The sequence below is a fragment of the Ambystoma mexicanum genome, chromosome 4p, assembly GCF_040938575.1.
Source record: "Ambystoma mexicanum isolate Mex_15411 chromosome 4p, UKY_AmexF1_1, whole genome shotgun sequence".
Taxonomy (NCBI): Eukaryota; Metazoa; Chordata; class Amphibia; order Caudata; family Ambystomatidae; genus Ambystoma; species Ambystoma mexicanum.
This window is the reverse complement of record NC_090927.1, coordinates 646,891,416-647,179,773: the sequence shown is the minus strand read 5'-3', so window position 1 is coordinate 647,179,773 and position 288,358 is coordinate 646,891,416.

Sequence of the window (288,358 nt, the reverse complement as noted above, 5' to 3'; positions counted from 1 at the left end):
TCAAATCAATGGCTTAGTATCGAGGCAGAAACCTCTCGATTGTCCGTTTAGGATTTTCAATGTATGCATGTATATTCAAATCTAATCGCCATTCAAAATATATGCAACTTTCTCTGGAAACAAAACGCAAGAAGCATGATTTTTTGATGTCAGCCACATAAAGAGGCAGATTCATGGAATTAATGTGCACTGAAATTTTCGGCAAAAGCGTGCAAATCGCAGTGCAAGTGCGAACATTGCAGTAAAACCCACGCACAGCGATTCTTGGAAGTCCGTGTGCGTGTAAATCCCTGGATGTGCGCTAAAATTCTGCGTGGCGCACACTGGTGCACACGTCTCCAAACAGCGTGAGCTAAGTGCACAGCGAAAGCGCACATAGCGCAGCGCACACAACAAAAGTAGGCGGAACAGGGGGCGTAACACGCGGAATGCGGAACAACGCGTGAAAATGTGGCCGTCACGGGGGAAGTACAGGAGGCAAATGCGCGGAACGCCCACACGCGCATCTGCAACATGTATTCATGGAATCGAACAGGGCTAATGCGTGCGCCAAAAAAGATGCGCTAATCCGGAAACACGTACCCCAGCAGGAAGCAGGCGTACGTGGACCCGCGCGGCATAAAAGTGCACGCAAACAACAAACAAGCTCAGACGCCAAGATGAATATACCATTCCTAGCAGTAGTGGTCGTGGGATACCGCGGGAGGAGGAGGAGGATAGTCAGGCCCAGAATTTTTACACCCAGAACCAGCCTTTTTGGGATGCCTGATGACCAGGTGTGTGGGAGGTACAGGTTTCCACCTCACATAATACTCGAACTGGTGAGTGAGTGGGAGGATGACCTCACATCACCCACCCTGTGCTCCCAAGCACTCAGCCCCCTGGAGAAGGTCCTCAATGTACTGCACTTCTTGGCCACTGGATCATTTCAGCGGACAAGTGCTATAGTGGGGGGGTGTCACAGGTCACGCAGTCACGCTGCCTACACCCGGTGTTGGCCATCATGACTGCACGCCCATCAGTCCGCAGGCACATATACCTGCCCAGAACACCTGCAGAAAAACAGGCTGCCGTCCAGGATTTCTATGGGGTGGCACAATTCCGCAAAGTTCTAGGTGCCATTGATTGCACCCATGTGGCTCTACGTCCCCCCAGGGCATCTGAGCACATCTATAGAAACCGCAAGCACTGGCATTTCATCAACGTGCAGGTAATATGTGACGCCAAGGGAATCATCACCTCAGTATATGCCAACTATCCAGGGTCCACCCACGACAGTTTCATATACAGAATGTCAACCCTAAACCGGGACCTAGAAGCTGGGCGGCATGGCGATACATGGCTGCTTGGTGAGTATAAATGCCACTGCACATGCATGCATGTCAGATACTGAGTAATGTCACAACCCCACTAATGATACCCATCACCACCTCCCCAGGGGACAGTGCCTACCCCCTGAGCACCCACATGATGACGCCAATTTGGAACCCCACCACGCCACCCGAGGTAAGATACAACACAGCCCATATTGCAACCCGGGGCATAGTGGAGTGCACATTCGGAGTGCTCAAGTCAAGCTTTTGCTCCCTTGACCGCTCTGGTGCGCAGCTGTTATATGCTCCCCCAGTAGTGTGCAGGATCATAGTGGCAGCATGTGTCCTGCACAACGTTGCAACATGCCAGGGCCTGCCGGTGGACACGTCCCCAACTACATGCACGCCGGCTGCGCATGGGAGGGGAAAGGGCACGTGGTGAGGCAGCCCGTACGCAGCTGGTGGCTAATTACTTCACATAAAATCACACCCCTGTGGAGTGCACACAGCCCTGGCACATACCAGCTGACAATAAATGATGATGACATAAGGGACACTCAACTGTCACAACCATACCATCCTGAGATTGGTCACCTGGAAGTGTTACATTGTGTGCATCCCTACCTACCCAAACAACACCAATGCTGTGTCATCAAAAGACATACATCTATGCTGCGAAATTCATCACCCCCTTGCTAAATACAACATGAGAACAGCGCCATGTCACCCAACCCCTCCCCAGCTCCACCACCAAACACACCATGGCATCTCATGCAATGTGAAAGTAAACAAAGCAATGCACAAGACCTGACACAAGTGTCACAAAGTGCACTGTCCCTAATGGAAACTGTCCACACACAATATGCTCCCAGTAATGTATAACTAAAAGCAGACATTACCAAATATTTACCACCAACACAATGCTGCAACACATCATGGAAAAATGCAAAAACATGACAGTACTAAGTTAAAGTAGTGGTAGTCTTAGAACCTGAATACGCCAGCACATCAACCCCTTACAACTGTAGAGTGTTGCTGCCATGCAAATGTCTCAGTGTACTCCATACAACATAAACTGCATCTGCAAAGTAGACGGCCTTGTGAAGACATGAGGAAGGAACCTGCAGATTAGGAGGAAGACATAGATGCACAAGCACATATCAATACACCATGCAGTGTACAATACAACAACAATATCAACTAGGGATGTCTACACAGTATTGACTACAGACTGCCCACACAACTCATGGGAGCCCAAAGTCACTGTGTTATTCGCTGTCACTTGGTCAGACCCTTTGCAAGCCCATGGAAATGGGAAGCAGGAGGTTTGTGTGTCTCACGAACCCAAGCATCTAACCCAAACTCAGGACAAGCCTGCATGTGCCCAGCTGGAATACAGTGGATGTCCACGGGAGCCACACAAGGCAACACACTGTAAAAAAAAATCAAAAAATCAAAAATGGCCATGTGTGGGTCAGGGGAGTGGGGGAGGCCACCCAGGAGGTTCGAGGACAGGGTGCACACCAACACCCACCTGCGTGGATGTTGCGGAAAAAAAATATCTCCTTGGGCTCATGGCCTGCACGGCTATGCCATTGTGGGAGAACTGCTGTCGCTCTGCTCATCCTCTGCTGCTGCATCAGGAGGCGGTGGCACTATGGGAGGCAGCCCACGCAAAGCCCTGCTATGGTCCTCCATGGCAGCAAGCATGCAGGTCTGGAAGGTCTGATTTTGGAGGAGTAAAGTGTGGAGATCCCCATGCAGCACATCACGGGTTGCCTGATTTCTGCACGCATGGCCTCGCGTGATGCCCGGATCTCCTCACGTGTTGCATGCAGCTCAGCTGAGAGCGAATGTGTGAGCTGCTCCAGCTGCTGTTCTGCCCTAACATTTCGGGAAGCCTCAAGTTCAAGCAGACTCTGCCTGAGGTTATGGAGTTCTACCCTCAGGGCTTCCATGTGGCCCTGTGGCTCTATTGATATGGATTTGTGCAGAGTCTCCAGTACCGCCCGTCTGTCCCTGTTGGACGCCAACATGTCTTCCCTGTGTGATTGGAAAATGGACTCTATTGCCTGCTGTTGTTGCTCCATCTGCCTTTCAGGGGGGATAATGGAAGAGGCCACCCTCTCCTTTGCCTGAGCCATAATTTCTACTGATGCTGCCTGTTGGGTTGCCATACCGTAGATGGAGTTTTCCCATACAGTATTGACTGGTGGCGCACGGCCACCTCAACAACGGGCACCACACCTCTTTGTGGCAAGGCGATCTGCACCTTGCTGTGCTGGCACTGCCTGAGGCTGCAGGACTGCATTCCCCCTCTGATCTGCTGGCCAGGAACAGGATCAGATGCTGTGGAGTGTGACCCTGCATCCATAACCACCAAAGGCGGACCTACAAACACTGACATCCCCATAGAGGGTTCTACCCCTGGTCCAGGTGGGCTGGACAGAACAGAATCCCTGCCAGAAACACTTACCTGCGACTGCACATAAGTCTCATCATCCGACTCAGCACCTGAATAGAGGTCTGGGGAGGTGCACCCAGAGGCACCCCTGGACAGTATGGTCTGCAGTAACATTGGGCTTTCACCCACCACCACACCACGTCCCCCACTGGTGCCTGGTCGTGCCTGAGATTCCTCCTGGCTCTGCACCATCTCCTCAACCTCAACAGCACCAAGTGCGTCATCACCTGCAAAAACATGAAAGACAACAAATGGAAACAGGCATGAGCACCATAGCACACACATAGGCCGTGACAAGCCAGAGATCCAGTACATGAATTACACATGTCCCACATGACTATAACCCTGCCATGCATGCACTGTCAAAGAGTTGGAAGTGGAGTCAAAAAAGCAGACACTGGGGAGAGCAAGATGGATATGCAACACATTTGCAGCATGTTGGGTAGCACTGGCATCACACATCAGGCTGTGAGTGGCATGTCCAATACACATACATGACACATGCCACCACACAGAAGTCAAGTAGCATAGCCACGGTAAATTACAAAACTACAGCAATATGTCAGTGAATGAGTACTGTCACACATCCATGTCACATCGACATGATGCGAAGGCTGATGCTGAATAGTGTTGCAAAATATGCATGTGCCACACACTGAAACACATCCCGTGTCCAATAACACAGTCATTGTGGGCTGATCAATGGTTGGTCACTTTAACATTACAGGAAACATCTGCAATCTTCCACATGCAAACAGGCCCTAATAAAAAATGTCTGCAGCCCAATACTCCATCGGCCTGAATGGTGTAATCATTAACATAACCTGGTAAAAATAGTGGCCCAGTGTGGGCTGTAAAAAATGACCAAAGCATATCACATATGTTGCAATAGGGCAGAATAATGCGTAGCAAAAATGGGAAAGCGGAAACATCAGCCTGAATGAACACTTACAAAATCTGAACAATTTAGTTGCAAGATGACAGTTCAAGGTAAAGTGCACTAATGTGGGCGTAATTGGCAACTGTGGGCAGAAGGGATACAGTCATACCCAAATCCAAGGCAAGTGAATGTATGGGAGGAAGCAAATGGGTGACCCATAACACTCAGGAGTACACACCCTCACCTGGCACTCAATCAGAACCCATCACCCAAACAACATACACATGGATTACACACACACGCATGGGCACTCACCGGACAATGCATCGTAATCAGGTAGATCTCCCACACCTTGGATCTGTTCCTCTGTGACAAAGGTCCCAGCAACAGACTCATATTCAGTGAGTTCATTGTCCTCTTGTGGAGACCCACCGCCAGTCACCAGGGAAGTCGCATGATTTGAGGCCAGCTTGTTCTTTGCTCTGCGTTTCAGGTCATTCCACCGCTTGTAGCAATCACCAGCTGTGCGCCTCACAAATCCAAGGGCACTTATGCGGTCCACGATGGTCTGCCAGTGTGCCCTACATTGACCAGGTGTGGTCTTGCACCTTGCAGTCACCAACATTACGTGGCTATGTGCCGACACATAGGTCACAAGTGCATCAAGTTCGGGGTTATTAAAGCTAGGCTTCCTTGATGTGCCGGACTGTCTAGCCATGTCTGGGGTCTCAGTCTGTAGTGCCAGAGCACAGGTGGACTGGGTACTGGAGTGTGCGAAGGCACAATGACCATAGGTCTTGGTGCAGACAGGCATTGGCTGAAATGTGATATTGGCAGGGGAAACGTCAGTTTGATGGACCAGGACCAACACTGTCCTGGCTGGGAGACTCAGAGCTGGGGTGGATAGAGCTGCAGCTGCACCCGCAGCATCCCCACCCTGCCTACTTGGGGCAGCAGATGACATCGCTGCCCCAGATCCACGTGGCCTGGTGACACCAACTTGTACCGACACACGTGGCTTCGACTTGCTGACCTGGAAGTCAGACTGGGAGTCATCCTGTGCCGGCTCAGGTGCCACAATGGGCTGGTCCAACAAGGGCTGAGCTGGGATGGTGTCAGCCACGTTTCCCTCAACCGGGGGGGCATGGGTGTCCCTGAATGGTCCTCCACACATGGGGGTCCAGGGGCACCCTGCAAATCCTGGCCACGTCCCCTACCACACCCACCACGCCTACCATTTGGAGTCGGCCACCTTTGCCTCCCTTACCGCTCCATCACCTCCCAACCATGGCACTGATGTTGTTGTGCGTATGAGAGTTGCCGTAAACAATTGTCGTGGGCAATTGGGGGGAAAGGGGCAGGGTACCAGATGGAATTCGTACCCTACTGCTCTAGCACGGCTGTCTGTGACCCCTGGGGGAAGATGACGGGTCATGCAACGCACAGGCACCCCAAAACCAAAAAGTAACATGCACGCAACCCTTCGTAGACCACGTGCGTGGAAAAATGAACCCGCACTACGCTGTGACACGCAGAAACACAAAAACAAGCGTACGCATGTTGCACGCAGTCTACAATGACCTCTGAAGGGGTACGCGACACACGGAGCAAGCACAGTTGGTAAATTCGTGCGCGACTCACCGTCTGCCTGGAAAAATAATGTGAAAAAAATGCATGTGTGCGCGTAGGCAACACCCCCGCCAAAACAAGAACTGTACGCTGTCTGAGGAGACAGGACAAAAGAAGAAGTGAACGCTTTCTGAGGAAACAGGCCCAAAAAAATAAAGAACGCTGTCAGAGGTAACAGGGAGTACGAACTTGAAACGCTGTGAAGTAATCACGTGTGAACCGACAAGAAGTACAGAATTCACCCACTCGCTCTCCACGAAAAGCACGTACAAGGGAATGGGGTCCTATACGTACCTTTTAAAGTGGCCCACACGTACAGCGTCACTTACGCGTGTACGCGCTAAGGCTCTTTCCTCCAATTACACGAGCTGACACTCGGACGTGCAGTTTTTGGACATGTACGATGAACATGCACCCGTGTTGATGGAAATGCCCGCACGCGTCACGTCACTTACGCGCATAGGCCCTTTCCTCGGATTACACGCATCCACACACGGACGTGCAGTTTTTCCACGGGCGCTGAACAACTATGCTCACGTCATGAGGGGAACACCCGCGCGAGTCACGTCTCAGAAGCCCTTACGCGCTAAGGGCCTTTGGTCTAATGAAACCGCATATTTGTGCTGACGCGCTTACGCGTGAAGGGCATTTCCTCGAATTACACACTGACGTGCAAGATTTTCACATGACAAATCACTCCGTATCAAGCTGGCCACGCAAAAACACACGGAAGACCACGCTCCTGCCCACAAGGCCGAATTACTGCCCCCCATAGACCTGAGAACGCTCCCACCTGCCATCTGCTGCTGCCTGACTGCCTGCTGCCCACGTGCCCTGCTATTTGCTGCCTGCACATCAGCCAGGGGTGCAGTTGCTGTGACCACCCCTGCAGGAACCAAAGACTCCCGACTGGGATACCATCGCTCCACAGCCCAGCCCCAGGACCCAGTTGCCCACCCACTCCTGCCTCTGGCGTTGCCATGTCAGGCACAACACCATCTGGCACCACTGGCAACCCCCAGCCAGAGAGGCAGAGGGCCACCAGCTTCAGTGCCAGGGAAGATGGTGTCCTGGTGGAGCAAGTCCTGGGGCAGTATGATGCCCTCTTTGGAAGTTGTTTGCGCGCCAACAATGAAGGACGGACCAGGATCTGGACTGACATCGTGACTGCCATCAACACGGAGGGGGTGGCAGTCCACAACTTACACCATGAAAGAGGCACTGGGAGGACTTCAGGTCCAGGTCCCTCAACAAGGCCCGGTGCCTCTTGAAGGCAGCGGATGCCAAAGGGCGCCGGGGCCAGCTGTCCGACCACCAGATGAGAGTCCTGGAACACATATGCCCAGCGCTCCACGTCCAGGTCCTTGAGAGGCAGACCCATCTGGAATCGAGCGGTAAGTGTACATGCATACTGATTGGACGCTGTGCGTGTGGTGGTGTGCCAGTAGTGTGCAGGTTGCACATGTGTTTTCATAGGGCCATGTAGGGATGTGTATGAACAGGGGCGTGAGGCTGCCACATGTGAGTCCTCTTAGGTGTGAGACACATCGATGGTGTATGTGTTGGTAAGCATGCTGTGCAAATGCAGGTGTGGTAGCACACATGTTTGAATTTATGTGTATATACGTTGGCATGGTTGTGGTGTCACACATGGATGGTGGTTCCTGCTGCATGTATCTGCACTGTGTACATGTCCATGTGTGTGTATTTGACAAGTGTGCAACTGTGATGCAACATGGATGCACGTGACACTGATATGTAGAAGGCTGAATGCCAGATGAGACATGTATGGCGATCGCATCACTGCGACAGTTGGAGGAGATGTAGACATACATGTAAGTGTGGTGGCATGTGTGCGTGTCTAGTGCACTCCCTGAGTTTCATGTGATGTCAGGCTCACCTTTGGCTGTTCATGCTGTTGTATGTGTATGGATGTTGCTGCCTGGTGCAATATTGCTGTGGAAATGCTCATGTGTGTGAGTTGAAATGACATGTGTGTCGTGGAGTGTGATGCCATGTCTGAAGTTTGACACTGCCACTCATGTGCAACTGTCATGTGTGTATCAGTCCATTGTACAGTGCCCTGATGTCTGTGTTTTATCTCTCCCTGTCTGCAGCGTCAACTGATGAAGAGGGCGGAGAGGGTGCTGTGGAGCACAGCGACAGGGATCGCACCACCAGCCGGAGACGCAAGGCCCGGCTCCCCTCCCAGATTGTCATCTCGTCTGGGAGTGAAGCGTCTGGTGCCGCATCCCAGGCCGCAGCTGCTGAGGGTAGGTCCAAGAGGCAGAGGTCGGAGGTGGACTCCTCTCCAGCAGAAGGGGCAGCTGAGACCCCACAGGGTCCAACGGAGGAAGATGGCACAGAGTCATCCAGGTTGGTGGGGGGTTTGGTGGAGGAGGAGGCCGCGGAAGGGACACACACGGGGTCTGGAGGTGGGGATTCCATGGTGCTAGTGGTGCAGTGCAGGGGCAGGGACAGGAGGCAGCACAGGCCGCCACGGAGGTGCCTGTGTGTAATCCTGTCCCTGATCCTGTCACTGCATCATCTGGCACCAGCAGGGATGCCTACGTCCAGACCCATTTTCAGGGATGGGATGAGCACATTACAACTGGCCTTCCTCTCCCTGTGGACGTGGCTATCCGGGACTGTGTTGAGCCTGTCCTGAGTGGGATAGCGTTGCGTCAACGGGGAATGCAAGCTGACCTGCAGTCTTTTCGTGGAGAGACTGCACGTCGTCTCGCATGCCTCTTTGACCACTTTGACCTACTGGGACGGGTCACCGGTGCTGATTTCCTCCGTGTGCTGTATCTTCTTGTGACCCCCTCCTCACCTGAACCCCCTACGCGCCAGTCGTCCTCCATGCCATCTTCCCACCCATTTGTCACCTGGGTACCCAGTGGAGCTGCCCCTGACCCAGCGGCCAGGCTGGTGGAGAACACATCCCTGCCACAGTCGGGAGTCGGACGTCCAGCAGGGGTGACCACCACGACAACTGCATCCCAGCCGGAGGAGGACGTGCAGGCAGCAAGAGCCAGGGCGCATGCACAGGCACAGGCACAGCAGCAGCAACATGGTGGGAGCAATGATGGCTCATGGCCTTCAACATTGGAGGGGCAGGCATCAGTCATAGGGCAGGAGGAACCTGGATTTCAGGTGTCTTCCGTGTAGCAGCGGTTGGGCCATGCCATAGATGCGGAGCGGCAGCGGGTGGAAGAGGCACGGCTCACAATGGTCAGTGCGGAGAACTCCATGCGGAGCGCCCTTAGGCGGGCCGAGTGCCTTGAGGCGATTCGCAGGGAGTTGGAGGTGAACATGTTGTCGTCCCTGCAAACCCTCAGGGCCATGGAAGAGGACCGCCTCCAGGACATTGAGCGTGAGTTCGATGATGCCCTGGCCCGGTACATCAATAAGTGAGCCGTCGGACTAGCCCGCTGCCATTGTAAATAGTTAGATAGTGTTAGGTTTCCTTTCTGTTTTTGTTAATTATGGGGTGATTGGACAATGCACCACGTTTTGTATGTAGTTCTTTATTAGATAGTCTTTTTTGTAGGTTTCATTTCATTTGTTGGCTCATGGACCCTGGATTGGTGATTTGTATTTAGTTGAACAGTGGATTTATTTTTGTATTTTTTCATTTCACCATGGAGCAATGGATTACACTTATTTTTTTTCCTTGGATTTGCTTTGTTGGACTAAGACTTTGGACACATTTTCATTTGGATTTCTTTGGATTCTGATTTCATATTTTTGATTATTTTCTGGAGATGCTGCGTTTTATTTCTTCTTCACATTATTGTGTGTTTTCTTTTCATTGGATTCATTTTGGGTTCAATACATTTTTGTTTCATACTTCGATGTGTGGTATTCTCTCATTGATTTCATGCATGTCATGATGTAGGTTTTCACATTCACTTGCACCCATTGTGTGTGTGTGACGGACATGTGTTCATTTACATACTTGCCATTCGGGTTGAATCATCTAATGGGCATTTCTATGTGGGTGGATGTAATACTTGGTTGGGTCTTTGGGCTGGGGTGGCGTGGGGTGTAATGTGGCTGGCAATTAGGCCCATGATTGAGGATCGTCATGACGTGGGGGCAGGGGGACATGTGTGGGGGCCTGCTGGCAGGTGCCCCTCACTGCTGGGGGGTGGGGCTGCAGGGGGACATGAGTGGGACATGAGAGGGGGCCTTCTGGCAGGTGCCCCTGACTGCTGGGGGGTGGAGGTGCAGGGGGACATGTGTGGGACATGAGTGGGGGCCTGCTGGCAGGTGCCCCTGACTGCTGGGGGTGGGGGTGCTGGAGGACATGAGTGGGGGCCTGCTGGCAGGTGCCCCTGACTGCTGGTGGGTGGGGTTGCAGGGGGACATGAGTGGGGGCCTGCTGGCAGGTGCCCCTGACTGCTGGGGGGTGGGGTTGCAGGGGGACATGAGTGGGGGCCTGCTGGCAGGTGCCCCTGACTGCTGGGGGGGTGGGAGTGAAGGGGGACATGTGTGGGACATGAGTGGGGGCCTGCTGGCAGGTGCCCCTGACTGCTGGGGTGTGGGGGTGCAGGGGGACATGAGTGGGGGCCTGCAGGACTCCCTGCGCTCCCCCAAAAATCACATACCCCGTTCTGATAGCAAAATCGCACGTGAAACTTCCCGCCCACCCCAGGAATACACGTACCCTACTCGCACACGGCCTAATGCGTGTGAAACTTCCTGCGCACCCCAGGAATACACGTACCCCACTCGCACAGGGCATTTCGCGTGCAATACTTCCTGCGCACCCCAGGAATACACGTACCCCACTCGCACAGGGCATTTCACGTTTGAAACTTCCTGCGCACCCCAGGAATACATGCACCCCACTCGCACAGGGCATTTCGCGTGTGAAACTTCCCGCGCACCCCACAAATAGACGTACCCTGCTCCAATCGCGTGTGAAACTTCCCGCACACCCCAGGAATACACGTACCCCACTTACACAGGGCCTATCGTGTGTGAAACTTCCCGCGCACCCCAGGAATACACGTACCCCACTCGCACAGGGCATTTCGCGTGTGATACTTCCCGCGCACCCCAGGAATAAACGTACCCCACTCGCACAGGGCATTTCACGTGTGAAACTTCCCGCGCACCCCCGAAATTCACGTACCCCGCTCCAATCGCCTGTGAAACTTCCCGCGCACCCCAGAAATACACGTACCCCACTCGCACAGGGCATTTCGCGTGTGAAACTTCCCGTGAACCCGTCTTATACACGTACCCGCTCCAATCACATGTGAAACTTCCCGCGCACCCCAGGAATACACGCGCACAGGGCCTATCGCGTGTGAAATTTCCCGTGCACCCCCAAAATACATGTTCCCCTCTCCAATCGCGTGTGAAACTTCCTGCGCACCCCAGGAATACACGTACCCCACTCGCACAGGGCATTTCGCGTGTGATATTCCCGCCCACCCAGGAATACACGTACCCCCCTCGCACAGGGCATTTCACGTGTGAAACTTCCCACGCACCCCCCAAATACACGTACCCTGCTCCAATCGCGTGTGAAACTTCCCGCGCACCCCAGAAATACACGTACCCCACTCGCACAGGGCCTATTGCGTATGAAACTTCCCGTGCACCCCAGGAATACACGTACCCCACTCGCACAGGGCATTTCGCGTGTGATATTCCCGCCCACCCAGGAATACACGTACCCCCCTCGCACAGGGCATTTCACGTGTGAAACTTCCCACGCACCCCCAAAATACACGTACCCTGCTCCAATCGCGTGTGAAACTTCCCGCGCACCCCAGGAATACACGTACCCCACTCGCACAGGGCATTTCGCATGTGAAAATTCCTGCGAACCCCTGTTAGACACGTACCCCACTCCAATCGCGTGTGAAATTTCCCAAGCACCCCAGGAATACACCTACCCCACTCGCACAGGGCATTTCTTGTGTGAAACTTCATGCGCACCCCAGGAATACACGTACCCCACTGGCACAGGGCATTTTGCGTGTGAAACTTCCCGCATACCCCAGGAATACATGTACCCCACTCGCACAGGGCATTTCGTGTGTGAAACTTCCCCCGAACCCCTGTTATACACGTACCTGCTCCAATCGTGGTTGGGGGCTGTGCGCCATGTACAGGATTTGTGCGCTGTGCATGGCGCACGGGGAGGGGTTGGGGGCGTAACTGGCGCTGCTGCAGGGTCGCTGCGCCACTCTGCGCCACGGCTGGTTTTGGAAACTAAAATCCATGAATACGCTGTGAGCGGAAATGGATTTTAGCGCACGCGGCTGGCGCAGAAATTCACACGCGCACACTGTGCACCAGCCGCGTGCACCACTTGTGTGCTGAATTCTATGAATTACCCTCTGAGTCTTTAAAGGATTCCCATATACTCTGATTGCAGAGTAGGTGTTCTGTAGGAATGCATCAATCCCATGATGAAGTTTCTATTTCAATCCTTAATTACCAACAATTACGCTTAAAAGTGAATAGTTTGTTCTACAGTTTAATTTCTGCATCATCATATGGTGTACGGTCCTGGCAGGGCGCCTCCGTTAAATTACAAGCTTCTTCGGCTCACTGTGTATTTCCTTTAAACGATCCCCCCTTATTTTGAAAACGCTATGCTTTTTCAATTAACAAAGGTGTACATTTCAGAACATATAATTTAATACGCATTATAAACTGGAAGTTGAATTCATTGCATTCTAAATAAAGCCACTAATTTAGAGAACAACACTGCTAAACTTGAAAAAGGGTCAGCAAGTTAATGATTTCCTAAAGGAGTTAACATCTGAGTTACATCCTACTGGGAATACAATAAAGTATTTTAGCTGTAATCGAAATCATAATTAAGATGTTTTTGATTTAGCTTGTAGCTGCTGGTGTCAAGTGGTTTTCATTTATTTTCTTGTCATTTTACTAGCATTTAAATGTTTTACATTTCTTTTTTTCTAAAAAATGTCATGTTGCCCATATTTAACTTCGGTTAAATTGACAGGATGTTGTGAAATTTATACTGGAATTTTAAAGGTATATTGATACCATTGTTCACGAATAAATCATTTCTATACTGCATGCTGTCCAGTAAAATAACATTCACAACAATTAAAGTTGTTTCTTTCTCTGCAAATATCATTGGCGTAAATCAGGCGAAGAGAAACGTCATTGCACAAAATGAGCATACATTTGAAGTATAAAACTCTGAAAACACCTGTGCTTTTTTTTTACACCAATATCAGATTACACTAGTTATTTCTTTAACTAAATAAATGACTATATTCAAGCGTTAAAATAAGCCTTAAAAAAATAATCTTACTTATGCTAAATGTTATTTACACAGGAATCCCTTGCTTGCCAATCGTACCACACAAGAACAGTCATCGAAAAAGGCAATAGACCCACCTTTGTAAACGTAGATGGAGAGTCATTTGTTTCATATTTCCACAAACCTACACTCTGTATGTAGGGACTGCTGAAGATGCTTGTGCTCATTGAGGGTCCTGTGTCTTTCAGCAGTCCTTCCTTCCTTTACATCAGACCTGGTGGTATTATTTATTCTGAACGAACTCCATCGTCTCTGGAAGTCACTTCGACAGTGTTCTTGCCATCCACTGCATGCTTCTGTGAGGGGCTTGGATGTTCAATATGAGCCTCCCACCCTACTATGAACACCAGGATCACACACTTTGAAGATTTGTCTAACTTTCACCATGGGTTTTGTAATTTGTTGGTGCTATCTCTAATATAAATACACTTGTGTTTTTAATAGTACAACTTTTCTTCAAAACCTTTCCAGCACTTTGATATCTTCCCAAAGGTAAATGGTTCAACTTTAAAACTAGAAAACACAGGAAGTGTATAATGGCATACCACCTCTTAAAAAGTTATTTTGAAGAAAATACAAACTGAATAGGAACATTATCAAGTAGCTCTCACACAATGTGCCAATAAGATGTATACAATGTTAAGGCACCATGAAAAGGAGGTTTTAGTTTAAATGAAACAAATCAGTAAAAGTCACTCACTGCATCATTAAGAAGCTGTTTTTATGCATTTCCAGCCATGCTATTTTATGCGTTACTAACGCTGAATTGCAGCACAGTAGCGTAAAAACATAAAAATTGCAAATATTTGGGAAAAGAAAAGGTGGTCTTGAAAGCAAAATGTGCCGCTCTTCAGCCCAACTTGCACATTTGCACTAGCTTCTACATCAGTAAATATTAAAATGGCACCAAGGACCCTTTCCATATTGAGTATTAGATCCGGTAGAAAGCAACATCTCTCTCAACAGATCTACAAAACGCAAAGATGTGCAACCCTTGACCTCAGTAGTCCTGGTAGAAGATAAGCACAAGATAAGCACAACTCATTTATAGCAGATGAGCTGCTCAATGATTGTCAACAATCGATCCGTGACCAACAATGCCACTAGACCACCATGGATCTGTTTGTGACGTGGGGGTAGGGGGACTTCTTACTATGTAAGTATGCATGGTTTGGGCCCCGCAGGGAGCAGATGGGTGCCCATCTGCCCCTAGAAGTGCCCAAAAAATAATAATAAATACACAAGTTTAGATTTGGGGGGTCCAGGCTGCCCCTGGGCATGTTGAGAAGGGTGGCTTTGATTAAGTTGGCGGTCCTGCCAAGATTGCTACATTATTTTACGAATATCGCGCACATGCTCCCCAAACTTTTTTTTTGCGAAACTCCACAGCTTATGCAGGGGCTTTATATGGCATAACTCCAGGAATAGGGCGGCCCTTTGGCAGTTACAAAACTTGTGCGACAAGCGCGGTATAAACCTACCGAACTTTGAGTTATACTACCTGGCGGGACAGCTCCAGTATGTGGACAGGTGGTTGTCCGAAGTAGAGATGGCTGAAGCCAGGCTACTGTACAAGGACACTGCCCCCTTTTTTCTAAGGGAGGTGGTGTGGTTGCCTAAATCAAAGTTGCAAGGAAGGGCAAGACTGCTGGAACTGGGCTGGGAAATATGGAGCAAAGCATGGCAAGTAGTGGGAAAGCCGACCCCATGCTCCCCGCAGGTGCCGCTAGTGGCGCTGTGTGGGGAGGACCTGCAAATGATAAAAGGGATCTGTAGATATTGGGAACCGATGGGCCTTGCGACCCTCGGAGATGTATGGCAAGAGGGGGCATTAGACTTCCAGAGATTAATAGAGGTCACCGGGGTGCCGGGGTGCACACTTATACAAGAATGATTAAACGGGTGCGGGAAAGGTCGTCTGAAGCAGTGCTAGCGGAGCAACCCGATACGGTCATTGAGATGATGTACGATATCTCAGAGGGGGGCACGAAATATCCCGCATATATGAACTATTGATGACTAGGGTGGGCAAGGAGTTGCTCGAACTGAGGCGGGACTGGGAGGAGGATGCGGGAGAACCTATGCTGGATGGACAATGGGACAGGGCTCAAAGGTACCACAAGAAGGTGTCCCGAAACGCGAGGCTACAGCAGATGCAGTTATATGTTACTCATAGGGCATATATGACCCCTAGCAAAATTGCCAGGTTTGGAAGTTCAGTAATACAGAAATGCCCTAGGTGCGGGAGGTGGAAGCTGGTATGGTACATATGTTTTGGGCTTGTCCGGAGGTGGGTAGATTCTGGACAGAGGTTAAGCTACGCCTAGCCGAAAATGGGATCACACTGGAGGTGGAGTCAGTTTGGGCATTCATGCTGGGGGTTTTTGCAAGACCACGCAACCTGAAGCACATTAGTAAGATGAAAGACCTGGCCTACATCCTGGCCAAACGGAGAATCGCAACAGGCTGGAAGGCAGCCCAAAGACCCAGAATAGAGACGTGGTGGGCTGACCTCCTGAAGTGGGCAGATGCAGAAACGGCAGCTTGGTATGAAGCAATCAGTAGAGGAGGGGATGAGGAAGCGGGACCCCTGATAGTGTGGAGGCAACTGGTGGCCACGATGGTGGGACCCTCCCAGGCCGAACTTAGTGAAGATAATATAAGGGGGACTAATGAGGAAGACAAGCTTGGAGATACGCAAGCTGGAGGCATTGAAGCAGGGGCTCGAGGTAAGGGTGCAGGAGGGGGGAGGACTGTGACACACAACATGTGAATATAATGATGCAAAGTTTATATACAAATGTCCTCAATGTTTGTAATGTTTGGAGTGTTGTTAACAAAAATAATAAAAAATTGTTTTAAAAAAAAAAGTTTAGATTTGGGGGTTTGGAGGGCCACTAGACAAGCAGGATGTATTTTATAATGACGGGGGGTCTAGTGGTTACGGGGCACCTCATGTAACCTCACTGGGGTCAGATTTCTGCCCCTAGGAAGGGGCATGTGCCCCCAGGGAGGGCTACATGAGATGCCCCCCATCCATTTGGGGTGGGGGCACCAGCAAACTTGGGATAGGCCCCCCAAAGGATGGGGCTGCAGGTTTGGGCCCTCCTGGGGACAGATCGGTGCCCATCTGCCACTAGGGAAGGGCCAAAAAATAAAATAAAAAAATAAACAAATTTAGATTTGGGGTGTGGGGGAGCACTAGACCACCGGGACCTATGTTATAATGACAGGGGGTGGCCCTCCCCCTCCACCAAGTGGATAGGGGGCACCTCATGTAGCCCTCCCTGAGGGCCAGTGGTGTTGCTAGGTCTGGAAAATATCCGGGGCTACACTAATGTTGGTACTGTCGGGACTGGGGGCTAGCTAGCCTTTTTGGTTGTAACCCCTGAGATTCTATCTGGGGCTACAACCAAAAGACCCTGGGCTATAGCCCCCTCAGCCTGCCCCTAGCAACGCCTCTGCTGGGGCAGATCTCTACCCCTAGCAAGGAGCATCTGCCCCCAGGGCCGGCAACATGAGATTCCCCCACATCCATTTTGGGTGGGGGGGAGGGCCACAGGAAAACTTGGGACTGGCCCCCCCAAAGGATGGGGCTGCAGGTTTGGGCCCTCCTATCTGCCCCTAGAGAAGGAGCCAAAAAAAAAAGGAAAACAAAAACCAAGTTTAGATATGGGAGCTGGCGAGTCCACTAGACCACCAGGATTTATTTTATAATGAAGGGGGGTGGTCCTCCCCCCTTGCCCAAGTGGATGGGGGCACCTCATGTAGTCCTCCCGGGGGAAGATTTCTGCAATTATGTAGCCATCTGCCCCATGGTGAAGGGACAAAACAAAAACATAAAATATATAAAAATAGAAGGATGTTTTAGGGGGTTTAGGGGGCACCGTAAACCACCAGTCATGTATGTAATGAAAAGGGGGGTGTCCCTCTCCCCCCCACCCAAAATGGAGGGGGAACATCTTATACACCCCTCACTGGGGGCAGATTTGTGTAGGGAGGGCTACATGAGATGCCCCCCATCCATTTTGGGTGGGGGTTAGAGGGCCAGTAGAAAACTTGGCACAGGTGCCCCAATGCATGGGGCAGTGTATTTTGGCCACCCTGGGGGCAGATGGGCATCTGCCCCTTGGTGAAGGGGCAAACAAAACAAACAAAAACTCTTGTTTTTTTCTGTTGTTGTTTTGTGTGTTTGGGGGGCGCACTCGACACCAGGGATCATGATGAATGGAAGGGGCTGGCTGCTTTGCAAGGAAAGCAAGTGCATTGCTGGGTGTGGATCGCTGGATCTGTGCCTAGCAATAGCACAACACATTGGTGTGCTGCTTACTTCCTTTGCACAGTATTCAGACAGGGGAAGTGAGTACCATAGTAAGTGGGCATTGGGAATTTTGAAGGAGTGAATGGTGTGTCTACCTCCCAGTGCTCGGTAGCAGAAGCTGATGATGGGAACATGGCAGAGTGGGTTGGTTTTTGCTGGGCTATCACTGATAATATATGTTGTTTTTTTCTGTTTACAGGTCTTGTACAGTACAAGCTTCTCCTTTGTTCTGTAAGTATGGCATGTGTGTACATTGTATATTACGCAGGAAGGGACAGATAGTTAGTGGGGTGGGTGGGAACTGGGGCTGGAGTGTTGTTGGTGTGAGCGGGAGTGGGTGCTTGCAGCTATTGTGGTGGCCTGGGACACACTTGCAGGGGCACACCATGAATTGCCACCCAGACCAGCTGAACAGTGCTGGTCCCCTGGGATGTCAGTTTGCCACTATGCCATCTGCACAATGTTTAGTTTATGGTGGGGTTTTCCAAACAGTCATTGGTCTTATTTCCATGTCCTATCAGTGTGCAGTTCACCATTCTGTGGTGGTAGATGACTGGGATGTGCCATGTATCTGGTTGAAGGAATTTAAAAGTTTGCAGATAACAGCCTGAAAGTTTGGATATGTTATTGGTGGGCTGAGTACAGATTGTAATTCTTTTTTTGTTTCCCTTACAGTTGTGGCTAATCGAAAGCTTCCGCTTACTTATGTAAGTAGTACAAAATTTGCTTTTGTTATTTTGCATTGTAATGTGGGGGTGGGTGGTTACTGTGGTGGAAGCACTCGTCAAACTGGGTGGGAGCGGTTGGGAGAGGTGCTAAAAGTTTTACTGTTCCTATACTTTTATTTTCAAAAGAAACTGTTCTGGAATGGTTTACATTTAAAATAAAAGTGCAAGAAGAAGTTGAAATTTGCACTTCAGTGCAATGCACTGAACATTCCCTTAAACAGCAGCTGCGTTTGTTTGAGTGTTTGAATTGTGCATGTCAGGGGCGTGGCAGTGGGATTTGTGAGGAGCGTGGGCAGGCTAGCACGGAACATAGTTCCACTACTTCTTTTCGTACACTTCAACCACGGGGTGGGAGGGACTCTGGCTGGAGTTTCAGTGGTATGGGTGGGAACAGGCAGCGGGGAGGCAATGTGGGCAATGATGGATGTGGCCTGAATAGAGGATATTGGCTGCTTTCTATGAAAACAACTTTAGTAAACAAAATGACTACCACTTTCTGAAATAAGTTTGTGCTACTAATGCAGATGTTCTTTTCTTCTGAGCATGCAATGCACACTTGGTATGTAGCTCTTCCTTTTATTGGAATGGTCACCATGTGTGTCGTGCAAGTCCAGCAGTGGTCCCAGTGAGCCCCGCCAGGGTCCCCATCCTTTCCCAGGGGACAAAGCTGTAACGCAGGCCAGCCAGAGGTCCAGGACAGTATGGGGGTGATGTTGTTGGCCTTGGGCGCCCTGTCTCCCATGTGGTTCTTTCATCCCCCAAGTTCAGCAGTGGTTGCAGGGAGCCTGGGCATGGTCCCCATTCCTTCCTGGAGGGGAAATCTGTAGCACTGGCCAGTCAGAGGTCTAGGATGGTTGGGGTTGATGTGTCTGACCTTGGGCACCTCTTTGCCTTGTTTTTCAACTGCCCCCAATTCCACTAGTGTTCCCAGGGAGCTCAGACAGGGTCGCCATCCCTTCTCCGAGTGTAGGGCTGTAAAAGAGCCTAGCCAGAGCTTCATGTTGGTCGAGTGTTATGTCCTGCCCGTGACCGTATGTTTCCGCTGTTGGATGACAGTCCTCAAATGCAGCGGTGGTCCCAGGGACCTCCAGCAGGGTGCCCACCCTCGCTGGAGGTAAAACCTGCAACATAGGCCAGGCTGAATTTCAGGTTGGTTGGGGGTGATGTCCCTGTCCTTTGGTGCCTTTCTCCCATGTTGGTTGACCATCCCCCAAGTCCAGCAGCCGTCCCAGTGAGCCCCGGCAGAGTCCCCATTCTGTGGCAGCTGGCAAAGCTGTAACGCAGGCCACCCAGAGATCCAGGACAGTCGGGGGTGATGTCCCTGGCATTGGGTGCCTGACTCCCTTGTGGGTATTTCATCCCTCAAGTCCGGGGCAGTCCCAGGGAGCCCCAGCAGGGTCCCTGTGCCTCAATAGAGGGAAAAGCTGTAACACAGGCCACCCTATGGTCCACGACAGTGGGGAGCGATGTCCCTGGCCTTGGACGCCCATCTCCCATGTGGGTCTTTTGCCCCCCAAGTTAAGTAGGTGTTGCAGGGACCCCCGGCAGGGCCCCCATTCCTTCCTGGAGGAGAAAGCTGTAGCGCTGGCCAGCCAGAGGTCTAGGATGGTCAGGTTGATGCATCTGAACTTGGGCACCTCTCTTCCTTGTTGGTCGACTGCCCCTAAGTTCACCAGTGGTCCCAAGGAGCCCTGGCAGGGTCCACATTTCTTCCCTGAGTATAGGGCTGTAACGCAGCCTAGCCAGAGCTTCAGGTTGGTCTGGGGTTATGACCCTTCCCTTGCCCATGTGTTTCCGTTGTTGGACGACAGTCTTCAAGTGCAGTGGTGGTCCCAGGGGCCCCCGGCAGGGTGCCCACCCCTCCCTGGAGGTAAAACCTGCAAGGCAGGCCAGCCTGAATTTCAGGATGGTTGGGGGTGATGTCCCCAGATTTTGATGCCTGTCTTCCATGCTGGTTGACCATCCCCCAAGTTCAGCGGCTGTCCCAGTGAGCTTCGGCAGGGTCCCCATCCTTTCACAGGAGGCACAGCTGTAACGCAGGCCACCCAGAGGTCCAGGGCAGTCAGGGGTGATGTCCCTGGCCTTAGGCACACATCTCCCATGTGGGTATTTCGTCCCCCAAGTCCAGGGCGGTCCCGGGGAGCCCTGGTAGGGTCCCTATCCCACCATGGAGGGAAAAGCTGTAACACAGGGCACCCGATGGTCCACAAAAGTGGGGGGCGATGTCCCTGGCCTTGGGCGCCCATCTCCCATGTGGGTCTTTTGCCCCCCAAGTTCAGCAGTGGTAGCAGGGAGCCCCGGCAGTGTCCCAATTCCTTTCTGGAGGGGAAATCTGTAGAGCTGGCCAGCCAGAGGTCTAGGATGGTCAGGGTTGATGTGTCTGACCTTGGACGCTTCTCTCCCTTGTTGGTCGACTGCCCCCAAGTTCACCAGTGGTCCTGGAGCTTTGGCCGAAGCTCTCACAATGGAATTGTCCAAAATTGTATCCATTTGTGATTATTGGCACACATTCGGTCAGTGTGCCTCTATTGATAGAGAATACAATGCACACTTGCGCTGGAGTTAATTTCCTCTGTCAGAATGGTCACCCTGCCAAAGCATCACGGTGCAGAACATGCAAATCACCTTATCACTGAGCAGTACAATCGGTGGGATACAGGAACAGAAACCTTTACTGATTACAATTGTGCCAGCACAACTGTGCTATTGGCACATGGTGACATAATGTGTCCGTCACCTCTTACCAGTGGTCGGAGTGTATGAAAAGAAGTAGGGGAACTATGTTCCCTGCTGGCCTGCACCCACTCCCCACAAACCCCATCACCACGTCCCCTCCCACACAAAATACACCCCCCCAAACACTTGCACCTGCTGTTTAAGGGAACGTTCAGTGCAGTGCACTGAAAGTGCAAGTTTCAACTTCTTTCTGCACATTTATTTTAAATCGAAACCATTCTGAACCGGTTTCTTTTTAAAATAAAAGTATAGGAGCTGTAAAAGGTAATTTAAAAAAGTATAGGAGCACCGCCCCCGACCGCTCCCGCTCACTTCGACCACTGCCTCTTACCCAGAAAAAGTATGTGCCAATTACGAAATGACCTGCTGTTCTCTCACATGTGAAGTTCATCTGAGATTGGGTGAAGTATGTGTCTGAGATTGTTGCAAGAGACAGGTGTTGAAGCAATAGTAGTGCTAATTGATAAACTGTATGTCTGGCCATATTCATGGCGGATTTTCATGTTTCCATTTCCTAGTGAGGATGAGGGTTGTGTGGATTATCGGCCACTCTTTCATCCAAAGGGCTGCAGGACATTTCAGAGGGCCAAGCACATCTGGGTCTCAGAGGGACGCTCTCTCGGTCCACTGGTTTGGTGTCAGGGGAATGCACCTTCAGCAGCTCAGAGGAGCCATCTGCGATGTCCAGGCAAATGGAGATGTTCCCCGCCTGACCTTATAGTGGTGCACCTGGGAGGAAATTAAATGGCATCTATGGGACAGAAAGGGGTACAGGAGCTATTGATGGCCGAATGGGAATGAATATCACTGAGGTTTCCAAACACTGTGGTGGCCTGGTCCCAGATGATTCCCAGGAGGGAATGGAAAACTCCAGGGAAGGAAAAGGTCATCAACTCCTCGGTGAGGAAACTGAATGGGGAGCTGGCAAGACTGACAAAGGGCAATGATAGAATTCAGACAAATCACCATGGCTTCATCAAAGGTGAACTGATGTTTCACTGAGATGGATGGACGTTTCTTTGATGTTTCAAAGAGAGGGATGGACGTTTCCATTGCAGACATTATGAACTTTGCCCAGACGCTATGTTTGTTGGGGGGCAGTAACTGATGGACTTACTGGATTTTGTGGCATTGTAATAAAATGGTAATTAAATATGTTGACAGTGAGACTCTGACTTCCTAGCAATGGATTACTATGTTGCGTTCATGGAATGTCAATGTATTCAATATGTCCGTGCTGCCTATTTCTTTGAAAACCATCACTATTTCAGCAGCCTAATTCCACTTGTTGGCCCTTGCAGTTGTTCCATGCTTGTGACCTTCCCCCTTTGAACACAGGACCCTATGTAAATGAGCAGGGGGTTTTATCGAAAGTGTGCCAGCAACTGTCTGGAAGAGCCTGCCATGCACTTTCCTTATCTTCACTGTCTGCGTCTAGATCGCCTCTGCCTTTTCACCTCACCCCATCATTAATACGTTATGTGGTTGCTTCTCACCTGCATTTCCCATCCATCTGCACCCCACGAAGGGGGGAGGGTGCATCCCACAGTGGCTGTCTCTGAACTGGTACTGTGGGTTCCATCCTCGTCCCCACACTTGTATTTGTATAATGTATAGCTGAAGATGACACCTTGCTTAGATTTTTTGTTGTCTTTGTTTTAGGTGCAGGTGTGTCATAGCTGTCTACCCACTTGTAAGAAAGCAGTGAGCTGTTCCTTAGCATTTCATGTGAGTGTTTGCAAAATAGTACTCCGTGTTTTGTAGCGTGCTGATAGTACATCACATTGCAGAGGGCTGCTATAGTTTGTGAGCAGAGTCTGGACATTTTGGCGTACTTGTGTGGTCTTGCTCTGTGGCATATAATATCACTTACTCTATTAGGTTCCATAATTTTAGAAGCACAGATACTTATTGTTTCAGTCTTTATCTGTTCTTTGGGCAGTGAAGAGTTCCACCGCAACAGTAGTTTTGGCTTCTCGTCGAATGTCTGGTACACAGGCTTTTGCTGTACTGATGGAGTCCAGCTCGGAACAAGGCACAAAGCCGGATATACAATCTGAAACAGATAGTGCTTCTGAGGGTGAGCAGGAAGCTGATTTGGGAAGTCAGTTTTCGATTGAGGCTAGTCCCTCCTCCTCATCATCTGATGATGAAGATGATGAAAGAGTAAATGCATCTTTTCTGACACTTCCACATGGAGGGTACCTGTAAGGGTGAGAGGACATGCAGGACGTGCAAGGAATGTGGCAGTTCCTGACATGGCTGATGAGTCACAGTGGGTGTCTCCAGGAATGGCTCAGCCTGTTGTGCCCCCTTTCACTGGAATATTAGGGTGCACAGTGAATATAGATGGGTTTCAGCCTATTGACTTTTTCAAACTTTTAGTTGATGATGGGTTAATTGCAGAATGTGAACGCTGCACAGTTCTTGAGGTCACGGGATCTCACACTCAAACCCCATTCCAGAGCACAATCATGGGTTCCAACGACGAATGTTGAGATGAGAACATTTTGAGGTCTCATTCTGCTCATGGGAATATCGCCAAAGCCGTCTATCTCAATGTACTGGTCTACTGAAGCAGTATATTCAACCCCTTTTTATCCAGCAACAATGAGTAGAAATTGTTTTCAAGCACTGCAACATATGTTGCATTTCAATGACAACTCGTCAGCATTACCCAGAACTGACCCAAATTATGATAGGCTATTTAAATTTCAGCCGTTTCTGAAGCACTTTACTCAGCAATTTTCGGAGGTGTATGTTCCTAGCCAGAACATATCCATTGATGAATCATTGGTATTGTTCAAAGGTCGGCTAGTGTTCAAGCAGTACCTTCTGAGCAAGAGAGCATGATATGGGTTCAAGGTGTACATGTTGTGCAAAAGTACCACTGGGTATGCCTAAAGCATGAGGGTCTGCACTGTAAAAGACTTAAAGCTTAAACCCTCAGGGCTGCCCAGCCCATTAAGGGATAAGTGAGAGGATTGTTTGGGATCTTGCCACACCATTTCTCTGCAAGGGTCACCATTTTATATGGACAATTTCGATACAGGAATTCCACTCTTCAGGGAATTTTACAATGTGGGCACACTGACATGCGGTACAATCTGCAGTAAACACAAAGGCTTCCCCAGACAACTTGTGTGTAAGAAAGTGGACAAGGGATCATGTATGGCATTGTGGCGGGATGAACTGTTGGCAGTAAAATTCTGCGACAGAAGGGATGTGCACATGCTAAGTACTATTCATGATGAAAGTACTTCACTAGTCACTGTGTGCAGGCAGGCTCAGCAAGTGCAGAATCCCAAGTGCATTCTGGACTACAAGTACATGGGTGGAATAGTTAAGCAGACCAATTGCGTCAGCCATACCATGCTGAACACAGGTCGCTCATGTGGTACAAGAAGTTGGCAATACACATTGTTCATTTAGCTATGCACAATGCTTATGTTGTATACTGTACAACTGCTCCTCAAAACAACCCCTCATTTATGAACTTTGAAAAAGCAGTTGTACAATCTCTGAACACTGTCCATGTACAAACTCCCTCCTTTAAAGAGGTAGAAAATGGGGCCAGATTGAAAGGACAACACTTTGCTGAGTATGTTCCTGCCACACCCATGAAGTCACAACCATACAGACAATGTAAGGTTGGGACAAAACAAGGAATGAGGAGGGATGCTTAGGTGTACTGTCCCCAAGCCAGCCCTCTGCCTTGCTTCCTTTTGTATCATAGAAAGGAAAAGTATTGGGAGATTGACTGCTTTCCGGTAATGCCCATCATTCCTTGAAAGGGACCCTTAGGCTCTGAATTCATGTATGCTTTACAAAGTAACAGCACTCCTTCTCCCTGCACTGGAGTTGTGCCTTCAATAATATTGCAACAGCATTTCAACTCACTTTACTTTAGCGTGGCTTCACGAGCATTGCTAGTCCTGCCCCCTCCATTTGAGGCCTACCTTGGAAAGGCACACTACTCCGTACCTTTCACTTGAGGCCTGCCTTAGAAGGAAAGGTAAGTCTAGCTCCCTCTGCTCGAGGTATGACTTACAAAGGAACACAATTCAGGCTCCTTCCACTTGAGGCGTATCTTGGAAAGGATTGCCACTCCAGCTCCCTCCACTTGAAGCGTACTTTGGAGAAGAAGGAAACACCACTCTGGTTCACTCCCCTTTGGGGTGTCTTGGCAAGGCATGCTAGTGCAGCTCGCTCCAACTGAGGCCTGCCTTAGAAAGAAATTTCATCAAAGCTCCCTCTATTTCAGGTGTATATTGGAAAGGAATGTGATTCTGGCTTCTTCCACTTGAGGTTTGGCTTACGAAAAAAAGTCAGTCCTGCTCCCTCCACTGGAGGCGTGCCTTACAGAAGAAAAGAACATCATTCTGTTTCACTCCCCTTTGGTGTGCCTTGGCAAGCAATGCTAGTCCTGCTCCTGCCACTTCAGCCCTCCCTTAGAAAGGCACACCACACTGGTACCTTTCAATTGAGGCCTGCCTTAGAAGGAAAGGTTAGTCTAGCTCCCTCTGCGTGAGATGTGACTTGCAAAGGAATGCAATTCAGGCTCCTTCCACTTGAGGCGTATCTTGGAAAGGAATGCCACTCCAGCACCCTCCACTTGAGGTGTGCCTTGGAGAAGAAGGGAACACCACTCTGGTTCACTCCCCTTTGGGGTGTCTTGGCAAGGCATGCTAGTGCCACTCGCTCCACTTGAGGCCTGCCTTAGAAAGAAAGGTCAGCAAAGCTCCCTCTACTTCAGGTGTATATTGGAAAGGGATTCTGGCTTCTTCTACTTTAGGCTTGGCTCACAAAAAAAAAACCTCAGTCCTGCTCCCTCCACTGGAGGCGTGCCTTAGAAAAAAAATGCCAGTATTGCTCCCTCTACTTGAGAGGTGTGTTGGAGGAGACGGGATCACCCTTCCGGTTCCCTCTCTCAAGGAATGTCTTTCAAAATTAGTACACGCCACTTTGGCTCCCTCCCTTGAGGTCTAAGTGTCATGGAAATGGTACTTGGACACCATCTATATGGCGGCGGTGTCTTGTGTATCTCGTACCACCCTGCCTTTTTTATTGTTTTCACTAAACTAATGTCATGTTTTGTGTGACTGAAATGTCTTCTGTAGGAATTACTTAGATACAATTGTTGTGTGAGTGAGATGAAGCTACGTAGTACACGAAGATGTGATTTCTGTGAATGCACTTTCCCAGTACTGCAGAAATGATTAGCATGTTAGTGAATGTGTGTTTGGTGTGGGTAAGGTTGCAGATATTAATGTTTCAACATGACCAGTGAATACAGGCATACTTGCTGTGGGCGTAATTGAAGTTGATATGAAAGGCAGCGCCTGTAGAATAGCTAGCCAAATGAGAAAATGTCCACTTTCTATCAGTGTGCAGATACGGTTGGTGCCACATGACATTTGAATGCAGACACAGTTGATATGCAGTTTGAAAGATATCGCTAGAGACACTGTTGCATTGTGAGCAGATGTTCACATGCTGTCAGTGTGCAGATACGGTTGCTGTGGAGCAAGTGATTTGGTAGAGGTGCGACTGCTGAAATGGATGCCTACTGACTACAGACACGAAAGGTGTATGAATGGGCAGTAAAACATTTGGTACTTTGACTTGGCTTTACTGTTCACATGAACTTTGGTTCATGTGCTAAACCAACCCTGTCTGTCCTATTGCACTGTGAACTGTATGTATGAGGACTGTGAGCAAAGGTGCCTCTGAATGGGCTTGAAGAGGAGAAACAGGGTGGCAGTGGGTAGTACACAGTGATTCTTGTATTCACAGAGCACTTACCATATGAATGATTTACCCATTCTCACCCAGGTGCCGACACCCATGTATATGAGGGATGCCTTTCATTGGGACACCTGTGGGAATGCAGGAAGGTAGGCCATGTGTTGTTGATGGTGTGTTTGGGGGGTTGGCGGTGGGAAAAGTTAGAAAATGGTAATTATTTTGGGCAAAATTTCAGACTTTGCCGGGGCTTGCAAGTAATACATTCTGGGGGTGAGTTGCACAAGTCAGACCTCTGTGGATTCCCACAGGTGTCCTCTTTTCAGAAATGCAAGGGTTCCCTGTTTTCCTTGGTGGCTGCGACACACCAGCCCAAAATCTGTAAGTTGTCCACAAGAGCAAAATCCCACAAAATCTGCTCTGCCAAAAGACTTGGGGTTATCAGTGGTTTAGCCTTTTCCCTTTACACCCAGGTAGGTGCACCCATACATATGAGGTACCGTTTTCATCGGGACACCAGTGGAAATGCGGGAAGGTAGAACATGTGTTGTTGGCGGTGTGATTCAGTGAGTTGGCAGAGGGAAATGTCTGAAAATTGTGTTTTGTTCCACCAAATTTCAGACTTTGCCGGCGATTGTGGGTAATTAATTGTGGGGCGATTCGCGCAAATGAGACCTCTGTGGATTCCCAAATGTGCCTTCTTTTTTGGAAATGCATGGGTTGCCCTGTTTTCCTTGGTGGCTGCGACACCCTATGCCCAAATCTGTAGCTTGTCCACAAGAGCAAAATCCCACAAAATCTGCTCTGCCAAAATACTTGGGGTTACCAGTGGTTTAGCCTTTTCCCTTTGCACCCAGGTAGGTGCACCCACACATGTGAGGTACTGTTTTCATCGGGACACCTGTGGGAACGCAAGAAGGTAGAACATGTTTTGTTGGAGCCATGTTTTGGTGGGTTGGCAGAGGGAAATGTCTGAAAATTGTGTTTTTTCTGCCAAATTTCAGAATTTGGCAGGGATTGTGGGTAATTAATTGTGGGGTGATTCACACAAATCAGACCTCTGTAGATTCCCAAATGTGTCTTCTTTTTGGAAATGCATAGGGTTCCCTGTTTTCCTTGGTGGCTGCGACACCCAGGCCCAAATCTTTAGGTTGTCCACAAGAGCAAAATCCTGCAAAATCTGCTCTGCCAAAACACTTGGGGTTCCCAATAGTTTAGCCTTTTCCCTTTACACCCAGGTAGGTGCACCCACACATGTGAGGTACCGTTTTCATCGGGACACCTGTGGGAACGCAAGAAGGTAGAACATGTTTTGTTGGAGCCATGTTTTGGTGGGTTGGCAGAGGGAAATGTCTGAAAATTGTGTTTTGTCTGCCAAATTTCAGAATTTGGCAGGGATTGTGGGTAATTAATTGTGGGGTGATTCACACAAATCAGACCTCTGTAGATTCCCAAATGTGTCTTCTTTTTGGAAATGCATAGGGTTCCCTGTTTTCCTTGGTGGCTGCGACACCCAGGCCCAAATCTTTAGGTTGTCCACAAGACCAAATACGCTCTGCCAAAACACTTGGGGTTCCCAATAGTTTAGCCTTTTCCCTTTACACCCAGGTAGGTGCACCCACACATGTGAGGTACCGTTTTCATCGGGACACCTGTGGGAACGCAAGAAGGTAGAACATGTTTTGTTGGAGCCATGTTTTGGTGGGTTGGCAGAGGGAAATGTCTGAAAATTGTGTTTTTTCTGCCAAATTTCAGAATTTGGCAGGGATTGTGGGTAATTAATTGTGGGGTGATTCACACAAATCAGACCTCTGTAGATTCCCAAATGTGTCTTCTTTTTGGAAATGCATAGGGTTCCCTGTTTTCCTTGGTGGCTGCGACACCCAGGCCCAAATCTTTAGGTTGTCCACAAGAGCAAAATCCTGCAAAATCTGCTCTGCCAAAACACTTGGGGTTCCCAATAGTTTAGCCTTTTCCCTTTACACCCAGGTAGGTGCACCCACATATGTGAGGTACCGTTTTTGTTGGGACACCTGTGAAAATATGGAAGGTAGGACATTTGTTGTGTTTGCATCGTTTTCATAATGTTTTCGAACATTTGCTGCTGCACTTTGTCACACAACACTTTCATTTCCCAAATGTGACCTACATTTAGTTGCTGCTTTAGGCACTATACACTTCTGTAACCTGCACAAGTCACCTACCCTTCAAAAGATCTACCTGTGCTTTTCCAAAAAATGTATGTGTACCCTTACTCACCGCATTGGTTTTCTTTACTTACACATGCTAATTACATCTGTTTAGGCCGTAAGCATAAAAAAGCTGTTTACCATGGCTCAGTTTTTGGCTTGTTGTATTGCTTGTTTTGTGAAACATTACGGAAAATGTGTGATTTCCTAACTGGAAGAGTCGGGGCAATGTGGCAGAGTATTGGGTTTTTTCCAAATTCACAGAAGCCTTGCCTTACCGGGCCAACCATATCCACCACATACCTTAATTTTCTGTTATTTTTCCAATGTTTCCCCAAACTATGGAATCTTTACCTACATAGTTGTTGACAGGCATGCGCAAAGCACCCCTTACTAAACTCAGAATTTTCTCTACTTTTCAGAAATGTATGATTTTCTGTCTTCTCATTCAGCTTTCCTACCCTCCTCTTCCATTCCGTCCATGCATGTCCTATTGGAAAAAAAAGGCCAAAATTACCTACATCTCACAAAGCTGGTAAACATATGAACATATTTGTTTTTGTTTTCCACTCAACCTCTTCTTGAAATCCTGTAAAAAGGTGAATTCAGCACAGCAAACCATTTGTTCCTAGCTCTTACAAGGAAAACACCACATGCTTCTTTTTATATAATTTTATTGACATTTTCTTAAAAAAACCAAAACGTTCCCACTTTTTGGTTATTTTCTCTCACCCCATTACAGCAAACTAGTATTCTTTGGTGGCACTATGGCCATCTACATGTGGGAATAAAAGGGGCCAAATTTCGTTGAGATATCTCATGTAACCAAAAAGTTACAAGGGATTGAATGGCAACATACCGAAATCACCAAAAAAGGCCTTGCCACTGGAGCGGGGGAAACCCTTGGCAGTTAAGGGGTTAATTAAGTTAGTGGCTTCTTTCTGTTTAAAATCAATATAAACAATGTTCGCTTTAGTAGAATTGCATTGTCAATTAGAGCTTCGACGATTAGTCATGAGTCTGCTGTGGTAGTTTTTATGGGCTGTTTTCATGAGATTTTGAAGAACTCTAAGGTGAAACATTTTTTGTAAAATGAATTTTTTGTATTGCTTTACAGTGGCTATGTTAACATTGGTAGATATAGTGTAAGGTTCATTAGTAGGTTTGCTTTTGTTTGAAAATCTTTTTTTACTTTTAATTTTTGAAAGAGGGGCCTTTCCCTTTTTAGTGGTGGTTGGTTTAGTTTGTTGAGTGAGGTTACTTGCTCTTTTGTTTTAATATTTCCTATACATTGTTTAACAGGTGGATGACTATATGGCTTTGTTTTCCTCCTCCCTCCTCTATTTTTCTTTTTTTTCTATGGAGTTGCTTTTTAGTAGGCATTTTGTTGTGTCTGTTTGCAAAAAGAAATGTTGGGTTTGAAAGTTGTGGAATGTATATTCTTGTATTGTGCATGGATGTGTGGGTGTGATTCTAAAGATGAATATAGTGCAGTTTTATTTTAAAGTGGCATAATAGGTGTTAAGAAGGTTTTAAGTGTCTGTAGAGGTGTGATGGGCTTGGGTTAGTGAGTAACAGAGTGGTGGTGTGATTGAATAAGTAGGGACGTTATGAGCAAACCAGTGGGTGTCATAATGGTGGTGTTTAGATAGGAACTGAATGAGTGTAAATGGAGCAATATAATGAGTAAGAGTGAAATTAATGTTGATTTGAAAAGAATACTCTAGCTTATATATAGTATATTGTCACAATTAGAGATATATACATAGTACATTAATGTACTTACTTTGTAGTATGTGAAGGGTATTCTTTTTTGGTAGCTGTGTTTGCCAATCTTCTTTCCTGGAATTGTATATGAAAGTTAGTGGGCATTTTTGGTATTGGTGAAGTACTTTTAGTAAGCAAGGTTGATATTTATGAAGGTAGGAGGAGTTGTTGGGAAAAAGAGTTAATGAAGTTGTGTCATGGGTGGTGCACTCAAGGGTGTAAGAAGAATTGAACTATAAATAGTTATGTTTCACACCTTAGAAGGAACATGGCAAACCTGGGTGTGAGAAAAAGGTGTATATCTAGGTTTTTTGTGTGTGCTGATTTTAATTAAAGAAGTGATCCGTTTGTGGTGTAATGTATTTGTATTGTGTGGCAGTATTTTTAAAGAATAGAGAAACTGTGCCCTAGTGGTAATGCAATGGTGGATTGTTGTTGCCGCAGTGTTTGGTGTGTTATAGTAGATGTTTGGAAAGAAGAGAAATGTAAATGAAAAGTGAAGTGTTGTATATAGAAACTTTGGCGGTATAGCGATATGTGTGAGCAGATGGAGAATGGTGGGATTTTAAGGGATGTAATGAGTGAGGTTGGGAAATGTAACATGTATATTGAATGACAAATGGAAAGTGCTAACCGTTTCCAAATTTTTCTTTTTAGGAACATTTTCATGAAAGTTAAGAAATGCATATGTGCATTTATTGTCACAATCACACTAACTGGAAGGAAGAGAGATCGACACTCTCCCCCGAACCACTGAAGCCGAATTAACTCGACCCTCCCACCGTGGTTGGCACAGGCGCCTGAGTTAGGAAACAGGTCGCCACGTGGCAGCCAATGGGGGGAAGAGGGGTTAGGGAGAGGTTGTGGATAAGGAGGGGAAATTAGGAACACTGGAAAGAGGGTAAGGAAACTCCTAAGGTGGATGGGACTGGGGAAACACCAGGAAAAAACCCTACTCTAACTCACATAGAATGAACAGAACAGTCACCTGCACAATTAACATATACCTGATTCCTGAATAGCACACCTTAATACGTGTACTGTATCCTGCTCTGAAATATCATTCTCATACAACACATAAGCAAGCAATATGACCACACATAAGGGAAAGCTTCCCAAAAGGATTAGACAATACACATGCGCCTTCGGGCAGCGTTAGCAACATACAACATAGATGCATTTCCTGGCACTAGTGAAATGTTGTTGTCCATATGGAGTACTTCCTGCATTAACCCACACAAGATTGGCAAAGTTCTTGAATTATACGAGTGACAAACACACTTTCGATTTTTCACACTGATTGAATTCAAAATGATTAGGGCGTTACTTATCTCAGGTCTGGGGAGCCCGTGGGACTTCCCAGACAAATAGTGAAACATCGATAAATCATTCCAAGCAGTTCAGGAAATATATTGCCCTCACGAGTACTTATCTTGAGTCTGGTAGCCCCGTGGGACTTCCCAGACGAAGAACAGCAAGCGTTGTCTCTGCCGGCTACTCAGCACCCCTCCTGCTCCTACCACACTGGGAACACGTGCGATGAAGCATTCCTCCTCTGCATCTCGTTTCGTCGCATGCGGACGCCTTCCTCCTGTTGCCGAATGTGGCAGCCTGACTCCTGCTCCCAATCAACAATAAGCCACACCTGCCCACCGCCGTTGCCTGCCTTTAAGCTGCCTTGATTCTTGATGCAGTACAGCTGGCAAGGCGCGCACAGACCCAACTACAAAATAACACAAAAGATGCTGGGAACTGAAGTTTCCTTGTCCTTCCAGCACATAATGTCTCAATAGGCGTATTTTAGCACTCCACGCCTGTGCCAACCCCGATTCCTGACATTATAGAAGCTCTGTGTTAACTGTTTTGTAAAAGAAAAGTAGATGGAAAATATGTGTAGACCATTTAAAGTTGCACTGTGTGTAAGTTTAATATATTGCCAGTACATATATGCTTGCCAACATGATCCATTCCAATCTGTATGTGCTGATGTAGTCCTAGTTTTTTTGTTTGCATTCTAGGACTTGTAGTTCCACTTTTCCCATTATAAAACTTGAGCTACAAGTTCCAGCTTGCAGAGAAAAAAAAAACTGTATACGAACCTACAGATTGGAATGGGTTATGTTAGCAAGTATGCATATACTGCCAACATGGTATACTTCCACATACCAAGTGGCACTTAAAAATGTTCTACACATGTTTTGCATCTGCTTTCTCTTTCTGTTAGAGAACGGTTTCACAGAGTGCTCCTATGAATGCACATGTGCATTTGTTTTTACTTTCATGAAAATGCTCCTAAAAAGAAACATTTTAAAATGCACAGCATTGTAAGTATTTCCTGCTTGATGTGAGCAGGTGCTGAAAACTTCAATGCATGGCATTTACTAGAGTAGGTAAAAAAGAGAATATGCTTAGTGGGAAGCTCATTACAGGCTAAGTAGCAGGGACCCTCTATAATATATATTTGTAAAAGAGTTGAAGAAAATATTTAAAAAATATATAATCATACCTGTACTATTTCTTGTTAGATGCAGATGTTGTTGAATCTGCACATAGAAATGGAGAGTTTAACAGTAGTTTTTGATGCAGGTGGCTATGATTAACCAAAGATAGTGTACATCTGACATGTTGAACTGAGATGACAGGGTTAGGTGTAGATGTTTTGGATGTGATTGTTGGATGAAGGTGTGACTGTTTGAAAGCAGCCAATGAGTGAGTGTTTCAAACATGAAATTGGAAAGGGTAGAAGGGCTGGTATGTGCCAACGGTGGTCCATGGACCACACATGCCGTATCTGGATCTTTTAAGGATGCCTGGCATGGAAAGGGGAATCTGAAGATTAGCCAAGGAGGTGTTCTTGTTGTGGTTTACAGGAAGAGAGGCTAGCAGGTGTTTTGATTGTTCTGTGTAGGGAAGATGGATTTGGCTATTGCTATGAAAAAGCTCAGTGTATGGATGTTGGCAGACGGTATGATTAATAATTTGAAAGGATATATTGAAATGAGTGGCATCTCTGTGACTATTGAATTGGAGGTAGTGGAGGTTTGGTGGTATACAGCGTTTGGGCTAAACTGGGCAAGTTTACTTTCATTTTGTAAGATTATGGCTCACTTTCAGTGTCCACATATCATTGGTGTAAAGTGTGGAGGAAATAGTTTGTGCTGCGTTACTCCACTATCTATGCACGTTGCATTAAAGGATATTTTCTGAGGCTTGAAGGAACTATTTCCATGTGGAAAGATCATTTTTTTCACAAATAAATCCACGTATGGAGATGCCCAAATGTGTTTTGTGTACAACTAGAAGAAGGAAGGCACAGAATAAAGGTGTATGTGAGTTTTTGAATTGTGTAGGCAGGGCATCTTTTGAAAATGAAAACATCATGTTGGATGGTACAAACCAATTTCAGAGTGATGGAGTAAATTGTACTGATTTTGGGAATCAGGTGTTTCTTGGAAATATTCAAAATATAAGTAGTTCTAGGAAATACAAATCAGAAAAACCTTCAATTGGGTAGAAGTCCACAGATAACGTACATGCCATCTGGGTCTTTTAATGTTGCCTGGCATGGAAAGGGAACTGTGGAGACCACAGACAGTCATGGATGTCCGCAGAAATCAGTGATCAGCCAATCAGTTTTCCTGGATGAGGTGTACAGGAAGAGAGGGAAGCAGGAGTTTTGTTTGGTGAGTGCACTGAAGATGGCTATGGCTATGGCTATGTATTTAAGGAAGCAGAGTGTATGGATTCTGAGAGACTTTTGGATCAATTGGCTGAAGGTGTATTCTGAGCACTGTGGATTGTCTGAAAATCAATTAATTTCAATTTTGATGGTATGGAGTTCGATAAATGAAGTGGGCGGACTTCCTCCCGTTTATTGAGAATATGGTTCACTTGAAGCATCCAGGCATCATTGTAGTTCACTATGGAGGCAACCTTTTGGGCTATGTTCCTGGAATATCATTACAGTTTGCAGGATGTTGGCATGATATCTTTTCATAATGAAACTATTACATTTGATATTGCCAACATTTTTCAAATAAATGGAGTACATCTAACTGATGTGGGCAATCCAGTTTGTATTGAAAACATTCTAAATGCATTGAAGCAGTTTCTGTAAACACATAAAATATGGATTCAAGTATTCTTTAGAAGTTGTATTAAACAAAAATGAGAAATAGATAAAAACAAATGAGCCCTTTATGTGAAAGTTACAAAAAAGAATTACGTTCTGTAGACTCTTAGTTAGTTTAGTACATAAAATGAAATAATCAAACAAATATATATATATATATATATATATATATATATATATATATATATATATATATATTCAGTAAAAAAACTTTGTTAAAGGGACGTTATGGTTAAGTTGTGCTACTAAAAACCTATGAAATTCAGTGAAAAAACGTTGTTAAAGGGATGTTATGGTTCAAAGTAAAACCGAAAAAACACTGAAATTCGGCAGTTATGGTAATATAAGCAACCATAACTCACGCCGCCACCGTGCACTGCTAGGACTAACAACCAGGACATCAAAGATGACATCACAAATGTCATTTTGCTGCATACTTTGCAGATTTTGAGATTTCCATCTCCAAGCCTATGACATCCATGGCTCGACTATTACCACATGGTGCTACATCTGCCTCAGCACCACCCCCACCCCCTCCACCACCATTTCCCCAAGGGCCTGAAGAGGGGAACAGGAGTGAGGATACAGAGGAGGAAGAAGAGGATGACGAGAATGAGGTAGAGGAAATACCTACTACCCGCCCTCGGCGTGAATCTTGGGTGTGGCGGTTGTTTACCGTTCATGGAAACGGTCCTAAGTCTCATGCGAACCCTGTCACCTGTAATGAGTGCAAAATGGTACTCAGTCGCGGGAAGCATGGTTCGTATAGCTTTGGGACCACTACCATGAAGCGACACCTGCGCTCATTCCACACTGGGGCCATTCGCAAGGTTGTACCTTGCGAGAAGCGTAGTAGGTTGATTGCCTCTACTTCATCCTCCGTTCCTGATCCTGTCACCACAAGGAACACCTCTGTGGGACAGCGTCTTCCTCAAGCTGCCTCACAGGCCATACAGAATTCTGATGACCCTTACCTTTCGAGGGTCACAGTTGTATGTGTGTACTGTGACACAGTACTCTGCAGGGGGGAACGACTTCGGAGTGCTTTTGAGACGATCGTCTCAGAGCACCAGAAGACCTGCTCACTACCCAAATAAAACCCACTCTACATCTTCCTCTCTCAGCTCGCCCTTTCTTATCCCTGTGGTTGGTGTTCCCCTCCCTTTACCCTGCTTTCCCTCCTCTCCTAGTGCGTCGTGTATAAAAAAGAACAAAAAAAATATAAAATAACAAAAATCAAAAAAAAATAATAAGGCTCTTTTCAGAGCCGCCTTTCACAGTTAAAAAATAGAAGTGAAGATACATAAAGCATAGCCATTTCCATTTAGTTAAAAAGTCCGCGGACGGTCCGCGAACAGAAAAACAATTGCATTGCTACCCTATTGAAACCAATGCATTTTTCTCTAACAGAAAGAACCTTTGGGAGGTGTTTGAATGTAAAACATTTTAACTACGTAAAACGTACTTCAAAACGAATGCTGTATTTCTAAAAAAGGTCGCAATGTATTTTGTACATTTCTCAGAAAAATCTGATTGCCAGCATAAGTAAGATGGACTCCATCTATGCGAAAAATGTATGTACTACGAAACAAAATATTTTCATTGTGAAAAGAGGACATGCCAAAATCTCTTAGGAAGGCACAAACAGCCTTATTAACATTACGCCTTGCTTTCTCCATTTGTGGACCACATGAGAAAGAACAAAGCCACACTTGTCTCTGCGCAATCCATGAAAAAATTATTGTAGAGTTTGGAAACATGTCCATTATCTTCTGAAGTCCTTCTTTCATTGCAAATTGCAAAGAAATTCCAGACACATGTCCTAAACTGTTCCCTCCACAGTGAATTACAATTATGTCTGGATGTTCCTCTATCTTCAAAGTTGCACAGAGAGGTAGCAAGTCCAACCACTTCATTCCGAGCACTCCATGCCAGCGCACTTCCACATATGGGAATCCAAGATCTATAGATACTCCACAGCTTTCTGCATGCACCTTCAACCAATGAATCCACGAGTCTCCCAAAATCCATACAATCTGTGTTTTGAAACACTCAGCCATAGCTATCTGTTCTTCTCTCTGCAAAAACAATATCTGAGAAAACCTCTCCTAGCACAACACACTCACTAAACTTTACTGACCAATCCCTTGCTTCATCCAATCTCATTTCCATACCTCCCCTCCCCAAATTACTCGGATGTAATACGCAGTGTCCTAGAACTACTGCCATGTCCGCGAACGTATCGTAACATGTACAGCCCTTCTATCATTTCGATTTCACGCTCTGTGCCATTCCCTCATTGGATGTAGCTAAGCAATCACATGACCATCCACCAATCAAATCCAATAACTCTACATGTAACTGCATCATCATAGAGCAGCACTACAAATGTACGGTGTATCTCTCGGAGTACAAGTCTCATACCATTGACAACCACGATCTACCAGAAATACTGTACAAGTCTCCAAGATTTCTACTTGCAGCTCCATGCATATCCATATGCATGAACACAAACTTCAGGTATGCATATTATCTGTACAGTAGATGACCACATTTTCAAACAGACTTTTAGCTTGTGTAATCTGTAAAATGAATTTACTGTATTTATTTCAATTTCCTAAAATCAACTATCACTTATGAACCTTTATATATATATTAAATAGTGGTATTCACTCGTATATTATAAATTTTACAAGACATAGTAAAGATATTTTTTTTGCTACAGTTAGTCATTCAATACAATTTGTTCATTAAGAACATATCATATGTACTGAACTGATGCAATGTATCTTATGTAAATAAATTAGCTTAATGGTTTTGAAGAAGGCGCTGAGGATTTCAATTAAAAAAATCAATATCTAAATTAAAAACAGCGCTAAATACAAACAAAATTACTAATTTGAAGCTTTTACAATTGCAGTGAAGACCAGTCTCCGGAAAAGAAGCAGCCGAATTTGAAGAACAAAGAAGAACTAAGAAGTTACCTGTTAATTTAAGAAAAAAAGTAAGTAGAATATCACCATAATATTTGTATTATTACTCAAACATACTGTAAAGTTAATACATGCTATTTCTGTGCCTAACAATAGAGATTGTGTATCATTTTGTCCAAAAATCTCCATGTCTTAAAGAGCGATTTACAGCCAGAATGGCCCACAAATTCCTATTTTTGGACACAAAAATTACCCAACTGAACCGCTACAATTTTCATATTATAGAACAAACAACTGTTTTAATTGTATACATTAGATTTACTATTTGTACTTTTCCACACCACTAGCTTACTTTTTTTTGTCATCTGAACCCCAGTTTAGTAACACATAAATTCAAGAATACCTATCCCTACTATTGTAGTTCCCAATGCACAATCACACACCATTAAATACATCTTTATCATCTTACTCAAACACTCATGCACACAGCACACATACATTGCAGAACACCCCAACCCATACCTTCTTTATTTTTTTCAACAGTCCCTAAAGAATGCCTACCAAAAGTCAAGTCCGTAGAAAGCAACGCAGAAGTAGAGCAAATGAAAATAAAAGTGTCCAACATAAGCATCCATCTCTAGCAGAATTTGTAAAAAAAGTTGAAACAAAACAGCTAATACAGTCATTTAGTGAAACACAAGAAGTTTCAAGTACAAAAACTTTGCCTCCTCTATCAAAATGTAAAACAAACCAAAAAACAATTAACAGAAAATCAGCTATCACTACAGATAAAACTACTTCTTTAAAGTTTAATATAGTGCAAAGTAAGCATACCAAGAAAAGTATTTTAGCCAAAATGTACCGTCACAAAGTCCTTCAAAATCTTATAAAAACAGGAGAGAAATCAGGTTCAATGCTTAAAACCTATCGTGGGAAATTAATCTTAGAAGCGTTGATGGACAGTGCAATTCTTCTCAAAAGAAAGTTATTTATTTTACTGTTAAACAAAATGAAACCACTAACAAAACTAATAACTAAATTACAAAAAAGACTTCTCAATAAGCGAAATGTCAACAGAAAGAACTTCTTAAGTATCTGCGGAGGTGAATGGAATCACACTACGAGCACAGAACCATATTTTAATGAAGAAGCGTACAAACAAAAGCAAACAAATACAATTGCCATACATAGCAGTGGTCTAGGTTATGAAAACGTGAATAATACCATAATGGAACAAGAAGTACTCCTTACAAAAATATGCCCTGAAAACATTAGAATTACCCATCCATTCAACTGAATCAGAACGTCTAGTGTATAAATGGCCATGCACGTCAATGTGTAACATTCCCAAACAATGTTTCAAATCTTTACGCCAATTCCTCAATAAATATGTAAAAAGCAAAGACAAAATCAAAATTAAATTACTGCAAAATATGGATACCTGTCCAGTGCGCAAGTACACAGGACTACAAGGACATTCATTGGCCTGCATTACAGGACCTACTTGTAAAACCACTTTCCATGATATCAAAAGGATATTAACACATCATTCAACTATAAGAAATCTAGTCTATAAACTGTACTATGCTAAAAGTCCTGCTTTAGCACTAGCACATTTAAATAACATCCTTCTACATGGTACAGCAAAAGACCTACTTGAAGAAATTGGCTATATCCAGAAAAAATATTTTGGAAGTGAAAGCCATTTACAGAATGAAATAGCTTTAAACCAATTAAGCAACAATTGTACACATGGCAACCTTTTGCTAAACACATACAAAAAAGAAATACTAAAATGTGTATGTTGCCGTAGAACTTTTTATAAAAGTAACACAAAAACTGTAGACTTATCATACAAAATAGAAGACAATGAAGATTCTAAATGGTTTGAATTAGCTCTCTACCTTGTAGCCGAAAACAAATACAAAATAACTGACCCCTCAAACTTTGCAGTTACTGCACTACAAAACTTGACAACAACCAAACTCCTTCACGTGCTATCACAAATAATTTTGAATTATACCTAGTATCAAAACCCCTACAACAACTTAATTTATATGAGAGCACCATAATTCAAACAGTACTCCCATTTCAAGCAATAATACACCTTCAACCAAAAACAGCAAAATTACCTCCCTCTGAATGGGTAAAAGGCATTACTGGAAAAGTCGTTTATTTACCACTAGACCTAATAGAAAATGTGCATACTCTAGGAGTACAACGTCCAATGCAGCAATCTTTAATTATCTTAGTAAATGGAGTATCTACAAAAGACAAAAAAATATAGCAATAGCTGGTAGATTTACACAAAGTTAGACAAGCCTTCCAATATCTTAAAGAGAATAATGAATATTACAAAGAAATTAATATTGAAGAACACTTGAAAGATACAACTGAAATAATTCAAGAAACACAAGAAGATGGTCAATTTGAGCTACTAGATCCTGCTACAATATCAACTACTTTAGACCATTATACAATTCATCCTTTGCACTCTAAGGACACCATAGAAGATGTACTGGAAACGTACCAAATGCGTCAAACAAAAGGATTGCCGATCAGCATATGGCACAAAATTATAGAAGCATGTGCTTTTCCTCTACTCTTTCCTACTGGCAAAGGACGAAGGTATGGTGATAGACCTATTCAAATATCAGCTTCAGATTACCGCTCATTACGGATGTATTCTGAAGATCCCAGATTTAGACAAAATGTGAAATACATATTCCACCTACTCTTTGAAAGTGAACTAGCAACTTTATGTTACGGAGTTGCAAACATATTAAAATCAGGATCACACTTTCAAAATATGACAGCTACACAATCATTAGAAAAATTACAACAAAAGGATGAGGTTTTACAATCAAATATTACAAATCTATTAGCAAATATGCGTGGTACTAAAGAGTACTGGTTTCGACGTCATGGAGATGTACGTTGTATGATCAGAAACCTTGGCCCACCCACTTGGTTTGTTACATTAAGTTGTGCAGAATATGCATGGGAAGATTTACATGATTTCCTACGCATATCAAATAAAAACAAAACAAACATAGCTATACTAACACCTGGAGAACTTTGTTCTTTGGATCAGGTTAATGTTTCAAGATATTTTCTCCATCACTTCATTGCTATGCTACATTTTATTTGCAATAAAACTGTTCCTCCCCTTGGAGAAGTGCAACACTTCTTTTGGAGAAAAGAATACTAAGCCAGAGGAGCACCACATATCCACATGCTTTTATGGATTAAAGATGCTCCTAAATGTGGCCAAGACAGTGATGCCACTGTTTTACAGTTTATTGAAAAATATGTCACTTGTGAAATTCCATCAGAAATATATCAAAAAATATCAATGATTATAATGCAATCATTGCCCACTTATGGAATGCAAACATAGATGTGCCGTACATTGCAGACAATTCTACTGCAGTTGCACGATATGTCACACAGCATACTTAACTAAAGCAGAAAAGACAGAGCTCCAAGACCTCTGGAAAGACCTGTCATCATATAAAACAGTGTCTCAGAAATTATACAGCTTGGGCATAAAAATGCTCACCCATAGAGAATGTGGATCATATGAAGCAGCTGATCGTTTAACTGGTACTGCATTGTATGCTCAATCTGAAACTATAGTATGGCTAAGTCTTGGTCCAGCTAAATCTAGAAAAAGAGTTCTAAAATCATATGAAGATATAGAAACAATAACCAAATGTGATCCCAACTGCCAAGACATTTTAAAAAACAATTTACTGGACACATACTATCCAAACAGAAGTAATACTTTGGAAAACATGTGTCTATACCACATAGCCCAAAACTACACATACAAAAATAATATGAAACTTGATGAAAAAAAAGGTAAATATAGAGTGACAAACTGTGAAGGCAGCTTAGTTAAACTCACTAAACCAAATTTAATTAATCATATCAAATTGTCATTAAAGACTCCTCAATATAAAGAAGTATATTACATGTCCCTGCTACAACTCTTCAAACCATGGAGAAAAGAAGAACACATACTAGATAAATATGACTCATATGAGGATGCTTTCAAAGTCAATGAAAGCACTATAACTGATGTCAACTTTACACAGTACAAAACAATGTTGCGCAATGAACAGCAACACGAAGAAGAACTCCAAGCCCAACTAGATAAGGACACTCCTGACAGTAGTCAACCTTCTGTAACAGGAAGCCAAGAACCACTGAGAGAACCACTAATAATAAATGAGGCAGAATTAGCTATGATAGAAGTAGAAAACACCATGTGTCAGTATGAAGATAAAGAAGACTTAACTATACTACAATCAAAACTAAACGAGCAACGTAGCATTTTTCAAGAAGTAACAAAACAAATTGCACATGGTGTAAAACATGAAAATAAAGAATGTTCCTGCCATAATTATAAACCTATACTACTGTACGTCAGTGGTGAAGCTGATTCTGGCAAAACATTCCCAATCAAAATAATTAGTAAATTCCTTCAACAATTGACAAACAACAAACTGTCAGCTGTTGTCACTGCCCCCACAGGTTTAGCTGCGTACAACATAGGTGGTGTTACATTACACTGATTACTACTATTACAAGTAGAACACCAGAACAAATTAGACTATTAGAAACTTTCTGCAGACGCTGCAATGGAACTACGCAGACTATTGAAACAAATAAAAATGCTACTAATAGATGAAGTCAGCATGGTCTCCAACCTGATGTTAGCTTTGATTCACCTCAGATTACAAGAAGTACTCAAAACAGATTATGAAGAGCTCTTTGAAGGAAAACACATTATTGTTTTTGGAGATCTGCTTCAATTAGCACCAGTAAAAGGTGAGCCTATTTTTAAAACATTAGGGCACAAACTCTGCCGTAAAACTGTTGGCAGCATTGGAAATGTCAACCTTTGGCAACATTTCCAATACAGAGAATTAACAGAAAACATGCGACAATCTGCAGATCTCACTTATGCCAACATTTTAAAAAGTATCAGAGTTGGTATACTTTCTAAAGAAGCAGAAGCAATATTGAAAACCCGGCACATTAATGCACTTTATGGCGATAATGCATGTGCTACAGATGTTATGGAACAATTAGCCCACAAAAATGTCAATTGTATTGCCTTAATGCCAACTCTTGCAAGCTGTTTCAAATTCAATGAAATCATGCTAAATAAAGAAATGCAACCAATCATGGAAATTAGCGCCACAGACAAACTAGATGTACATGGTATGACAATACCCATGTGTGACCAAGCCACAACAAGACTAAATAGTTTAGATAAATCAATCTCAAACACAGCTGGCGTAGAAAAGATATTAAAATTATCCTTAGATTGCAGAGTAATGCTTAAACGTAACCTTGACGTGGACCAAGGACTAGTTAATGGAGCAGTGGGTACAGTTTTTCGCTTTCAAACATACCCACGTGACAACAAAATTCAGTGTGTCAATATACTCTTTGACAAACTTTCAGAAGAAAAAAGGATAGGATGCTCAAAAGCTAGATTCCTTCTCTTCAAAGATATGTATGTACGCAGAGAACAATTTTCTCTAACTCTTGCATACGCAGTCACGATTCATAAATCACAAGGTCTTACCCTAGACAAAGCAATGATATATATTGGTAACACAGACTTTAAAGAAGGCATGAGCTACGTAGCACAATCACGCTTACGTACACTTGACGGTCTATTTCTAATCAACTTTGATGCAAGTAAAACAAACACTGATATTCCTTGCATTTTAGAATACAATAGACTTTGCTCACTATACACCCCCCACCTAAACACATATTCCGTTCCACAAAAAGTAAAACGTTATAAAAGAAAAATAAATCAAACAGAAATGCAACAGGATGTCACTGCAAATCCTCCAAAGAGAGTAAAAGAAACTAATACTTCATCAAGTACCACAAGCAAAAATGAATCAATTAGGGAAAGTAAACCAGGTACTTCTTTAAAGAAGGAAGACAAACTCCAAAAAAAGCAGTTAGATACAGAACTACCTGGACCATTTAAATTCTCAAATATAGTTGGTGTAAGTTGCTACGCAAATGTAACAATGAATATTCTATTTCAATTACCACCAATTGTTGACAACATTTACTTACACAGTACAGACCCATTGTGTTTGCAAATGGTAGTACATCACAGAAATGCAGCAAACAGTCCTGACAACAGGTATAGTGTTTATAGAATAAGACAACAATTGTACTACTGTGCTGGAATGGTGAAATTCACTATAAACTCACAGGAAGATCCACAAGAATTTCTAATGTACTTACTACAAGTACTGTAAAACAAAAACATACCTATAAATGAAATCTTCCAGATTTCATACATGTTGAAACATACATACACTCTCTGCAACAATGTGACACAAGAAGAAATCCCCAATGAACGCTTCATATATATATATCAATACCAAATTGTGAATCCATTCCATTCCAGGGACTTGTACAAAATGCAAACCATGGTAGATTATGCTCTACCTGCAATTCAGATAATCGCTCCACGTTATTAATACAAACACATAGTAAATACACAATACTAATGCTTCTACGTTACAATGCAGATGGTACCAAAAACAACTGCAAGCTGACTGGATTCACACATGGTCAAATATCACTTGGTAAGAAAACCTTCACAACAATAGGTATAATCTACCACGCAGGAGCCACAACAAATTCAGGGCACTACGCTGCATATATAAAAAAAGAAATGTGGATGGTTTGAATGTAATGATAGTACCATTACGCTAAAGCAGAGATTACTAGCAAATCTTACAAACGCTTATTTGGTGTTCTTAAAACCAAAATTTGATAACTAAACTGTATTTAAGCCCTAAGTAAACTTGTGTTAAAAAAATATAAACTGTTAGAATACTCCAAAAGCTATCTAACTGCTCAAAGATTCTACAACAACTAATCAGATAAATGAATACCACTAAATTAGACCAAAAAATACACAGTTAGAATACACCAATTGGTATCTAACTGTCCCAAAATTTAACAATATCCAAATAGATAAATTAATACCACTAAAATATATCAAAAAAATAGACAGTTAGAATACGCCAATTGGTATCTAACTGCTCCAAAATTTTATAATATCCAAACAAATAAATAATACGTTACTGCTCCAAAAAAATGCAACAAGCCAAAGTATAAAGCATTAGCCAGAAGAAACAACAAGTGAACACTGAAAACAAACAAACAAATAAACTGTAGCATAACAGAAAAAGTTTTTTTTTTAATCCAACATGGATTTTTTTTTCTCCCACAGACCCAATGATTTTAGCAACAAACACAGAAACTGAGCAAATTGCACAGTACTCTGATTTGTAATCTACCAAATATGAGGGTCCAAAAAAAAAGTATGTTGATTATACAATGTAATAAGTCATTACAAAATACTAATACTAACATGCTATTTTCTTTTATCACAGAAATTAACAAGAAATACATGTACTCCGGTTACTAGACCAAACAGTAAGTATACAATAATAAGGAGAACCATCGCAGCATATCACATCCATAGTATCTAATACCTTTGTTCCTTATACATTTGTTTTTCACCCAAAGTTATAAGCAAATATGAATGTGATATGCTGCGGTGGTTGTGGCCAGGGCATAGAGTCTTGGGTGCATGGCCAAATGGAACAGCATCTTCAGGACACCCCCTACAAACATTTCAGGACACCGCGAGTGTTCTTAGAACACATTCAACTTGCCAGCGAACAATACTGACTGCGCCTTCAGGACACCACTTACGAACATTCCAGGACATTGCATGTGTTGGGACACTAGGAGAGGAGGGGAAAGGAAGGTAAAGGGGGGGCACCAACCACAGGGATAAGAAAGGGCAAGCTGAGAGAGGAAGATATAGAGTGGGTTTTATTTGGGTATTGAGCAGGTCTTCTCGTGCTCTGAGACGATAGTCTCAAAAGCACTACGAAGTCACTCCCCCCTGCAGAGTACTGTGTCATAGTACATACATACAACTGTGACCCTCGAAAGGTAAGGGTCATCAGCATTCTGTATGGCCTGAGAGGCAGCTTGAGGAAGACGCTGTCCCACAGAGGTGGTCCTTGTGGTGACAGGATCAGAAACAGAGAATGAAGTAGAGGAAATCAACCTGCTACGTTCTTCGCAAGGTACAACCCTGCGAATAGTCCCAGAGTGAAATGACCTCAGGTGTCGCTTCATAGTAGTGGTCCCAAAGCTGTACTTACCGTGCTTCCCGTAACTGAGTATCATTTTGCACTCATTGCAGGTAAAAAGGTTCGCACGAGCCTTAGGACCATTCCCATGAATGGTAAATAACCGCCACATCCAAGACTCGCGCCTAGTGCAGGTAGTAGGGATTTCCTCTACCTCATTCTCATCATCCTCTTCTTCCTCCTCTGCATCCTCACTCCTGTTCCCCTCTTCAGGTCCTTGGGGAGGCGGTGGTGGTGGAGAGGGTGGTGGTGGTGCTGAAGCAGGTGCAGCACCAGGTGGCAGTAGTTCAGCCATGGATGCCATCTTGATGATTGTGTAATCTGCAGGTGGCAGCAAAAATCGCTGTGTTCTGAAGAATAGCCAGAAACACAATGAGAATAAGCTCTAGGGCGTGGTCTTTTATAGGGGTGCTTGTGCGCAGTCTGCGGACATGCGCGCTGTCCGCGGACAGATCGAACACAAATAAAAGTTCAAAAAGTTTCAAAAGGTATGTAGAAACTCAGGATTACTATGTGGGACTTGTGCCATGGTGAGATTTTATTGAAAAATATTATGGATTAATTGAAAATGTACTTTTAAATTGTTCGGGGACATGAACAGTGTCCTCATTCAGAACACGCGATCAGCGTGGGCGCGGTCATATGATCCGTTCGCGAACAAGTCTGCGAAGGAAGCGCATGTCCGCAGGACACCAAATGCACAGAGATTGGTTAGAGCATGCACGTTGATGTTCTACGGACACTGTTCGGGTGCAGAAGTAATTAAAAATGCGTCACACGTGAAACAAACATTTCAGTACACTGCGTTTGTTCTTAGAACAGTTTAAACTTGCTAGCGAACAATAAGGACAGATATAGTGTTCTTCAGGACACGTCCAATTCCGTTTATGTACGAACATTTCAGGACACCAATTGTGTTCTTAGAACAGTTTCAACTTGCTAGAGAACACTACTGACAGATATAGTGTTCTTTAGAACACTTTAATTTTTTATTTTTTTACGAACATTTCAGGACACCGTGTGTGTTGTTAGAATAGTTTCATCTTGCTAGCGAACACTACGAACAGGTGTAGTGTTCTTCAGGACACCTCCATTTTCGTTTATTTATGAACATTTGAGGACACCAATTGTGTTCTTAGAACAGTTTCAAGTTGATAGCGAACATTACAGACAGATATAGTGTTCTTTACAACACTTTAATTTTAGTTTCTTTACGAAAATTTCAGGACACCACGTGTGTTCTTAGAACAGTTTGAACTTGCTAGCGAACAGTACGAACAGGTATAGTGTTCTTCAGGACACCTCCATTTTCGTTTATTTACAAACATTTCAGAACACCTGCACTGTCCGCGGACACCTACAACACAATATAAAAATTAAACTGTATTTAACATATATTAATAATTTATGACAGATAAGGTGAGGCAGAAACAGAAACAAAAACAGGAGAATTAGGGGTTTCAACATGATTGTTATTAGGTGAAGAAGGGATGGAAGTCTCATCAAAATGTTTTGGGTTATGGAGAGGGTTTGGGGATAATTGACTGGGATATGGTGAGAAGGGACAAGTACATGTAGGGCAATGGTACGAGGTTTTTGGTTTAAAATGATCTTCCACAAAAGTTTTCAATTTATTAAAATTAGTCAACAATAAATCCATTTTTTCTTCTATTCTGTGAAAATTGTTATCCATAACAGGTTTTTCCGAAGTATTTTCTATTTTGGTATGCTCTGTACAAAAAAAAATATGTATATGTTAAATATATACAAAATAATAATAATTAAATGGTTTATATTATAAAGTGTTTACCATTAGTTTCACTATCTTGTGACATTTCTTCATGTGGGAAATGCTCCTCTAGCCATTCCAGAGTACAAGACATTTCTGTGAGAAAAAAAAAAAAAGATAATATATTTTTTTATCTAATACAGAAAGTTTATAAATATATGAATACAATTAAGTGCACTTACTATTTCAGGTAAGATATGTCCTATATACTCAGTGGGTCTGCTCTTGTTCTCAGTTCGGTCGTGTTTGTGAGGTAATTATGTTGGAAGCCAATTTATCTTCTTGTGGTATATTCCATTTTAGAACATAGTGCATTTAAATGAATGGTTAGTGTGTTGCATATATGGGTTACATTTCTTATGTATTAGTACATGTAATGTGATTGTGTGCTCATTTTTGAATTTGTTAAATGTTCCCATGTTATGATATAACAATCAAACATACCCCCCCCAGAGTTTTTAGGTAGGGGTACTGTTCTTCGAACATGTCCGCGAACATTAAATGAGTTTGCGGACATCAAGTACAGTAGAAGAGATTCAGTCAGTTCCATATGACATGTATATAAAGTCAGTCATTATTGTTAAGTTGCACTACTAAAAACCTATGAAATTCAGTGAAAAAACTTTGTTAAATGGACGTTATGGTTAAGTTGCACTACTAAAAACCTAAGAAATTCAGTGAAAAAACTTTGTTAAAGGGATGTTATGGTTAAGTTGCGCTGCTAAAAACCTATCAAATTCAGTGAAAAAACGTTGTTAAAGGGACGTTATGGTTAAATTGTGCTGCTAAAAACCAATGAAATTCAGTGAAAAAACTTTGTTAAAGGGACGTTATGGTTAAGTTGCGCTGCTAAAAACCTTTCAAATTCAGTGAAAAAACTTTGTTAACGGGACGTTATGGTTCCAAGTAAAACTGAAAAACCCTTAAAATTCACCAGTTATTGTAAGCTAAGCAACCATAACTCGCGCCACCACCGTGCACTGCTAAGCCTAACAGCCAGGACATCAAAGATGACATCACAAATGTCATTGATGACATCACTGATGACATCACATGTCTGACTCCCCCTTTTTCATAAATGTTTCATATGATATGACTGGACCATAAGGGAATTATTCTAAGAACATACTTGAATGATAAGTCTACAAATAAAGTAATTTAGAATTTTTAGTTCCTGACTGTTACTGAAGAAAATCATGTGGCCTAGATATGTCAGGAAAGGAAAAAAAGGGAGAGCCAGCCACGTGATGTCATCAGTGATGTCATCAATGATATTTGTGATGTCATCTTTGATGTCCTGGGTGTTAGTGTTAGCAGTACACAGTGGCGGCGCGAGTTATGGTTGCTTATCTTACCATAACTGCCGAATTTCAGAGGTTTTTCGGTTTTACTTTGAACCATAACGTCCCTTTAACAATGTTTTTTCAGTGAATTTCATAGGTTTTTAGTAGCGCAACTTAACCATAACGTCCCTTTAACAAAGTTTTTTTTTTACTGAATTTCATAGGTTTTTAGTAGCACAACTTAACCATAATATCCCTGACTTCATATACATGTAACATAGAACATACTAACCCCCTCGTAGTGATTTTCATGTCCGCGGACTACCGCCATGTCCGCAGACACATTGAAAATCTGAGCATGGTGAATGTAAATTTAAATATTGTGCCCCATTTCCCCTTTGAAGTTGGCACCTGTTATTTTGTATTTTTTTTCTTGTTTTTTTTTCTTACTTTACTCCTAAAATCTTTACATAACCTTCTCCAAAGCAACCCTTACATTCCAAAATAGAAAGGCATTTCCCGTAAAAGATAAAGAAATGCCATCTTCTTTAAAATTAACACCATTACTGGCATCAATATTCTCATTGTTACAGAAGAACATACCAGCTCTAAGCATGAAGGCACACATGCCTCGGTTGATGACACACCTAGCAATGTTTTGCTGAGGACAAAAAACTGAACTATTGTCCCATATTGCCCTAGGTAGTAATCCAGAAAAAATGACTTTCACATTTGGAAGGAACTTCATTACGCTTGAACCAAGCGTTCCAAATCAGCCAACAAAGTAGGGGCACTGACGCTGCCCAAATGGAAAGCACCATAGTGCAAAACTACCACATGCGGACTGTTCATCGTGGCCATATCCTCACAAACTTGTACAATTCCTTGTACAATGCAATCAGGCACAGTGCTCCACACCACCTCCACTCCTTTCACATCAAAGTTCTTTGCAACATGCCTGCATTCAGCGTACTGCTGTAAACCATGCACAAACATATCTCCGAGCACCAACACCCTGACTTTCTCCACTTCTGCCATCTTCACCACACACAGTCTCCTTCAACACAAATCCACAACCTCGACATCTGATTGGCTGATCCGTACAGTCTTCTTTCCATGTTGGATTTCCTGGAAAAACCCAGATGTAGCACGCCTTGTCCACGAACAGCCATGGTGTCCGCGGACGGCGTCCACTTTACTCTCTGTGCCATTCCCTCATCGCTTACAGCTAAGCAATCACACAATACAAATAACGTCCTCAGAACACCCCCATTTTGTGAATTTTCGAACATTTCAGGACAATTATCATTTCATTATTCAACATATTAACATTACAAATATTATACTTTCATCTTGTACTCTGCACACAATGCTATGTTTCTCCATTAGTAGCTCAGTATACTAGATAGAATCCCATAATACAATGCTATTTATATCAATGCATTGCTCAAAGCACTAATAATGGTATGATATTTATTGCAATATCCTTGACACTTTTTTCGCAACATTATAATAAAAATCCCTAGTACACAAATTCCATGAAAAGTACATACACATGTGATGTCATCAGTGATTTCATCAATGACATTTGCAATGTCATCTTTGATGTCCTGGGTGTTAGTCTTAGCAGTGCACGGTGGTGGCGCGAGTAATTTTTCATAGCTTACCATAACTTGCGATTTTCAGGGGTCTTTCGTCTGTACTTAGAACCATAACGTCCCTTAAACAAACTTTTTTTAATATCACGCAAAAAATATACAAACATGGCGTGCAAAACCAACTTCTCACAGATGGCTTTACACAGAATGTTGCAAAGTAAGAATTAATGCTCGTTCACAGTGAAGGTCAGCTGCTTCCATTTTTTTCTCGGGCCCCGAAGAGGCTCACGAAGCAGACTATAAGGTTGTATTGTGTTTTGACCTTGACAGACAGAGATTGTGATGAAAGACTTCTCTTGAAGGAGTGTTGCTAAAACGTAAGAGAAGATAAGGATGAAATTTATGAAACAAAACCACTTTTACATATTATATCACTATGCGAAAGATCGTTGGCACACGCAGAGTCGTATTTTGGGACTGCACCACTCGTAGACAATGGAAATTGCAATTGTACTGTAAGTAACCCTTTAGATTATTTTATACCAAATATAATTACAATAGCGTAGCATTAAAGACCGCTCAAGTTGAACTTGTTCGTTGAAAGTGGCATAATGTTTTCTACCGCGCACTATCACCGGCAAATTGATCCCCTGTTGTTTAGAGGGCTCTGAAAAAGGCAGACGACACAGGGTGGGTTAATATAAATAATTTAACCGGTCAGATCCCCTGTTGTTTAGAGGGCTCTGAAAAAGGCAGACGACACAGGGTGGGTTAATATAAATAATTTAACCGGTCTATAGGCGGTCATGCGCTCTACTCGCTGTGCCACTTCACTGTAGCCTGCCAAGCGGCACAGCGAGTACAACGCGCGCTTTGACATCCGTGCACAGCTTGCTAACGCAAGTTCGAATCCTGGCAAGGCCAAACTCAGCCTTTCATCCTTCCGTGGTCGATAAATGAGCACCACACACCGTGGTTAATAATAAGCACCGCTTAGATACCTCATGGTTCTTAGCGCTATATGAATGGGAAAATATTATTTTATTATTAACATACTCCGTTGCACTATCTTCGATAGCAAATAGTTTCACGCACTAATAAATAAAATGATGATTTTTAATGAAGATCGGCTGGTGAGACTAATTTATGTTTTTTAAAACAGGTATGTGGCCCCATTCTGCCTATGTCACGATTTACAGACTCCAGCGGATGGGGTCTTCAACTGCCAGGTGCAGGTCCAAATATGCAACTTCGTGACCCTCACCATTTTATGGGACAATCGCCAAGGACCAATATGCCCTCACGCAGTACTAGCGGCTACAAACAACATACCAACCAATAGGGTGGTCTAATGGCTTGTTTTTGGAGCAACCTTCTGATTTTCAGAGCGACCATTTACTGATTTTATCATAAACCAACAGCCTATCTACCGCAAAGGAACAACGCGTGGCTCCAAATAAACTTTTGCTGATCGACAGCAGAGACAATAGCAAATCGCTGAATATTCACTAAACATTTCATGTGAAATAAATGTACTTTACCAAATGTACAATCCTGCTGTTTACTTTTAAACCACAGTTTCATATTCCGAATTGTGGCGCACTGAGTTGTAAGCTGATCTAACACCCTCTGTACCGCAAAGGTACATCGCGTGCCTCAACATGAACTTTTGCGGATCGACAACAAAGACAAATGCAAATTGCTGAATATTCTCTAAACATTTGATGTCAAATAAATGTACTTTACAAAATTTACAATCTTGCTGTTTGCTTTTAAATCACTGTTTCATATTCCGTATTGTGGCGCGCTGTGTTGTGACATAATATGTGTTGTCTTCCGGGTTCTGTGGAAAGTCACTTAGGACTGGAGAGGACTGGGCGCGTTTGATGACGCACCCTGTAACGTCACGGAGAGAGGCGGGGAATATGAATGCTTTGATAATATCAGGCTTAGGGGCGGGAGATATGATTTAGTGTCGGAAAAGCAAGTCAGCCAGGTCAATAGCTCCAGTCATAGGATTATCACATAATGTCGGCGCACACCAGCCGGATTTATCGTTTCTTTAGTGGACAAAAAGTCTGTTGACGCCCATAGGAAATTGTACTATTAGCGGACAAAAGGAGTGGTCTTAAAACACTTTCACCCTGACAACGAACAATACAAACAACGTTCTCAGAACACCCCCATTTTGTGTAATTGCAACCATTTTGGGACACCGCGAGTGTTCTTAGAACACATTCAACTAGACAGATTACAATACGGACAGCGTCCTGAGGACACCCCCAGTTTGTGTATTTACGAACAATTAAGTACACTGTGAGTGTTCATAGCTCATTTTTACCTTCCTTGCGAACAAAAATGACACATACTCCGTCCTCTAAACACCCCACCATTTAGTTTATTTACAAAATGTCAGAACAGCCGTGTTCTCCGCGGACAAATCGAACGCAACAAAAACGTCTAGCACATAAAAAAACAAAACACTGAACCTATCTCATACTCCCCAACCCTCCCCAAACACTCTTACACACCAACACAGGGCACTAAATACAATTTTGTATCCACGTTTCACCGCACTGTACGCGGTCGACGGCGAATACAAGATGGCGGGTGCCACAGAAAATCTGACGCGCTCCACGCCCCTCACCGTCCAATCAGCGAACACGTCACATATCCACGGACATGACGCAAGAACATGGGCCAATCGGGGTGCTGTCCGCGGAGCGAACAGGGAAGTCCGTCCGCGAAGCGAACACATATATCACTAATTTGTTTGCCTTACATTTTGGTCATTTTTTTAAAAACTACTGGACGGATTTACACCCAATTTGCAAAAGCACGCTTTCGGGATCAGGCCGCCGCTCCTGCCGCAAATTTTGTGTAAATCCGTCGAGCAGTTCGGGCTGTAGCCATGTGCAAAGTTTTTTCCCATTCAGTCTATGGGAAAAAAAAAGTTTTGGGATCCCCCCTATAACTCTTCCCCCCTGGACGAATCCTCACCAAACTTTGCAAAAAAAATTCAGAGTGGGCCATATACTTTTTTTGCAAAGTTTGGTGAGGATTCGTCCAGGGGGAGCGAAGTTATAAGCTGCCCAAAAATTGCTCTTCCTATGGAAACACCAACTTAACCATAACTACATGGCCGCTACCGCGGCCATGTAATATATATATATATATATGTATTTGTCAAAAAGATAAAAAAGGTACTTTTAACAGCCATTTAAAGGGTCCTAACAGGTAAATATACAAAGTCTGGTGCAGATTGATGACACAGTGTGAAATTGTATAAGGAACAAGACTTCACCAAGCCACAAACCCAAAAACTAATTTTAACCTTTGCTGCAATTCGGGGAAAGGGATGGGATGTCCAAATGTCATATAGCCAGTAATGTCTGAAGGGATCTAACAGGTAAATATGCAAAAGTTGGTGCAGATTGGTGAAACAGTGTGGAATTTTAGAAAGAACATGAGTACGCCAAGCCACAAACCCACACATCCTGCCACAAACCGACAGACGCATTTTGACTTTCATGTATATACATATATATATATAAACATCTCCATAACAATATCCTCTTTTTTAACTACTGCTATCAAATTCTGCCACCATGTTCCACCTACTCACATCAAGTGCAAGTTAATTGTATCATAAAGGTGTTCAGAAAGTGCATTCTTCTTAACTTTACAGAATTAGAAAAAAGTTACTACTGCTCATACACCTATGCACTGTCAGTGTTTTACTCAGATGCTATTACAATTAGCCATCCATGTTGATCTCAAATGCCAGATAGACGAACTCAAAGACAAAAACAAGGCTGCCATCCTTCTACTCCTTGACCTCTCCGCTGCCTTTGACCTGGTCGACCATAAAATCCTGTGCAACCATTTATCTCTGGCAGCACACTTCTCCCACTCTGCAGTCACATGGATCCAATCTTTCCTGGACAACAGAACCATGCGGGTCTTCTCCCCCCTAGCAGCGGCTGACCCCATCCCCATCACCTGCGGTGTCCCACAAGGATCCTGTGTCTCACCTACCCTTTACAATATTTTCACCAAGCCCTTATTCGACAAGCTGGACAATCTGGGTGTCACCTATACTAACTACGCAGATGACACCCAGATACTCCTCACCTTATCAGGCAACTACAACAAGGACGCCAAATGGATCAATGAAGTCTTTTCCATCATTCAGGCATGGATGGCCACACATGGCCTATGCCTGAATGATGACAAGACTGAATTGCTTCTTGTCGGCTCACCGAACACTATCAGTAAACTCTGTCCCGGCTACACTAGCTTCACTATTGACGGTAACACCATACCCATTGCCAAGAGCGTAAAAACCCTCGGTTTCTACCTAGACACGAACATCAACCTAGCTAAACAAATCAACATGACCGCCTCAGCCACTGCCTACACCGGTAAACTTATCAGGGCCTGCAGACCACTGATCTCCCCTAGCAACTGTCTCATCCTAGCCAGAGCACTCATTCAATCTAAACTGGATTACTGTAATAGCCTCTATGTAGGTGCCAACAAAACAGTAATCAATAAATTGCAAGTTTTACAAAATAACGCACTCCGTGCCGCCCTCAATATTCCTAGAAGGGAACACATCTCCGCCACCAGAACTGCCTGCAAATGGTTGTCCATCCAACAGAAAATTGATTTGAAAACCATATGCCTTACTTACAAAGCCCTCAATCATCTTGCCCCACCCTACCTCTCGAACAAATTTACACTAAGACAGAACACTAGAACCACCAGATCGTCCAACTCATTACAACTAACAGTTCCCAAATACTCCCTCAAAAGAGCTGGAGGATCCAGCTTCCCAACCTTGGCATCACAACTCTGGAATTCCATCCCACTGGATATTAAATCCACACCTACTTTCCAACCTTTCAGAACCAAGGTCATTTCCTGGTTAACCAACAAATAACTGTCCTACCACATATATATGCACTCCGAATGTCCAATTTTATGTATATTGTTTGAATACTATTATCTATGCCCTATCAATACTGTACTATTGTCTTTTACCTGTAACCTGATGTTCAAAGCGCATATATACCCCCGGGTCAAGAGCGCTATATAAATAAATAAACAAACAAACAAACAAACAAATAAAATGCAGCACATTTCCCTATATGTCCTTACATATTGCATATTATACCTACTCACACCACATTTCACTTACCAATATTCTAGAAATGTTTTGCAAATGCTTTTTCCTTACTGTAAAAATGGTCTTAATTCACCTATGCATTTTCTTTTACTTTCAATACAATGGTGATAAAAATACATTTTTAAAACAACAACATGTATATTCTACTAATTCCCTTTTTGTATGCCAGTTCCTTTTCAATAAAAAACGAGAAGATTAAAAAAAAGAAAAAAAAAAAAACGTTGTACCCACAACTTTCAGGAATCGTCCACAATAAAACACCACCATCAAGAAGTCTAAAGGAACAGACTTACAAAAGAGAAGAGAAAGAGCACTTGTAACATACCACAATCCTCTTTCCGTTCAGCACAATCTAAAAAAGGGCATGGGTATTTTCAATCCACCTTTGATTTCACATTGGCACTGTCCACACAGTACAAACTAGTTAGATGTAACTTTGAAGAACATTATAGGTGTATACACAAAGTAAGAAATCAATACTTTTCGCATAGTGTAAATGTACTCAATGTTTTTTGTTTTCAACCCAGCTTGGATTTTTTTCCCAATGACCCAATGATTACTACATGCGAATACAAAAGTGCCATACACACATGTACTACGTATGAGGGTCAAGTAAATAAACATGTACAACAGTAACTAATTGCATTTTGCAACATAAGTCCTATAACTAACTATATTTTATTTTCTTTACAGACACAGCAGTTGTCGTGCCCACCACCAGAACTGCTCCACACTTGCACACTGTTTCATCCCCTGAAGCCAGGTCTCCTCCTCAATCACACAAGAATATTCCTAGGTCCAGGTGAATGGGTGTTGGGGCCAGTTGGACGCATTTATGGTGTGCCAGGCAGTCAATATTAGTAAGGGACCTGGGCTGCAACAAACTTCCTGGTTCTATAACCATAGCCGACTAGCAGGCCAAAGATTTGACTGAAGACTCCAAGTCTAGTTGATGCGGGTGGTTTCCTATATAAAATACACCCCAAGCGTGAAGCTCTGCTTCGTGTTAATTTGCATCCAGCATCTGAATGCTTACCCCCGAACTCGAGCCAAATATCTGAAAAACAAAGAAATAATCGCATTAGAAGCAATCAAGACCTCAAAATACCCAGCTGGCATGCGGCTCCTTGCGGCTCTCCTAACAGCTCCAGACCCATCAATACCCAGCTCTGGCTTATCGCTCTTTCCGGCACCGGCACTGTCCCTCATCTTGGCACTGGCTTTGTCCTCGATCCTGCGCCGGCATCATCTGCCTCCAGACAGCTCTCGGCTCCGTCCTCTCCGAGTCTGCCACACCTGCAACAAAGGGCAATATCAATACAGGCACGCACACCGCACCGGCAGCAAGAGAGAGTAAAACACTGGCAGGTACGCCGCCGCATAACTCCGTTTTTAAAACAAGAATCAGCTGATTCCAACTAGGAATGAATGAACACATTGTGCGCATGTTACAACAGTAGCAGTGTTGGCAAGCCGTGCTCTGCAGACTGTAGCACCAAGCACTCATAGAAACAGCCTCACAGAAGCTTCACAGCACTCACAGAAGCGCCACAGCACTCACAGAAGCTCCATAGCCTCCTAGACCCTCTGGATAAGCCAGTCAAGGTCCCAGAAAATGTTCTCACAGAAGTCACACACAGTACTACCGGTCCCAGCCAGCCTGGACCTGATACCAGTGAAGTAACTGGTGCACGTGTGGACAGAAGAGCTGCGCCCCTGCAACAGATGGCACATAACACAAACACATAAACCTAGGTGAGCTTAACACCCATAGATACTACATCAATGGGAAGGGTGGGGGCAAAGAGGATTTCAGCCAATTACATCTCTCTCAGCTCTTTCTAGGGAAAGCCCGAGCTGCCCCAACTCCATTCATCCCAGATCAGGATCAGTCTACCCGAAGGCACAGGCGCTCACGTAGAAGACCACAACAGATGGTAAGCATTACAGCAGTGCAAATTATAACCTTCTCACCATATCCAACTAAGTTTACATACATACTATGAAATGTATTGCAATGTGTAATCACAATACCACATTTTTCAATTTATAATATTCATATTAATTGCATAATCACTATGAACATATTACTGTGGCCATGGCCAGTGTCCAGAAGATTGGGGGCATGGCCTATGTGCATGCCCCCAAGAATCTGGACACTGGCCATAGCCACAACTATACTCTTCAGCGATGGTACAACTTTGTCATGCCCACAACTATACACTTTAGCCATAGTATAATCACTTTACACACTTCAGTAACAATGAACATATGTATTTTATTTCAAACTCATTATATTTCTCACACTCACTACTTTCATAAAATATGTATAAATATGCCAACACAAATAACATATCCCAGTCCTAATAATGTTTGTAAACACATGTTTGAGTCTGCAGTTCATAATATTGCCACAGACAGTAAAAATCACTGTGGATTCGTCAGCACCCACATTGCCATTTTCCATCTATACAAACAGCTCCATCTTAACTTTGTTCTACTGCCCACCCTTCCCAGAAACGCTTTCAGACACAAAATGACCCCAAATGTATTTTTCCAGAGTGTTTCACCTGCACGCTGTCCGCAGTCAAAGGCTGCCGTTTGCAGATCCGATATGGTGGCCATTTCAAAAAGTTTGATGCTGCTCACATTCTTCAATAACCAATCAGCATGTGTGTTTGATGTCCACGAACACCATGCTACCCTGTGATTGTCCCAGAGGTGTCTGTGGACACTGAATCAGGAAATGAGTCAGTGGCCCGTACACAGATATCACTAATTCTTTTCAACCTACATTTCTGGATGGATTTACAACAAATTTGCAAAAGCGCGCATTCGAGACGAGACTGCCACTCCTCATTTGGTGCAAATCTGCGGTTTGGGCTGTAGGCATGAGCAAAATGTTTTCAATGTATGTCTATGTGGATTTCAAAAATGTTGGGACCCCCCTATTGGTTTGCCCCCCTGAAGAAACCTCACCAAACTGCGCATAATCATTCAGAGGTGGCCATATACTTTGCAAAGTCTGGTGAGGATTTGTCGAACGTCACCAAAGTTATAAGCCACCCATTAACTGTTCTTCCTGTGGGTTGCTGAACAAAATGGAAAAACTCAAAAGGGGGACAAATGAGTTATAAAGCTATCACGCAAAGGGGGTGGGGGGTTCCCTCAGTGAACAAATTAAAAGTTTAATCCTGCTAGAGCACGTGGCTATCGTTAATCATATCTGAATACATTTACTGTATGGCACACAATTGAATATAAAATGAATTATTTATTCATTAGGCCCATGTGTCCTACAACAATACATATTGAAATTGTGATAGAATCTGCTTCAAATTACACAGATCCAATAAATTAATAGAACCGTAAGAAAACCAATTCTCCGACCAGTGAATCAATACAAATAATGCATCTTAGAAGGCCTATTGTACAGGCTATAGCATTTAGAAAAAACAAGACTTATAAATCACAAGTCGGAGAAACACTATCACAACAAAGGAATACCTATAATTATGAGTCAATGTAGTTGACACCAATTGGGGAACTGAATCCTATGCTGCTGACCCTGTCTAACTGATTTTAGCAGAGTACATAAATGCCAATGTTGCAAAAATTGTTTGTAAAAGTTGTATATTCAGATCTAGATACACATCCCAGGTCTACGTTCAATACACATTGTCAGTTCCCGAAGATATATGTAGTGACGGCATTGTCCAGACGGAACGTTTTAGCAGAAGATGAAGTTGACTGCCTTCTTCAGACCCCAAGGGGAGTTGGAGCTCTGTTAATGTGATATACCGAATATTACTACAACATTAAAAACCAAGAACTAAAACCACATTAAGAAGAAAGTGAAGCCTCTTTTCCTTTGCAGATGGGGAGCAGGTGCAAGTGAATCTAGGTCACCTGGCATAAGCCCCGCTCACCTGGTGCCTTCCTGCCTGCCGCTCTTTTTCACCACTTAGCAAGCCCCGCCCACCTGGTGCCTTCCGGCTTGCCGTTCAATTCACCACTTAGCAAGCCCTGCCCACCTGGTGCCTTCCTGCTTGCTGCTCTTTTTACCTACTTAAGGAGCCCTCCAGCCTCTTTTCCTTTACAGCTGGGGAGAAGGTGCAAGTGGATCTAGGTCACCTGGCCTAAACACCACCCACCTTCTTAGCCCTGCCTCTTCCTTCCTGCTCTTAACTATTAGATCAAGGGCGTCTCTCGCCCGGGCATCCAAAGCAAAGGGCAGGGTTACCGCCAGACCCGTAATGAGGCCCATTGTCTCCCAAAATTCAATTGCTAATAACATTTGACTTCCTGGATGGATTTCGATGAAATTTTCAAAACATAAAGTTTGTCAAGCACCCCTCATATGAAACTTGTGGGAACAAAACATTATAAAATGAAAAAGTTATTAAGAAACCAAAAATCACAGTTTCACAGTTGTCACCCCAATTATTTCCCCATAGAGAAAAATGCAGTTTTTGAACAGCTGTAATGCGAAAACTGCTTGGAAAACTGCTTGGCAGATTTGTATTAAATAAGAAACAACTTGGTCACAACCCATGGAATTACATTTTTGACTGGTTTGGAGTAAACCCATCCAGTAGTTTTTAAAATATTTGACAGAGGACAGGGTGCTTACTGCTTGTTAAAACCTTTATATCAGCAGTGGTGCATTTTAAAGCACAATGGCTGAACGAGGCTAATAACTTTTGACTTGCTAGATGGATTTGGATGACATTTTACAAAGAAAAGGTTTGTTAAGAGCCCCACCGAACTGGACATTTCGGGAACAATTAGTTAGAAAATTAACAAAAGATAAAATTGTTGTTTTCAGTCTACTTGCATTCACTTTCCCATAGAGAAAAAGTGCAGGTTTTGAACAGCCATCGCATCAATACCGCTAGGCAGATTTGGACCAAATAAGAAACAAATTGGTCAAAAAGCATTGAATTAATTTCCTTGACTGGTACATCCATCAAGTCGTTTTTAAAATATTTGACTCATAATCTAATCCCTAAAATCTTTATGTATATCAGCCTTGGTGCTTTGCAGCAGAGAGGCTGAGAGGCTTTTCAGAAATTAAAAACAACCTTTTTCTCAATGCAAGTTATTCACACCATATTACCGATGGAGCCCCACATGAAAGAACTCAAAACACTATTTGGAGGAGGAAACATGATGCCATCAAACTTTTAATATTCTCGAGTTCAGAAAGTGACTTAAACTCTTTTTTTATGAAGTCACTCCTATGGGAACGCTGATTGTTTTGTACCACAGTGCTTAGATGGCCTGGCCCTAGGCACTTTACAAATAGTAATAGCAATAGCAATCACATCAGGCTGGAAGTTGGAAGTGGGAAAAAAGACACCATTTGAAATTGAGGGTTTTGGGGTGCATTGGGAGGCAGTTACGGATAGAAAATGTTTGGTTTACAGAGGAAGACAATGGGAATCTTACAAGATTACAGAAGCAACAGGACAAGACTCGCTCAGGAAATAATGTGTGTCACACGAAGGGATGAGTGATGGATGACTGATGGGGGTGATGGAGAGGTTTAGGGTGGGAAAAGCAATCAAGTTGGTTGAGGGGACCTGGACAAATGAAGGGGGTCACATATTGAGCATCTGCTAGGATGTGGAACACTTTTTCATTCTGAGCAATTTTCCCATTATTGAGGGAATCTGTGAACCACTTCTCTATCTCAGGAATCTCTGTTATTGGAAATGATTACTGTGAAATTATTAGGGGCATAAGAAGATAGAACAAAAGATTTGACATCTGCAGTGCCTCCATCTGCTGGGCAGGGGGCAATGGGTGTTTGGTAACAAAGTAATTGTTGACATTGCCAGTGGACATGGCGAGTGGTCCCAAAAGAAAGATATTAGAGGAACATGCCCAGAGGCCATGGCTCATTGCTAGTGAGACCTGAAGAAACTATGCACCAAGTTTGGCGGGGGCTGCTGGCCATGGCTGAAGGCCATTTATAGTAATTTGAACGTAACTATCCACCCACTCTTTGCACAGCGTATGACCACACTGATGACATTCTAAACTTTATTAATTGATAGGTACTACAAATGATATTTATCAAAAAATTTCAACAAAAATATGTAATCAGTAATGTCACATTTGATTTAATTATTGATTTCATTGATGTTGTCATGTATGATGTAATTAGTGATGTCACCCGTGATATCAACAGTGATGCAATCACTGATGTCATCATTGTGTCATATGCACCACAACAGGGGGCGGAAAGTTAAGGTGGCATTGCCTAAATTGTCTGGTGACTTTCAGGGGTTTTGTAGCATTACATTTTCACCTTAATATCACTACAACTAAAGTTTTTCACTAAAAATGTGTATATATTTAGGTGTAGTAACCAATTTCTGTTCCAATACAAGATGAGGGCCGAGGCTCAATTATGACTTTCTGCCAAAGTAAATTCATCATAAACCATAGTATCAATCTTGTTTTTTGTAAATGTGATTGATTGTAAATCAGGGAGCTGTACAACTCATTCACACCATTATAAAAACCTTAAGGTCTTCATTGGAATGGTGTATGGAGTCCCAAAGTGGAATGCTGAAACTATGAAGGTAACCAGGCACTATCTCATCAAAACTGAAGTTGCATTAATGGCTCAATAACATAGGTTGAAGAGAGAGGTGATGGTTTGGAGCATAGTGCCAGTACCTTTATTGTTTACTGTTAACTGTTCCACTACTTTTGCAACCATTTCTGAAGTTAAAACACACTTCTACATTTTACCACCTACAGGCAGTTACAGTTAAACTGAAATCTGCGTGACACTACATTCAAGTTCAAGCCTGGATGACAATACAGCCTGGAAGGACTACATTTTAGTCAGAGGATCATGGAGGAGGTTCTACTAACAGACTTCAACTCACACCACATTTTCCAGTGATTTTTGGAAACAAGGTGTAAAATTGTTATCTCAGCTAAAAATCCTAGACAGTAAGTTGATTATGGTCGAGGCTATTCTCAGGGGTCACTATTTTCCTATTAGAATTGTCCCAAGTGTGCAATTGGAGTAGGAGAGATAGTGACTATTTGCTTGGACTATCGTATTGCACTTCTGGTGTTAATTCAATGAAACATATTACATTACTCCAGGTGCCTCAAAACGGATTGCTTTCTGAACATAGGGAAAGTGATCATGTCCAAGATGTTCACTTGAACCTGTTGTGTCTTCCAGCAGATTAGTGAATTCAACTGTTTTCATCATATTTAAATGCATTCATTGAGCTGTTCCTGTCTACCTCAAAGATGACATCACAAGGTTTATCCCAGGATAGAACCTTAGTCAATGGTGGATCGAAGACCATTCATAAATAGGACTCTTGTGAGACTGGGGTAGATAAAAAGAGCTGGACCAGACTTTAGGATCAATTACCAAATGATATCCAAATTATGTTTACTACACCAAAAGACGTTCCAGTGGCAGGATACTTTCAGGGCCTTATTGATGAAACATCTGTTCAGGTAGGGGTCAAGTTTGGTTTCCTGCTGAGTGAAGTTCTGCAATTGAAGTTCACTGATTTCATCGACCAACAAGAGAAAAAAGATAATTAATACACAAAGCTTCTCCTTTTGCCTGTACAAATCTAGCAATAAAATGTGTTGCAAATTGCACCCTGTCTCCCTACTCTGTCCCCCATTGGGGTCACAAATCCACACATTTTTCTGGTACACATTTACCACTGTTAAAGAGACAAATAATATGTTAGGAAAAATGGCAACTCATACTTACATTCCAAGAAAGAGAAGCCAGATTATTACTGTTGCATATAGAACAATATAATTTCTCGGATTCTTTGGCTTGTTTAGGGGTTATGGGGATGGATAACACCCAGGGCACGCTTTCCCTTGGTATATTCCCAAAGACAGTGGTGATATATCCTGAATTCATGGACAACATTGCCTTACTTCAGTACCCCAGAGAGGTGGGGGCCTTGATCCTCCTGGACCTCTCTGCAACCTTTGACACTGTCGACCAGCAAAAGCTGACCCACTGTCTCCATGAGGCGAGAATCTCGGGCACTCCACTTAAATGTTTCTCCTCTTTTCTGTCTGAACGGGTGCAAACCGTTTCTCTTCCCCATTGACTTTTCTTCCTATTGCTCTTAGTTGTGGAGTCCCCCATTGGTCTGCTTTGTCCCCTTTGCTTTTTAATCTTTATATGCAGGAATTGGCTAAACTCATCGCCAGCCATTGAGTCCACTTTTTCTCCTACGCAGATGATACTCAGATTCTGTTCCGTTTAAACGTGCCCCCTTTGCAACCCAATGACTAAACTGAAAAACTGTCTCGATGCAGTCGGAGACTGGATGGCCAATAATTGGGTGAAATTGAATGGTGAAAAAACAGAAGTTCTCTTGGTCTGCTTTAATGTTGAGGGTCAGCCTTGGACTTGTGCTTACTGGCCCTCTTCTCTGGGCCCTTATCCAGAGCCCTTGCCAGTCATGAAGAGTCTTGGGATTAAACGTATGGCTTCTGGCTCTCGGGATGCTCAGGTCTCTGCTGTTTGACAGATGGGTTTAAAAAAACTTAAGGTCCTGAAAAAAGTTCTTCCTTTTCTTCCTACTGCCCTCGGATCAAAATGGTTACAGCCTCAATTATGAGGTCTGTAGATTACTGTAATGCAATCCATCGTGGTCAACCGGAAAGGTTACTTCAATGTCTTCAAATCCTCAAGAATGCAGCAGCACGACTCGCTCTTGGAACCTCCAGACTTGCCCATTCTCAAGAACTGTTACATCAACTTCATTGGCCAAATTAAGTTTAAGGTTCTCTGCCTTGTTCATTGTGCAATTCACAATGTTGGGCAGAATTTCTACGCGCTAAACTTGTGCCTTATATTCCAGGCCGATTACTGCATTCAACAAATCAATTGTTGCTATGATTCCTAGATTTTGCTGCGTCAGAGCTGGAGGGAGATCATTTTCAGTTCTCGTCCCCTCGCTTTGGAGCCCTGTACCTCCTGAACTTCGTGTTCTTCATGAGTTTCTCCTATTTCATAAGGCTCTAAAAAAAGTATTTGTTTTAGTCTGACTTATCAGTCTCCCTCTCACTCCTCAGTGCCTCGATACCTTGCAGTGTTTATGCACTTTATACACGCATACATATATACATCCTCCATGCGCCTCAAACACCCTGAAGAGGTGTTGCATACAGAAAATCATGTATTTAACCATGTGCTTTCTGCCTATTATAAGTACATACATTGTGATAATCAATACTTCTCTGAGAACAACAAGCCAGCATATTCATGGGATACTCTACCAAATTATGTCCATGAGTCACCACTTGAAACTTTAAATATTCCAATCCTTAAACAAGAGATCTTTAGGAAAATTGATGATTTCCTGACCACCAAGGAACCGGTATGCTGTAGGATTAACTCTGAATTTTATGCAGAATTTGGTATTACTGGACTCCTCTCTGCTGAAGATTCAGTCAGAGGTAACGCTTCTTGCCATAATGATTAAGGCGATAAAAATGTTCTTTGTAAGCCCAATAAACACTGGTCAAAATGTGGCTCATGTAGACCGGTGTCTCCAATAAGTACAATCATGGATGTATTTTCCAGTACTCACGGACCAGTAAATAGCTCATGCTCTGTGTCTCTACCAACCGAACCAGAAACATATATTGACTGAGGAGAGCTGTTGCATGTTGTCATACAAGTAAGTGGCTTCCCACCACCAAATGTTTGTCATTTGCATGGCAGAGTGAAAATGTCCAGGGTAAAACACAGTGTACATTCATGAATGCTAGCCTTTGCCCTTTACTTTTGCACTCTGCCATGAAATGTGACTAACACTGCCTGGTATGCTCATGTTCTAGGCAGAATTTACTTTGAATTCATTGGAAACACTGCTTACCATATGAGCATGTTGGGCAGCAATTACTTGTAATTGTAATACATAATTAAGCATGGCATCAATGCAAATAGGGCAGGCAGAATGTACAATGGATCCCAATGGCCTCACCTGCTTTAAGATGGTGCATAAAGCAGGTGGAAACCAAAGGGATCACCAGCATTTGAATGAAAATCCATGGCAGCAAAAGTGCTTGAAGATTTGTATTCAGGAGAGTAAGAGAAGTGACTAAAAAGCAAGTTGTGTTCCGGCCCTCCTCGCAACCATACACATGATAAAAAAATGTGGTGTGACATGAAAGGAATCTGTTAAAGCCTTACTCAAGGCGTTTATGCCTTACTTTCACATTATGCCACAATAGGGCCTTTGGTGTCTGTTTCATCAGTTCTTGGGGATTGACCTATTCATTTATCTTGCTGCTGCATTTTTATCTAAGGAAAAATGATTTCCCTCTATAACACTGGGGTGCCTGTTTACAGTGCTGGAGTGCTTTAGATTTAAATTCTTCTACTTAAAAAAACTATAAGAATATGTTATACTTATCCTACCATGCCACTTGACGTTTTTTGCATGTCCATGGAGTTTCATCTGGTGCTTTTCACTGGGCAGTGTACACTGTTACCCGTCTCTTCTTTGCCCTATCAACATTCTTGTGGGGGATTTCGCATCAAAGGGCATAAAGCAAACATTTACGTTCATTGTTCTTATTAGTATCCTTCCACCGTCACTGTCCTGCCAACTTTCATCCTGTAATTCTTCTACTTGTCTATTACAAATTCCCAGAGCGTGTAGTTTTCAACCGACTCACTGAATTCATTGACACACGTTAGTAAAGATTTCTCTTTAGAGAACTTTCCCTCCATAATCTATGGACCCCCACACCTGTTGCTTTTGTTTTTGTCACAACATTTTACAGGGAAGTGAAGTCATCAGCTTCACTTCGCTGGCCCTTTTCTCTTTTTGACATGGGGAAACTGATCAGTCCTTCAGACTATCAGTAGTGGGAAATTAAGTTCCCTGTTGTCCTTTTATCTTTTTACCTTTTATGTAATGTTTTAACAGCACACACAGCATCTTACAATTCAGTGCAGTGGGGATACTTTTATATCACCCAAGTCTTTTTACACTTAGGATTTTTGATTACTTTAATATGTGCCTCAAGGCAAGCTAGTGGCAGGTACTGTTTTTGCATTAGTGTTTAATGCACATGGCTACTAAAAGGGGTTAATGGCTTAAAATAGCTGTTTCACAAGATTTTTTGATTGTCCTTTGCTCATAGTGGCGTGAGTGAAATGCACAGTGGTCCCTGATTGGACCACAGATGGTTGTTTGAATGGTCCAGATCCGTGCCATTGGTGGGCTTTGTGGGCTTGGATTTACTTCCAGCCATGATTTTGGATGAAGAGGACTCCTGTACCTATTTCTTCAGATCAGTGTTGGAGCCAGGCATCCTGTGTAGATGAAAAGCCAACTGAATATCTGTGGACGACTCCCACAGAGGAATCAACTACATCCCTTCCTGCGTTTGTCCTGGTGAAGTCCTGCTGGAATATTTGATGTGTGTAGGCCCTAAGCAGTACACTCATCTTGTCATTTGTTTATGGCACAACCAAGCGGCCCGAAGGCATATGGGTGCCAAGGACAGAGGTCCTAAACACAGATAGGAAGGACAAAGACAAACCTAAACTGGACACTATGAAGTAGAAGTGATGAATATCTTAGACAAATAAATGCGTTTTGAGTTTTTTCTTAAAGATACCAAGGGACTCACAACTTCTGAGATCAAAGGTCAAGGCATTCCACTTTTTGGGTGCTGCTAGCCAAAACGCACATTTATTAACAAAAACAAGGTTGGTCATGAGGACTTCTAAGAGTTTGAGATTATTGGATCTCAAATTCCTGGTAATTCTCTAACTCTTCAAGTTGTCTGTCACATAGGCCATGATTTGACCAGCTAGGCATTTAAATGTCATCATAAGCAGGTGCAATTCAATTCTTGCCTCTATGGGGAGTCAATCCAGACTTCTCCGAGCATCAGAGACATGATCACATTTCTTGTGGCCTAGAATGTCCCTTACTGTACTATTCTGAACCATTTAGAGTCTAGCTATCTCTTTCTTGCAAATGCCTGCCAAGAGACAGCCACAATAGTCTGCTACAGTTTCACAAGATTTTTGCTAAAGATAGGGATGTATATGGCATAATAATATGATATAATATGCAGATGTCGATACAAGACTACTGACCTGGGCATTCATTGTGAGGAATTGATCAAACGTAACCCCCAAAATCTTTATTTTATCTTTCGTCTTGTTACACAGTCTCCTATTAGGAATTGGCAATGGTCAGTACTGAGATTTTTCAGACTACGACTGGAACCTATGATCATGATATGATATGATATGATATGGCATTTATAACGTGCCTATACACAAGTGTTTCTCAGGTGTCATTCAGATCGCGCAAGTGCATTGGAAGGGAGAAAGGGAAAAGTGCCATAAGTTCTGTCTTTTCACAATTGAGTGCCAAGCCATTCGTACACATCTAGCCAAGAATCAGACTATAGATCTTATTAATCCGTTTCACATCCTCCAGGTAATTATTACCTGTCAGAGTGATGAGGCTCTGTGTATCATCAGCCCAGTTTGATAAACTAAACTCATTCTTTTCTAGCAGTGCAAAGAGGGGGGTCGTAAAGATATTCTACAAAATAGGTGATGTACAGGCCCTTGAGGGACACCATACTTTAAAGGAACAGGAGATGCTTCTGCCATATTACTACAGACCCTAAAGGTTATTTTACCCAAAAAAGATTCAATCCAGGTTAAAGCATGGTCGCTGAAGTTAGCAACTTTGTGAAGTATTTGAAGGAGCAGCGAGTGATCCACCAGATCAAACGCAGCAGACAAATCCAAATCTGTAAGCACTGTGTTTTGTCCTTCATTGATTCTTCTAAACATGTTTGATTTAAGATCCAAAAGAGAAGATTCTGTGCTGAAGCCGGGCCTTTAGTCTGATTGCTATTTATAAATGATAGACATATTCTCTTGATGAGCTAGAACTTGTTTGTATGCAATTCAATCAAACATTTTGAGAAAAATGGGGGAGTTCGTAATAGGTCTGTAATTGGTGGGAATCACAGGATTCAGACCTTGTTTTTTCAAAAGTAGGGTCACTCATGCTTGCTTCAAGCATATGGGGAGACAATCTTCTTTGAGAGATGCATTAATAATTCTTGTCAAAGAGCTTTATGAGGTATTCAGAACAGGCTTTAATTGTCATGGTAGGAAATGTATCCCCTTTACAGGCTGAGGGTTTCAGCTTAGATAAAAATTAATCTAAGCTCTGCTTCTGAGACACATCTGAAATTAAAATCACAAGTAGCATCCTTGCCGGTCATGTGAGAGGGGCCTGCATCAACAATCAGTAGAGAAGTCTGATCTAAGAGTTTCTCTTTATCAATGGTGCTCTTAATTATTTCTAACTTCTTTAACATAGCTTTTTGAATACTTGTACACCAGTCTGCATCTCTCTAAATACTATCCTCTTGAGAGATGTTTGGTTTCTCAAGCTCTTTAAGGATTCTAAAAATCTCTTTAGATTCCTGTTGGGCATTATCAATTTTGGCATTATAAATGGTCTTTTTTGTAAGTAATTAATGCAATTCTATATTTCCTGGCTGAGGTAATGTACCTTTGTTTCTCCTCTGTGTTATAGGATGCTTTCCATTGGTAGAAATCTTTTCTTTTGTGTACCCGCAGGATTCTAAATTCATCCGAGAACCATACGTTGGTAGGTCTGTCAATAACCTTCCTTGCTTTCACAGGCACCAGACGATTCAGTATTTTATCAACTCATCCAGCAGAGAGTTGGTCATCTCCTCCATGGAGTACAGATGAAAAATGTGCTGATTAGTTGGAATCATCAGCTCCTTGATTCTATCTTGGGTCAATCTCTTCAAGTTCCTAGACCTTGCCCAGATGTGCTTGGTATCCCTATTCTTCGGAGAGGGCAAGGAATTGATGGAAAATTTAACAAAAAGATGATCTGACTATGGACATTGGGGAGATGTTCAAGTTAGTTATAGGTATATCTGGAGGTCTGAGGAGGATAGCTCAGGGGCAAAGTGCTCACCTTGGAAACAAGACGACACAAAGCAACACAGGTTCGATCCCCAGGAACCGTACTTAGAAACCTCTGGGTATTAAGCACATTATAAATAACCTATCATATCATATCATTATAAACTGCTACCCAATCCAGAGTGTGGCCTTGAATATGGGTTGATTCATCACTGGGTTGTAAAAAGCCAACAGTAGATAAATATCTCTCAAGTTCTATAGCACTTGGATCAGACTGATCTCCTTTCCAGAGGATACAGTCTCTTAGAATTATCCATTTTGCAATATCTTTACTTTAGGCGAGAATGCAGCTCTGCAGATCCTGCACAAAACTGGCATAAAAGGCGATAAAGAGGGAGCATATTTATCGTCGAGGAAGGGGCTGTCCTTACTCTAAGCCATATGGTTTCACAACCCTTAATTTCGGATGTATTCAATTCCCAGATTCCAGGTCAGATAGTACAGTCAATGGGAGTGGCCAGAAGGGTTGATGGGCCGGCCGTGGTATGCAACCATTTTTCCGTGAGGGTGCAAATATCTATGTCTTGGTCAATGATGTAGTTCGCCACCTCCAGGACATGCTTTACCAGAGACCTGGTATTGAGTAAAAGCATTTTTAATAAAGAGAGGGACTGATTACAAGGATTGCACTCCTGTGGTGTGTTCAAGGCAATAACAACACTTAGAGATGCTTCAAACATGGGAGAGATGAAACTCACCAAGGAACTCAGCGAGCTTCCAACCTTCCAGCCGCCAAATCCGGCACAGACCAGGTGTCCGGACGAGAATATATCAGTACAATATAGCAGCAATTTGGGATGGTCACTGAATATTTCAGTTAGCAACATATTACGTCACATACGGAAAGCTAAGGCATCAACTACTCCAGGTCCAAATAATTTATCATATGTTACAGTGAAATATAATGCAGTAATGTGGGCTGGTTTATTGAATTGTATGTTTGGTGGCATTATAGGTGAGAAAACGATTCCAGAATCATGGAAGATGTCACATGTCTTATTAATTTAATTTGAATACTGTTCGGCAGTGAAACCTGCTTTAGCCAGGAAAGTCTATCTGGGGGACTGGATAGAGAATTATGATCGATTAGATGGATTAAAAAAATATCAATTTATAAAGTTTGTACTGTACACCTATAAAAAACCTCAGCCATACTTGAATGTATGCCCTGCCCCAAGACTAAGAAGATTTATACTTCTAGTCAGGATCAACCAGCTCCCTGTATTGGCCACCACTGGTGTATTTGATAAGATTCCTAGGGCAGATTGTCATTGTCGATTGTGTAAGGACAACAAAGCGGTGGAGACCGGGAAGCATCTATTGACTGGTTGTCCTAACATGCTGAATGTATATAAGAGAAACTATGACAAATATGTTCATGATATTAATCATATAGGTGCAGACATCTTCTGGTGGCAAATGATCAACACATCCAACTTGAAGAAATGTATCGCAATGTATAAGATATGGCTCACTCTGGAGAGACTGCTGAAGGTATCGATTTAAGTGGTTGTGAAAGGTTTTTTTTGCTCTCTATATGCTGTTTACTTTTAGTAAGGAAATTACTTAACTCCGCTAAATATAATGGATGTAAAAGTATGTTTTTTTCCGATTTTTTTTAACTTTGTTCTTTTATTTTAAATATGCGAAGTATTTTTACCTGGAATATTGAATTAATTATGTAGATTTTAGATATCTGCACTTCTGATGATGTAAGATGTATATATTATGTGAAAAGTTTATTTATAAACTAAAACACATTAATAATAAATAAATACATTATTCATTTTCAAGAAAGGAAATCACCTTTGCCCTTTGAATTATCGCCCGATCACGATGACCAATGTGGAATCCAAAATCTTTGCAGCAATTGTACTAGAGGAGTTGAACAAATGGATAGATGATAACAGTATACTGGACCTGAGACAAATTGGTTTTAGGTGTACAATGGAATCACATGTGGAAGGGTTGATCGTATCAAACCTACAGAGTAAGGCAAGAGTGAAAGGAAAGCAATCACTATACATTGCCTCCATGGATTTAACTATAGCATTTGACATGGTAGACAGGAATACACTATGGAAGACCCTATTAGACCTAGGGATTGATAAAGGGTTACTTGAGTTGATTAAACTGTTATATTCAGATACAGTGATAATAATAGAGGCTTATTATCAGATGTGATTCAGAGACACAATGGTTTGCGGCAGGGGTGCACGTTAGCGGCAATGCTCTTCAATGTATATGTATCTCAAGCAGGAAGGGTACTGAATATGAGCGGTCCAACATAACCGAAGATAAGTGGTACAAATGTAAAATGGGTTGCTTATGTGAACGACTTTTTGTTGTTTGATGGAACCAAGGTAGGTTTACAAAGATTGATAGTCTCATTTGAGGAATTCATTAAAGAAAGGAAACTATTGATAAACCCGAGTAAAACTATGATATTTCACACCGGTCCAAAATTGATCAAATAAGCATCACTCACGTGGTTTTCTGGAGGTATGAAGATAAAAAATCAAACAGTTTTGAGATATCTGGGTTATTCATATGTCAGTGCACATACACTTGGTTTCATCAAAATCAATCTTAAGGTGAAGGCATCTGTAATCGCAAACAAATGAAAACAATTGAAAGGAAATATGGGAGATTGACATTAACACCTTATATTCTATTCTATCGTATGAAAGCTATCCCACACTTGTCCTATGTACTTAAGTTTTGTCCAGATGAATTAGTGCCATACATGAAGAAAATTGAAGCATGCGTATGGCAAAAGTTATTGTGCCACATTCCAAAATGTATAACAATGGAAATGATACGATATGAGTTTGGATTCCCATCACTGAAAAGTATAATGTGTTGGAAGAAGTTATCGCTATTGAGGAAATGTCTTGTTTCTGAAAAAAAACTCTATGTACTATTACTTGGGGAATGATCTTGAAGGGGCGTTTATGGTTGCTCTCAAAAGAGTAAGTGACAAAAATGTACAGGACTTTGGATTATCTGTGGAGACTCTTATAAAAAATCCTGGTAAGGTTAAAGAACATATAAAAGCATTTGTCTGGATGGAGAATAACGCTGTGATTTTAAATTCAACTTTGTACTCACAAGTCATATCATTTTGGAAGTGGAAACCGGTACCAGAGAAATATATAGAAAAATATCCTTCCATAGTTTTTAGGAATGCAACAATGAGATTTAGGTTTAATGTACTGCATACACATGAGATTTTGAACATAAGAGCTAAAAATGATGAAGAAAATAAATTCTGTAGGCATTGTAAGACAATTGGAGTGAAGGAATCACTCATTCATTTGCTATTGATTTGTCCAAAGCTTATGACGCAGAGGATTGAACATTTTTCATTGTTTGTGAATGATACTGCCAATGTGAACAGAGATACTATATGGTGTTCCCATGAACAATTTATGGGAACTGATATACAGTTTTGGAGGAACAGTAAAGAGGTGGCTCTGATACGCTTATCGACATTGAAAATTACAGACAAAAATGTTTAATGGAGTTGTGTAAATTGATTAGTATTATGTGTAAGTTAAGCTTGTATGATTGACAGGATTGATGAAATTCATTGTATTTTAAATGTTCTTTTCTTTGATACTTTTGAGTAAATTCTGTAAAGGTTTAAATAAACCATATAAATAAAAAATAAATAAAAAAATAAAACAAATTAGAGTTGTCTAAAAATTAGCAGCAACGTTTTCTAAAAGGTACAAATGGCTCTCAGCAAGCACGCAAAGCATACATGCAGTGACAAAAGCAAATAAAGATGAAACCCTTGGACTGGTGGTACCAGCCAGTCTCAGTGCAATCTCGAGGATGCAGCCAAACTGAACCTTTGAAAGTGTTCCTGGACTACCCAGTGGACTAACCAGCTCTCCAGTGGGCTTCCTCAGCAGAATCATCACCAGAATGTAAGTGGTCGCCAGCTCATGCCGCAAGTCACCTTCCTGCCAAATTTCAGCTTCCCAGCATCAAGGAATCCTGCTCAGGGAGGTCTTCTTTGTCAGTGACTGGAAAGATGTCTGCTGTTGCCTATGTGCGATATCCATCACTGGAACTCATCGTCCCCATTTTGGTGAAGTGTCCTGAAGAGGTCTGTATTGGTGCCTTGTGCATTTCATCTACACAAAGCGTTGCTCTCTGGTCCTGAAACTGACCAGAACAATACTTACATCCACAGCTCCTGAGCACCTTCTATTGGATTCAATGGTGGGAGAATCTACCTCCAGCTACCTCCAGTTCAGATACCTAGTCCACCGGACAATATCAGAGTAATGGGTAAGTCATTGCAACCCATTCACCTCTGCCTGCTCTCCATAGAATAAATCTTAGAATAAACTTTGTATATTCCGTTCTATCACTTTTAGATCATAAGATCTAAAAGCTTATATGTAAAAGATAGAAATATAATTTTACAGACATGTAACATTGTTGAAATATCTTCTGGAACGTTTTCACACCACAAGAACTTTTCCTGCATCTGACCCCCCTCTCCTAAAAAGAAATTGTTTGACTTTTGGGCACAAGGCCTTCTACATCATAGGGATTGCATTTATAAAGTTAGGGCATAAGTTAATGTATATATTCCAAAAAACCCAAATGTGACTGTAGATATGTTTGATAATTGAGCGTTGTGTGATATTAGTACCGGTTTATTTCATTTTCTAGTGTGTTTTGGTCCTATAATAAATAGAGTATTTTTATAGTACTTACCTGTCTAAATTGTGTGCGTCCCTTTGTGGACTGATTCTGGACCCTTGACCCACTCACATTCTCCTGAGACTAATCCTTGACCACTCTCCACACTTACCTTGATTGGATTTGGCTAACCTTTCAGAGTTCCTCTTTTTACTATAAATAGGGTGGCCTCAGCTGTGACGATAAGTTATTGTGTAACCATTGGTGTCCATTGGCATAGCTTCATAATTCTATAGAAAAAAGTAAACACAAAAATATAAAAAATCTATTTACACAGAACAATGTGATTTGAAAGTAAGCAATTGGTGTAACAGTTGCCTACTCTTTTTTAAATATGGAAACATTCACTATGTCTTCTCATGCTGCACTGGAAGTAGAACATTTTTAAAACACTACTTGCGTCTTTTCCTGATTACTTGTGTGGGTGTATGTCTGGTTAAGCCTATTGTTTGCCTGCACATTAGTTATTTTTGCAATCATCCTACATATACTATACTCTAGGTGTATGTGTGCATGTGCATTACTGGCTACTGCCTGTCTTACGTCTAGGAGGGGTCCAAGAGATGGGTCTGTTCTCTTATCGACTTCATCCAAGGCCTCTGTGCTGTGCATATTGGCTGGACCTCTGGCTTTCTGTGTGGTTTCAGTCTCGTCTTTTAGAGGCTTTCCTAGTATGTATTTTCACTTGTGTTTGGGACATTGGACTTTAATTTCCAAATTGATGGGGGATAACAAAGAGATAAAAGCCTCAAAAAGTTTAAACCAAAATGACGAACAAAGGACAAGGTTATTATTGGGGATAGCTTGCATCATAAGGGATTCTACGACTGTATTCCAAAAGCCTTTCAAGTTTAACAATTTTGCCAGCCCTGAAAACTGTATTCTCCTTTACTCAAGGAACACCAGAACGTTTAGTCTCTACTGGGATGTAGAAGGGTTGGGTGAGATCTCTAGATATGTTGGCATGCATTTGTTGCAGGAGACCTGTCTGGTGGACAGGTAGTTTCTGTCATTAATGTGTTCAGCTCCCTAAGCACCAATAGGCATATATCTATACTACACTCAGTTAAATCCAATTTGGATGAAGTCGATGACCACATGATCGTTATTATAGGAGGGGACTTCAATGCTAATATCCCCTTGGTAGTATACAATTTTGAGAATGTTGGTTATATTGGTCCTTGTCATACTCCTGAATACACTCAAAAGGGTCTCTCTTGGGCAAAATGTTAGGATTAAATGGCTTTAGAATGTTAAATGGCTATTGCATGGTGGACCGACATAGAGGTGTTATGCGTGTGGATATGAGATCTTCTTCAACAATATAGTATTTGTTTGCAAACCTCCCATCCATTGATAAGGTCATTGATATGGCCGTTGCCACATTGAAAGAAAGTGATCCCATGCCGTTATGTGCATTAATACAGTATAGACAGCTGGAGGTGGTTCCTGGTGGTGACATGCACATCAATAATAGACTTAACAGGATTATACAGAATCAAGGATATGTAAACAAGGCTAGGTCAATTGTACATCCAGAGTTACATTTGTATTTAATGTGAATGGAAGAAGGTATCCATGTACAAAACGGGAATTATGTAATTGACGCATTTGAAAAATTGCTTAATGGTGTACAAGTAAACATGCTTCAGATGAAATTTTGTGAGGTGCCTCAGCCCAATCCAAGGTTAAGGCCATGCATAAGAGAAAAGCGTCTGGTGCCACGGTGCACAAGGAAAAATTATCATTAAGAAAGGACCTTCAGGCACTAGTGTGTCTTTATAACAACTACAAGCAACATGAAGGTGCTATACATATAGTAAGAGAAATCTCCTCTAGAACCATGAAATATAAGAGGTGGCTGAGAGTCCATCAATGGAATACGAAAAAGGAGTTGTGGATGGGAATGGTGAAAGCTTTATTGGAAAAAAATGACAGATTGTTCTGGAGTTTTACAAGTATTAATCTTCCCTGGGTTTTAGTGAATGGTGCAGGAGGTGTATCTTGGAAGCAGCATGTTGTTACTACATTAGGACAGCAATCCGAGGAGAGCAATACTTTAGGTACTCAGATAGATAGCAATTGGTGTTGTAACCTGAAGCAATAAGTGCATTTCTGGAACATATGATGGGCACCAGTCATGTTTGAACAAACTGGAAACCAAAATCTTAAGGAAACTCATGCAAACATACTCGACCTTGCCAGTATAATGTAACCTTTTTGATTGCAAAACAGTGCTTTTACAAAAAAGAATTTTATTGTGGATAACGTTAAGTGAAGCTCAAGTAGGGACTTTAGTGTAGTGGCTATGACATGCTTACAAGCTATTGGATGCTCCACTGAGTCATAATTGTTTCAGAACTAGTAAGGCTGCCATCGAACAACTAGACTTGGGATCCACATTGAAAACTGGAGGGAACCTTAAGAGCCTGGTGAGAAAGTCTCTGAGAATGTTGTAATGTGACGCATTGTATTATTTGCATGATGTCTGACAGTGTTGTTGTATAATAATGTCTTTGTAGATCATTTGTCATTATTATTTTATACGTGAAATTGGATTTATGTATTATATATAAGACCTTTTATAGTGGGCATATATATGCAAATAATTAAAAAAAAAACATTTCCTAAGGATCTACTCGTATGTATGATGAAAACAATGATATTGTAGATTGGCTAACAACCTTTGATCATGTTTGTGAGGTGCAAGAAGTAGGTGAGTCTGATAGGATTACTTGGTTACTCAGCAGATTACCCCATTCTGGCTGCAGTGCTATTATGTCAAAAGCTGACCAAAAGGATTTTGACAAATTGAAGCAGGCTCTCCTAAAGTTTGCCCAGTGCTTGAAGATTTTCAGAGTATAATAAAAAATGCTTGGCAATCTTTTGTTAGAGATTCTGTGAAAAAGTTGAGAGACTGGGTAGAAGGCCATAAAGTAACCACTTTTGAAGGCATGATCAAACTGGTCATGCTGGAACATACTCTTGTTCCCATAAGCTTAAGCAGCATTTGGCAGACCGTAAGTAATTAGATCCTAACAATCTGGCAATAGCTGCTGATCTTTGGGTTTCCCATAGAGTTTTCCTTAAGGATAAGCATGCAGAGGGGAAAAAGCAAAACGATGAAAAGGGTATGGCTACAGATAAAACATCTTCGCATAAGGCCCACAAATGTTTTCATTAGGGGAATAAATCACATGAGCATGGAAAGGGTAGTGAAACTTACTATCCCAAGAATTAATGTGGACACTGTGAGCCTCCCTACATACAGAGGTTCAGTCCATCGTTTGTAGCTTGTGAAGCAAGTGACCATATTAAGGGGGACCCCATATGTAATGGTAAGAACTTGGGGGTCCACTCTGTGAATCTCGTTAGGAGGAAGATATAATCACAGTTTTATCCCTCCTTTAGATACCTTGTGCAATGGTGAAGGATCTGAGGTAGAGTTAGTTTCCTTTACACTTAACATTGCTGGAGCTTCTACTACCATGCCTGATCATTTCAAATATTATAATCCTGAGGGCAGTGTACTGGTATAGGTGTACATATCTCTATTATGGAGCACTGGAACCAGTCTAACTGTGGTAGATTTCACAATGGTAAACCCAGGGACTCTCTGGTGACTACTCAGTTGACTAATAGTCCTCTCACTCAGCATTCCAGAAAGGCCTACCATTGCAGCTGTGAATAGTGAAATGGATAGGATACCTGTCAGTGTGAGGAGGAGAAATCTCAGAAAAGTTTTGTCAGGTATCAGACTCTAAAACGTAGGTTCTCAGAGACACTCTGCAGACCCTTCAAGCACTAGGTCTCAAGATCAAGCTGCCATAGCCAAATCTAAGGTAAAGCCTTAGAGAAAAAACATAAAGGAAGATATTCCCACTGCCATGCCTACAATTGAGGTTAAGGTAGTTGGCCAAATCCTTGAACCTGATGAGGAAGAGGGATTGTCAGAACATCTCTACTCCAATGGGCCTCCTGAACTGCCAATCCTGCTTGCAGAAGAGGAAGATCCTAAGGAGGAGATTAGTAAGGGCCAACACAAAAGACCATCACTTAAAGACCTATGGAAAAAGGCCTACTTCTAATTGGAGGATGAGCCTCCTGGGAAGCAATGAATCCAACAGAAAGGTGGTTTACTAATATATAACCCCATGAGCCAAATAATGGAGACCATCACAAGTAATAGGTGGTTCCTCAGGATGTCTGGCCCTTCCCCCTGCAGATGGCACATGATGTCCCCTGCCAGTGTATGTTAATTTCAATATAACACCAGAGTGGTCACCGATGCAATCCTGCTGGCCCATGATGAGGGTTCCAGTGGGAAACAACTGTGTTACACTTTCTGTCTGCAATCTAACAAAAGTGGAACACAAATTCAGAATCCATTAGCACCATGTCCAGTAATAGGTGCATCCCTTGAAGAAACAGTGCTTTACTTTTTAGACCTTTTATTCTGTGTAAATCCTCCGGCAATAGGATTATTCTGGTGGTTGCTGATCACACCACAATGTATCCTGAAGCCAAACTACTCATAAGGACCATCAAGTCAGTCATTCTACCTTTACTTTACACTTATATCAGGGATAGATTCCCTGAAGAACCTGTCCCTGACTCAGGCAGCAGTTCAACTTCCAGGTATAGCCAGGCCCTGTGGAAGGAAGATGAGGTGACTTCTTATTTGTCATCTACCTCTCCCCACAATCAGTTAGTCAGAGAGAGAGAGATTATTTGGAACTCTCCAAAGTATGATTGGAGCCCTTAGCCAGGCCCCAAGAAGGCATCATCTTCTGTCATATGTGTTGATGGAAAACCTGATCACGAGTTCATGGTCTGAGCCTTATCAAGGTGACAGACTCAGTAAGGTAAACTATGCAGTGGACCTTGGAGGGCCTAGAAAGGCTGCCAGAGATTTTCCTAAGAATTGGCTGAAGGATTTAATCCTTATGGATGAAATGGGAGCCTTGATCCTGGGTTTCATAAAGGGAGACAGAGAAATCTGAATCACTCACTAACCTGTGCCAGAACGGTGCTTGATATGGCTTCATTGAGGGTGGCCAAGTATCCCCCCAACTGACAACAGCAAGGTGAGTTGAAATATTTGCTTATGCAATTTTCCCCCTTTTTTCCCTAATCCAGGAGTAGCACTTTGGTGTGAACATGACTTTGTCACTGCAGTTGGTGGACCAACCAGGTTAAGGAGTTGTAGTTGTTTAGGCCAAGTGAGATCTTACATTTTGATAGAGTCCAGAAAAATGTTGGATCCAGAGGAGATAGTGTACTCTAATAGTCCCTGGACCAGTCCTGTGGTTCTGATGCCAAAAAGCATGTAAATCTGATTTGAGATTCTGTGTGGACTACAGAACTCTTAATGCTGCCACCAAGACAGATGTCCATCCCTTTCCACAAACAGATGTGTTAGTGGACAAGCTAGGTGCTGCCAAGTACCCTAACACATTGGACTTTATTGCAGGTTATTGGCTAATATCCCTGACAGAAAATGCCCAGGGGAAGATTGTATTTTCAACACCAGAGGAACTTTAACAGTTCAGGGGAATGCCCTTTGGTTTGAAGCATGCACCTGCCACTCTTCAAAGGTTGGTCAACCATGTCCAGAATGGGTTGGATGACTTCTGTATGGCTTATCTGGATGATAAAGCAGTCTTCAGCCTACTTGGGAGGAACATGGGAGACACCTGGAAATAGCATTGCAGGCTCTTCAGCAGGCCCACCTGACAATAAAAGCTATAAAGTGCCAGATTGGTCAAGGTTTAGTGACCTACCTTAGGCATGAGGCTGGTCGGGGTGAGATTCAGTCTCTTCCCAGCAAAGTACAGGATGTACAAGACTAGGCAACAGCTCATAATCCAAACCTAGTTGAGAGATTTTCTAACCCACACTGGGTATTACAGAAACGTAATGGCAGACTATGGAACCATAGCATCCCCTCTGACTGCCCTCCCAATGTTTTTGGTCTGAGGAGTGTGAGAAGGCCTTCCAAGGCCTGAAGGATTTACAGTCTCTTTCCAGAGGCGCACGCTGGCAAGCATACCCTTCGCGAGAGGCACTGACAAGCATACACGCCAGGAGCCAACATCCTGCACCCACTACCACTTCTAGGGAACAGCATTTGGAGCGAGCTATCACACGGCACAGCAGGCATACTTATCCAGGCAGCTGAATTCCTTGTGCACCAATTAATCGTCTGGGTTCCCACCACCTCTCTGGGACCTGTGTGATGATCCATGCTGTCCAGCATCAAGTCTCTCTGTGACCGCCAACCGAGTACTTGGCATACATAGCACCGGCAGGGTCCCCCACATGGAGCCCTGATGAAGGCGGATGTGTTTCACTCCAACACTGCCGAAACAAGAAGCAAACTGGGAACACTCTATCAAGTCCGTTCATGGTTTTACAGACCCTGTTTAGTCAGTCTCTGCCACGCCGGCAGAGATATCTTTTATCCTATGACCCTGGAACATTCACTGTTCAATTGAAATTACATCCCTATAAAACATTCACTGTTCAATTGAAATTACATCTAAACAAGGGAGCCTTTGAAACTCAGCTGATTTACCAGTGCAGGAGATCTACTGAACCTTTAGCCTGCACCTGAGCTACAATTGCTAAATATATAGGTCGAGTTCTTGGCACTTCGCTCTTCTATTTTTCAATACAAAGTACATCTGTATTCCAGCACATGTGTCGATGAAGTAACAATCGGTACCTGTACATTAATATGCACACCGCCTGTGTCAATGAAATAATAATAGATACTTATGCTTAATTTTGTATACTATGACATGTTTTCTTATTGTATTTTTTATGATGTCACTGCAAGTTGCTATTTCTCATTTGTATTTTTCAATATTTAGTATGTCCCATTTGTCTATCACACGTCTCATATGATCAAAAAATAAATAATTGTTTCCTAACTTCCATATACATACACTGTGAGTGGTTATTACCTCCAGATTCATTCCTTAGATCTCTTACTTATGAGACCAAACTTTAAAAATTCTCTGGACAGACCTAAAACTCTGTATCTGTCCCCACCAATATCTGATTTTGCTTGAAATTTTTGCTAGAAAGGGTACAAATAATTGTTTATCTGAAGGATTCCCTTTGCCAGACCGCTGTTCTCAGGGCACCCGAGTACCAGATACCTTTTGATATTGCAGACAGATACCTCCAACACTGGGATAGGTACTGCATTTCACAGTTATGTGCTAAAGGTTTAGAAGATTTTATGTGTGTTATTAGTCACCAGCTTAATTTCAGAGTGTTCAGGTGGGCGACTATGGAAATGGAAAGTTTTCAATCATGTGGGCCCTTCAGAACCTGAGACCCTACGCCTTTGGGACTCATTACAGTGTGAAGACTGACCATAAGACCTTAAAGCATCTAATGAACATGAAGGGAGAGAATCCTAAATTGCTCAGGTGGTCGATATGTCTTCTAGGCTTTAACTTCACCATTGAGCATAGGTCAAGTGCTCAACATAGCAATGCTGATAGACTGTCTAGAATGTATGACACTCTAGAACAGGAGACACATCCGGGGGAGTTGGGGGGTGTTAGATCCCCCTCCCTAGTGCAGCTGGGGCAGAGTGTTAGGAAAGATTTCTCTTTAGACAACTTTTCCTCCATATTCTATGTACACCAAAACATTTTGCTTTTGTTTCTCAACCTGTCCTGACCTTTTACAGGTGAGAGAAGAGGCTCGGCATCCCATCCATCTTTTGGCCGGTGAAACCCTGCTGGACTATGTGATCTGCAAAGGCCCTGAGCAGTACTTCAACCCTTGGACTGATGGTATCAACTAATCTTGACAGAATCTCATGGATTCAGCTGTGCTGAGCCTTTATAAGTGTCCCTGGACCACCGGGTGGACTGACCAGCTCTCTAGTTGGCTACCACAGTAGAAACATTATCTTTCCTCCTACCTCAACAGAACTTCAGTGGTCGACTAACTCGTGCCACAAGTCATTTTACTGCCAAGCTGCAGCTTCCCAGGATCAAGGGATCCTGCTATGAAAGGTCTTCTTCAACTGCAACTGGAAAGACATCTTTTGTCGCCCATGTACGGTAGCAATTGCTGAAATGTGCCTTCCCCTTTTTGGTGAAGTGTCCTAAAGAAGACTGCATCAGTGCATTCTGCATTTCTTCTTCGCAAAGTGCTGCACTCTGCTCCTGGAACTGACTGGAAGAATCCTTGCTCCCGCAGCTCACCATCTCCTGGATCAAACAGAGGGAAAATACCTACCTCTGCGACCCTCCACTTGACATACCTAGTCACCTTGGAAAATCGGAGTCAGCAAAGTAAGTAATTGCAATGCATTCATATCCCCCTGTGCTCCTTAGAAGAAAACTTAGAATAACCTTTGGTTATTCCATTCCATCGCTTTGCTGGTCAGATCTAAATGCCTGTTTCTAAAAGATAGAAATACAATTTTATGGATTTGTAACATGGTTGAAATATCTTCTGGAACATTTTCACCACCACAAGAACTCTTCCTACCTCTATCCTTTGAAGAAGCTTTGTCACAAGACCCCATCTATCATAGCAATTGGACTTATAAAGGTAGGGCATCATTCTTATGAACTGGTTTCATTCTACTGCTTTACTACTCACCTTCTTGTAGTTGTCAATATTATTGTATCTAGTGCAAACAACCTGAAAGTGACTGTATATATGTTTGACAATTGAGTATTCTCAGATATAACTACCTGGTTGTTTCATTTTCTAGTGTGTGTTTTGGGCCTACAATAAATGGAGTATTTTTGTATGTAGCTGTCGAAATTGTGTATTGGGTGCTCAACCGGGTGGACTCATTGTGGGCCCCAGACCTCACTCATTCTCCTGAGTCTAAGCCTTGACCATTTTCCAAAGTTGCCTGGATTGTGTTTGGATAACATCTCAGAGTTCCTGTGTTCACTACACCTAGGGTGGACTTCTAAATTCTGTCCAACAGGCCAGATTCTAGAAATCCATCTCAACAACACACATCCTCTTCTATATGGAGTCCGACCTTTGTGCTCTACTGAGTCAGCTCTCCTCATTGTCAGCAACTACATCTCTTCTGCTCATCATGATAAGCAGTCAGCTAGTTTTATTCTTCTCAACCTCTCTGGTGCCTTTGAGACCATCAAGCATTCTTACCTTCTCTCAACAGTAGGCATCAGGGACTAGGCCTTGACTTGTGTAGGTGCCTTTCCCCAGCTTACTACGTGTAAGAGAAAATAAAATAACCAACACAACCCAGCTATATAAATACCAAATTAACCCCTGTCGGGGAATGAGGCACTGAGAACCGGCTGCAAGAGTTCAAAGGATGGTTTATTTCTCCAGCTAGGAAATAACCCAGAAAAAAAACAAAAACCCTTTACATCATCACTCATATATATATCAATTAAAGTAACTCTAACAGAAAATACTAAATGGACCCGATTGGCCAGGCAGTGTGGTGCTGTAGGTGTGGGTGGCATCTCTTCCTTCTGATTGGCTGAGTGGCTGACGAGATGATGGACGTGAAATATCTTGTGCTCCACGCAGGTCAGGGTCCGGTCACTGTGGTCACTACCTAAGCTAATATGTCGCATTCGTAAAACACTAAATAACAAATTATCTAAACATTGTATACTTCTTTTCACATTTCTACACAAATCACACATAGTATTTATTGGCAGTACAATTGGGTCATTTGTGGCTTTAATTGGAGGCCTTGACCTTTATTGTGCATGTAAAAAGAGTTAAGCTGTGTTTCACATATCTACTAAGCTTTAGACCTATTAGTATAAGTAAAAACATATATTGTGGCAAAGTGCTTAAGGTTAGTAGCGGGTGTGTTGGGTGGGTTTCGCAGCGCAGGCGAGGGTCTGGTACTTGAAAGAAATACATGACAGGTAGCGCAGGGGCATGATGGCAATAAATTACTCTAACTGGGGGTGGGTGGCTTGCACGTTTAAGGGGTTGAACGAGCAAAAAGTGCTTAGCTCATCCTGGTTCACATGCTGGTTCTCATGCTGGCAGTGACCTCAGAGGAAGAAAACTGTATCATATTGGTTGTTGAAACTTTCTCCAGCTTCAGCGTGAGAATGGGAGCGCGGAGCTTTCCTTCGCAGGGGGAGTGCAAGGGTGGGGGCCAGCCAGCTGCCTGCGCACCTTGTGTGTGCCTCTGTCCTTGGCTGTTGCGGTGGAAGGGGGAGCTGAGCCTTGCTGTACTATCGCAGTGAGGCCTGTTTACCCAAGATGGAGTCGAAAGGGGGCACAAAAGATGGATGCCCTGTGTCCTGCTCGGTGGTCCCATCTATGTAGCGGTCAACCGTGGTTAACTTTACATAAGGGCAAGGGGCAACCCCAGTACCGGAGACACGTGGTCCAAGTCCCGTACTGAGGAGTGTACGGCGTGAGGGGGCCCCTCACTCCCATACATTCCCCCCTTTCGTTACATCTAAAGTAACAAACTACTTATCTCGTTCTTTCCGTTCTCCCTTCGGTAGCGCTCAGCTTCAGCCACAGCCTCATCCCAAGCAGGTGTACCCTTTATTGGCATCCATGCTTTGCACACACTTCTTAAGATGTTACCCCTTCTTGCATATTCTTCTGGGGTGACCATTAAGTATATCCCACCATCCCCATCCAAATCTATCCAAACCTCGTTATACCACAGCAAGTCCTTTGGTTCTTTAATGGTAGTGTGATGTAGATTATCAACCACGTCCCCATACTGCCTATAGATGGCAGTCATTCTATACTGCAGTGTGGTGTATTCTCCAGTTTGTACTTGGGCATCTATCAGAGTAGCCAGCGTTGTCTGTTGGCCCACTGTTACCATCATCATCGCTGAATTAGGCATATTATTTTCACAGCATCTTAGTCCCAGTTGGCACACACAGAATATTAGGAGAAGAAAGACAATAATGGGAATGAGTATCTTCGCTGCTATGTTCACCCATGATGGTATCCAGCTGAACAGATTGTCGAACCACGTGCTGTTGTCTGCTCCACCTTCCATTCTCATTTTTTCTCCTAAATTATGCACTGCTGTTATCACATGTGACAGTGTCCCGTTATCAGCATCTGAAGTTGGTACGAACGTGGGGCACGCCCCCCCAATTTTTTTGCAAATACTGCCGTCCATCGCCGTGATAAGATCTAAGACATATCTGTTTTTCATCATCATCATGCGCAGTGCACGGAGCTCTATTTTTATGATGTTGAATCCTTCTTCAGTGTCGATAGCCAGCTGGATGAGCTCCCAGCATGTTATCTGCAGCCATTTTGCGTTTGTGCTGGCTTGAACGCCTGATGCTAGAAATGATGCAAAACATTTCTCTGCAGATGAGAAAAGCTTGTACTGCTGCAGGATTAAAGCAACGAGTTCTGACGATTTGGACGAAATATAATTGGATCTTTTGCTGTGTGACAACTTGGTTCTCAATGTTTCTTCTGACAATAGTTCGTATGCTGGGGGCTCCGTGATTGTCTCATCGGGCGCTGTTGATGGTTCAGCCGATTGCCCTGCTGCCGATATGTCAGCAGATTGGCCTGCTGTCGAACTGTCAGCCAAAGGCCTTGCTGTAAACTGAACGTGGCTCTCTGGTATCACCATTAGTGCTGAGTGAAGTGTGGCTAGGGTACAAGTGCCCCTCCAGGATGCTGGGAAATGCAGGTAAACTCGTTTGCCACATATCCAGTATATGTCCATTAATGCGGCAGTGCCTTTTTTCATATCTGGTATTATTAAAGTCTTATTGCACTGCTATGCATTACCCATATTCACCTTCCCTTCTCCATGGAAGCAAAGTTTGTGCGGTATTTCCTTTTGAATCTTTATGGGTCTCTCTTCGGTGGTGTAATCCATGTCAGCTTGGTGATATGCTGTGACCAGATGGGGATGCACGTTTCTTTTACCCACTCGTATGTTTCGTCTGGCAGCCCTCGAAGCCCCTCAGCTTTGCATTCAATCGTTTCATCATGCCACTTGTTGTCTGCATACCTTGTCCCTTTTATGATGAAAAATGGCTCTTGGAGGCAAATTACTCCTTGTCGTCTACTGGTGCATGTTTGTTCATTTTCCAATTTTTCCATGGTGACTGGGTGTGACTGAAATGTATTTTTTATTCTACACAGCATCAGATGAATCAAACATTGGGCCTCAGACAAGGGTACTTTCTGTGGAATTAACATTTTTGGGGTTCCAGTTGCATGAGGAATAAGTGAGCACACGTAGCAACTTTCATTACTTGCTTGCTTTGCTGCGTTGCTCATGTCTGAATACCATTTATTTGATTGGTCAGGGTGTCGGGGGTTCTCTATTTCATCCAACCCCAGGTTGTGATAAATATCATATCTGTTTTTTCCCGCCCCCCTTTTTCTCCTCCCTCTTTTGTTTTTTAATTGGGTACCAACTCGTTGATATTGCAGCGGGAATTTTCTGGACCATGCATCATCAATGTTGTTCATGGTGACATGTGTGTATTCAGTAGTGGTTTCTGGTGCCGTGTGTGTGTATGCTTGTATTTCTGGAGTTAGTCAACCAATAGTAATCGTCATTTACATCCCATCCAGGCTCTATTTCCTTGGCCATAGTATTACTCAACAATGGGATAGCAGTTTTGTTTTCATGCGATGGTTCATAGGGTGGCATTGTATTTATACTATTCGATTCAACGTTATAAGTGTCCTTCCAAATGGTTGTTACTCCAGTCCATATTAGTTTAGACCCTGGTTTTATCATGTTAGCCCCGCTCCCCCCTTTGTTCATTCCATTTGCCACAAATAAAACAGTGTTATACCAAATAAAATAAAACATCATTATTGCAAATAGTATGGCAGCATATTTTGTAACGCATTCCACATTGCTCAATCTACTGGCCCTAGTGGCATCCCTATTTCTATCTAACATTTCTGCCTGCTCAGCCGTTTCATCGCATTGGCTCATGTTGAACCTATGTGGGCGAGACAAATTTGTTAAGTCATCATCAAAAGAAACATATTTGCAATTGTTCATTCTTTTTCATCTTTTGGTTAGTTAGGCATTTAACAATTTCTTTCCATTTATCATAAAAACAATGAGGAAAAATAGGAAAAATAACACATTTCATATGAGAGTAAGAGAGAAAAAAGAGAAAGAGAGAGAGAGAGAGAGACAGAATATGTAAAAATCATTTTGCTTTTTTACTATACTTTTCCTGTCTTAGTTGCAGTTTTCATCATGTCAGACTGTGTTAGCAATGCCAACCACACAGTCTGTTTCATTTTGGGGGAGTGCGACACTGCGCGCCCTTCTCACGTCCGAGAGGTGCACCCAGTATTTCAGTCCCTTCACCTTAACTGCAGTTGGTGTGCTGTACACCACTGTGTATGGACCATGAAATCTTGGTGAATTCCACCTTCTTACAAAGCTTCTAACATAGATGTGTTCCCCTGGCATTAATGGCCCCTCCAGACTATCTGCTGCTGGGATGGAGGTGTCTGTTGCTACATCTTCAGTAAATGGCGGAGCAATTTGTTTTGCTATACTGCGTACTGCGCACGTTAGCTGTGCTAGGTGTTCCTTAAACTCTTCCCCCAGCACTGTGGCAGCCCTGTGTGCATCAGACGCCCTCCTAACAGGAGAGAGCGGCGTGTGCATTCTTCTCCCCGTCACGTTTTCGTGGGGGCTCAAATGGTGATCCTTGCATGGTTGATTTCTGAGTTGGAACAGTGCTAGGGGCAGACAATATATGCACTTTTTTTTCAACGTGCTGCATAATTTCGATAAATTGCTTTTGAGCAGCCCGTTGATCCTCTCCACAACCCCATTGGCCATTGGATGATAAATCGAACATAATTTATGTTTCACCCCCAGAAGGGAGGTTACTTCTTTGAAAAGATCATTCACAAAGTGCGTGCCGTTGTCTGAACGGATCACATCACATATTCCCCACTGCGAGAATACTTCTCGCACAAGGAACTTGGCAGCACATTTTGCATCAGGATGGGGGCAGTGGCCCGCTTCCACCCACCGTGAAAAAGAGCATACCACCACAATCAAGTATCTCGCTCCATTTCATCTTTCTCCCATATCGGCGTAGTCGATATGTAGTTCTCTGAATGGACCTGTAGGACGTGGCAAAGTGCCACGCAGAGTTCGTAATGTCATTCCTGAATTGTAAGTTTGGCATGTAGTACATTCAATCACAAATTTAGACAAGTATTCGTGCAGATTGGGAACAAAGCAATCCTCCTGAATGTCTGAGGCGAAGTGTTGTTTTGCAACGTGAGCTGGGAAGTGCAGTTGTTGGAACGCTACTTCTAATAATTCTACAGGCATCACTACCTTGCCTGTCGTTTCCTGTCTCCAAATGAGATCTGTGGCTGATTGTTTACACCCTCGTTTGTCCCACAACTCCTGCTCTTCCAGTGGGGCCCTTCTCTGGAGTTCTATCAATTGTGCTATGGGCGTGTTACTGTGTACTTCTGCTGGTTGTTCTGCTGTGGTTGCTGCTGTTGCTGCTGTTGTGGGGCTGGCTGTCTTTGTTGCATTTGGGGGTCATAGCAGTACTGATCTTGTTGTCCCCCCTCCCCATTGGAGCTCCACAAGGGCTACCTGGGTGTGGGCAGCCCCACCCCTGTTCATTGTTCATGGGCTGCTGCTGCCCCTGAAAATACCCTGATGGTCGCATTCTACAATCCCGTGAATAATGTCCCCACCTTCCACAATTCCAACATGACCCCTGTTGTCCTCCTCTTGGTCCTTGCCCACCATACCCTCTGTTTCCCATTCCTCCGTATCCTCCACTCTGCTCATGGTACCCACCTCTTCCTTGGGCCGGCCTGTTCTGCCACTATGACCCTTGGCATGGCTGTTCCTCTCCGTTCCACTGTCCTTGGTCCTCTCCAACCCACTGCACTGCTATCCCAACGGGCCTTCTTCCCGCGTTTTCCTCTCCTTCGTTTTCTCTGTCTGCGGTTACACTGGTAGTAATGGCGGCGACCTTCACTAATTTTGTCTGCACTAGTTTTGCTTCGTCGGCCAGCCTCTTTTGTGTGACCTCCTTTTCCTTCTCTTTGATCCTCCTCCAATGGTGTACAATTATGCTCTGAATTTCAGGCCACCCTTTGGCTTCGATCCCAGCTATTTTGTCCAAGGCCTTCTGCACCTCTTTCGGCAACCCCTTTTTAATGATAAAATAAAATAAGGCTGTTGATTGATTCCATGCCGTACCAGTGTCACTTCTCCATAAGTCTTGCACTCGCAAAATGAATTGTGCATGATCCTCGCTCTCCTCCATCGTGCACTTCATCACTGCATGTAAATCTGGAACGTCTGGAAAAGCACGCCGCAATGCATCCCACACTTGTGCTCGAACATTGTTGAATGGTGATCCATCGTGGCGATCACAGCTCATTGTTACTCCCGGGAACCCTGCCCTTTCCCAGATTGTGTCTGCTTGGTCCCCGATTGCTGATACTAATAAGCTTTTCACATCACCTATAGCTAACGGCACGCCTGCCGTGTTCTTCTCAAATACATGTATCCACTTACTTGTTCCTCCCGTCAGCGGGGGGAGGAGTTTTAACAGGTTGTTTTTGTCCATTTGGGCCCACGGGATATAGTTTGGCCTACCTGCTCCTTTATGTATCAGTAGCATTTGTAGTTTCTGTTTCTTTCCTGTTTTGCTTGTTCTCCCTTTTTTTGTTTTACTTACTAGTATGTTCCCTGTCCTCCCTGTTCGTTGTCTTAATCTACCCTGCCATAATGGTGGTGATAGTGTGTCTGGGTAACGGCAGTTTGGCAGTGGGGAACCCTCTGCGGCAGCTGCCTCTTCGTATTCATCTAAATCATCCCATACTTCTTTTATTTCTGACTCTGGCTCGTTATTATCCTCCCAGTTTTCCTTGGGTTCACTTCCTTGTCTTTCACCCTGATCTCCACTTTGTTGACTCTCTGGTGTATCTGGGCGTATAATTCTCACTGGCTTGTTATTCAATTGGAACAGGAACTGTCCTGACTGCCACTCTTGTTCTTGCCTTTGCTGTGATGACGTCCCTTGTGATGCTATAGATTGTCCTGATACTGAGACTGCTGGGTTTGCATTGCTTGCTGCCCCTATCGGAGGTGTGAGATATGCCAGTGACAGCGGGGGTACCTCCCCTCCCCCTGGCAGCATGTGCCCCTTCTCGCATAGAGCTCTTAACCGTGTTATTTCCATTTGTGCGTGTGCTAGCTGGCGATTTAAATCGCCTGTTAAACGTGCTAGGTTCACAGGAGGCGCTCTCGTGGGGCCGTACAGGCCTCCTTTGTCATATGGTGGGGATTCATGGGCTGTTGCCCCGCACAGAACAGTGGGGGTGGGTGGTATATACATGGGCTCACTAAACCCTACTGCTGGCCTGGTCATTAAGGGATAGATTTGTGTTACTTCGTTCTCGGTTGTAGTTGTTGAGCACTCCCCTTTTGGTGTCGCGCTTACTTCTTCAGGTATTTTCTGATTTTCTATCATTCGGCTTGTGCCTACCTCTGCCGTGGGGGTAACTTCCTCGAACATTCGCCATAAATCTAACACTTCTCTCCGGTTCTGTAACTGTTTCCCTTTGTATCGTGCTAGCAAATGTGTTGATACTAGGTCCAACACTCTTTTGTCGAATGACCCTCCTTCTGGCCAAATTGGTATAACCCCATCTCCTTTTACCTCAGTGATCCACTGATCGTAATACTTCTGTATCCTGTCACTATATAGTGGAAGGTGCTGGCAAATATGTGCTAGTGGCGTTACTCCCCCCAGGGCAATGCTTCTTTTTCTTTCTTGTGTGTTCTGGTACCCTTGAGTCTCTTCCCACCTCTCACTTGGTATGTCAGTTACAATATGTGAAAATACGTTCTTTACCAATGCTCGCAATTATGGTATATAACACATTAGCTGTTCTTTCTGAGAGGTGTTACCTGGTCACCTCTCACAATTTATTTCTTCACCTATTATTCATTAATCAACAAGTTACTTGTACTGAAATACTTTGGCATGTTGAACAGGACATATACACAAAGCAGACTAAGAAACATATAATCATGCAACATACACATGCACTGCCTGCGCGCATTTGTTCTTTCCCTATTCCCGTTACTGTCCCCGGTTTTTCTTCTTCCCTATTCTACCTACTATTTCGCATTCACTCCCCACCTCTTTCACCTTTATTATGTCTCAAGATTTCTTACCTCCACGGAAAAAGAATATTCTAAAACTACTCCGAGTCTACTCAATATACGAGACCCCTACTATTCTCTCTTTATCTCTATTCTGCACTTGGTCGGGACAAATGCTACGCGGTGCTGCCTTCTACCCCGTACGGGCTAGGATACCACTTCTCTTCTTCTCACTTCTTACAACACCTAATGGCCATATAAAGGATAGATCAGAAAAGCCTCGCCGTCACTCACACAGACCCTATTCTTAACTACCTTCCCTTTTTTGCTAATTCCCTTCTTTCTGTATTTCCCCTTACCTTCCTTTGGGGTCTTTGCAACCGGGACTCCACGTGTTCAGTCAGGTACTCCGAGGGTCGCCGCTCACGCTGGACCTCGCTCAGGTCCGTCCCCCAACCAAGCCGTAGCCTGCCTTGGCGAGCAACCTTTTCAATCGGGTATTCGTCAACCAGGAACCCTTGACCCTTTCTTTTTGATGTGCACAGTCCGGTCAACCGTGGAGGCGATGGTCTTGCTGGGGGCGTCCTGGATCTCGCTGCCGTGCGGTGCAGGCCTCGAGGCACCTCTCTAAATCACGTTGCGGGTGTCACCAAAAATGTAGGTGCCTTTCCCCGGCTTACTACGTGTAAGAGAAAATAAAATAACCAACACAACCCCTGTCGGGGAATGAGGCACTGAGAACCGGCTGCAAGAGTTCAAAGGATGGTTTATTTCTCCAGCTAGGATATAACCCAGAAAAAACCCAAAAACCCTTTACATCATCACTCAAATATATATCAATTAAAGTAACTCTAACAAAAAATACTAAATTGACCCGATTGGCAAGGCGGTGTGGTGCTGTAGATGTGGGTGGCATCTCTTTCTTCTGATTGGCTGAGTGACTGACGAGATGATGGACGTCAAATATCTTGTGCTCCACGCAGGCCAGGGTCCGGTCACTGTGGTCACTACCTAAGCTAATATGTTGCATTCGTAAAACACTAAATAACAAATTATCTAAACATTTTATATTTCTTTTCATATTTCTTCACAAATCACACATAGTATTAATTGTCAGTACAATTGGGTCATTCGTGAGTTTAATTGGAGGCCTTGACCTTTATTGTGCATGTAAAAAGAGTTAAGCTGTGTTTCACATATCTCCTAAGCTTTAGACCTATTAGTATAAGTAAAAACATATATTGTGGCAAAGTGCTTAAGGTTAGTAGCAGGTGTGTTGGGTGGGTTTTGCAGCGCAGGCAAGGGTCTGGCACTTGAAAGAAATACCTTACAGGGAGCGCAGGGTCATGATGGAAATAAATTACTCTAAATGGGGGTGGGTGGCTTGCACGTTTATGGGGACGAACGAGCAAAAAGTGCTTAGCTCATCCTGGTTCACATGCTGGTTCTCATGCTGGCAGTGACCTCAGAGGAAGAAAACTGTATCATATTGGTTGTTGCAACTTTCTCCAGCTTCAGCGTGAGAAGGGGAGGGCGGAGCTTTCCTTCGCAGGGGGGGCGCAAGGGTGGGGGCCAGCCAGCTGCCTTCGCACCTTGTGTGTGCCTCTGTCCTTGGCTGTTGCAGTGGAAGGGGGAGCTGAGCCTTGCTGTACTATCGCAGTGAGGCCTGTTTACCCAAGATGGAGTCGAAAGGGGGCACAAACGATGGATGCCCCGTGTCCTGCTTGGTGGTCCCATCTATGTAGCGGTCAACCGTGGTTAACTTTACATAAGGGCAAGGGGCAACCCCACTACCGGAGGCACTTGGTCCAAGTCCCGTACTGAGGAGTGTACGGCGCGAGGGGGACTGGGGGCCCCTCACTCCCATACACTTGGTTTGCTTCATATCTCACCCACAAACACTTCCAGGTCTCCTGGAATAGTTATATCTCCCTGCTCACCCACCTTACTGTTGGCGTTTCCCAAGGGTCAGTAGAGGGTTCGCTTCATGTAACTTTCTATATCTCTGCTCTTGGCATCTTAATCTCCTCCTATGGCATCTCCTATAAACTCTTTGCTAATGACACTCAGATCTTCTTCACCTTTCCCTCCTTATCTGATGAGCAATGGGCAACAATTTCTAACTGCCTCTCCACCATCAAATACTGTTTGGCATTTTGCTCGCTCACACTCCAACTCCACTGAGATGGATGTTCTCTACTTCCCATCCAAATAGTCTGTCTCTTCATCACTCTTCTATTCTTCTCTCCTGACTACCTTCCGTACAGTGCTTCTGCATGCAACCTTGGTGTCATCTTCGACCCATTTCGCAACTTCTCCCTCTTCATCTCCAAATCTGCTACTGAGGCCAGACTTAATCTCATCACTCCCTTACCCTGGAATGTTCTTCCTCTCCTCTCTGCACTACTCCCACTCTATCTGTATTTAAAGCAAACCTCCTAGTGTGCCTCCTTTCTGAAGAACCACTTGCATAGCATTGTACACCACCACAGCTAGATGTTCTCATCTCCCCCACCTCACTATGGCAACCCCACTTCACTTACCTCTCATCCCTTCATCCTAAAACATTGAACTTCCTCCACTTTCCTATTCCTATATCATGGTTTACTGCTCTATTCATTGGTTCATATTTCTACCCCTTCTCCGTCATCTTGTCTTATATTCAGACCCTCTCAGTCATTGTTAAGGACACTGGTTGCCTCCTCTGTAAAGCACTGTTAAAGGTGTTGTGCCAAAACATGCATTTTTCCATGTTATTGTCATGAAATAAATAAAATAAATGAAACAAATCCATCTATGCATGAAAATTGAATTATCAGGAGAAAAAAACCCTCATGATGAATGGTAGGATATAAATAGCCAAAATAATTGTAATACATAAAATAATGTTATCTTCAGAATATAGTAGTTTGAGATCGCTTCTGATTCAATTTACATAACACCCTCAATCCCGTTGTATTAGGCCTTTCATGTTGGTATGGCTACATCAGACTATATATACTCTCACAAGTACCAAATTGCATGTCTTATTAATGTATTAAAATTGCCTCATGTTCTTGGCAGTAGGGATACACACAATTGAAATAATCAGAGTAAGGGATATACTATGTCAGAAGGGGAAGGAATTGAATTTGAAATGGGTGAGCCACCCCATTGTTAAGTGTTCATAAACCCAGTCTAGACATGCAACAACATGTCTCTACTAAAGACCACGCTTTATTTGGCTTCTTAACCATGTGTACCTATTCTCATTACAACTGCAATGTATTCTTAAAGGCCTTTCTACAGAGTACTTGAAAACATGTTGAAGTACTTCTGGGTGTATACACTAGTATAGATGCTTGACAGAAGAAAGACTAACTCAGACATACTTAAGACATTCCGTTTTAGCTAAAAGCTGCCTCAAAGACAGGTAGAATTGTATGATAAATATAACCACAAAAGTATAGGGGGCTATGAAATTCATCACTAAAATGCTTTGATGTTATTCAGATTGGAAGTAAGGTTTGTAGATGACATTGGAAGAAACAAATGAGTTCAACAAAAGAATCTTCTGAAGTTTGCCAAATACCTGGGAAGTCAAATATTCAGAATTTGTTGCTAAAAAGGGCAGTTGCTCTTGTATTAGCCCCAAACGCTCAAATGATTGTTTATAATGACGCTTGCCCATAGAATTCTGTAAACTATATAACAGCACTGGTGACCTGGTTCATCTCCAACACTTGCTTGTTGGGGTGGTTAAAACATCTCACATTTTCAGAAAAGGAAAGACCAGGATGGTTATAACTTTTCACTCCTTCTAATGGCTCTTGATTAAGAAAAGAAGTCGGCTGAAAATGCCTCTTTGCCCCAGTGAACAAGATTTTCATTTTTGCAGTTCAGGTATAAGAAACATAACTGTTAACAAGAAGTGGCTAAGCAACTGGTGTTCTAGCGAGGAGAACGGTATTGTTGGAATAACTGAGCACAGCACACCTACCATGAGGACATAAGCAACCCTATCGACAAACACATTATACAGTGAATTAATTTAAAGGCTACAAAGAAATGGCACCAACACACCCTGTGGACAAACACCTTGTTTCACGGAGAACCTATTCGTGCATTCACCAGCTGGGCCAATACATATACTTCATTCAGAGTTACATTAAAACATTTGGATCCTATCTATCAAACTAGATGGAACCTAAAACCTCGTTGATGGCTGAGGATTGCTCCATAAAATCTTAATGTACTGGAGAACTGGTATAAAGATATTTGGTCATCAAGATGTATAGATTCAGAACCTGTTCTTGCACCTCCTCTGATGGTGATAATATGTAATTGGATTCTACTCACTCTCTCTATTTACTGAAGCAATGTAGTAGCCGCCTCAAGCGATCACAAAACTTGTAAAATTAAGCTAGCCTGTTCAGGGGAGTTTAAGCCTCTGTAAATTGACAGGAACTAGTTTAAGTGGGTTATTGTAGATGCCATGATGGGTATTACACAACTCTCCCGTTGAATACTGTCAATCACAACCCCACATGTCATGCTGTAAAACCGCACAATAATTAACATGACAGTTGCATACAATCCAACAGAGTGGCGCTTAAATCAAATGTGTAAAGGGTGAATGGTAACAATCAACAGGAAAAAAAGCAAATATAATTTTGAGGATCGTTCCCCAAAAACACCCACAGCGGAACACACTCAGCACACTTATCAGCCATATGTGTACACAAAATGTTTATACTCTAATGTGACAATGTGTACAGCCAACGCCTCCAAATACGATCACTACATCATATGTTAATAGCTTGTCTGTTGTATCTTGTCTTTCCCTGCACCCTGCCCTGTATGCATGCATTGCTGTGAGTGACTGACGTGGAATATCTTGTGTGAGAATATTATGTTATAAATAGTTCTGTGGATGTCAGTTGAGAAGACGGGTTGACTGAGAGAAGATGTTGGTTGATGTTCTGTTCCCATGTACTTACCAGATGTGCTTGTACCCTGTACTTGGAGCTGGAACATGAGTAAATATGTTTCTTGTTCCAACACTGGTGTCAGTGTCATGCTTGACCAGGAATCCAACTTACCATTGTCCATCTCCTATCCCTCCCTTTTTTCCACCAATGATGTTTTAGCTTCATAAATATGCAGCCTAAATGTATGGTGTGCCAGTATGGCTTGTCAGGTTGCCTGAACACCGCAATTGATTAAAGAGCAACTATTAGGTATGAAACAATTATCCTTCAAAACCAGGGGAACCAAACAGTTCCATCAAAATTCCGTGCCCTCTAGCACAGAAAATATTGTGAGCAATATACATTGGCAGACACATTTGAATAACTCTTAAGAGAAGAGGTGAAGAGATTAGCAACTCTAACAACCTAACATTATGCTCACTGTCAAAAATGTTCAGCTTTTTTCTGTAAATACGTTATTTTCTTCCACTCTCATTCACTGACATCTGGCTTTACTTTGTCATCCTGATAAAGTAGCTGAACCAAGGTGGTTTCCCGCGGGTTTACCAGCAGCAAGAATAGTTTAATGATCCTTTCAACTTGATCTTCAAGACAACTGTCCGAATGACTTACAATTTGACCACAGAAAGAATCTGCTGCCTACTTGTTTTTCACAAAACATTTCTGTGACTTTATCTCATCAACCATCATTGGATCATAAAATTCAATATTGTGTTTCTTGGTTCCTTCCCTTTGACAGCATGAAACTATTACTATTTAGCAGACAGTGATGCAGGACACACATATTTGTCACTTTAGAAGGTACACTGTTAAGGACAAGCAACCACGAGGACCAACAACCTCACAAGATATATCAAGCGTTCTGAGTTGCACCCCAATCACACCACACTTCAGGGATAAGCATCTACCAACCAAGTGTCCCTGCCATCCAAACATTCAGAACCTTGAATGTCAACTCAGCCTGATAATAGACATTGCTGTAGAGATGTTAGCAATAATGGTGATAAGTTGTTAGGGAGAATTCTCATACATGTGCTAATTGCCTCTACCTTAGAGCCCTCCATCTCTTTTGCTAAAATTTGGGGCTTTGAACTTTTCAATTCTGTTTGTTTTATGTGTTTATCTCTTTGGTTATGGAGTTTTGGACCACTCCATAGGCATCATCTTTTCTGTCTGTTCTTGTGTGTCACACAGCACCCTCAGTGCAGTGACACAGGGAAGCATTTCAGGCTGTCCCAAGGTTTAAATACCTTCTATGGGATAAACTACTGTTTCCCAGAGAATGTAAAGTGAAATTGACTGCCAGGAACCAATGTCTTCAGCTGCATCTTTTCTTCATATTAAGGTACTGTGCCAACCCAATTGAGAGAACTTACCTCTCGCAGTGAAGGTTTGTGAAGCTTTCCCAACTTGCAGGCCTAATCAGCTTGTGACCCAACATATGATTCTTTTTTGTACAAACTACTTCTGAGGACTGTGGCAAAGACTTTACCATTTACTACCAGAACTGCTCTTTCCTATCCAAGACACTAGCCCATTGACTTTGGCCTAGGCCTATTGAATTGAATTGACTCTTCTACAGAACTGAAACTATTTGCACTGCCTAATAAAGTATTTGTGATCCATTTTATTAACGTGTGCCTTTTTACTCCTATTTAATGTGACTGAAATGTGTCGGTGTATAATATTAAGTTGCCTATTTCTAGTGAATGTTTTCTAAATGACTGTGTAATAAATTAATAAGTGTTTTACCAAGAAACCTTGAGTTTAAGTGTCTACTTGAACCACTGTTATTGTAAGACCTCTGTGTAACATCATTTACTGTTCACATTCCCTCTTGAGATAAGCTACCACGAAACTGAGTAGTACAAACTTATACCAAAGGTTGGTTTTGCTTACACCTGTAGTCCTAATTGTGTGTGGTGGTCCCAGAGGGTACTACATGCAATTCTGCCTAACACAAGTCACCATTTTAGGACAATGTCGTCCCACTGGGAGAACAGGCATAATCTCTATCGGCCTTCCACTGAGGGTCTCTGCTCCAAAGAACTGCTGTGCTCAGAGCAGAGCCAGTCTGACTGCAATCATAATGGAGATCTTGTGTTTCCATGGCAACTTGGCTTGAAATTACAGAGACAGAGTATGGGAGTTCTGACAGTGTGGTGGCTCTTATGGCCACACTTTCCCACATGCAACTTTTTAGCAGAAAATCTAGTACTTGAGTCACCTACTCTCTTGAAATAATACAGAATGCACACGGCTGTTCTTGAGAACTGGTAGTGCAAGACACACAAACCTCCATACATCCTTCTTCTCATATATATAATGTATGCAGCAGGTTATACTCGGCTACTATTGGCCCTTTGCCATACTTGGGTCACCAATAATTTATGGCTACAAACAGTGGATATGTTGTTTCTCCCATGAGGTGTGCATTAATGTAGACATACAGTTATCAAATTTAAACAATTGAATTCAGCATATCTTTGATATGATACGACATGATACTTTGTTTGTATTGCGCTCATATACAAGTGTTTCAGAGCACGAAGAGACAAGGAAAGGGAACAAGGGGGGGACAAAACAACGATCTTAGTAGGCCCAGTGACATTGAGAATGCAGAAGTGCAGGGGAAAGGGAAGGGGGGACATGCAAGGGAGAGGGGAGGAGTGGAACGTTATGAGCAAGGGATAAAACAACAAAACCTGGTAGTGCCGCCAGCGAGATGGCAAGTGCAAGGTGAAGGCACAGACAACAGGTGTCTGATAAGTGCAAGTAGGGGACTGCAGGGTAACAGATACAGACCAGAGTGCAGGGTTGCTAGGAGGCAGTGCGGGTGTGTGGCTGAGTGGGCAGGGACCTGGGCCTGAAGAACAGAGGGTAACCAGGAGCCCGGTGCCAAGCAGAGCAGATCAGCATGGAAGAGGAAGAGCGAAGGATAAATCAAAGAGGAGGTCTTGAGGTGCTTCCGGAACCGGAGATGGTTCTCCTCAAGTTACAGAGAGGCAGGGAGGCTGTTCCAGAGTGAGACCCCAGCCAAAGAAATAGATCGGCCCCCAACTCCTTGCATGGAGAAGCGACTTACCCTGAGGGAGTTGAAGGTGGAGGAGTGAAGTGCTCGAGAAGGAAGTTATTTACAGAGGGAGAGTTGACAGTAGTGTGGACCCAGGTCCAAGAAATCCTCGTGAACTAAGTAAAGAGTCTTGCATGTAATCCTTGCAGCCACCGGGAGCCAATGAAGAGATTTCAGGGCTGGAGAGATACGATCCCAGGGCTTGAGGCCAAGGACAAGTCTTGCAGTTCGATTGTGGATGAGTTTCAGAGGGCAGAGAGTAGAGGCAGGCAGATTTAAAAATACACTGTTGCAGTAATACAGGCTAGAGAGAACCAGGGCTCGAAAGACAGTGAGCTTCTGGGGGACGGAGAGGAAAGGAAGAATACCAATGAGGAGGTGCCGTTGGTAGTAGACGTTTTAGAGACATCTGAGATGTGAGGAGAAACGGCGAGTGCAGAGTCAAAGATGACACAGAGGTTCTTAGCCTTGCAGGTAGGGACAGGGAGTGGGCCAAGGGAGGCCGGCCAGAGAGAGATGCGAAAGGAGGGTGCAGGTGTGCTGATGAGGAGAATTTCCATCTTACTAGCATTAAGGCAGAGATCATTGATGGTTCACCACTCCTGGATAGCAGACAGACAGTCAGAGATGAGAGAAAGAGAAGAGGTGCCTATTACTGGAATTAAAATCAGAAAGCTTCCCCAGAGTGGCCAAGAAGCAAGGCCACAGTTGTTAAATTTGCCCACATCATATTAGGATCTCTTTACTTCGGGGTTGAATCATTATTAAAATGGGTAATATTTTAGCATCCTTACTTAAAATGAAGCCACTGGGATGCGTGGAGGCTGGGATTCACTGTAATGGCAATGATATTTTCAAGTTGATCTCATCATCCTATTATTTTCTCAGGAACATATTCTTATGTCCTGGAAAGTGTGGAAGCAACATAATGCATGGAAATGTAACCAACATTTAACTTGGTGCAATTAACCAGAGTGGTGATATTTGCTAGAACTGCTAACTAGGTCTCACCCCGGTATGCAGGGGCACATTTCCACCCGTTGCTCTCATGTCTCACATCTGCTAAAGGCTCTTCCTCGTAATGCCTTCGTTTTCAAGCAGAAGGGCTTCTTCAGTTTTGCCCTTTTTTTGTGATGCAACTATATTAATATGAGTTCGCTTATTGCAACCTAATGCAATGTGCAGTTTCATCTTGCATGGACCAAACGTCTTTATCATGTACATTTCTTCTTTGGGCTGGGAATGATAAACAGATTTCAATAAAATAAAAACAAATGACGAAGTCAACTTCTATTCAAACTTTCCCGGTTATATGTTGTGGGCAATTGACAAGATTTAAATGGAAACTTGTGATCACAGACCGTTAGTACAAATTCCATTTGTCTGCAAGACACAACTATTATTAGGTAAGGAAAGCTGTATTGTTATTTTGTGTTGTCCGGTGAACATTGTCATTTCCTATCAAGTAGTTTCTATGTATTTAGTCGATATTACATGTCTTCTTTGAAATGTGCTACATTAAACAATATATTTTTTTTTTTGTATCTCTCACGAGATTGTCAAATGTATTATGCAGGAGAAATCAATAATGTGGACACTTTACTCAACGCATTCATAAATAAAAAAGATATAAAAGTGCGGAATGGATTTTGTTGTTGATGATGAAATGACACTTGCAGTAAAAACACCAAGTCTGAATACATAATAATTCTACAGTTGTTTTGAATGATAATTTTCATTTAGATGTCATACTCAAACCTGAACCTACATAAAAGACATGAAACCACAATTAATGAGGTGAATTTTAAAAAGGCCAATTGCTCTATTAATCTTGAGAGGTTAGACAGGTATTTCATTTACTATCCAAACAGAAAATAAATTGCATTGTACCAATGATTTAATCAATCATGCCAAGCGCTCAATGTGGACCTTTGTGGATGTAGACTACAAGAACGTGAAGTATGTCTTTGATAAAGAGCACATTGCATATAAAATATTTAACACATAAACTGTCTTTAAAGGGCATACCCCAACAGGGATCATTTGATTTATCACTCATGCACATGAAAGTAACTTAAGAACTGGAAAATGCACTGATCCACTTCATGCAAGAATAACAATACTTAACCCTTGATAACCATATCACATAAAAAGGCCAGTCTAGTGACTGCCAATCATAGGTAGCAAAACATCTAAAAAGCTGCTCAAAACTGTCAACTGCTACCCAACCTCCATACCAATCCATATTCAAAACCCGGAAATCGAGTACATCGTGGAAGCATTCATTCCCAGAAATAACTATTTCTGCTGGCAACAACAATGTTCCCAAAACTGGTAAAGTGAAAGGTAACTAATCACAATGTGTGGCTAACATCTGCGTCTTCATCTACCTAGGATGTTGCATCAACACATCGTACAACAGAGCACATAAAGACTTACGGAAGAATACACACGTGTCATCTAGTGTTAATCAAAACTGAAAGTCCCGAGCCTAATGTATTGTGAGGCTACTCAGTCACCCAGAACCAGGAATAGATTATGGGTCTATTGGAAGGTGTGAACGCATCTTTACCATTCCTATTACAATAGTTGGTTCTATTTGGGCCAGACTTAAGTTCGGTGAAACATTCCAGGTTAAGTGATGAATTTTCTTTCAGTTTGCCGAATCAAGATTTCGCTCATCATGATTTCTCCTATGAGCTTCTAATCGTTATGGTTGTTCTGTAAAATAAGAATGTAAATGTCATTGAACAGGATATCGTTTCAGTCCCTCGAGACCGGGCCGTTAAGTATGAGCTACATTCTTTATTAAAATTGAGCCCAAACTTTCTGACTGTTCATATACATTGAACATATCCTGAACGCAGCATCTGTCGCTGTTATCAAATGTACCTTTCATTGTGTGTAGTTTGTGGAATTTAGATGGTTTGCATTAGGTGCTCAAGGGGACTCTTCGTTGTGTATGGACAGCTTTTTGTTTTGGCTGTGGTTAGTCCAACTAAATATGCGCATTAATTGGTGCCAATATGGTGTTGTTATTTCCATCATCAGGTCAAGGTCCCAGTCTCAGTGTGGCTTGTCATTTGGTGTTTGTTGTCTCCACTGAATTAATTTAAATTGCATCCAATATTAGGGGATGAGTGATGTCTCGGCAAATGTGATAGTGAGCCTCATTAGGACTCCGGCGCTAAACCATGGTGCTATTACCACCCCATTCCGAGGTTGGTGGGGCGGTAATTCCCCATGCCGCCATGGCCCTTCCCCATTCCCATTTTTGCCCCTGAGCTCCCTTTTTCACCTTGTTTAGGAATATGTAGAACCCATCCAAGAGCCATGATTGACACTCTGTCTAAGATCATAGGGTCTGTAACCTTAAAAAGAGCAACTAACGCCAACAGGTTTTTTCAATTCCTAGTTGCTTCTGACAAGTCTTGGTAATGGTGAAGGTAATGGTGAAGGGAATCGTGTCCTCTCCTGTCTCTGGTTCACTAGTCAGCACATCCAGAGTCAGCGTGGCATAGAGAGATGTTGTATTTAGGGCAGATGGTGCCCCCCATTCTTTTATTTATGTTTGTGTTTATTTTTACTGCATTGCTATTGTGGGGATAGGCTGGAGGTTTCCACTGGTCTGGCCAAATGACCCCTTGAAGTGCATGTCACCTTGGTCTTATCAAGAATTTTAGCCTGGAGGAGTCCTTCCTTGGTGGATACCTATAGCAGTAATTAATTTAGTGTGCATGTTCACATCCACACTCCATACCAACAAACTCTAGGAGACATTATCTGCAATTACACATTGGACATCCCGGTATACCATTATTTGTTCCCCTCTCCTTTGGTCATGGTTTGTCCCTCCATGTTGCTTGAAATGTTTGCATTCTCGCAATATACTCACCCATATCCTGTTCCCTGGATCATGGGAGAATATTTTCTCCTTGCATCTTGTATTTCAAAATGACTAAGCTCTGTGCTTTTCTTTTTTCTGCAGAATTCTAACTCTTTCAATTCATTCCTCTTCTTTTTGATTTCATAGTGGCGTTGGGAGAGGACTGAAGAACCAGGCACTTCTATTTTTCAATTTTTTGTGACTTGGTCTTTTTCTGTTCGTATTTCCTTTCCTTTAGGGGTCTTGCTCTTACACATCTGACCTTAGGTCCTGAAGAAGGCAACTTCTTTCATCCATGGACTCTTCGATGTTCAATGCTTACTGCGTGTTAGAGCTATTTCTGACCGTGTCGATCACCCACCATTGTATGTCATCGGGCGAATGGTCAAATGCGACATAGTGAGAGACCATAGGTGCTTGATGATTCTTGCACCTGATCCTTGATCGAGGTTCATTAATTCTCATGTGGACTGGTCTTGTGGTCTGTCCCACATATCTCAGTCTACACGGGCATTGAATACAATATACAGCATTTGCAGTTGTACAGTTGGATAAAAAGCGTATATCCCACGTTCTGTCTTCAATTTGGAAGCTGGACATTTTCTTGGTGAATTGACATGCTCTACAATTTCCACATGGGAATTGGCCTATCAGTGGTCGAAGGACCCTGTGGCTGGTGCTGGGAGCAACCTGACTTGTAGAATGAACAGGTTTATCTCTCAGGTTCCTAGACCATCTAAAAGCAAACAAAAGTTTGCTTTTATTTGGAAGGCAACTACTCACAATCGGCCGGTGCTTCAAAAGGGATTTTTTAATTGCGAATGATTGGGTACTGTAAATTGTCACACATGTTATCCGATCTTGGGTTTGATTTCTCAAACTGGGTTCCAACAAAATTCTCCCTGGGGGTGAATCTCGCTCTTTTGAGGACATGCAAAACCAATTTCTTTGGATAACCTTGTTCTTCCAGGTCATTAGCTAATTTGTTGGCATGTACATAGTAGTCAGCAATCGCTGTACAATTTCTTCTCAACCTGAGGAATTGGCTATAATGCAAATTCTCTTTAAGAGACCTGGGGTGGAAACTCTTAAAATGCAAGAAAACTTTTCTGTCTGTTGCTTTTTTGTACAGAGTGCAGGAAAGATGTCCCAATTCTACTTGGATGCAAAGGTCCAGAAAGATGGATCCATCGTCTGAGAATGCTGGACAAGGTAAGGGGCCGTAATGAAGAATCTCCTGCCTACCATCTGCAGTCCTAGGGTCATTTACACTTTGCAAAAGCCCGCCAATTTGGAAATCTGGATATGTACCTCAAAGGCAACAGCTGCCATAACTATATGGGTGAGCTTGGGGCCCCAGACCTGACACTACCTTCAGCTCTTTGTAGGCTCATCTCTTCATTTACCAAGACCCCATAGGTATGGGTGGAGAGTCTAATTAATACCATGAGGGGCATTTGAGTATTCTTGTCAGATATTGGTCTGGGTATTTAACCCACTAGATGTGAGATGGGCCATGACCGAATACTGGATTTTGCCATGTGTGAACACTGTAGGTACATTTAGCACAGTATGCCTGTATCTGGTGGAGATTTCTGGCCCTGCAGTTGGCAACCTCTAATTTGGCCACTGTGCCCTTAAGGCGACGCTTCTTAAGCACGCTGTATTTTGAAACGTGTATCACTGCAGGTACATGTACCACAGAGCGCCTGTCTTTAGTTGAGACCTTTGGCCTTCTAGCTTGTAATCTCTATTTTGGCCATGATGCCTGTGAGGCAATGCCCTGTAGACATCCAGCAGTGGTAAATGGGCCTTTGTTCTTAATAGGGCAACCACATCAACCAGAGCATGTCTGGGTATGGTGGCTATTCCTGTTTTTCCGGGGTGTTATTCCAATTTTGGCCACTGGGCTCTAAGGGCGCTCTACTTAAGATCGAGCCGTGTTTCCTAGGTTGTGTTCCCATAGTGATTGGGATACACAGGAAGGAGACACTCTGTTCATCGTATCACAGTAATCAACCAGTTTGCAATCAACAGTACCCGCGGCGGCATGCTCACACTAGTTCAGGTCCATGTAACCGTGCTAACTAATCTGTGATTCTTTTTCACTTTTTTTCATCTGTTTGTCGTTGTAGTGACTTATTCCCTGGTGTGACCGCAGACTCACCCTACGGCTGCAAGATTTGGTGGCCGTTACAATGAGGCGGCACGGATGTCTGTAGAAATACAAGGTACAGCTTGCCTTTCTCTTTCCTTTTCTGCTCTTGCTTATTTCCATTAATGTGACAAGCCCGTGCACACCACCTTTTTTGCACTTAGGGGATTTTGTGTATATTATATATTTTTTACCCAGCTGCTGTCTGATGGTGTGTTGGTGTGAACACTCCCCTTCAAACCACAGTTTGCTTCAATACTTTACGGCATGTTTGCATCCTCGTTTACAAACTGATGTACTCCATGTCATACACAGTTGCCTCCACAACGCTTAGAGACGGTGAAGGTAATGGTGTCCTTTCCTGTCTCTGGTTCACTAGTCAGCACATCCAGAGTCAGAGTGGCATAGAGTGCTGTTGTATTTACGGCAGATGGTGCCCCCCCATTCATTATTTATTTATTTTTATGTTTATTTTTGCTGCGTTGCTATTGTGGGGATAGGCTGGAGCTTTCCACTGGTCTGGCCAAATGGCCCCCCTCAATGTGCCTGTCTCCTTGGTCTTATCTTATCAAGAATTTAAGCCTGGAGGAGTCCTTCCCATGTGGATACCCATAGCAGTAATTAATTTAGTGTGCATGTTCACATCCACACTCCAGACCAACAAACTCTAGGGGACATTATCTGCACAGCCCCTGCATTACCCATTGGACATCCTGGTAGACTGTTATTTGTTCCCCTCTCCTTTGGTCATGCTTTGTCCCTCCATGTTGCTTGAAGTGTTTGCATTCTCGCTATATACTCACCTATATCCTGTTCCCTGGATCATGGGAGAATATTTTCTCCTTGCATCTTGTATTTCAAAACGACTAATCTCTGTGCTATTCTTTTCTCAACAGAATTCTAACTCTTTCAATTCATTCCTATTCTTTTTGATTTCATAGTGGTGTTGGGAGAGGGCTGGAGAGCCAGGCACTTCTATTTTTCCATTTTTTGTGCCTTGTTTTTTTTCTGTTCTTATCTCCTTTCCTTTAGGGGTCTTGCTCTTACACATCTGACCTTAGGTCCTGAGGAAGGTGGCTTCTTTGATCCATACGCCGAAACATTTTTCACTACACCATTTGGACTTTTCAAGCAGGTGTGAGTGATGCGCCTGTGTATGTGCAGACTGGGCATATAGGTAGAACCTTAGTAGAGCTGTAAGAAACAGTGAGACAGTGTTCGCACATTAACTAATTTCTATCAGATATAATCCTAAAATCTACAAAAGTAATTAAACATTTTTGATACTGTCAGACAATTTTGACTCTTAAATTGAAGTAGAGTTGGAATACTATTGAGACTTTGTTCTCAAATCCATAAATTACCACATTGATGGAATTGGATGACTTTTTTGGAAAGAAATTAATTTGTTACAGTTATTTAGTAGCACTCTTTTTGTAGGATACTAATCTAATTGTTTGATTTTTTGTGAAATTCTACATTTATTGTTAAGTTTCTTTTCTCTTTTCTGCTTTGCTTTTTGATATTAATTATCATTGTAGATTTTGTTTAACCATGATGTTTTTTTCTTTTTCCTTTTTTGAAATATGTTTAAATCTGAGTTTGCTTTAAAAAAAAATTGATACATGTTTTGTAATAAATTGTGAGTTTGTTAAAAAATGGATATATGTTTTGTAATAACTTGTGAACATTATTTCTAAGTTCATTATTAGATTCCAAGTTCAATGAAGTTGATAAATTGAAAGAATATTTTTTGGGTCTACATATATGTGATGTTATTTTGAACAAATAGTGAACATTAGGACACCATCTGAGAAAGCGATTAGAACATCCAGATAGGAGTGATCCTTTATTGCCCATTCTTGTTTTTTTCTGTTTGGACTAAATGGAGTTGTAGGTAATTCATAATTTTTGCTGTTTTTTTCCGGCAAGTCTTCAGCCAATAAAACAGGAATATCCTTTGAGCAATGTATAGCTGTTCCCAACAATGTGGCTGGATGATCTTCTTTAGCATACCACATGTTAACTGCTACATCATTCCTTGTCACATCTGTCCTCAATTTTGATTTCAATGGCCCTTTGAATATGTCCAGAGACCGTTTGGGAGAATGCCGATTGTTGTGACCTCCATTGATTGTCTTTTGCTATTAGATGTTTCTCTTTGGCTTTTATCAATTTCATGGGGGAAACTCATACCAGTTGATTCATAATCACCATTTATGACCATTGTATCAGCCATGTCTGGATTCAGCCCTTGGAATCATTTTTTAGCGGGACTTCTTTCCTGATCCAGTGCCGATATTTTCTTTTACTTGCCACTTCTTGGGATTTTTTTTTGCTCAGGCATTTTAAAGACTTCACTTGTCTAAATGGCTGATCCAGAATAGTATTATCACCATCCTTACTGATACCTGGGAGAGTACCTGCTGACCTTCAGTTAAATGTGCAAAATAAGTAACTGATGTGGTTTGTGAAGGCCCAACACATTCAAATGCTTGCGGGAGATCTTCGATGATTGAGTCCTCAGTGTGGGAATGAGCTGTCTATGTGCACCTCAGTGCATTTCTCAGGGCAACAATATGATCTTCTTATGACTTCCAGATGATGTGAAGCAATTGTGACACAGATTTTATTTCCCCATTAAGGGCATTTTATAGTCTTACCAGCAGCTGTAATGTCACAAGAATCACCAAGTTCAAGTTATTCCAAATGTGACCCACATCCAGTGAGCTATTAAACAGTGTGTATTTTCCCACCCACATGAAGGCATGCATTGAAGGTTCCATATCTACCACATTATTTACCGTCCACTACTTTAATGTATTTTCACGCAACACTGATGAGTGTACCACAGAGTTTGCAAATAAATCATTTTCTGATAAAAGATCCAAGTCTTGGATATGTGTCCCCTTGCTACAGTAATTTCTGTGACGCTGCTAACTGAAGGAAGGAGTTTTCCACTTCCTCCAATGGTCTGTCCCTTATCACTGCCACACTAGTATTCTTGCTCAGGCTACCTAATAACACGATTTTTGTATGGAAAATGGTAACAACCCATCTACCCTAGTGGCTGGTGTGATGTAGTGCATGCCTAGCATCACGTGATCAGAGGGGGAGCCCTGTCCCACGTGATGGGAGCAGGGGAGGAGAAGGACATGAAGCAGCATCAGTGCGAGTGATACAATCAACCTGTGTGGATGTGTGTTTCTTGTGTATGTCTAATACCAAGGCCTGTAATATCCTGGCCCTAATGTGAGAGGGGAGGTTAGGCAACATCACTCTGGCGATGAGCGCAGTCAGCCAGACATGCGTGACTTTCTGGCTCCAGCATCGTCCAGCATCGTCCAGCCATGCCGCACTGCATTCCTGCACGATGGCTGGAGCCGGTAAGACAATATGTGTTCGCGCCACTTTTCACACGCCGCCCATCTCAGTGCAGGTGACATGAGCACAACACTACTAGTAGGTGATGCTCATGGAGTAGGGAACCACCTAATGATAGTGATCGATAAGCAACTGCTATAGCGAGACTGAAATACACACCACAGTGGGTGGGACATCTGAAAGCCTGCCAAGGGAAAATCACCCGCACCACAACAACAGGGAACTTTGATTTCCATGCAGGGGGAGAGCTTCACGATGGCAAAGTGAGTGACATAGCAGATAGAAGCCAGAGGCCAGTTCGCTTAGTGGAGTTTAGGACCATTAGACCCTGATTCACTGCACCCAGGTCAAGACAGCAAAATGGCCCTGGCCCAGTGGGTGCACAGGGGGCAAGAACATACGTTGATTGCTGAAAAGTCTTCCTAATGCCACAACAGCCTCCACACTGTCTGAGAGTACCTGTGAGACACAGGAAAAGAAACACAAATACCGTGAAACATTTCACCACCATATAAGAAGTAAGAAAGCATGGCGGAAGGATGGACAGCCCCCAGGCAGTCACAGCAGGAGGGTTCAGCCCCAAGTCAGCAAGAAGAATGGCAACCGAGCAAGAAGGGCCTATTTCAGGGCTAGACGCAACCTATGGGGCATTCATGATACCATTTCATGAAGCCGCCGGGAAAAGGCCAAGGGAAAAGGCCTCCTCTCCTCTCTGCAGCTGCGCTGCAAGGGAGTCTGCAATCGTATGGACGTACCCCTCGGATCGCTATTGAGAAGTGCACCAGCACCCCCTGTCCGCCACCATTGATGACCATGTATGTTGCTGGGAGCGTAGGCCGTGTGATGGCTGCTCCAGTTGCCCAGGCAACCAGCATCAACAGGTTGGAGCCTGGGAAATCACCTGCAAAATTCACTGCCGCGACCCAGGCCTGCAATTGGTCTCCCCTGCCTTCCAGCCCCTTCCCTCCTGCCTTAAATGGAGAGGGAGGAGGCCGACAGGCGAATCCGCTGGGAGAAGGCCAAGGGAAAAGGATTTCCCCCTCTCTGCAGCTCTGCTGCAAGGGAGTCTGCAGTCGTGTGGAAGTACCCCTGGGATTGCTATTGAGAAGTGCGTCAGCGTCCCCTGTCTGCCACCATTTATGACCACGTGTGTTGCCTGGAGCGTAGGCCATGTGATGGCTGCTCCAGTTGCCCAGGCAACCAGCATCAACAGGCTGGAGCCCGGGAAATCACCTGCAAACTTCACTGCAGCGGCCCAGGCCCGCAATTGGTCTCCCCTGCCTGCCAGCCCCTCCTGCCTTAAATGGAAAGGGAGGAGGCCGACAGGCGAAGCCACCGGGAGAAGGCCAAGGGAAAAGGCTTTTCCCCCTCTCTGCAGCTCCCCGCTGCTCCATGGTGCTCAAGTCCGCAAGCTGTCATTCACAAGGTAAGGCCACAAGCCGCAGCAAGAGTGCAACAGCTTGCAATCTGTATCTTCAAGATGGAAGGTTTGATAATTACACCCCCCCTGCTGTACCAGAAACGCACGACTCTGGTCGTGCACCCCGTCCCTCCCTGCCCCTCTCCTACTTCCCGAGCCCTAGTGACCGCAACCTGAGGGTTGGAGTCAGATGTACCCCTAACTCACTCCTCTCCCACAAGTATCAACATCGATCTGTGGCCGCAACAGCTGTCTCCCCTACTCTCACCTCTTCATCAACTCATCCCTGCATTTCATCCGCCATACTGTTCAACTCATTTGTACGAGTGCATCCAATGCACCCTCCGAAGCCCACAAGTTCCAAGACACTGATCATACTACTGGATACCCCCAGCAATAACACTGACATTCACACCATCTGCATTAAAGGTGCAGGAGTACTCACCTGGGACAACTACAGCCGGACTCCAACTATGAGCACCTGGTTATCTTTGCCTGCCCCACTAGCAGCATGCACGCCCGCCCATGCATCTGAAGCATGGTCTCTGCCCACTCCTTGAACTTTGTATGTGCCACAGCGCTCTACTCCCCTTATTGATTGCCCCTTGTCTACTATACCTGTGCAATCTATTGTGCCCATGCCATCACCTGCCACCTGTGTTGATAATGTCTTGTATGCTATGCCTGCACCATCTGTTGTGCTGCCCATGCCATCACTTGGCGCCTGTGTTGATAATGTCTTGTATGCTATGCCTGCACCATCTGTTGTGCTGCCCATTCCATCACCTGCCGCCTGTGTTGATAATGCCTTGTATGCTGTGCCCACGCCATCACCTGCCTGTGTGGATCTTGTCACGCCTAGCATGCCTGTGCCATCTGCTGTGCCTGCGCCGTTACCTGCCTCCACACCCCAACTAACTGCCACTCTCAGCTGTGCTTTGGTCAACGCACGCTCCGTATCTGCCCATGCCCTTGATATCCATGACCTCATCATTAAAGATAACCTCGACCTCTTGATAATTACAGAAACCTGGCTTAATGAAAGCTCGGGCCTGGCACTATCTCTCGCCATTCCTACAGGGTACCTGATTTTCAGAAAACACGTACTCCCCAGAGAGGTGGGAGAGTGGTCCTATTGCCAGGGAAACCCTAGCTATTAGGGAAGTTGAAGGAAAACCTGGTCACAATTGTGACTACCTCCCACTCAAAAATCAACCTTTTCCACAACTACACCATTACTATGCACATTGTATATCGACCTCCGGGTCCTATCTAGCCGAATTCCAGGATACCCTCATCGTCTCCATGTCTGACAACATTAAAAAGACGTTCCAAGTCCTGCTCCTGGGCAATCTGAATCTAGGATTTAATGACCCTAAGGATTCCCACGCCAAAACCCTCAAGAAAGCCCTATCTACCCGGGGGTTCTCGCAAACAATCTCTGAACCTATCCACATTAAAGGACGCACATTGGACTGGATTAGTCATCATAACTGTTCTATCCAAATCACCACCAACACTCCAATCCCATGGTCTGACCACCACTATATTCAATTCAACCTCGCTATGAAAAAAGGGCCTGCCAGGCCTACTATCCCATGTCCTCCAGCCTTCGCGAGAAGCTTACGTCAATTGATGGCCGAAAACATTTTACTGTTTCTACTGGTGCCTGCTCTGCAGGCCCATTCTCCAAAAATCCAGAAACCCTAGCCAACACCTTTAAACACATTGTCACCCAAGCTGTTGACGCTATCGCCCCACTCGCCCTTAAGAAAGCCAAAAAATTCAAACACTCTAACGCTTGGTTCTCTAAGGAGCTGCTTCACCAATAATCAGAGAAAAGGCTTGCCTTCTCTGCCTGGAAAGCTAACCCTTCTGAAGTTACCAAAAGTGCCTTTAAGGCCATTTCCAAAGCCTACAAAGCCAATACACCCAGGCCAAAGCCGTGTCATTCAACTCGAGTATTAATGATGCCAAATCAGGGTCCAAAGAAATCTTCACCATCTTCAGAGAGTTGGAAAAACCATCCACTCCCCCACCCACTCCCCTCAAGGATGAAAGCTGGTCTAACAGCATTCCGTCTGCCATGTTAGACAAGCTCAACACTCTGCAAACTAAAATCCGGGGCCATCAAAAAGCTCTTAACCTACTCATAGCCAACCTGCACAGTAATGCGCCCACGGTCACCAAGTTAAAGTCCTCCCCACCTTTTGACTTTAAAGATATGACTGAATTGGAAGTTATCATCCTGCTCAAGTCCATCAAACCATCTAATTGCAAGGGGGATGCTTGACCAGCCCAACTCATCAATGATTCGGCACAAATCCTCGCACCTTTCCTAACCGCTTTCATTAACTCGTCCTTCCAGGCAGGCCACGTTCCAACTGGACTCAAGGAAGCCTGGGTATGCCCGCTCCTTAAAAAAATGTCCCTTGACCCAACAATCCCAGGGAACTATAGGCCCATCACCACCGTCCCATTCCTACTGAAAATCTTGGACAAAGCAGCCTACCTGCAAGTCCAAAACTTCCTGGAAGATGACCGTCTCCTCAGCCTGCGGCAGTCTGGCTTCTGCCCACGACATGGCACCGAAACGGCTCTCCTAGACTTAAAAAATCAAATGGACGATCTCAGAGACACAGGCAAACCTGCGCTCCTTCTGCTCCTTGATTTATCTGCAGCCTTTGACTTGGTGGATCATAACACTCTCTGCCGCCATCTCGCGACTGTGGCCAACTTCTCCCCCAAAGCATGTGACTGAATCACATCCTTTCTCCAAGAGAGGGCCATGAAAGTCTTCTCCGACTCAGCCTGTGCCACCCTAAGCCACATCAAATGTGGAGTTCCACAGGGCTCCTGTATCATGCCCATGCCCCACAACCTCTTCACCAGGCCTTTTTTCAGCATCTCGTATACCAATTATGCAGATGGCACATAGGTGCTTATCTCACTCACTGGTAACTATGAGGCAGATATGAACACTCTCACCACCATCTACTCCACTATCCAATCTTGGATGGCAGACACTTGGCTATGCCTCAATAGTGAGAAAACTGAACTTCTGCTTATCGGTTCGCCCACTACCTTGGGCAACCTCGATCAGCAGAACATGTCATTCACTATTGATTATATTGCCATCAAGGTTTCCAATAACGTCAAGACACTTGGAGTTTACCTAGACTTGGATCTGACCGTGGATAGACAGGTTAATGCCATTGCTTCCTCGTCGCCCTATTACTCCAAAGTTTTTAACGCAGCCAGACCCTTCTTATCCCACCAGAATTGCCTCACCATTGTCAGGGCAATAATTGGATCAAGGCTTGACTATTGTAATTCCCACCTCGTAGGGACCTCTTGTAAAACCCTGGCCAAACTCCAACTGGTTCAGAACAATGCCTTTAGGGCGGCCACTGGAATTTCAAGGAAAGACCACATTTCCGAAGTGAGAAGGCAAGCTCACTGGCACTCTGTCAAAGAGAGAATCATTTTCAAAACCCTCTCCCTCATACACAAATGCTTCCATGATCTTGCACCCCTGTACCTTGTTCAAAGAATTACTAAGCACACTGCCATGAGACCTCTGAGGAAGGGTTACTCCAACAAGATTCTCACTCCCAAGACACGAAGAGTCCGCACTGGGGGTCCAGTTTTCCTAAAATGGCCGCCTCCCACTGGAAAGCCCTCCCCACTCACCTAAGAATGATTGAGTCCCACCAAGCATTCCGCAAAGCAATCAAAACAAACATTTTTGTCTAAAAGTATACTGTCAATGATCACTATTTAATAATGACTGCATTGTAAAAATTATTTGTGTATGTAACTCTGAGCTCACCTGTTTTCCATGTAGTTTGTACTTGTACCAAGCGACCTCCTGGGTCGCCTGTTAACCACTTAATCAACATTTCCTGCAAAATTAATGTAACAGAGCCTCGATGCCTCTGGGCTGTAAGTGCACTATACAAATGCAAATAAATAAATAAGTGCATAAATGTGACCCTTATGCAACAGGAGATGCACTGCAATGGGAACTATGACTGAAGCAATTTGAGCTCCATGTCAAAGAGAAGAAAATTACAGAGGAAGAAGAACGGAGAACCCTACTAATGCTGAACATGGGCCCACTAGCCATGAGACTATTCAATGCCTTGTTGAACAGAGGACAAGAGGATGACTATCAAACAGCAAAAGCATCCCTGAATTGGAAATTCAGACCAGAACTGAACCCAGGCTATGAACGTTTTCAAATCATCATGGTTCGGTAATGACCTGGAGATAAAAAAGATGATTTCAACGCCCAACTCAGGGAAATGGAACTGGGTTGTGACTTCCCAGATAAAGACTTTGAAGTATGGAAAAAGATCATTCACGGGATCTCATCTGAAACATTCCAGAGAACAATCCTACCAGAGAAGGACATACCACTGGATCGAATCCCAGCAATGGGTCAACAGAGAGAGTGCACTGACGAAAAAGAGGCAGCCATGTAAGTAAACATGAGTAGGCTGCCCCTTGATGACGCCAAGGAATACGAGAACATTGCAGCCATCAGATCCACCCTGACAGGAAAAAAGCATCAATGTCCCACAGCATAAACAAGACAAGCAGCAAGATTCCTGCAAATGGTATGGAGGCACCTAGCACAATAGAGGATAACCTTGCCTGGCGTTAGGGGCTACATGCTGAAAGTGTAAAAGACTCAACCACTTTGTGGCAGTCTGCCTTACCCCATCCCCACATAAAGAAACCAGATGAACTAGTTCCAGCGTTTGCAAGCGATGGGACAAAGAGAAGGCGTGAGCCTGAGTAGTGGAACAAAAACAATTCAGTGACAGTGAAGAAGGAGCATCGAGCGAGAATCTTCGGCAGGAAAACCAAGCAGTTGCCCCAAGAAATGCAGCATGTGAATCCAAATAATTTCCACCATCAAACCAGGCCAGAAATCACGGGGCGGGAAGAAGAGCACTCAACCAACATGTCTAATCCTAGCAGAAGGGGTTCTATGAAAGTGGTGATAGATACTGGAGCAACAGTAAACGTGATGTCCCTGGTGAAAATCAAAGAACTGAAACCATCACCTCAACTCCAGAAAGAGACAGTACAACTTTGTGCCTAGGGATGCAGAAAGCCTCTGCCGGTTGTAGGATCATTCCAATGGAACCACCTGCAGGACACACATCTACATGGTTGATATAGGAATAGAGACCCTCATGAGCTGCAAGACAGCTGAAAAACTCAAACTGATGCAATTCGCATTCAGCGTAAACCCGCCCAAATTTGGCAGGAAACTAGGACAACATGCCAAGCTGTTTCAAGGGATCAGGTGTCTGAAGGGACACACAGTAAAACTACTTATTGTTCCAACTGTTGAGTCAATACCAGTATGACACTGTTGTGTCCCTTTTCGCTTACGAGAGGCCGTAGAAGTGGACCTACACAAATTAGAAAGCACTGGGATCGTCTGGTCCCACAGCATTTGTATAGATCTGAGGCTACCGAATGCAGCGATAGAGCGGGAATGCCACGTAACATGAACCATTGATGAACTGATCCTGGGCCTGACTGGAGCAACAGTGTTCAGCAAGTTGAACCTACACTCCAGATATCAGAAGATACGTCTAGCATGCAAATCAATATATATCACAACATTCTCATCCCATCTTAGACTGCAGAGGTATCATAGTCTGAATTTCGGGATATCCTCGGCAGCCAAAGTCTTTCAGAATGAGATCTGAAGAGTGTTACATGACCTAGCCGGCACAACAAATGTCAGCGATGACGTCTTGGTCTACAGAAAGACGCCCCAAGAACACAATGCCCAACTGGAAGCCGTGTTAAAATGGTTAGAAGACTCAGGCATTATATTGCATGCAGAGAAATGTGAATTCAGCAAGAACTAACTTGTCTTCTCTCTGTATGTCTTCAATGCTGACGAGGTATCACCCGACCCAGCCAAAGTTGCGGATATCAAGGGAGTCAAAGCCTCGACATCTGCATCCGAAATTTGGAATTTCATGGGCAGGGCCATCTACGAGCCATATTAATTCCTGACCCTGCTTCAGTCACAGCCCCGCTCAGAGAACTAACCCAGAAAGAAGCACCATGGGAATGAGGTGAGGAGCAAGAAAGAGCGTTTCAGAAAATTAAATACTCACTCTCAGGAAAAGCAAAGTTGGTATTCTTCAGCACCAAACTCAACAAATAACTATTGGTGGATGCCAGCCCCATTGACCTAGGAGCAGTTCTCACACAAGGAGACCATGAAGGCACTGTATTCCCCATCACGTTCGCCAGCCAGGAGATTACCAAAACTGAACCAAATGATGCTCAGATTGAGAAGGAAGCCCTAGCCATATTGTGGGGATGCCAACACTTCTAAGTGCACCTTGTAGATCAACCAGCCAAAATCTTACTGGACCATAAAAATGTAACCGTTATATTCTAAGGATCAGCACCACACCACCCAGTGAGACTGGAGAAATGAATTCTACAACTACAGCCATTCGACACTGAAGTCATACCGAGTAAGAACAGACAACCCTGCGGATTACTTGTCCCAGCACCCACGACCGGCAACATAACAAGAGCAAGAACATGCATGAGGGACAGAGAAACTTAGTAGCATGCACCCGCCCGAAAGCAATGACGCTACTGAAATAGTGAAAGAAACTGAGAAAGACCCATCTCTGCAAAAATCAAAGCAAACCGTATAATCAGGAGGCAGGAAGAACTTCCTGGCAACCATGTCCCATCGCACAGTAACTGCACAGAAAAAGTAGCAAGGCCTATTTGGGATTTGGAATGAATTTACGTGCTCCACAGAAGGCATTATTCTAAAAGGGCATCACATTTTCCAACCTGAGACACTAGAAGACCGGGCCCTCCGATTAGCACAGGATGTGCATCAGGGAGTAGTGTAGACCCAAATATATCTAAATTCCTGAATCTGGATGCACAAGATTCAACAGAGGGTCCTGAATCTCATCGACACCTGTGTAGCATGTCAATCTACCCAATGGTAAATGTCCCCAGAACCCATAGCTACTGTGCCCAGGACCAGAAAAGATGGGAGTCGGTCAGTGTGGACTTTTACACAAAAGCAAATTAAATCTATCTACTAATGGCTATAGGGGAATTTAGCCAATATCCCAAACCCAGTTAAGTCCACAGATGCAGCGTCAGTCACAACTGTGATGGAGAAGATGTTTGCATTGCATGGCCTGTCGGGCCAAATGAAAAGTGAACGGTCCCCCATTCACCAGTCAGGAGCTGCAGAAATTTCTAAAGAACTTCAACATAAGCCACCAGAATTACCCCCCAGGCTGGCCACAGGCCAATGGAGACCCCGAGAGATTCATGGGTTCACTAAACAAGATTATATGGATCACCAAGGACCAACAACAACGGTGGCTGCCAGCAGTATATATCGGTTTCTCTGGTCCTACCGACAGACTCCGCAGACGGCCACTCGAATAAGCTCTGCAGTGATAATCTTTGAAGTGCCAATTGAAGCAGAACTTCCCCTTCACCCAAACTGGATGGAGCCAGAGATAGACATGGAACACCTGTAGAGTGCACAGAGGAAGCATAAAAAGAAGGAGAGTCGTGCCCGCCAGGCCCAACACTGAGAACTACAAATAGGAGATACTGTGCTGATAAAGAATCAAATCCTCCCAGGAAAATGTCAACGTTATACGAGTCACACCCCTGGACAGTACTAGAGGCAGACCACAGCATGGTGACACCAGCCAGAGGACGAGAAGTGGACACCAGTACCTCTGACAATGTGGAAGGAGCAAGCCACAGAAACCACAAAGACCGAAGAAATACAGGTCCACCAAGAGGACATCCCAATAAGTGGAGAATCAGCTGGGGTGGATCAAGCCACCATGACCCCTGAGACCACCGGCCCCAGTGTGATGGGAGGAGGGGAGGAGAAGGAAATAAACCAGTCATGGCTACCGAAAACGGCATCAGTGCAGGTGACAAAGGCAACCCATATGTATATGTGTTTCTTGTGTATGTCTAATACCAAGGCATGTAATATCCTCTCTGGCCCCAATGTGAGAGGGGAGGTTAGGCAACATTACAGCTGGTTTACTTTAATTTTAAGTTGTCCATCCACCCAGAACACTTGGTCCAAAACTGGCACTGCCTCACTTAAATCTTTCATTATCATGTTGTTAAGTTGCGTTTGATTAGATACTCCTTCTGCTTGATTCTGCAGATAAGGATCAATGCATGGCATGCCTCCAAGATTATATCGTACAGGTGCCTGAACGGACATGGTGATAATTCCAGAGAGTGTTCTACACAAAGAAACTATTAGATACCATACTGAGTTTACCGAGGCATTTAGTATTTTTGTACATCTCCGAACAGCTTGATTGTTCCTTCCTTATACAACTTTAGCTGCAATAAGTGCACACAGTTGTGCACTTTCCATACAGTGCTCTGCGCTTAGGCTAGGCATTTAGTTCCCTGCCAGCCAGCAGTGTTGCTCCAACACCGGTCCCCACTGCAACACCAGTTGAACCGAAACGTCCTCTAAAATAACTGCACTCCGAAATACACTCCACCCTCAGTGTTCTAGCATCCATGTTAGGCCTGGCATAGGCTGTTGCGATGCAAATAAAATGCTATTGATAAATGAAACATTTTGCATGGAAACATGTGCCTTTCTTATAGAATTATTCATATATTTATCTACAGCTATACTGTGACTCAAACGTAAGTGTGATGTCCACATGACACGTGGGATGGTGCATTCAGGACAGATCATGTGGAGGCAGTGAATAAATGAGAGTGAGAAAGCCCCCCAAGGCAGTCTACGCTCTGATACCAGAGCTACTGTCACTGTGTCCCTCATCGCATGACTGCACAGGGCGTCCCGCCTGCACGGCCCTCCCTGCCATCATACGGCCCCTCATCACCAAAGGAACATCGAGGCAGCCGTGAAAGGCGGTGTGGTTTTCATGCCTCTGTCCAGGTAGGGTGCTTTACTCTGATATCCACATCGGGGATCAGAGAGCTGGAGCAGGCAGGGCAGTGAAGTTTGGAGTGAGGACCGCAGCTACGCAGGGAGTCAAACCGCGGGCTTCAGAACAGCACTAACAATGCTAATATGACACCTACATGCTCGTAGCCTCCAGACGCCGTTTCTGCTTAAGGCCCAAAACCCCCTGGCATCGCAGTTTCCCTTCGTCGCACCTTGATGGCTAGCAGTGGGTGGCTCTGATCTTGGGGGCCCGAGCACAGATGCCCATGATCCATCGGAGCACTACCCAGCCTCTTGCTAAAGTGCTTTCACGGCAATTTGCCATATTTGAAGGGAAGCGTTTATGCTAGCTGGGTCATTTTGCAGGTGACAGTTTAACCGAGACAGGTGTCAGGTGTTGAGAAAGCTCGGTGGTGGCTCATTCATCTTCTATTAGTCATGCCGGTGACGAGGATGCAGGCTGTGTCAGGCATGAATAAAGGCACAGACCTGATCCCTGCCCCTAGTAGGGAGGAAATCCACCCACAATTGTCCTTAGCAACACCTCACAGGAACAGCAACAGCAACTGTGTATTGAATGTACTGTCGCTTAGCATCAAACGTAGATTAAAGTTAAAGCAATAACAACTTGCTTGTTCTAATATTCTGCATTTTGGCAAGGACATCCAGAATGACACATTTGGCAAAGTCAATGCGGCTGACTCTCAGTTTTCAACCATAATACCGCTGCAGACAATGTTAGTGAACTCCCATATCAACAATAGAGGGTTAAATGGGGGGATGATAAGACCAAGGAAGTGGACCTCCCTGAGGAGTTCATTTTGAAAGGAACGCTCCCAGAGCCACGTCAGTTGAAGATAATGGGGGCTCAGCTGGGATACATGGAGTGGCTAGTATGGTCAAGGGGACGGCGGTTTCCAAGTCCTTAGAGCCTTGGTGACTTCTCTGAGAGTAGTTTGCACGGGACCTTGAGGCCTGCTCTAATATTGGGGATTTCCAGGGATGGATGACCATTATAGGTTCCAATACACTTTCCATATCACTGCCCACTGCAAAGACGTTGAATCATCCCGAAATTGAGGGAACGGATAACTTTTCTCAAACCTCCCCTTCCAAGAGGGGTCAAACAGCCCACACAGAGATGTGCGCTCCAGGTGTGCCCTATCAGGCAAAGAGCGCCATCCCCATTACGAGAAGGGAGTTAATGCTTCACGAGGCGCTACTACGCCCCCTATTAAGGGACCCTCTAGTGCTGTTTTGACTCTCGGCAGGGACATTAGACAAAGGAAATCCAAACAGACTAATATTGTGGACCCTAGTCTTAGGAGTTTAGCCTTGAATTCCAGGATGTTCATAATTACTAACGACGCCAGGACAGGCCAGTTTGAATCCAGGGAAGCACTGAAAAACAAAATGTTCACTTGGCTTAACTACATACTAGGCCCTACTCGTGTAATAACGCAAGACTTAAAAGTTCTCCGGAGAACTCAAATTGAAGAGTGGTGTACTACTGCCAATAACGATTGTATTATCGTGGGATGTGGGGCCATCAGCCTACCTCTGTATCTAAATAGGAGTTTAATTCCACTGAATGCGTGCTCCTTCACTAACCTCATAATTGTGAATTAAATATCTATCTGTTGGTGTTTAGCATAACAGTGTTTTCTTACCCTCTGCTGTTTATATGATGTGTACTGTAGCATTTGGCAATACTCAACCATCGTATAGTTTGTTAGCTATGCCATTTGTTTTGATATCTATGTTGGTTTTCTGTGATGTGTTTCTCGTTGGTATTTTCACTTGTACGATTTATGTTAAGCTCCCTGATGCCTGGAGACCTTCGGCGCTGTATAAATATACAAATAAATACATCGCCATAAGTATATGAGATTATTGATTCATTTAAGTTGTACACGTGTTGCTTGCATATTTATTGGGAAATCCCAATGTTTATTCCGCAGTACAGGTTAAATGTTATAATAATGCGCCTGTAATTTCTCACTTGTTCGAAAAAGCATGAACCACCGCAAGCTACATTCTGATAATTCATCATGTGCATGACATTGGTGCACACAATTAAAACAATCCAGGATGACATTGAAAACATGTCCTTGATTTCTGAACCTTACACTTTCAAGTGCAGTTTATGTTAGAGTAACTTTTTAGTGACTTCCCCGCAGCAGATTATTTCCCACTTTCAAGCCTTAAAAGCCACCAAGCTTATTTTTAAAGTTTAAACAACATGTGTCACTCTTAGGCTAATTGTTTTGCTCATTTATTTACAGCGTTTGAAATCTCTTTCCGATCTCAGGGTACAACATTGTTTAATCAACAGTCGTTTTTTCAACAGTTTATTTTTTAATGAAAACACTTTGCCGAAAAAAAAACTCATCAACATTTTTTTAAAGGGCAGATAAAGGATTGGGGGTCAGAAACAGTAAAAAAAATAGGTGGGCAAGGAAAAAAAAGAATTTTCACCAAAATGTGTTCATAAAAACACCAGTCGAAAAAACAACTGTAGATGATATGACATAGAACCATCTCAAGGTGCTCTCAGAAGGCTCCACTTGTACTCCATTACTCAAAAAGCCTCTCCTTTAGCCCACTGCATTACAGAGTGAATTCCTGATTGCTGGACTTCCCTCACTAGCAAAGAATTTGGCAAAGGTGGTTACCCTCCTTTAAGTTGATTGCCAGTCAGGTTTTCACCCCCTGCATGAGACGAAAACAATTCTGGTTGCCATTTGGGAAGACATCCTGAACCATTGTAAGGAAGGCATGGTATCAAAGTAAGACAGACACCAGTGATCACAGTTCAAGGATGGTCATTGAACTTCATCAGGGGTGTGAGAAATGCCTATGTAAACCTAAATCTAAGATGTGAGCAAGCTATGACCATCAAATAAAAACACAGTCCTCATGGAGTTTAGTCAAACAAAAAGAACCTATACTAAAAATATTTTAAAAAACTATTGCCAATCCTTACTGCTATGCTACAAATAATGTGGGATAATGTTCACAAAAAGAAAGAAGTGGTCACAAAATGATGTCAGGATGTTTCAGCCATTGGCCTCCCTTCCCCATGTTTTTAGCACGGGACAAGGCAGACAAGCACTTCCTTGGCCTTCTTTGGCATGAGGTTACAGTTCCTTTTAGAAACATCAGGGCTGTCTGTGCCCAGGTCTTTTTTATTCAAAGTCTCTTGCCTCAGTGGAGCAGATGTACCAGAAACAATGGAAAAAACTTCCTTTCCAAATATTGAAGTCGGGTGATTCACTCTTCACCCTGGATCCCCCTCAGCCAGGCACAGATCATGTTTTCACAATTAGCTTCCCTCATTTGGGTTCAGACCAACTTTATTCACAGGCATCCCTCATTTGGGTTCACATTTGCCACGGGAATATCTTTTTGGGTATGTTACTCTTCACCCAGAATCCCCCCCTTCCGGGCTCTGACCCATTCTCCACAATTAATCCCTTTCAGCCAAACTCAAACCAATTTCAGTTTGCAGACAATCGAAGACTTTCGAATGTGCACATGATTCAACTTAACCTGCTGGAGGACCACTTTGATTTCACAGTTCATTAATTTGTACACGCTCAGGGGGGTACCAAACAGAGACCTTTGATTCAGCACCCATGTGGTGCCAGGCCACTCTGTATCTGGTATCTATTTTGATTTCATTTAGTTCAATCATATATAAATTCTCTTTCTTCATACAATGTTGCTGCTTGCAACCTTGAGCATTACACAGTCCAGTCTGCTATCAGTTTCTCCAATTCATCGACTGTGCTGAACTTGCTGGTGTTGCTTTGATGTCGAAGTCAAGGACAGTACCACAATGGCAATTTCTTCACCCCGTTTTGGCTATCAATGCGGGAGGGCCCTGTGCACCTTTGACACACACACTACACCATTTGGCAGCTGCAGATCCAATCTTATGTTTCTTTTCCTTGAGACTGCTTGAAAGTCACTGTCCTTTGTTGAAAAGGGCAAGGGTAATTCCTTCCTTTTCGCCTTCTCTGGTCACGCCGTCTTTCTCCTCTCTTTAAACTGCCTTCTCAGAATTGCTGCTTCCTTGTGCGTTTTGCCTTGCTCAGAGTGTGCTTTCGTGCTCTGCCTTTTATCCGTGTGGGGAAGTGTGATGGAAGTAAGGTGTGTCTAATTATCAGTAATTGCCGGACTCTGCATGGCCCTTGCATTGGGACATGTCAGGTATACAGCTATGGTGTTAGTCCATTGCTGCTAATGATGAACTGTCTGTGAGTAAGTGTGTAAGTCAGGAAAAGAGGGTATTGAGTTTCTAGGTATCCTACCTGGTAGGATGGGGAAAAGGTATCATAAGGAATGGGGTACCATGTCTCACCCTTCGGTGTCCCACTTCCACTCCCCGAATAACCCCCATCAGGGTAATCCTCCAACACTGGTCCACCACCAGGAACTGGATCCAATAGCAATGGCCATGTCCAAACCATGCTGATGATGTTGATTTTGCATTATTGATTAAGTTCAATTTATCTGCAGCATTCAGCATGGCTGATTATGATATAGTCTTGTCTAGCGTATTCAATGTAGTTGGTGCAAATGAACAGGCCTTGATCTGATTTTGCTCTTTTTTGGATGTTTTAAAGTACCAAACAGTTTTCCTAATTCTACTTTCATTGCTTGTGGGGTATCCCATTGCTTTTCAGTATCTGTATTGGTAATCCTATGTCAGTTTATTTTCTAAATTCTAACACAGATGACATGCAGATTTATGTACATGCCAACACTCTTCATCATTTGAAAATATGTGCTTGATATTCCAACAGAAACACCCCCTCCCTCCCTACCTCCCAACCAGTTTGAACTTCCAACCACATTTGATCGGAAGGTCAAAATCTTGGGCTGTATGTGGTGGTACAATTTGGGCTGGAAGCTAAACGTTGGCGGTGTAGTTAAATCTATTTTCAAAGACTTTGTCTACATTGTGATTATCTTCCTTTTATGTCTGCAGCTGATCATCCTGCAGTGCTTAGCAGTTTGGTAAATGTCACATTGTATTATGCCACAGCTCTTTTAGCTGGTATACATGAAAGCCAATTTCCTCATTTGCAAGTTGATCAAAATGCTGCATTCCGACATATTTTACGTGTGCTAAAATGTTCTTCCATCTGTAAGGAAGGAAGGGGCGAATTAGCCCCCATACATTCTACACAAGATGAACTACTTGCTCTTTCACTAGTGGGGGACGCGTCCATCGCCCCACTGCTGTCATGAGGAATAAGGCCTCAGCAGAAGCAGAGGTGGGGTTACTGCATGACACACTTGGACTCCATTTTGTGTGCCCTCGACTCCATCTTTCAACTAGGCCACAATTTGGCACTATGAAGTCTCATCTCCCCTCAACAGTGCCACGCACAGTGAGCACCAACCGCCCCCACCTTTTCTGTATGTCCCAAGTCCCTTTCTCACAGATGTGCTGAAGCTAACTGCTACAATTAAAACTATGTATCTTATCATTCTTCCTCTGAGATCACTGTCCTGTGTGTGAACCAGTCTGAGTCATGACTTGTAGCTCATCCATCTCCACAAATCTGTTCCTGCACCCCTTACCCTCGCTGTTGGAAAATTACTGCTTGTGTAACCCTGTGCCCTCCTATGGTATTCTCTTGATGTAACTGAAGTGTGCCCCCACTCTGCTGACCACCCCAGAGTGCCCCCAATACACCCAGACCCCTGTCACAGTATATCCTGTCCTAAACTAACATGTCACTCCATTTCCCTCCCCCGCCCTGATGTATCAGACCAGCCCAGTCCCTAGGTTATCACAGAAGGCAAGACCACCTCACCTTCCCCTTATGAATGACCCAATGTAAGACAATGCAATCATGTGTGTATACAATGTATAGGCCTCTAACATTCATTCAAAGGTATATTGATGCTTATTGTTTATTGCATGTATATAATAAGTGTGTAGATTATCTAGTGAGGCACAGCCGCCTCTCCAATCTGGCCTAACCTTCACCTCACACGAACCAGCCCAGCTGAATCACGTGGTGTCCAACCTCCCACCAAGTCATCATCAAATCCTGTGTAGCCGGCCCATAATTAACTATATGTGCACCTCCTTTCTAATCAATGAAACTCTTATTTGTAGCCTGTATAGAACTCATCACTGATGATGCTGTAACCCTTTTAAACATATTGTATCTGTATTGTTTGCCAGAGCGCTCTCAAGGCAGCAGAGTTCTCTGGATGCTGAATATCATATAAATCTTTGTCAAACTCGCAATCAGCTCTCATGGTCTCATTCCCTACTGGGATGTGTCCTGTATTCTGATTTTTATTGTTATTGTGGGGAATGAGTACTTTCACTTGGTGACCCCTGCGACATGATGGAAGGTACACCAAGAGAAACCCCTGTGCCGTGCAGTGAGATCCAGGATGCCCCCAGCACACCATCGCCTCCTGCGGCTGACCAGTGTGCACCAAAAGGAGAGGGTCTAAGGGTCCCTGCAATTGCGAATGCACAACCTCTCGCCAAGGTGGGTCACAGCTTGGTTGGGTGAGTCCCTGATTTTAGGTAAACCATGAATGGAGGCTCTCGGATCACCCTGGACACGAGAGTACTGGTTGTGAGAATCTCAAAGATGGGGAATTTGTAAAAATAATTGGTGTAAGGACAGCGATAACAAAATAGTGGGGTTTAGGGCCTAACGATTGTGTGAGTGTAACTGATAAGCTTTTTCTTCTTTTTTCTTTATATGGCCATTAGGTTGTAAATACAGAGGTAACAGAATACGGGAAGAGTACGGGAACCTAGCTCTGAAGGGGGGGTAGAAGGTGGTGCTGCGTAGCATTGTCTTGACCAGTGCAGGAAGTAAGTGGAGATAAAAAACATAGGAGTCTCATATATTGAGTAGACTCGGGAGATATTAGTACATTTTGTAAATTCTTTTTCTTATAAGTATAACTCTTTTAGAAGTCAGCCCGAAGGGGCCCAGGGAAGAGGGGCAAGAAGAGTGAATGGGAGAACAGAATATGGATAAGTTTGACTAGGATAGGGCAGGAGTATAACTAGCACCAAAGTAAATACATGTTAAATGACTGTCATTAAAGTCAAATTTGTTGATACATTCAAAAAGTATATGTAAGTTTGTCGTCTATGTAAGAAGTATTGAAAGTGTGTCCTTTGTCGCTTATATAGAAGCAAGAATGTGTAAGTAACAAGGTTTTTGTGATATTATATAATGAGTGTTAAAGTATTGTCAGAGTAAACAGACATATTTTTTTAATTGTATTTGTGACACACCACACAAAGGTAAACAGGGGAGCTTTTGAGGAGACAAACCTTTAGCTCATATCTGCCAGCACCTCCCCCTGCATAACGAAAAAATACAAAAACACCATGAACAGTGGTTCAAGGAAATAAAGGGGGAGGTATCATCCCAAGTGAGGCCAGAAGGAGGGCCATTTGATAAAAGAGTTTTAGATCTTGTGACAACCCACCTACTAGCAAAGTATTGGGGTAAGCAGCTCCAAAATAGACGTGAAATATTAGATCTTTGGGGGATGTTTGAAGATGCATCCCCCGTAATGACGTAAGGAAAGAGGTATCGCCGGAAGCAGCATCAGCCCCAACAGGAGAGAGGGGTGTAACAACAGAAGGAAAAAGTGGTAAAAGTGGGGGCCAATGACCTCACAAGAGTATACCCACTATTAACTAGGCCAGCTGCTGGGTACAGTGACTCATCTTATTTGCCCGAACCAAGTGCCACTTCAACCCCCGCAGCCACAGCCCTGCCTCCTTATGATCCTAGAGGTCTGTATGGACCTACTAGCACCCCTCCAGTAAACCTAGCATGCCTCACTGGGGATTTGGAAAGACAACTTGCTTCCACATAGATGGAGTTAACACGATTCCGAGCATTATGAGACAGAGGACAAATGTTGCCTGGAAGGGGAGGCACTATCAAGCGCAGCGGGTGGGTCAACACCTTTGCCGCTACCACAGGGGAATTTACCCCCAGAGGGCCAGGACATGAGTGGAAAATCAGGAGAGTTGTTCTTCTACCTTATTGATACCCCCATAAAAATTGTTCAGACAGAACAAGGAGGCAGCCAAGCACGGGAGGAAAAGGAAGCAGAGACTCAGACAGAAAAATAGTTGAGGTATGGAGTGATTTAGATGTGTACGAAGAGGGGGCAGCAGCAGGATTATCCCTACCACTGCGAGATTACCCAGAGGATGGGGTAGTAAGACAAAGAGGGCAGGGAAGTCTGAGGAGCAGGTTGGGAAACATGTCATTGGGCAAAGCTAAAGAAGTAAAGGTAAGTAAAAAGGGAAGTAAAGCAAGATTGCAAATGACTCTCATCCACAAGGAAGCAGGGAGACCCCATTACATACCATGGGCGCAGATGGATCCTCATTCGAAAAGAACACAGCAGCAGTGCCACTGGCTATAGGGATGTAAAAAGTTTATTATTGTCTGCAGAGGAAGATCAAGGAGACCGGGTTGTGGGTGAAGGCAGGTTTTCCAGGAGTAACAATAAATTGTGACTGCCATGATGGGTCAGCCTTTAACAATGTGAGAGACCAAGTATGGGATGCACTGCAGAGAACTTTCACTGACACCCCCGATTTACACTTGGTAATGCAATGTACCAGGGGTGAGGAGGAAGAGGCTGCACAATTCATTCTTCGGGTGCAGGACTTGTGGAGATCAGAAACCGGCACGGCTTGGGACCAATCCACCTCCCTTTTTTACTTTATCATCAAGAGATGCCTCCCAAAGGAGGACCAGAAGGCCTTGGATAAAATAGCTGGGATAGAAGCCAAAGGCTGGCCTGAGATTCAGAGCATCGCAGTACATTGCTGTAGCAGGATCAAAGAAAAAGAGAATGACATTGCACAGAGAAGGTTGGCTGACAAAGCAAAGCTTGTACACAATAAACTGGTGAAGGTCACTGTGATTAACATAGCTCTACCCACTGAGAGACAGGGAGATGGGGAGGAGGGTCAGAAGGCTCATTGGCAAGGATGGCGGCCACATGGTCTGCAAACGGGCAGGAGCAATGGGCTGGAGAGGACCCGTACGAAGGCTCATAATGGCAGGGAAGGCACACAAGAGGCCAAGGTAAGTACAGGGGACAAAGAGGGGGATTTGGAGGTCAGGGAAATTGAGGTTTTGGAGGACAAGGGACGCGAGGAGGGGGCCAAGGGCCCTGCTGTAATTGTGGGAGCTGGGGACAAATGTATTGTGGCAATAGGACTGGACACACATGGATGTGAGTGGAGAACAGTATTATGCATAGACCCAAATAAACACAGAGAGGTACATAACCCCCTCATGGCCAGTGTCAGTGCACCGCCTTCCATATTGGATCAAGATATGAGAGAAGTACCACTAGAATTATGGACAACAGGGCCCCATGATGTAGGACTCTTATAAGGAGTAACACTTATGAAAATTAAATTAAACCAGTCGCAGTACCGCCTAGAGTAAAACAATATCCACTGTCCAGAGAAGCAGAAGACAGAATAAAAGAAACAATAAGCGCATTACTACAACAAGGTATAATTGTGCCATCAAATTCACCATGCAATAATGTGATTTATCCGATAAAAAAAGGCAAGGGGCAGGGGATGGAGGATGATGCAGGATCTCTGCCCATTTAATGACATAATACAAAAAGAATTCCCTTTAGTGCCAAACCCTGCATCCATTTTATTTAGCGTCCCAAAAAACCCCACGTGTTTCACAGTTGTGGATTTGAAGAATACCTTCTTCTCAGTACCACTCAACCCCAGTTGCCAATACCTAACAGCATTCACCCTAGGGGGAAAAAGATATGAACATTGCAGACTACCTCAAGGGTATTGTGGAAGTCCCAGCATATTTAGCAGAATTTTGCACAAAGGCCTTGGCAATATTGATGTTCAAGGCACAATAATTCAGTAAGTAGACGATCTCCTTATCTGCAAAGTGAAGAGCAATGTAGAGCAGATTCAAAAACATTACTGAACCTGCTAGGGGCAAAAGGGTATAAGGTGGACAAGGGTAAACTGCAATGCTGCATAACAGAAGTACTGTATCTAGGACAGTTAGTTTCAAAGGATGGTAAAAGGATTATACCAGACAGAGCAGCAGGAGTACGCCAAACCATGATGCCCAAACTGTGAAAAAAATGCAGAAATTCCTTGGCATATGCAATTACTGCCGTGCATGGATACTACACTATGCTGTGTACACACGCCCCCTTCCCCAAGCACTGTAAGAAGCACAAAAGAACAGCGCCCCCATAAAATGGACACAAGAAATGATCACACAATTCTTTAAACTACAAGATCTCATCACACACACGCCCATTTTAGTGACTCCCGATTATGATCGGGAGTTCTACCTATTCTCACATTGCGATGGAACACTAATGACAGCAGTACTCACACAAAAAACATCACTAGGTCACAAGCCATTGGCATATTACAGTGGCACATTGGATTCAGTAATGCAAGGACACTTTGAATGCAAACAGGCCCTCGCAGCTGCCACTTTTGCAATAGAGAAAAGCGCCAACATAGTGATGGGCTGCTTGATCACACTGTTTGTTGAACACTCTCTATTTGCCATACTGGAAAGGTCAAAGTCCACACTCACCACACAAAGAGCAACTGCATATGAAATAATAATATCCAGCCCAAATGTATACTTTGTATGGTGCAAAACTGTAAACCCAGCCACATTCATTACAGAGCCCTGCACAGTGGAGGACATGCAAGTGCATGATTGCGCTACGTATGAAGGGGAAAAAGATGACATCCCTAAAGCCAGTGAAAATGCCCTAGAAGGAGGTGAAATATATTTTGTAGACGGGTCAGCGTCTATTTATTGTGAAACAGGAGAAAAGCATGTAGGGGCAGCTGTGGTAAGAATTGAAGGGGAAGAATACAAAGTGATAGTGCAGAAGTGCTTCCCCTCACAATTCATGGCACAAGCAGCAGAACTCATTGCATTAATTGAAGGATTGCATACAGCCAAAGGGTGTGCAGTGATGATATACTCGGACTCGGCATACGTGACAATGATGGTACATTCGAGCTTGTCACGATAGTGACAAAGGGGATTCAGCAGAGTGGATGGCTCCCCTGTACAACATGCTGTGCTATAGAATGACCTCATTGGTGCATTAGCAGAACCATCAGTAGTAGCCTTAGTGAAGTGCCTGGTACATACAAATAACACAGATGCACTCTCGCTCGGAAACGCGGCGGTGTACTTTGACATCCCGCAATCAGTAGAATGCATAGTAAAAGCATCAGCACATGACAACAAGGAAGGAGGGCACAGTTCAACACCCATACTTCAAATAATAGAGTTACATGCCCCATCCGATGTACAGGAATTATGGGAGAAAAGAGGGTGCAAAGAATCATCCACAGACCTAATGTGGCACCAAGAAATGACAGGGAAAGTAGTAATGCCAGTAGAGTTATTACAGATAGCATTCCAACAGCTTCACTTTCCAGCACATGTAACAAAACAGCACATTGCAGCAGACTACCAAGTCAAATGGTTCATCCCCAATTTGCAGGAACACTTAACAAAATGTGTAATAGAATGCACAACCTGTCAGACATACAGCTCAGGTATGACACTAAGGACATTGCGAGGAACACTGCCATGCCCATCAGGAACATTTTGAGAACTGCACATAGATTATGCTGACATGAGGGAAGATGAGGGAAAATGTAACAGAGCAAGGTACCTCATAGTGGTGGTGTGCCCCTTCTCACGTTGGGTGGAAGCAGGACTGTGTGCGCACGCAGATGCCAAGTGCGTGGCTACATTTTTGGTGAGGGAGGTATTCCTTAGGTGGGGGATATGTGATGTGATCCGTTCAGACAACGGCACACACTTTGTAAATGATCTTTTCAAAGAAGTGACCATATTGTTAGGGGTGAAACATAAACTTTGTTCAATTTATCACCAGCAAGCTAATGGACTGGTAGAAAAGATAAACGGCCTCCTCAAGAGCAGATTTTGTAAATTATGCCAGACTCTTAAGAAAAACTGGGTATATTGCTTGCCCCTAGCACTGTACCAACTCAGAACACAGCCAAGTAAGGACCACCATTTAAGCCCCTAAGAAATAGTGATAGGAAAGCACATCCACACACCACTATCTCCAGTAAGAAGAACATCAGATGCTCACAGAGCTGCCACAGTGCTAGGGGATGAATTCAAGGAATAACTAACCCAACTGACATGGGCTGGGCAGAGTAACAATTCAAGGAATAACTAACCCAACTGACATGGGCTGTGCACAGTATAGCAAAACAAATAGCACCTCCATTTTCCCAAGAAAACAAAATGGATACAAATACACCTGCACAGGACAGCACAGCAGCACAGCTATACATGCACAGTTTTGTGCGGAGGTGGAACTCCCCACAATTTTATGGCCCATATGAAGTAGTATATTGTACACCCTCGGCAGTAAAGGTGAAGGGATGAAAGTATTGGGTGCATCTTTCAGATGTAAGAAAGGCAAATGAGAGCACCACACTCCATAGTGAACAGCCACAAGAAGTTGTGATTCCCTAAAGGAAACAGTGATTAAAGAAATGAAATGTAGAATGAAAATAGGAATGTAACATAAAGAAATGAAAATTAACGAATGTGATAATAAATATGTATTACACGGCCACGCTAGTGGGCGTGTAGTTATGGTTAAGTTGCTGTTTCGATAGAAAGAGCACTTTTTGGGTGGCTTATAACTCCACTCCCCCTGGACGAATCTTCACCAAACTATGCAAAAAAAGTATACTGGCCACTCTGATTTTTTTTGCAAAGTTCCGTGATGTTTGGCCCAGGGGGGGGGAAAAGGTTATAGGGGGGTTGCAAAACTTCTTTTTTCCCTGATAGCGCCATGGTTACCTCCAGGGTCGTAATGAGGCCCACTGTTTCCTTCATATTTCTGATTAATGTTATGTTTGTTGCCTTCCTTCCGATTTTTCACAACAGTTACATACCTGTAGGTGTATTCTAACTGTGCATTTGTTCCTACAAATCTGTGATATCCATTTATTTGTGTCATTGTTATATCCTCTTGGGCAGTTAGATACCTATTGGCGTATTCTAACTGTTTGTAGTCGTTCACATAATTTTTTGGCAATCTTGAGGTGCACATTATTTATTAAATGTTGGCTTTAAGAAGATTAAATACGCATTTGTAAGATTAGCTGGCAATCTTTGCTTTAGAGTCATGGTGCTATCATTACATTGGAACCATCCACATTTCTTTTTAATGTATGCAGTGTAGTGACTTGCATTAGTTGTCGTTCCTGCATGGTAGATTATACTTATTGTTGTAAAGGTTTTCTTTCCAAGTGACACTTGACCGTGTGTGAATCCAGTCAGTTTGCAGTTGTTTTTGGTACCATCTGCATTATAACGTAGAAGCATAAGTATTATGTAGGCACTATGTGATTGTATCAGTAAGGTGGAGCGATTGTCTGAATTGCAAATAGTACATAATCTGCCATGGTTTGCATTCTGTACAAGTTGCTGAAATGGAATGCTTTCACAATTTGGTATGAACACATATACAAATTGCTGATTTGGGATTCTTCCTGTATCACATTGCTACAGAGAGTGCATGTGTCTTTCCACATGTAAGAAATCTGGAAGATTTCATTTACAGGGATGCTTCTGTTTTCCAATACTAACGGTAAGTACATTAGAAATTCTTGTGGATCTTCTTGTGAGTTCAGAGTGAATCTCACCATTCCAGCACAGGCGTCCAATTCTGGCCGTATTCCATGAACACTGTATGTGTTGTCAGGATTGCTTGTTGCATTTCTATGAAGCACTAACCTTGGCAAACACCATTGGTCTGTACTGTGAAAGTATATATTGTTAACAATTGGTGGCAATTGAAATAGAATACCACTAGCTGATCCAGAATAGAATATTGATTGCTACATTTGCATAGCAACTTGCCCCACTTTCAATTGCAAATTTGAATGGATCAGCTAGTTCTGTATCTGAGTTCATTTTTCAGAATGTCTGTTCCTTCTTTGCCGACGGCCCTGGTCTACATTCCCTAATAGGTTCTTCTTTGTTTGTAGTCATTGCTGAAACTTTAACTTCTTTTCTTTTCTTTGAGGAATTTGCTGTTGGATTCTGTTGCATTTCTGTTTCATTTAGTTTTCTTTTACCACGTTTTACTTTATCTGGAACAGGATATTGTTTCAGATGAGGGGTGTACAGTGAACGCAGTCTATTGTATTCTAGAATGCAAGGAATATCAGCTTTCACTTTACTTGCATTAAAGTTCATTAGCAATAGACCGCCAAGTGTAGGTAAGCGTGATAATGCTTTATGCCTTCCTTAAAGACTGTGTTTCCTATATCTATCAATGCTTTGTCTAGGGTAAGACCGTGGGATTTATGAATGGTAACTGCATATGTAAGAGTTAGAGAAAATTGCTCTCTATGTACATACATGTCTTTGAAGAGAAGGTATCGAGTAATTGAGCGCCCTATCCTTTTCACTTCTGAAACTTTTATCAGAGCGAATATTGACAAACTGAATGTTGCTTTCTCGTGGGTATGATTGAAAGCCAACAACTGTACCTAGTGCTCCATTAACTAGCCCTTGCTCAACATCGAGGTTATGTTTAAGCATAACTCTACAATTTTTAGGATAATTTTAATATTTTTTCCAACCCAGCTGTGTTGGAGATTGAATTTTCTAAACTATTTAGTCTTATTGCGGCTTGCTGACACATGGGTACTATCATACCATGTACGTCTAGTTTGTCTGTGGCGCGAATTTCCATTATTGGCTGCATTTCTTTATTTAACATTGTTTCATTGAATTTGAAACAGCTTGCAAGAGTTGGCATTAAGGCCATACAATTGACATTTTTGTGCGCTATTTGTTCCATAACATCAGTTGCACATGCATTGTCGGCATAAAGTGCATTTATGCGCCGGTTTTTTAAATACAACTTGTGCTTCTTGCGATAATACACCAACTCTAATTCTTTTTAAGATGTTGGCGTAAGTGAGATCTGCAGATTGCCGCATGTTCTCAGTTAATTCTCTGTATTGGAAATGTTGCCAAAGGTTGACTTTACCTATGCTACCAACAGTTCTCCGGCAGAGTTTGTGGCCTAAGGTTTTAAAAATAGGTTCACCTTTCACTGGTGTCAATTGTTGAAAATCTCCGAAAATTATAATGTGATGATTTTCATTAAGAATGTTTTCCCTGATCCAGCTTCACCACTCACGTACAGCAGTAAAGGTTTGTAATCTTGGCAGGTACATTCTTTATTTTCGTATTGCACACCATGTACAGTTTGTTTTGTTACATCTTCAAAAATGGTGCGCTGATCGGTGTTAAGTTTTGCTTGTTGTACAGTTAAGTCTTCTGTATCTTCTTGATACTGATACATGGGGCCTCATTACATGGAGGGCCGTAACCATGGCGCTATTAGCAGCATGGTTGCCGCCGGTATTTTACTGAGTCCGCCATGGTGAATGGTGGAATTACCGCCCTATTCTAAGGTGTGTGGGGGCTGTAATTCCCCATTCAACCATGGCATTTCCCCATTCCCATTTTTGCCCCATAGGGCTCAATAGGAATGGGGAAGGTGGTAATCACGGTACCGCAAATTGTGCGGTACCATAATTGCCTCCAAGGTCCCTTTGCGGGTCCCATCTTTAACGGCTGGTAAAAGCAGCTGTTAAGGTAGGGTCCCACAAAGGGACCTCGTAGTAAGGCGGTAAGGGTTTACCGCACTGGTACCCTTACCGGTAAAGGTAAACCCTTACCGCCATCCGTGTAATGAGGCCCATGGTGTTTTCTACTTCTGCCATAGCTACTTCAGCCTCATTTGCTATTAGTGGTTGTCCTAGTGGTTCTTGACTTCCTATTACAGGAGGTTGACTACTGTCGGAAGAGTCCTTATCTAGTTGGGTTCATTGTGTAACATTGTTTTGTACTGCATAAAGTTCACATCGGTGATAGCGCTTTCATTTGCTTTGAAAGCATCTTCATAGCGGTCATAGTTATCTAGTGTGTCTTCCTCTTTTCTCCATGGTTTGAAAAGTTGTAACAGAGACATGTAATATAGTTCTTTCTGTTGAGGAGTTTTTAATGGCAATTTTACATGATTAATTAAGCTTTGTTTGGTAAGTTTCACTAAGCTCTCTTCACAATCGGTCACTCTATATCTACGTTTGCTTTCATCGAGTTTTACATTATTTTTGTATGTAAAGTTTTGAGCTATGTGGTATAGACACATGCTTTCCAAAGTGCTACTCCTGTTCGGATAGTATGTGTCCAGTAAATTGTTTTTTGGAATGTATTGGCTGTTGGGATCATTTCTGGCAATTGTTTCTATGTCCTCATATGATCTCAGCACTTTTCTTCTAGATTTTGCAGGAACAAGACTTAGCCATACTATATTGTCTGACTTACCATACAAAGCAGTGCTAGTTAAACAATTTTCTGCTTCATAGGTGCCGCATTCTCTATGAGAGAGCATTTTTATGCCTAGGCTGTACAATTTCTGTGATAATGTTTTGTCTGATGCTAGGTCATCCCAGAGGTCTTGAAGCTTTGTTTTTTCTGCTTATGTTAAGTGGGCTGTAACATATCGTGCAACAGCAGTTGAATTGTCTGCAATGTACTGCACATCTATGTTTGCATTCCATAAGAGTGCAATGATTGCATTGTAATCATTGATATATTTTGATTCTTCCCTTCTTTTTATGTAATATGTGTTCTTAGGTGATTTACCTTTGTCGAACTGAAGACATGAAGTTGTTTACTTCACCTGTTTCTGTAACTGGTCTAGGGAAACCAAAGCGGCATTTGGTATAGTATTTACCTTTGTTTTTGTATTTGCTGTTACAATATTTGCCACATTTGTGTCTTTGAAATTGTAAAATCTGCCCATGCAGTTCACTATGTGTCTGTTGTGAAGGGATTTCACCAGTGACATATTTTTGGATAAACTGCAAAACAGTGTTATCACTGTCGTGACTATATTTCGGTGCACCTTTGATACGTAACAGCATTTTGTCTAAATCTGGGATCTTGCGAATACATTTGTAAAGAGCGGTATTCTGATGCTCCAATCTGAGTGGGTCTATCATTGTATCTTCCACCTTTGCCAGTAGGAAATAGCAGTGGGAAAGCACGTGCCTCTATACTTTTTTCCCATATACTCATTGGTGACCCTTTGGTTTGTCGCATTTGGTAAGTTTCTAGTGCATCATCTATGCTTTCATTGGAATGCAATGGATGCATTGTGTAATGGTCCAAAAGAGTGGATGCTGTAGCAGGATCCAGAACTTCGAATTGTCCAGTTTCTGATGGCTCTTCAATTATTTCAGTTGTTTTCCTTAAGCTTTCATCAATATCTATGTCCTTGTAGTACTCACTTTTGTCTTTTAGATATTGCAATGCTTGTCTAACTTTATGTAAATCCACCAGTTGTTGCCAAATTTTCTTGTCCATTGTTGGTACACCATTTACCAGAACAAGAAAAATTCCCTCTCGTAATCTGGGTTCGCGAGGACTGGGGCATCTGCGATAAGGTCTTTTAGTCTGAAGTACTGAGCCATCATGTCATGTGTCCATTTTATTGGGGGTCTACTTTTTTGCGCTTCTTTTAATGCTTGCAATAATGGGCATGTACATGCTGCATAATCAAGGATCCATGCTCGCGAATAGTTACATATGCCAAAAAATCTTTGCATGTCCTTCACTGTCTTTGGTATTATTATGTTGCGTATAGCAGCTGCCCTATCAGGGAGTATTCGTTTTCCATCTTTCGATATCAACTGTCCAAGGTATACAACCTCGGCCAGGCAATATTGTAATTTCCCTTTATTAACCTTGTACCCCTTGGTAGCTAACATGTTTAACAGTGTTATGGGGTCTTCTCTGCACTTTTCTTCTGTTTTGCTACAGACGTGTAAATTGTCCACGTATTGTATAATGGTGCTCTCTACATCTATATTTCCAATGTCTTCACGCAATACTCTGTTAAAAATACTTTCACAAAATCCCTGTGGGAGTCTGCAATGTTCATATCTGTTATGTCCCAGTGTGAATGCTTTGAGATACTGCGATCCTGGGTCAAGTGGTGTGGAGAAGAAGGCATTTTTCAAGTCAACCACAGTAAAACATGTAGATTCTTTAGGTATGCCGCACAGTATTGATGCCGGGTTAGGCACTAGTGGGAACTCTTTTTGAATGACGTCATTAAGTGGGCGGTGATCTTGGATCAACCTCCACGCCCCTCCTTTTGCTTTTTTAATTGGAAAGATGGCTGTGTTACATGGGGAGTTTGATGGCACTATTATGCCTTGGTTCAGGAGTGCATTTATTGTCTCTCTAATTCCTTCCTCTGCTTCTCTGGATATTGGGTACTGTTTCACTCTTGGCGGTATGGCACCTGGTTTGAGTTTTATCTTTATTGGTGTTACTTCATGTAATAATCCTACATAATGGGGGCCTGTAGTCCAAATTTCTGATGCTACTTTTGCCATGTATTCCTCAAATATTGTTGGTGGGGCATTAACACTAGCCATAAGTGGGTTGCGTACCTCTCTGTACTGGATCATGATGTCACATGGTATACTTATTTCCATTATTATCTCTCCATCAACTTCGTTGCCAGTGAATAATTCTTCATCAGTTAGGTCTCTTAACATTATGTTTGGATCTATGCATAGCACAGTTCTCCACTCGCAGCCATGCATATCCAGGCCTATAACCACAATACGTTTGCTCGATACCTGAACTGCCTCGATGTCTATGGACATTATCGTGCCTGGCACGACATCCGTATTCACAATTGGGCAGAATATGAAGTCTGATGGTGTCCTCCATTCTTTTCTCGTTATCTCGGGTACTACTCGGGCTAACACTTTGATGCCATAGATAAACATGTCTATATCAATGGGTATCCCTCGCACCACAACTTCATTCATCATCGTGCTGATCAGTAACATTGCTCTCACTGGGCATACTCTTGGGGTGGAACACACTATTCACTGCTCAGTAAACAAAATGGTCATGTTCAATTTAATTAGCAAATCTCTACCCAGCAAGTTGATTGGCGCGTCTTTGTGGTACAGTAAGGGTGCGCGCACTGTTTTACCCCCCACTGTTATATCAAGATCTTTGGTGTAAGGAACATTTAAAATAGCCCCAGAGAACCCCTGCGTTTCCAAATTCCTGCCTGAGAACGGAAACCACCCTTTCATAAGACACGATTTTTCCGCTCCTGAGTCTACCATAAAGATAAACTGCTTATTTCCTATCTCCGCCCCCACTAGTGGTTCCTCTTCAGCATGTAGGGTGGTGGATAGGATTGGACACGCAAGTGCTCCCTGTGGGCTGCCCTAGTCTGCGTACCTTTCTTGTCCGGGCACTGAGAAAACATTATCTCCAACTACCGTTGTGCCATGGAACGGAGCAGGTTCACCATGTGCAGTCGTTGCAAAATTGTTGCTGCTGGCGTTTCCTACAATGTTTTGTCTTGTCATGGGCTGTGATGCACTGTGATGTGGTTGTGAGGGTGGTTGTCTTTGCTGCATTTGGGGTTCGTTATAACATTGGTCTTGTGGTCTTCCCCCTCCCATTGGCAATCCATGGGGGCTACCTGGGTGTGGGCATCCCCCTACCTGTTCATTGTCCATGGGTGGTTGCCCTTGGAAATACCCTGAGGGCTGGATTCTGCAATCCCTTGAATAGTGTCCCCATCTCCCACAGTTCCAACATGACCCTTGCTGTCCTCATCTCATCCCTTGGCCACCTAATCCTCTATTACCCATTCCTTCGAACCCTCCTCTCTAGCCTCTGTACCCACCTCTTCCTCTTGCTGGACTTTCTTGCCACTGTGGTCCTCTGTGTGGCTCCTCTCTGTTCCACAGTCCTTGTTCTCCTGCTGCCCACAGTGCTGCTATTCCGACTGGCCTGCTTCCCGCACGTTCATCCCCCTCGTTCTCTCTATCTGTTGCTACGTTGGCGTTTATGGCGGCAACCTTCACTAATTTATTCTGTACCAGTTTTGCTTTGTCTGCCAGCCTTTTTTCTGCTATCTCCTTTTCTCTCTCTTTGATTCTCCTACAGTGGTGCACAATTATTCTCTGATTTTCAGGCCAACCCTTGGCTTCTATCCCAGCTATCTTGTCCAAGGCCTTCTGTTCTCCTTCGGGAGCCCTTTCTTGATTATAAAATATAACAAGGCGGTGGATTGGTTCCACGCCATACCAGTTTTGCTTCTCCACAAGTCTTGCACTCGCAATATGAATTGCATAGGATCCTCGTTCTCCTCCATTGTACATTGCATTACCAAATGTAAATCTGGAATATCTGGAAATGTGCACCGCAATGCGTCCCATACTTGTGCTCGAACATTGTTGAAGGGAGATCCATCGTGACAGTCACAACTCATTGTTACTCCTGGGAACCCCACCAGCGTCTGCTTGATCACCGACGGCGGCAACTAGCAAACTTTTTACATCACCTATCGCTAACGGTACTCCTGCCGTGTTCTTCTCGAATGCATGTATCCATTTCACTGCTCCTCCTGCAAGTGAGGGGAGGAGCTTCAACAGGTTGCTTTTGTCCATCTGGGCACACGGAACATAGTGTGGCCTACCTGCTCCTTTGTGTATCAACGGCATCTGCAACTTATGCTTCTTTCCTGTTTTAATTACCGTCCCTCTCTTTGTCTTACTTACCAGCATATTCCCTACTCACTGCCTTAATCTACCCTGCCATCGTGGGGGTGATCGTGGATCTAAGTCATCAAAATGATGTGGCAGTGGGGATCATACAGCCGTCACTCCTTCCTAGTATTCGTCGAGATCACTCCACACCTCCTCTACTTCTTGCTCGCAATTCTCCTCTTGTCCTTTCCCTCGCTGACTTTCTGGGGTGGCTGAGCGTATGATTCTCACTGCTTTATCATTCAGATGGAACAGGAACACTCCCGATCGCCATTCTTTTTCTCGCCCTTGTGATGTAGGTACTCCCTGAGACAATACGGACTGCGCTGGCTCTTGCGTCGCTGGGGCTAATTCCCCTGTTGCACGTAGCAGGGGTGTGAGATCTGCTATGACAACGGTGGTACTTCCCCTTCCCCCGGTAGCATTTGGCCCCTGTCACACAGTGCCCTTAGCCGTGTTATTTTTATTTGTGCATGCGCTAACTGGCGGTCTAAATCTCTGGTTACAGGGGGTGCGCTTGTCGGGCCATACAGGCCTCCTTTGTCATATGGTGGTGGCGCCGTGGCTACCGCTCCATTTGAGGGAGTGGGGGTGGGGCACGCTGGTATATACAGAGGCTCGCTGTATCCTACTGCCGATTTTGTCATTAAGCGGTATATTTTGGTCGTATCATTCTCAACTGTGGTCGTTGTGCATTCACCCTTTGGTGTTCCACTTACCTCTCCCTGTGTTTTCTATTTTTCGATTTTTTTTCTACTTCCTCAAACATTCGCCACAGATCCAATACTTCTCTTCTGTTCTGCAACTGTTTTCCTTTATATTTTGCCAACAAGTGTGTGGATACTAGATCTAACACCCTTTTGTCAAATGACCCTCCCTCTGGCCAGATTGGTGTCACATTGTCCCCTTTTATCTCCGTCACCCATTGATTGTGGTATTTTTGTATCTTGTCACTATATAGTGGGAGGTGTTGGCAAATGTGAGCTAATGGTGTTATTCCCCCCATGATGGTGTTTCTCCCTTCGCTTGTGTGTGTGCACTTGCACCCGATCCTTCCTCTAATTGCACCTTTCAACCACCCTTCCCTTTGTTATAGATCAACAAGATATTAAGCGTTTCTCAATTATTGGCAGTTATTGTGCATCAATATTCAGCATTAGCTCTGTAATCATTGCATTTCAACAGTTCACTTTCACATAGATAACCCCTTACCAACAAATCACTTACAACATTTTGACATACACGACAATAATAGATAAAAAGAAAAAGACATATAACATGCCCATGCACTACCTGTGTGCTTTCATCTCCCCCTTGTTCCAGTTACCGAACACTTTTTACCTTTACCCATTTTACCTGCTCTTCTCATTCACTCCCCACCTCTTACACCCTCTTACTCTTTCCCAGGAATTATTGCTTACAAGGAAAAAGAATATTCTAAATAATTATTCCTAGTCTACTAAATATACAAGACTACTATTTTCTCTTTATCTATACTTATTTATCTGCACTGGACGAGACAATGCTACGCAGCGCCGCCTCCTACCCCGTTCGGGCTAGGATACCTCTTCTCTTCTTCTCCTTACTTCTCACAAAAACCTAATGGCCATACAAAGGACAGATCAGAAAAGCCTCAGCATCACTCACACAGTCCCTACTCTTGGCTTTAACCCACTATCACCTGTTCCCCCTTACCTTTCCTTAGGAATCTTCGCAACCGGCACTCACATGTTCAGTCAGGTAATCCGAGGGTCACCGTTCACGGTCTGACACCAGTCAGGTCCGCACCTCAACCAAGCCATGGCCCGCCTCGGCGAGCAGCTTTTTCAGTTGGGTATTCATGAACCGGGACCCCTTTTCCCCTACTCTTAGTGTGCACAGGCTGGTCGGCCGCGGAGGCAATGGTTTTGCTGGGGGGCGTCCCGGATCTCGCTGCACGGTGCGGGCCTCGAGTCACCTCTCCAAATCACGTCGCAGGGAGGTCACCAAATGTTTGTGCCCTCCCCGTCTTTCTCATGCAAAGGAATTAAATTGACACATCCCTGATGGGGAATGAGGCAAAGAGAGCAGGCTGGGAGAGTTCAAGGCAAGGTTATATAAGTAAATGGCATTCAAAGATCTCTGTTGCCTCTGAGAGCGCTCTGATCAAAATTAATGTTACAATACATTTTATAGGGCAAATGACACAACTAACATAAGATACTAGGTTGGTCCCGGATTGGACAGTCCATATGGTGCCCAAGGTGTGGGTGGCATCTCTTCATCTGGGTTGGCTGCTTGGTTGCCAGGAGGGTGGACGTCAGGCATCTGTGCTCCGAATGGGTGAAGGTCAGGTCACTGTGAAGCAGGGTAGTCACTATCTAAGCTAACATAATATATTCTCAAAATACATGCACTAAATAATAATCATTCGTAGTGTTTGAATAGTTCATCATGTCTCTATAAAAGTCACACGTATATCTGTACTATCAATTACATTGGATTATAGAGGCTTTAGGTTAAGGGTCTTGACCACCATAATAACACTGGTTGAAGTTAGGGTCTGCGTTCATGAGAATCTCTGGTATGTGACATTTGTTAGTGGTAGATAACGATATACTGCAGCAGGGGTCTAATGTTAGTTGGGGATCTGTTGGGTGGGCATCATGGCTTGGTCAGTGATCTGGCACATGAAAGCAATAACTTGCAGGGGCACAGGGTCACAATGGCAGTAAATTTCCATTGGCGAGGGTGCGTCGGCAAGGACATGTTTGTGGAGATGGACGAGCTACGTGCTTAGATCATGCTGGTTCACACGCAGGGCAGTGATCTCAGAGGAAGAGTGATGTGTTACATTTATTATAGGTTGCAAGCACCTCCGACTTCAGCGTGAGAATGGGGCCTCAGAGTTTTCTAGTCTGAGTGGGAACGATGGTGGGGGCCATGTGCCCTGTGCGTCTGGCCGGTGCGAGAAAGGGAAGAGAAGCGTTTTGTACTATCGTAGTGAGGCCTTGTCATCAAGATGGAGTTGAAAGGGGGTACAAAAATGGATGCCCTGTGTCCTGCACAGTGATCCCATCTACGCAAATGTTAACCGAAGTCGACATCGCGTAAGGCCGAGGGGCGAACCCATCACTGGAGGCACTTGGTCCGAGTTTTCTACTGAGAAATAAAGGACGCGAGGGGCCTGATGGCCCCTCGCTCCCACACAAATGCTCTATTGAAAGTTGCACTCCTAGAGTGTGTACATTTTCCATTAGATCTAATGGCAAATAAACTACTTTACCACAAATGCCTTTCACCAATTCAGAGGAAGGTAATTTTGCTGTTTTTGGATGAAGGTGTATAATTCCTTGAAATGAGTGAACTGTTTGAATTATTATGCTCTCATAAAAATTGAGTTGTTGCAGGATTCTTGGTAGTGGGAACAATTTCAAATTATTTGTAATAGCACGTGATGGGGTGTGGTTGTAGTCTAATTTTGTAGTACAGTAACGGCAACATATTAGGCGTTCAGTTAGTTCATATTTGTTTTCTGCTAAAAGGTAGAGAGCTAATTCAAACCATTTACAGTCTTCATTGTCTTCTATTTTGTATGCTATGTCTACATTTTTTGTGTTCCTTTTGTAAAAGGTTCTGGGGCAACACACACACACATGGTTTGGTACTTCAGCCGATGACCTTTTAAATTTTACTATTTCTTTTCTGTATGTGTGTAATAGAAGGTTGTTATGTGCAGAATTGTTGCTACTATGTTCTAAAACTATTGTATTTTGTAAGTGGCTTTCACTTCCAAAATACTTTTTCTGGATACGGTCAATTTCTTCTTGTAAGTATTTCGGTGTACCATGCTGAACAGTGTTATTTAAAATGCCTAATTCTGAAGCTGAGTTTTTGCATAGAATATTTTATACACTAGATCTCTTACACTTGAATGATGTATTGATATCCTTTTGATATCATGGAAGGTGCTTTTGCAAATAGGGCCAGAAATGCAGGCTAATGAATTTCCTTGTAGTCCTGTGTATTTGTGCACTGGACAAATATCCATATTTTGCAGCACTTTCATTTTACTTTTGTCTTTACCTTTTACATACTGATTGAGAAACTGACATAAAGATTTGAAAGCTTTGTTTGGAATGGCACACATTGATGTGCACGGCCATTTGTAGACTGGACAGTGTAGTTCTGCTGAATCGAGAGGTAATTCTGAGTTTACAGCGGATACTTTTGTAAGCAGTGTTTTATGTTCCATGATGGTAGTATTGATTTTCTCATACCCTCGTCCACTGCTATGGATGGCAATTGTGTTTGTTTGATTTTGTTTGTATGCTTCTTCATTAAAATATGGTTCTGTGGTTGTTGTGTGACTCCATTCACCACCACAAACATTTAAAACATTATTTTTGTTCACATTTTGTTTATTGCTGAGTTTCTTTTGTAGTTTGGTACTTAGTTTTGTTAGTGCTTTCATCCTAGTTAACACTAATATAAACAACTTCCTTTTTAGGAGGATTGCACTGTCCACAAGAGTTTGTAGGATTAACTTTCTACGGTAGGTTTGAAGGGGTGAGGATGATTTCGGTCCTCTTCTTAGTAGATTATGAAGGACTCTGTGACGAAACATTTTTGATAAAATACTTTTTTTACTATGGGTTCTTGTTACACTATCAGGATTAGTAGGAACATTGTTAGCTGTACTGGTAGCCGATTGTTTGCCAACATTTTTATGTTTTGTGACACATTTTGATGGAGGATGTAAAGTTTCGGTAGTTGGAGCTTCTTTTGTTTTGCTAACCGACTGCATTAGCTGGTTCCTTCCAACATTCTCTATAAACTGTACAACAGATGGATGCTTAGATTGGGCACTTTTATTTTGTTTTGCTCTACTTCTGCGTTGCTTTCTACAGCGTTTCTTTTTGGTAGGCATTCTTTGGTGTCTGTTGAAAAAAAGAAGGCATACTTTGGTCTGTTGTATAATGTATGTGTGCTGTGTGCATGCGTGTATGAGTCTGATGGGGAAACTCTTTGTTATGGTGTGTGAATGTGTATTGGACTCTTGCAATTATTTGGTAATGCTGTTTTACTGTTTGTATACTAGTACAGTGTGCTTCAGATGAGACTACAAAGTGGGCTAGTGGTGACGAGAAGCATTATTAATAAACAAAATGCCATAAACTTGCAACAGCAACTACTTTTCTAAATCTAACCTTCTATGGATTACGTACGTTATTTGAGTTCCAAACAACAGGGATTTGTGAGCCATTCTGCCTGTTGTTCTTTGTTCAATAAATGGATATTTGTAGGTAGAATGGTTCAAAAATCAATATTTGCTTTGGTGCCCAAATTAAACAGATAACCCATGCAGCCTCTTTGAGGAGTAGTTAAAATATAAAGGTAGTTCTGTACTTAATTTTTTTTTGCAAAATGACCAGGTTTCTTCGGATATGTCTTCTGCAGTGTAGATGCTGTTGATTCTCAGGAGAGTAGTCTTCACTGCGATTCAAAAAAACAAAACGAATTACTTTGTGTGTTTACAGCAGTGCTGATACTGCACACATTAATTCTGCATCGTTCATCAGAGCATTCTCCTTTCATATTTGAACCCAGTTAATGTGCGCATTTCACTTCACTCTGTGCAGGCTTTGCATGGCATTTGCAATATGTTACTTGCAAGTCCTTCAAAATTGCGAACATTTTTAAGGTTATGAAAATGCCTTGTTTTTACAAGGTGTACTATCAATAGGAGAGAGGTTTGTAAGCGATAGGGCATAGTAGTAGATGGCAAAACATTTTCTACTTGCAATTCAAAAGCACAATGCTGAAAAATCAGGAGGCCCTCAGAGGGATATGTCACCACAGCAATCGGGAGTGCTTACTTTTGTCATACGATTACATTGTAAGTAGCATTACTGTAGGTCGTAAACAGTATACAATTCTGACATTTTCTAATACAAAATCGAGTTTCGCCCTAAATAGGCATCCTTGCAACGTTTGTATAGGTTATGCGGAAGTCAGTAAGAAGTCGTGCGGTTTGTCAATGATAAATCGGACATCTTGCACTTAAAAGGGGAAGCGTTGGTATGTATTGCCTATGCACATTTAGCAGCATTAATTTGTTTTACATTAAATCATAAAGGTTGCACATGTTCTCCGATTGAAATATAAACACCTGTACTCTATACTCATGCATGTGCGCATTTATGGAGTTGTACATAGAAATTTGCAACACTTGCACAGTAGCTTCTGAATTAGGTTCTTTGCAATAACATGGAACTTCCATTTAGAATTATCGACAGTCATTTTTTAAGTGCGCAATGTTGATGACAGAGTTACACTTAGTGATTTTCAATGTGATTGGTCGATGGTTGTGTGACTGCTTAGTTGTGTCCACTGATGGACTTGATTTGCTACCGCTGTGGAAAGGGTGAAAAGACTGGATAAGAGTTGCATGCCACATGCAGGCAACGGTTGTCCGCGGGTAGGGCGTGTCACATACAGGTTTCTACAGCAAATCCTGCATGAAAGGGGAATGTAGGCATCAGCTAATCAGATGTTCACATTACTCTTTTGTGTCCAAAGAAGGTGCGTACACTGAAGATGGCAGAGGTGGAGAGGGTCAGGGTTTTGGTGTTTTGGTGCTTGGAGACATTTTTGTCCATGGCTTACAACATTATGAATAGAGTAGGCATGTGGCACACCATTTCAATGTGAGAGGAATGGAGGTGGTGTGGAATGATGACACTGATGCCAATGTTGTGCCAATTCTGCAAGTTTGCAGACACATACGTACGATGACCTCTCTTCATGTGGTGATTTTGCACTACATTGCTTGCCATTTGGGCTACGTGACTGCACATACTTTGTTGGCAGATTTGGGACAGTTGGTTGAAGCACTCATGAACATCTTTCCAACTGCAAAAGTATTTTTTTCTGGTTTACTCCCTAGAGTACAATGGGACAACAATTCTTTTTTCTGTCCAGATCAAAGTATTGGGAGGTGTATCATTAATCACTGCATGCATGTGTTTATGTTATGTGCTGGTATGTTTTTCTGCAGTCACAAAAACATTGTTCCAAGTAATGCAGATTATTTTGAAGAAGATGGTGTTGCGCTATCTTTGGGAAATGCGATGTTCTGTAATGGTTGTAGTAAGGACAAAGAAATACAAAAAAATAAACAAAATAACAGATGTCTGTAAGGTATCTGCCCAAAAATAAAAATAAAACGGCTCTTTTCAGAGCCCACCTTAAAGGGGAAAAAGGGGAATAATACTTTAACGTACCGTCGTCACGCTCTGATTCTATACATACTCTGATCCGCGGACATGTTGGTTGGTTCCAGCCAGCCTATATCAGCAAGGGTAATTCTGGGGTGGAGATGCATGTAAATGAAAAGGAGCGGATTTAGGGATTGGTCAATAAAGTTCAGTGGGTGGGTTCTGAACGGCGAGATTTAGTAAGGCCGTCTTCTCCCTGACAGGAGACCACACAGCCATAGCTTTACGTGCTCGCAAACAGATTATCTGGAGTTTGGGAGACTCATGGATACATTGGTTGAAGGTACATGCAGAAAGCTGCAGTTTATCTGCAGATCTCAGATTTCCTCATGTGGAAGTGCACTGACATGGCGTGCGTGGCATGAGGTGAACTTGGTACCTCTCTGTGTTACTTTACTGACAGAGCATCCTCCAGATATACCTATCATTCATTGCGGAGGAAACAGTTTAGGCCATGTCACTGGAATTTCTTTGCAATTTGCAATGAAGGAAGTACTTGCGAAGCTCATGGACATGTTTCCAAATTGTCAAATACTTTTTTCGTGTATTGCACAAAGACAAATATGGCTGCATTCTTCTGCTTTTGGTCCACAAATGGAGAAAGCGAGACGCAATGTGAATAAGGCTGTTTGTGCCTTTTTAAGAGATGTTGGCATGTCCTCATTCCACAAGGAAAACATTTTGTTTCGCAGCTCTTTCATTTTCCTTAGAGATGGAGTCAATCTCACATATGCTGGCAATCATATTTTTCCTTGCAATGTACAAAATGCATTGCGACCTCTTTTGGATTCACAATAACCTATGTGACAATCCGTTTTCTCCAATCCAGTTTTTGACCGACACAACACACCACCGAAAGGCTCTTTTCAGAGCCACCACTTATTCCCAGCGTGCACTTCATTGTGTTTGCTCCCCTTCCACCCTCCTTTTTTTTTCCCTACAACTGTCTGCAAACTTTTCCACAAGTTCTCTGGGGTCTACAACAGTCACTTCATAGTTCTACTGTTAAACTGAGAAAGGCGGCTCTGAAAAGAGCCTTTTCCTTAATTTTAGTTGTATTCACGTTTATTGGTTCTCAGCACACAACACACTAGGAGAGGAGGCCAAAGGAGGGTAAGGAAGGGACACCAGCCACGGGGATAAGAAAGGGCAAGTAGACAGAGAAAGATATAGGGTGAGCTTCACTTAGGTAAGGAGCAGATCTTCTGGTGCTCCGTGACCATACCCTCAAAAGCACTCCGAAAACTCTCCCCCCTGCAGAGTACTACATCAAAATACTTACACACTATTGTCACCTTTGATAGGTAAGTGTCAACAGTATTGCAAATGGCTTGTGAGGCAGCTGGAGGGAGGTGCTCCCCACAGGAGTGTCTCTTGTGGTGGGAGGATCGGACTCGGAAGATGCTGTGGAGGATCTCAATAGACTATGCTCTTCACATGGCACTACTTTGCGAATGTCCGCAGTGTGGAACAAAGTGAGGTGTTGCTTCATGGTTGTAGTACCAAAGCTGTACACACCAGGTCTCCCGCGACTCAGCACCACCTCGCACTAGTTACATCTCAGCAGGTTCGCACGTGCTTTTGGTACGTTCCCATAAACAGAAAACAACCACCACACCCACGACTCCCGACGAGTGCTCCTAGTGCAGAGTTCCTCCACTTCATTCTCTTCCTCCTCTTCTTCCTCGCTCTCTACATCCTGACCCGTATATCTCTCTGCAGGCGCTCAGGGATGTGGCCTTTTATGGGGGTGGAGGGGTGTGCCTCGTGACCGTCTTCATCCCTGCAAAGCGGTATGAACATTTTACACAAGTCCTCAGGTTAGCTATTGTCTGGGATATGTGAAATTATATTTTTACACTCTACAACATTTTGCCTTGTGTCTACACGTTGTTTTGAACTGCTGTGGAAGCACACAAACTGCGCAAATTAGTCCACATGCTCAGCGTGGATGCCAACACATGATGATGTCCTGAACACATCTGCGACAGAAATGGGTGTCCGCTGGACAGCAAATGCATAGTAACAAACAGGCGCATGCCTGCAAATGTCCTATGGACAGTGTACGGGTTCTCAAACTAATTCAAAGTGCAACACAAGTGAGACAGACAGTTAGGGACAGGCGCAATGTTCGCTATACTTACGGTTGTACTTTGCATGTGCATACATGATATGCTCACTGTACGGACAGGTCCAGTGTCCTGAGGACAACTCCATTTAGTTTGACTTAGAACTTGCCGACCACTGCACCTGTTCTACGGATGCCACCATTTTGGCTGTGGACCATACGGACAGGTATACTGTCCTTAACACACTCCCATTTTGCTCATTTACAACCATCAAAGACTCCTGGTGTGTTCTACAAACATGTTTCATCTTGTTTGTAAGGTGCACGGTGAGGTATAATATCCTTAGGATGCTCCTTTCTGTTACAACTTTAACAGATGTTGCGGTCAAACATCAACTCCATCTTACTTGACATTCGTAAGGGTAGGTGTACTGCCTTTACAACACACACATTCCATTCCATGCGGATAGGTCGAACAGGTGCGCTGTTCGCGAAGATTTTAAGTATTTTTAAAAAACATTTTTCCACAAAACTCTTTAACTACAACTACTATACAAAAGAAATCCAAACACACACACACACTTCAATCCAAAGAAATAGTGGGGGAAGAAGATACTGACACAAATATAGGGGAATTAGGATTCAACACGGGCTGGTTATAAGGAGAAGATTTCTGAGGGGAACAAGGGATGGCTATTTCATCAAAACATCTATTTTCTTCTTGAAGTTTTGGGGATGGTTCACTAGTGAATCGAGAAGCGGGGCAGGTACATCTGGGGCAATGGTAACACACTTTTCCTCTCACACAGTCCTCCACAAACTCCCTTAAAGTTTTAAAATTGTCATTCAGTACATCCATTTCCTGCTTAATCCTTTTCATCCTGTCTTCTTCTCTCTCGTTTGTTGGCCTTTCTTCTTTTTGTTCCTGGTTGGTACAAAAAAATATACATATATTAAATGCCTATAAAATACTGATCAGAATTTTACCTATGCAGAGCAGTGTGTACCATTATTGTCGCTGTCTTCAGACATTTCCTCATGCGGAAAATTATCCTCCAGCCACTTCAAAGTACTAGCCATTTCTGTGTCAAAACAACAGAAGTAATTATTATTTCTGCACCACATACTAAACAAAATTACACACACATACAAAAAATGACCTTCACTCACTATTTTGATGTAATTTCCTTTCGTCCTACTGCATCTGTCCACTGTCGGTCCAGGCTGCAGAGTTTCTGTGAAGTGCTTACGATGGAGGCATCCTTTCTTATTTATGGTACCATCCATTTAATTCTACATGGTTATTAAATGTGTCATTTTCATTTCACACCTTTATGTTTCCATATTTACTCATTACTACTTATAATGGGCCTCATTCCGAGTAGGGCGGTAAGGGTTAACGGTCACCGGTAACGAGACCGGTGCCGTTAAACCCTTACTGCCCTACTACGAGTTCCCTTTGCGGGTCCTTTCTTAACACCTGCTTTTAGCAGGCATTAAGGATGGGGCCCGCAAAGGGACTTTAGTGCTAATAACGGTACCGTAATTTACAGTACCTGTGGGGGCTCAAATGGTAATGGGGAAGGGCCCGGGTGAATGGGGAATTACCGGTCCCTTCAACCTTGGAAGGGACCGGTAATTACTCCATTCACCAGTGCAGAGTTGGAACAATTTTGGAGGCAGCCATGCCGCAAATAGTGGCGTGGTTACCTCCAAAGTTGGAATGAGGCCCAATGTCTATATGTTCTTCGTCTACGTTGCAGATTTTTTGTGTAAGACAATAGTACATTTTCAGATACCCCCTGCATCTTTGGGTAATGTTCATCCCGTCCGCCCACTGTCCGCAAACAAGCGATCAGTCCATCCCTTTCTAATATCAATAGGGAGGTGGTTCTGTATGTTCTATGTTAAATGTATATCAAGTATGTACATTATACTACATATCTCCCACAATCACATGATGACAGTGTATATTCAGCACAACTTCATTGACACAATCTTATGATTAAGTTCCCCTTCCAAAAACCTGAAATTGTCCCATGCATGTGCATCATGAGCTCAGACCAGACCCTAAGGAAAGTACTTTAAGAACACACAATAAGGTTACCGTTTTGATAAACAGCACCTTTTCAATTTTTATATTGTGATTGTCAATGAATGAAACCACCTGGCCTAGATTTTTCAATGCACCAAAATAAGTGAGGCAGACATCAGTGATGTCATCAATGATATTTGTGATGTCATATTTGATGTCCTGGGTGTTAGTCTTAGCAATTCATGTAGATGCTGCGAGTAATGGTTGCTGAGCTTACCAAGGGAAATGTGCAGTATAACATCCCTTTAACAAAGTTGTTTTACTGAATGTACATATATATATATTCAGTGAAAAAACTTTGTTAAAGGGACGTTATGGTTAAGTTGCGCTACTAAAAACCTATGAAATTCAGTGAAAAAAACTTTGTTAAAGGGACGTTATGGTTAAATTGCGCTACTAAAAACCTATGAAATTCAGTGAAAAAACTTAGTTAAAGGGACGTTATGGTTCGAAGTAAAACCGAAAAACCCTTGAAATTCGCCAGTTATGGTAAGCTAAGCAACCATAACTCGCGCCACCACCGTGCACTGCTAAGACTAACACCCAGGACATCAAAGATGACATCACAAATGGAGTCACACTACAAGCACAGAACCATACTTTAATGAAGACGCGTACAAACAAAAACAAACAAATACAATTGCCATACATAGCAGTGGTCGAGGTTATGAAAAAGTTAATAATACCATAATGGAACAAGAAGTACTCCTTACAAAAATATGCCCTGAAAACTTAGAATTACCCCTCCATTCAACTGAATCAGAACGTCTAGTGTACAAATGGCCATGCACGCCAATATGTTACATTCCTAAACAATTTTTCAAGTCTTTACGCCAATTCCTCAATCAATATGTAAAAAGAAAAGACAAAATCAAAATTAAACTACTGCAAAATATGGATACCTGTCCAGTGCGCAAATACACATCATTCAACTATAAGAAATTTAGTCTATAAACAGTACTAAGCTAAAAGTCCTGCTTTAGCACTTAAATAACATTCTTCTACATGGTACAGCAAAAGACCTACTTCAAGCAATTGACTATATCCAGAAAAAATATTTTGAAAGTGAAAGCCATTTACAGAATGAAATAGCTTTAAACCAAATTAGCAACAATTCTACACATGGCAACCTTTTGCTAAACACATAAAAAAAAAATACTAAAATTTAAAGGTACATCAGCTGAAGTACCAAACCATGTATGGTTTTATAAACGTAACACAACAACTGTAGACCTATCATATAAAATAGAAGACAATGAAGATTCTAAATGGTTTGAATTAGCTCTCTACCTTGTAGCAGAAAATAAATATTTCACTACAAAACTTGACAACAACCAAACTCCTTCACTTGCTGTCACAAATAATTTGGAATTATACCCACTACCAAAACCCCTACAATAACTTAATTTATATGAGAGCATCATAATTCAAACAGTACACCTATTTCAGGCAATAATACGCCTTCAACCAAAAACAGTAAAATTACCTCCCTCTGAATTGATAAAAGGCATTTGTTACCATTAGAACTAAAAGAAAATGTGCATACTCTAGGAGTGCAATGTCCAATGCAGCAATCTTTAATTATCTTAGTAAATGGAGTACATACAAAAGACAAAAAAATATGGCAACAGCTGGTAGATTTACATATAGTTAGACAAGCCTTCCAATATCTTAAAGAGAATAATGAAAATTACAAAGAAATTTATATTGAGGAAAACTTGAAAGATACAACTGAAATAATTCAAGAAACACAAGAAGCTGGTCAATTTGAGCTACTAGGTCCTGCTACAATATCAAATACTTTAGACCATTATACAATTCATCTGTTGCACTGTAATGACACCATAGAAGATGCACTGGAAACATACCAAATGCGTCAAACAAAAGGATCACCAATCAGCGTATGGGAAAAAAGTATAGAAGCACGTGCTTTTCCTCTACTCTTTCCTACTGGCAAAGGAGGAAGGTATGATGATAGACCTATTCAAATATCAGCTTCAGAATACCGCTCATTACGGATGTATTCTGAAGATCCCAGATTTAGACAAAATGTGGAATACATATTCCACCTACTCTTTGAAAGTGAACTAGCAACTTTATGTTACGGAGTTGCACACATATTAAAACCAGGATACCACTTTCAAAATATGACAGCTACACAATTATTACAAAAAGTGCAACAAAAGGATGAGGTTTTACAATCAAATATTACAAATCTATTAGCAAATATGCGTGGTACTAAAGAGTACTGGATTCAACATCACAGAGATGTACGTTGTATGATCAGAAACCTTGGCCCACCCACTTGGTTTGTTCCATTAAGTTGTTCAGAATATGCATGGGAAGCTTTACATGATTTCCTACGCATATCAAATAAAAACAAAACAAACATAGATATGCTAACACCAGGAGAACTTTGCCCTTTGGATCCTGTTAATGTTTCAAGATATTTTCACCATCGCTTCATTGCTATGCTACATTTTATTTGTAATAAAACTGTTCCTCCCCTTGGAGAAGTGCAACACTTCTTTTGGAGAAAGGAATACCAAGCCAGAGGAGCACCACATATCCACATGCTTTTATGGATTAAAGATGCTCCTAAATTTGGTCAAGACAGTGATGTCACTGTTTTACAGATTATTGAAAAATATGTCACTTGTGAAATTCCATCAGAATCCACAAATAGTGATCTTCATGCACAAATTTTACAATTTCAAAGACATAAATGTGCCAAATATTGTTGTCGTCGCAAATACAAAAGCAAAGGGAAATACTACACCAAATGCCGATTTGGTTTCCCTTGACCAGTTACAAATACAGGTCAAGTGAACAACCTCATGTCTTCAGTTAGACATAGTGTTAAAGGTAAATCACCTAAAAATACAAATTACATAAAAAGAAAAGAAGAAGAAAAATATATCAATGATTATAATGCAATCATTGCCCACTTATGGAATGCAAACATAGATGTGCAGTACATTGCAGACAATTGTACTGCAGTTGCACGATATGTCACAGCATACTTAACCAAAGCAGAAAAGACAGAGCTCCAAGATCTCTGGAATGACCTGTCATCAGATAAAACAGTGTCTCAGAAATTATACAGCTTGGGCATAAAAATGCTCTCCCATAGAGAATGTGGATCATATGAAGCAGCTGATCATTTAACTGGTACTGCATTGTATGGCAAATCTGAAAATATAGTATGGCTAAGTCTTGGTCCAGCTAAATCTAGAAAAAGAGTTCTAAAACATACAAAGATATAGAAGCAATAGCCAAACATGATCCCAACAGCCAAGACATTTTAAAACACAATTCATTGGACACATACTACCCAAACAGAAGTAATACTTTGGAAACCATGTGTCTATACCACATAGCCCAAAACTACACATACAAAAATAATATAAAACCTGATGAAAAAAAAAGGTAAATACAGAGTGACAAACTGTGAAGGCAGCTTAGTTAAACTCACTAAACCACATTTAATTAATCATATCAAATTGTCATTGAATAATCCTCAACATAAAGAAATATATTACATGTCCCTGCTACAACTCTTTAAACCATGGAGAAAAGAAGAAGAAATACTAGAAAACTATGACTCATATGAAGATGCTTTCAAAGCAAATGAAAGCACTATAACTGATGTAAACTTTACACAATACAAAACAATGTTGCACAATGAACAGCAACACGAAGAAGAACTCCGGGATCAACTAGATAAAGACACTCCTGACAGTAGTCAACCTTCTGTAACAGTAAGCCAAGAACCACTGGGAGAACCACTAATAATAAATGAGGCAGAATTAGCTATGATAGAAGTAGAAAACACCATGTGTCAGTATGAAGATAAAGAAGACTTAACTATAATACAATAAAAACTAAACAACAAACAACATAGCAATTTTCAAGAAGTAACAAAACGAATTGCACATGGTGTACAACATGAAAATAAAGAATGTTCCTGCCATAATTATAAACCTATACTACTGTACGTCAGTGGTGAAGCTGGTTCTGGCAAAACATTCCTAATCAAAATCATCAGTAAATTCTTTCAACAATTGACAAACAAACTGTCAGCTGTTGTCACTGCCCCCACAGGTTTAGCTGCCTACAACATAGGTGGTGTCACTTTACACCGATTACTACTATTGCCAGTAGAACACCAGAACAAATTAGACTATTACAAACTTTCTGCAGAAGCTGCAATGGAACTACGCAGAGTATTGAAACAAATGAAAATGCTACTAATAGATGAAGTGAGCATGGTCTCCAACCTAATGTTGGCTTTGATTCACCTCAGATTACAAGAAGTACTGAAAACAAACTATGAAGAGCTCTTTGCAGGAAAACACATTATTGTTTTCGGAGATCTTCTTCAATTGACACCAGTAAAAGGTGAGCCTAATTTTTAAAACATTAGGACACAAACTCTGCCGTAAAACTGTTGGCAGCATTGGAAATGTCAACCTTTGGCAACATTTCCAATACAGAGAATTAACAGAAAACATGTGGCAATCTGCAGATCCCACTTCTGCCAACATCTTAAAAAGTATCAGAGTTGGTATACTCTCTAAAGAAGCAGAAACAATATTAAAAACCCGGCAAATTAATGCACTTTATGGTGATAATGCATGTGCTACAGATGTTATGGAACAATTAGCCCACAAAAATGTCAATTGTATGGCCTTAATGCCAACTCTTGCAAGCTGTTTCAAATTCAATGAAATAATGTTAAGTAAAGAAATGCAACCAATAATGGAAATTATCACCACAGACAAACTAGATGTACATGGTATGACACTACATATGTGTGACCAAGCCACAACAAGACTAAATAGTTTAGAAAAATCAATCTCAAACACAGCAGGCTTAGAAAAGATATTAAAAGTATCCTTAAATTGCAGAGTAATGCTTAAACGTAAGCTTGACGTGGACCAAGGACTAGTTAATGGAGCACTGGGTACAGTTGTTGGCTTTCAAACATACCCATGTGACAACAAAATTCAGTTTGTCAATATACTCTTTGACAAACTTTCAGAAGTTAAAAGGATAGGATGCTCAACAGCTCGATTCCTTCTCTTCAAAGACATGTATGAACGCAGAGAACAAGTTTCTCTAACTCTTGCATACGCAGTCACGATTCATAAATCAAAAGGTCTTACCCTAGACAAAGCAATGATAGATATTGGTAACTCCGTCTTTAAAGAAGGCATAAGCTACGCAGCACTATCACGCTTACGTACACTTGGCGGTCTATTTCTAAACAACTTTGATTCAAGTAAAATAAACTCTGATATTCATTGCATTTTAGAATACAATAGACTTCGCTCACTATACACTCCCCATCTAAACACATATTCTGTTCCACAAAAAGTAAAACATTATAAAAGAAAAATAAATAAAACAGAAAAGCAACAGGATGTCACTGCAAATCCTCCAAAGAGAGTAAAAGAAAGTAATACTTCATCAAGTACCACAAGCAAAAAAGAATCAATTAGGGAAAGTAAACCAGGTACTTCTTCAAAGAAGGAAGACAAACTCCAAAAAAAAGCAGTCAGATACAGAACTACCTGGTGCATTTAAACTCTCAAATACAGTTGGTGTAAGTTGCTACGCAAATGTAGCAATGAATATTCTATTTCAATTACCACCAATTGTTGAGAACATTTACTTACACAGTACAGACCCAATGTGTTTGCAAATGTTAGTACTTCATAGAAATGCAGCAAACAATCCTGACAACACGTATAGTGGACAACAATTGGACTACTGTGATGGAATGGTGAAATTCACTATAATCTCACAGGAAGATCCACAGAAATTTCTAATGTACTTACTACAAGTACTGGAAAACAAAAACATACCTATAAATGAAATCTTCCAGATTTCATACATGTGGAAACATACATGCACTCTCTGCAACAATGTGACACAACAAGAAATCCCCAATGAACGCTTCGTATATATCAGTACCTTATTGTGAATCCATTCCATTTCAGCAACTTGGACAATATGCAAACCATGGTAGATTATGTTCTACCTGCAATTCAGATAATCGCTCCACGTTATTAATACAAACACATAGTAAACACGTAATACTAATGCTTCTACGTTACAATGCAGATGGTACCAAAAACAACTGCAAGCTGACTGGATTCACACATGGTCAAATATCACTTGGTAAGAAAACCTTCACAACAATAGGTATAATCTACCACGCAGGAGCCACAACCAATTCAGGGAACTGCAATGCATATATAAAAAAGAAATGTGGATGGTTTCAATGTAATGATAGTACCATTACTCTAAAACAGAGATTACCAGCAAATCTTACAAACGCTTATTTAATGTTCTTAAAACCAAAATTTGATAACTAAACTGTACTTAAACCTCAAGTAAACTTGTAGTAAAAATATAAACTGTTAGAATATTCCAAAAGCTATCTAACTGCCCAAAGATTCTACAACAATTAATCACATAAATGAATACCACTAAATTAGAGCAAAAAATAGACAATTAGAATACGCCAATTGGTATCTAACTGTCCCGAAATTTAACAATATCCAAACAGATAAATCAATACCACTAAAATATATCAAAAACTAGACAGTTAGAATACGCCAATTGGTATCTAACTGTCCCAAAATTTAACAATATTCAAACAGATAAATCAATACCACTAAAATATATATAAAAAAAAAAATAGACAGTTAGAATACGCCTACTGGTATCTAACTGCTCCAAAATTTCATAATATCCAAACAAATAAATAATATGTTCCTGCTCCAAAAAAATGTATAAAGCATTAGCCAAAAACAACAAATGAACACTGAAAACAAACAAACAAATAAACTGTAGCATAACAGAAAAAGGTTTTTTTTTAATCCAACATGGATTTTTTTTCTCCCACAGACCCAATGATTTTAGCAACAAACAGAGAAACTGAGCAAATTGCACAGTACTCTGGTTTGTAATCCACTAAATATGAGGGTACAAAAAAAAACAAATGTTGATTATACAACGTAAAAAGTCATTACAAAATACTAATACTAACATGCTATTTTCTTTTATCACAGAAATTAACAAGAAATACATATACTCCAGTTACTAAACCAAACAGTAAGTATATTATACACTCTATGCCCTGGCCACAACCATCACAGCATATCACACCCATAGTATCTTATAACTTTGTCCCTTATAAATTTGTTTTTGACCCACATTTATAAGCAACTATAAATGTGATATGCTGTGGTGGTTGTGGCCAGGGCATAGAGTGTTGGGTGCATGGCCAAATGGGCACCCAACACTCTATGCCCTGGCCACAACCACCGCAGCATATCACACCCATAGACTAAAACATTTCAACTATGGCCTATGGAAACTTTTAATGTCCGCGGACATTACCAGTGTTCTTAGAACACTTTCAATTTGCCAGCAAACAATACGGACAGCGTCTTCAGAACACCCCCTATGAACATTTCAGGAAAACGCGAAGGTTCTTAGAACACTTTCAACTTGACAACGAACAATACGTACAGCGTCCTCAGGACACCCCCTACGAACATTTCAGGACAACGCGTGTGTTCTTAGAACACACCCCCATTTTGTTTATGTGCGAACATTTCAGGACAACGCAAGAGTTCTTAGAACACTTTCAACTTGGCAACGAACAATACGGACAGCGTCCTCAGAACACCCCCATTTTGTTTATTTGTGAACATTTCAGGACACCCCGAGTGTTCTTAGAACACTTTCAACTTGCCATCGAACAATATGGACAGCATCTTCAGTACAGCCCCTGCGAACATTTCAGGACACCACGAGAGTTCTTAGAACACTTTCAACTCGACAACGAACAATACGGACAGCGTCCTCAGGACACCCCCTACGAACATTTCAGGACAACGCGTGTGTTCTTAGAACACACCCCCATTTTGTTTATTTGCGAACATTTCAGGACACAGAAACAGTTCTTAGAACACTTTCAACTTGCCATCGAACAATACGGACAGCGTCTTCAGGACAACCCCTACGAACATTTCAGGACAACGCGTGAGTTCTTCGAACACACCCCCATTTTGTTTATTTACGAACATTTCAAGACACCGAGACAGTTCTTAGAACACTTTCAACTTGCCATTGAACAATACGGACAGCGTCCTCAGGACACCCCATACGAACATTTCAGGACACCACGAGAGTTTGTAGAATACTTCAGGGCAACGCGTGTGTTCTTAGAACACACCCCGATTTTGTTTAAGTGCGAACATTTCAGGACAATGCGAGAGTTCTTAGAACACTTTCAACTTGACAACGAACAATACGGACAGCCTCCTCAGGACACCCCCATTTTGTTTATTTGCAAACATTTCGGGACACAGCAAGTGTTCTTAGAGCGTCTTCAGGACACCCCCTACGAACATTTCAGGACACCGAGAGAGTTCTTAGAACACTTCAGGACAACGCGTGTGTTCTTAGAACACACCCCCATTTTGTTTATGTACGAACATTTCAGGACAACGCAAGAGTTCTTGGAACACTTTCAACTTGACAACGAACAATACAGACAGCGTCCTCAGAACACCCCCATTTTTTTATTTGCGAACATTTCAGAACACCCCGAGTGTTCTTAGAGCACTTTCAACTTGCCATCGAACAATACGGACAGCGTCTTCAGGACACCCTCTGCAAACATTTCAGGACACCGAGACAGTTCTTATAACACTTTCAACTTTCCATCGAACAATACAGACAGCGTCCTCAGAACACCCCCATTTTGTTTATTTGTGAACATTTCAGGACACCCGAGTGTTCCTAGAACACTTTCAACTTGCCATCGAACAATAAGGACAGCGTCTTCAGGACACCCCCTGCGAACATTTCAGGACACCGAGACAGTTCTTAGAACACTTTCAACTTGCCATCGAACAATACAGACAGCGTCCTCAGAACACCCCCATTTTGTTTATTTGTGAACATTTCAGGACAACGCGAGAGTGCCTAGAACACTTTCAACTTGACAACGAACAATACGGACAGCATCCAAAGAACACCCCCATTTTGTTTATTTGCAAACATTTCAGGACACCCCGAGTGTTCTAAGAGCGTCTTCAGGACACCCCCTACGAACACTTCAGGACAACGCGTGTGTTCTTAGAACACACCCCCATTTTGTTTATGTACAAACATTTCAGGACAACGCAAGAGTGCCTAGAACACTTTCAATTTAACAACGAACAATACGGACAGCGTCCTCAAAACACCCCCATTTTGATTATTTGCAAACATTTCAGGACACCCCGAGAGTTCTTAGAACACATTCAACTTGCCACAGAACAATACGGACAGCATCCCCAGAACACCCCCATTTTGTTTATTTTCAAACATTTCAGGACACCGCGAGTGTTCTTAGAACAGTTTCAGCTTACTTGCGAACAAAACGGACACATAATGAGTCCTCCGAACTCCCCCATTCAGTTTATTTAGAACATCGCAGAACACCCGTGATGTCTGCAGACAAATCGAACACAAAAAGAACGTCTACCACATAAAAAAGCACAACATTCCATCCTCCCCAAACACTCCTACACACCAACACACTCTACTAAATACACATTTAGAACAAACTTTCACCGCGCTGTCCGCGGACGTCCGCGAATCCAAGATGGCGGGCGCTACCGAAAATCTGACACGCTTCACACTGAACACCATCCAATCAGTGAACACGTCACATGTCCGCAGACATCACACAAGCTGATTGGCCAATCAGGACACTGTCCACGGAGCGAACAGGGAAGTGTGTCCGCGGACCGAACACAGATATCACTAATTTTTTTTTAACCTACTTTTTGGTCATTTTTTTAAAAAACTACTGGACGGATTTTCACCAAATTTGCAAAAGCACGCTTTTGGGACCAAGCCGCTGCTCCTGGTCCAAATTTGGTGAAAATCAATCCAGCGGTTTGGACTGTAGGCGCGAGTAAATTTTTTTCCCATTCAATCTATGGGCAAAAAAAGTTTTGGGATCCCCCCTATAACTTTGCCCCCCCCCCCCGGATGAACCCTCATCAAACTTTGCAAAAAAATTCGGAGTGGTCCATATACTTTTTTTTGCAAAGTTTGGTGAGGATTCCTCCAGGGGGAGCAAAGTTATAAGCCGCCCAAAAAGTGCTCTTCCTATGGAAAAAGCAACTTTACCATAACTACATGGCCACTAGAGTATAATATACATTATCCTCACATACCGCGCTCACTCACAAAATACGGTAAACCAGTTTTATCAAAAAAGCGGCAAATGGCTACGTTTATTGTGGAATCAATCCATTCTGTGAGTTATATGTTTGGACCTTTAGTTAACTACAAAGACTGTTTGTACCTGTGATATATCACCACTAATTGGTCTCCTGTAAGGATAATTAATTGAATATACCAGGAACAATGAGCAACATTTGTGCCCAACAAGTAAATGTTTGTACATGTGATGTATAATCACAGACTTAGTTTGCATGCAGTAGAACTATGTTATGTGTTAGATGGACAATTTACATGAACTCTCAGTTGCCAGATATTGTGTATAACAAAAACACAGTTTAACATAGCATAGCAAGTTGCCCAGTTTAGCATAGCATAGCAAGTTGACAATTGACATGAACTCTCAGTTGCCAGATATTGTGTATAACAAAAACACAGTTTAACATAGCATAGAAAGTTGCCCAGTTTAGCATAGCATAGCAAGTTGCCAACACGTGTTTCAACCCTCTAGGGTCATCACCAAGGGCGTGTAAGTATTGCTATAAGACTACAAACAAAAAATGGCATAGTCATACATCCCTGCCTGTCCCGAGCCCTGGAGCAGCACAACTCGCCCCCTCATCCGAGGAGCAGGAGATCCACCTCACTGCAGGAGCAGTGCCCAGGATCCTTGGCCCGAAGGTAAGCCTTCTGGCCAGACAGCACAATTGTGCGTCCGTGAAAGCGTCTCCCTGAAAGTGTGGCAGAACGCCATCTCATCGCAGAATATTTCAGCTGCCACCTCCAAATTCACATCTGATGCATCTATTTCAGCCAGCATTATCCATTTTCTCTTTGTTTGCCCAATTTGTTTCTATCTACCATTATCCACCACGAGTTGCGGCAATTTAAAGATGGCTGCCCGATTGATGCAAGGTTCATCCGCCTCCATCAGAGCTTAACTGCGCCCTGATTGGCCCTCCTGGTGCTCTTGAGCACCAACCACAGGCGAGTTGAGCTGGCGCACCAACAACGAAGGCTCACGGCAACAAAGGCTTCCTCCCTGCCTGTCCCGAGCCTGTCACTTGCCGTCAGGCCGTTGGCCAGAAAACCTGCACATTTTACCCAACCCTTAGGAATGGTCAAGGTAACCACATACCTCCTATACATGGCATCAACGTAACTGTACTTCAACCTCCCTTTATCTACGGACATGCATACCTCTGTCAACTAACGTCCTCATCTGGCCCTCCAACTTCCTAACTTCCCAGGTGCCAAAGAACTCTTGATCACAGGTACTGCACATCTCTGCACTGCTCACTTTATATGTTTTATTTAATGTCCTATTGGCTTGCGCATTCAGTTCCCTCAATTGCTTTGCTCTGGCAACCAGACTACTCATTTGCCCTACTGCTTCGACAGGCACTGTACTACCATCCTCTTAGCCTAAATGTGTCACCTTGCATTATATGCTCCTGCATTGTATTCATTGCATTATACTCAACTCTCATTCTAGCCAAATTAGGCTTTGAACCTAGGCATTACCCAATCGCACTGTAGCTATTCTATGTCCCTAATCTAGGTGCTACCCCCTACTGCACTTCTCGCCAATCTGTGCCTCGTGATATCAGATGTTACCCTCCTCCTGCATGCACTGTAGCTATACTGTGTCCTTGGAATTCAGATGCTACCTACTTTAGCCAAATTTTGTCCCTTGAACATAGATGTTACTCACATGGTATTTTAGCCAAACTGTGTCTTTTGAATTTAGATATCTCTCTGATTTCTAGTCTAACCTTGCTACTCAGTACCCACGTGCCACCTGCACTGTACCTCAGCTATAAACCTCTGACCCAGGGAGAGTCCAATTCTACACTGGCCAAGGCCTATGCTCTGGGCCCATAGTAAATAAACTACCTTCTCCTTCAAATATCTGATACAAACTACTTAGCATGTGGCCCCTGAACACAAGCCTGATCGCCTGCCACCTGCTCACCCTAAAGACTCAGCACTCCTTTGTAAGCCAGCCCAATTACCTATCAATACGTATTCAATTACCAGTAATACCAAGCCCCCTAGCTACGCCCCTCTTCATACTTGTAACACACAGCCACTATCACCTACCAGCCTCCCCCGCTCAGGGCCGGTCTTACACCAGATTGCACCACATGCGGAAAGCATCGATGGCGCCCCCCGCCCCCGACACCTAACAAATGACAACCAAAAAATGTGTTACAAGTGTTGTAAATAGGGTACTTCATTAAGAACCAGATAGAAATACAAATGCAATAGAAAATGCATACACTAGGCACTAGGTGACAGTTTTAGAATGTTACCTGTATCATGTGTTCAAAAAGTAACTTTTCTTGACTTTGCCCTTGCGAATTGAAGCACAGCATCGGATAGATCTAGGGATTGGCCAATGTCCTTTTCGATTGATAATATAGCAAGCGATGTCAGTCTTTCATTGGCCATTGTTGATCGAAGGTATGTTTTAATGAGCTTCAGTTTGGAGAAGCTGCGCTCACCACTTGCAACTGTGACGGGCAGAGTGAGCAGAATCTTCAATATCCAGACATTTGGGAAAATGTTCTTCAGGTTAGCATCATGAATATACTGGAGAACTGGTAGTGGTGTAACTGTCCCTCTTGGTAACATGTAGCGTATATTTTCCAATTGAACATGAAGGTCCTTGCCATTGATGTCAGAAGATTCACCATGTTTTAGTGTCTGTTGCAGGTTTGTACAATGCTCCAATAGTGTTTTTTTGTCCATAGGAAGCTTGCTAAGGTCATACAGAAAGCCCCAACATTGTTCATGATCCTTAATTTGTCCAAACATTTCTTCAATTGAACCATGGGCTGTGTCAACAAGCACATAAAAAAAACTCCCTCATGAACTTTTCCTCTGGGCTTTGGGTCTGTGTTAGATCATCTATGCCCTCATAATCAAACTGCCTCTTTCTTTGAAGAATATGAATCTCCTTGAAGGCAGGCTCAACTTCTAGGTCAGCTGCCATTTCTTTGGCAGCAATGATGGCATTTTCAAATCCATTGTCTCTGTATGCTACAAAGAACTGAATGCATCCTTTCATCAAAGAAGTAGCAGTCACAATGTCCACTGACTTATTTTGTAATGTCTTGCTCACAATGTTAATCTGAAACAAGATATCGTGCCAAACTACAAGAGAAACCAGAAATTTTAAGTCAGTTATCTGGTTAGCCAGACTTTGGGCCTCATGTCTGACTCCAGCATCAGCTTTGCTTAACTGTGCTAATTCCATTAGTGCGTCATAGATGTCAGTCACTTGGAACCTTACTGCTTTCACGCTGTCATAGCGACTCGCCCAACGGGTGTCGCTTAGCGGCTTTACAGTGAGATTTCTAACATTATTTGTGAGTACATTCCACCTAATAGTAGATGCAGAAAAAAGAGTGTATATTCTTTGTAGTAATCCAAAGAGAGTTACTGAATCCAAAGATGACAATGCAGCATCGGATACCAGATTTAGGGAATGACAGCCGCAAGACACAAAAAATGCTCTTGGATTAAGAGCAAGAATTCTAGATTGAACCCCACTGTGCTTGCATTTCATGTTTGCGCCATTGTCATATCCTTGACCATGGCAGTGTTCAAGCATTATTTTATTTTCATTCAGGATATTTATAAGCAATTCAGTTAAGCCTTTTCCGGTAAAGTCATCCACAGGCTTAAAGCAGACAAAGTGTTCCTTTACTTTGATTTGTCCATCACTGTCATCAACAAATCTCACCGTCAGGGACATCTGTTCTATGTGACTAATGTCAGAAGTACAGTCCATGATAACTGAGTAGAATTTTGCTTTGCCGAGTCGCATCAATATGATTGTTGCAAGCAATGTGCCGGGGAAGCATAGGGATATTTAGAGTACCTCCTCCTCCCCTGGAAGTACACCCCTCTGCCTTTCTTCCTCGGAAGGCCCCACTCCCAGACGACTGCACCTTGCAATCAGGGACTGACCCAGCATCTGTGGGAGAGGGAGGAGCAAAGACTTAGAATGACGAGGTCTAATGCAAGGTGGCCCCTAAGATGGATCATTTCTCCTTCGTTCACCTCATGTTTTCTCTCAATGACTGCACCATGTCAGTTGAACGGGTGTGCTCTTCAGCCATGCAGACTAGCTTCATGCGTCCTTGGGAGGATAGTTCAGCGGCAAAGTGCTCGCCTTGGAAGAAAGACGACATGGAGCAACACAGGTTCGATCCCCCGGTCTGCGCTTAGAAACCTCTGGGTATTAAGCACGTTATAAATAACCTATCAATTCAATTCAATTCCTATGTATGGATTCTAGCTTCTAATTGTGCTGCCCAAGCGTGCAAACTCACTGCAAGTCACAAGATTTGATTGTGAAAAAGTACACCTGCAAAAGGTAACATGTACTCACAATGTATTTAAGTGGCGGAGGAAGAATGGAGAAGAAATTACACAATTTACATTCACTAACAACTTTTAACATATTCATCTGCCCCTTAGTCCAGATCATTCACCATACCGGGCCCACTTGAGCACCTCCGGAGTCCGTCATGCAACCACTCAACATCTAACTACATCTAGTTCCACGCTTCATCCGTTCTAAAGATTGCCATCACAGCTCATGCTTACCAAAGGCTTATAACATTTGAGAAATCACTTCTTTGAAAACCATATTCCCTCTCACTCGTCTCAGTTGCTTTTCCTCTGTTTTTGATCATTCTGCTTTTCTTTCCTATCACCTCCTCCCCAAACCTCCCCTTCCATTCCACAGACTAAGGGCTGGCCACACCCTGGGAGGATCACAATAAGCCGACCTTTCATGCCAAGGCCAGGCACTGTAAGACCACGACGGTGATGATGGGCGCAGTATAAATACTGGATAAGATAACCTAGCATATGGTCGGGACTAACACAACTATATGCATGATACTACATTATTCTCAGGCTCCAAGTCCAAAAACCTCCAGAATCATCAGCTCATTCCTCCCGCACATCATCCACTGGAATATGACCGTTAACCAGCTGAGGTGGGATCCTTCCAAACCGGAAATGATTGACCCTGCTCTAAAATGCCACCTTTATATATGATATGTTATTTATAACGTGCTTAATACCCAGAGGTTTCTAAGCGCAGGCCCGGGAATCGAACCTGTGGTGCTCCTTGACGACTTGCTTTCAAAGTGAGCACGGTGCCCCTGAGCTATCCTCCCTAGACTATGGTCCAGATGCCTGAACCCTGGCCACCAGACCTGGATCCAGCCCCTGTAGCAAGAGAGGAGGTTTGGGATGTAGGGGCACTTTTGACAGTAAGTTCTCAATAAGGTTCCAAATAACTGCTGTTTAAAAAAAGTGGTGCAATGTTGATGGTTTCATCGAAGGTCCTTAAGTCGTGTATTTAATTATCCAGTCAAACTTCAACGCAGGGGTGGACTTGGAACCAATAGAGGCTCTGGAAATAATGTTCAAAGTGGCCCCATATTGCACATTTTGAGCAAGCCCAACCTTTTTCCCATGGGAAAATATGGAAATAAGATGGGTTACCACATAAAAGAGGCCCATCGGGACATCTCCAGAGGTCCCTATCGGCCAGTCCACCCATGCCTCAAGGAATTGGTGTGGCTCTGGCCCTACTGCTGTCACCAATGGATTATACAAGTTGAGTTTATCTAGCAACTCCTAAACATGATATGGCTACAGAATGCCCAATCGGGAGCAGCTAGGGTCATTTGGCCAGATATGCATCTGCAGTTGGAGTCAGGAACTCCGTCCTCGGGAGTTATTCACACGAGAATCTTATTCCAAGTTCTCTGTGTCATTTGTAAATTAAACAATACACAAATCCGGCCCATCCTTGCAGATTTTTGGCCCACTGCCCAGCGAGACACTTTCGATCGGGAAACAGGGCTTCACTTAACCTTAGAAATCTGTGCGCATAAGCTGGTGATGTTTGATCTTTGTATGTCAGGGGGCTTATCACTGCTGGGACAGCCTATCCCTAGAGGAAAGGAACGTCATTGACCGCATGCTTTTTAGGAGAAAACTCAAACGTTCATTTATGCACATTCTATTTAGCCAGGGCCCGAATGTTAATTTTGGTGCCCCCACTGCCCAGCGCCAAGATGCCCGTATTAAAAGACTGTTGGCGCTTTACAGGTTCATGTGTAAACAACATAGGCTGGATACAGAGCAGGGATTCTTGTCCCAAGCCCTTTAGCGAGTCACCGACACCCTGGGGTCAGCCTGGCAGTAGGTGTACAGCGTTGTTGTTTCGTTTCCCATTCAGGCCCTGTACTGCAAACTCTGAAATTGTTATGTAACCAGAGTCGGCCAAAAAACAGAAGCACTCTGGGAGAGCAAAGACCCCCACCACAATGCCCCCAGTGCAGGGGCGTCTGCTCACTGGAAAACCTGATGCCCAACCGGCAGCTGCACAGCATAGTGGAGCTGGTGAAGCAGATGACTGTGGAGAGAGCCCTGGAGAAGCACAAGTGTGAGAAACACGACGAGACAGCCCTGGAGTACAAGGTATGGAAGAACGCATTAGTGAGCGCACAAACTCACCGTGCCAACTTCCCTGCCAGTGTCGACAGAGCCCAGAGTACAGGGTGAGACGAGATCACATTAGTGAGTGCACAAACCCACTGCGCTAACATCCCTGCCACTGCCGACAGAGCAGAGTACAAGATGAAACAAGATCACATTACTCAGTGCACAAACCAACCGCGCTAACATCCCTGCCCACAGAGCCCAGATTACAAGGTGAGACGAAATCACTTTAGTGAGTGCACAAACCCACTGCACTAACATCCCTACCCACGGAGCCCAGAGTACAAGGTGAGCCGAGATCACATTAGTGATTGCACAAACCCACCACACTAACATCCCTGCCCACAGAGCCCAGAGCACAAGGGGAGATGAGATCACATTAGTGAGCACATAGTGCAGTGGGTTTAACATCCCTGCCTACAAAGCCAGAGTATAAAGTGAGACAAAATCACTTTAGTGAGTGCACAAACCCACTGCGCTAACATCCCTGCCCACGGAGCCCAGAGTACAGGGTGAGCCGAGATCACATTAGTGATTGCACAAACCCACTGTGACTGCGCTAACATCCCTGCCCACAGAGCCCAGAGCACAAGGTGAGAGACGAGATCACATTAGTGAGCGCACAAACCCACTGCACTAACATTTCTGCCCACAGAGCCCAGAGTAGAAGGTGAGACCATTAATGCAGCAAACAAAATGTATTACATTGCGACGCCCGCCCCAACACCCCAAGCCTGGTATGACTCAGACCTCATCACCCTAAAAAGCAAGTGCAGCGTGGTCAAGAGGAAATGGCGTGCTTCTTGCTCATCCTCTGACAAACTGGTCTGCCGCCTGCTGTAAAGGCAATTCCGGCTCTCCGTCCTCACCAAGAAGAGAGCTCATATCCAAGCCCGCATCGCTGCGGCATCTAACAACCCAGCTGAACTCTTTAAAATCTGCAAGGAACTGGCCAATCCTACTGCAGCCTCTACCTCTCCTGTCCCTTCCCAGGTACTCTGCACGGCACTGGCCTCTCCCTTCATTTTGAAAACTCAGGACATCCTGTCCTCACTCTCCTCCTATTGCCTCCCTCCCTCTGCTCCTTGCTCACTTGCTCATGCTCTGGCCCACCTTCAGCCACCACCCGCCCTCCTTCTCTGCCTTTCCCCTTTTCTCTGCAGACAAGGTCTCTAGACAAGTCAGATTTATTAAACTCTGATCAAAACAGGTTCACCCCTGTACCTCCAAAACTATCAAGGACCACATCAACTCATTGGCTCCTGCCCTGGCTGATTTTTGCAATCACTCCTTCGTCACAGGAGTCTTCCCAACCCTCTTGAAGCACTCCCTTGTGCACGCTCTTCTAAAGAAACCCTCTGCCGACCCCTCCTGCCCGGCTAACTATCGCCCAATCTCCATCACTCCCTTCCTGGGCAAGCTCCTGGAGAAACTGGCCATCTCCCATCTAAATCTTCACACCAAATCTGTTGGTTGTCTTCATGACCATCAGTCTGGCTTCAGAGCTGCCAGAAGCATGGAAACTGCTCTCCTGAACATCCGTGAAGACCTGCTCTCCAACCTTGACTCCAATACCCCTTGCGTCCTCATCTTGCTTCATCTCTCTTCTGCCTTTGACACTGTCAACCATGCCATCCTGCTCAACCGTCTCTGTGATAACCTGGGCATCACTGGTCAGGCTCTGGTGTGGCAGACTTCTTTCCTCTCCGACCGACCCTCCCATGTCCAACTTGAGTCCTTCCTCTCTGATATCTTTTTCTCTACCTGTGGTGTCCCCCAGGGATCTAACCTCTCTCCCTGGCTGTTGAACCAGTACCTGTCACTCCTTGCCCACCACATTGTCGCTCTCTGCCCCAACTTTCAGTGCTATGCAGATGATACACAGCTCATTTTCAGGCTACCCTCGGCCTCCTCCTTCCCTTCCCTTCTCTCATCACTGACTGTCTGTCTGCTATCCAGGATTGGTGTGCCGCCAATGACCTCTGCCTTAATGGCAGTAAGACTGAGATCCTACTCATCGGCACACCCACTTCCTCCTTCCCTGCAGCCCTCTGGCCGGTCTCTCTTGGCCCACTTTCTGATCCCACCTGCAAGGCAAAAAATATTGGGGTCATCTTCGACTCCACACTATCCTTCTCTCCTCACATCTCTTACATCTCTAAGAAGTCACACTACCAGCTGCACCTCTTCAGAGGTATTATTCCGTTCCTCTCCTTCCCCCTTAAGCTCACCGTCTCAAGAGCCCTGGTTCTCTCTAGGCTGGACTTTTGTAACAGCCTCTATCTAAATCTGCCTGCCTCTACTCTCCGCCCTTTGCAACTTATCCAGAACAGGACTGCGAGACTTGTCCTTGGCCTCAAGCCCAGGGATCGTATCTCTCCAGGACTGAAATCTCTGCAGTGACCCCCAGTATCCGCAAGGATTAAGTTCAACACCCTCTGCATTGTCCACAAGGCATACTAGGGCCTGGGGCCAAATTACCTTCAACTCTCTCTTCCCAAATATCTACCTTCTCAAGCTCTTCTCTCATCTGCCTCCAACTCCCTCAGAGTCAGTTGCTTCTCCAAGCAATGAGTTGGTGGTAGATCTCTCTCTTTGGCACAGGCCTCCCTATGGAACACCCTTCCTGCCTCCCTGAAATTTGAGGAGAACCATCTCTGGTTCCATAAGCACCTCAAAACCTTCCTTTTTGCTTAGGCTTTCTCTCCCTCTCTCCCTTGCTGAATTCCGGGCTAAAACTGCACTGGTCACTGCACTGGTCAAAGCTACCTGCCCACTCTGTCTGATGCGGGCGCAAGCACCGCCAGTTGCACACCTGCACTGCCTTTCCTGGCAACACTGCACCTAGGGACGGTTTCTGCCTCCCTACAGTCCCCCTACCAGCACTTATGTCTGCACTTACCTTGCACTTGCCACCATCTGGCTGTTTCTATTATCTTATTTATTCTACTACCCCTTATACTGCACTTTCCCCTCTCCTTTCCCCCCTCACACTTTCCCCTCTCCCCCACTCCCTTGCACTTGCATGATCTGAATGTCACTGGGCCTAATATGATTGTTGTCTGTCGTCCCTTTGTTTCCCCCCTTGCCTTGTTGCGCCTTTAAACACTTTTGTATAGGCACGTTATAAATGCCATATCATATCATATCAAAGTTTTGGGTGAATCTTTTAGATGTAAGAAAGGCAAATGAGAGCACCACACCCCATAGTGAAACGCCACATGAAAAAGAAGTTGTGATTCCCTAAAGAAAAGAGTGATTAAAGAAATAAAATGTAGAATGAAAATCAGGGCTGTAACATAAAGAAACAAGTGACGAAAAATGAATATTAACAAATGTGATAATTAATATGTATAAATATATATATACATTTTCAGTAAAAAAACGTTGTTAAAGGGACATTATGGTTAAGTTGTGCTACTAAAAACCTATGAAATTCAGTAAAAAAACTTTGTTAAAGGGAGGTTATGGTTCCAAGTAAAACCGAAAACCCCCTGAAATTCGCCAGTTATGGTAAGCTAAGCAACCATAACTCGCGCCACCACCGTGCACTGCTAAGACTAACACCGAGGACATCAAAGATGACATCACAAATGTCATTGATGACATCACATGTGCATTTACCTTTCATGAAAAGTCTGTACAAGGGATTCTTATTGAAATGTTAATTAAAAAAAAGTGCCAAGGATTATTGGAATAAATATAATGAGTTAGGTAGTGCATTAAGCAATGCATTAATCCAAATAGCATTGTATTATGAAGTTTTTTCCAATATACTAAGGTACACATGTAGTAACATAGGCATAGTGTGAAGCAGACAAGATGGAGATGCAATATTAATAATTTTGCCATGTTAAATACTAACATTATAGATGCTTTCTTTTTATAATTTTGCATACTCTGAATCATTTATTGCATTACTACACACAAAACAAAAAACAGACAACAACACATACCAATATCAGCATATACAGGGAAAGTAAAGTAACCTAACCGATTATCTTCATGCACAGAAATCATTGCTCTGCTTCAAACCTACTACTTCCATAGGCCCTAAGGAAAGTAGTGTACATGCAATGTGTACAAATATGAGCATATCCAGGGAAACTACTGCAATAAAAAACAACAGAACTATAAAACAGTGTTGATAACCTTACTAATCATCTTCATACATAGAAAGCATTGCTGTCTTCCAAGTCTGTGTTTTCCCCTTTGTATATGTTTCATATGCTGTGAGTGGACCCTAAGTGAATTACTACAAGAACATATTTGAAGTATAAATCTACAAATATAGTACTTTTTGAATTTTTAGTTCCTGACTGTTACTGGCCTAGATATATCAGTAAAGGAGAAAAGAGAGAGCCAGGCATGTGATGTCATCAGTGATGCCATAAATGACATTTGCGATGTCATCTTTGATGTCCTGGGTGTTAGTCTTAGCAGTGCAGGGTGGTGCCAGGAGTTATGGTTGCTTAGCTTACCATAACTGGCGAATTTCAGGGTTTTTTTCAGTTTTACTTGGAACCATAACGTCCCTTTTACAACGTTTTTTTACTGAATTTCATAGGTTTTTAGTAGCGCAACTTAACCATAACGTCCTTTTAACAAAATTCTTTTACTGAATTTCATATTTTTTAGTAGCACAACTTAACCATAACGTCCCTGACTTTATATATATGTAACATAGAACATACTGAACCCCTGCCTAATGGTTTTGATGTCCGCGGACTGTGCGTATGTCCATGGTCGGGAGCGCACAACAACACTACCCAAAAACTCAGGGGGTATCTTAAATTGTTCTATTAAGTCATACAAGTTCGAAAAGCAGCATATAAACACATTATATGTAATAATAAATAAGAAGTAGAACCTATATATGTAACACATCAACCATCCATTTAAATACCATATGTACTCAAATGGAATATACCAAAACAGAAAAGATATGCCTCCAACATAAATACCTCACAGAAACTGCACATCTAGGAGCAACAGCAGACCTACACAACAGTAAAAACACAATTTACCAGAAGCTGGTAAGTAAACTTCATTTTTCTTATATATTTCTAAAGTTTCTGTATCAGGTACACTAAAAGTAATAGTTCTTTTTTTTTTTAAACAGAAATGGCCAGTACTATGGAATGGCTTGAGGAACATTTTCCACATCAGGAAATGACTGAAGATAATGATACTAATGGTAGACACTTCTCTATATAACCAAACTAATAATCATAAGTGTGTACTTAACATTTTTATTTTTTTCACAGACCATACAAACATTGAGAATAATACACCTAATGACACCTTAGAATATACTCTGCACCGCATGGAAGAAAAAATGGACATGCTAATGGAACATTTCAATCTTTTGAAACATTTTGTGGAGGACCACATAAAAGAAAACATTATATATCATTGTCCCACATGTACCTGTTCTCTCTCTCCATGTCCCAGTCAACTATCCCCAATCCTTCCCCGCCAAGAAAAACATTACAATGAGACTTCCATCCCTTCATCTCCTCCCATCTATCCTCTCCAAACCTCTAATTTCCCTGTGTTTGTATCAGTTTCTGCTTCCCCCTCTCTTTCATAAATTTTGTATCTGTATATAATAAAAAAAATATTACATGTGTTTTAATTCAGTCCCTTGTGTCTTATTTTTTTTAAAAAGGCAATTAAGATGTCCGTGGACAGCACGGGTGTCCGGGTTGTCCGTAATTAACCAACATGGGGGTGTTCTAAGGACACTGTGCCTGTCCGTAATTTTCGCAGTCAAGTTCAAACTGGTCTAAGAACATGCGGGGTGTCTGGGTTGTCCGTAATTAACCAAAATGGAGGTGTCCTAAGGACACTATACCCGTCCGTTCTGTCTGCAGTCAAGTGTAAACTGTTCTAAGAACACGCTTGGTGTCCGGAATGTCCGTAATTAAACAAAATGGGGTGCCCTAAGGACACTATGCCTGTCCGTAATGTCCGCAGTCAAGTTGAAACTGTTATAAAAAGAGGCTTGGTGTCCGGAATGTCTGTAATTAACCAAAATGCGGTGTCCTAAGGACACTCTGCCTGTCCGTACTGCCTGTAGAACATCTACGCACATGCGCACCACACCCATAAGTCCGACGAACATTGCGCCTGTCCGTTACTGTTGATCTCACTTGTGTCGCACTTTTAATTAGTTTCAGGACCCGAACAATGTCTGTAGAATACCCACGAGCATGCGCACAGCCGTTCCCATACATTTGGTGTCCTGCGGACACCCATTCCCTTTGCAGACGTGTTTGCGATGTCATCATGTGACCGCCCCCACTCTGAGCATGTGTCCTGAATTGCGGACAATGTCCGGGTCCCTGAACATTTTAAAAGTATCTTTTCAGGCAATTCTCCATTGCACATGTCCCAGACAATGACCCTGACTTTCTACATACTTTTTTGAACTTTTTGAGCCTTTTTTGTATGTTCGATCTGTCCGCGGACAGCGCAGGTGTCCACAAAGCCCACACATGCACCCCTATAAAAAGCCACACCCCAGAGCTCATCCTCATTGTGCTTCTGGCTATCTGACAGAGCATTGTCTACTTTGCTGGTAATCTTCCAGATTTTGCTGCTCTTGCTGCTGCTTTCCATCAGACCTGATGGCATCAATACTTGCTGCTCCAGCTGATGCTACATCTGTCTCAGCACCACCCCCATCCCCTCCACCACCACGACCTCCCCAAGGGCCTGACGTGGGGAACAGGCATGAGGATGTAGAGGAGGAGGATGAAGAGGATGACGAGGATTAGGTAGCGGAAGTCCCTACTACCAGCACTCGCTTTGAGTTTTGGGTGTGGCGGTTATTTACCATTCATGATGACATATCCAAGGCGCGTGCGAACAAGGTCATCTGCAACCGGTGCAAAATGGTGCTGTGTCGTGGGAGGCCTGGTTTGTACAGCTTTGGTACGACATCTATGAAGCGACACCTAAGGTTGTTCCATTATGGGGCCATTCGCAAGGTTGTACCTTGTGATCAACGTAGTAGGTTAAGTTCCTCTACTACATCCTCTGTTTCCGATCCTCTAACCACAAGAAACACTCCTGTGGGAGAGCACATCCCTCCAGCTGCCTCATAGGCCATTCACAATGCTGATGACTCTTACCTTTCGAGGGTCATAGTTTTGTGTATGTACTGCGACGCAGTACTCTGCAGGGGGAGAGACTTTGAGGTGCTTTTGAGACTGCGGTCTCGGAGCACGAGAAGACCTGCTACCTACCCAAGCAAGGCCCACCCTACATCTTCCTCTCTCTACTTGCCCTTTCGTATCCCCGTGGTTAGTGTCCCCCTTACTCTCCTTTCCCCTCCTCTCCTAGTGTGTCGTGTATGAAAAAACCAAAAAAATATATACAACTACAAAAATCCCAAAAAAAGGCTCTTTTCAGAGTCGCCTTTCACAGTCTAAAATAAATGGAGCAGAGCTCTGTTTACTTTTAGAAGTCCGTGGGCACCTACTGCAAAATTAACGGCTATAATTCCACAAAAGTAATTCCACAAAAGGTCGCAATGCATTTTGTACATTTCTCAGAAAAATCTGATTACCAGCATAAGTAAGATGAACTCCATCTCTGCAGAAAATGTATGTACTACGAAACATAATATTTTCATTGGGGAAAGAGGACATGCCAACATCTCTTAGAAAGGCACAAACAGCCTTATTAACATTTCGCCTTGCTTTCTCCATTTGTGAACCAAATGAAGAAGAACGCAGCCACATTTGTCTCTGCGCAATACGAGAAAATATTACTTGGGAATTTGGAAACATGTACATGACCTTCCCAAGTCCTTCTTTCATCGCTAATTGCAAAGAAATTCCTGACACATGTCCTAAACTGTTCCCTCCACAATGAATTATAATTATGTCTGGATGAAGCTCTATCTCCAAAGTAGCACAGAGAGGTACCAAGTCCAACCACTTCATTCCACACACTCCATGCCAGTGCACTTCCACATAAGGGAATGCAAGATCTGCAGCTACTCCACAGCATTCTGCATGCACCTCTCCAACCAATGTATCCATGCATCTCCCAAAATCCAGATAATCTGTTTTCTGAAACACACAGCCATAGCTAACTAACTGTTCTTTTCTCAGGAAAAAGACTTTCTGACAAATGTTCTCCTTACACAGCACACCCAATAAACTTTACTGACCAATCACTTGCTCTGCTCATTCTAATTTGCATGCCTCCCCACACCAAAGTCCCTGTATGTAATACGCGATGCCCGTGGACTACTGCCATGTCCGCAGACATAGCGAAAACCTGAGCGTGGTGAATGTAAATTTAAATAGTGTGCCCCATTTACCCTTTCCCGTTTTTTTTTACAGATGCATCTGTTATTTAGTATTTTTTTTCCTTACTTTACTTCTCCAAAGCAACCCTTACATTCCAAAACAGAATGGCATTTCCCAAAAAAGATAAGTAAATACCATCTTCTTCAAAATTAACAGCATTACTGGAATCAATTTTCTCATTATTACAGAAGAACATACCAGCTCTAAGGATGAAAGCACACATGCCTCGGTTGATTGCACACCTAGCAATGTTTTGCTGAGGACAAAAAACAGAACTATTGTCCCATATTGCCCTAGGTACTAATCCAGAAAAAAATCACTTTGCAATTTGGAAGGATGTTCATTACTGCTTGAACCAAGTGTTCCAAATCTGCCAACAAAGTAGGGGCACTGACATAGCCCAAATGGAAAACTCCATAATGCCAAACTACCACATGGGGACTGTTCATCCTGCCCATATCTTCACAAACTTGTACAATTCCAAGTACATTGCAATCAGGCACAGTGCTCCACACCACCTCCACTCCTTTAACATCAAAATTGTTTGCCACATGCCTACATTGAGCATACTGCTGTAAACCATGCACAAACATATCTCCAAGCACCAACACCCTGACTTTCTCCACCTCTGCCATCTTCTCTACACTCACTCTCTTTCAACACAAATCCACAACCTCAACATCTGATTGGCTGATCCCTACATTCCCCTTTCCATGCTGGATTTGCTGGAAAACCCCGGATGTGGCACGCCCTGTCCGCGGACAGCCGCGGTGTCCGCGGACAGCATAACTTTTAGACAGCCCTTCTACCCTTTCCACTTCACTCTCTCTGCCATTCCCTCATTGGATACAGCTAAGCAGTCACACAACCATCCACCAATCACATCCAAGACCTCTACATCTACCTCCATCATCAGAGTTCAGCACTTCAAATGTACTGTTGATCACTCTGAGTACAAGTCTCATATCATTGGAAAGCACCTACTACAAAAAGTATCCAAGATTTCTACTTGCAGCTGCATGCATATCCACATGCATGAATACAAACTACAGGTTTGCATATTATCTGCACGATATATATATACAACTCTTATAAATGCATATAAACAGAGTAACTGCCACTTAATCTGTATAACCTATAAAATGAACTTATTGTAATTGTTTCCATCTGCTATAATCAACTGGCACTTCCAAACATGTCTGCTATCTATTTTCTTTTTTTACACACACACCTATCTAAAAAATTATAATATTAGAAGATGGAAGAAATAACAATATAATTGTGGAAAAACACTTAGTAGTGTATCATAAAATGCACACAGCAAGTAAAATGTCATGCATCTTCATACACTCACACACATAGACGCTATCATTGAAATGCTCACAGCTGTAATAACACCACAACCTGCAAATCACATCATTCTACTTTATTACCGACACCTTCACAAATACATATATTCCATGCTTTTCTATACAGTTTCTGCCATTTACCTTATAAAAATTGCAAAATAAATATATAATTATTTCTTCTTTCTCCTAACATTCTACAACACAGCTTTAAAAAACCAAGTGAATTTCATACACTTAATATTTTACGCATTGGCAAAGCATGTTAAACTAACATAATATAAATAAAATATAAAGGCTGCACATAGTCAAATGAAACTGCATGCATACACTATGTTCAGAAATCAAACAAGAATACTACTACAAAGACATAAAAATGAACCTCTCAATTAACATCACTGCTATTAACACACACAATTATTAACTTCTTTCTTTTACAATTGCAGTGAAGACCACTCTCCTGGAAAACAGCACATCTGAACTACAAACTACAACTATAAAGAAACCTGCTCATTCCACAAAAAAAGACTAAGTACAATACTACCTTAGATTCTCTGCCTAGTCTTTAAATCTCTCCATGATCTTGCTCCCCCTGACTTCTCCTCTCTTCTCTCTTTCTACACTCCCTCCCACTTTCTTCGATCTGATCACAACTTTCTTCTCACTGTTCTTCCTTCCCCTTGTGCCACATCCCGTTTCTGCTCCTTCCATCTCCTAGCCACCCTGCACTGGAACTCCTTACCTCTCTCACTCCGCTCTATTTGTACATTTTCCTCATTCTGCACTTTCCTCACATCTCTCCTTCTCCGCTCCCTACCATGAAACCCCTCCCCCCTTCTTGCCTTCTCCCCCTTGCCTTATCTCCTTAATCATCTCTGTCCCCTAACCCCTTCACCCATTCTCACCCTTCACCCCATCTGTTTCCCTACTCCTCCTCTTCCCCACCCCCCTCACTTCTACTGCACTACTCTCCTTCTCCCTTTCAGTTTAATTGCTCTGCTTACTGTTTTGTTGGCCTGATTCTCAATTTTAAATTGCTTCCACTGTTACTGTTATAATGTTGATTGTTTTATGTATCCTGTTGTTGTCAAAATGTGCAGCACTTTGGTGTAAAGCACTAAATGAACTAAATGAGTACAAATACAAATATTCTTACTGTTACTCAAACACACTGTGCGGGTGATTCATGTAATTTGTGCACCAAAAAAACGAAGAGTTGTGCACCATTCTGCCCACAAATCACCATTTATTAAACAGGGATTAGCACGCAGAATGACACAAATTCCTGTTTTTCGGAGCACAAATAACATAACTCAGCCCCTAGAATATTATTATTACAAAACAAAGAATTCTTTTAATTTTATACCATTTGATTTATTATTAGTGCTTATCATTACCACTAGCTCACTTTCTACTGTCATCTGAACCGCAGTATAGTAACACACAAATAGAAAAATAGCATTCCCAACTAATTGTAGCTGCCCAAAGCACAATCACACACCACCAAATACATCTTTACCATCATACTCAGACACTCATGCATACAGCACACATACATTGCACAACAGCCCAACCCATACCTTCTTTTTTTTGTTTCAACAGACCCCACAGAATGCCTACCAGAAAGCAAGTCCATATAAAGCAACACAGAAAAAGAGCAAATGAAAATAAAAATGTCCAAAATAAGCATCCATCTCTAGCAGAGTTTCTATAAAAAGTTCAAACAAAACATCAAATACAGTCATTTAGCAAGACAAAACAATCTTCCAGTACAGAATCTATGCCTTCTCTATCAAAATGTAAAAGAAAACAGAACATGATTAACAAGAATGCAGCTACAACTACTGCTAAAATTGCTCCTATAAATCATGATATAGTAGGAAGTAACCATACCAAAAAAAGTATATGAGCAAAAATGTTCTGCCACAGAGTCCTTCAGAATCTTATAAAAACAGGAGACAACCCTTAAAAAATACCGTAGAAATATACAGGGTAATTCATAGAATTTCACACAAAAGTGGCGCATGTGGCTTGTGCACAGTGTCCCCGTGCGATACACTGCGCCAGCCACGTGCGAAAAAATCCATTTAATCGCATAGCGTATTCATGGATTTTAGCCTCCAAAACCAGCCGTGGCGCAGAGTGGCACAGCGACCCTGCAACAGCGCCAGTTACGCCCCCAAGAACGTCCTTGCGCAAGGAAAAGCCATCAAAATTCCCAATTCATCGCAAATGTCTGCGCTAACCCTGGACCAGTCCACAGGGCTGCCAAACAGCAAACGCCAAGCGGGGAACGTGTATTTCAGTGGTTTGCGGGAAGTTTCACAGACGAATGTCCTGGGTACGTGTGAATCAGGGGTGCGCATGAAGTAATACACATAAATCCATCAGGGCACGTGTATTCCAGGGGTGCGCAGTAAGTATCACACGCAAATTCAGCAGGGTACGTGTATTTCCGGGGTGCGCGGGAAGTATCACACGCGATTCCATCAGGGCATGTGTATTTCAGGGGTGTGCGGGGAGTACTACACATGAATTGTCCATGTGGGTCCTCTCAGGTGTTCCCTCTACACCCTCCATTGCCGTTGCAGGCAGCCCACACCACAGGGGACTACCCTGCACCCCTGCTCATGTCCCGCAGGCAGCCCATCCACCCTGGGTCCAACTCCTGTCTCCCTGCACCCCCACCCCCAGCAGTGCAGGGCACCCTCCATCAGGCCCCCACTCCTGTCTCCCTGCACCCCCACCCCCACCAGTCAGGGGCACCTGCCAGCAGGCCCCCATTCAGGTCCAACTCATGTCTCCCTGCACCCCCACACCAGTGCAGGGCACTCTCCACCAGGCCCCACTCAGGTCCAACTTATGTCCCCGTGCACCGCCACCGCCCAGCACTGTGGGGCACCCTCCACCAGGCCCCCACTCATGTCCAACTCATGTCCCCCTGCACCCTCACCCCCCAGCACTGTGGGGCACCCTCCACCAGGTTCCCACTCCTGTCCCCCTGCACCCCACCCCCCTGCATCCAGGGGCACCCTCCACCAGGCCCCCACTCCTGTCTCCCTGCACCCCCACCCCCCAGCAGTGCAGGGCACCATCTAGCAGGCCCCCACTCCTGTCTCCCTGCACCCCCACCCCCCACCAGTCAGGGGTACCTGCTAGCAGGCCCCCACTCCTGTGTCCCTGCACCCCCACCCCCAGCAGTGCAGGGCACCCTCCACCAGGCCCCTGCTCCTGTTTCCCTGCACCCCCACCCCCCAGCAGTCAGGGGCACCTGCCAGCAGGCCCCCACTCAGGTCCAACTCATGTCCCCCTGCACCCCCAACCCCTGGCACTGTGGGGCACCCTCCACCAGGCCCCACTCATGTCCAACTCATGTCTCCCAGCACCCCCACCCCCCAGCAGTCAGGGGCACCTGCCAGCAGGCCCTCACACATGTCCCCCAGCCAACACGTCATCACAATCTAGATCCCTGGCCCTTATGGGCAGCCTCCACATGCCAAACACCCACCCAAGTATTGCATCCACCCACTTAGAAATGCCAATTACATGATACAACCCCAATGGCAAGTATGTAAATGAACACATCTCCCTCACATACACACAATGGGTGTCAGGGAATGTCAAAACCCATATCATGACATGCATGAAACCAATGAGACGATACTACACATTGAAGTATGATGAAAAAATATGTATTAAAAGCAACATAAATGGAATCAAAAAGAAACAAATGAAAATGTGAATTAAAAACAAAAAGCAGCATGTTCGTAAAATAATGTAAAACCACAAATCATAATCCAAAGGAAAGGTGTCCAAAGTCACAGTTCACAAAAGTAAATCCAATGGAAAATTAAAACCAAAAACCATTGCGCCATGGGTAAAATCAAAATGAAAAAAAAATCCCAACAGTCAAATATATACAGATAAAGAATCCAGGGTCCATGATCCCAACAGAAGAAATGAAACCTATCTAATAAGACTACCTAATAAAAAATAACTATATACAAAAATGTGGCCCATTGTCCAAAAGGTCCAAAAAATATAAAAAAGCAAAGGAAACCTAACACTAACTACAGAACTATTTACAAGGGCAAGGGGCTAGTCCGACGGCTCACTTCGGGATGCTCCGGGCCAGGGCATCATCAAACTCCTGCTCAATGTCCTGGCGGCAGTCCTCCTCCATGGCCCGAGGGTCCGCAGGGCTGACGACATGTTCACCTCCAACTCCCTGCGGATTGCCTCGAGGCACTCGGCCCGCCTCAGGGCCCTCCCCATGGAGTTCTCCGCCCTGACCATCGTGAGCCGTGCCTCTTCCGCCCGCTGCCGCTCCGCATCTATGGTGTGGCCCAACCGCTGCCACACGGAAGACACTTCCCGTCCTGGGTCCTCCTGCCCTATGCCCGATGCCTGCCCCTCCAATGTCGAAGGTCCCGAGCCATCATGGCTCCCAACTCATTGCTGCTGCTGCTATGCCTCTGCCCGTGCCCTGGCTCCTGCTGCCTGCACATCCTCCACCGTCTGTGGTGCAGACGTTGATGTGGCCACCCCTGCTGGACGTCCGACTCCCGACTGTGGCAGGGATGCCTCCTCCACCAGCCTGGCCGCACCGTCAGAGGCAGCTCCACAGGGCACCCAGGTGACAAATGGGTGGGCAGATGGCACGGAGGATGACTGGCGCATAGGGTGTTCAATTGAGGAGGGGGTTGGAGCAAGCTGCAGCAAATGGAGGAATCTGGCCTGGGTGACCTGTCCCAGTAGGCCGTCGCGGTCAACGAGCCATTTGAGATGACGTGCAGTCTCCTCATGAAAAGACTGCAAGTCACCTCGCATGGCCCGTTGACGCAACACCACACCAGTCAGGACAGGCTCAACCGGTACCTGGATAGCCACGTCCGCAGGCAGAGGAAGGCCAGTTGTTGTGAGCTCATCCCCTGCCTGAAAACGGGTCTGGACGTAGGCATCCCTGCTGGTGTAAGATGATGCAGTGACAGGATCAGGGACAGGATTGCACACAGGCACCTGTCCCTGTCCCTGGTCCTGCACTGCACCACTAGCACCAGTGGAATCCCCACCTCCAGACCCCGTCTCTGTCGCTTGAACGGCCTCCTCCTCCACCAAATCCCCAACCAACCTGGATGACTCTGTGCCATCTTCCCCCGTTGGGCCCTGTGGGGTCCCAGCTGCCCCTTCTGCTGCCGAGGAGTCCAACTCCGACCTCTGCCTCTTGGACCTCCCCCCGGCAGCTGCGGCCTGGGATGTGGCACCGGACTCCTCACTCCCCGACGAGATCACAACCTGGGAGAGGAGCCGGGCCTTGCGTCTCCGGCTGGCGGTGCGATCCCCGCCGCTGTGCTCCACAGCACCTTCTCCACCCTCTTCATCAGTTGACGCTGCAGACAGGGAGAAATAAAACACAGGCATCAGGGCACTGTACAATGGACACATAAACACATGACAGTTGTACATGAGTGGCATTGGCAAACCTCGGACATGGCATCACAATCGCCAACACACATGTCATTTCAAATCGCACACATGAGCCATACCACAGCCATATCACAACAGCAAGCACCATCCATACACATACAACAGCATGAGCAGGCAAATGTGAGCCAGACATCACATGCAACACAGGGAGTGCACTACACATGCACACACACCACCACACTTGCATGCATGTGTACACCTCTGCCAACTGTGGCAGTGTTCAGATTGGCATCCATGTCACATCTGCCAATCAGGCTTCCACATCCCGCTGTCACATGCATCCATGTTTCATCACTGTTGCACCGTTGTCAAATACACACACATGCACATGTACACAGTGCTGATACATGCAGCTGAAAACAACATCCATGTGTGACATCACGAACATGCCTACTTACATACACATTCATCCAAACATGTGTGCCCACACAACTGCATTTGGCAGGCAAGCCTACACACACAAGCACCATCCATGTCTCACACATGACTGCCCTTGCATGTGTTAGCCTCACGGCCCTGTACACCCCCCATACCTGGCCCCATAAAAACACATGTGCAACCTGCACACTACTGGCACATCACCACACGCACAGCACACAATCATGATGCATGTACACTTACTGCTCGACTCCAGACGGGTCTTCCTCTCAAGGACCTGGACGTAGAGCGCTGGGGATACGTGTTCCAGGACCCTCATCTGATCATCCGACAAGTTGCCCCGACGCCCCTTAGCATCCGCTGCCTTCATGAGGCGCCATGGCCTTGTTGAGGGTACTGGACGTGAAGTCCTCCCAGCGCTTCTTGACATGATGGAATAGTCGGACTGCCACCCCCTCCGCGTTGGTGGCAGTCATGATGTCCTTCCAGATCTGAGTCCGTCCTTCATTGTCGGCGCGCAAACTTCCGAAGAGGGCATCATACTGCCCCAGGACTTGCTCCACCAGGACACCAACTTCGGTGGCAGTGAAGCTGGTGCCCCTCTGCCTCTCTGGCCAGGGGTTGTCAGTGGTGCCAGATGTTGCAGTGCCCGACATGACAACCCCAGAGGCAGGAGTGGGTGGGCAACTGGGTCCTGGGGCTGCTCTGTGGAGCGATGGAATCCCAGTCGGGAGTCTTCGGTCCCAGCAGGGGAGGTCACAGCAACAGCACCCCTGGCTGATGTACAGGCAGCAAATGGCAGGGCACGTGGGCAGCAGGCAATCAGGCAGCAGCAGATGGCAGGTGGGAGCGTGCTCGGGGCACTGGGGGGCAGTAATTCGGCCTTCTGGGCAGGAGCCTGGTCTTCCGTGTGCTTACGCGTGGCCAGCTTGATACGGAGTGATTTGGTACGTGAAAATCCAGCATGTCTGCGTGTAATTCGAGGAAAGGGCCTTACCAGGTAAGCACGTCAGCACACGTACGCAAATTCATTGGCCCAAAGGCCACCAGCGCATATGCGCGTCTGTGACGTGCGTGCGCAGGCATTTCCCTGTACCTGGGTGCATGTTACACATCCAATGACTGCACGTCAGAGTGTCAGCTCGTGTAATTGGAGGATGGGGCCTTAGCGCGTACACGCAGAAGTGACGCTGGACTTGTGGGCATTTTTAAAAGGTACGTGTAGAACGCCATTTCCTTGTACGTGCTTTTCTTGGAGAGCAGTGGGTGAAATCTGTACTTCTTGTCGGTTCGCACGCGATTTACTTCACGGCGTTCCAATTTCGTACTCCCTGTTACCTCTGACAGCTTTTTCTCTTCTTATCTTTTTTCTGGGCCTGTTTCCTCAAACAGCGTTCACTTCTCCTGTTGTCCTGTCTCCTCGGACAGCGTACAATTCTACTTTTGGCAGGGGTGTTGCCAACGCGCACACGCGCGTATTTTTCAGGTGATATTTCCTGGCAGACGGTGAGTCGCGCACGTATTTGACATCTGTGCTTGCCCCGTGTGTTGCCAACCGCTTTCGAGGTCAGTCTAGGCTGCGTGTGACACGCATACGTTCATTTTTGTGTTTCTGGGTGCCAAAGCGTAGTGCAGTTTTTTTTTCCAGAGGTTGCGTGCACATTATCTCCCTTTTTTGGGGTGCCTGTGCGTTGCTTGACCCGTCATCTTCCCCCAGGGGTCACATACAGCCTTGCTAGAGCACTAGGGTACGAATTCCATCTAGTACCCTACCCCTTTGACCCCCAATTGCCCAGGACAATAGTTTACTGCAACTCCCATATGCACAACAACATCAGTGCCATGGTTGGGAGGCGAGCACGCGGTAAGGGTGGCAAAGGTGGGCGAGCCACAAGAGGTGGCCATGGTGGATACGGTAGGGGACGTGGCCAGGACTTGCAGGGTGCCCCTAGCCCCCCATGTGTGGGTGATCAGTCAGGGACACCCATGCCCCCCCCCTGGTTGAGGGTAATGTGGCTGACACCATCCCTGTATAACAACAAACAGGGTATGTTGTTGGGGTAAAAAACCAAGGGAGGGCACGGACAAGCCGTTGGATTCCTTTTAACCGTTAAATATGGATCAAGCGTGGTAGCACAAAAACAACGGTTTTGTAGGAAATAATGTTTTAATGCTTGAAAAATCTGAGGCAAAAATCTGGAGGTGTGTATCCTCTAACTCGTAAGTGCAAGGCGTTACAGGAGGGTAGCAAATCCAAAGGGGTTAGTGCTTCACTGTCCAGGACTGGGGATTAGATTCTGGAGCTGTGAGGTGGTATATCATTAGCCATTGAAACCGGTCGACCCTACAGGTCATGAGGGCTCTCATGACCTATAACAAATATCTCAATCGAAAGGAATAAGATATTGCGTAAACAACTGCTCCAGCACACTCCCAGATGGTATGAGTGTGAAATTTTAGAAGAGCCTCCCCTCAACACTTGGCCCCTTGGCCAAAGAATTCTTTTTAATCTGTGCATTTCCAAGCGGCAAATATCTCTGATCCTTTGTTACCCACGGGAACCATTAAAGAAACTATACAGAACACAGAATATGAACAGCTAACCCGATCCAGATCGGACTACCACCTCACAGCTCCAGAATCTAATCCCCAGTCCTGGACAGTGAAGCACTAACCCCTTTGGATTTGCTACCCTCCTGTAACGCCTGACACCATCCCTGCTCAGCCCTTGTTGGACCAGCCCATTGTGGCACCAGACCTAGCACAGGGTGACTCCATGGATGACTTCCAGGTCAGCAGGTCTAGGCCACGTGCGGCTGTGCACGTTGGTGTCACCAGCCCACGTGGATCAGGGGCAGCTATGTCATCTGCTGCCCCGAGTAGGCAGGTTGGGGAGGCTGCAGGGGCAGCTGCGGCTCCATCCACCCCAGCTCTGAGTCTCCCAGCCAGGACAGTGTCGGTCCTAGTCCATTCTGCTGACATTCCCCCTGACTACATCACACTTCAGCTAATGCCTGCACCAAGTTCCATGGTGAGTGTTCATTCCCACACTCCTAGTCCACAGTCCACCGGGGCTCCTGCCCCTAGTGTCCAGAGCGGCGTAGGACACTCAGTATCACCACCATCTTCCAAGCGGAAGAGGAAGAGTGCTCGTCCAGTACAGGCTGATGCCCCAGACACGGCTACACAGTCCGGCCCACCAAGGAAGCCCAGCTTCAATCAGGCCGAACTTGATGCACTTGTGGAGTATGTGTCCACACATGACAGCGAAATGGTGATTACTGCAGGATGCAAGACCACACCTGCACAATGTCAGGCACACTGGCAGATCATTGCGGAACTCATAAGTGCCCTTGGATTCGTGAGGCGCACAACTAATGAAGCGCTGGAATGACCTGAAGCGCAGGGCAAAGAAAAAGCTGGCCTCAAGCCATGCCGCAACTCTAGTGACAGGAGGTGGGTCTCCGGCAGAGGACATAGACTCACTCCACATGAATATGTTGCTGGGACCTACGTCACGGAGGAACAGATCCAAGGCGTGGGAGGCCTGCCAGATTACGAGGCATTGTCCGGTGAGTGCACATGCATGTGTGTGTCATCCATGTGCATGGTGTGTGTGAGTGCTTCTGATTGAGTGCCAAGTGAGGGGGTGTGTGCCTGAGTGGTTTGGGTCACCCATGTGCTTCATCCAATACATTCTGCGCACCAGGATTTGGGTGTTGCAGTATCCCTTCTGGCAACAGTAGACATTCAGCCCAACCTCACGCCAGTTGCCCTTGAAGTGTCATCTTGCCACAACATAGCTGAATATTATTCTGTGTTCATTCAGGCTGATTGTCTGCATTCCACCACTTTCACTAGGCATTGCTCAGTCCTATTGTCACATGTGTGACATGGCTAGGGTACATGCCATCTGTGTGATGGCATGTGTCATGTATGTGTATTGGACACGCCAATCACAGGCCAATGTGATGGCACTGCTAGGCAGCATGCAGCAAATGTGTTGGTCTTCCATCTTGGTGTCATCAATGTGTGCCATTTGCCTCCCCTTCATACGAAGTGACAGTGCATGCATGGGAGGGTTATAGTCATGTGGGACATGTGTCAATGAAGTACTGTTTCTGTTGCTTCTCAGCCCTAATTGTGTTCCATGGTGCTAATGCCTGTTCCCATTTCTTTTCTTTCATGTCTTTGTAGGGGATGACGCACTAGATACTGCTGGGGTTTTGGAGATGGTGCAGACCCAGGAGGGGTCTCAGGCCCGACCGGGCACCAGTGAGGGACGTGGGGTGGTGGTGGGTGAGAACCCACACTTGCTGCAGACCGTCATCTCAAGGGTTGTCTCTGGGTGCACCTCCCCCGAGCTCTATTCAGGTGTCGATTTGGATGATGAGACCTATGTGCCGTCGCAGGTACGTGTTTCTAGGAGGGATTCTGCACTGTCCAACCCACCTGCACCAGGGGTAGAAACCTCAATGGGGATGTCAGTGTTGGTAGGTCCGCCCTTGGTGGTTACGGATGCAGGGTCACACTCCGCTACATCTGATCCTGTTCCTGGGCCAGCAGATCAAAGGGGGAATGCAGTCCTGCAGCCTCAGGCAGTGCCGGCACAGCAAGGCACAGTTCTCATTGCCCCAGACAGGTGTGGTGCCCGCCAACATGGTGGCCGTATGCCACCTGGCAATACCGCATGGGAGCAATCCATATACGGTATGGCAAAACAACAGGCAGCATCAACTGAGATGATGGCTCAGGCCATGGATAGGGTGGCCACTTCCATTGTCCCCCAAGAAAGGCTAATTGAACAACTACAGCAGCCAACAGACTCCATTAGCCAGTCACACAGAGAGGACATGTTGGCGTCCAACAGGGACAGGCGGGCGGCACTGGAGACTCTGCAGGAAGCCATTTCTATTGAGTCCCAGGGCCACAGGGAAGCCCTGGGGGTGGAACTCCGTCAGCTCAGGGCAACTCTGGTTGAGCTTGAGGCTTCAGCTAACACGAGGACAGAACAGCAGCTGGAGTGGCTCACACGTACGCTCTCAGCTGAGATGCAGGCAATTAGGGAGGAGGTCCGGGCATCCCGTGAGTTGTTGCATGGGGACCTCCGCACAATTATCCTCCAGAACCAGACCATCCACACCTGTATGCTTGCTGCCATGGAGGACCAGACTAGGGCTTTGCGTGGGCTGCCTCCCATAGTGCCACCACCTCCTGATGCAGCTGCAGAGGGTGAGGAGAGTGACAGCAGCGATTCTCCCACAATAGGGTAGCCGTGCAGGCCATGAGCCCATGGAGGTGTTTTTTTTTTCGCAAGATCCACACAGGTGGGTTTTGGTGTGCACCCTGTCCTTTGACCGGACCTCCTGGGTGGCCTCTCCCGCCCCCCCGGGCCCATTCATGGCAATTTTTGATTTTTGTGCTTTTTTTTTTTTGATTTTTGATGCTTGATTTTTTGGACAGTGTGTTGCCTTGTGTGGCTCCCGTGGGCATACGCTGTATTGTGGCTGGGCACATGCAGGCTTGCCCTGAATTTGGGTCAGATGCTTGGGTTTGTGTGACAAACACCCCTCCTGCTTCCTGTTTCCATGGGCTTGCCCAAGTGACATTGACTTACACGGTGACGCTGGACTCCCATTTGATGTGTGGGCAGTCTGTAGTCAATACTGTGTATACATTCGTAGTGCATATTGTTGTTGTATTGTACACTGCATGGTGTATTGATATGTGCCTCTGCATCCATCTCATCCTCCTAATTTGCAGGTCCATTTCTCATGTCTTCGCAAGGCGGTCTACTTTGGAACTGGAGTCCATGTTGTAAGCAGTGCACCTACACTTTTGCGTGGCGCTAACAATGTATAGTTGGAAGTGTTTGAAGTGCTGGTATTATCAGGTAGTGAGGCTACCAATTTTTTAAGTCCGTACTATCATTTTTATGATAGGTTGGAGGTTGTGTAGGTGATTGGTATTATGGGTAAGTATTTGGTAATATGCGCTGTTGGTCCTGCATTACTGTGAGCATTTCATGTGTGGCCAGTTTCCATTAGGGACACTGTAGTTGGTGACACTTGGGTCATGTTGTGGGGATTAATTTGTTTGCTCTCACATTGCATGACATGCCATGGTGTGTTGTGTGGCCGTGCCGGGGAGGGGTTGAGTGACATGGCACTGTTCTCATTTGTATTTTGTAAGTGGGTATTCATTTTTGCTGCATTGATGACACTGCATTGGTGGTGTTTGTGTAGGTAGGGATGCACACATTGTGACACTTCCAGATGAACAATCTCAGGCTGCTATGGTTCTGACAGTTGACTGTCCCTTAATTCATCAGAATTGTCAGATTGAGTCATCATTGATTGTCAGATGGTATGTGCCAGGGCTGTGTGCACTCCACAGGGGTGTGCTTTCTATGTGAAGTAATTAGCCACTTGCTGCGTACGGGCTGCCTCACCCCATGTCCTTTCCCCTCCCATGTGCAGCGGGCTTGCATGTGGTTGGGGATGTGGGGGCACAACCATGTCCACAGCCAGTCCCCAGCGTGTTGCAACATTGTGCAGGACACATGCTGCCACTATGATCCTGCGCACTACTGGGGGAGCGTATAACAGCTGCCCACCAGAATGGTCAAGGGAGTGAAAGCGTGACTTGAGCACTCCGAATGTGCGCTCCACTATGCCCCGTGTTGCAGTATGGGCTGTGTTGTATCTTACCTCGGGAGGCGTGATGGGGTTCTGAATTGGCGTCATCATGTGTGTGCTCAGAGGGTAGGCACTGTCCCCTGGGGAGGTGGTGATGGGGATCATTAGTGGGGTATTGGCATTACTCTGTATCTGTCATGCATGCGTGTGCTGTGGCATTTCTACTCACCAAGCAGCCATGCATCGCCATGCCGCCCAGCTTCCATGTCCCGGTTTGGGGTTGACATCCTGTAAATGAAGCTGTCATGGGTGGACCCTGGATAGTTGGCATATACTGAGGTGATGATTCCCTTGGCATCACATACTACCTGGACGTTGATGGAATGCCAGTGCTTGCGGTTTCTATAGATGTGCTCAGATGCCCTGGGGGAACGTAGAGCCACATGGGTGCAATTAATGGCACCTAGTACTTTGGTGAATTGTGCCACCCTGTAGAAATCCTGGCTGACAGCCTGCCTTTCTGCAGGTGTTCTGGGCAGGTATATGTGCCTGCGGAATGATGGGCGTTCAGTGATGATGGCCAACACCTGGTGTAGGCACCGTGACTGTGTGGCCTGTGACCCCCCCCCCACTATGGCACTTGTCCGCTGAAATGATCCGGTAGCCAAGAAGTGCAGTACATTGAGGACCTTCTCCAGGGGGCTGAGTTCTTGGAAGCACAGGGTGGGTGATGTGAGGTCATCCTCCCACTCACTGACCAGGTTGAGTATTATGTATGGTGGAAACCTATACCTCCCATACACCTGGTCATCAGGCATACCAAATAGGCTGGTTCTGGGTGTGAAGATTCTGGCCCTGACTATCCTTCTCCTCCTCCTGCGGTATCCCATTGCCACTGCTGCTAGGAACGGTATATTCATCCTGGCGTCTGAGCTTGTTTGTTGTTTGCGCACTCTTTTATGCTGCGCGTGACGTGTGCCTGCTTCATGCTGGCATACGTGTTTCAGGATTGGACCTTTTATTTTTTGGCACGTTGTAGGCGACCGTGTAAATCTTCCCCCCAGGAATACACGTAACACGCTCTCCCAGGCCCAGTCGCGAGTAAATATTCCCGCCCACCCCTAGAATACACGTACCCCACTCTCACAGGCCCAGTCGCATGTGGAACTTCCCGCGAACCCCATAATACACGTACCCTGCTGGTATCACGTGTGGAAGTTCACACGGACCCTTAATACACGTACCCTGATGGTATTGCGTGTGAGACTACCCGCGTACCCCCGGAATACACGTACCCAGGCAAATTGCACGGCTGGGGGATGGGGGTTCTGGGAGACAGGATTGGGGGCCTGGTGGAGGGTGCCCTACAGTGCTGGGGGGTGGGGGTACAGGGAGACAGGAGTGAGGGCCTAGTGGAGGGTACCCCTGGATGCATGGGGGTGGGGGTACAGGGGGACATGAGTGGGGGCCTGGTGGAGGGTGCCCTGCACTGCTGGGGGGTGGGGGTGCAGGGGGACAGGAGTGGGGGCCTGGTGGAGGGTGCCCTACAGTGCTGGGGGTGGGGGTGCTGGGAGACAGGAGTGGGGTCCTGGTGGAGGGTGCCCCTGGATGCAGGGGGGTGGGGGTGCAGGGGGACATGAGTGGGGGCCTGGTGGAGGGTACCCCTGGATTCAGTCGGGTGGGGGTGCAGGGGGACAGGAGCGGGGGCCTGGTGGAGGGTGCCCTACAGTGCTGGGGTGTGGGGGTGCTGGGAGACAGGAGTGGGGGCCTGGTGGAGGTGCCCCTGGATGCAGGGGGGTGCAGGGGGACATGAGTGGGGGCCTGGTGGAGGGTGCCCTACAGTGCTGGGTCGTGGGGGTGCAGGGAGATATGAGTGGGGGCCTGGTGGAGGGTGCCCTACAGTGCTGGGTCGTGGGGGTGCAGGGGGACATGAGTGAGGGCCTGGTGGAGGGTGCCCCTGGATGTCGGGGGTGGGGGTGCAGGGGGACATGAGTGGGGGCCTGGTGGAGGGTGCCCTACAGTGCTGGGGTGGGGGTGCAGGGAGACATGAGTGGGGGCCTGGTGGAGGGTGACCTGTAGTGCTGGGGGTGGGGGTGCAGGGAGATAGGAGTGGGGGCCTGGTGGAGGGTGCCCTACAGTGCTGGGGGTGGGGGTGCAGGGAGACATGAGTGGGGGCCTGGTGGAGGGTGACCTGTAGTGCTGGGGGTGGGGGTGCAGGGAGATAGGAGTGGGGGCCTGGTGGAGGGTGCCCTACAGTGTTGGGGGTGGGGGTTCTGGGAGATAGGAGTGGGGGCCTGGTGGAGGGTGCCCCTGGATGCAGGGGGTGGGGTGCAGGGGTACATGAGTGGGGGCCTGGTGGAGGGTGCCCTACAGTGCTGGGAGGTGGGGGTGCAGGGAAACATGAGTGGGGGCCTGGTGGAGGGTGCCCTACAGTGATGGGGGATGGGGGTGCTGGGAGACAGGAGTGGGGGCCTGGTGGAGGGTGCCCTACAGTGCTGGGGGGTGGGGGTGCAGGGAGACATGAGTGGGGGCCTGGTGGAGGATGCCCCTGGATGCTGGGGGTGGGGGTGCTGGGAGACATGCGTTGGTGGGCAGTAGTGCAAGGTGACATGTGGGTTGGCTGGGGGGCATGGCCATGGTGAATGGTCTGCCTGTGGGACATGTGCAGGGGTGCAGGGTAGTCCCCTGTGGTGTGGGCCACCTGCAGGGGCCGTGGAGGGTGCAGAGGGAACAGCTGGGAGGACCCACACAGCCAATCACGTGTGGGACTCCCCGGCACCCCCGAAATACTCGTAGGCTGCTGGATTCACGTGTGGAATTTTCCACGCACCCGGAGTACACATACCCTGCTGAAATTGCGTGTGGAACTTCACGCGCACACCGAAATACACATACCCTGCTAATTCTCATGGGAAACTTCACGCGCACCCCGGAATACACGTGCCCAGGCCAATGGCGTGTGGAACTTCCCGTGAACCCCGTAATACACGCACACGCTATTTTTCACACGGTGGGTGTCCGTGTTTGTTGGTACCCCTTTGCACCTCATTTGTCCTAGAGGTCCACTGTATGGATCGATCATTCATCATAGCTGTATATGGGCGCTTTTTGTTAGCGCACATTTTGGCTTACATTTATTTCAGGCGCAGGGACGCTACCGCCTGCTTTCTTGTGGCATACTTGTTTGGCCCTGTACGCGTCTTTGACCGTGCGCTGGTTTGCCTTATTCGATTCCATGAATACGAGTTGTAGGCGAGCGTGTGGGCGTTCTGCGCACTTGCCTCCTGTACTTCCCCCGTGACGCCCATATTTTCACGTGTTCCGCCTACTTTTGTAATGTGCGATTTTGCTGCGCACTTTTTCAGCGCACATCCAATATTTTTCTCACGCACGGTCTTCCATGAATCGATGTGCGCTGGTTTCCCTGCGATTTTTGCAGTTGCACTGCGATTTTCTCACTTTTACCGCGAATCGCACGTTTTGGCATCTCTGCGCCGGAATTTTCGGCGCACATTAATTCCATGAATCGGCCTGTTAATCTTAGAAGCTTTGATAGACAGTGCAATCATTCTCAAAAGAAAGTTATTTATTTTAGTGTTAAGCAGAATGAAACCACTAACAAAACTAAGTACTAAATTACAAAAAAGACTTCTCAATAAACGGAATGTCAACAAAAATAACTTCTGGAGATGAGTGGAGTCACACCACAAGCACAGAACCATATTTTAATGAAGAAACATACAAACAAAACCAAACAAACACAATTGCCATGCATAGAAGTGGACAAGGTTATGAAAAACTTAATAATACCATAATGCAACAAGAAATACTGCTTACAAAAATATCCACAGAAAACTCAGTATCAATTCTCCATTTGACTGAACCAGAAAGTCCAGTATACAAATGGCCATGACCGTCAATGTGTAACATTGTCAAAAAATCTTTAAAATCTTTACGCCAGTTCCTCAATCAATATGTGAAAGGCAAAGACAAAATCAAAATAAAACTGCTGCAAAACATAGATACCTGTCCAATGTGCAAATACACAGGACTGCAAGGACATTCATTGGCCTGCATTTCAGGACCTGTTTGCAAAAGCACCTTCCATCATATCAAAATGATATCAACACATCATTCAACTATAAGAAATCTAGTCTATAAACTGTACTATGCTAAAAGTCCTGATTTAGCACTAGCCAATTTGAATAACAATCTTCTACATGGTACAGCCAAGGACCTACTCGAAGAAATTTACCATATCCAGAGAAAATATTTTGGAAGTGAAAGCCACTTAAAAACGCTATAGCTTTACAACAGACTATCGAAAATTCTGCACATGGCAACCTTCTACTACACACATAGAAAAAAGAAATACGAAAATTCAAAAGTACATCCGCTGAAGTACCAAACAATGTGTGTGTGTGTGTGTGTTGCTGCTGAACTTTTTATAAAAGTAACACAAAAACTATAGACATAACATACAAAATAGAAGACAATACAGATTACAAATGGTTTGAATTAGCTCTCTACCTTATAGCAGAAAACAAATATGAAATAACTGATCCCTTAATACTTTGCAGTTATTGCACTACAAAACTTGACAACAATCAAACTCCTTCACGTGCTATCACAAATAATTTGGAATTATTTCCACTACCAAAACCCCTGCAACAACTCAATTTATATGAGAGCATCATGATTCAAACAGTGCACCTATTTCAAGCAATAATACGCCTTCAACCAAAAACAGCAAAATGACCTCCCTCTGAATTGGTGAAAGGCATTCAGGGCAAAGTAGTGTATTTACCATTAGATCTAAAAGAAAATGTGAACACTCTGGGAGTGCAACGTCCAATAGAGCAATCTTTAATGGTGTACCTACAAAAGATAAAATAAATTGGCACCAACTGGTAGACTTACATAAAGTTAGGCAAGCCTTGCAATATCTAAAAGACAATAATGAATACTACAAAGAAATAAATATTGAAGACAACTTAAGGGAAACAACTGAAATTATTCAAGAGTCACCAGAAACTGGTCAATTTGAACTTCTAGATCCTGCTACAGTATCCAATATTTTAGACCATTATACAATTCATCCATTACACTCTAATGACACCACAGAAGATGCACTTGAAATGTACCTAATGCGACAAACGTAAGGATCAACATTCAGCATATGGGAAAAAAGTATAGAAGCACGTGCTTTTCCTCAAATCTTTCCTACTGGCAAAGGAGAAAGGTACGATGATAGACCTATTCAAATAACAGCATCAGAATTTCGCTCATTACGAATGTATTCTGAAGATCCCAGATTTAGACAAAATGTGGAATGCATATTCCACCTACTCTTTGAAAGTGAACTAGCAACTCTATGTTTCGGAGTTGCACACACATTAAAATAAGGAACCCACTTTCAAAATATGTCAGCTACACAATTACTACAAAAAGTGCAATAAAAAAGATGAGGTTTTACAATCAAGCATTACAAATCTATTAGCAAACATGTGTGGTACTAAAGAGTAATGGTTCCAATGTCACAGAGATGTACGTTGTATGATAAGAAACCTTGGGCCACCCACTTGGTTTGTTACATTAAGTTGTGCAGAATATGCATGGGAAGATGGACATGATTTCCTATGCATATCAAACAAAAACAAAACAAATATAGATATACTAACACCTGGAGAACTTTTCTCTCTAGATCCTGTTAATGTTTCAAGATATTTCCATCATTGCTTCATTGCTATGCTACACTTTATTTGTAATAAAACTGTTATTCCCCTCGGAGAAGTGCAATACTTCTTTTGGAGAAAATAATACCAAGCCAGAGGAGCACCACATATCCACATGCTTTTATGGATTAAAGATGCTCCTAAATTTGATGAAGACAGTGCTGCCACTGTGTTACAGTTTATTGGAAAATATGTCACTTGTGAAATTACATCAGAAGCAACAAATAGTGATCTTCATGCACACATTGTCAATTTCAAAGACAAAAATGTGGCAAATATTGTCTTCGCAAATACAAAAGCAAAGGGAAATACTACACCAAATGCTGCTTTGGTTTCCCTAGACCGGTTACAGAAACAGGTGAAGTGAACAACGTAATTTCTTCAGTTAGACATAGTGTTAAAGGTAAATCACCTACAAATACATATTACATAAAAAGAACAGAAGAAACAAAATATATCAATGTATACAATGCAATCATTGCCCTATTATGGAATGCAAACATAGATGTGCAGTACATTGCAGACAATTCCACTGCAGATGCACAATATGGTACAGCCTATTTAACCAAATCAGAAAAAACAGAGCTTCAAGACCTGGAATGAGCTGTCATCAGACAAAACACAGTCTCAGAAATTGTTCAGTTGGGGCATAAAAATGCTCTCCCATGGAGAATGTGGCTGCTACGAAGCTGCAGATCATTTAACAGGTACTGCTTTGTATGGAAAATCTGAAAATATAGTATGGCTAAGTCTTGTTCCTGCTAAATCTAGAAAAAGAGTTCTCAAATCATACGACAAAATAGAAACAATAACCAAAAATTATCCCAACATGCCAGACATTTTTAAAAACAATTCACTGGACACATACTACCCAAACGGAAGTACCACTTTGGAAACTATGAGGGTAATTCATAGAATTCAGCGCACAAGTGGCGCACGCAGCTGGTGCACAGTGTGCGCGTGCGAATCCCTGCGCCAGCCGCGTGCGCTAAAATCCATTTCCGCACACAGCGTATTCATGGATTCCAGCCACCAAAACCAGCCGTGGCGCACAGTGGCGCAGCGACCCTGCAGCAGCGCCAGTTACGCCCCCAAGAACGCCTCTTGCGCAGGGAAAAGCCATCAATATACCCAATCCGGCGCAAAGGGATGCGCTAACCCTGTACCAGCACGGCAAGCGGGCTATGTGTATCACTGGGGTGCGTGGGAAGTACCTCACGCGATTGGACCCGTGCGAGCAGGGTACGCGTATTTCAGGGGTGCGCGGGAAGTTCCACACGCGATTTCCACAGGGTACGCGTATCTCCGGGGTGCGCGGGAAGTGACACACGCGATTTCGGCAGGGTACGTGTATTTCAGGGGTGTGCAGGAATTTCCACACGCGATTGGGGGTACGCTTATCTCAGGGGTGCACGGGAAGTGCCACACGCGATTTCAGCAGGGTACGTGTATTTCAGGGGTGCGCGGGAAATTCCACACGCGATTTCATCATGGTAAGTGTATTTTGGGGTGCGGGGGAAGTTTCACACGCGACATCAGCAGGGCATGTGTATTTCAGGGGTGCGCGAGAAGTTCCACACGCGATCTTATCAGGGTACGTGTATTCCGTGGTGCGGGGGAAGTTTCACATGCGACATCAGCAGGGTACGTGTATTCCAGGGGTGCGCTGGAAGCTCCACAAGCGATTCCATCAGGGTACGTGTATTCCAGGGGTGCGCGGGAAGTTCCACATGCGATTGGGCCCGTGCGAGCAGGGTACGCGCATTTCAGGGGTGCGCGGGAAGTTCCACACATGATTCCATCAGGGTACGTGTATTACAGGGGTGCGCGGGGAGCACCACACGTGAATTGCACGTGTGGGTCCTCCCAGGTGTTCCCTCTACACCCTCCACGGCCCCTGCAGGTGGCTCACACCACAGGGGCCTACACTGAACATGTCCTGCAGGCACACCATCCACCATGGCCATGACCCACAGCCAACCCACATGTCAATTTGCACTACTGCCCACCCACGCATGTCCCCCTGCACCCCCAGTCACCAGGGGCACCCTCCACCAGGCCCCACCCATGTCTCCCAGCACCCCCACCCCCCAGCAGTGCAGGGGCACCCACCACCAGGCCCCCACCCATGTCTCCCACCACCCCACCCCCCAGCCACCAGGGGCACCCACCACCAGGCCCCCACCCATGTCTCCCAGCACCCCCACCCCCCAGCAGTGCAGGGGCAGCCTCCACCAGGCCCCCACCCATGTCCAACTCATGTCTCCCACCACCCCCACCCCCCAGTACTGTGGGGAACCTGCCAGCAGGCCCCCACCCATGTCCAACTCATGTTCCCCACCACCCCCACCCCCCAGCACTGTGAGGCACCTGCCAGCAGGCCCCCACCCATGTCCAACTCATGTTCCCCACCACCCCCACCCCCCAGCACTGTGGGGCACCTGCCAGCAGGCCCCCACCCATGTCCAACTCATGTTCCCCACCACCCCCAACCCCCAGCACTGTGGGGCACCTGCCAGCAGGCCCCCACCCATGTCCAACTCATGTTCCCCACCACCCCCACCCCCCAGCAATATGGGGCACCTGCCAGCAGGCCCCCACCCATTTCCAACTCATGTTCCCCACCACCTCCACCCCCCAGCACTGTGGGGCACCCTCCACCAGGCCCCCACCCATGTCTCCCAGCACCCCCACCCCCCAGCCACCAGGGGCACCCCCAGGGGCACCCACCACCAGGCCCCCACCCATGTTTCCCACCATCCCCACTCCCCCAGTCACCAGGGGCAGCCTCCACCAGGCCTCCACCCATGTCAAACCCAGCCACCAGGGGCAGCCTCCACCAGGCCCCCACCCATGTCTCCGAGCACCCAAACCCCCCAGCCACCAGGGGCAGCCTCCACCAGGCCCCCACCCATGTCTCCCACCACCCTCACCCCCCAGTCACCAGGGGCAGCCTCCACTAGGCCCCCACCCATGTCTCCCAGCACCCCCACCCCCAGCACTGCGGGGCACCCTCCACCAGGCCCCCACCCATGTCTCCCACCACCCCCACCCCCCAGCAGTGCAGGGGCAGCCTCCACCAGGCCCCCAAACATGTCTCCCAGCACCCCCAGCCCCCAGCCACCAGGGGCAGCCTCCACCAGGCCCCCACCCATGTCTCCCACCACCCCCACCCCCCCAGCACTGTGGGGCACCCACCACCAGGCCCCCACCCATGTCTCCCAGCACCCCCACCCCCCAGCAGTGCAGGGGAACCCACCACCAGGCCCCCACCCATGTCTCCCACCACCCCCACCCCCCAGCACTGTGGGCCACCTGCCAGCAGGCCCCCACCCATGTCCAACTCATGTTCCCCACCACCCCCACCCCCAGCACTGTGGGCCACCTGCCAGCAGGCCCCCACCCATGTCCAACTCATGTTCCCCACCACCCCCACCCCCCAGCACTGTGGGCCACCTGCCAGCAGGCCCCCACCCATGTCCAACTCATGTTCCCCACCACCCCCACCCCCAGCACTGTGGGGCACCTGCCAGCAGGTCCCCACCCATGTGCAACTCATGTTCCCAAGCCAACATGTCATCACAATCTAGATCCCTGGTCCCTATGGTCAGCCTCCAAATGCAAAACACCCACCCGAGTATTGCATCCACCCACTCATAATTTGCAATTACATCACAGAACACCAATTGCAAGTTCCGAAACAAACACATTTCCCTCACATACACCCAATGGGTGTCAGTGAATCTCAAAACACATATCATGAAATGCATGAAACCAATGAGATACCACACATTGAAGTTCACCCAAAAAAATATGTATTAAAGGAAACATAAATAGAATAAAAAATGAAGAAACAGAAATGTGAATGTACAAAAACTAAAAGAAGCATGTCCGTGAAAAAAATCAAAACCAAAAATAAAATTCCAAAGTAATGTTGTCCAAAGTCAATGTCCACAAAACAAAATCCAATGGGAAATAAAAAAGAAAGCCATTGCTCCATGGTTAAAAAGTGAAAAAAAAATACAATCCAACTGTGAACTATGTACAAAGGGAACAAGCCAGGGTCCATTATCCAAACAAAATAAAGGAAACCTATCTAACTACACTAACTAATAAAATAAACTATATACAAAAATGTGGCCAATGTCCGAAAGGTCCAAATAAAATCAAAACAAAAATGAAACCTAACACTACCTACATAACTATGTACAAGGGCAGCGGGCTAGTTTCACGGCTCACTTGTGGATGTCCCGGGCCAGGGCATCATCGAACTCCTCCTCAATGTCCCGGAGGCGGTCCTGCTCCATGGCCCCGAGGGTCCGCAGGGCCGTCGACGTCTCCACCTCCAAACCCCTGCGGATTTCCTCGAGGCACTCGGCCCGTCTCAGGGCCCTCCGCATGGAGTTTTCCGCCCTGACCATTGTGAGCCGTGACTCTTCCGCCCGCTGCCGCTCCGCATCTATGGCGTGGCCCAACCGCTGCCACACGGAAGACACTCTCTGTCCTGGGTCCTCCTGCCATCCGGCCGATGCCTGCCCCTCCGATGTTGAAGGCCCCGAGCCTTCATGGCTCCCACCACGTTGCTGCTGCTGCTGTGGCTCTGCCCGTGCACTGCCTCCTGCTGCCTGCACATCCTCCGCCGGCTGGGGTGCAGTCGTAGATGTGGCCTACCCTGCTGGACGTCCGACTCCCGACTGTGGCAGGGATGCCTCCTCCACCAGCCTGGCTGCACCGTCAGAGGCAGCTCCACAGGGCACCCAGGTGACTGATGGGTGTGAAGATGGCATAGAGGACGACTGGCGCGTAGGGGGTTCAGTTGAGGAGGGGGTCGTAGCAAGCCCCATCAGACGTAGGAATCCGGCCTGGGTGACCTGTCCCAGCAGGCTGACGTGGTCAACGAGCCATTCGAGATGACGTGCAGTCTCTTCATGAAAAGACTGCAGGTCACCTCGCATGGCCCGTTGACGCAACGCCACACCAGCCAGGACAGGCTCAACCCGGACCTGGATAGCCACGTCCGCAGGCAGAGGAAGGCCAGTTGACGTGAGCTCATCCCCTGCCTGAAAACGGGTCTGGACGTAGGCATCCCTGCTGGTGCAAGATGATGCAGGGACAGGATCAGGGACAGGATTGCACACAGGCACCTCCGCGGCGGCCTGTGCTGCCTCCTGTCCCAGGTCCTGCACTGCACCACTAGCACCAGTGGGATCCCCACCTCCAGACCCCGTCTCTGGTGCTTGCACGGCCTCCTCCTCCACCAAACCCCCCACCAACCTGGATGACTCCGTGCCATCTTCCCCTGTTGGGCCCTGTGGGGTCCCAGCTGCCCCTTCTGCTGCCGAGGAGTCCAACTCCAACCTCCGCCTCTTGGACCTCCCCCCGGCAGCTGCGGCCTGGGACGCGGCACCGGACTCCTCACTCCCCGACGAGATCACAACATGGGAGGGGAGCCGGGCCTTGCGTCTCCGGCTGGCGGTGGGATCCCCACCGCTGTGCTCCACAGCACCTTCTCCGCCCTCTTCATCAGTTGACGCTGCAGACAGGGAGAAACAAAACACAGGCATCAGGGCACTGTACAATGGACACATACACACATGACAGTTGTACATGAGTGGCATTGGCAAACCTCAGACATGTCATCACAATCCCCAACACACATGTCATAACAACTCGCACACATGAGCCATACCACAGCCATATCGCAACTGCCACCACCATCCATACACATACAACAGCATGAGCAGCCAAAGGTGAGCCAGACATCACATGCAACACAAGAAGTGCACCACACATGTACACACACCACCACACTTGCATGCATGTGTACACCTCTGCCAAGTGTCGCAGTGTTCAGACCGGCATCCATGTCACATCTGCCAATCAGGCTTCCACATACCGCTGTCACATGCATCCATGTTGCATCACTGTTGCACCCTTGTCAAATACACACACATGCACATTTACACAGTGCTGATACATGCAGCCAAAAACAACATACATGCGTGACATCATGGACATGTCTACTTACATACACATTCATCCAAACATGTGTGCCCACACAACTGCATTTGGCATGCAGGCCTACACACACAAGCACCATCCATGTCTCACACATTCCAGCCCTCGCATGTGTCAGCCCCACGGCCCTGTACACCCCCACCCATACTCGACCCCATACAAACAGATGTGCAACCTGCACATTACTGAATAATCACCACACGCACTGCTCACAATCAGGATGCATGTACACTCACCGCTCGACTCCAGACGGGTCTGCTTCTCAAGGACCTGGACGTGGAGCGCTGGGGATATGCGTTCCAGGACCCTCATCTGTTCTTCTGACAAGTGGCCCCGGCGCCCCTTGACATCCGCTGCCTTCAAGAGGCGCCGGGCCTTGTTCAGGGTCCTGGACCTGAAGTCCTCCCAGCGCTTCTTGACATGTTGTAAGTCGCGGACTGCCACCCCCTCCGCGTTGATGGCAGTCACAATGTCAGTCCAGATCCGAGTCCGTCCTTCCTTGTCGGCGCGGGAACTTCCGAAGAGGGCATCATACTGCCCCAGGACTTGCTCCACCAGGACACCAACTTCGGTGGCACTGAAGCTGGTGCCCCTCTGCCTGTCTGGCCGGGGGTTGTCAGTGGTCCCAGATGGTGTTTGCCCCGACATGACAACCCCAGAGGCAGGAGTGGGTGGGCAACTGGGTCCTGGGGCTGGGCTGTGGAGCGATGGAATCCCAGTCGGGAGTCTTCGGTTCCAGCAGGGGTGGTCACAGCAACAGCACCCCTGGCTGATGTGCAGGCAGCAAATGGCAGGGCACGTGGGCAGCAGGCTGTCAGGCAGCAGCAGATGGCAGGTGGGAGCATGCTCGGGGCTCTGGGGGGCAGTAGTTCGGCTTTCTGGGCAGGAGCGTGGTCTTCCGTGTGCTTACGCGTGGCCAGCTTGATACGGAGTGATTTGGCATGTGAAAAATCTGCACGTCAGCGTGTAATTCGAGGAAAGGCCCTTAGCGCGTAAGCGCGTCTGCACGCATACGCATTTTCATTGGACATAAGGCCCCTCAAGCGCAAGCGCCCCTGTGACGTGACGCGTACAGACGTGCATGGGCATTTCAGCGCACGTGAAAAACTGCACGTCCGCGTGTAATACGAGGAAAGGGCCCATGCGCGTAAGCGCGCGTGGAAAACTGCATGTCCGCGTATAATACGAGGAAAGCCCCTTAGCGCGTATGCACGGCAGCATGCATATGCGATTTCATTGGACCAAAGGCCCTTAGCGCGTGAGCGCGTCTGTGACGTGACGCACGCGGGTGTTTCCCTCATTGCACGTGATGACAGAACACACGTGGATTTCCACCAATCGCGTGTGAAAGTTCCTGGCACCCCGGAACACACGTACCCAGGCTAATCACGTGTGGAACTTCCCGCGCACCCCGAAACACACGTACCCAGGCCAATCGCGTGTACGCTCACTCCCGTCCGATCACACGCGATGACACTCGGACCTACAGTCTTACCACGTATCCGAATACGGGAAACCCGCGCACGGCAAAAGACATGCACAGGCGTCAACGCGTCCGCCCACACGAAGGCAGGTGGAGCCGTCCCTGCGCACAGCATAAAAGTGCGCGCAAACAACAAACGCATATATACAGCTACGATGAATGCCCCATTTGTTGCTGCACTGATCGTGGGACACCGCAGGAGGAGGAGAATAGCCAGAGCACGCATTTTCGCACCACGGACAAGCCTTTTTGGGATGCCTGACGACCAGGTCTACGGCAGGTATAGGTTTCCACCCCATATCATCCTAGACCTGGTCAGGGAGTGGGAAGATGACCTCACATCCCCCACCCTTTGCTCCCAAGCATTGAGCCCCTTGGAGAAGCTGCTCAATGTCCTGCATTTTTTGGCCACTGGGTCATTTCAGCGGACCACTGCCATAGTGGGGGGGGGTCTCACAGGCCACGCAGTCACTCTGCCTACACCAGGTACTGGCAATCATGACAGCGCGCCCCTCAGTCCGCAGGCACATATACATGCCCAGAACACCCGCAGAAAAGCAGGCCGTTGTCCTGGATTTTTTCAGGATGGCACACTTCCCCAAAGTGCTCGGTGCCATAGATTGCACCCATGTGGCCCTACGTCCACCTAGGGTCATTGAGCACATCTACCGAAACTGCAAGCACTGGCATTCCATCAATGTACAGGTGGTATGTGATGCAAAGGGAATCATCACCTCTGTCTATGCAAACTACCCTGGCTCCACCCATGACAGTTTCATATACAGAATATCCGCCCTGAGCCGGGCCCTAGAAGCTGGGCAGCATGGCGACACATGGCTCCTAGGTCAGTACAAATGCCCTTGCACATGCATGCAAGTCACACACAGATAAATATCCAAACCCTAATAATCTCAACTATTATCACCTCCCCAGGGGACAGTGCCTACCCTCTGAGCAACCACATGATGACGCAAATCCGGAACCCCACCACACCACCCCAGGTAAGATACAACGCCGCCCATATTGCAACCAGGGGCATAGTGGAGCGCACATTCGGCGTGCTCAAGTCACGTTTCCGCTCCCTTGACCGCTCTGGTGGGCAACTACTCTATGCACCACCAGTAGTGTGCAGGATCATTGTGGCAGCATGTGTCCTGCACAATGTTGCAACACGGCAGGGCGTCCCGGTGGACATGGTGGTGCCCCCACCTCCCCAACCACAGGCACAGGCGCTGCCCATGGGAGGGGACAGGGCACATGGCGAGGAAGCCTGGACCCAGCTTGTGGCCACATTTTTCACCTAAACTCCCACCCCTGCGGAGTGCACACAGGCCTGGCACATACCAGGTGACAATCGATGATGACAAAGAGACAGTCAACTGTCACAACCCTACCACCCTGAGATAGTTGCCATGGAAGTGCCACATCGTCTGCATCCCTAGCTACTTAAACACAAGCTATCCTGTGTGACCAAAAGGCACACATATGACATATGACATGATATGGCCCATACACAAGTATTCCAAGGCGCAATGAGGCAGGGAGGGGGGAACAAGGGAACACAGAGAATGGTACTAATAGGCCAGGTGTCATTGAGATTGTGCAAATGCAGGGGTAGGGGGAATGGGAAAAGTGCAAGGGGAAGGGTGGGGGGGAGTCCAGTACAGGGGAAGTAGCCCAAAAAAATAATACATAGGTCGCCTGGTGGCAACTACAAAGGTAAGTGCAGACAAGTGCTGGGAAGTGAGGGCTGTAGGGATAGAGAGACAGTACTGCAGTGCAGGGGTTGCCAGGGAGGCAGTGCAAGTGGAGAGTGGCTGGGCCAGGGACCGAGGTCGGTGAGAGTGGCCCAGTTGCAGCTCCTGTGCAGTTCCAGTGAAGAATTCTGCAAGGGAGAGGCAGAGAGTAAGCATAAGCAAAGAGGAAGGTCTTGAGGTGCTTCCAGAACTGGAGATGGTTCCCCTCAAGTTCATGTCAGGCCGGAAGTCTGTTCCAGGGGGAGGGCCCTGCTGCGGAGAGAAATCTACCCCCAGCTAGTTGCTCTGAGAAGCGGATGACCCGGACATGCAAGGTGTGCATCACACACACCTGCAAAACAGGCCATGGCCATCACTGTCATGTCACTCAAACCCTCCCAAACATCAACATGACATGGCAAGCAATACCCATACACCAACGCAGTAACGATATGGTACACATTGCCATGTCCTAAATGTACAGTGGCATCGGACACTGCTGCCTGACCCGGAATCAGATGAAATGACAGACCAACAAAATCTCCCACCCAAAATAAGTCATTTCCAAATGCATTACAACAGTCGTAGACGTAACATCACAATGAATGCCTGTCTACATGCACATTATGCATTGCAAAATCAACACTGCAGCTCATGTGTGCAGTGTCCTACTCCTGCATCACACTGCTCAGCGCACAGCACAGTGAACAGCCATTGTGTGTGATGCACACCCTGAGCATCACATCTAAATGACAGACCACGTCAAACATCAAATTAGGCATGTACTGGATCCATGATCGGTCACAGAACATGTGCTGCCGGGACACAGTGGGCACCAGAAGGCAAACAGTGTACACGTGGATATGCAAGGGTGGGAGTACATGTAGTGCATCAGAGTGCAAGTGTGTGGTTCTGCAAGGACATGCACTCCACATGTGCATGTGCACTCAAGTGACCATCAGTGTTCCCTACACATCACATGTGAACATCCACCATGTGTACACCCCAGCATGTCAAACCACAACTATCCCCTCGCACCTGAAAGGAAAACACAACGCATGAACAGGCATTTATCAGCAGAACACAACATGTACATAGGATACCACCATTACTATGTCAGAGTTCCCATCACACTGCAGGGCAAGGCAACTATCAACAACAACCCCCCCCACCCCACACAAATGACCATGACCCACTGAACAACTGCACCTGGGTCATGGAGCCTCCAAACCTCAATTCCACCTGGCCACAGGATCACCTTTACCCTTCATCACCATCTCCCACCTTGTGTGTAAAAAGATGCCTGAACCCTCAGAATCGACACTCATTTCCAAAATCACAAAATCCAAGGCATAAAAACGAACCCGAACACCCTCCAGTAGATGACTTGACGTAGCAGTACCTCACAAAGGCCAAGTACTACCACAATGATGCAACAACCAAGGTAGCACAGCAAAACAATGTCACGACAGGATGTGAGACATGTGTGGTACATGACATAGGATGATCCACCATGAATGGATGTGTACTGTCACAGGTCCCCTGTACAGGCGCGGGAGTGTCACGAAACAACCACCCCCACCATGTCCCGGGTGCCTGCAAGGTCAAACTCACAGAGGCCCCTGAGACCCTGGTGGGGTATGAGGTTCAGGGATATGCAGTCGGGACAGGTGTTGACACATTGGATGACTGGAATGAGTGGCAGGAGAGGGGAGGAGGAATGACACATGAAACTAGGGAATGCACGAAAATGTACAACCTGCATGAACACATACACAATCCAAACAAACTTGGACATCATTGTCATGGCCTTCTGTAGTCCAGGCTCAGGAGTGGTACGAACCAACCACCCCCTCTAGGGTTTTGGCGCCTGCAAGTTCGGGGCTTACACAGGCATCCGCAACCCCAGTGGGGAAAGAGGGTCAGGGAATGTTGCTTGGATAGGCACGGGAAGCAGGAACACCGGGTAGAGGGTACAGGTTTCAAAATTGCATAGGATCATGGGTGATTAGGGAGAAAAAAAACATACCAAATTGAACCACACATACATCCATGCATCAGTACACTCCCCAGCAAGCCTATGCAGAGCAGTCCCTAAGAAAAACAACAAGACACTTAGCTCTGGTTTTGAGTGCTGGCCTCCTGCCTGCGCACTCTCAGGTCCGGTTACAGGAGCACTGCAATGCTGCAAAGAGAGCCACAGTCAACAACCTGTACATGCCAATTACACAAAAACACAACACCAAACATGCCCCATAGCAACAAACTACTCTACAAACAGACAATCTGTGGTGGATGCTTCGTACCCATATATAACATCACCCCTGTGACGGGTCATACACAGTCAATGCAGTAAGTCAGCCGCTGGTGGGTGCGTGGCAAATGGAACACCAATGTGTCACAATTCACACAACATGCAATGTTCCCTGGGTAAGCAGACAGACCCATATAGCAAGCCATGACTACAGAGCAAGTTGCGTACCACCATGACCGAAACAAAGTTGGCAGTGTATTTATCATGAAGTACGTGGAAAAGACATGCACTGCACCCGAGTATGTCCCTTGCTGTATGTCCCTGTGAGCTGCCCCTTTCCATGTCTCGGAAGGCTACATGGTTGATACAAGTGCCTCAATGGACCTTGGTGTACCGGAGGGTATGTGCCACTGCCCCTACATGTGTCCCAGACAACCCTACTATCAACAGCCATCAGTCCACAAACACATCTGAGCTGCATTGTGTGCTTCAACACCAATATTCGTCTAAGCTCACCCTCAGTGCTGTGACTAAGCCTGCATGTGCAACTCGCCTGGTGCAAGCTTTGCTGTGTCGTGGCCCCCCTGTGATGCTCACCTTGCCTGGAGTTCCTTGGAACATGTCAGCAGTTCTAGGATGTGGGTCGGCAATCACTGTGCCTCTGCTTGTGCACACATGTGCATGTGGGCACCAACAAACGGGTCCAGAATTCCGTCGTCCAATGGGCCATGTCTGCTGGCAAAGGTGCTCTGGAGGCTCATCCCCCTGCAGAAAGGGCATGAAACACATGATTAATGCTTCAAAGTCATCTGTGTGTGTCTCATCAGGCATCGCATTACTTGACCATGTCAGAGAGTCACATCACAAATCACACCATCAGTCCGTCTTTCACCTCCAAAGTGTGGAACACTATCTACAGCATGAATTGCAACAAGCACATGTACAGGAAAGATATGAAACATACTACACAATGCATAGCAATCAATGTCCACATTAATCATGACACACCCCATCTAGCAAAAGCTGAACAGTGGACAATGACACCTAAATCATCCCCACTAGGGTTGTCAACACAAGTCACACAGCACCAGACATGCCAAAGATATGACAGTCCAAAGCCCTTGTGTAAAATGCTGTAACACCGAACCATCCTTGCGAGCCCATGGATAAGGGAGGCAGGAGTGGCATATGTGAGTCAAGGACCCCAAGCAGCAAACACATACACAAGACAACCATGAAGGGCCCAGCTGGAACAGACAGTGGATGCCTTCAAAAGCCACAAAGCACTGCACCGTCACATGAAAGCACAATAGACTAGCAATTTTAAACTAACTCAACTATTAACTAATTACACTAACTATGGAAAACCTACATTACCTATTTAAACTAACTATCAAACAGAAACTTAACTAACTAAACTAAAAGAAAAATCAAAAATGGCCACATACGACCTGGGGGGAGGGGAGGCACCCAGGAGGGGGGAGGTACAGGGTGCTGCTCAACATCCAAATGCGATGATGCTGAGCCAAAAAAAAAATCCTCCATGGGCTCAACGCCGGCACAGCACGATCTATGTGGGAGATAGATGGTCGTCCGAGTCTGGCTCATCCTGGAAAGGAGGACGTGGCACAGTAGCCTGGCCACGCCTAGCCGCAGCTTGCCCCTCGTCGGCAGAAAGTCTGCCGGACGGGTGAGCCTGGTTCTGTGTGGCGATGTGACGTAGGTCTGCATGCAGAACCTCACGTGATACACGTGCTTCCTCTTGCAAGGTAGCACGTGTAACACGGAGCTCCTCCTGCAAGGCCTGGCTGGACAACCGCTGCACCTCCCGGCAAGCCTGTAGCTCAGCCGAGATGGTACGCTCAAGCTGTGCAAACCTCTCCTCTGCCTGCTGCCTCTGGGACATCATAAGGACACCCAGAGTGGATCTGAGGGAAGCACACTCCTCCCTCAGGGCATCCATGTGTGCCTCTGCGTGAGCAGCAATTTCTTGACGCAGAGACGACATTTCAGCCTGGCGTGCCCTGTCTGAGGCCGCCATGCCCAGCCTGAGCGAGCGGGCCGTGGACCATGCCGCCTGCTGCTGGAGAAGCACCTGCCTAGCAGGGGGAACACAGATCGGGCCACACGCTCCATGCTCTCAGCGATGTTCTCCATTGCTGCCCCCTGCCGTTTGGAATTGGCAGTCATGTCTTGCTCCCACTCAGTATACGGCGGTTGCGCGCGGCGACAGCGTTGCCGGGCTTGACCCCTGCGGGACCCAAGGACCGGGGGTCCTCGCTGTGTTGGCACCGCCTGCGGCTGCACGACTACATGCCCCCGTCGACGTGATGTCCCAGGCACATCAGTGACTGGTGTGGAGGGTGACCCTGCGTCCCGATCCACCACAGGCGGAGGAACCAAGACTGTCTGATCCCTCAGTGCAGGTGTCGCAGACAGAGGAGTGTCCACATCAGAATCACTCACCCCTGACACATGGACTTGATGCTCATCCAACTCAACATGGACGTCAGAGTCGTCATCAAGGCTGGACTCATAGGCAGTCAGAGACAAGATGGACTGCAGCACTTGGGGGTTTTCGTTGCCTACCACCCCACGCCCCCCACTAGTGCCGGGTTGATGTGGTGTTACCAACCCTATGTCTGGCATGACAACACCATCCTCCGCCTCCATTGCGTCATCACTTGAAAAATAGAGAGAAAAAGGTCAATACACATGTCAGAAGCACACGACACACACACACCGACAGCAAAGGCATCCGGCAGACATGTGACACACAACATATGACCTGGCATGCATGCTGGGTCTACTTTGAATAGCTTCTGTGATCAGACCTGTTGAAAGGTGGCAGTTTCCATGGAAGTGGGTCTATGCAGTGCAGAAAATGTGTACGCCACTCACTACCTACATGTACAAGCACTACACGGTGTGTGCCAGGAAATGTGAAGGCAGTGCAATGGCAAATTCAGACACCACGTGCATTGTGCATTCAATGTGTAGCGTGTCTAGAAGCCAAGCACCCCTCCACCCCATTACCAAAGCAGGGATGCCTAGCATGGTATCAAAAGGCTGACCATACACCTGTGTATTGACAGGCAGTGTTGACTGGCATCAACAGCTTAATGTGATTCAAATTACAACACTGCAAATGATGCTGGGACAGTGGGCAGGACACATGATGGAAACTCCGGAGGCCGCCCACGTGTGAAGAAGACACAAGAGTTGGACAGAGTCATTGGCCATTGAACAGGCTGAGGCCTGTGAGCCACACAGATTGTCAGGGCCTAAACATGTGTGCAACGCAGGAGTGAGCCACAGTTGACATGGGGAGGCCGATGAGATGGCAGGCAATGTATGAAACCAAGGACTCATATTACAGTGATCATCCAGTCAAGGACACATAGGGGCATGCGTGCAATGCACATGGAGCATGAATGGGCACTCATGTCCCTGCGGGACATCTGACCCATGCACAGTACAAGTGAGATACCCTACATCGAGTACTAAGGCTGTACCACACGGCATATGTCTGGCAGTTTCTACGCTGGAAGTTAGGATCTACACAGGACACATGAACAAGAAACTACACATTGGCAAGATTGGAGCAGACCACTGCAAAGGTGGAACTGGAGTGCAGAGTGGCGGAGGAGTGGCAAGGGAGCATGCCCACATGGAGTCCCGCATGCAGGCAGAGGAGACATGCATGATAGTAGCATTGCATTACTTACACATCAGAACCATGTACACGTCACATGTAGCAGCAATCATGCACAACACATCCCACAAGTGAAACACACACGTCCTCAACAAACACGCATCAACACTCACTGGACTGGGCATCAAAGTCCAGCATCTCTCCCACTCCTTCGACCAATTCAGGTGGTATGAACTCCGCAACGAGAGCCTCATGCGGAGTGAGTTCTTCCTCCTCTGGTGCAGGCCCACCGCCAGTCACCAGAGTCAAGTTGTAATTTGAGGCACGCTTGGCCTTAGTGCTGCGCTTGATGTCATTCCAACACTTTTTGCACTCCTGCGCCGTGCGCACCTCATGGCCGAATGAACTGACATGTTCCGCAACATGCTTCCAGTGGGTGTCACGTTGGGCAGCCGTAGTCTAACTATTGGCACCCACTAGCATGTCACGGCTGTGGCCCCGCACGTAGTCCACGAGGAAGTCCAGTTCCTGCTTACAGAAAGGCTTCTTCCTCGACGTGCAGGAGGTCGTGGCTGTGTGTGGGGTCCCAGCCTATGCTGCAGGTGCAACCTTCCTCCTCTTGGACTGTGGCGAGACCCTGGCTGGCTAATGCTGCCCTGACCAGTATGGCCAGTGGGTTCGGTGGATTGAGCCAAGGGAGTGGCAGGTGGAGGGATGACCAAAGGCCTGACTTGTGTCAGTGGCAGCTGGGTGCCCACTAATGGACCCTGCGCAGCAACATCAGCTGGGCAGGGTCATTGACCGCAACTGTCCTGGTTGGCAGACTCACAACCGGGGTGCTGTTGGGTGCATCTGCCCCTGCACTTGCCAACACCCGGCTGTTTGGGGAAGCAGATGACATGACTGCCCCAGGGACCGTGTGTTGGTCTGAGCAGCCCGGCCTGCCCCTATGGTTTCCCCCCTGGCTTGTTGGAGATCTACCAAGGGCTCTTCAAGTGCCAACGCAGCCTGCGCTGGCAGACGCTGAGCCTGGGTGGTGGTGTCCACAGCTGCACCTGCAGCTACCACTACCCTTGGGCCCTTGGCAGTCGATGGAACGGACTGCCGGGTCATATGGGTGCCAGTGCCAGATACAGGAGCTGCATCCCCCGGAACCACAGGGGGTGGTGGCATGGCTGCACCGACACATGGCACAACATTGTGCTCAAGTGGCGCACCCCTGCCTCTTCCCCCTCTGTGGCTGCCCTGGACACCCTGGAGTCCCCCTACTTCCAGGTCATCACGGCCACGTCCCCGACCACGCCCGCCACGAGGAGTACGCCCAGCTGAGGCGCCCCTCACCTTTGGTGGCCTTCCAACCATGGCACAGATGTAGCAGTGCTGGCACAGACGGAGTGGTGCCAATGGGAGGTGTACACCACAATTGACCTGGGCAATTGGGGTGAAGGGGGTGGTAAGCAAGATGTTAACAGCCCCCCTGCACCTGCAAGGCTGTATGTGACCCCGGTGATGTGGTGATGGGTCACGCAACGCTCAGGCACCCCAAAACTGCAGTAAAACCATGCACGCAACCCTGCAGCCTACGTGCGTGGATTCAACCTCCCGCAGTATGCAGTAGCACCCAGTAACACGAATAACGCGTACGCGTGGGACACGCAGGCTACTATGACATCGAAAATGGGTGCGATACACAGGGGCACCCGCAATGGGAAAAAAAGCGTGTGCGACTCACCGTCTGACTAGCGCGATGCAGAAAAGCACGCGTAGCCAATACCCCCGCCAAAAGAAGAGATACGTCCTTGATAGCTGTGAAGTTGTGATGGCGCGCGAAACAACAGGAAGCAGCAACACACGTCGGTCTCCACGAAAGGCACGTACAGCGAACTGCTGGGCCCGCTCACTTTTAACCCGTGCTGAGTGAAACGCACGCGCGCATCACGTCACTTACGCGCATGGGCCCTTTCCTCGTATTACACACGGACGTGCAGTTTTTTACGCGCGCTTACGCGCATGGGACCTTTCCTCGTATTACACGCGGACATGCATTTTTCCACGCGCGCTTACGCGCATGGGCCCTTTCCTCGTATTACACGCGGACGTGCAGTTTTCCACGCACGCTTATGCGCATGGGCCCTTTCCTCGTATTTCACGCGGATGTGCAGTTTTTCACGCACGCTGAAATGCCCATGCACGTCTGTACGCGTCACGTCACAGTGGCGCTTGCGCTTGAGGGGCCTTCTGTCCAATGAAAATGCATATGCGTGCAGACGCGCTTACGCGCTAAGGGCCTTTCCTCGAATTACACGCTGACGTGCAGATTTTTCACGTGCCAAATCACTCCGTATCAAGCTGGCCACGCGTAAGCACACGGAAGACCACGCTCCTGCCCAGAAGGCAGAACTACTGCCCCCCAGAGCCCCAAGCACACTCCCACCTGCCATCTGCTGCTGCCTGACTGCCTGCTGCCCACGTGCCCTGCCATTTGCTGCCTGCACATCAGCCAGGGGTGCTGTTGCTGTGACCACCCCTGCTGGAACCGAAGACTCCCGATTGGGATTCCATCGCTCCACAGCCCAGCCCCAGGACCCAGTTGCCCACCCACTCCTGCCTTTGGGGTTGTCATGTCGGGGAAAACACCATCTGGGACCACTGACAACCCCCGGCCAGAGAGGCAGAGGGGCACCAGCTTCAGTGCAACCGAAGTTGGTGTCCTGGTGGAGCAAGTCCTGGGGCAGTATGATGCCCTCTTCGGAAGTTCCCGCGCCGACAAGGAAGGACGGACTTGGATCTGGACTGACATCGTGACTGCCATAAACGCGGAGGGGGTGGCAGTCCGCGACTTACAACATGTCAAGAAGCGCTGGGAGGACTTCAGGTCCAGGACCCAGAACAAGGCCCGGCGCCTCTTGAAGGCAGCGGATGCCAAGGGGCGCCGGGGCCACTTGTCGGAAGAACAGATGAGGGTCCTGGAACGCATATCCCCAGCGCTCCACGTCCAGGTCCTTGAGAAGCAGACCCGTCCGGAGTCGAGCGGTGAGTGTACATGCATCCTGATTGTGAGCAGTGCGTGTGGTGATTATTCAGTAGTGTGCAGGTTGCACATCTGTTTGTATGGGGTCGAGAATGGGTGGGGGTGTACAGGGCCATGGGGCTGACACATGCGAGGGTGTGAGACATGGATGGTGCTTGTGTGTGTAGGCTTGCATGCCAAATGCAGTTGTGTGGGCACACATGTTTGGATGAATGTGTATGTAAGTAGACATGTCCGTGTTGTCACGCATGTATGTTGTTTTTGGCTGCATGTATCAGCACTGTGTACATGTGCATGTGTGTGTATTTGACAAGGGTGCAACAGTGATGCAACATGGATGCATGTGACAGCGGTATATGGAAGTCTGATTGGCAGATGTGACATGGATGCCCGTCTGAACACTGCGACACTTGGCAGAGGTGTACACATGCATGCAAGTGTGGTGGTGTGTGTACATGTGTGGTGCACTTCCTGTGTTGCATGTGATGTCTGGCTCACCTTTGGCTGCTCATGCTGTTGTATGTGTATGGATGGTGGTGGCAGTTGCGATATGGCTGTGGTATGGCTAATGTGTGCGAGTTGTAATGACATGTGTGTTGGGGATTGTGATGACATGTCTGAGGTTTGCCAATGCCACTCATGTACAACTGTCATGTGTGTATGTGTCCATTGTACAGTGCCCTGATGCCTGTGTTTTGTTTCTCCCTGTCTGCAGCGTCAACTGATGAAGAGGGCGGAGAAGGTGCTGTGGAGCACAGCGGCGGGGATCCCACCGCCAGCCGGAGACGCAAGGCCCGGCTCCCCTCCCATGTTGTGATCTCGTCGGGGAATGAGGAGTCAGGTGCCGCGTCCCAGGCCGCAGCTGCCGGGGGGAGGTCCAAAAGGCGAAGGTTGGAGTTGGACTCCTCGGCAGCAGAAGGGGCAGCTGGGACCCCACAGGGCCCAACAGGGGAAGATGGCACGGAGTCATCCAGGTTGGTGGGGGGTTTGGTGGAGGAGGAAGCCGTGCAAGCACCAGAGACGGGGTCTGGTGGTGGGGATCCCACTGGTGCTAGTGGTGCAGTGCAGGACCAGGGACAGGAGGCAGCACAGGCCGCCACGGAGGTGCCTGTGTGCAATCCTGTCCCTGATCCTGTCCCTGCATCATCTTGCACCAGCAGGGATGCCTACGTCCAGACCCGTTTTCAGGCAGGGGATGAGCTTACGTCAACTGGCCTTCCTCTGCCTGCGGACGTGGCTATCCAGGTCCGGGTTGAGCCTGTCCTGGCTGGTGTGGCGTTGCGTCAACGGGCCATGCGAGGTGACCTGCAGTCTTTTCATGAAGAGACTGCACGTCATCTCGAATGGCTCGTTGACCACGTCAGCCTGCTGGGACAGGTCACCCAGGCCGGATTCCTCCGTCTGATGGGGCTTGCTACGACCCCCTCCTCAACTGGACCCCCTACGCGCCAGTCGTCCTCTGTGCCATCTTCCCACCCATCAGTCACTTGGGTGCCCTGTGAAGGTGCCTCTGACGGTGCGGCCAGGCTGGTGGAGGAGGCATCCCTGCCACAGTCGGGAGTCGGACGTCCAGCAGGGGTGGCCACATCTACGACTGCACCCCAGCCGGCGGAGGATGTGCAGACAGCAGGAGGCAGTGCACGGGCAGAGGCACAGCAGCAGCAGCAACATGGTGGGAGCCATGAAGGCTCGGGGCCTTCAACATCGGAGGGGCAGGCATCGGCCGGAGGGCAGGAGGACCCAGGACAGAGAGTGTCTTCCGTGTGGCAGCGTTTGGGCCATGCCATAGATGCGGAGCGGCAGCGGGCGGAAGAGGCACGGCTCACAATGGTCAGGGCGGAGAACTCCATGCGGAGGGCCCTGAGGCGGGCCGAGTGCCTCGAGGCAATCCGCAGGGGTTTGGAGGTGGAGACGTCGACGGCCCTGCGGACCCTCGGGGCCATGGAGGAGGACCGCCTCCGGGACATTGAGGAGGAGTTCGATGATGCCCTGGCCCGGGACATCCACAAGTAAGCCGTGAAACTAGCCCGCTGCCCTTGTACATAGTTATGTAGGTAGTGTTAGGTTTCATTTTTGTTTTGATTTTATTTGGACCTTTCGGACATTGGCCACATTTTTGTATATAGTTTATTTTATGTAGTTATTTTAGTGTAGTTAGATAGGTTTCCTTTATTTTGTTGGGATAATGGACCCTGGCTTGTTCCCATGTACATAGTTCACAGTTGGATTGTATTTTTTTTTTCACTTTTTAACCATGGAGCAATGGCTTTCTTTTTTATTTCCCAGTGGATTTTGTTTTGTGGACATTGACTTTGGACAACATTACTTTGGAATTTTATTTTTAGTTTTGCTTTTTTTCACGGACATGCTTCTTTTAGTTTTTGTACATTCACATTTCTGTTTCTTCATTTTTTATTCTATTTATGTTTCCTTTAATACATATTTTTTTGGATGTACTTCAATGTGTGGTATCTCATTAGTTTCATGCATTTCATGATATGTGTTATGAGATTCACTGACACCCATTGGGTGTATGTGAGGGAAATGTGTTTGTTTCAGAACTTGCAATTGGTGTTCTGTGATGTAATTGCAAATTATGAGTGGGTGGATGCAATACTCGGGTGGGTGTTTTGCATTTGGAGGCTGACCATAGGGATCAGGGATCTAGATTGTGATGACATGTTGGCTTGGGAACATGAGTTGCAAATGGGTGGGGGCCTGCTGGCAGGTGCCCCACAGTGCTGGGGGGTGGGGGTGGTGGGCAACATGAGTTGGACATGGGTGGGGGCCTGCTGGCAGGTGCCGCACATTGCTGGGGGGTGGGGGTGGTAGGGAACATGAGTTGGATATGGGTGGGGGCCTGCTGGCAGGTGCCGCACAGTGCTGGGGGGTGGGGGTGGTGGGGAACATGAGTTGGACATGGGAGGGGGCCTGCTGGCAGGTGCCCCAAAGTGCTGGAGGTGGGGGTGGTGGGACACATGAGTTGGACATGGGTGGGGGCCTGCTGGCAGGTGCCCCACAGTGCTGGGGGGTGGGGTGGTGGGGGACATGAGTTGGACATGGGTGGGGGCCTGCTGGCAGGTGCCCCACAGTGCTGGGGGGTGGGGGTGGTGGGGGACATGAGTTGGACATGGGTGGGGGCCTGCTGGCAGGTGCCCCACAGTGCTGGGGGGTGGGGGTGGTGGGAGACATGAGTTGGACATGGGCGGGGGCCTGCTGGCAGGTGCCCCACAGTACTGGGGGGTGGGGGTGGTGGGGAACATGAGTTGGACATGGGTGGGTGCCTGCTGGCAGGTGCCCCACAGTGCTGGGGAGTGGGGGTGGTGGGGGACATGAGTTGGACATGGGTGGGGGCCTGCTGGCAGGTGCCCCACAGTGCTGGGGGGTGGGGGTGGTGGGGAACATGAGTTGGACATGGGTGGGGGCCTGCTGGCAGGTGCCCCACAGTGCTGGGGGGTGTGGGTGGTGGGGAACATGAGTTGGACATGGGTGGGGGCCTGCTGGCAGGTGCCCCACCGTGGTGGGGGTGGTGGGGAACATGAGTTGGACATGGGTGGGGGCCTGATGGAGGCTGCCCCTGCACTGCTGGGGGTTGGGGGTGGTGGGAGACATGGGTGGGGGCCTGGTGGAGGCTGCCCCTGGTGGCTGGGGGGTGGGGGTGCTGGGAGACATGGGTGGGGGCCTGGTGGAGGCTGTTCCTGGTGACTGGGGGGGTGGGGGTGGTGGGAGACATGGGTGGGGGCCTGTTGGAGGCTGCCCCTGGTGGCTGGGGGTGGGGGTGGTGGGAGACATGGGTGGGGGCCTGGTGGAGGCTGCCCCTGCACTTCTGGGGGGTGTGGGTGCTGGGAGACATGGGTGGGGGCCTGGTGGAGGCTGCCCCTGGTGGCTGGGGGGTGGGGGTGGTGGGAGACATGGGTGGGGGCCTGGTGGAGGCTGCCCCTGCACTGCTGGGGGGTGGGGGTGGTGGGAGACATGGGTGGGGGCCTGGTGGAGGCTGCCCCTGGTGGCTGGGGGGGGGTGCTGGGAGACATGGGTGGGGGCCTGGTGGAGGCTGCCCCTGGTGGCTGGGGGTGGGGGTGCTGGGAGACATGAGTTGGACATGGGTGGGGGTCTGGTGGAGGCTGCCCCTGCACTGCTGGGGGGTGTGGGTGCTGGGAGACATGGGTGGGGGCCTGGTGGAGGCTGCCCCTGGTGGCTGGGGGGTGGGGGTGGTGGGAGACATGGGTGGGGGCCTGGTGGAGGCTGCCCCTGGTGGCTGGGGGGTGGGGGTGCTGGGAGACATGGGTGGGGGCATGGTGGTGGGTGCCCCACAGTGCTGGGGGGTGGGGGTGGTGGGAGACATGGGTGGGGGCCTGGTGGAGGCTGCCCCTGCACTGCTGGGGGGTGGGGTGGTGGGAGACATGGGTGGGGGCCTGGTGGAGGCTGCCCCTGGTGGCTGGGGGGTGGGGGTGCTGGGTGACATGAGTTGGACATGGGTGGGGGTCTGGTGGAGGCTGCCCCTGCACTGCTGGGGGGTGTGGGTGCTGGGAGACATGGGTGGGGGCCTGGTGGAGGCTGCCCCTGGTGGCTGGGGGGTGGGGGTGGTGGGAGACATGGGTGGGGGCCTGGTGGAGGCTGCCCCTGGTGGCTGGGGGGTGGGGGTGCTGGGAAACATGGGTGGGGGCCTGGTGGTGGGTGCCCCACAGTGCTGGGGGGTGGGGGTGGTGGGAGACATGGGTGGGGGGCTGGTGGAGGCTGCCCCTGGTGGCTGGGGGGTGGGGGTGGTGGGAGACATGGGTGGGGGCCTGGTGGAGGCTGCCCCTGCACTGCTGGGGGGTGGGGGTGGTGGGAGACATGGGTGGGGGCCTGGTGGAGGCTTGTCCTGGTGGCTGGGGGGTGTGGGTGCTGGGAGACATGGGTGGGGGCCTGGTGGAGGCTGCCCCTGGTGGCTGGGGGGGTGGTTGGAGAAATGGGTGGGGGCCTGGTGGAGGCTTCCCCTGCACTGCTGGGGGGGTGGGGCTGGTGGGAGACATGGGTGGGGGCCTGGTGGAGGCTGCCCCTGGTGGCTGGGGGGTGGGGGTGCTGGGAGACATGGGTGGGGGCCTGGTGGAGACTGCCCCTGGTGGCTGGGGGGTGGGGGTGCTGGGAGACATGGGTGGGGGCCTGGTGGAGGCTGCCCCTGGTGACTGTGGGGGTGGGGGTGGTGGGAGACATGGGTGGGGGCCTGGTGGAGGCTGCCCCTGGTGGCTGGGGGTGTGGGTGCTGGGAGACATGGGTGGGGGCCTGGTGGAGGCTGCCCCTGGTGGCTGGGGGGTGGGGGTGGTGGGAGACATGAGTTGGACATGGGTGGGGGTCTGGTGGAGGCTGCCCCTGCACTGCTGTGGGGTGGGGGTGCTGGGAGACATGGGTGGGGGCCTGGTGGTGGGTACCCCACAGTGCTGGGGGGGTGGGGGTGGTGGGAGACATGGGTGGGGGCCTGGTGGAGGCTGCCCCTGGTGGCTGGGGGGTGGGGGTGCTGGGAGACATGGGTGGGGGCCTGGTGGTGGGTGCCCCACAGTGCTGGGGGGGCGGGGGTGGTGGGAGACATGGGTGGGGGCCTGGAGGAGGCTGCCCCTGGTGGCTGGGGGGTGGGGGTGATGGGAGACATGGGTGGGGGCCTGGTGGAGGCTGCCCCTGCACTGCTGGGGGGTGGGGGTGATGGGAAACACGGGTGGGGGCCTGGTGGAGGCTGCCCCTGGTGACTGGGGGGGGTGGGGGTGGTGGGAGACATGGGTGGGGGCCTGGTGGAGGCTGCCCCTGGTGGCTGGGGGGTGGGGGTGCTGGGAGACATGGGTGGGGGCCTGGTTGAGGCTGCCCCTGCACTGCTGGGGGGTGGGGGTGGTGGGAGACATGGGTGGGGGCCTGGTGGAGGCTGCCCCTGGTGGCTGGGGGGTGGGGGTGCTGGGAGACATGAGTTGGACATGGGTGGGGGCCTGGTGGAGGCTGCCCCTGCACTGCTAGGGGGTGGGGGTGCTGGGAGACATGGGTGGGGGCCTGGTGGTGGGTGCCCCACAGTGCTGGGGGGGTGGGGGTGGTGGGAGACATGGGTGGGGGCCTGGTGGAGGCTGCCCCTGATGGCTGGGGTTGGGGGTGGTGGGAGACATGGGTGGGGGCCTGGTGGAGGCTGCCCCTGCACTGCTGGGGGGTGGGGGTGGTGGGAGACAGGGGTGGGGGCCTGGTGGAGGCTGCCCCTGGTGGCTGGGGGTGGGGGTGGTGGGAGACATGGGTGGGGGCCTGGTGGAGGCTGCCCCTGCACTGCTGGGGGGTGGGGGTGGTGGGAGACCTGGGTGGGGGCCTGGTGGAGGCTGCCCCTGGTGGCTGGGGGGTGGGGGTGCTGGGAGACATGGGTGGGGGCCTGGTGGAGGCTGCCCCTGGTGGCTGGGGGGTGGGGGTGGTGGGAGACATGGGTGGGGGCCTGGTGGAGGCTGCCCCTGGTGGCTGGGGGGTGGGGGTGGTGGGAGACATGGGTGGGGGCCTGGTGGAGGCTGCCCTGCACTGCTGGGTGGTGGGGGTGGTGGGAGACATGGGTGAAGGCCTGGTGGTGGGTTCCCCTGGTAGCTGGGGGTGCAGGGGGACATGCGTTGGTGGGCAGTAGTGCAAGTTGACATGTGGGTTGGCTGGTGGGCATGGCCATGGTGGATGGGGTGCCTGCAGGACATGTGCTGGGTAGGCCCCTGTGGTGTGAGCCACCTGCATGGGCCGTGGAGGGTGTAGAGCGAACACCTGGGAGGACCCACACATGCAATTCACGTGTGCTGCTCCCGGCGCACCCCTGTAATACACGTACCCTGATGAGATCGTGTGTGGACCTTCCCACGCACCCCTGGAATACACGTACCCTGCTGATGTTGCGTGGGATACTTCCCCCACACCGCGAAATACATGTACCCTGATGAGATTGCGTGTGTGACTTCCCGCAAACCCCCGAAATACACGTACCCCGCTCAATCGCGTGTGTAACTTCCCGCGCGCCCCCGAAATACACGTACCCCGCTCAATCGCGTGTGTAACTTCCCGCGCGCCCCCGAAATACACGTACCCCGCTCAATCGCGTGTGTAACGTCCCGCGCGTCCCCGAAATACACGTACCTCGCTCAATCGCTTATGTAACTTCCCGCGCACCCCCGAAATACATGTACCCCACTCAATCGCGTGTGTAACTTCCCGCGCGCCCCCGAAATACACGTACCCCGCTCGCGCAGGCCCAATTGCTGTAAATTGCCACTTTTGTGATGCGCTGGGACTCTACCGCCTGCCTTCGTGTGGCGGACGTGTTTCAGCTTGTGCGTGTCTTTGGCTGTGCGTGGCTTTGCCCTATTTGATTCCATGAATACGTGTGGTTCGAGTGCGTGTGGGCGTTCCGTCTGCTTCCCTGCAGTACATCCCCAGTTACGCCCTTATTTTCGCGCGTTGTTCCCCATTCCGCGCGTTACGCCCCGTGTCCCGCCCACTTTCTGGTGTATGCGCCGAGGTTGTGCGCTTTCACTGTGCGCGTCGCGCACGCCTTTCGGGATGTTGCAGTGACTTGTGCGCCATGCACGGGTTTGGCACACATCCCGAGGTGTACACGCGCAGGGACTTCCATGAATCGCACGCGTGCGTGTGCGCCTGTTTTTTTCCGCTTGCGCCTGCTTGCGCCTGCTTGCACTAAGATTTTCGGTGCACGTTTGTTCCATGAATCGGCCCCTATGTGTCTACACCACATAGCCCAAAACTTCACATACAAAAATAATATAAAACCCGATGAAAATAAAGGTAGATACAGAGTGACAAATTGTGAAGGCAGCTTAGTAAAACTTACCAAACCAATTTTAATTAATCATATCAAATTGTCATTAAAAACTCCTCAACATAAAGAACTATATTACATGTCCCTGCTACAACTCTTTAAACCATGGAGAAAAGAAGAAGAGATACTAGATAACTATGACTGCTATGAAGATGCTTTCAAAGCAAATGAAAGCACTATAACCGATGTAAACTTTACAAAGTACAAAACAATGTTGCACAATGAAGAGCAACCGAAGAAGAACTCCAGGCCCAACTAGATAAGGACACTCCCGACAATAGTCAACCTTCTGTAACAGGAAGCCAAGAACCACTGGGAGAACCACTAATAAAAAATGAGGCAGAATTAGCTATGATAGAAGTAAAAAACACCATGTGTCAGTATGAAGATAAAGAAGACTTAACTATACTACAATCAAAACTAAACAATGAGCAATGTAGCATTTTTCAAGAAGTAACAAGAAATTGCACATGGTGTACAACATGAAAATAAAGAATGTACCTGCCAAAATTAGAAACCTATACTACTATATGTCAGTGGTGAAGCTGGTTCAGGCAAAACATTCTTAGTCAAAATCATCAGCAAGTTCCTTCAACAATTGACAAACAACAAACTGTCAGCTGTTGTAGTTGCCCCCACCGGTTTAGCTGCCTACAACATAGGCGGTGTCACTTTACACCGATTACTACTCCTGCCAGTAGAACACCAAAACAAATTAGAATATTACAAACTTTCTACAGAAGCTGCAATGGAACTACGCAGAGTGTTAAAACAAATGAAAATGCTACTAATAGATGAAGTGAGTATGGTCTCCAACCTAATGTTGGCTTTGATTCACCTCAGATTACAAGAAGTACTTAAAACAAACTACGAAGAGCTCTTTGGAGGAAAACACATTATTGTTTTCAGAGATCTTCTTCAATTGACACCAGTAAAAGGTGAACCTATTTTTAAAACCTTAGGACACAAACTCTGCTGTAAAACTGTTGGCAGAATAGGAAAGGTTAACCTTTGGCAACATTTCCAATACAGAGAATTACCAGAAAACATGCGAGTCTGCAGACCTCACCTACGCCAACATTTTAAAAAGTATTAGCGTTGGTGTACTATCTCAAGAAGCAAAAGCAATATTAAAATCCCGGCACATCCATGCACTTTATGGCCATAACTCATGTGCTTCTGATGTCATGGAACAATTAGCACACACAAATGTCAATTGTATGTCATTGTTGCCAACTCTTGCAAGCTGTTCCAAATTCAATGAAACAATGTTGGAAAAAGAAATGCAACCAATAATTGACATTCCCACAACAGACAAACTGGACGAACATGGTATGACACTATCCATGTGTCAACAAGCCACAACAAGACAACATACCTTGGAAAATTCAATCTCCAACACAGCTGGTTTGGAGAAAATATTAAAATTATATTTAAACTGTAGAGTAATGTTTAAACGTAACCTTGACGTGGACCAAGGACTAGTTAATGGAGCACTGGGTACAATTGTTGGCTTTCAAACATACCCACGTGACAACAACATTCAGTTTGTCAATATTCTCTTTGACAAACTTTCAGAAGTAAAAAGGATTGGGCGCTCAACAGCTCGATTCCTTCTTTTTAAAGACATGTATGTACGCAGAGAACAATTTTCTCTAACTCTAGCATATGCAGTCACCATTCACAAATCACAAGGTCTAACCTTAGATAAAGCAGTGATAGATATTAAGAACCCAGTGTTCAAAGAAGGCATGAGCTACGTAGCACAATCACGCTTACATACACTTGACGGTCTAGTTCTAATCAACTTTGATACAAGTAAACGCTGATATTCCTTGCATTTTAGAATACAATAGACTACGTTCACTATACACCCCCATCTAAAAACATATCCTGTTCCACAAAAATCTAAACATTGTAAAAGAAAACTACTTCAAACAGAAATCCAACAGGATGTCACTACAAATCCTCCAAAGAGAGTAAAATAAACTAATACTTCATTCATTAATACAACCAAAGAAGAATCTATTACTCAAAGTAACTCAGGTACTTCTTCAAAGAAGCAACACACACTCCATAAAAAGGACTTGGACACAGAACTATCTGGTCCATTCAAATTTTCAAATGTAACTGGTGTAAGTTGCTACGCAAATGTAGCAATCAATATTCTATTTCAATTGCCATCAATTATTGACAACATTTACTTACACAGTACAGACCAATTGTGTTTGCAAATGTTCGTCCTTCATAGAAATGCAACCAACAATCCTGACAACACCTACAGTGTTCATGGAATAAAACAAGAATTGGACTACTGTGCTGGAATTGTGAAATTCACTATAAACTCACAAGAAGATCCACAAGAATGTCTAATGTACTTGCTACACGTACTGGAAAACAAAAACATGCCTATGAATGAAATCTTACAGATTTCATACATGTGGAAACATACATGCACTCTGTGCAACAATATGCAATATGAACAGTTCCCTAATGAACGTTTTTTGTATGTATCCATACCTAACTGTGAATCCGTTCCATTTCAGCAACTTGTACAAAATGCAAACCATGGCAGATTATGTACTACCTGTAATTCAGATAATCGCTCCACCTTACTAATACAAACACATAGTAAATATTAAATATTAATGCTTCTACGTTGCAATACAGATGGTACCAAAAACAACTGCAAGCTGACTGGATTCACACATGGTCAAGTATAGCTTGGTAAGAAAACATTCACAATAATAGGTATATTCTACCACGCAGGAGCCGCAACCAATGTAGTCACTACACTGCTTATATAAAAAAGAATTGTGGATGGTTCAAATGTACTCTAAAGCAGAGATTACCAGCAAATCTTATAAAGGTTTATTTAATCTTCTTAAAACCAAGTTTTAATAACTAATCTGTACTTAAACATTAACAAAACTTCAATTACAAAACTATAAACAGTATACGCCAACTGGTATCTAACTGCTCCAAGATTTTTCAACAACCAAACAAATAAATCAATACCACTAATAACTAATCTGTTCATAAACATCAATAAAAAAAATTATAAACAGTAGAATACGCCAACATGTATCTAACTGCCCTAAGATTCTATAACAACCAAACAGGTAAATCAATACCACTAAATTATAACAAGAAATAAACAGTTAAAATATCCTAAAAGTTATCTTACTGTCCCAAGATTTTGCAACAACCCAACAGATAGATTAACAATTTGAGACTATAAATAAAAATTATAATCTGTTACAATTCAACAACAAGTATCTGACAATCTGCAACAAGCCAACATTACCCAGAAACAACAAGTGAACACTGAAAACACAAAAATAAATGTACTATACCAAAAAGAAAAAAAAGGTTTTTTTAATCCTACATGGATTTTTTTTTTCCCGCAGACCTAATGATTTAATAACAAACACAGAAACTGAGCAAATTGCACAGTACACTGGTTTGTAATCTACTAAATATGAGGGCCGAAATGAATAACAAATGTCTATTATTCAATGTTATGAGTCCTTACAAACTACCGACACTAACATGATCTTTTCTTTTATCACAGAAATTGACAAAGAATATATGTACTCCAGTTATCAAACCAAACAGTAAGTATATTATATTAAGTACAACTCATAAATACTGCTCCATAACACAACCATTGAAGCAAACATGTAACCATACACCACAATGCAAAATGTTTACTTCCATGGATCTGTTATACTGCAGTGCTTGTTACCAATCTCGACAATCTTAATGGCATGATGTAGCCAAAACTTCACATACAAACTATACAAATCAAACAGTGCATAAACTGTAGATTTTCAAATATTTCATACATATTTGATTCTTTGGGTCTGATCTATGGGTGTGATATGCTGGCCATGCACCCAAGACTCTAGGCCCTGGCCACAACCACCGCAGCATATCACACCCATAGATCACACCCATAGAATAAAACTTTTTAACCATGCAGCATGGGCATTTTTTTATGTCCGCGGACACCCCAAGTGTTCTAAGAACAGTTTTATTTTGCTAGCGTACAGTACGGACAGGAACAGTGTTCTTAGGACAGCCCCATTTACGGTAAGTGCGGACATCCCGGACACCAGGCCTGTTCTTAGAACAGTTTCAACTTGCCTGCAAATAGTACGGACAGGAACAGTGTCCTTAGGACACCCCGTTTGCTCAATTACGGACATCCCGGACACCATGCATGTTATTAGAACAGTTTCAACTTGCATGCGGACACTACGGACAGGAATACTGTCCTTAGGACACCCCCATTTTGGCATGTGCTGACATCCCGGACACCAGGCCGGTTCTTAGAACAGTTTCAACTTGTCTGCGAACAGTACGGACAGGAACAGTGTCCTTAGGACACCCCCGTTTGCTCAATTACGGATATCCTAGACACTGCGCATGTTCTTTGAACAGTTTCAACTTGCATGCGGGCACTAGGGACAGGAATACTGTCCTAAGGACACAACCCATTTTGGCATGTGCGGACATCCCGGACACCAGACCCGTTCTTAGAACAGTTTCAACTTGCCTGTGGACAGTATGGACATGAATAGTGTCCTTAGGACACCCTGTTTGCCAAATTACGGACACCCCAGACACCGCGCATGTTCTTAGAACAGTTTCAACTTGCATGCGGACACTACGGATAGGAATACTGTCCTTAGGACACACCCAATTTGGCATGTGCGGACATCCCGGACACCAGACCCGTTCTTAGAACAGTTTCAACTTGACTGCGGACAGTACAGACAGGAATAGTGTCCTATTTTTATGTCATTCCTTATTTTGCTTCAAAAAGACATATGGTAAAGATGTAAATGCATATGATAATAATATGTTATAAATAGAAAAAAAGAAAAATGTGGATTATTTTGTGTACTTAACCCATTTATATCGCCCTTTCAGGAGGAAATATGACAGAAAGGAGGGCCCTCACTAACAACGCCACAAATGTAGATAGCAATAGTGTAGAGAGTAGTATTACTAGAAATTACATTTATGATTGTGGCCTCTATTTTGTGGTCATTGTTTTCTTTGTGATGTCATTTTGCCTTGGCCTATATTGGAGTGTGTCCTTATATTAGGGGATATAAAGGAGGGGGTTAATGGGGTACATTTAATACAAGAAAGGTGAAGCCTCATTTGGAATGGCTTTGAAGTCATTTGGACCCACAATGCTTCCTTGAATATTTATTTAACCACTCTGCACAAAAACCGAACTGCCAAAACCCCCATTTTTACATACGCCGTTATGGGTTATGATGTTGATAATGTATCCAATGAATATGATGTTGATTATCCCATGTTCGGTTTTTCGGGAACGCCACACGTAAATATGCACACAACTGAAGAACCTACCTCAGCTGGTGATAAAATGCACTTTACACCCTATGTCCCAGCTACCCAAATGTATCCAGTGTCACAATCTTGACAGAGCAGTAGTGAACACCATGATGAAACGTGGACAAATATTTTCCCTGTACGATATTAAAAGGTGAAAATGTTACACAATGGTCACAGGGGGAATAAAAGGTGGAAAGGGGGTGGAAAGGTAGGGCTATGATGCATACCATGGCCTGTGATTAGATGAAATCGAAGAACTCTGCCACCCGGATCTGTCCAATAAATGGTACTCAGACATGAGTGCCACGCCTAAACAAGCAACAAATGAGAGCTGTAATGTTTGCTCTCTTATAACCCATGTCTCTGGCACGCCCAAAGCTCTCATACCCAAGAAACACCCATGTCAGAGGCCCAATGTGTAATTCACTTATTTTTAAGCTCCAGACACACACAGTAACATTACAAATGCTGCAAAACGAGAAAATGTGCACAAGCAAACCTCAAAGGACTAATATGTGTGAAAGAACCTTTTTTTATCATCAAAGTGACAATGTTGACTGAAAATAAATGGCACGAAGAGACAATAACATGTAAAGCTGAAGCTTTGTGAGGACTGACCAAAGAGAACTTTCAATGGGTCAAACGACCATATACTGCAAATTGGTCTCAACATATCGCCAAGCTAACGTGGGTGACAGCACTTGAAAAGACGATCAAGCTACAAAAAGAGATCCAGCATGAACTTTGTTTTCACGGTGAAGGTAAAGTACAGATTGGCTCCAACATACACTCCAACAAGACAATCATCTTTTCATTTATTAAAAAAGGAACAGCAGCTTTAATGGACACTTACTGGATGTGTGGCAAACAAGTGTACTTGCATCTCCCGCCATCCTGGAGAGGTACCTGTGCCATGGCAACACTATATTCACCCTTGATGGTGATCCCGAGGAGCCATGTCCAAGGGGGAAAGGTGCAACCGAAACATCACCGGCAACCCAGCCAACAACTAAAGAGCCCTCCACATACAACATTCTGTCTGAAGATGAGGAACAAGACAGAGTTTCCCGCAAGCAAAGATCATCCAATTAAATTTCCAGCAAATCATCAGATCTCCTGGCAGGGATTCGAACCAATACAAACTCTTTTATTATGCAGAAACGTTCTTCGACTCACTCCTGGTGCCGTGATACCAGACGCGAACAAACACCAAATGGTTGCAGATTGTGCGCTGGCTAACGACACAAAAGAAGGGTTGATCAAAGTGGAACTTCGCGCCCTGCAGTTGATGACCATGAAAAACCGGTATGTCCTAGACCTACTGACAGATATGGACAGGACCGCATGCTGTACATTCGTACCTTCAGTGGATGCAGACAACGGGACCCTGTCACATGTGATATCGGCAGTACATAACCTAGGTGAAAGAATGAAGAAAGAAGGAGGCATCAACCCCAGCACCTGGTTCAATGACATTTTCAACTGGATACCTTCCTGGTTCAGCATGATGATGAACATTGTTGTCCCACCCATCGTTTTTCTGTTACAAATTTTTTGTGTGTGTCGGGTAGGGGTCCGATGTTGTGCAAAATCCATGCCTAGCTCTGCAATGATGATGGTGACAATGGGTCAACCGACAAGGGTACAAACAATGAAAGATGCACAGATACAGTCAGGAGAGTCTGGTCCATCCAAATATCATATTACAGCAGTGTATCGCTAACCAGGGGACAGGGTGGAAAACTTGAATCATACTACAATCAAGGAGCCCCTGGAGTTACAGTGGTACAAGGAAGTGTGGGTGGATCTGGATGGGGATGGGGGAATATACATGACCTGCACCCCTGAAGAGTATACTAGAATGGGCCAGAGTTTACGAGGGGTTTGCAGAGCCTGGAGGTCAATACAAGGGACACCAGCTTGGGATGAGGCGGTAATGGAGGTGGAGTACTATCAGAATGCAAACAATAATCAAAATTAGTTTGTTACTTTAGATGTAATAAAGAGGGGAATGTAAGTAAGGAATGGGGCGTATTAGCCACCTCCATACATTCTACACAAGATGAACTGCTTGCTCTTGCACTAGTGGGGAACACCTCGATTGCCCTTTTGCTGTCATGTGGAATAAGGCCTCGGCAGAAGCAGAGGTGGGGCTGTTGCAAGACACACTTGGACTCCATTTTGTGTGCCCTCGACTGCATCTTTGGACTAGGCCGCAATTCGGCACTACGAAGTCTCCTCTCCCCTCAGCAGTGCCGCACACAGTGAGCACCAACCACCACCACCTTTTCTGCACATCCCAAGTCCCTTATTCACTGATGCACTGAAGCTAACTGCTACAATTAAAACTATGGATCTTATCATTCTTCCTGAGATCACCGTCCTGTGTGTGACCCGGTCTGAACCATGACTTGTAGCTCATCCATCTCCACAAACCTGTTCCTGAACCCCTCACGCTTGCTGTTGGAAAATTACTGCTTGTGTAACCCTGTGCCCTCCTAAGGTATTCTCTTGATGTAACAGAAGTATGCCCCCACTGTACTGAGCACCCCAGAGTGCTCCCAATAAACCCAAACCCCTGTCACAGTGTATCCTGTTCTAAACTAACATGTCACTCCATTCCCCTCCCTGCCCTGATATGCCAGATCAGCCCAGTCCCCAGGTTATCGCAGAAGGCAAGACCCCCTCACCCTTCCCTTTATGAATGACCCAATGTAAGACAATGCAATCATGTGTGTGTACAATTTATAGGCCTCTAAGTTTTATTCAAAGGTTTATTGATGCTCATTGTTTATTGCATGTCGAATATATGTATAGACTAGTTAGTGAGGTCTAGCCACTGTTAGGCAGAATCATATGCAGTTCCCTTTGGGAACACCACACACAATTAAGACTACAAGTGACAGTAAAAATTCACCTTTGGTACAAGCCTGTACTACACAGTAAAGTGGTGTTGATGGCTGAGCAGCCAGACTTATCTCAAGAGTAAAGTGAGCAGTATCAATAGTTACACAAAGGAGAGCAATTACTGTGGTTCAAACACTGACTCAAGCTTTCTTAGTAAAAGAATATGCATGTATTTACACATTCATTTGTAAAACAGTTTACTAAATAAAGCAGCAGAAAAATCACCCCCATTTATATATTACACAACACCCAATCAATTCTGGACAAGTTAGGTTCAAAATGAAGTGTGAGCAAAATGGCACTCCAGCAATTTAAAAGGGAGGGAAAGACAAGGTTATACAAAATTAAACAGCACCTACAAGTAAAATGGCAGGATAATCTAGAAAAGGCTTGCTACAATGAGGATTAAAATCAATAGGCCTGGGCCAATGATAATGGTTCAGAGCCTTTGCAGAGGATCACACAGTTCAGAGTAGTTTGCGGTTAAGTCTTTTCCAAGAGTTGGAAAGGAAGTTGGTCGAAGGAAAAGTTATTTAAAAGATTAGAGAAGGACAAACCCTCAGGTTGGTGAAAGATTTCAAACACTTTCATTGCAGTTGCACGGAACGAACAACCGGGTTATAACAGTACCTTAAATGAAGACAAAGGTTGTAGCTGAGGCAGAAGTTCCTGGCAGATGCTGCAGGCTCACAGTTCCTGAAGCGACTGTCGGACTGTAGGAAGACTGGAGGGTCTTGCACTGCTCAGGGAAGAAACCAGCAGCAGAGCAAAGCAACAAATAACAGGTGCGCTCCTTAAAACCTAAACAGGGTCCGGTCCTCCTGGCTATCCGGTTCACTGCAGCTGTGCAAAGCAAATTTGACCAGGGGAGGGAGGCCTTGCTTGGTGTTTGGCAAACTGGTTGGTCCCACCTGCTCAAGGGAAAAAGATTCCTTGCAGATCTTCTCGTCATGGAAGTTTGGCGATTCGGACCTGCAGCGCGGCTTCACCGGGAGGTTCAGTCGTGGTAGTGGTCCTCTTCTTTCAGCTTCTCTTTGGTTCTCTCGATCCAGTGATGACTCTGCCTTCCAAGTCCCAGAGACCTGCTTTTATGCACTTGTCGGGGGGAAATTCTGCCGGGGTCGGCCGGGCCGTCCGTAGACCTCCGGGCAGGGAGGCCCCAACTCCTCCCGTATATCCCAAAAGAGATAGAGTATGAGACACACGCAAGAAGCAAGGTGACTCTGCTGTTTATTAGACAAAACGGCAGGGATGGGTCAAGGATCGTACGCGTCCGTCCTGACACACACACAATCGTGGGCTAGCAGGCCCTTTTTACCTTAGTATGACGCGATACTTGCGTCACCTTAGAAAGTTTAGCAAAAAATCTATTTCCACTCGGGATTGGTTACTCGAGTGGTAGGGTTAGTATAGCATACATTTAGAGAACAGTGTTAGTGGTTGAGGGTTAGTCAGGTGATATACTTCGGCTGTCCCTTCAATTTGATACATGAAAATTGTTACATGAAGACCTCTGAGGATTGGTCAATGTTAATGGCGTCAGTGATAAGAGCCCCATGTTCTGATTGGTCCGCTCGCGAGCCTCCCAGTCTGGGACTATCGCTGTTCCCAGCTCGCGGTGCACCTGTCATTTGCAACAATGTTTTACTACGGGTAGGTGTAAACAATGTGAGGATTTATTCATATGTTGGGAGGTCGACTACTCCCACTGCTGCAGATGTCCAATGAGTCTTTTAATTGTATCTGCCTGTGTCTTGAAACATGGGATTCAGGCGTCTCCTTCCTCCTGGGCTTGGCATCCTGTCAGGTTTGGCTTTGTCACGTGAGGTGGGACCGTGTTTGAGGCAAAATTCAGCACAATTAATATTGTTTTTCCCACTGTGTGCCTGGTTTATCTTGCAGGTGCGACCTTGGCGTCGGCTTGCGGCGTGCGAGATTGCAACATCGTGCCCTTGGCGGTGTGCTTTCGCCGGGCTCATTCTGCAGGGTCAGCAACCGAGCTCTTGCTCATTCAATGTTCATGGAAGCTTTTGCTTGCGGCCTACTTGGGCCTGGTGCATAGGTGGAACCGTTTGATGCAGAGCGCTTTAGGTTACGGTATCATATTGCTCTATCCTCAGTATCGTGTCTCCGTTATATTCTTCATTATGGTACATGGTTCTTAGAAGAAGCGTGAGCAAGCCTTTTTAGATAAGTTCATTATGCGTCTTGCGTTTCTGCATGTTGAGAGCCTGTGTGGAAAATAATAAAGATGCACGTCCGTGGGTATGTCTGTCGCCTACGTCATAGCACTGAGTATGTTCTTCGTGTGGATTGGTGTGGGAGTGTCCGGTGTGCATGTTTGCACAGGTGTGCTGACCGTTGGCTTGGTCGTCATGGCATCTCTAATGACGTGTAGGTTTAGTCGAGTTGATCCATGCCGCAGGTGTCGGCATGGGCAGGGCGGGCTGCTGGGCAGGTAGGTGGGCACATCCGTATGTTCCTGTACCAGGGTATTTGGTCGTCTGGTAGATAGGCAAACTCCTCTCGTGGTGGGTGTCTAGGCCGTGATCCTCTAGGCCAAGCGCGAGAGGGGAAGGGCGGGAGCCTGTTCTTCCATTCTCCCACTTCAGTCCCCCCTCTGGTCGACTTGTCGACCACAAACATATCCTTTTCTTTATCTCCTCTTACTCTCCATATTTTAGTTATTCCTCCCAAATGTCCATAGTGGTTAACATGGTCTTCAAATGACCAATACATATATGCACAGGTTCCTCCAGGAGTGCAGTATACCCATTTCCCTATGTAGCTCCTTGGGTTTCTTGGGTTTTCGAGCTTCATAGATGGTGGGTCCAGGTGGTTGGTGATGATCTGGTTGCGCAACTTCTCTCTCTCTTTTATGATTGTGCCTGTGTGTTGGCCGTCATCTGTTGGCATCAAGAGGTGCATGCCAACCATTTTGATCATCTCGTCTGTGGTGCGTGCCTTCCGGGCCTTCCAAAATCTTATAATGATCAGTGTAGCTCCAGCCAAAATAGTACATCCAACTATAATCTTCAGTCCATCTGACAGCCAAGATGGCATCCATGACCATAATATTGAAAACCAGCTCTCATCCTTTTTCACACCTTTACTTTCATCCATCATTTTTGAGTGCATCTGGGCCAATTGTAAAACTGCTTCTGTCAGTGTACCATTGTCAGCATCGTTGGCAGGGATGAATGTGCAGCATGATTGTCCTATCTTAGCGCAAACTCCTCCTTCCATTGCTGTGAGGAGGTCCAGTACATATCTGTTCTGAAGTGCTACCATCCTCACAGCTCGCAGTTCCTCTTTTATTGCGTTGAATACATTTACCGTAGAATTAATAGTCATCATTAGTTCCCATCGAGTTATCTGGAGCCATTTTGCGTTTGCGTAAGCCTGTAGTCCTGGATGTATTATCGAGGAGAAGAACATTGCTGCTCTGCTGAATAGTCTGTGGTCTGGTAGAATTGAAGTGAGTGCTGTTTCCGACCTTCCCCATAGGTAATTTCCTGTCAGAGGTTCTCCTTGTCTTTTCTTTCTATTCAGGACAGTATTATTGCCGTTGGTTTTGCTCTCTGGCCCCTTCTGAGATTGTACAGATCTTTTCTTCCTCTTGTTCCCTTCATCCATTTTTGGGAAGTTCAACACATTGACATGTTTCTGGGGTACCACTAGTGATGGTACATTAACGTGCACCATTGTGCATATACCATTCCACAGAGGGGGCAGTGTGTGGTATGCCTTTTTTCCACAGGCCCAGTAATGGTCCATTGCTACTGCTGTTCCTGCTCCCTCCTCAGGTAACTCCATCACGCTTGCACAGTTGGTGTTGTATCCTACGTCCACCTTCCCTTTATGTTGGTAGCATACCTTAGGCGCAGTTAGCGGCAGTATTGTTATTGGGTCTTCATCCTTCTCCATCCACGTGAGCATGGGTACGTACTTGACCCAAGTCATCCAACATATATAGTTGTGTCCATCCATAGTTGAAATATTTTCTCTTGTTACCATGTTGCTGCCAACCACTCCTATGTCCCATTTGTTGTTCATGTACACCTTCCCTGTTATTATCACCAGTGGTCTTTCCCAACATCCGTTTTTACCAGGGACTTCAGTGGCGTACCAATCACATGGTAGGTACTGTAGTGTTACTTTCTTTGTTTCTCCTTTTTCAGGACCACTTGTTATGTATCTGAATCCTTCAGCATGTAAACTGCTCTTGTGGTAACTCAAATAAGTCTTGAGGAAGTTGTTTTCATATGGATATGTATCTCGTGTTTTCCACACCAGTTGCACCACTGTCCCTTGAAATCTTCCTTTCGTCTGGAACAGTACCAGGTATATTATACATCGTGCTATTTTTTCATCTATCTCCGTGGCAACAAATGTTCGAGAAGCGCTCATGGCGTATGGGATTAATGAGCAAACGTAGCAGCTGTCTTCTGTTGTCTGCTTACCTATGTGGGTCATGTGCTGGTACCATATGTTGTTTGATATGTGTGCTGAATCTTGTATGTAGTTGTCAATACCTTTATTATCTGAGTATGTGCTGCGTTTAACTCTATTTTCCTTGTGTGGGATTTTACTAGTACCACCTGACGTAACACCTGTTGCAGCTGGGGGTGGGGGTGTATTAGGTTTGGGTATAGCAATAATATTGATAGCATAGCTGTACTGCCATACAGAGGCAGCCAAGAACCCGGTGGTCATTAAAATCCCTATCAATTTTATTACAGATGCTAATTTCACCGGCATTTTGCTCTTACCTTGCTGCAGTCCGGCAGCTTATTCTTGCGATGTTACAGTTGCCCGCCTGAAAATTCTTAATATGCTTGTTATTAGTGTTAGTTGTCGTTTTTAAGCTCTCCCTATCAAGTAGTCATTCAGTGCCCAGGCGAAGAGCTATTCCCACGCCAATCTAAGCGATCTATCTCTTAGGGCAGGCAAGTATGGTTGGAGGTGGGGCATTGAATGTTCTATGGCCAAGAGGAATGCTGTGTAGTAGACACGTACCCTCCTTCTTTTCAGGTACGTTGGCCTTTTTATTTCATATACAAATTGGTGTGACAATTCTTCCAGGCAATTATCGTCTGAGGGTACCATCTACTCCTGGGCAGCGAATTGGTTAGTTATCTACTTTCTTAGTAGTACAATAATACGCTGTACCTGCATGTGCGAGAGAAAAGAAAGAGAACATTCAGGTGTTTACATGTGTATATGTGCAAGACCATGTCCTTCAGTTCAGTTATTACTACAGTGGGTAGGGGGTCAATGGGCAGAGGGTTTGGGGCTCAACTGGCGGAAGTCTCTTTACTCTTTAATCGTGTAACCATGGGGTGGGCAGTATGGGGATCACCCCTTTCTTTTCTAGTAGTTGTCTCTGGGGAATCTGAGGGGTGGCAGGGTATGGGGACACTTAGGCCGTTAGTTGTGGTAGAAGTCTCTTCCTCCGTTGGTGACGCTGTTGTTGTTCTTCCAGTGGCCCTGTCGGTGGCGCTGGGGCGGGTCTGGAGTTTGTAGATCTTTACGTCGTGTAGGTGGTTCCAGGCACGTTTGTCCTGTAGCTTTACTGCTCTCGTTGATACCTCCTCTACCAGATGGGGGCCAGTGAAGCGTGGGCTGTTCCACTTTCTGTTGAAATTGCGAAGTAGTACGTGGTCGCCTTTAGAAACTTTGCACAGTCTTTCCTTTTCCAATTCTTTATCCGCGTCTTCTTGTTGATCGCTGTTAGACTCGCCCCGCGTGCGCTCGAGCTGTTGAGACACAAACACTACACTAGTAATCAAAGAAGACACATATTGGTACATTTCATCACCAAGGACATTTGCAGTACTCTCGTGGTCGGTAAATGCTCTTGATGTTGGCGTTAGGGGAAGGCGCATTTGACGTCCGGTAACCACCTCGTGAGGGGTGAGGTGGTGGTCGGAACCTGGTCTATTCCTTAGCTCAAATAGGGCTAGCGGAAGGCAATACAACCAACTCTTCTTTGTTGTTTGCTGTATTTTTGCAATTGCCTCCTTTAATAGGCCATTTAGGCATTCACATACACCGTTGGCCTGTGGGTGGTATGCACATGCAAATTTATGCTTGATGTTCAGTAAGGATGTGATGTGCTGGAACATTTTGTTTGCAAAATGTGGGCCATTATCTGACCGCAGTACCTCGCACACTCCCCACCTGTGGAAGACCTCCCTCACTAGGAATTTAGCTGCTCTGAATGCATCTGGGTGTGAATAGGGCCCTGCTTCAATCCACCTCGAGAATGGGCATACTACTACAATCATATACCTATTTCCTTGACATACGTTGATCATATCAACATAGTCAATATGGAGATGTCGGAAGGGTCCCTCTGGCCGGGGTATAGTACCTCTTACCACCTTCAGAGTTTGACCGGCCGTAAACTGACACGTGAGGCAATTGCTGATAAAATTTGACACATGAGAATTTAACTCGGGGCAGAACCAGTCTTCCCTAATTCGTGCTGCAATTACTTCCTTGCCTGTGTGGGCTGGGTGGTGTAGTTGGCTCAGGGCGGTGTTCAATAGTGCCAGTGGTATTACAATCTTTCCAGTGTCACCCTGGCGCCATAGTGCGTCAGTTGGTGACATTGTGCATCCTCTTTTTACCCATATTTCTTTTTCTGCCATTGGTGCAGCCGCTTGTAGCTCCATTATCTGTGTGGCTGGGAGATGGGTGTACCCTTCTCTTATCAACATCTCCTTAGCCATTCCCCTCCCTCTCCCTCTCTTTGACTCTGGGGGGTTCCATATCTCACCAAAATATGCAGCATACTTCGCATGTGCGTCTGCTGCTGCATTCCCTTTTGAAATGTGGTCTTCACCATTGGTGTGTGCGGTGCATTTGACCAAAGCTAATTCTTGGGGGTCATTTATTGCTTCAATTAGTTCAGCCAATAGGAGGGCATGTTGCACTGGAGTGCCATCAGCTCTCCTAAACCCTCTTCTTCTCCATTTCGACAGCCCTGAGTGGACAGTGGACGTAACATATGCGCTGTCGGAATATATGGTCACTCGTTTGTCAAAGCTTTCCTTCAACGCCAAGATTAGTGCAATTAATTCTGCTGCTTGAGCGGAATAATGCTGTGGTAGTTGTACACATTTCATTGCCACACACACCGGTACCTCCATCATTTTTACCACTGCTGCCCTAGTCCTCCTTATACCATCCCTTTGGTCGATAGTTGATGACCCATCAATGAACAGGAGCTCACCTCCCTCTAGTGCGTTCTCTTCAATCTTTCTAGTACATGAGTACATTTCAGTTATTTGCGTACAATCGTGTGCATAATCTCCTTCCTCAATTACTTCTGCTAGGAACCTTGCAGGGTTGACCGTGCTACATCTAACAATTGATAGTTCAGCTCTGGATAAGATGATCGCATAACCTGATGCCCTTTGCGTGGTTGTGTCTGTCTTTCCGCTATTCCTTGCTCTTCCTCCTCACTTCTCTCCAGTTCATCCTTTCTCCTACAGATCCATGGTGAGTCTGTATTGGTCCGGGTGGTGTATAGTTTATCTAGGCTTTCCCTTTCACTGTTTCTTCCTTCCTTCTCCATTCCTTCTTCTTCCTCACTACAAAAGTCATTCGTAAACGGCAGCCCCCACTCTGTCTTTTTCCCCTTGATTGTTACTGTTTTTAAGTCTATTAGGTCCAGTTCTCCCTTTTCTCCTTTACCAACTGCTCCCCTTTGCGCTGATGTTGTTGCTAATTCTGTGTCTCTATGTACATACCCCCTTACTTCACTCTCCCTTCTCCTATGTTCTCTTTCCCCTTCATTTCTCTCCTCCATCTCTCTACCAATTTCCTCCCTTTTCCTTTTTAATTCCTCCATTACTTCACTACTCACCTTTTCCAATATCCTTTCATCCTCTTTCTTCCTTTCCCATCTCACACTCTCCCTTTCTAATATACTCTCTATCACCCTCCCTTCTTCGTATTTCTTAGTCGTTTCTGATAGTAATCTCTTCTTCCACATTGCCATTTCTTTTTCTTTCTCTTCTTCTTCCCTTTTCCTCTCTCGTAGCACTGCTCTTGATACCCTTTCTGCTGCTGCTTTTACCCTTTCAGCTTCTCTCCTTTGCTCCTCATTTCGTTCCCTTATTTTTTCCAATTCGTTCTTACCTTCTTTCCTTTCCCTCGCTCTCTCTCTTTCCTCCCTCTCGAGCTGTTTGATCAGTTCATTCTGCTCATCCCTTAACTCTGCTAGTCGTTCCTCCAAAATCTCTTCCTTTTGTCGTAACAGCTCGTCCCCTCTCATTCCACTCTCCCTGGTATTATCCTCGTCTATTTTCCTTACTACCTCCTTCTCTTCTCCTGTTAATGAACCTCGTAATTTTAATAGTATCTGCGCAGCTACCCACTCATCATGTCCTATTTCCACAGTTTGTTCTTCTCCAGTCCTCCCCTCCCCTGCTGGCATCTTCCTATGAGCCACATATGGTGGCGGGCTGTATGCCGGGTTCGAGTACCCATCAGCCGCCCTTAACTGTCCTCTTTCTATTTCTCCTAATTCTCTTAAAGGGTACAACCCCCCTCCCTCTGTTTTCACTACCTTTGCTAGGGGTATATCGTTGCTCTGTTCCTTTTTTATTTCATTTTCTTTTGAGTTATTATTCTTTTCTCCTCCCTCTTGTCCGTTCCCCGTGTCCTTTGGGTCTTCACTCCCCTTTTTCCCATTCTCTCCTTCCTCCTTAATCTCTTTTTCTTCCGGTATTTCCCCCACAGTGAACATTCCATTTGGTCCTGGTCGGGACCCTTGGAACATCCTCCATAAGTTAAACACCTCCACGTGGTGTGTCAACTTCTTCCCTTTGTATGTATTATGCAGATGGTTTAATAGTGAATGTTGGGTATATGGATCGAAGCTACCATTAGGCGGCCATGGTGTTATCATTTTGTTGTCCGTCCCCTGTGTCCATTCTATGCTATACTTGATCAGTTTCTCCCTATGGGGTGACAGTGTTGTACATATGTGTTGTAGTGGGGTAGTGAGGGTGTTCCCCCACCCTCCCGATCCTGTCCCGTATGACATAGTAGCGCTTCACTTGTTATCCTTCCCCTATTTGGTAGCTATTATCTTACTAACACTTACAATACACAGCCTTATACCTTTACCTGGCCCCGTAAATTTGGGGACTTGCGATAGTCCGCTAAGGAAAATTATTAAAATATAGTATTTACATTTGTATATTTTCTTCTTTCTTTCTTCCTTCACACAACACCCTTACGGCCCCCTGCGCCCGAGGCGCACGTAGCCTCCTGCGGCTGCGTACCCCTTGTGACGTTCTTATACAGTCGTCCTATTTTCATTTGCTCCTCCTCCTTCTTCTACACTTGCCGTGGCCGGCGTTCTCCATGCGCAGCCACGTCCCCCGTTTCGCCTTTCCCCGATCAACTCATTACCGTTTATCTCCGTTTCCACTCCCTTACCACAGTACTCTTCCCCACCACTCTCAGAAAGAAAGATGCCTTGTGCTCGGGATATCCTATGAAAGCCCTACTGGTGACGTCACCGATCTCTTCGAACTACTGGTAAGTTCTTCATATATTCTTTAAGTCCAAAATACACTTGCAATCTACCCCCGTTAACCTCACAGCTGTCTTCCTGTCACTCCTGGAACAAGGTAATCAATAATATAATCGGACTGTGCACGCTGCGTCGCCTCGCGTGTGATACGCCCCTCGACAGGAGGGCTTAACCAGCCAATTATCTTCCGTATTGGGCAACTAACTAGCTACCGCCTACAGGGAAACGTCATCTACCTATCGAGTTTCTTGCTCGAACAATAGGGATCCTCATCTACTCATTGATCAATAAATGCCAAATCGTAGGAAACCACACACACAAACCCTCACACGTAGTCGCGACCTAGGCCAATCAGTGACTACGAGCGGCCGCATGTGATGTTTTCGTGCTCCACCCCCCTCTCTCGCGTAACATAGCCGACTGCTCTCGCACTCGTTCGGCTACCATTCATTTCATTGCCAACACTAAATTGTCAAACCTTCGCCGCGCACCTGTGCAACACCTCCCACCTCCCGTATTTAATTCCCCCCCCTCCCTCACAATTTCACATTGCTTGTTGTGCGTGGCATGCTCACCAAGTTCTCTTGATGCGGGGCCGCTCGACTGCGTGCACCCCTCCAAGCGGCTCGCCACCTCCCCTCGTCTGGACCACGTCTGGACACTCGCCAACCGCGGGCGGGATACTTCTCAACCGGCTCCCGAAGGCCAATATCCGGATTGCGCTGTCCGGTCTTCTCGCAGTTCCGCGATGGTCCTGTAGTCCTCAGAAGGGGGCAACGGCAGAGGGGGCCGCGCCGCCGGGCCTCCTCGCAATGGGAGTACCTGGAAAAATAAAAATAAAAAAAACAGATCTTAAACAGATCTCAGCAGTGCCTCCAACTTGTCGGGGGGAAATTCTGCCGGGGTCGGCCGGGCCGTCCGTAGACCTCCGGGCAGGGAGGCCCCAACTCCTCCCGTATATCCCAAAAGAGATAGAGTATGAGACACACGCAAGAAGCAAGGTGACTCTGCTGTTTATTAGACAAAACGGCAGGGATGGGTCAAGGATCGTAAGCGTCCGTCCTGACACACACACAATCGTGGGCTCGCAGGCCCTTTTGACCTTAGTATGACGCGATACTTGCGTCACCTTAGAAAGTTTAGCAAAAAACCTATTTCCACTCGGGATTGGTTACTCGAGTGGTAGGGTTAGTATAGCATACATATAGAGAACGGTGTTAGTGGTTGAGGGTTAGTCAGGTGATATACTTCAATTTGATACATGAAAATTGTTACATGAAGACCTCTGAGGATTGGTCAATGTTAATGGCGTCAGTGATAAGAGCCCCATGTTCTGATTGGTCCGCTCGCGAGCCTCCCAGTCTGGGACTATCGCTGTTCCCAGCTCGCGGTGCACCTGTCATTTGCAACAATGTTTTACTATGGGTAGGTGTAAACAATGTGAGGATTTATTCATATGTTGGGAGGTCGACTACTCCCACTGCTGCAGATGTCCAATGAGTCTTTTAATTGTATCTGCCTGTGTCTTGAAACGTGGGATTCAGGCGTCTCCTTCCTCCTGGGCTTGGCATCCTGTCAGGTTTGGCTTTGTCACGTGAGGTGGGACTGTGTTTGAGGCAAAATTCAGCACAATTAATATTGTTTTTCCCACTGTGTGCCTGGTTTATCTTGCAGGTGCGACCTTGGCGTTGGCTTGCGCGTGTGCGAGATTGCAACATCGTGCCCTTGGCGGTGTGCTTTCGCCGGGCTCATTCTGCAGGGTCAGCAACCGAGCTCTTGCTCATTCAATGTTCATGGAAGCTTTTGCTTGCGGCCTACTTGGGCCTGGTGCATAGGTGGAACCGTTTGATGCAGAGCGCTTTAGGTTACGGTATCATATTGCTCTATACTCAGTATCGTGTCTCCGTTATATTCTTCATTATGGTACATGGTTCTTAGAAGAAGCGTGAGCAAGCCTTTTTTGATAAGTTCATTATGCGTCTTGCGTTTCTGCATGTTGAGAGCCTATGTGGAAAATAATAAAGATGCACGTCCGTGGGTATGTCTGTCGCCTACGTCATAGCACTGAGTATGTTCTTCGTGTGGATTGGTGTGGGAGTGTCCGGTGTGCATGTTTGCACAGGTGTGCTGACCGTTGGCTAGGTCGTCATGGCATCTCTAACGACGTGTAGGTTTAGTCGAGTTGATCCATGCTGCAGGTGTCGGCATGGGCAGGGCGGGCTGCTGGGCAGGTAGGTGGGCACATCCGTATGTTCCTGTACCAGGGTATTTGGTCGTCTGGTAGATAGGCAAACTCCTCTCGTGGCGGGTGTCTAGGCCGTGATCCTCTAGGCCAAGCGCGAGAGGGGAAGGGCGGGAGCCTGTTCTTCCATTCTCCCACTTCACAGTTTTCCCCCATTCACACAACCTGGCTATCAATCACACAGCAGGGTGGCTGTCCTGGCGGGACAGTCACCACAGCCAATCATACAGAGTGCGACATGGGTCTCCAAGGAGACCCTGTGCTGGCAGTGTCAAACTGCTCCCTCACATCCTGTCCCCCTGAGACATTCATTCTGTGCAGAAGCCTGGCAAAGGATGGTGAACAAAGGAACCAAACCTGGTTTGGCGCGCAGAGTAGAACACAAGGAAGACCTTTAGAAAAATAAATGGTGAATAAACCCAGCCGGAAGCAAATACAAGTAAATGGGGTCCAGCAGATTTAAGTTTGAGGTTACTAACTTAGCCTAAAACAGTACCAAGGCTATTTACATAGACCGCGGTATGAAAAAAAGGGTAGATACCACTGCCACCAGCCAAATCTTAAAGAAAGGGGAACAAAATAATGCTCCATGAGGGATAGACAAAAAGGGATAACTATTAACCCTTTCCAGTACTCTATGTAAGATAGTTGGTACTCGGTCTGTGCTTTTATAAAGACTAATAAAGTCAATGGCAACATTACATGTTCTGGGAGACAGTAGTCAATCCCAAAAAATGGAGTTTACAATTGGGAAGTCTGAAAAAGACAACCCTGTGTCACTGCACTAAAGGTGCTGTGTAACACACAGTGAAAAGATGATGCCTATGGATTAGGTCAAGCTCCACAGTCTATGAACACAATAATGTTAAACACACACAGCAAAACACATGTAAGAGTGGGACAAAAGGCTCACACTCTTACCAGGTGAATAAAATAAATCCTAGAAATCCAGCAAAGCTGCTGAGGGACTCAGTAGGTAAGGGAAATTAGCCATTCTGGAGAATTCTCCCTAACAGCCTCCTCTCCGACCTGGCCTAACCTTCACCTCGCACGGACCGGCCCAGATGAATCACGTGGTGTCCAACCTCCCGCCAAGTCATCAGCCAATCCTGTGGAGCCGGCCCATAAAGAACTATATGTGCACCTCCTTTCTAACCAATTAAACTGTTATTTGTAGCCTATATAAAACTCATGACTGATGACGCTGTAACCCTTTAACACATATTGGACCTCATTACGAGTCCGGCGGTAACCGCAGCGGTAAAACCACCTGGTTACCGCCGGACTTATATTACCATTCCGCCTCTGTGATTCCCGGAATTACCGGGGCATTACAACCCCGGTTTTCCGGGAATCACGGAGGCGGAATGGTGTTAATCCCCATTCCCATTGAGTCCTATAGGACTCAATGGGAGTCGGGATCATGGAAACACCGGCAGCATCTCGTAATGCTGCCGGTGTTTCCTCGTCCGCCTGCAGGCGGGCGGTGTTAAACCGGCCAGGTCAGACCTGGCGGGAACATCACCTCCCGCCTGCAGGAGTTGTGATCGCCCGGCATGGAAACAACGGTGGCGGCGGGTTTACCGCCACCGTTGTTTCCATACCGGGCATTTTGTAATGAGGCCCATTGTGTCTGTATTGTTTACCAGAGCGCTGTCAAAGCAACAGAGCTCTCTGAATGCTGCATATCATATGAATCTTTGGCAAACTTGCAATCAACTCTCGTGGTCTCATTCCCCACTGGGATTTTTCCTTTATTCTGATTTTTATTGGTATTGTGGGGAGTGAGTAATTTCACATCTCTCATTCTCTTCATTGGTTACCAGTCAGCCAGAGAAAGGATTTTAAGTCACTTGTCCTGGTCTTCAAATGTTTTCACTTTATGTATCAGAAAAGATTTAATTTTATGAGCCGGCACATAAACTTTGGTGTGTAAATCAATGCTTTCTCGTTGTGACTACAGCCCATTCATTTCTAGAGGTCAGAGATGTTTTTTAAAATTTCGATTAGGCCTTCCTTTATGGATTTCTCATAATCTCTCTATTAGAGAAATCACTTCTTTATCTCCTTTTTCAGGAAAATACTTAAGATGCACCTTGTAAGTAATGTTCTTATTGTTCTCTTTTTTTTCAGCAACTGTTCTTGTTTTTTTCAACATATGTGCGCAGATGTAATTTATTATGCTTGGTACCCATCACACATTATAAATTATCAAGTCAAATCAAATCAAACATGTTTACTTATCTTCAACCCTTTAAAGCGTATGTCTTCTCCTGGCATTTTCACTAGGTGTTCAATGAATTTTAAGACTTCCAATCAGTAGATTCCTGGAACACTGATTCTTTGTGAGGTAATAGGCCTCCTTACCTGACAGAGAAGGACGTCTTCAGTTATTGAAGCCTTATACTTAAAAGTCAAGGAATATGTCTTTGTTGCGTTGCACTGTTTTTCTCTCTCACTTTGGTGCCTACAATTTTACTGAAGTTGCACTGCTGCCTAAAGTGTAGAGTGTGGGTAGTTTTGCTTTGAGATCACCACTTCTGTAGATATATGCAGGGCAGACTGGGCCATAAAATTGTCTCGGGCATCAAACGAAAAGTGTCCCACAGTTGCGAATGGCTTTTCATTAATTTTGTGACACTGTTTGTATATTAACCAAGGAGGAGTTTTTTTTTAGTTTTTTTTTTATGAAGTATGATGCAAATTTTGCATTTAAAATAATATGTATTGAAAGATCGGCCACCAGGGGGCGCACGGATGAGCCTGCTCTTCGTGTGAGCTCCGCACCTGATGTCCGAAAAGTGGGTCTGAGCCCCCACTTCTGCGACCCCCCAGAACTGGTTACGGAGCAAGATACGTCGGAAGGTGACCCCCCCATCTGGGGAAAAACCCATGGACAATCGGAGGAGACCTTGCTGAGAAAGCGAAAAAGACGTTCTGAGGCCCTGGCCACGACGTGCGCAGCAACAAACGGAAAGCAAACCCCCGTGGATGTATAAGCGCTCAAGGGGATAGCTGATCTACACGGCGGCCAATGCGCGGACTTTGGCTTGGGAACTTTTGCCCTGCGCGGCTGGAAGAGCTTCTCATGACCTTGCAGTGAAGGTCGGACCTCGCGGGCCAAGACCTGTTTCCGTGCTGGTGGCTGCGAGGGTGGGACCTGGATGGGCCTCATCCAACAGGATAAAGTAGGCAGCCGCCCCTCTCGCCCTGTCCATGGGTCTCTACCAGGCGCGGGACTGTCTCACACTACGGCGCACATCTTGGCAGCCTACAATCGGACTGCCGGCGTAACGGAGCTTCCTCCTCTACCTCCCCCTACCCCTGCTGGAGGCCGCGTAGAACGCGTGGTGTGCAAGCGCTCCTCCCGACACAGAGCCGGGGCCCAGTGCAGATAAGAATGGGACAATAGGAGTGTTTGCGCTCCCGAAGGCGCGGCCACCCCCACCCCAGGGGGGCCCCCGAAGTGCATGCACATTATTACCGTGCACTCAAGGGGAGGGAAGAGAAGAAAAGGAAGGGAAAATCCAATCATATTAAAGGAAAGCATATGGACAGAAAGGGGAGAAACCTCAACATATGGGCCCTAAAATCCCCAGTGAACACAAGCACATCGGAATGACATTTGCCGGATACCCCGCATATGGATCAACATAGTTGAGGCCCCCCTGCCCCCGCTGACAGCCCCCCCTTGAGGGAACCCCACAGCAATCACTAGAAAGCACCATCTAGTAAGCGCCTCAATTTTGCCAGACTGAAAGACCCTGCGCCAAACCGACTAACATACCAAAAGGTTACCAGGACTGAGGGTTGGGCCCCCATACCAGGGGTGTGTGCCTCCTCAAGTAGCCCTGAACATAAATGAGCTGATACTGAAGGGACACTTTGAAATCTCCCCCCTGAAAACAAAGAATCTGCAGGGCACACAGGCCTCTCACAATTGGAGAGGGGCGATAAGTTAACGTTTTAAGGACAGGTATTGCTGCCTGAACATTGTTATGAATAAACTACAAGTGAGTGCTCTGGGGAAAGCTACAATGCCACGGTCACCATGCAATAAGGGGCACTAGCAGATCTTCCTTAGGCGACAAAGGATTTAGGGTTGGGCCCCTGCTTGACAGGGCGTGTGCCCTCCTCTGACCTCAAACACATCCCCAAGTTCACCGGACGTAAGGACACGATCCCAGTTTCCCACCGGGAGCGATCTTTGCGCATGAGGAATACCAATACTGGCTGTACCTTGACCGTGACTTGCTGTCCCTCCCCTTGGAGAGCTACCTCCAGAGTCTTCTGTTGTGTTACGCCATGGGCAAGTCCCCACCAGAATAAAACAAAACAAGAAATAAAAGGAATCAAGTGGTGCCTGATCATACAAGGAATGCTGCCTGTCGGGGGTGAACTTTTCGAAGCACTTTACGTTTGGCCACCGTGGGATAAAAGCCTGCATGCACAAGTGTATCATCCTCAAATGACCACCCCGGTGTTATAGCCCTTCTAAATCCATCTGAGACCCATCTTCCATGGACCCTAAGGGTAAACTGGCGAGATACAAGTTCACACCAACCGTTGAACCTCCAAAGTCTTTCACTGAGTCCACGACGTCGACGGCAGGGTCTGATGCAGCTGCGACCAAGGCTGTCGTTGCTGACCTACTCACCGAGATGAGAGGCATGAGAGCGGACATTGGCAGCAAAATAGACAAAATTACACAAGGATGGACAAAATGGATGACAGACTGGAACAGGTCGAGCATAATCAAACCTCCCTGAACACATTGGAGGCACAAATGGATCACTGCATCACAGAGATACAACATAGAGAGGAGGAAATACGCCTCAAGGTTGATGATCTTGAAAACAGGGAGCATCGCAAGAAAATACGGGTCTTTGGTATTCCCGAGAGAGAAGGCAAAACCGAATTTGATCTAAAGCAAACCTTACACGCTATTCTGAAGCTTCTCTTGACTGTATTCATAGAGCTGGGGGCAGACCAGGAGGCCCAAGATTGATGCTGGCTCGATTTCACAATTATGCTGACAGAGCACGAATCCTGGAAAAGGCCAGAAATACCCCACAACTTTCATTGGAAGACTCCAATATTTCACTCTACCAAGACTTATCATCACTCTCGTTGGCAATGAGGAAGAAGTGTTCCCCGATCACGAAGATGCTAAAGGACAAAGGCGTTACATACCGATGGGATTCCCCGTTCTCCCTCACCTTTGAGTGGGAAGGCTCGACAATGAGACTAGTCTCGGAAAAGGACATCACTGACTGTATAGCGGACCTGATAGGGCCCCAGGGGGCCTATCGATGCTAAAATATATGCAAGAGTCATTGCAGCCCGACTCCCTTGCTGAATCAGAAAGGGAGGAGGGTGAGTTGGGCACCAAGGGCCCACGGCGGAGGAGAATTCAAGGATCCAGGAAATTCCAGAGGATGAACAATTCCCAGGATATGGAGCACTAATCTGGACCCCAGAATGTCACAGCACGCCGTATAATGCAAAGAAACGTTGTGGTGATAACATGGTGGAAGCCAGGAGCATGAACGTCACCCGACATTGGTTGGAGTAACTCAGCTCACTTGATAAGGAACTAATCCCCGGCATGCGCCACCGATATACCCTTAAGGGTCAGAACACCTGTCTTATTCTCCAACTCCAGTCACACAAGCAGTGCACCTGGGCTTGCGCGCCTGGTTCATCTGATAGACTTACGAGGTACAGCAGGCATTGGATAGATGCCTAAGAATGAGGTCAGAAGTCGTATTTACAAGTTGGTTTTGTTGAAGTTATGAGAACAAAGTTGGGGGCTCACTGTTATATTGGTTTATATTAAGATAGGACCGCTTGTTTCGCGGTTTCCATTGTTGGTCCGAGGCCGACTGGGTGATGTTAATCTGGACGGACCGGACGCCAAATGTATGGGGGGGAGGGGTGGGTGGGTACAATGGGACAACGACACATAGTATATTGGAAGGCAGACCTGGGAGGCGGAAGAACACGAAGCAAGCTTGTTTGGAGGCGAACTGGGCATGTCAGTCTTTGACCTCTTCATGACATGTTGAGTCCCAACTCAAGAAAGACGAACCACGCCCTGTCCTATCAAACATGTCAAGGGCCATGAGGCAGATGATTCAGTCATTTATATACTCACACAAATCTCGAGATGTCTCCTACATTCACATTCTCTAACAACACGCTACGCATATGCACACTTAATGTAAAGGGACTGAACTTCCCCACGAAACGTTCCATGGTGGCCAGAGAATTTAGGCGGTCGAACATAGACATTCTATTTCTCCAAGAAAAACGATACCGTATAGGTGAGGAGAAACTTATTCCATCACGTGAGGTGGGCCCTTCTTTCTGGTGCTCCAATGTCACAAAAAAGGGGGGAGTGGGGATTCTTATTCGCAAAGGCCTCAGGATGGCAACCCTCGATTTGTGGACAGACAATAAGGGAAGGGCTCTTGTGGTGGCGGGGAACATTCACGGCACAATTGTCACCCTGGCAACACTTTATGCACCTAATCAAGGGCAGAATAGGTTCCTCCATAAGATTACTGAGCAGGTCTTTACCATGGCACAGGGACACATAGCTCTTGTGAGGAGATTTTAACACCTGGATGGATAGTTCAATGGATAGACAAACTAGGGCAGATGCACATAACCCACCCACCTCTCAAGATGAAGCTGAAATTAAATTAACCCTTGACCTATATGGTCTCACTGACTGTTGGCGCCATCTGCACCCAGCGGATAGAGGCTTCACTTTCCACTCCCTCCCCCTGGACATGCTTACGCGTATTGATTATATCTTCCTTTCCAATGGCCTTCTGCGGATACTTCGTGCAGCAAATATTCATCCCACCGCATGGTCAGATCATGACATGGTTGCGGTCGATGTGTGCTGGGATGACCTGGCCCCTCGAAACTCTAAATGGAGATGCAACGATTCCCTATGGGCTGACTCGGTTTTCAAGGAAACCCTTGAAACTGAGATCGAGTAATTATTTCTTACCAATGACGCAGGAGAGGTCGGGAAGGCACACGTATGGGAAGCAGCAAAGGCCACCTGGAGGGGGGTGCTCATTAGGGAAGGGGCCCAAAAAAAGAGAGAACATGCTCTGATAGAAAAAAAAACATTAGGGAAAAGCTCCACACAGCTCAGAAACTAGCACAGTCTTCCCCATGTGACAGACCCAAGAACACGTCCGAAGCCAGCCGGCTCAGGGAAGAGCTCAAACTCCTCATCGTGGGTAAGAGAGCCCGAACCCTACAATATTTAAAACAAAAATATTATGAAAAGGGCGACAAAGCAGATGCCCTCCTGGCGGCTCGTCTTCGGGCGCAGAAAGCATAGAGATGGGTCGATCTTATTGAAAGGACTGATGGCACCCTCATAGATACGATAGTAACGTCTCCGGAAGAGATACAAGAGGCATTCGCCTACTTCTATGAAGATTTATACACGTGCGACCCCTCCATCCCCTAGGAAGCATTGACGCTTATCTTAAAGAGGTCCGGATTCCCACACTCACATCCATAGAGTCCGAATCCTTAGACACGTCTGTCACAGAAGAAGACGTCATGGAAGCCATAAAACGCCCAAAGACTGGGATGGCCCCGGGAGATGATGGTTTCACGCCTGGATTCTATAAGGCTTTCTCTACACTCATCGCCCCCTTCCTTGCATCCTTATTCAATCACATTTTTGAAACAGGCCAGGCACCCCCGTCCTTCTCCCAAGCCCTTCTAGCTGCCATCCCAAAGGAAGGGAGAGACCCCACGCGTTGTAGTTCCTACCGCCCCATCTCTCTTCTTAACATCGATGCTAAAATATATGCAAGAGTCATTGCAGCCCGACTCAAAACGTATTTACCACAATTAATACACTCCGATCAGGTTGGCTTTGTCATTGGGAGACAGGGTACAGACACCATGAGGAAAACATTACATCTAATTTGCGAGGCTCATGGAAAGGGAGGGGACCCATCCCTTCTGTCATTAGACGCCGAGAAGGCCTTCGACAGGGTGGCTTGGGACTTCCTAGAAAGGGTGCTAGTCTGGAACGGGTTGGGCCGAAGTTACGCCGTGCCATTACAGCTCTGTACACATCTCCCACAAAGTCAGTGACAGTAAACCGGGGCTATTCGCAATGGTTCCCTTGGGAAAGGGGAACGAGGCAGGGTTGCCCACTGTCAGCGATATTATTCGTGCTCTCTCTCAAACCGTTGGCACAGAAATTAAGGCAAGATGGTAGAGTAAAGGGTATTACAGTAGGAGAATGCAAATACAAACTAGGTCTCTATGCGGATGATATACTACTGCACTTAAGTGATCCCCTAAGCTCTGTCCCGGCCGCGATGAGCATAATTTAAGAATATGAGGAACTAGCTAGCCTTAAAATCAACACCGGAAAGTCGATCCTCCTTCCACTTGACAGAGGTAGAGACTCTGAGATAGACCGCTTTGCTCCCTTGGGAGTAAAGGTCAGCCTCACCACGTTTCGATATCTGGGCATTAATGTAACTCGAGACCTTGACCCCCTTTATGAGGCTAATTTTCCCCCACTAACACTCTCCCTTCAAAAGGACATCCAGAGGTGGTCCAGACTTAACATCTCCTGGCTGCGCTGTTAAAATGCAATAAAAATGGTGATTCTCCCTAAAATACTTTATCTGTTCCAAATGCTCCCCATTAAAATGTCCCAAGAATACTTTACAAGCATGAGAAAAGCCCTTTCAACCTTCCTGTGGCAAAGCCAAAAGCCTAGAGTCCCCAGATCCTTGCTACAGCATCGGAAGGACAATGCAGGAGTAGGCCTCCCGGATATAGAAACATGCTACAGGGCAGCCCAACTACGTGTTCTTGTCCCACACGTCAGGCAGATGTCAGAACCACAGTGGATAGCCCTAGACAATTACCATCTCCGACCATTCATCCTAGGCGAATGGCTATGGGTTCCGGGGCCTCAATTGCGAAACAGTGTTAAAAACCACCCCATTATTGGAACAATATGGGCAATATGGACACCAGGCCAGAAAATGAAGGGTGTTACGACCTGGCCCTCTTCCCTTGGACATCTATGGTCACCAGGGATCCGAGACGCTAACCCGGACCCAGGGAGCTTCGAGACATGGTACGATGCGGGATTAGAAAGGGCTGATCAACTCTGGAGAGACTGTGCATTGATTACCATTCAGGACTTACAGAAGGCGCTCGGCATAGGCCCGCTCTCGGTCTTCCTATATCTGAGACTCAAGGGAGTGATGACAAGCGCGATATGGAAGGACAAGTTACAAAGGGATCTCACCCCGCTTGAAAGCATTCTTAACACGTGTATGAGTTCAAAGGGTTTAATAAGTGCAATGTACTCGGCGCTGATTGAGGTTGATATTACACCATCATACACAATGAGGAGCAGGTGGGAATCAGACATGGGCAGGCAGATTTTGCAAAAACTATGGCTCCAAATATGTAGAAGAACGGCGAAATCTTCCATATCATGCCAATATAAATTACATGCCGTCAAGCTGTTGTACATGTGGTAATATGACCGGGTCTGGCTTGCTAAAATGTACCAAGGGATGAGCCCACACTGCTGGAGGGGCTGTGGAAAGCAGGCCGATTACTGGCATATGTGGTGGGGATAGTGTTAGGGAGAATTCTCTGTTTAGGCTGAATTTCCTAACCTAGTGAGTCCCCCAGCAGCTTTACTGGATTTTTGGGGTTTATTTTTTTCTCCTGCCAAGAGTGAGACTCTTTTACCCTCCCTCTTGGGCATGATTTGAGTGTGTTTCTTTGAATCTAGATGTGGTTAATGGGCTATGCGGTCTTTTACTCCATAAGGGCTTCATGTGTTTTTGTGATGTGTTACACAGCACCCTCAGTGCAGTAACACAGGGGTGTCATAGTGACCCCCCAGTATGGACTCCATACCCTGGGACTGACTACTGTCTCCCAGGGCATGTAAAGTCACCATTGACTTTACTAGTCTTAAATTGTGAGCAGAACCAGTACAAACCATCATATTGTGGATGTACTGGCTGGGGCAATTCAATTGCCCCAGGGTCTGTTAGTCGAGGGGGCACGTCTCCATCCCCCCTGATCGAGTTTTGGCTGGTGGCAGTGGATACTACTTTTTATATTCAACCGCAAATATTTTCCTATGGGATTTCCCATTGTTTTAGGCTACTATCTTTATTTAACTATTTACGGTAGCCCTGAACATACCTCCGGTTTATATAATTAATATTAATTCTCCGGTTGGTATTTTTTGCCGAAACTTGATTCTAAAATGGCGTTTGTGTTCTCTTCTGTGACTCCAACCCAAGTCGAGCCCTTTGTTCCACTTTTTGGCAGGCTTCTCCACAGAAGCCCTCCAAAGTGGTGCCACTGTGTCTGGGGTACTTAGGAGGGGTGGAGGGGAATTTAGGCACCCTGGACTGAGTTGCCTAGGCAACTCAAGTCACACTCCGTCCTGATTGGCCCAAGTGGTGAGCCGGCCGGCTCACCACTTAGCATGTGTGAGTGACAGCTAGGCTGAGTGAATGGGGGTTTGCTCCATAAAAGCAGGGCTTTGGGGACTGGAACTTCAGAAGTTGCCACAGGACCTAAGCATCCGACGAGGGAGAAGCTGAGCCGACCTGCCTCGACACCACCACCAGTGGAGCCCTGCTGGACTGCCTCACCACTTTTCCCAACGACAGAGGAGATCTCCCGCCGGAGAGTCTTCTTCCTTTGACTGGTGGGGATAACCAGTTTCACCGCCTTTTCGCTTTCCCGACGTATCTCGTGGCTGCCTTGCCCGTACCAAGCACCCCGGCAACCGGGATACCACGTTTTACCACGACCGCGAGACAAAGGTACCACCTTTAACCGGAAAACTCTGCGGCTGGTTTCTGCCCTGGTAGTGCAACAACCTTCATCTTTCCTCCAAGTCGAGATCTTCTCTTCCCCTGGACGATGACGCAACTTGCACCCACTACCAGGAACAACTGACACCGCTGGAGGATCCTTCCCACTTAAGGTACCGTGTCCCGCCTGGCTTCCCTTGCTACCGACTGTACAGGGTAGATTTAGCCCCCGGCTTTCGAACCTGGGTTAGCCTGGGACACCTTGGCTAAACTTTTCTAAGCCTCTCACAACGCTTGTCTGAACCCTCTGCAAGACTTTCTAAGCCTAGCTTAACTGTGTGATCTTGGGCTAACAGTGTTCTGGAATCGTAGAGTGGTGTACCTCTTCCTATTCTGTCTTTTTCGCTCCCTTTTTTCACAAACTTATTAGAGTGCAATCGAGTTAAGCGCTCACCTCTGTATGAAAATAAGTGGTGTTTTACTGTGATTTTCTAATAGAGAAAAAGGGGTGTATATATCATAATAGGAACTGTGTTTAGAATATTTTACAATAAGAGTGCTGGAGTGTTTCAACTGTGTGTTTTTAAATAAATAATTATATACTTTGATACCACAGCTCTGGTCAGTGTTTGCTTGTATTATTGTATCTGAGTGCCTATTGAGTATACGTTGCATACTGCCTAACTCTTCTTGAGGGAAGTCTGACTGCTCAGCCACAGCTACCAGGTAAATCTCGGTGGTACAGACTGCTACCAAGTGGGTTTACTGCCAACACCTGTAGTCTTAAATCTTTTGCAGTGGTCCCTGAGGGAACTGCACAGGCTTCTGCCTAACAGATGTGAGGTGGTCCAAGCTTACTGGACGGAAGTTCTCAGCTGGATCAGGGAGTTGGATGATGACGATAGAGAGAAACAACCATTTCTGATCTTGTTTGGCTTGGTTGAAATGGATGATACGATGATGAAAGCGCCCAAAATTATTCAAGGTTAACTGTTGGCCGCTAGAGCGTGTCTCACCATGGTGTGGAAAAGTGCAAGACTCCCTAATAAAACCGAATGGCTGGGTGTTGCCCTGAATATATATAGAATGGACAACCTCACGGCAGTTCTGCATGGGGATTGCACCTCAGTTGAGAACGCATGGTCAGAATTTCGAGCTAAATATGTGATATAAAAAAATGTGTGCATGGCATTTCTATGTTTGGAGACAATCTAGTTAATGGTAGAATTTGTCTACTACGTCAAAATCGCACGTTCTAATGTGTTCATGTGCCCGACGTCATAGAGTTAATATTGGTTCGGATGTAAATACTGGTCTCTTCTAGCCCTTCAGAAGGCACTATGTGAAAAGGGGGGATGGGGGAGGAAAAGGGCACTTAGGTTTGATGACACTATTCAAAACTTATGTGATGTGCAGTAGGTGCTAAACGTTTTTATATACTGTTTTTTCTTTATGTGATATTTCTCGTACTTGACAGGCTGGTCGCAAATGCCTGTATATGATTGTCAAACTTCTATTTTGAAAACTAATAAAAGTCAAATTTAAAAAATAATAATAATAATAATATGTATTCAGCAACACTGGTCAAAACTGCTTGTCGCAGAGTGAATTAACTCATCAAATTGGCGGAAAATTGGCCCAAAGTTTTGCCTGCTTTGACAAAAAACACTGTCCGACACTAGTATTTTGTGTTTTTGGTTAGACCAAAGGTCTATTGCCCTTTAGGCCAGTCTGTGCCTGCATATATGTGTATATAGAGTGATTTTGGGATATATACCTTTCTTTTACTCTATCTGTTTGGAGATTTGAAGGCCTGTTGAAATAGCATTTGTATTCTCCTATGTGCCAGGTCAGACTGGCCAATAGGGCAATATTGCAATGCCCAAACAAAAAACCATAAATGCTGTTAAAAAAAAAATATTTAGTATACACATATACCATTGTTTTCATATCTGCATTTCAAAACAACTTTAGAATTAAAATTATAATAAGTTAAAACATACACTTCATGTAGATCACATAATAAATCAATCTATCTTTCAAAACAAGTCTTGTGTTAATCAATCCATACTTTTAAAATATATATGAGGATGTGTTCAGCAGAATGTCTCCACTTAGTAGTTTCATAATTTCTTCCCATTTATAATAAACTTTAAAATGAATTACTGTGTCTCTTCCTTCATACATAAGAGACCAACATTGATTCATATGATACAATTCATGTCTTGTATCAATTTGATGTAATCATGGTCATACAAAGTAATTAAAGCAATGCAATCAGTCAAAAGGTGTCCAGTGTTCCAGTCCTTTCCCACATTATCTGGATAACCAATCTTAGATTGGGATTTTACAGCGCGCTCCTCTATTTTCCAACACTGGTAGTTGATTCAGCCTTAGTAATAGACTAAATCGTCTTACTTTGGCATTCTGCAGGTTAGTAATATATGCACATGCAGAATCCATAGGGAATGCCTGCATAGAATATATTGCTTTACTAGATGTAACAGCTAATTGGGAAACCTGGATACTACGATCCCAAACTGTCTTTCTTTTAATTTCTAAAATGATGTTGCCAAATTATCCTCAGGCAGACCAGAACACCCTGTTGCTTCCAGAAAGTCTTCTATCTCTTTATACAACAGCTGGTTGTATGCTCAATCTACCACCTTGATCTAGAAAATAAGAGTAAATGGAGTTATAATTTCTGTGACTTAGCATCAGTTTAATATAAAAGTTACAGGCTGCTATTATTTTAAGTGTAGATAGGGAGATAAGGCCCAGTTCAAAACAAATAGCCTCTAGAAGCACACACTGAGGGAGTCCTAAAGCCATCCTGCATAATTTCCCTTCAGGACATGTTTTGACATTATGCTTTTTGTGTAAATAGTTTACAGTTCACTGTGAAGAAGGACCAGTGGTCTGAAATGCATTGTGAGTTCATGCCTGTCTCCTAGCAACTGACTAAGATATATCTATTGTACATGTTCTCCCAATATGTTTCTTTTGGATCCCACTAGGTGGCTATGACCATCGGCCGTAACAAGTATACCGGGCCCACTAGCCAGGGCCTTCTACCCTGGCCAGTGAGTACAGCCTTTGCACCCCTTGACATGTTTCCCCAATAGGTCAACCCACATCTCACAGTACCTGTAAAATATTACCTTTTTTATGAATCTATTTTTTTAACTCTTTCCAAAAAAAATGTTTTATAACTGTGGTTATGATAGCAAAGGACTACAAATAACCCTGAACATATATTTTTGCTCATTATGCATGAAACATACTTTTGTTACTGGTCTTGTTTTTTACCATAACCTCGATATATGCAAAAAATAACTGCAAATATGTTAAATTAACCCAGATAAGCAAACACATTCCAGCTCTGAACTTGGTCCCCAGAAGCCCCACAACTCCCCAATCTCACATGGTGTGCTCTTTTCTTCTCCCCACATCTAGCATGATGCCATTTCATCCTATGTCCTCCTCCAAAGGCATTTTGGTTTTTAATATTCGCAAATATTTTGAAAATGTTTCTGAACATCTCTCGCAACAAACCAAAAAAATGGCAGATTTTTCATTTCTGAAAATCCACTCTGCTGCAAAGCATCTTGGGAGAAATAGCTATCATTTTGGGAGAATGGGGCAACCTCTTCTCTGTCAAATATGTTAACAAATGCTGGATGCAATAACCACAGACCCACTACCCGGGAAATCAATTTAATGCCTCGTACCGAAGTTGGTTCAATTCCATCCATGGGTTTTGGATGTGGGCTGGAGGTAAATGTGGGCTTTTGCTCTATGGGAAAAAGAATGGGGTCTAGGCTGAAAATTACTTTTATAATTTAATAACAATTACATTTTTTAATTGATCTTTCCCAAAATGTCCATTCTGGTGGGGGGAGGAGTCTGGGACTGTGACACACTTTTTGTTTACAAACATTCTGCCAAATCTGTCATGTGAGTAAAAAGTTGTTAGCAATTCATATTTGGGGTTTTCTATGTAAATCGTTATCTTGATACTGAACTTAAGTATAGTGTGGCGACTACCACACTATAATATATGTATTAATGGGATTCCGTGGGGAGATGGGATACTTATAGCCACATGTAATGTGGGTTAAATTTACACCTCTATTGATCATTCAGTGTGTCTTAATGTATGCACATTTTTTCTTGGATACTAAGTCTCTCAATTAATTGAGCCACACAGAAATTATTTTGGGGATATATTTTCTTCTGCCTTATTAACATTGTTTTTCATTTGAATGAATCCTATTACCGCAAGGTGTGGGAGAAGAGGGACTGTGATGGGAGCTACATTTGCCCCATTGTATGCCAATCTCACCATGGGTTGGTGGGAGCACACTTTTGTTTGGCCTCAGAAAATGGGACATTTACCACTCAAATTCTCTCTTTGTGGTGGTTTATTGGTGATTTGTTTATAATTTGGAGAGGAGATACGGATGATTGGCTGGATTTTGTGAGAGTTCTGACCCACAATAATCTTAATTTAAGATTCACTGAGATCAGCAAAACTGACATTGTTTTTTTGCTGTGCGTGTAAATATAAGTCACAGTGTTCTTAATCTTACTGTCTATAGGAAACATATGACCTCCAATTTTCCACTTCATACACCAGTAATCATCTGGCAATTTGAATAAACAGCATTCCGTATGGAGAATCTGTGTGCCTGCAGTGGATTTGCTCTGAAATCACCAGTTCTGATGCAGAATGCTCAGTGGCAGCCTCCAGTTTGTGTCACATGGATACTAGAGTTATTTAGAAAGGTTTTCAGGCCACTTAAATACTCAGTCATGATGTTGTACTCAACAAGGACAAGAGGTTGCGTCTCGACCAGAATCAGGATATCATACTGATTCTTATATTTTATTTCTGTGTCACATTTGATTTGTGACATTATACAGATGCTTAGAACAGATAACAACCTCTCACATATCTTATCTAGTCCTCCCTGTGTATCCTTCTGAAAAGCTCTTGCCATCAAGGACAAACTAGTTTCCAGCTTTCTGTCTCATAGTAAAGTTGTTGGTGGGTGTGTGTCTTGGTTAAGATAAGACAACTTAGACATTTATTTTTTAAATGTTCCATATGTAAGGTATTCCAATGTGTGACTCACCTTAGAAATGATGTGCACATCTACCATACGGTTTAGCATTACCTGCAATACTGAGTATGTGGTTTATATTCCTAGTTGCCCAAGCAGGAAGTGGCATGTCAGCAGCACTATGTGCAGAATGAAGATAAGAATTCTCCAACATATTCAGGCAAATTAAAAACAAACTCTCTGAACTTAGCAAGACAATATTTCTATCCCTTTTATTGTAAATATTTTCCATAGCAAGTAAATACATTTGTAATATTTTTGTTATAACCAAAAAGGCAAGCTTACTTGAATGGCTGGAGGAGTACTTCCCTAAAGATAACATGACAGATGAAGAATGCATTAATGGTAAATACACACACATATCTTAAAATACATTTAAATAATGCAAGTTGATAATCAGTTTTTAAATTGCATGTTTTTGATATATTTTATTCTCCACAAAGTTTAAGGAAGATTCATTCCGAACAATGATCAAGAGGAAACATTTTTAAATACTAATGAGGCAGAAATGGACAGCGTTGAAATGTCTAATTTAAAAAATCAAGTTGCTAAACTGTCTAATCATGCCAAAAATCATGCAATCCGTAATACTGATTTTCATTGTGCCACATTTACTTGTAACCCTTTTCATGAACACTCACCCAAATCAGTGGCAGAACATGTTTGCAATAAATGTTTTGATGATATTTCTATCCCTTAGTCTGCCATTTATGAAAACTTGCAACCTCCGAATTCCCCTATTTATGTTTCCAACTCTGATTCCCCATCCCTTTCTTAAAATAAATAATTATAAATGGAATCTGTACATATTAGCCCCACACATGTTTTTCTTTGTAGATATATAATGTAACTAAAAAATATCACTTTCCAATCTTTCTAAAAATGTTTTTTTGTAAACGCCATTTTGACATCCACAGAATAGAATTATGGCTGTGTCCACATATTTACATACCAGTGATGCAGTACAGATGTTTCAGTATCCGTGAACATACAACCTAATATGCAGAGAAAACTATGCACTTTTAATTTGTTCGCAAACGTCATTGTCCAGCTTCGGAATCCACACTGTGTACACACTATGTCATAGATCACATGGTAGTTGTTGTCGAGATGTAACCACAGATTTCCCCGGATGTCCCAATGTGACTGCACCCCTGCAGCGTAATGGCAGGTCCACCATTTAAATTCAATTTTCGGCCACTCTAGGGTCTTTAAAATTAAAACTCTACCCATCCACACCTCTTATCATCATTGCTATTGCTTCTATAAACCTTTACAACACTTTATGCACTTTTTCTTGTACTGGAAGTCCACGGTCTCTTAACATCATTGCAGACATCCCCAGACATTGTCACATGACGGCACCTGTGTGGCGTGATGACATGTCCAAGATTAGTGATCACACTTCACAGACAACTTTAGATTCAATTTTTGGCCACACTAGGGACTTACAAATTAAAAATCTGCTCTTCACCAGCTCCCAGTACCAGCTCCCAGTACCATTCTTAATTCATTTATAAACTATTCACAACTATCCAATGCCTTATTTGTGTGTTGATGTCCACAGGCAGGATGAAAATCTGTGGACAGATCCTCCAAGGGGACCCAAACTTTTATTTTAGTCACTCACTATCTGGCAGAGCTTAACAGAGCAACTTGTTGCAGTTGGAGCAGAGCCCTACATATTTCTGAAAAATGGCATCTAGTATGCCCATCTCGCCTCCACAGAGGCCACCACCACTACCATAACCACCACCACTTGGAGGACCTGATAGGGGAACATAGCCCTGCAGTAGATGATATGTACTAAGAAGAGGAAGAAGAACATGTAGTGGAGGAAGTGCTTACTACATCAGGTGGGCAAAAGGAGTCCTGGGCGTGGAGATTTTTCACTACTGTGGGAGGGCCGCAAAGGCTCAGGCTGTCCATGTGTTCTGCAAAGTGTACAGAAATGTATTCAGGGGCAGTACTCCTTTGGCACTACCTCCATGCACTGCCACACCCAAACCTTTCACCCGGCTGCTCTGAGAAAGGAGAGTCCCTACTCAGGGAGTAGGATAACTTTGGTTAGTACACCCTATTTGACCACTCCTGTCACCACTCAGAACACTGCAGTGGGGCCGAGTATTCCTCCTGCTGTCTCGCAGGCCATGCAGGAGGCTGCAACCCATACATTTTGCAGTCAAAAGTACTTTGTATGTACTGTGACATGGATGGGGGCAGGGAATTGGAAGCACCTTCAAGGCGGCTATGAAGATGCATGAAAAGGATTGCACCCTACCTTAGCTTTTTATCTGGCAATACATCTTCCTTTGTCCACCTGGCCCACCCCCCCCTCTTTATGATGGTTGGTGACCCTTTTCTCCCTCCATCCCTGCTTTGCTCCCTCTTTCCACCTGCCAAAAAACATTTAAAAAAATAACAAACTAAAACCCCCAAACAAGGCCCCTTATGGACCGCTTTTCAAAGTTTAAAAGTAGAATGAGAAAAAAATACTCTAATAGAATACATCTATTTCAAATGTATACTTAAAGTAGTAAGTCTCTATATGACTATCTAACATATTCATTAGCATTTCATTTTTTGCTAATGGAAATTGTAGACAATTTGCATAGCAAACAAAAGAAAAGTGTATATTCCAATGGGGAATAACGTTTAGCGCTCAAACCATGAACTGCCAGTAATACCGCCGGATGGGTGGGCTGCAACACAACTAATGATGAGGCCAACAATGTACTAACTACATTCACTGCTGCAATAGCAAACTTCCACTGTATCATGACTAGGCCACAGTTTGCCCTACTTTTTAAAAACACTGGAGCACATTACAAATCCAAAAAGTGCAGTTTCCATAATAAAAGCACCAGGACATCAATTGCCCTAATATACAAAAAAAGATTTTTCATGCATTTTTGCAACAAGGCAAACTTTGATATACAACTAATAACTTTCTGTTTTAAACCCTAGTGTACACTTTTCCATGGTCTAAAAATGCACTAAAAAGGTATTTTTTTTGCACTACTCCAATGTTTACCCTGTTGCTTATAATATGCCAAAGTGCACTTGTCTTGATGCAATTGTTTTCTGAAGTATCCCACTGCTTTTAAAAATAAGGCACACTTTGCCCTACTACTAATACTGAGCAACCTTACTCTTGTACCAGTGCAAATTTACTATAATCTCGCCCCAGATTGTAACAATATAGTTAACCTACTTTAGCACTCCACACATAACACAAACTTTATTCACTATTTTTCCAAAAACTCCTCCTACCTCAATAAATAAAAACGGTGCTACTGAAACTACTTGTCCATTACCGCAGATACCAACTAACTTTCTTTTACAATTGCAGGAAAAAAGAAAATTGACAAAAAGAGCCCCAAAACAAACACAACTCTTCACATCCCACAAAGTAGGTATATTAATATTCAGTGAAAACACTTTGTTAAAGGGATGTTATGGTTACAAAAGTAAATTGAAAACCCCCAGATATGTGCCGGTTATGGTTAACTAAGATCCATAACTGACGCCACCACCGTGCACTGCTAAGCTTAACAACCAGGACATCAAAGATGACATCACAAGTGTAATTGATGACATTGCTGATGCCATCACATATCTGGCCTACTTGCTTTTGTTCACTGACATGTCTAGGCCAGTTCTTCTTCATCACGGACGGTAAGAATTTTAAAATTGAAAAGGTGCTTTATATCTAGATGTTAACCTTGTCCTATGTAGTTAGGGTGCTTACTTTAAGGTATGGCCTCAACAGGTGCACATAGATGGGAAAATAAGCATGCCTCAAACACACAATTAATTTGTATACATGATAATATACTCTAATCTTATTGTAATTTTCTGGTGATGTTCTTTCTTTCTTCCTTACTCGAATTTCCCTTTATGTGCTGCAGATTCCTATCTTTCATATGTATTGTTTGAACTGGGCATTAAGATCTGAATAGGTGGGTGTTTTTTTTTTTTTTTTTTTTGCTACACTTGGGATTAGTGATGAGATAAACGTATATGAGAATTCTACTTTGTGAAGTATTACTATATAATTATGAATTATAATTCTTAATTGTTCCTTCTCAGTTACAGGTTGATAATCTGTATTTTGTTGATTTGATGTATTTAGGGCTTGATTTAGGTTGTTTTAGGTTCTAATATGCATGATGTTATTTAGGTCAGATTCATTATTATCACTAATAGTATTGTTATTTTATCTAACTGCGTAATTTAAATGCCAAATAGTTATTAATTGTGATGTATGGTATCTTTTATTCAATGTAATGATATAATAGCTGATTTTGAAATTAATTAATTAATTTGATTATTTATTCATGTTTCTAGATATGTGTAAAGTTTATTAATTTAAATTGTAACACATTAAATAAATAAAGTTTGTACAAACACAAGTGTGTAGTGCCTTGTATTGTTAGCTATTAATTCCAGATTAGTCAAGAATCTGATAGCATTGCATTCATTATTTCACTGACAATTATTATCACATTAAAAATACTGTACTTCTGACGTGCATCCCGCACCCCTTGCCTATGTGTATATGTATGTATTATTAGGTTGTCTTATTAACAAGACTCCAATTTAAAATGTTGTTTAAATGTGTACATTTTTTTATACATGACAGCCTGAATCATGGAATTATTTGCGTGAAAAAGGCAGATTTGCACGCCTTTCTGGCCGAAAATCCCTGTGTGCAGTATAGGGATTTTCGGGCAGAAAGTCACACAAATCTGCCTTTTTCACGCAAATAATTCCATCAATCAACCTGTAAGTAGTTCATGAGAACACTCCTGAGTATCCGTGATATGTTGCAAAATTGTACACAACCCCTTGTAGAGACTTCCCGTCAAAATTAATGTGATATGTGATGTCATCAGTGATGTCATCAATGACATTTGTGATGTCATATTTGATGTCCTGGGTGTTAGTCTTTGCAGTGCACAGTGATGGCACAAGTTATCTTTACTTGGCTTACACTAATTGGTGAATTTCTGGATTCTATTTATTTTTCTTGAAACCATAACGTCTCTTGAACAATGTTTTTCGCTCAATTTCATAGGTCTTTATTAGTGAAACATAACCATAACATCCCTGTAACAAAGTGTATACACGGAATTTCATAGGTTTATATTAGTGCAACTTAACCATAACATCTCTCTAACAAAGTGTTTTCACTGAATTCCATAGATTTTTACCCAAGCAACCTAAATTCCTACAAATTCCCTTATATCTATTTGATTACACCTAAAAATCACATTCACCTCCAATGTAGCAGCTCTAGAGTTTGTGGACAGTACGAAAGTCTGCAGACAGCACGTAGCATCAACGAAACCCAGAAAAACAGGGGACAAATGATATTTTGTAAAAGAAATGTCTATCCTTCAACCAACAAACACATACCATACAATAACAGTACTTATATTAACTACAACCAAATATACCTTTTTGTAAACATTATATCTTCATTTAGCAAACAATATTGTGGAATATACCAAGCACAAACCATAACTGTACACCTCATATTATCATACACACTGAAATATACCAGGACCTCATTGCAAAATAACCTCTTACCAAATATAAGTACACTGTATTTCTCTATTATTACCATTCATTATATAAACTTTTCTCATAAGCAAATATTGTAATTTCTTATTTTTACAGAAATGGTAAACACACTTCGGTGGCTAGAAGAAAACTTTCCCAATGAAGAAATTAGTGATGACAAAATCTCTAATGGCAAACAATACAAATTTAAATATAAAAAAATAATGTTATTCATACAGCGCTCATTGAAATATTAATTTCTTCTTTGCTTATAGTACATACTCTACATCAATAAGTACACCACAGATTAATATCCTAGGAGGATAGCTCAGGGGCAACATGCTCGCCTTGGAAACAAGACAACACAAACAAACACAGGTTCGATCTCCGGGTCCATGCTTAGAAATCTCCGCGTACTAAGTGTGTTATAAATACGCAACTAAGTGAGATATACCTGTAACAGAGCCTGGATGCCCCCGGGGCTGTGTGAGTGCTTTAAAAATGCAAATAAATAAAAAATGGAGAATGCCAACAATCAGAATGACAAGACCAACTGTAAACAAATCATGACTTTATCTTCAAAATTGGATGAATTTAGCAATGATCTTAAAGAACTTCTAAATTATGTTTAAAAACATGTTTTAGAAATGTTGATCATCATTGTGCTACTTGTATCTTTGCCCCCTCACCGCAGCTATGACCCCAATCAAATTCACAAAGCATACATCAAACTTTCTGTTCTAATTATGTTGTGTTAAAATTCTCAAATATTCAAAGCTAATGTTACATTTAGCCAAAAGTAGCTCCTGGTAGCGGTTGGTTTCAAGCTACCCAGGCTTTAGTATGCTAGAAGCAGGAATTAAATAGCTTCCAGCATCCACCAAAGTTTTGAACCGTGCTATAAATATTGTGTATATTATTCTGTCATACTTTTTTTAAACCCCAAATGATAGACCGTGGACTATATGAATGATCGAGTCCGTTTACGCAATGAATGAGGTTCACGGATGGCATGCATGTCTGGACATTCTGGTCACGCATGACACACTTTTAATTAGTGTGAATGTGCACACCCAATCGTGGCCTCATGGATGCCCTGGACGCCATCATGTGACCGAACCCGTGCAGACATTTTGAAAGTGCATTTTTGGCCAATCTAGGAAGTTTCAAGTGAAATCTTTGCCATTCCCCACCCAACCAACATTCTTAACACTTCTAGCAACTTTCTACAACGTTTTACTCTGTTTTTAGTTCATCTATGTTTGCAAATGTCTGATGGCAACACGGATGTCCCCAGACAAAGTCATGTGACAGCACCCCTGCAGTGTCATGACATGTCTGTGATCAGTATCCGTGTTTCGTGGATATTTTGTAAATGTATTTAAGGCCGATCTAGGAAGTTTCAAGTTGAAGCTTTACCCTTCCAGAGCACCTAGAGCCATTCTCAGTTGATCTCTCAACTTTTTACAACTTTCCAAGGCCTATTTTTCAACTTGGTAGTCGGCGGACAGTTGTGAGATCTGGAGATCATCGTTCTGAAGGGACTCACCTATTACTTATAGTCATTCTCAATCTGGCATTCCAGGAGAGAGCAATCTAGAACAGAGCACCTGTGGTACACCTGCTATTTCCGTTGAAATGGCATCACTCATGGCCATCCCTCCTTACCAGGGATGACCACCACCAAATGGAGGGCCTGGACAGGGGAACAGGCACAATGATGCAGAGGAGGATCAAGAGGACCATGAAGATGAGTTTGAGGAAGTTCCAATCTCCAGTACCCAGAGAGAATCATGGGTGTGGTGGTTCTTTAAGACCATAGGAGGGTTACCACAGCCTTGGGTTGCCTGTGTTGAATGCATTGTGTGTGGGGTCATACTCAGTCATGGACAACATGGGCAGTCCTCCTTCGGAACCATCTCCATGAACCTCCACACTTGTCCAACCACCTGGGTGCTTTGAGAATGGATGTTCCTTTATCAGGGAGGAGTAAATGTCTTCCTCTACCCCATCTTCCTCAATTGCTCCTGCCACCACACTTACTACTCCAGTCTGGCAGATGATCCCAGCAGTTGCCTCGCAGGCCATACATAAGGCTGTTGATACATAGCTTTCCAGGACAACATTACTCTGTGTGTACTGTACACATCACTCTGCAGGAGAGGGCAGTTTCAAAGTGCTTTTAGGCAGTGGTCAAGGTACATGAGAAATAGGTGCCACCTACCTTGAATTTAAGGCATGTCCAACACTTCACACTGTCCACCTGACCCTCCTTATCTGTGGTTGGTGCCCCTTCCTTCCCTACCATACCTCCTCGCCTCTCCTGGAAAACAAATATATATATATATATATGCATTCAGTGAAAAAACTTTGTCAAAGGGACTTTATGGTTCCAAGTAAAACTGAAAAACCCTTGAAATTCGCCAGTTTTGGTAAGCTAAGCAACCATAACTCGCGCCACCACTGTGCTCTGCTAAGACTAACACCCAGGACATCAAAGATGACATCACAAATGTCATTGATGGTATCACTGATGACATCACATGTGAATTTACTTTTCATGAAAGGCATTCTTATTATAATATTGAGAAAAAAGTGTCAAGGATCATTGGAATAAATATCATGAGCTAATTAGTGCATTAAGCAATGCATTGATATAAATAGCATTCTATTATGAATTCGAGTATGCTAAACTATTCATGCAGAAACCTAGGCATTGTGTGCAGCATACATGATGAAGATATAATATTCATAATGTTGATATGCTGAATAATGAAATGATAAATGTTTTCTTATTAGAGTTTTGTGTACTGTGAAATATGAACTAAGTAGCTAATAAAACCCACGTATTACATAATTGCATTATTACTGACAAAACACAAATTTGATGTCATGGGTGTTAGTCATAGCAGTGCATGGTGGTGGCACGAGTTATGGTAATTTCAGGGTTTTTTCAGTTTTACTTGGAACCATAACGTCCCTTTAACAAAGTTTTTTCATTGAATTTCATAGGTTTTTAGTAGCGCAACTTAACCATAACGTCCCTTAAACAAAGTTGTTTTTACTGAATTTCATAGGTTTTTAGTAGCGCAACTTAACAATAATAACTCTGACTTTATGTACAAGTAACATAGAACATACTGAACCCCCCCTCTACTGAATTTATGTCCGCAAACTCTTTTAATGTCCGCGGACAGATGCGGACAACAGCACCACTACCCAAAAAGTCTGGGGCATGTTTAATTGTTATATCATAACATATGAACATTTTACAAATTCACAAACCAGCACACACACATTATATGTAGTAATAAATAAGAATTGTAACCCATATATATATATAACACACTAACCATTCATTTAAATACAATGGGCCTCATTACGACCCTGGCGGAAATCGAAAAACGATGGCGGAAATGCAATACCGCCATCGAATAGCGCTCGGTGCGACTATGACCCGTCACCGCAAAGTACGATGCCATTAGCGACACCGTAGTGAACGCCAACGCTAACTGCACCAAGTACGCGCGCGCGCGCCATGCCAAACCGTAAATACCACCATGGCGCAACGGTACGCGAATTCCGACCCTAGCGGACATGTACCTAACGCCATCAAGCACGGCGGAAAGTACCATTCCGCCATGGTGAGAAGTACGGCATCGCGAATCAACCGTAAACGGCCCCACTGAGTGCCTGTACACCGCTCCCTGCCCACAAAGTACAACTCCCCGTAGGTGCAATGAAGTCACAATGCAACCAGTGAAATGTACAAGTCACCCATGCATGCCAACGAACAAAAGAATCACAAGAGGGGCCAATGGGAGCTGCAGGGCACAGATGGCACGAATACAGAAGCCATTCCAATGGACATGACCACAGTCCCCCACCAAGAAACGCACGCAAACACAGGCACCTGTGACCAGCAATATTCCGAAAATCACATCATTCCACCAGTCCACCTGGCTGACCGGCATCTGTTACACAAAACCCAATCCCCCGCCCCTGAGCATGACAACATTCAAACAGTCATATTGGCAGCCCCCATCCCTGACCTCACTGGGCTTCGTAGGCAAACGCGCCCAGCACAGTACCACGCAACTAAACTCCGAAGCTGGAACCCAATGCAGATCTCCTCACAATACATCGCTCCCCAAATAGGAATATGCCACATCACTTGCAAAGAAGAACGCTACACGGCCCATATCAGAATAGAAATTTAATGCACAACAAAATCACCAAGCCCATACAGCCATTAGGCCATGAACTCCAAAACACATTTCACCATTGTGGGCTGCATCCGCAAGAAATGACCAGCTACTACTTGTGTGACGCCCTGTTCCATCATGGTACACAGAGCCACATTCACGTACGAAAAGGCAACATGGAAGCGCACAGAACCGCAGGGCCGTCCCAATGGGGAGGCACTAGTCCAGCTGAAAGGCCGAAATGTTGCTCCGAGCCACTAGTACTGCGTAAGGGCATGTGGCCCATTGGCGATCGTTCCATAAGATCGTAATGCTGCTCCACTGATTAACACGAAGCAGCAGGTGTCGGGAGTAAAAGCCATCTGCAGGACTGGCATACAGATGGCAGTGGCAAAAGGGGAGGAGATACCTGTCAACCAAAAGAAAAGAAAAAGAACAGAATGGCCATCAGAACTACATTCGAACAACTCACTTCAATGATCACACTAAATCCACAGCCATATGCATGCTAGCCCACTCCAAAGGATCATCACCACCCCAAAACCACTTGCGACTCATAACCATCTATATCGAGGTGTAAACACCATCACAAACGAGTGTACCTGTGCATGCGTCTGTGAAAACAGAATCCATCAGATGGGAATGTTAACGTGCATGGACACAAGTGTCTGAAGGCGCGTCGAGACAGGGAGGGCTCAACAAGGCCAGATAGACGATGGTCCCACTATGGCAGCCCTGCATCACATAGCGCAGGGGAGGCGGACAGATTCCAAGAAGCCCTGTACATGGCAAACTCTGTATCAAATCATCTGCCCATGCATCCATTCATCATTCCCTCATCCCGGTATAAAAACGCCTGAATATTTACTCACATAACATTAGAAATATCCATTGAGTCTGTGCGTTATGCAGCCTGCAAAATCCACAGTGCCCCAGCCCGTAATTCCAGTGTTGTGAAGTAACATGTATTTGGGAACGTCCGGCCTCATCGCCCACGTCGCTATTGCGCATCCCAAACTATTCATATCAATCATTGCATCCTCGCCATGGCCCCTGTCTCAAGGACATTGAACAATAGAACGTTATATTTGCAGTCAGACCTGTGGGCATCTCCTCGCCGCTAGCTGAAAACCGAAAGCGCCGCCCTTCGAATTCCTCATTTGCAACATCACGTCGAAAAGGCATCTGTGGCCGTTTGAAATCACAAATTAATCCATCTAGTGCGGCTGTGTGTGAAAATGGCAACTGCCTACACCCACAAATGGGACGCCCCGCCCGTCGGTGCAACTCGGTACAGTGATGCATGAGGGCCCACCGTTACTCGAGTACTACGTTCCACTGACCCTTCACAAGTCTGTTCGCGACTGCAAAGATTGTATGTGAAACAATGGGACCATAGCCGAATGTACATATCAACCAATGTTACACGGCCATCGGGTACAAATACATGATTGCAATAGCAAGATGCCATTACTCGAATTGCAGCGTTGTGTGCGGGACGTGCTCGGCCAAAGGGGAGGGCAGCTTGCACAGGTGGAATGAATCACCACAGGTGGAGGCCATACAGCCTGAAAACACATAAATTGCACACCCAGTCTCCTCCCACAACCACACCCACTCCGAAATGCTACCGGCAGGACTCGCGATGTTGGCCCTGGGGGACCTGATAGCACTGCAAGTACTCCAACTCCAAGAAGAAGACGAACACCAACTACAACCGGCCGCACGGAGGAGACGCAGGAGGAGGAGGAGGCCAAGGCAGGGCCAGCAAGGGCCGCCAGCACAGCCACCACCACCACGCAGGCAGCCCGCAATCCCACGCCTCCGAGCACATCCGTTCAACCTCACTGATGAGCAGATCCACACCCTCTACCGTTTGGACCGGGACACCATAGCCGCCATTGTGGACATGACACAGGCTGACCTTGTCAGCATGATAGATAGCCCAACCGCCATCCCACCCCTACTGAAGGTGGTGTCTGTACTCCACTTCCTGGCCACAGGCACCTACCAGCACACAGTCGGACAGTTGCATGGCATTTCTCAGCCACTGTTCTCACGGACACTATTGCAAGTGCTCGATGCCCTCCTGCAGCACGCAGACGACTACAACTCTCTACCACGCTCGGAGCAGGAAATTACCAACACAAAAGTGGGATTCCATGCACTTGCCGGCATACCGGGTTGCATTGGTGCCATCGACTGCACCCATGTGGAATTGGTCGTCCCACATGCCATGGAGGCCCAGTACCGCAACCGAAAACAATTTAATTCCCTGAATGTACAAATGGTGTGTGACTCCAACAGGATCATTACACATTGTTGTGCCCGATTCCCTGGATCAACCCATGATTCTATGGTCTTGAGGAACTCTACAATACCACGCTACATGGAGCGACACGCAGGGAACAGATCCTGGCTACTCGGTGAGTCTCATTTCATGCATGATGATGTGGGGTATGTGATTCGGCAATGACCTGGCAGGAAGGGGGGGCTGGGGGGGGTGTGCGTACGTAGCAATGGCATTCCTCATCATACGTTTATCGTCCACATACAGGTGATGCTGGATATCCACTGAAGAGATGGCTCCTCACACCAGTCCGGAACCCACGGGACCAGCATGAGGAGGACTACAACCATGCCCACTCACGTACCCGTGTAGTCATTGAACAGGCATTCGGCCTACTGAAGACTCGTTTCCGCTGCCTCAGCAGGTCTGGCGGGGCACTCCTGTACCGCCATGAGAAGGTTGCAAAGATGGTCATGGCATGTGTCATGCTCCACAACATGTGCGTACGTAGAAATGTGCCCATGCCCCCTGACGCAGAACTGCAAGCACCTGAAGATGGTCATGATGAGGGTGGGGATGTGGCAGCACCTCAAGGAGTCTGCGAGGCACCGGAGGGCTGTGACATTCGTCAGCATCTCATTGATGCATGCTTCTAGCACTCAGGCCTGGTGGCTGATACATGGACATGGTACTCGTGGCACTGTGTGTGTCTGGTACATGCACAATATGGACTGTACGCCTATGATGGCCTAGTACACAAAGATCATTGTCCACACATCTCATTGGTTGATCGTGCATTGTTTATGGCATATGTGATATCATGTTGAACACCCTATCGACCCGCCACCCAAGTGAGCCCAAAACACCCCCTCCACCCTCCTACCTCCCCCCCGAACACCAGTGTCCAAAGATGCTCATTGTCAGTGGGCAGTCGCTATTGCAAGCCCCCTCTGCGGGTATCGGGGGCACCCCTGCCTGTGGAGCGCAGGTTCCTCCCAGATCTACGTTGGGGGCTGCCCTGGACGGAACTTGCAACGGATGATGTCTCTGCCTGCTCACGTCCATGCATGTCCCTAAGGGTTTGTGAGAGCTCAGTGAGCACACGGCGCACTGCGGCAAGTTCGGCACATACGTCTTTGGACGTCGCATGCAGTTCCCCCCTCAGGCTCTCGGTGCTTCTCTCCATTTGTACTCTCAGGCTCTCGGTGCTACTCTCCATTTGTACTCTCAGGCTCTCGGTGCTACTCTCCATTTGTACTCTCAGGCTCTCGGTGCTACTCTCCATTTGTGCCCTTAGTGTCTCTGTACTTCTCTCCATTTCTGCCCTAAGTGTCTCAGTTGATGTTTCTATGTCTGCCTTAGTGCCCCCACATTCATCGGCATGGTCCTTGAGGAGCGTGGCCAGTTGCTGCTGTTGCACGATTAACTGGTCGAGGGACTGTTGCCTCTGCTGGGCCATGGCCATTTGCGGTGGTGTCACAGAGGGGCTGGTGACCTCATGTTGCCTTGCCACAGGGCTTGTGGGGGATGGCCAGTCGTCGTCTTGTGGGTGCCCCTGCGTGGTATCCTCATGGTGTACGGGATGGGACAGACAGGGGGATTGGGACAGGTCATGGATGGATCTGACTTCGACATCCCCGTTTTCTGTGTCGGAGCATGCTGCCATCAATGGGGTGTCACCTATGGTGCTGCTGCCACCAGAGGCAGTGCCTTCTGTGGCATCCATTGGGGGGAGCTGTGGTGGTGGTGTTGTGGGCATGCTGGCTGCTGGGGTGCCTGTTGATGTTCCCTCCTCTGTGCTGCCACCTGATTTGTGCTGCTGCCGTGTCTTGATGCGTGCAGCTGAGGTGGAGGGTCTTTGGCCCTTGGTCTTGGCCCTCTTTGCAGGTGTGCTGGTAGGGGTGTCCTGATGCTCGTCGTTTGGATCGGACCCTGTGGTGGAGTAAAGGAGGGCGAGGGTTATTAATGGGTCTGTGGGAATTGGAATGGCATTGTATCACATGCATTGGGGTGGTACCTGAGGGTGATTTGGGTCGGGGCCTTGGAGGTGCTTTCATTTGTGTGTGGAGTGAGGGTGCAGTTGTTTGGCAGCCTGCAGTTAGGGTGTGCCTGCTGCACGTGTAGTGGGTGTTTTAGGGGTTTTTAATTATTTATGTATTTATTGTGAGTTTTAAAGTGCGCTATCAGGCCAATGTGTGTGGACGTTCTCCTGGACATGTGTTTCTGTTGCACTATGTGGACACATGGTACTTCACATGATTGGACATTGTGGATTTAGCTTTGTTTCATTTGGGCCACCTACCTGATTCTTCGGATGTCTGCACTCCTTTCTCCATCCCTCCGACTCCCTCTATGCTCTCCATTCCAATGGTGGAGGCACAGATTTCTTCCCAGGGGGTCAACTTGATGGGTGATTCCGATCCTCCCCCGGTGGCTGTGGCAATGTTGCGGTTGGCAGAAAGTATGCTACGGACGCGTATCCGCAGGTCGTCCCATCGCTTTCTGCATTGCTGTGGGTTGCGGGGTGCGGTCCCCACCGCACTTACCCGCTGTGCCACCAGAGCCCATATGGCCTTCTTGTTCGCAAGTGCCGTCCTGGTCATTTGCGTGGAGAAGACGACGGCAGCATTCTCCTGGAGGGTCTCTGTTAGCACGGTGAGTTCCTCACGGGAGAAGTGGACCTGCCGCTTGCGGTCGCACGCTTTCTTCGCTACTTTTCCCATTTTTCTTGGTTTCGCTAGGGTGGATGACGGGTTGGGGTGTGTTTCAGGGTAGTGTTTTTAGTGGTTGTGTGGATTTTGTGGTTTTATAGGTGTACGGCGGGATGTTTCCCGTTCCGGGCCCATGTTTTTACTTCCGTTTCCGTATATTTACGGTCACCGTACTTTCCGGTTGGCGCTCACTGCGGTGTCCGCTAAGATGGGTGGCGGTATTGCACCTAGGGCGCCGTACGGCGGCGGTGTGGGCCGTTTTGGGGTCATTTCCGCCATCGCAGACTTTGCACTTCCGCCATGCCGTGGTGCTCGTGCCCGATGGGTCGGAATGGGCCGCACTTTGCTCCATCGTGCAATGGCGGAAACGCTATTTACGCTGTGGCGGTCCGGTCAGTCACTTCTCGCCAGGGTCGTAATGAGGGCCAATATGTTCTAAAATGGAATATACCAAAAGAAGAAAGATAGTCTTCGAACATGATTACCTCACAGAAATTCCACAACTAAGAGCAACAGCAGATCTACAGACCACTCAGAACACACCTTACCAGAAGCTAGCAAGTGTACTGCATTTTACTCATATATTTGTAAAGTTTCTGTATTAGATACAAAAAAAATGATATTATGTTTTTTTCTCACATAAATGTCTAGTACTCTGGAGTGGCTAGAGGAGCATTTCCCACGTGAGGAAATGTAAGAAGTTAGTGAACCTAATGGTAGACACTTTACTATATAAACCAATTAATAAATATTATTTTATATACATTTAACATATATATTTTTTTTGTACAGACCATACACAAATTGAAAATACTAAAGAAAAAGCAGTATTGGATAAGACTCTTCAGCACATAGAAGAACAAATTGACCTACTCATGGCAAATTTTAATAATTTAAAAAACTTAGTGGAGGATCACTTGAAACAAACAACTACATACCATTGTCCCACATGTACCTGTCCCCCTCACCATATCCCACTCAATTATCCCCAAACCCTCTCCATGAACCAAATTGTTTTGATGAGACTTCCATCCCTTCTTCACCTCATATAAATCCTTTTGAAACCCCCAATTTTCCTGTTTTTGTTTCCGTTTCTGTCTCACCTTCTCTGTCATAAATTTTACATCCATGTAAAATAAAGTAAAATTATTATATTGTGCCCTAATTCATTTCTTGTCTTTTTTTAAAATACAGTTCAGGTGTCCGCGTACAGCGCGGGTGTCCAGAATGTCCGTAAAGAAACGAAAATGGGAGCATCCTAAGGACACTATATCTGTCCGTAATGTTTACAAGCAAGTTGAAACTGTTCTAAGAACAGACGCGGTGTCCTGAAATGTTCATAAAGAAATGAAATGGGGTTGTCCTGAGGATATTTTACCTGTCCGTACTGTTCGTAGGCAGGTTGAAACTGTTCTAAGAACAGATCAAGTGTCCTGGGATGTTCGTAAATAAACAAAATGGGGGTGTCCCGAGGACGCTATGCCTGTCCGTATTGTTTGCAGGCAAGTTGAAACTGTTCTAAGAACAAACACCTGTCCGTAACTGTTCGTTTCACGTGTGATGCACTTTTAATCACTTCAGGACCCGAACAGTGTACTTAGAACACCAACGCGCATGCAAACTGCATTTGGTGTCCTGAGGGCACCCGCTCCTTTCGCGAACATGTTCGCGAACCTATCATGTGACCTCGCCCACGATGAGCGTATGTTCTGATTGCGAACAGTGTTTGTGTCCCTGAACAATTTAAAACTACATTTGCAAGCAATCTACAATATGTTTCAATAAAAACTCACCATAGAACAAGTCCCACATAGTAATCCCGAGTTTCTACATACTTTTTGTGACTTTTTGAACACGTTTTTCTGTTTGATATGTCCGCGGACAGCACGCATGTCCGCCAACCACCCCAATAAAAGACCACGCCCTAGAGCTCATTCTCATTGTTTTTCTGGCTATCCTACAGAACACAGCAAATTTTGTTGCCAATTTGCAGATTTTCATCTCGAAGCTGATGGCTTCCATGGCTCCACTCATGCCACCTGGTGCTGCACCTGCCTCAGCACCTCCCCCACCCCCTCCACCACCTAACCAAGGGCCTGAAGAGGGGAACAGGAGTGAGGATGCACAGGAGGTTGAAGAGGATGACGAGAATGAGGAAGTGGAAGTCCCTACTACCAGCACTCGGCGTGAGTCTTGGGTTTGGCAGTTATTTACCATTCGTGGTAATGGTCCAAAGGCACGTGCGAACCAAGTCACCTGCAATGAGTGCAAAATGGTACTCAGTCGCGGGAGGCCTGCTTCATACAGCTTTGGGACAACTACCATGAAGCAACACCTAAGGTCATTCCACACTGGGGACATTCGCAAGGTTGTACCTTGTGAGGAGCGTAGCAGGTTGACTTTCTCTACCTCATACTCCATTTCCGATCCTGTCACCACAAGGAACACTCCTTTGGGACAGCGTATTCCTCAAGCTGCCTCACAGGCCATACGCAATACTGATGACCCTTACCTTTCGAGGGTCACAGTTGTGTGTATGTACTGCGACGCAGTATTGTGCAGGGGGAGAGACTTCGTAGTGCTTTTGAGGCTATCGTCTCAGAGCACGAGAAGATCTGCTCACTACCCAAGTAAAATCCACTCTACATCTTCCTCTCTCAGCTCGCCCTTTCTTATCCCTGTTGTTGGTATCCCACCTTACCCTCCTTTCGCCTCCTCTCCTAGTGTGTCTTGTATAAAAACCCCCAAAAATATAAAACAACAAACATCCAAAAAAAAAGGCTCTTTTCAGAGCCACCTTTCACAGTTAAAAAATAGAAGTGAAAATAAATGAAGCAGGGCCCTGTGTATTTTTTAGAAGTCTGCAGACAGTCCACGAACATCTTACATTTTGGAGTGCTGCCCTATCATAACCATTGCAGTTTTATCTGGGAGGAAGTTGTGGCTCTGAAAAGAGCCTTTTGGTGGTGTTTGTTTGTGTTTGCAATATTTAAAATGCTCAACACCTAATACAAAATGGATGCTGTAATTCCATAAAAAGGTTGCAATGCATTTTGTACATTTCTCAGAAAAATCAGATTGCCAGTATAAGTAAGATGGACTCCATCTCTGCGAAAAATGTATGTACTACGAAACATAATATTATCATTGTGAAAAGAGGACATGCCAAAATCTCTTAGAAAGGCACAAACATCCTTATTGACATTGCGCCTTGCTTTCTCCATTTGTGGACCAAATGAAGAAGAACAAAGCCATATTTGTCTCTGCGCAATCCGTGAAAAAAATATTTGAGAATTTGGAAACATGTCCTTGACCTTCCAAAGTCCTTCTTTCATTGCAAATTGCAAAGAAATTCCAGACACATGTCCTAAACTGTTCCCTCCACAATGAATTACAATTTTTTCTGGATGTTGCTCTGTCTCCAAAGTAGCACAGAGAGGTAGCAAGTCCAACCACTTTATTCCACATACTCCACGCCAGTGCACTTCCACATGTGGGAATCCAAGATCTACAGCTACTCCACAGCTTTCTGCATGTACCTTCAACCAATGTATCCACGAGTCTCCCAAAATCCAAACAATCTGTTTTCTGAAACACACATCCATAGCTATCTGTTCTTCTCTCAGCAAAAAGAGTGTCTGAGTAACTCTCTCCTGGCACAACACACCCACTAAACTTTCCTGACCAATCCTTTTCTCTGCTCTTTCTCATTTGCATGGCTCCCCAACCCAAAATCCCCGGATGTAACACCCGGTGTCCGCGGACTACCGCCATGTCCGCTGACATATCATAACATGGACAGTCCTTCTACCATTTCCATTTCACTTTCTGTGCCATTCCCTCATTGGATATAGCTAAGAAGTCACATGAACATCCACCAATCACATCCAAGACCTCTACATCTAACTGCATCATCATAGATCAGCACTTCAAATGTACTGTTAATCTCTCTGAGTACAAGTGTCATATCATTGGAAAGCACCTTCTACCAGAAATAATGTACAAGTCTCCAAGATTTCTAGTTGCAGCTGCAGGCATATCCGTATGCATGAACATAAACTACAGGTATGCATATTTTCTGTATAGTACATTTACAATTCTTATAGATTCATATAAACAGATTAACTGACTTTTAGCTTGTATAATCTATAAAATGAATTTACTGTCATTTTTTTCCATCTCCTAAAATCAACTGTCACTTCCAAACCTATCTGCTATTTAATTTCTTTATACACACACATTTTCAAAGCATGTTGAACTAACATATTTAAAGTACAATATGAAGAGGTAACATACTCAAACAAAATTGCATGCACACAGTATGTTCAAATATCAAACAACAATACTTGTACAAAAACATAAAAATGTATTTACTTAAATTTATATAGTGTGCAAGCAGCCCATGGGCATTGAGGCGCTGTCACTTGCACGAGTTTAGTTACAGAAATAGTGGTATTCAGTGGTACATTATGAATTCAACAAGGCATAGAAATGATATTTTGGTTGGTACAGTTAGTCATTACAATACAGTTTATGCATTAAGAACATATGATATGTATTCAACTGGTGTGACGCATCTTATGTGAATAAGATCATTTTCATGATTTTGAGGAAGGCGCTGAGGGTCAATGTCAATTAAAAAAATCAATGTCTGAATTAAAAACAGTGCTATATACAAACAAAATTACTAATTTGTTTCCTTTACAATTGCAGTGAAGACCATTCTCCTGAAAAGAAGCAGCAGAATTTGAAGTACAAAGAACAACTAAGAAGAAACCTGGTCATTTCAGAAAAAAAGTAAGTTTAATACCACCATATTATTTGTACTATTATTCAAACACACTGTAAGGTTAATTCATGCTATTTCTGAGCCTAAAAATAGAGATTGTGCACCATTCTGTCTACAAATCCCCATTTCTTAGACAGAGATTTACAGGCAGAATGGCACACAATTTCCTATTTTTTTCGACACACAAATAACCCAACTCAGCCCCTAGAATTTTCATATTATAGAACAAACAACTGTTTTAATTGTATACCATTAGATTTACTATTTGTACTTCTCCACACCCTTAGGTTACTTTCTACTGTCATCTGAACCCCAGTTTAGTAGCACATAAATTCAAGAATACCCATCCCAACTAGTTGTAGTTGCCCAATGCACAATAACACACCATTACATACATCTTTATCATCTTACTCAGACACACATGCACACAGCAAACATACATTAAGAACACCCCAACCCAAACCTTCTTCATTTTTTTCAACAGGCCCTAAAGAATGCCTACCAAAAATCAAGTGCGTAGAACGCAATGGAGAAGCAGAGCAAATGAAAATAGAAGTGTCCAAAACAAGCATCCATCTGTAGCAGAATTTGTAAAAAAAAGTTAAAACAAAACAGCTAATACAGTCATTTAGCGAAACAAAGCAAGCTTCAACTACAGAAACTTTGCCTCTTATATCAAAATGTAAAAAGAACCACAAAACAATTAACAAAAAATCAGCTACCACTACAGACAAAACTGCTCGTATAAATCTTGATATAGTGCAAAGTAAGCATACCAAAAAAAAGTATTTTAGCAAGAATGTTCCATCACAGAGTCCTTCAAAATCTTATAAAAACAGGAGAGAAATCAGGCTCAACCCTTAAAACCTATCGTAGGAACTTAATTTTAGAATCGTTGATAGACAGTGCAATCCTTCTCAAAAGAAAGTTATTAATTTTAGTGTTAAACAAAATGAAACCACTAACAAAACTAATGACTAAATTACAAAAAAGACTGCTCAATAAACAAAATGTCAATAGAAATAACTTCTTAAGTATCTGTGGAGGTGAATGGAGTCACACTACGAGCATAGAACCATACTTTAATGAAGAAGCATACAAAAAAAAGCAAACAAACACAATTACCACACATAGCAGTGAACGAGGTTATCAAAAAGTTTATAATACCATAATGGAACAAGAAATACTGCTTACAAAAATATCCCCAGAAAACTTAGAATTACCTCTCCATTCAACTGAATCAGAACGTCTAGTATACAAATGGCCATGCATGTCAATGTGTAACATTCCCAAAAAATCGTTCAAGTCTTTACGCCAATTCCTCAATCAATATGTGAAAGGCAAAGACAAAATCAAAATTAAACTACTGCAAAATATGGATACCTGTCCAGTGCGCCAGTACACAGGACTACAAGGGCATTCATTGGCCTGCATTTCAGGACCTACTTGCAAAACCACCTTCCATTATATCAAAATGATATCAACACATCATTCAACTATGAGAAATCTAGTCTATAAACTGTACTATGCTAAAAGTCCTGCTTTAGCACTAGCCAATTTAAATAACATTCTTCTACATGGTACAGCAAAAGACCTACTTGAAGAAATCGACTATATCCAGAAAAAATATTTTGGAAGTGAAAGCCACTTACAGAATGAAATACCTTTAAAGCAAATTAGCAACAATACTATGCATGGCAACTTTCTAGTACACACATACAAAAAAGAAATACAGAAATTTAAAAATACATCTGCTGAAGTACCAAACCATGTGTGTTTATGTTGCCGTAGAACTTTTTATAAAAGTAACACAAAAACTGTAGACCTAACATACAAAATAGAAGACAATGAAGATTCTAAATGGTTTGAATTAGCTCTCTACCTCATAGCAGAAAACATATACGAAATAACTGACTCCTTAATACTTTGCAGTTACTGCACTACAAAACTTGACCACAACCAAACTCCTTCCCATGCTATCACAAATAATTTGGAATTATTTCCACTACCAAAACCCCTACAACAACAATTCAAACAGTGCACCCATTTCAAGCAATAATACGCCTTCAACCAAAAACAGCAAATTTACCAACCTCTGAATTAGTGGGAAAAGTAGTATGTTTAACATTAGATCTAAAAGAAAATGTAAACACTCTAGGAGTGCAACGTCCAATGGAGTAATGTTTAATTATCTTAGTAAATGGTGTACCTACAACAGACAAAATTATTTGGCAACAACTGGTAGATTTACATAAAGTTAGACAAGCCTTGCAATATCTAAAAGACAATAATGAATACTGCAAAGAAATAAATATTGAAGAAAACTTGAAGGATACCACTGAAATAAATCAAGAGACACAAGAAGCTGGTCAATTTGAGCTCCTAGATCCTGCTACAATATCCAATACATTAGACCATTATACATTTCACCCATTGCACTCTAATGACACCGTAGAAGATGAACTAGAAACCTACCAAATGCGTCAAACAAAAGGATCTCCAATATGCAGATGGGAAAAAAGTATAGAAGCACATGCTTTTCCTCTACTCTTTCCTACTGGCAAAGGAGGATGATACTATGATAAACCTATTCAAATAACAGCATTAGAATACTGCTCATTACGGATGTAGTCTAAAGATCCCAGATTCAGACAAAATGTGGAATACATATTCCACCTACTCTTTGAAAGTGAACTAGCAACTTTATGTTATGGAGTTGCACACACATTAAAATCAGGATCCCACTTTCAAAATATGTCAGCTACACAATTATTACAAAAACTGCAACAAAAAGATGAGGTTTTACAATCAAATGTTACAAATTTATTAGCAAATATACGTGGTACTAAAGAGTACTGGTTTCGATGTCATGGAGATGTACGTTGTATGATAAGAAACCTTCGCCCACCCACTTGGTTTGTTACATTAAGTTGTGCGGAATATGCATGGGAAGATTTACATGCTTTCCTACGCATATCAAACACAAACAAAACAAACATAGATATACTAACACCTGGAGAACTTTGTTCTCTAGATCCTGTTAATGTTTCAAGATATTTTCACCATTGCTTCATTGCTATGCCACACTTTATTTGTAATAAAACTGCTCCTCCCCTCAGAGAAGTACAACACTTCTTTTGGAGAAAAGAATACCAAGCCAGCGGAGCACCATATATCCACATGCTTTTATGGATTAAAGATGCTCCTAAATTTTGTCAAGACAGTGATGCCACTGTTTTACAGTTCATTGAAAAATATGTCACTTGTGAAATTCCATCAGAAGCAACAAATGGTGATCTTCGTGCAGAAATTTTACAATTTCAAAGACACAAATGTGGCAAATATTGTCATCGCAAATACAAAAACAAAGAGAAATACTACACCAAATGCCGCTTTGGTTTCCCTATACCGGTTACAAAAACAGGTCAAGTGAACAACTTCATGTCTTCAGTTAGACATAGTGTTAAAGGTAAATCACCTAAAAATACATATTACATAAAAAGAACAGAAGAAGAAAAATATATCAATGATTACAATGCAATCATTGCCCACTTATGGAATGCAAATATTGATGTGCAGTACATTGCAGACAATTCCACTGCAGTTGCACGATATGTTATAGCATACTTAACAAAAGCAGAAAAAACAGAGCTCCAAGACCTCTGGAAAGACCTGTCATCAGACAAAACACTGTCTCAGAAATTTTACAGCTTGGGCATAAAAATGTTCTCCCATAGAGAATGTGGCTCCTATGAAGCAGCAGATCGTTTAACTGGTACTGCTTTGTATGGAAAATCTGAAAATTAAGTACGGCTAAGTCTTGGTCCTGCTAAATCTAGAAAAAGAGATTTAAAATCATACAAAGATATAGAAACAATAGCCAAACATGATCCCAACAGCAAAGACATTTAAAAAAAACAATTTACTGGACACATACTACACAAACAAAAGTAACACTTTGGAAACCATGTGTCTATACCACATAGGCCAAAACTTCACATACGAAAATAATATAAAACCTGATGAAAAAAAAAGGTAAATACAGAGTGAGAAATTGTGAAGGCAGCTTAGTAAAACTCACCAAACGAAATGTAATTACTCATATAAAATTGTCATTAAAGACTCCTGAACACAAAGAACTATATTACATGTCCCTGCTACAACTTTTTAAACCATGGAGAAAAGAAGAAGAAATATTAGATAACTATGACTCATATGAAGACGCTTTCAAAGCAAATGAAAGCACTATAACTGATGTAAACTTTACACAGTACAAAACAATGTTGCACAATGAACAGCAACACAAAGAAGAACTCCAGGCCCAACTAGATAAAGAAACTCCTGACAGTAGTCAACCTTCTGTAACAGGAAGCCAAGAACCACTTGGACAGCCACTAATAAGAAATGAGGCAGAATTAGCTATGACAGAAGTAGAAAACACCATGTGTCAGTATGAAGATAAAGAAGACTTAACTACACTACAATCAAAACTAAACAATGAGCAACGTAGCATTTTTCAAGAAGTAACAAAAGAAATTTCACATGGTGTACAACATGAAAACAAAGAATACACCTGCCAAAATTACAAACCTATACTACTATACGTCAGTGGTGAAGCTGGTTCTGGAAAAACATTCCTAATGAAAATCATCAGCAAGTTCCTTCAACAAATGACAAACAACAAACTGTCAGATGTTGTCACTGCCCCCACAGGTTTAGCTGCCTACAAAATAGGCAGTGTCACTTTACACTGATTACTACTCCTGCCAGTAGAACACCAAAACAAATGAGACTATTTCAAACTTTCTACAGAAGCTGCAATGGAACTACGCAAAGTATTAAAACAAATGAAAATGCTACTAATAGATGAAGTGAGCATGGTCTCCAACCTAATGTTGGCTTTGATTCACCTCAGATTACAAGAAGTACTAAAAACAAACTACGACGAGGTCTTTGCAGGAAAACACATTATTGTTTTCGGAGATCTTCAATTGACACCAGAGAAAGGTGAGCCTATTTTTAAAACCTTAGGACACAAACTCTGCCATAAAACTGTTGGCAACATAGGAAATGTCAACCTTTGGCAACATTTCCAATACAGAGAATTAACAGAAAACATGCAGCAGTCTGCAGATCTCACTTATGCCAACATCTTAAAAAGTATTAGAGTTGGTATACTATTTCAAGAAGCACAATCAATATTGAAAACCCGGCACATTCATGCACTTTATGACGATAATGCATGTGCTACAGATGTTATGAAAAAATGAGCCCACAAAAATGTCAATTGTATGGCCTTAATGCCAACTCTTGCAAGCTGTTTCAAATTCAATGAAACAATGTTAAAAAAAGAAATGCAACCAATAATGGAAATTAGCGCAACAGACAAACTAGACGTACATGGTATGACACTCCCCATGTGTGAACAAGCCACAGGAAGACTAAATCGTTTAGAAAATTCAATCTCCAACACAGCTGGGATAGTTAATGGAGCACTGGGTACAGTTGTTGGCTTTCAATCATACCCACGTGACAACAACATTCAGTTTGTCAATATTCTCTTTGACACACTTTCAGAAGTAAAAAGGATAGGACGCTCAAGAACTCGATTCCTTCTCTTCAAAGACATGTATGTACGCAGAGAACAATTTTCTGTAACTCTTGCATACGCAGTCACCATTCATAAATCACAAGGTCTTACCCTAAACAAAGCATTAATAGACATTGGTAACACAGTCTTTAAAGAAGGCATGAGCTACGTAGCACTATCACACTTACGTACACGTGACGGTCTATTTCTAATCAACTTTGATGCAAGTAAAGTAAACACTGATATTCCTTGCATTTTAGAATACAATAGACTTCGTTCACTATGCACCCCCATCTAAAAACATATCCTGTTCCACAAAAAGTAAAACGTTGTAAAAGAAAACTAAATCAAACAGAAATACAACAGGATATCACTGCAAATCCTCCAAAGAAAGTAAAAGAAACTAATACTTCATCAAGTACCACAAGCAAAAAAGAGCCAATCAGGGAAAGTAAACCAGGTACTTCATCAAAGAAGGAAGACAAACTCAACAAAAATCACTCAGATATAGAATTACCTGGTCCATTTAAACTCTCAAATATAATTGGTGTAAGTTGTTACGCAAATGTAGCAATGGATATTCTATTTCATTTACCACCAATTGTTGACAACATATACTTACACAGTACAGACCAATTGTGTTTGCAAATGTTAGTACTTCATAGAAATGCAACAAACAATCCTAATAACACATATAGTGTTTATGGAATAAGACAACAATTGGACTACTGTTTTGGAATGGTGAAATTCACTATAAACTCACGGGAAGATCCACAAGAATTTCTAATGTACTTACTACAAGTACTGGAAAACAAAAACATACCTATAAATGAAATCCTCTAGATTTCATACATGTGGAAACATACATGCACTCTCTGCAACAATGTGACACAAGAACAAATCCCCAATGAACACTTTGTATATATATATCAATGCCTAATTGTGAATCCATTCCATTTCAGCAAATTGTACAAAATGCAAACCATGGTAGATTATGTTCTACCTGCAATTCTTATAATCTCTCCACCTTACTAATACAAACATATTGTAAATACATAATACTAATGCTTCTATGTTACAATGCAGATGGTACCAAAAACAACTGCAAGCTGACTGGATTCACACATGGTCAAGTATCACTTGGTAAGAAAACCTTCACAACAATAGGTATAATCTACCACACAGGAGCCACAACCAACGCAGGTCACTATACTGCATATATAAAAAAGAATTGTGGATGGTTCGAATGTAATGATAGTACCATTACTCTAAAGCAGAGATTACCAGCAAATGTTGCAAACGCTTATTTCATCTTCTTAAAAGCAAAATTTATTAACTAAACTGTACTTAAACCTTAACTAAACTTCTATTAAAAAACTATAAACTGTTAGAATATACCAGCAGGTATCTAACTGCCCCAAGATTCTATAACAAACAAACAGATAAATGAATATTACTAATTCATATAAAAAAAAATAGATAGTTAGAATACGCCAACTGGTATCTAACTGCCCCAAGATTTTACAATAACCAACCAGATAAATCAATACCACTTCATTATCAAAAAAATATAAACAGTTAGAATATGCCAAAAGGTATCTAACTGCCCCAAGATTATACAACAATTAAACAGATAGATGAATACCACTAAATTATATAAAAAAAATAGGCAGTTAGAATTCGCCAACTGGTATCTAACTTCCCCAAAGTTTTACAATATCCAAACAGATAAATCAATACCACTTCATTATAACAAAACATAGACAGTTACAATATGTCAACAGGTATCTAACTGCTCCAAAAATCTGCAAAAATCCAATACATTGAGCATTAGCCAGAAACAAAAAGTGAACACTGAAAACAAACAAACAAATAGACTCTATCATAACAAAAAAGGTTTTTTCTTAATCCAACATGGATTATTTTTTCTCCCACAGACCCAATGATTTTAGCAACAAATACAGAAACTGAGCAAATTGCACAGTACACCGGTTTGTAATCTACTAAATATGAGGGTAAAAAAATAAATTTTGATTATTCAATGTTATAAGTCATCATAAAATACCCATACTAACATGATCTTTTCTTTTATCACAGAAATGAAGAAGAAATACATGTACTCTAATTAAGAAACCAAACAGTAAGTATATTATAATAAGTACAACCATCGCAGCAAATCACACCCATAGTGACTTATAACTTCCATGCTTATAAATGCGGTCTTGTCCATGTACCCAAGACTATAGGCCCTGCTCACAACCACCACAGCATATCACACCCATAGTGGCTTACAACTGTGTTGCTTATAAATTTGTTCTTTGATCCCAAAGTTATAAGTCACTATGGGTGTGATATGCTGCGGTGGTTGTGGCCAGGGCATAGACTGTATGCCCTGGCCACAACCACCGCAGCGTATCACACCCATAGACTCAAACATTTTGACTATGCCATCTGGGCACTTTTAATGTCCGCGGACATGATGAGTGTTCTTAGAACAAATTTAACTTGCCAGCGAACAATACGGACAGCGTCCTCAGGACACTCCCATTTCTTTTATTTACGAACATTTCAGGACACTGCAAATGTTCTTAGGACAGTTTCAGCTTGATTGCGAGCAATACGGACAGATGTACCGTCCTCACAACACTCCCATTTTGTTTATTGACGAACATCACAGGGCACTTCATGTGTTCTTAGAACAGTTTCAACTTGCTTGGGAACATCCCAGGACACTTCATGTGTTCTTAGAACAGTTTCAACTTGCTTGCGAACAGTACAGACAGTCATACACCGCCATTTTGTTTATTGACGAACATGCACCATCCCCAGGACACACCCATTTTGTTTATTGAAGAACATACCAGGACACATGATGTATTCCTAGAACAGTTTCAACTTGCCTGCGAATGAAACGAACAGACATACCGTCCTAAGAACACCCGCATTTTATTTATTTACGAACATCCTAGGGCACATCATATGTTATTAGAACAATTTCAACTTGCCAGCGAACAATACAGACCGCATCCTCAGGACACTCCTATTTCCGTTATTTACAAACATTTCAGGACACCGCAAGTGTTCTTAGAACAGTTTCAGCTCGTTTGCGAACAATACGGACAGATGTATCGTCCTCAGAACATTCCCATTTTGTTTATTGACGAACATCCCAGGACACATCACGTGTTCTTAGAACAGTTTCAACTTGCTTGCGAACAGTACGAACAGTCATACCGTCCTCAGGACACCCCCATTTTGTTTACTGACAAACATCCACCGTCCTCAGGACACCCCCATTTTGTTTATTGACGAACATCCAGGACACATTATGTATTCTTAGAACAGTTTCAACTTGCCTGCGAACGAAACAACAGACATACCGTCCTCAGGACACCCCCATTTTATTTATTTACGAACATCCTAGGACACATCATCTGTTATTAGAACAATTTAAACTTGCTAGCGAACCGAACAGACATACCGTCCTCAGAACATTCCCATTTTGTTTATTGACAAACACCCCAGGACACTTCATGTGTTCTTAGAACAGTTCCAACTTGCTTGCGAACAGTACGGACAGTCATACTGCCACAGGACAACCCAATTTCTTTTATTAACGAACATCCCAGGACACTTCATGTGTTCTTAGAACAGTTTCAACTTGCTTGCGAACACTACGGACAGACATACCGTCCTCAAGACACACCCATTGCGTTTATTTTCGAACATATCAGTACACCGCTTGTGTTCTTAGAACAGTTTCAACTTGCCTACGAACCATACGTACGGACGTACTGTCCTCAGAACACCCCCATTTCATTTATTTAGAACATTTCAGGACATACCATCCTCAGAACACTCCCATTTTGTTTATTGACGAACATCCCAGGACACTTCATGTGTTCTTAGAACAGTTGCAACTAGCTTGCGAACAGTACAGACAGACATACCGTCCTCAAGACACACACATTTTGTTTATTTTCGAACATATCGGTACACCGCGTGTGTTCTTAGAACAGTTTCAACTTGCCTACGAACCATACGTACAGACGTACTGTCCTCAGAACACCCCCATTTCATTTATTTAGAACATTTCAGGACATCCGTGTTGTCCGCAGACAAATCGAACACAACAAGGAGATCTACCACCTAAATGAATACATTTAACCCATCTCTTACTCCCCCACCATCCCCAAACAGTCGTACACACCAACACACTCTACTAAATAGCATTTCTCCACCAAGTTTCAAAGTG